The sequence below is a fragment of the Tamandua tetradactyla genome, chromosome 12 (genome assembly GCF_023851605.1).
Source record: "Tamandua tetradactyla isolate mTamTet1 chromosome 12, mTamTet1.pri, whole genome shotgun sequence".
In the NCBI taxonomy this organism is placed as follows: Eukaryota; Metazoa; Chordata; class Mammalia; order Pilosa; family Myrmecophagidae; genus Tamandua; species Tamandua tetradactyla.
The window spans coordinates 5,769,139-6,057,496 of record NC_135338.1 but is presented as its reverse complement, the minus strand read 5'-3'; the positions used below and the strand labels follow the sequence as shown (position 1 = coordinate 6,057,496).

The 288,358-nt window shown below is 39.2% G+C and overlaps 1 protein-coding gene, 2 long non-coding RNA genes and 1 pseudogene across 7 annotated transcripts; 1 reads left to right on the top strand and 3 right to left on the bottom strand.

The window, feature by feature from the left end:
• Window positions 1–48,710: 48,710 nt before the first annotated feature.
• Window positions 48,711–97,642, bottom strand: LOC143651753 (uncharacterized). The gene is made up of 3 exons (XR_013160185.1): window positions 97,367–97,642; window positions 52,223–52,352; window positions 48,711–49,295 (listed from the first exon to the last, which is right to left on the bottom strand). It is a non-coding gene; the product is annotated as an uncharacterized LOC143651753 (long non-coding RNA).
• Window positions 96,043–283,817, top strand: DAAM1 (dishevelled associated activator of morphogenesis 1). 5 transcript variants are annotated; one of them, XM_077122489.1, is made up of 27 exons: window positions 96,043–96,184; window positions 121,629–121,664; window positions 123,381–123,518; window positions 169,426–169,644; window positions 198,838–198,927; window positions 226,035–226,106; window positions 231,057–231,151; window positions 232,627–232,960; window positions 233,560–233,670; window positions 233,793–233,896; window positions 235,060–235,126; window positions 235,360–235,477; window positions 235,893–236,031; window positions 236,316–236,374; window positions 239,499–239,686; window positions 240,311–240,607; window positions 240,917–241,024; window positions 248,986–249,092; window positions 256,179–256,263; window positions 261,313–261,419; window positions 263,196–263,284; window positions 264,149–264,317; window positions 272,139–272,246; window positions 273,680–273,740; window positions 276,778–276,909; window positions 279,833–280,003; window positions 281,103–283,817. In XM_077122489.1, exons 4-27 carry the CDS (start codon window positions 169,462–169,464, stop codon window positions 281,310–281,312), a joined length of 3,204 nt encoding a protein of 1,067 aa, XP_076978604.1. In that variant the 5' UTR covers window positions 96,043–96,184; window positions 121,629–121,664; window positions 123,381–123,518; window positions 169,426–169,461; the 3' UTR covers window positions 281,313–283,817. The 5 variants fall into 5 exon arrangements, with proteins under 5 accessions (XP_076978604.1, XP_076978603.1, XP_076978602.1 ...); XM_077122488.1 differs by lacking the exon at window positions 123,381–123,518; XM_077122487.1 differs by lacking the exons at window positions 121,629–121,664; window positions 123,381–123,518.
• On the bottom strand, window positions 117,431–118,018 carry LOC143652730 (nuclear transport factor 2 pseudogene; annotated as a pseudogene).
• Window positions 243,008–246,284, bottom strand: LOC143651754 (uncharacterized). The gene is made up of 3 exons (XR_013160186.1): window positions 246,158–246,284; window positions 243,508–243,583; window positions 243,008–243,260 (listed from the first exon to the last, which is right to left on the bottom strand). It is a non-coding gene; the product is annotated as an uncharacterized LOC143651754 (long non-coding RNA).
• Window positions 283,818–288,358: the final 4,541 nt, after the last annotated feature.

The window sequence follows — 288,358 nt, the reverse complement described above, 5'->3', positions numbered from 1 at the left end:
TAGGAGATGTATGTCCAGGTATTTAGGGCTAAAGGGTTTGAACATGAGCAATTTGCTTGCAAATGGTTTGGGAAATGTTGTATATGAAGAGAAAAATGTTATAAAATGTTAACAATTATTAAATCTAAGTGAAGGATATAAGGGCACTTAAACTACTATTGTGTCAACTTTTCTGCACGTTTGAAAGTTTTAAAAATAAAAAGTTGGAGGGTTGGGCACGGTGGCTCAGCAGGCAGAGTCGTTGCCTGCTATGACAGAGACCCGGGTTCAATTCCTGGTGCCTGCCCATGCAAAAATAAATAAATAAAAAGTTGGAGTATGAGAATGTAATTCATGTCTGAATTTTACACTTTTTAAAAATGATTAAAATGGCAAAGTTTATGTTACATATATATATGTTACTGAAACAAAATTTTTAAAAGAGATTAAAAAGGTGGGAAAATAAGGAATAGACATCTCAAGCTAATAATTTTTTTTAAAGTTATCAGTCAAGCTTAAATGATGGATGGGTAGCAGAAGCTGAAGATCAGTTAATACAAGTGATTTGAGGTTTGCATATCAACCTCTTCAGCAGTTACACTTCGGGGATGTCATCCGTCAGCCCACAACTCTCATCCCTGTGGCTTTTCTGGATTCTCTTTTCTGTTTTCTTCTAAGCCAAGTCCAGACTGCAGGAGTTTACCAAAGATATACTTGTTATGTGATCTCCATATCTGAAGCAAAACCGATAGTCGATATTTATCCTGTCTTTCAAGAAACATTTTTTTTGTATTAGTAGTAGGACCTAGAAATCCATTGTTAACAGCCACTTTGCCTTTTAAGAAGTATTTAATTCCTGGACTATTTATTATATCTTTAATCAGAGCAAACCCTTAACACACCAGTAATTATCGGTAATGGACCTGTGATTGTGTACCACTTCCCACCTCTATTTCACTGGTGTATTTTCATGGAAGTTTCTCTAAATTGCAATTTCTTCTGTGGGCAAAAATGTTGAGGTTTAGGAACCATCACAGGTATAGTTTATCATAAATGCTGCATGGAGATCTGCAAGGGCTTTGAAATTTCACTCAGAGGCATAAGCAACAGCCTTCATCGACTCTGCACTCGCAGGCAGAGTCCATGAAGTATTTGCAGCTTTGAAATACAGCAAATGAAATTTTCACTCTTCAGGAACAGTCCATGGATCCAGTGCCAAGTGGACACATTATAATGTAACATCTATTTTATCACAGTTAATTGTGTCTCAGATAGTCCAGCAGACACAAAGCGTATGTATTGTGGCTTCTCAAAGCAATAAGATCATTTGTTTTATTATAGAGTCAGCAGTCTCTTCAAATCAGAAATGTAGATCAGAAACAAATTATTCTTTACCCACTGGCTGAAGTTTAAAACAACTCCCCAACGGTCACAGAAAGGAACTAGATTTAATTCAATGTAAAGTGCATGAACCAATTTCTAAAAATAAAATTGGGAGCACATTAGTTGCTACAACTTTCATTCCAAAAAGGTGAGTTATATGAGTGTCTTACATTGTTTTATGGAACTTGGAGAGTAAAATGATGTTTGGTAGACATTGTGTCGGCTTCCTATTTGAATCAGAGCAGAGCGAAGCTGAATAGAATCATGAGAAAAAAATGAATGAGCATTACTGGCAGTAAAACACTCAGGCATTGCCAACTGCTATTTAAACCTATATGCATGCACAGCACACTCCCTTCGTATTTTTTATTTGTTATGTCCACCTAGACCAAAGGTTGTACACCAGCAGTACAGCTCAAAGTTAATTCCTGATGCTTCAAACTGTTTCACATAATTCACTCCAAAGCTTGGCGGAAAGGAGCAGTAGATCACCTCTTTGTGACCCCCGTGTTCTTAAACCCCATTCAATACAAGCTCAAGGTTTGGGGGAAATGAATTCTGGTAAACTCTGACTTAGGCAGAGGTGAGTATAAATGTTAAACAATTACAGATACATATGTAATAGGAATAATATTTTACATTTTTCCTCCTTGGTAATTTCGTTTTTTCCTCCAGTTTTTCTACCATCGATACTAAACCTTAAAGCTGAAGGGTTTTTTTCCCCCTAGGGAAGCAAGGACACCAGAAATCCCAGCAAGAGCAAAGGAATCAAATGGCAGATTCAAATACCTATACTGAATTCTAAAATCAGCTCTTAATCCTATGTCAGAGACAGGTTTGAGAGAAAGAGAGAGAAAAAAAAGGGTTTCTTGAACTCCTGATGGAAAAGACCATGAGGCATTCAGAATGTAGGGTTTAAACCATAAAGTCTAATGTCTGGCTGTAAAAGTAGTTTTCCTGAACACAGAGGGAACAGGAGAGCACGTAGAGGAAGGGAGCTGGGACACCTAGGAGAGTTGATGGACTGAAGGAAGTTAGTGATGTGGATTCCTGTTAAAGGGCCCCACATGCTTCTCATCCCATCCTCCAAAACCCTAGGAGACCAGGGGTGACGGAACCCCTTCGAGAGATGTGGAGGGACAAGGCTAGAAGGGACTCATGCCCTGCATCCTGTCTGGAACACTGGGAATAAATAGCCTTTCAGAGTGTCCCACACTGACACAGAGCAGCCCCAGTAGAACAGGAAGGACAACGGGACAGGTGAGGAGAGAAAGGATAAGAGACAGACCCTACCTCACACATTCACCCCACCTTGAATTTCCCCTCGGCACTCTCAGTACCTGAAGGAGATCCCAAGGGTGATCAGGGACTTGAGCAAGCACAGAGACATTGGAAGACTAATGCAGAAGACTGCAGAAAAGGGGAGAGATCCCTACAGTTGAAGCTGCAGGGTGTGCAGCCAGAATAGAGAGGAGATGGAAAATGTTGCTGAGTTCCAGAAGTTCAGCAGTACTGGTCAGAGCTGAGGCAGCAACTATGTCAACAGCAGGAAGTGGCTGAAGCCATCAGAGCAATTGCCCTGAAGTGTGCCTCTTGGGAGAACAGGCTTGGAGTTACATCAACGGTGGAGGCCAGCAGAGAAGTGATTGCAGACCAAAGGTTCTTCTCTCAATGCCAAGATTATACACAAGTCCCCCAGAGCCTCAGATCACTCCTGGAGAGAAGGAAAGGAGAAAGGAAAAAAAAGGTGAATCAGGAAATGGCTATTTTCCCTATGAGACTAATACAGTTTCTTTAAGCTAAATACAGTTGTTCTCAATCAGAGCCATTTTTGCTTCTCAAGGGTTATTTGGCAATATCTGGAGACAGTTTTGGTTGTTACAACTGGGGTTGGGGAAGGTTGCTGGCTACTGACATCTAGGTCAGAGATGCTGCTAAACATTATAGACTCAGAGGTCAGTCCTAACACAAATTATCCTGCCCCAAATGTTAACAGTGCCAAGGTCAAGAAACCCTGAGCCAAAGTGATTGAGTTACTACTAGTAGCAGAAATGAGAATATGAGACAAGTGAAGTTTGGCTCTAGAAAAATAAAAGTACACTTTTGTACTTCTGTGTTCCTATAACTGAAAAATAAAACAGAAAAAGCACTACCGTACAAAGATGGATTTAAAAAATGGTTAAGAGTAGAACATCAAACAGTAGGACATAAGAAGCGAAGATGATCACTAAAAAACATGTATCCGCTGACTTCATACTGCCTGTTAGGGTAGATGGGAAGGGATGGTATTCTGAGAATAAGTGGAAGGACTAGCTTAGGTAGGAGAAGAGAAGCCTCCATCTTTGCAATAGGAGGAAAAGATGAGAGAATGGGTATGGATACAGATAGATTTGGAAATTTTATTGCAAATAAATTGTGAATTTCCCGCATAGGCAAAATCAGTTGCTGAAACTGAGAAGGGAATAGAAGAAAGGAAATGGAAGAGTGTGGAAGATCTGAAGTTGTAGGTATAAAGTGTAGGTGGGTCAATCAATTAAAGGGACTTGGTAGGGTGTTGTTGCATCCTCAGCGTAAGTGGATGAGTATGTGACTGTCATAATAATGATCTGCGTGTTGTGTGACATTTCTCCTGCACTTCTCAGCTGCCTGATGAAATCACAGAGAAGATAGACAGCTAGATTAGCCAGCATGGTGTTTTGATAGGAGTGGTTCTTAACCAGGGTTTCTCTGAATCACAGTGGAAATTTTCTGAAAATATCCACACATATGAGGAGACTTTATCCCAGAAATTCTCACTCATTATACCTGAGGATTGGCCTTGACATTCACATATGGAAGAAGTTCCACAGTAGTCTGCATCCTGCAGTTAAGTACCATTCATCCAGTTAAGTACAAGGAAAGACAGATGGACAAGGGAGTTAGCAAAGGAGTGATTGGAGTGATGGGCAATGGAATCTAAACCAAATAAGGACAAGAAGTAAAGACAAAGAGTTTCGTAGATGGGGAAATGTCCCCATAGAGTTAGAAAACATGTCCTATGTAGAAAGAGTGATGTTAGCAAGTTTGGGGGAAAATGGATTTAGGGTACATTTTCTTTCTCACCATAAATTTTTACAAGGAGAAAAATAAGTAATGTATAATCTCCCATAAAGCTTTGTTTCCTTGTAAATGATGGCCCCAAATGCTTGTCCTTTCTTTGATACTGATTGAACAGCAAAGATACCAAAGAACAATTACATTATATGATGTTGCCCGTAAGTGTTAGGAATACTTTTTTCCATTATTCAGGGATGCTTCCCACAGGGGATGAGGAAAAAAGGGATGAACACATGTCAAAGATTGAATGGAGAAAACCGTGAGAGAGGCTGTTCCCACACTGAGAGTTGGAACGGCTGAGGACCTTCAATCACTTTACCATCAGCCACGGTGTCTTGTCATCCAAACTGAAATATGGCAGCACTAAAAGGTGGAGGATGTGACTTTCTTATACAGTCATATGTTGCCATTTTCCTAAAGCTTTATTCTTTTAATAATTTTCCTAGGCACAAATAAATTTATTGCTATAAAAAGTACATTATTTGGGGTGGATAAAAGGAAGAGTTTTGAATAATGAAAGCCTCAGGAAATGAATTTAGTAGAACTTTTATCTCTGATCAATAAATTATTTAGACAGACTATCTCTTTAAAACTAATGAATCTTTGAATTTCCTGCTTCTAATTTCAAGAATATGGGCTTTGATCACCGATATTCTTGTACCCCAGTAACCCTCCTATATAGCAAGGGACCTTAATCATAGAATGGGTTGGGCATCTACCTCTATTCTCAGAGAAGGAAACTGAGCCTGTGCAGTGGCCTGGGGGACTAAGCAAAGTCTATGAAGAGCAGAGAATGTCTTCTGGGAACTTGACCAGTAGCCTGACCTAAGCACAATTTTGCCTGCCACCCTTTATGCAGTTGTCCCATACTGAAGGAGTGAGCCCTCCCTGCAGCATTCTCTCAAGGACAAGTTTTTGAACAGTAGTCTTGTAGCTTTCCATGTTTTGTTTGATATTTCAACAATGGGCTCCAAACTCACTGGAGTGAAGGCTCTTCAAGTTCAGCCACCAGCTCCATCTTCAACCCCTTCTCCTAGCACCGTCCTCCCTCTCTCTCTGAAACCTGCTCTACAGTCACACCAAGTCATCATATTTCTTAGTAATAACATGTTTTTTCATGACTCTAGGTCTCGCAGATGCAGAAATATACTCCACCAAACTTCCAGGCTAGGAGACAGATGCACAAGTTTCTTATCCCAGATCTGCTAAAAATTTTATGCATGCCCTCAGTTTCTCCCTGTATAAATAAGAGAGTTAAGGACTTAGCAGTTATAAAATCATGACCCATGGGTCAAATCTGGCCCCATACGTTTTGGCGTGCATTGTACATGTGTTTCACTCGTCAGTCCTCCCCAGTCCCATCACACATTTACATCACTACTTGGCCCCCAAAGACACATGAATTTGCCACTAAGAGGTTAGGTGATCTCTAAAGTTTCTTCCAGATCTAAAGATGTGAAATAACTTAACTCAAAAGATACAAACTAAAGCAGATGGTAAATATACCAGAATCACATAATAGACCTCAGCCTCAGGTACCACAAAGCTTTCAAACAGTCCTGGACTGAGATCAAGAGCTTCATAAAACAATCAGATTCCATTGACTGATACCATATGGCTAACGAATTGACTTTCTTTTACCATGTGGCTCAGCATCACCATCACCATAGCTCACAGGATGGTCTGCTTTTCCATGCAAAACCAAACCAATTTCTCCACAAAACACCTGTTCATTTTGAAGCTGTAAATAACTGATCAATAATGTTTATTTTCCTACCTGTATGACCATTTGCATGAGAGAAAATAGAGAGAAAATATTTCTAATTTTAGCTTTGACTACCATTGCAGATTTCAGTTGCAGTGGAATAAATCTGGAGTCCATTTCTCACAGCCACTTGGCTTTGATAGGAGCATGAACCACTAGAATTCAGTCCACCCTGGGAAAACATGTTGCTTAGATTCTAGGATATACACTCACCTACCACCAATATTCATTTCCTTTAACATAAGGAGTATGGCCTTTTCTTTGACCAAAGCCCATTTCATCTCCCTTAACTAATTTGAACTATTTTACACTAAACTGTGTGCTACTCAGATGTTGCAGAAACAAATAAATCATTCAGTTTGCACAAAATAAAAATGACTATGACAACTGCTAAAAAGCAGCAAGCTGGATCAGGTAGTCGTAAGAGATTTCAACTCTACTACTTTATGATTCCAACTCAAGTTTATTGAAAGATCATAAGAAAGATGGATGATTATCCTAGTTTGAAACTATTATGTACCCAAAAAAGCCATTTTCTTTCAATCTTGATCCAATCTTATGGGGCCAGACCTATTCTTTGTGATGGAACCTTTGATTATATTGTTTCAACGGAGACTGAGCCACTCAATTGTTGGTGTGATCTTTTGATTAAATGAAGATGTGACTCAGCCCATTCAAGGTGGGTCTTGAGTCGTTTACCAGAGTCCTTTCACAGGGGAAACATTTTGGAGAAATGTCGGATGCAGATGCAGACACAGATGTTTGGAAACGCAGAAGCTCCAGGAGATGCCAGAAGATGAGACAGCCAACAGAAGCTGGACAGGAGCCAGAGCAGACATAGGTGCTGACATATGAAGATACTTCATGTGCCAACAGAGATACCCAGACATATACATTTGGAAAGGCAGAGCCCAGCAGATGTTGACGTGTGCCTTCCATGAGATGCTGACCAAGCCAGAACCCAGAGTTTTCCCTGGAGAAGGTAAGTGAAGGTTCACAGATGCTTAGAGTGGAAGTCGCTGGAATCAGGAGCTGGAAGCAATGAACCGGAAACAAGACCAGCAGACACCAGCCATGTGCCTTCCCATATGACAAACATCAACCATTCTTGAGTCAAGGTGTCTTTCTCTGGATGCCTTAGTTTGGATATTTTATGGCTTTAGAACTGTAAACTTGTAACTTAATAAATCCCTTCATGAAAACCTATTCCATTTCTGGGACAGGAGGGCGACCAAGGAAGTGATTCAGGAGTCCGACTGACCTGGGAATACCTTCTGCACCACATATGGCAGTCCTGGTTGCAGAGACCAAAGAACTGCGAGGCAGAAAGCTGGAGCCTGACGCAGAGGCATGGAGCCATGGAGCCCACAGGAATGCATGGATGGGAACATGGGACTAGGAAGTAAGCCAGGCTGTGTTCCTTGGGCATGTTACCCTCACCAGTGCAGCCCCGTGACCGGCAACTCACCCCACACCCCACACACCTGAACCCATCACCTACTCCGTTCCCCGCACTCCAGGGGCACCCACCCCACCAGGCCCAAGTGCACATACCAGCCCCACATCCCCACCCCAAGTGCAGCCCAACCCACCTCTCCTGCATCCCTCCCAAGCACTACCTCCCCCTCCCTGTTCCCTGCAGGCTATTGGCAGTGCGTAAAGGCTGCAGGCAATAACTTCCTTACCTAGGCTACCCGCGCCCCATGCATATACTGTCACACAGCCTCACCCCGCCCTCCCTGAGCTCAGCACATCTGTTGACAGCATGCTCTGGCCCACACATGTGCATGGGCTCCCAATCAAGTCATTCAACTTTGGGAACCGCACTTTATAGCAGTCCTAGAACTGCACATGTGCACAGCCCTCAGACTCACTTCCCAGCTCTGAAAAAGTGCCAACCTGTGCAGCTGGGTCACATCTGCTCCCAATCCATGAAGGCATAATGCCGACCTGCCACCATAGCTCTACAAATGTGCATAAAGGGCCCCATACCTTAGACCAGTGCACACCAGGGTTACGCCGTTACCCTCCCCCCAGACCAGTGCACCCACACAGCTCCATCCTCCTTGGCTGCTGGGTGCCCATGTTCACAAGCATCAGCAATAACATCCCCAACCTGCACCTATACCAGCCCTGAAACAAATCATCACATTGAGTGCTCCACCCCATGCCCTGCTCCCTGCTGTACAACCATCCTGCAAACACAAGGCCTTAGACTCCTGAAAGAAATCAACTCCCAAAGTAAATCAATCAAGATATTTACATGCCATGAAGACAGCAAAAGATCACTAACATATCACAATGCAGACAGATATAGCCCTGCCTAATGACCAAATTAAAACACCAGAGGAGAAATGATGTTGAAACATCAAAGATGTTCATACAACTCTACAATAAAATAAATGGGATAGCAAATAACATAAAGGAGATCAAGAAGACAGTAGAAGAGCACAAAGATGAATTTGAAAGAATAAATAGAAAAATAGCAGACATCACAGAGATTAAAGATTCTGTTGACGAAATGAAAAACATACTAGAGGCACACAACACCAGATTTGAAGAGACAGAAGAAAGAATAAGTGATATAGAGGACAGGATAATTGATTTCGAAGACTCAAAACAGCAAATGGCAAAAAAGATGGAAAAACTGAATGGGATCTCAGGGAAATGACAGACAAAACAAAGTGCACAAATATAAGAATCACTGGTGTCCCAAAAGGAGAAGAGAGGAGTAAAGGGCTAGGAAGGGTAGTTGAGGATATAATGGGAGTAAACTTCCCAACCCTCATAAAGGACATAAATATACAAGTTAAAGAAGCCCAAAACCTCCAAACAGAATAAATCCAAATAGGCCTTCCCCAAGGCGCATACTAATCAGTCTGTCAAATGTTGAATAGAAGCAGAAAATCCTAAAAGTGACAAGAGAAAAACCATCTACTACAAAAGGAAATCAAATAAGACTGAGTTCAGACAACTCAGCTAGCACCCTGGAGGCGAGAAGGCAGTGATGTGATATATTCAAGATCCTGAAAGAGAAAGACTTGCAGTCAAGAATTCTGTACCCAGCCAAATTGTCCTTCAAAATTGAGGGAGAGATTAAAGTTTCACAGACAAAGAATTCCTGAAAGAATTTGTCAACAAGAGACTGGCCCTACAAGAAATACTGAAAGGCTGAGAAAAAAAGACAAGAGAGGGAGATCTGTAGGAGGACATAGAATTGAAAAGTACCACTACAGGTAATTTAAATAATACAAAGAGAAAGAGGGAAAAGAATATACAGATCTGGCAAAAAAAAAAAATTAAAAAGATAAGATGATGGAATCAAGAAATGCCTTTTCAGCAACCATTTTGGACGTTAATGGACTAAACTTATCAATTAAAAGATACCAGTTGGCATAATGGATTAGGAAACATAATCCAGCTATTTGCTGCTTACAAGAGATTCATCTTAGACATAAGGATACAAATAAATGGAAAGTGAAAATATAGAAAAAGATCTTCCATGCAAGTTGTAACCAAAAGAAAGCAGGAGTAGCTATACTAATGTGGGACAAAATATACTCTAAATGTAAAGACATCATAAGAGACAAAGAAGGACACTGTATATTAATTAAAGCATCAATTCACCAAGAAGATATAACAAACATAAATGTTAATGCTCCCAATCAAGGAGCACCAAAGTACATGAGACAGACATTGGCAAAACTGAAGGGAGCAATAGATGCTTCAACAATAATAGTAGGAGACTTCAACACACCACTCTCCTCTATAGATAAAACAACCAGACAGAAGATCAGCAAGGAAATAGAGAAGTTATATAACTTGATAAATAAATTAGACCTAAAAGAAATATATAGATCATTACACCCCAAAGCACAAGGATATACATTCTTCTCTGGTGTTCGTGTGGCATTCTCTAGGATAGATCATATGCTGGGGCACAGAACAGGTCTTTATAAATTTAAAAACACTGAAATTATTCAAAGCACTTTCTCTGATCACAATAGGATGAAGCTGAATCTCAATAACTACCAAAGGTTGAGAACACTCACAAATATATAGAGATTAAATAACACACTCTTCAACGACCAGTGGATCAAAGAAGAAATTGCTAGAGAAACCAGTAGCTATCTGAATATGAATGAAAATGAGAATACAACTTATCAGAACTTATGGGATGTGGCAACGGGTGCACTGAGAGGGAAATTTATTGCCCTAAATGCCTATATTAAAAAACAAGAAAGAGCAAAAATCAAGGACTTAACAGCACACCTGGAGGAACTTGAGAAAGAGCAGTGACAAACCCCAAAGCAGACAGAAAAAGAGAAATAAAAGATTAAAGCAGAGATAAATGAATGGGAGAACAAAAGACCAATAGAAAGAATCAATAAAACCAAAAGTTGGTTCTTTGAGAAAATCAATAAAATTGCAAGACTCACAAAGAAAAAAAAGAGAGAGGATGCAAATAAACAAAATCAGAAATGAGAGGAGATGCATTACCACAGACCCCGAAGAAGTAAAAGAAATCATAAGGAGATACTATGAACAACTATATGCTAACAAACTAGACAACTTAGATGAAATGGTCAAATTCCTGGAAACACACAAAGAAGCTTCATTGACACAGGAAGAAATAGAAAATCTCAACAAACCAATCACAAGTAAAGAGATTCAATCTGTCATCAAAAAATCTTCCTACAAAGAAAAGCCCAGGGCAGATGGCTTCACAGGGGAATTTTATCAAACATTCCATAAAGAACTAACACCAATCCTGCTCAACTTTTTCCAAAAAAAAATTGAGGAGAAAAGGAACTCTACCTAACTCATTTTATGATGCTAATATCATTTTAATACCAAAACTGGGTAAAGATGTTATAAGAAAGGAAAACTACAGGCCAATCTCCCTAATGAACATAGATGCAAAAATTCTCGATAAAATAGTAGCAAATTGACTCCAACAGCACATTAAAAGGATTAATCATGATGACAAGTGGGGTTTATGCCGGGAATGCAAGATGGTTCAACACAGAAAATCAATTAATATATACAGCACATTAACAAATCGGAAGGGAAAAATCACATGATCATCTCAGATGATGCCGAAAAAGTATTCGACAAATTCATCATCCATTTCTGATGAAAACACTCCAAAAGATAGGAATCAAAGGTAAATACCTCTGATATATTCTCTTTATATGATAAAGAGAATATATGAAAAACCAATAGCCAGCACAGTACTCAATGGAGAGAGACTGTTCCCCCCAAGATCAGGTATGAGACAAGGATGCCCATTGTCACCACTATAATTCAACACTGTGCTAGAAGTTCTAGCTAGAGCAATCAGGCAGGACAAAGAAATGAGGCATCCAGATTGGAAAGGAAGAAGTAAAACTCTCACTGTTTATAGATGATATGATACTATACTTGGAAGATCATGAGAAATCTACAGCAAAGTTACTTGAGCTAATAAACAAATTCAGCAAGGGAGCAGGATATAAAGTTAATATGCAAAAATCAGTAACATTTCTAAACAAAAGCAATGACCTAGCTGAGGTATCAGTTAAGGAAAAAAATCCATTCAAAATAGCAACTAAAAGAATCAAGTACTTAGGAATGAACTCAACTAGGGATGTAAGGGACTTATACAAGAAAACTACATAACACTGCTAAAAGAAATCAAAGGAGATCTAAATAGGTAGAAAGACATTCCCTGCTCATGGACAGGAAGGCTAAATATAGTTAAGATGTCAGTTCTCCCTAAATTGATCTACAGATTCAACACAGTACCAATCAAAATTCCAACAACCTACTTTGAAGATTTGGAAAAGCCAACTCCCAAATTCACCTGGAAGGGAAATAGACCCAGAATAGCTAAAAGCATCCAAAAAAAAAACACAAGAAAAAAGTGGGAGGATTAACACTATCTGACTTTAAAACCTATCTTAAAGCCACAGTGGTCAAAACAGCATGATACTGGCACAAAGACAGAAGCAATGACCAAGGGAATAGAATCTAGAGTGCAGAAACAGACCACCAAATCTATGGTCAACTAATTTTTTTGCAAGGCCCCCAAATCCTCTGAACTGGGACAAAATAGTCTTTTCAATAATTGGGCACGGAAGAACTAGATATCAATAGCCAAAAGAATGAAAGGACCCTATCTTACACCCTACACAAAAATTAATTCAAAATGGATCAAACACCTAAATATAAGAAGTAGCACCATAAAGCTTCTAGAAAAAAATGTAGGGAAACATCTTCAAGACCTAGTAATAGGAGGTAGCTTCCTAAACTTTACACCTAAAGCACAAGCAATAAAAGAAAAAAATAGATAATTGGGAACTCCTCAAAATCAAATGCTTCTGTACTTCAAAAGACTTTTATCAAAAAGGTGAAGAGGCAGCCAACTCAATGGGAGAAAATATTTGGAAATCACATATCAGACAAAGGTTTGATTTCCTGTATATACAAAGAAATCATACAACTCAACAACAAAAGAACAAAGAACCCAATTATAAAATGGGCTTAAGATGTGAATAGGCATTTTTCTGAACAGCAAATATTGATGACTCAAAAGCACATGAAGAGATGCTCATTTTCATTGGTTATAAGGGAAATGCACATCAAGACTACAATGAGATACCACCTCACACCTATAAGAATGGCTGCTATTAAACAAACAGAAAACTAAATATTGGAGAGGATGTGGAGAAACTGGGACACTTACGCACTACTGGTTGGAATGCATAATGGTGCAGCCACTATGGAAGACTGTTTGGCGGTTCCTCAGGAAGCTAAACATCGAGTTGCCCTATGACCCAGGAATAGCACTGCTTGGTATATACCCAGAATTGCTGAAAGCAATGATACAAACAGACATTTTCACTCCGATGTTCATAGCAGTATTATTCACAATTGCCAAAAGATGAAAACAACCCAAATGCCCATCAACAGATGAGTGGATCAAAAAATGTGGCATATACCTATGGTGGAATATTATGTAGGAGTAAGACAAAACGATGTCCTGAAGACATGACAAGATGGATGAGCCTTGAAGACATAATGCTGAGTGAAGTTAGCCAGACACAAAAGGATAGATACTGTATGATTCCACTTTTATGGCCAGCCTAAAGGTATAATCAGAGGCTTATAATACAGAATATAGGGGACTTAGCATTACATAGAAGCTAGAGATGGGTGAACCATTAGCTAATGAGGTTGAGCTTCAATGTAAGGGAATAGATAGGGGCGAAGGTGATTCTCTACTGGGTCTGTAAATAATATTACCATATTGAAGACAAACAAGACTGAAAGGGGTTGTATAGACCTACGTGTCCCACTGATTAACACTAGAAATTTGAATTCTCACAAGAATTACTTCAAAGATGTGATTCTCATATAAAGAGGGTTTTTAAGTCCAGGGTACGGGGGGAAACTGCTATTGCATGCTATGATTTATACCATCAGCACTGCCACAGCAACAGCAGAGGGAAATAATGGGGGGAGAACAGAGGAGGTTTAGATTTCCTATTTGGTGAGGGCGTGTTTATTGGTTTTCTTTCTTCTGGGAACAATGAAATTATCTAAAATTGAGAATGTTGATGGACTGTGGACTTTGGGCCCAGTACTTGATACCCGATGAATGCAGGTGGCTGAAGGATGCACTGATGAAGTAGATTGGCGAACAATAGTATATACTTAGGAACGAAGGTTGTGCTGCTACAAAAAGGAACAAGGTCATGAGGCATGCAATGATGTGAATGAATATGTGGGACATTTGGTGAGACAAAATAAGCCAGAAACAAAAGAACAGGAATGGTATGGTCACCTTTAGAAAAGGCTTATACGAAAACAGGGCCCTAGATTGTAAGCTTTTAGAGCAGACATAGTAAGTCTGGAGTGGTGATTATTATCTCTGGATTTTGAGAGCCTGTTTTATATATGTATAACCTGATATTTAGAGATAAGAATGAAGCCGAACAGGTTGGGGTTAAATTAGTTCAGAACATAGGGTAAGGATGACAGTGTCAATATTTTAGAACCACACATACTCTTTGAGACCAATGGAAGAAAGGTTTGTTTGGTCTGGAACTGAAATTTTCTGTATTTCATAATCTAATTCAACCTATCTATATAGCTCATTTGAACAACTGAAACACAGGAAGCACAGAATAAGAAAGAGGTCCTTTAATCCTGTATGGATTATTGTAATGCCTGGATACATCCTAGCATTTATTAAACAAATATTCAAAAAGTATTGGCAAAGTTTTCTGAGGGATGGGAGAGAAATATGGAACTATTAAACCTTACCATCATGGAATCCCCTAATACTGCATCAGATTATAGGGATATCCAAATCAATAGACCAGGCCCTCGATCATGAGGCTTACTTTTGTGAAGCTTATGTAGGTAGCAGAGAAGTTTAGACTACCTATAAGCATGCCTAAGAGTTACTTCTGGAGGACCTCTGTTGTTGCTCAGATGTGGCCTCAGTCTCTCTAAGCCGAACTCTGCAAGTGAAATCATTGCCCTGCCCCCTACATGGGACATGACGTCCAGGAATGAAAGTCTCCTGGTGACATGGTAGATGACTCCCAGGGATGAATCCAGACCTGGCAGCATGAGATCAACAATTACATCCTGACCAAAAGGGGAAAAAGAAATGTAATTAATAAAGTATCAGTGGCAGAGAGAGTTCAAATAGAGTCCAGAGGCTACTCTGCAGGTTGCTCTTATGCAAGCTTCAGGTAGACCTTGCTACCTATCATAACCTGCCAACCCCCAACCAGGACCATTCCAGCCAATCCTAAAGAACACCTAGTGCAATATATAAGATTCCACAAGGGTACCATACACTCGAGTAACTTTCCAGAAACCTACAACCTCCAGATGGGTCCCTGGTCCAGATAAGTCCTGAAACCTAGCCCAGCCTCTCCAGAACATCAGATAGTTTCATCTCCCTACCCCATATTACTGACAGACCCCTCCAATATGAGAAATTTAGAATTTCCATACCCCAAATACCCCCAAAGAGAGGGATGGAAAGATCAAAGGTGATGGTGGAGTTATACAGAGAAGATAGGATTTAACAAATGAATATGAATGCTGAATCACTAAATTGATATCTCTTTTAGTCTCAGGTATTTTAGACCAGCTAGAAGTAAAAACCTAAAACTGTGAAATTATAATGCATATCAAACTCTGAAATCTGTTCTGCAACTAATTGTGGTACAGTGCTTTGAACTTTATAGCTTTTTTGTATATATGTTATTTTTCACAAAAAAAGAAGGGAAAAAAGTCCATTGTGATGCTAAAAAAATATTTACGCCTTCTAGCCCCCTATATTCTGGAGTAGCTAGAAGAAAAAATGTGAGATGATTATATGGTAGCCCAGGACAAACTCTGGGATCTCTCCTGTAACTATTTGTTGAAGAGTGTTTTGAAAACTACTGCCTTTTTTATTTTTATTTTTCTGCTTTGCATATATATTATACTATACAATAAAAAAAAATTTTTAAAACACCTATTCCAATTCTGATATACTGTATTCTGGCAGCTTTTCCAAACAAAAGAATGACTCATAATTTCTCATGAATAATAATCACCAAAAAAAAAATGTAATTGGTCTAAAATCACATTAATAAATCTCTTTATTCAACTAAAAAGGCAAGAATCATTGAGAACAAACCTGCAGAGACTCTAACACTTACTCTGGTCGTGAAAGAAAAAGCCAAACTTAGAGGTTGGCTTTTTGAGTAACTTAGAGCTGGAATACTCAAAGTGGCGTGCAAAGACTCTAGGCCAGGGATATTTGGAATGATTTATGACTCTAGAACAATGTACAAGAAATTCATTTGAACATGTAGTAAAGAAAGAGCTAGAGTTTTAACAAGTTCTTGTAATCCTCTGATGAATGACCAAGGCTTGTTAAATTTATAGTGGAATATATGAAAATTTATAATCAAGAGCACCCTTTTGGAGTGAACACATATTGTAATTCAAAAGCCAGGATGTAAATTCATATAAACAGAATTATCACAGCTTTTTATTTAATTTCACCTACTGTGAAATCATCTTTTGCTTCTGAAATTCCCTTGGATAGGCAATGTGTCAATTAATATTGTACATGTTGGCTGTATAGTACAATCATAGAATTACATTCTAAATACTAGTTCATCCACATTGCAGACAAAAAATGGTTGTTGATTTTTAAGTCATAGCCTCTGGACAGGATGAAAGAGAGGAAGGAGAGAAGGCAGGCCGGATGGAAGGAAGAAAAGAAGGATGGGAGGGATAGAAGGAAGGAAGGAAGAAGAGAGGGAAGAAAAAAAGAGAGGAGGAGAGAAAGGGAGGAGGCAGGGAGAATTGGTATATAGAGATATTCTGGAAAGATTTTTAAAGCATTGTATTAGGAAAGTAGGCATGAATACCCTGCAGACAGGAGAACTTCTGGGGAAAAGAATTCCAGGACTTATTACTCCTCCAAAACAATTAATGAATAAGCAGGAAGTATCTGAAATAACTGGATAACATCCAGGGAAGAGCGGGAGGAAGAGGCTGAGAAAGTGTTGTAAAAAACAGTATTTGTTCCACAACAACTTCTGGCCCCCATCTCCCACTCTCAAAGTGGGAGAGTGTTTGGTCCTGGCTGGCTGCTGCGGATAGAGAGGGGTGGCGAAGTTCTCTCCCTCAAGAATAGGGAGCAGGGACAAGGCTGAGCACTGATCACAGCTTTCCATCAGTGGATTCAGATCACTGAATCCCAGCTCTGCTGTTTCAGCTAAGTCAAGACAGGGTCTGTCATGGCCACTCTTTCAACCCCGCCCCTGAGAGGGGTGGTGGCAACAGAGATTAAAACACACCCTCACCATATAGAAAATCTAAACCTCCTCTTAATCTTGTCTGTCCCCCCATCATTTACCTCTGCTGTGGTAGCGCTATTGGCATAGCTCACAGCGTGCAATCAAAGGAACAAGTTAAACTTTGGGGAAGACACATCATTTGGAACAACTAAACAAAGATGCTCAAACAAATTTCCTAAATAAATTCAGGGAATGAAGGAAAATGTGGCTAAAGAGATTGAGAATATTAAGAAGACATCGGGTGAGCATAAAGAATAATTTGCAAGTATAAAAAGAAGCATAATAGAAATTATGGGAATGAAAGTTAAAAAAACAACATAAATGATGAGAATGAAAGGCACAATGGAAGAGATTAAAAATACACTAAAGGCATACAACAGTAGATTTGAACAGGCAGAAGAATAAATAAGTGAACTAGAAGACAGGACAACTCAAATCTTACCGACAGAAGAACAGATAGAGGAAAGAACGGGAAAAAATGAACAGGGTCTCAGGGATTTAAATGACAGCATGAAGTGCACAAACATATGTCCTAGGTGTCCCAGAAAGAGAGGATAAGAAAAAAGGAGCAGAAAGAATATTTGAGGAAATAATGGCCAAAAGTTTCTCAGCTCTTATATGAGACATAAATATAAATGTCCAAGAAGCATAATGTACTCCAGACACAGTAAATCCTGATAGAAGATATCAACAAACCAATCACAAGTTAAAGAGATTGAGTCAGTCATCAAAAAACCTGTGAGCAAAGAAAAACCCAGGACCAGATGTTTCACAGGGGAATTCTACCAAACATTCCAAGAAGAATTAATACAGATATTGCTCAAACTCTTCCAAAAATTTGAAGAGAAGAGAAAGCTACCTAATACATTCTATGAAATCAGCACCACCCTAATACCAAAGCCAGATAAAGACACACAAGAAAAGAAAATTACAGACCAATCTCTCTAATTAATATAGATCGGACATTTCAGAACATCTGCAAATAGAATCCAACAGCATGATCATGTGCATTTTATTCCAGGTAGAGAAGGGTAGTTCAACATGAGAAGATCAATTAATGTAATACAAATTGAAGGGGGAAACCCACATGATCATATTGATTGCCACAGGAAGGGCATATGAAAAAATCCAGCATCATTTTTTGATATAAATATTTCAAGATACAGAAATGGAAGAAAACTTTCTCAACATGATAAAGGCATATATGAAGAACCCACAGCTAACATTGCACCCCATTTCCCTCTAAGATCTGGAGGAAGAAAAGGATGCCCACTGTCACCTCCATTATGCACCACTGTGCTAGAAGTTCCAGCTAGACCAGTTAGGCAGGAAAAAAAAAAGGCACCTAATTCAGAAGGAAAAAAGTAAAACTATTTGCAGATGACATGATCCTGTATGTAGAAAGTCCCCCCCAAAAAAAAAAACCTACAATAGAGCTGCTATTAGAGCTAACAAACAATTTCAACAAAGTGGTGGAATACAAGAACAACGTGCAAACATCAGCTGTGTTTCTATACACTAGTAATGAGCAATTTGAGGAGGAAATCAAGAAAAAAATTCCATTTACCCTAGCAATTAAAAGAATCAAATACCTAGGAATAAATTTAACCAAGTGTGCCAGTTTGAAACAGTCGTGTACTCCCCCAAAAAGCCACATTCTTTAATCTTCATTAAATATTGCTGAGTGGGATCTTTTTTATTGTTTCCATGGAGATGTGACCCACTCAACTGTGGGTAGTGACTTTTGATAAGATGTTTTCCATGGAGATGTGTCTGCACCCATGCAAGGTAGGGTTGCTTACTGGAGCCCCTTAAAAGGAAACCATTTTGGAGAAAGCTTGAGCGCCAACAGAGCCCACACAGTCAACAACAGAGCCACACACATTTCCTTCAGAGTTGCAAAAGGAAAACACCCCCATAGAAGTCCTTTGAAATGAGAAGCATAGAGAGAGCTAGCAGACTTTATCATGTGCCTTCTCAGCTGAGAAAGTAACCTAAACTTTCTCTGAAGCTGTTATCTTTATCTGGATACTTTATTTTGGATATTTCTATGGCCTTGGAACTGTAATCTTGAAAATAAATGGCTTTTTTAAGAGCCATTCCATTTCTGGTATATTGCATTCTGGCAGCCTTAGCAAACTAAAATACCAAGGATGTAAAGGACTTGTATACAGAAAACTGCAAGACACTGCTAAAAGACATCAGAGAAGGGCGGGCCACAGTGGCTCAGCAGGTAAGAGTGCTTGCCTGCCATGCCCGAGGACCTGGGTTCGTTTCCCGGTGCCTGCCCATGTTAAAAACAAAACAAAACATAAAAGACATCAGAGAAGATCTAAATAAATGGAATAACATCCCATGTTCACGCATAGGAAGCCTAATATCATTAAAATATCAATTCTACCCAAATTGGTTCACAAGATCAACACAATTCCAACCAAACTCCCAATAACTTAACCTGAAGAGATGGAAATGCCAATTATCAAATTTATTTGGAAGGGTAAGGGTCCCCAGATAGAAAACCACCTAGAAAAAGAAAAATGAAGTTGAAGCACTCACACACAATATGACTTTAAAACATATTACAAAGTTACAATATTCAAAACAGCATGGTACTGGCATAAAGATAGGAATATTGATCAATGTAACTGAATTGAGAGTTCAGAAATTGACCCACATATATATAATCAATTGATTTTTACAACAATGCCAAGTCCACTCAACTCGGACAGAGCAGTCTCTTCAACAAATGGTGCTGGGAAAACTTAATATCCATATCTAAAACGTGGATATCCACATTAAAGAAAAATTAACTCAGAATAGGCCAAAGACCTAAATGTAAGAACTAGGACCATTAAACTCCTAGAAGAAAATGTAGGGAAACATCTTAAAGTCTCATGATAGGCAATGGTTTCTTAGACTTCACACCCAAAGAACAAGCAATGAAAGAAAAAAATAGATTACTGGGACCTCCTCAAAATTGAATACTTCTGTGCTTCAAATGATTTTGTCAAAAGGGTGAAAAGGCAGACTACTCCATGGGAGAAAATATTTAGAAACAACATATCCAATAAGTATTTAATACCCAAAATACATAAAGAAATCCTACACTGCAACACTGAAAGGACAAACAACCCAGTTTAAAAATGGGCAAAAGACATGAATAGACATTTTTGCAAAGAGGGAATAAAAATGGCCAAAAGTTCATGAAAAGATGCCCAGCTTCAGTAGCTAATAGGATAATGCAAATCAAAATCATAATGAGATATCATTTCACACTGTTTTAGTTTGTAAAATCTGCTGGGGGAGGGGGGGGAACGTGAGTAGTTCAGTGGTGGAATTCTCGCCTGCCAAGTGGGAGAGCCGGCTTTGATTCCTGGCCCATGCACTTCCCAGAAAACAAACAAACAAGCAAGCAAATAAACAGAAAACCAAACAAGCAAAAATTTGACAAACGGTGCTGCCATAACAGGATACTTACATGGAAAAAGAATGAAATGTGACCTCACACACAACATACAAAAAAAAAAGTTGCTGGAACGCAATATATCAGAAATAGAATGGCCTTTAAAAAGGGGGATTTGTGAATTTTCAAGTTTACCAGTCTAAGGCCATAGAAATGTCCAAATTAATGCACCCAGGAAAAGATACCTTGACTTAAGAAAGGCCGATGGGCCCAGAACACCTCTTTTCTGGGGGCGTTTTTCCTCTGCATCTCCAAAGATATCTCTGGCTGTGCAGGCTCTGGTGGCTCTCAAGATTTTTCCAAAATGGTTTCCTCTTAAAGGGCTCCAGTAAGCAACCCCACTTTGAATGGGTAGGGACATATCTCCATGGAAACCATCTAATCAAAAGTTACACCCACAATTGGGTGGGTCACATCTCCATGGAAACAATAAAAAAGATTCCACCCAGCAATATCAAATGAGGATTAATGAGTATGGCTTTTCTGAGGTACACAACAGTTTCAAACTGAAACATTCCACCCTTTGGACCCCAAAAATATATGTTCTTTCCAAATGTAAAATATATTCACTCCTTCACAATATCACAAAGCCTTAAGCCTTTTCTGCATAAATAAAAATACAATACAAGGCCAGAAACAGTACAAAATCTAAACAAAGTCACCTACAGACATGGTCTATCCTAAGGCAAAAATCTTCTCTGGCGGTGGACTTATAAAACTCAGAACAAGTTATCTGCTGCCAACATACAAAGAAAGGACAGTCATAGGATACATGTTTCCATTTCCACAGGGAGTAATTGGAAGGAACACAGGGGTCACCAGATCCAAACAATTCTGAAAACCTGCAGGACAAACTCCATTGGACTTCAAAGTCCGAGAGTCATTTATCCTCAGGGCTTTAGGAAGCAGCAGTCCCACTCTTTCCAAGGTCCTATATAGAAACCCAGCTCTCTCCAAATGCAACCTTGGGGGACACTGGAAGACCACCTTTTTCTCAGCTCCACCCTCTCCAAACATCAGGAACACACCTGGGATCTCTGCCATCTCCAGGGCATATGCTCAACCCCTCCAGAACAATAGGGTGGCAGCCAGGCTATCCCCAATCCCCAAGGAACGTGCTCCACCCTGAAATTCCTGCCCTCTACCTTTGGGGCAAACTCACCTTCTCCAAGTGCATGGGTGGGTTTGCTCTCCTGGCTTGCGATTTCTTGTCCTCAGAACTTAGCTTCCATGTTTCTGCCCCAGAAGTTATTTTTCCTTCAATTGTCCCCTTTCTGTCCCTTTCAGTCCAGACTGGCAGTTGTTCCATTTATACAGATCCCACAATGCTCTTGGTTTTCTGTGTACTATGCTGGGATCACGCCCATCAGACAAAAAGGACTTTCCACAAATCCTTCCTGGATAACTCCACCTCAAGTCCTCACATGTCCCTTATGACTGACTGCTTCCATGTTTTGTTAAATCCTCTCATGGAGCCCTATTCTGTGGGGTCTTCCTTTCTGGAAGCTCAGAATTTTCCAGACCATCAATTTCTGGTTTCTTTGTATCCTACAGCTCAGTTCTCAACTTATCTTTCCTGTTGCATTTCATTATAAGCTGCAAGGAGAAATCAGACTGCATTTTTCATATTAAATTTGGAAATCTCTTCTGCTAAATATCCAAGTTCATGACTTTTAAAATATGCCTTCCATACATACAATGGAATATTATGCAGCTGTAAGACAGAATAAATTTATGAAGTATGCAACAACATGGATAGACCTTAAGGATATTATGCTGAGTGAGATTAGGCAGAAACAAAAGGACAAATATTGTATGGTCTCACTGATATGAACTAACATTAATGAATGAAATTGGATAATTGCAGTTAAGAACAGAGGTCATCAGGAAATAGAAATAGGGTAGATACTGGGTAATTGGAATAGAGGGGATACAGAGTGTGCATTGGGACTGACTGTAAAAATTCGGAAATGGACAGCACAATACTATCTAACTGTAATGCAATAATGTTAGAACACTGAATGAAGCTGAATATGAGAATGATAGAGGGAGGAGGCCTGGGGGCACAAATGAAATCAGAAGGAAAGATATATGATAAAGAGTGAGATGGTATGATCTAGGAATGCCTAGAGTGTATAATGATAGTGACTAAATGTACAAATTTAAAAATATTTTGCATGAGGAAGAACAAAGGACTGTCAATAATGCAGGGTGTTGAAAATAGGTGGTAATTAATATTTTAAAACTTTAACGTGTGTGAGACTAAAGCAAGAAATGTTTATTTGGTACAAAATTTATATTTTGACAACTGCATTTCCTAATATAACTTATGTGGACAGCTTAATTGAACACAAGTACATGGAACCTTGAGGGCATGAGATTTGTAGGTTTGTCCAAAGGGATGCCTCGATAAATGCCAGAAGGATTGAACAGTGAATAAAAAAGAATTTGCAAAGTCCCCTTGGAGAAATGGTGAGAAAGAGGGAAAATTCAACTTCCCTAAGTGGAGAAGTCTTGATATTCTCACAAGCAGAGGGGACAACCAAATCAATAGGCTGAGTCCCCAATCTTGGGGTTTGTTCATATGGACTTAACCCCTCAAAGGATAGGCTAAACCTACCTAAAATTAGCCCTAAGAGTCACCCCCAAGAGAACCTCTTTTGTTGCTCAGATGTGGCCTCTCTCTCTCAGCCAACACAAGCAAACTCACTGCCCTCCCCCTTCATGGCACGTGACTCCCGGGGGGTGGGCCTTCCTGGCAATGTGGGACACAAATCCTAGAATGAGCTGGGACTCAGCACCAAGGGATTGAGAAAAACTTCTCAACCAAAAGGGGGAAGAGAGAAATGAGACAAAATAAAGTGTCAATGGCTGAGAGATTCCAAACAGAGTCGAGAAGTTAGCCTGGAGGTTATTCTTACACATTAAATAGATATCACCTTTTTAGTTAAGGTGTAATGGAGAGGCTGGAGGGAACTGCCTGAAAATGTAGAGCTGTGTTCCAGTAGCCATGTTTCTTGAAGATGATTGTATAATGATATAGTTTTCGCAATGTGACTGTGTGATTGTGAAAACCTTGTATGTGATGCTTCTTTTATCTACCTTATGGACAGATGAATAAAACATATGGGTTAAAAATAAATAAATAATGGGGAACAAATGTTAAAATAAATTTAGTAGATTGAAATGCTAGTAATCAATGAAAGGGAGGGGTGGAGGGTATGGTATGTATGAATTTTTTTGTTTTCTTTTTATTTCTTTTTCTAAATTGATGCAAATGTTCTAAGAAATGATCATATGATGAATATACAACTATGTGATTAAAAAAAGAATGTTCATATTGTATGTTGATTGGTTTTATTAATAAAAATTTAAAAATAAAAAAAAATCTGTCTTCCACCCAAAACCAGCAGTTAATTTTGCCAGATTCTTTGCCACTTTACAAGGATCACCTTCCTTCCAGTTTGCAATAACACATGCATCATTTCTGCCTAAGGTCTTATCAGAAGTATCTTAGAGAGTCCACATTTTTACCAACAGTCTCCTCAAAGAATTCCATGCCTTCTCTCAAGCTCCTCGCAAATCCTCCAGAATCTTCCCCTTATCTATTTAAAAAGCTGTTCCAACATGTTTGGTATTTGCAAACCACAGCAGCACCCACTTCTCTGGTACCAAAATCTGTTTTAGTTTGTAAAAGCTGCCAGAATGCAATATACCAAAACGGAATGGCTTTTAAAAAGGGGAATTTATTAAGCTGCAAGTTTACAGTACTAAGCCTGTGCAAATGTCCAAACTAAAGCAAAGAAACTTTACCAAACTAACTCCAAAGAAAGAACCAATGAAGTTTGGGGTTTCTCTTCCAGCTGCAAAGGCACATGGTGATGTCCGCTAGCTTTCTCTCCTCATTTTGTAAGACTTCCTTCAGCATCTCCTAAGGTCTCTGGCTATGTGAACTCTATTGGCACTGGGCTTTTTCCAAAACGGCTCCCTCTTAATGGGTTCCAGTAAGCAACCCTACTTTGCATGGGTAGAGACACATCCCCATAGAAATCATCTAATCAAAAGTTGCCACCCACAATTGGGTGGGTCACATCTCCATGAAACAATAAAAAGATCCCACCCAGCAATGTTGAATGAGGATTAGAGGGCATGGTTTTTCTGGGGAACACAACAGTTGCAAACCAGCACATACACCTACTAGACTGGCCACTATTAAAAAAAAAAGAAAGCCGAACACTAAAGTGTTAGAGAGGATATGGAAAAGTAGAAACACTCATTCTCCGCTGGTGGGTATATGAAATAAAGCAGCTGCTACGGAAGACAGTGTGGAGTTCCTCAGGAAGCTTAGCATAGCTTTTGTGATATGGTCTAGGAATGCCACTACTAAGTGGGATACCCAGAAGAACTGAAAGCAGAGTCTTGAACAGACATTTGCACACTGATGTTCATAGCAGCACTATTCACAACTGCCAAAAGATGAAAGCAACCCAAGTATCATCGGCTGATGAGTGAATAAACTAAAAGTGATATATACATACAATAGAATATTATTCACCCATAAGAAGAAATGAAGTCCTGATGCATATGACAACATGGATGAACCTGGAGGACATTATTTTGAGTGAAATAAGCCAGACACAAAAGGACAAATCTTCTATGAGCTCACTGATATGAATTAATTGTAATAAATTCATAGAATTAGAACCTACAGCCCTGTTGATGATGATGGACTGTGGTTAATAGTACAAACATAAGAATGTACTTTCATGAATTATAACAAATGTACAACCTATTACATGGTATTTAATGGGGTGGTATATGGGAAAAATACACTGTATTATGTAGGGTTCTCTAGAGAAACAGAATCCGCAGGAAATATCTGTAGATATAAAATTTATAAAAGTGTCTCACGTAACTATGGGAATGTACAGTCCAAAATCTGTAGGGCTGGCTGTGAAGCTGATGATAGCAGAAGAAGGAAGAGAGTCTGCCTTTTCTGAATCCTCCTTAAAAGGCTTCCAGTGATTAGATGAAGCATCACTCCTTGCAGAAGACACTCCCCTTGGCTGATTACAAATGGAATCAGCTGTGGATGCAGCCAACATGATCATGATTTAATTCTATGAAATGTCCTCACAGCAACAGCACTTGCCCAACCAGACAAATGGGTATCGCCACCTGGCCAAATTGTCACATGAACTTGACCATGACATACACCTAATATGGACCATAGTTAACAGTGATATTTGAATATTCTTTCATCAGTTATAACAAAGATACCAAACTAATGCAAAGTGTCAACAAAAGGGTGGCATGTGGGAACATTGTTTTTATTTATTTATTTATTTTACATGGGCAGGCTCCAGGAATCAAACCTGGGTCTCTGGTATGGCAGGTGAGAATTCTGCCACTGAGTCACTGTTGCCCACCCAACATTGTACTTTTTACGTGACTTTTCTGTAAACCTATAACTTCTTTAAGAATAAAGAATAACAATAATTTTAGAAAAAAGTATGCTAAGTGTATATAACCATATACAAATTGCTACATATTCTATGATTACATTTAAATAAAATGTAAATATAATTAAATTTGCAGAGACAGAATTAGATTACTGGTTATGCAGGGCTGGGGAAGGATAGAGGATTGAGAGGTGACTGTTAAGGGGTTTGGGGTTTTCCTTTTTGGAGAAGTTAAAATGTTCTAAAATTGATTGTGGTAATGAATGCACAACTCTGTGATTATGGATTGTTTGGTATGTGAATATATCTCAATAAAACCTCTTTTTTTCAAAAAAAAAAAAAACCTTGCAGATCAGATAGAATAAATCTGTGGTTCAGAGAAGTTAAGTGGCCCACAATCGCTCACATAAGAGAAGAGCCAGGACTTGAACTAAGAATTCAGTACCCTTTCCCACAATCCCACACTGCCTCATTAGAGACGACTACTCAGTAGTTGTGGCTTCTAAAGATGGCCTTACAGATTACTTCTTAAACACCTCTGTGCAAGGCTGGCAATGTCCCCTTCTCTGACCCCCCAAACAGACACATATACCAAAAAAATAGAGAGGCATTGGTAAGTTGATAAACTGAATGTATTTGCAACCAGAATATCATAAGACTGAATTTTAGAAAAAAAACTCTGGAGAAAAAGGCTATTCGTAACCACTTAGAAAGCTTAGAAACCACCTTCTTTTTCTTTTGTAGAAATATTAGCATTTGTTTGGTTAATCCACCACAAATCAAACATATGTGATGCCAATGAGCCTCCTGAGAATACCTTTTTCTGCTCCACCTGGCCTCCCCTGTACAATTAGCTCCTTGGAAAACTAGTATAGCATATTCAACCCCACCTTGCCTTTCCCATTTATTTTCCCTGAAGTGTAAGGGATAGTATCAATTTTCATAGCTTTTAAATTTCCGTACCTTTTAGTTGCGATAAGTTATATATTATAGAACAAAAGAGGAACTTTTGAAAATATCTTGGTTGATCTCGTGGAGGTTGTGTTCACAAATAAAACACATTGAAGAGTCTAATCAATTTGGTTATGGAAAAAACTGTTTTAAGATAACGTACAAATTATGTCTATATTTAAAATATTTCTGCTAGAAGTTTTCAGTAGTAGTTGGAGCATGTTTGCTTTAAAATATGGGTGTTGTTTTCCATTCTATGTGTATGTCAACAGAGTAAACTATTACCCTTTAAATTAAGAAATTTTTGTTTTGATTCAAAATTTAGCCAAAGAAAAGAATCCAGAATCTGATTTATCAATTAAATAAAAGCTGTGAGGCATTAGACACATTTATTCAAAAATCAGGCCAAAAAACACAGCATTAATGAGACCACTCTTTACATGAAACAAACTAAACTACACAAAAATACTACCAGTGAATAAGCATCAGGAAAATATTATACACCATCATTATGGCCATAAAGCAGGGAGAAATAATAGCAAATTCATATGTTTTATGGTTTCATCTTAGTCAGTTTGGAATTCATGAAACGTATAAAGAGAACTGGGACTTCTACGTTGAAGAGTCTAATAATAACTGTGATTACTGCCATTTACAAAGTGAATTACAACCCTGACACTGTATTAAATGACTTACATGCACTGTCTCATTTAGTCCTCACAATAACTTATGAAGAAGGTCCTATTTTCATCTTTCTTTTATAAGTTACCAAAATAAAGCTTAGAGAAATTGCCCAAGGTCACCCTGCTAATAAATGAAAAACTGCTGACTCAAACTTATGTCTGATTCCAGAATCTGAGCTCTTAATCATTATACATTAACTTTCTTTTAAAGAAATCCATTGTCCATTCAAACACTTCTATTGATCAGAGCACCAATGGAGTTTTTAAAGCATGATCAGATTTGTTTTTCAGAAAGATCACTTTGGCAATGGGGTGGATGAACAATGTGGAGGAGGAAATTGGTAGGGGGGGACACCATTTGGGATGCGATTATAGTGTCTGAACATGACAGGATGGAGACCTCTATTTATATAGTGGCTGTGCAGGTGGAAAGAAGAACCAAATTTAAAATACATTTTTATAATAAAATTAGTAAGAGTTGACAAGAAACTGGAGAGTGAGGGGCAAGACAGAAGGACTTGTTAAAGATGACTGACTTTTCTGGCTTGGGACTCTGAGCAATGCCACTGATGGAAGAGGAGACACAGAGGGATAAAAAGGCCAAAAGTAAGGATATGAGGAGAGCGTAGATAATGAAGTCAGTTTTGGTGACTATGTCACTCAGTTAGATGTGCGGAATTAAAGATAATCATAGGAGTTTATCACCGTGCGGTTGAGGTTAAAGCCAAAGGATCAGGGGAGATCTCTTTGGTAGAGTGTATAGTTAGAAGAGAAAAGACCAATGGCTGAAATCCTGGGGAACACTAGTAGTTAGGGGATAGGCAGGAAAAGGAGGGCAAGAAGTTACCCAGAATCAGAGCACCAAAGTTGTAGGATGAGAACTGGAGAAAACTGTGTTTGGGAAGCAAAGGGAGGGGTTTCAAAAAGGAAATGATTCAGGCAAGTCAAGCAAAAGAGGACCATTATGGATTGAATTATGTCTTTCCCAAAAAAAAAAAAAGATAAATTGAAGTTCTAATCCCCAGCATCTCACAATGTGACCTTATTTGGAAATACAGTCATTACTGATGGAATTAGGCAAGTTAAAATGAGGTCATATGGAGTAGGGTAGGCCATTAATCTAATATGACCAGTGCCCTTATAAAAAGGGAAGAAAAAAACAAAGACAGACCCAAAGAGAAGATGGCCATGTGAGGACAGAGACAGAGACATTCGCAAGCCAGGGAACCCCTGTGGCCACCAGAAGCCAGGAGAGGAGCATGAGACAGCGTCTTCCCTGCAGACTTCAGAGGGACCATGGCCCTGTCAACAACTTGATTTCTGACTTCTACTTGCAGATATATGAAACAATAAATTCCTTTTGTTTTAAGCCATCTAGTTTGTGGTACATTCTAAGGCAGCCCTAGGAAACTAAGAAAAGGACCAAATATTGATCATGGATTTAGCCATTAAAGAGCTATTAGTGGCCCCACCCAAAATAGGATACACAGTGAGATGCTTCAAGGTTCCATCCTCCCATAAAAGCTTTAAACAACCAGCAAGAACTGGCAGAAAAACCTTTCTAAAAGCTTTTAAAAGATACCTAAAGGGCTGCACTAACAGGGCAAGCACCAAATCAAGAGAAAGACTACTTAAAAGTGATGTGATGTTTGGAAGCAATAACTGGCTCCTCCTCCATGCCTTACCAGCTTGGGGTAGAGCCAACTCACACTCCCAGTGCAGACCCCTGACCCCAGTTCCAGAAGGAGCAGAGTAACCCCCAAGCACATACTGAGAAAATGTATGCCTGGCTCAATCTATCTGGTGATAGACTGAAGGACTAGGCATCCAGAACTTGCATGTAGAAGGCACTCACACAATGCTCCTACAGAATGCTATGGGAGACCAGTCGAGTGGCTGCCTAGGGAAAAGGATTACTAGCAGTAGGACTCAGGATGGTAACTCTTTCCAAGGTTAAGAAGGGACAATCAAAACCTTGTAAATGAGGGAAATTCTAAGTCACATATATTTGGACAAGACAAGAGGCATGCAGAGAAAAGATCAGGGAAGTCCCTACACTTTAACCTGGAGCTATTCTCCAAAGTCGTGCTATGGACAAGCCCGGGTGAAGAGCACTTAATCTGTCAACACACAAAGACTGGGAAAGATGTTTTCTTTTTTCCCTTCTGCTTCTTCCTCTTGTTCCTCCTCCTCCTCGTCCTTCTCCTTCTTCTTTAGCCACTGGTATTCAAAGAAAGCTCTGTCATAACACTAACTGGATACAATCTTAAGTGACAGATGTCTGAGTTTAAATTTCAGAGATAACAGAATAAAATATCAAAATGTTCAAGGTTCAATAAAATATTACAAAACACACAGAGAAACAGGAAGTGACAGCCCAGGCAAAGAAGCAGATTAAAACTTGAGAAATCATCATAGAGGATAATTAAATTTGCAACATTCCAGATAGAAACTTCAAAAAAAAAATAAGGTCCTAAATATGCTCTAAGAGCTAACCAAAAAATGGACAAAGAACTAAGGGAAATCAGGGAAACAATAGACAGACACAAAGAGAATATAAATAGAGAGATGAAAATTATGAAACGAAATCAAACAGACTGAAAGATGACAGTAACAAAAATTTAAAGTTCGGTAGAAGAGTTCAACAGCAGGTTGGAGCTGGAAGAAAAAGAATCCATGAACGTGAAGATAAGATAAATGAAATCATCCAGTCTAGAGAGCACAAAGAAGAGAGTATAAAGAAAAGTGATCCTTTAAGCCTGGAAAACCTGTAGGACATCAAGAGTCTCAATATAGTGATCACGCGAATCCCAGAAGGAGAAGAAAGAAGGGCAGAGAGAACATCAAAAGAAATAATGGCTGAAAATGTCCCCAATTTAGAAAAAGACAGGGATATTCACACCCAAGAGACTCAATGAACTTCAAACAGGATAAAACTACATAGACCCACACCATGCCATGTTATAATCAAACTGTCAAATGCCAAAGATAAAGAGAGAATTCTGAAAGCTGCAAAAGAGAAGCAATGTGGAACGCACAAGGGAACCTCAATAAAATTAAGTGTCAATTTCTCATGAGAAACCATGGAAGCAAGAAAGCAGTAGGAAGACATATTTGAAGTTCTGAAAGCAAAAAGAACGGCCAGTTGAGAACTCCGTACCCAGCAAAACTGTCTTTCAAGATTGAGGGAGAAATTAAGACATTACCAGACACACCAAAACTTAGGGCTTTTGTCACCACTACACTGTCCCTACAAGAAATCTACAGGAGATTCTGTGGGTTCAAAGTAAAAGACACTTAGATAATTGACTGAAGCCACATGAAGAAATAAAGAACCCCAGTATACCAGCACTATTGTATTTTTATCTGTAACTCCACATTTTACTCTCTACAGGCTCTGAAAGGCAATCCCTTGAGATATAATAAATCAATGGTTTGAGACTCATCATATATAAATATGCAATTTATTAAAAGAACTACATAAAGATATGGGGATGGAAAGGTACATGAAGACAGTTTATTTGTGCTATTGAAGTTGTCAAGTTGGTATCAAAGAATATGAGATTGTTGTAGATTTAGGATGTTACCTTTAAGCCCCCTGGTGACCATAAAGGAAACATCAAAGAATATGCAAACTCAGAGAGTCAGAAAGTGGGATACAGGTTATTAGGTTGGGAGACAGGGCAATAGGGAGTTGATGCGATATGAGTGTAGGATTTCTGTCTGGGGTGAAGGGAAAGTTCTAGTATGGATGGTGGTGATGGTACTGTACCATCGTGAGTGGGATGAATCCCACTGAATGGTTTGCTTGAAAGGAGTTGGAACGGGAAGATTTATGCTGTATATGTGTTCTAGTTTGCTAGGTGCCAGAATGCAACACACCAGAGACGGATTGGCTTTTAATGAAAGGGGATTTATTTCATTAGTTCTTCAGAGAAAAGGCAGCTAGCTTTTATCTGAGGTTCTTTCTTATGTGGGAAGGCACAGGGTGATCTCTGCTGGTCTTCTCTCCAGGCCTCTGGGTTCCAACAACTTTCCCCGGGATGATTCCTTTCTGCATCTCCAAAGGCCTGGGCTGAGCTGTGAGTGCTGAGATGAGGTATGCTGAGCTACTTGGGCTGTGCTACATTGTGCTCTCTCATTTAAGCACCAGCCAATTAACTCAAACATCATTCATTGTAGCAGGCACGCCTCCTACCTGACCGCAGATGTAATTAGCAACAGATGAGGTTCGCTTACCATTGGCTTATGTCCACAGCGACAGAACTAGGTGCCTTCACCTGGCCAAGTTGACACCTGAATCTAACTACCACAGTATGTTTCCACAGTTACAAAGAAAGTAAAGAGATAATGACAATTAATTGCAATACACAATACTGGATGGGAGCTAAGAATGGAGGAGAAAAGGCTCAAAAGGATACTCCTGGGACGAAAGAAAAATGAATAGAGAATATGAGCTTTATATCAGTGCTAAATTTCTTAAACTTGATAACTGTACTTAAAGTAGATTACATAAAAAATATCCTTGTTTATAGGAAAATGTGCATGTAAGTATTATGTGTTCAAAGAGTATGATGTGTGTAGCTGGCTCACAAATGTTCAAAAATGGTAAGTAGATAGATAAGTAGATGAGAGAGAGAGAGGGAGAGAGAGAGAGAGGAAGAGAGAAAGAGAGAGGGAGATGGCAGTTATGGCCACATGTTAAAATTGGTAGATATGGGTCTTATGAGGGATTGGGGATACGTTGGACTTCTAGGAATGGGGTTTGTATTCTTTTTGCAACTGTTTTGTAAATTTGAAATTATTTCAAAATAAAAGTTTATATAAAAAAGGTATTAGCTCACTGTAATTTAAAGAATAGAAGTTAATGTCATTTTAGAGTTATCAGGGCTTGACTGGGCTAGGAATGAACTATTTCCCTGGTGTAAGAAGGTTGTATAAGTCTTACCAATGCTTCCAAAAACTATACGCCAGGTTTTTGCTGTTCTTTCAAACTCAAAGCTATGTGTTTAAGTGGATTCAAAACACGGCATTGCCTTATATAATTTTCTAATTTAAATTCAAAGACTTAAAGGAAGAGATCTTCAGATAGTAAATACTTGGCATCCCCTGATTGTTTTAATATAAATAACAGGAGCATGTTATAGAAAGGATATATTCCCAGAGAACTTGAATAATCCAGTACTCACATATTTCAAGCTTTGTGTTTTTTAGGATTAGTCCTTATAAGGGAGAGCACATTTTTTGCTTTTTGTTTGTTTGTTTTTTGTTTTTTACCAACTAAAATGAAGCCATCACATACCAGGCAACAGTTTCAATGAGCCACCATTTTGAAATTATGAAATTGGTGATAAATTTCTAATTAGGGGATTCTCATTATCTCATATTTCACAATGCAATATTTTAAAAACAACTTTAGTTTTATTGTGCAATATTTTAAATGTAAATAAATCAAATTCACATAAAGTACAACCACATTGTTTATATTAAATATTGTAATTTTATATGTTAAATGCTTAAATAGGTTTCTTGGAAATTTATATTTGACAAGTTTAACTAGTACATTTGTATGTCATTGTAATACTTCGTAAACATGTTCTGTACAAATGTAAGGTTTATTGGTATTATTTTTTATCAGAATATTAGCCATTCAGTAACATCTTACTATGCGATATATGTTTGTAAGAGGTTGATAGAATTTGCAGAGTGTTTGTTATTTTGAACTAACCTTCACTTTGCGTGTGTTGCCCACCTCATCCCTTTGTTTTATGTGAAGAGCATAAATTATTCTGCTTTACAGTTAAGACACTGAGTCTCTGAGAAAGTGGGGAAAAAAACCCAACTTGACTTATGGCCAAGTCAGAGATTAAATCAGACAAAGAATGGAACAGATTTATTTGCTTTCAGACCTATTCTTCCCTTCTTTGTTACATCACAACTGGGCTTCTTCTATACCCATAACCAGAGCTACCAATTTGATGGAATGGATTGCTTTGCTTAGATAGATAAAGAAGCTCTTGTTTTGTCATCTTCATTTATAGTAATTGGTAAGATAACAATCTTACAATACCTAGACCTAGAAGTATCTGTTAAGTCAAAATTACATATTTAAATGATAAGTAATATGCTACAGGTCAGAAATAAAATGTTATTCTGAAAACAGAATGCCACATGAAGTATATACAGCTGCAAACAATTCATCTTCACAGTAAGTAGGAGGGGCTTTTTGAAGTTAGAAAGCCATTTAGTTTGGAGACCACAGAGGAGAAGATTTCAACAACAGCATTGAGACAAAAGGAAAAAAATTTCATTGACTTTCAAATTTCACAAAGACAATCCTAACCGACTGGAGGCCATGTGACAGCCAAATGGGTTCGAACAATAGAACACTGTAGTGGAGGGATTCAAGTGGGGGGCTAGGAAACTGGAATCTTAAAGTTGCTTTAAGGTCCTGCCAATGACTTGCAGCCTGACTTCATCCTAATTATTTATGACCCCATTTTTCTCCAATGTTTCAGTCCTTTTGTCTGTAGAAATCAGGGTAGGAGAATCATTTGTAGCATGCCTTGTGAACTTCATTCGGAAGTAACAAAACAATATAAAGCTTTCTGTTCAGCCCTAGCTGGAGATAGAGGGCTAGGCTAGATCACCCAGAGGTAAAAATCACATGGGATATATTTTTATTATTTTGGAATAATTTCAAACTTAGAGAAAGCTGTCAAAATAATACAAACCCCTTCCAGAAAACATATACCCACCTGCCCCCATAAATCTAGATCTACTCACTTTAACATGTTGACACTATTGTTGAATCAGTCCATCTATCATCTACCCAGCTATGTCTGTCTGTATGTATGTATCTATCTATCTATCTGTCTGTCTGTCTATCCATCTATCTATCTATCTGTTTGTTGAACATGTGAGAGCTGGCGACACACATCAAGCTGCTTGAACACATAATGCTTCCATGTACATTTCCAACAAACAAGGATACTTATGTATGTAATCTACTTTAATACAGTTATCAAGTTCAAGAAATTTAACATTGAAATAAAGCTCATATTCTCTATTTCATTTTTCTTTAGTCCCAGTAGTATCCCTTTGAGCCTTTTCTCCTCCGTTCTTAGATCCCATCCAGTATCGTGTATTGCATTTGATTGTCATTATCTCTTTACTTTCTTTGTAACTGTGGAAACATATATACAGCATACGTCTTCCCATTCCAGCCCCTTTCAAGCAAACCATTCAGTGGGATTCATCCCGTTCACGATGGTACAGTACCATCACCACCATCCATTACTAGAACTTTCCCTTCACCCCAGACAGAAATCCTACACTCATATCGCATTAACTTCCTATTGCCCGTCTCCCGCCCTGATAACCTGTATCCTACTTTCTGACACTCTGAGTTTGCATGTTCTTTGATATTTTCTTTGCAATCACCATGGGTTTCAAGAGTCCCAAACCACTGATTTATGACATTTTAGGGATTTCCCTTTCAGAGCCTGTAGGGAGTAAAAACTGGAGTTACAAATAAAAATACAATAGTGCTGGTATACTGGGGTTCTTTATTTCTTCATGTGGCTTCAGCCAATTATCTAGGGTCTTTTCCTTTGATCCCACAGAATCTCCTGTAGATTTCTTGTAGGGAAGGTGTAGTGGTGACAAAGGCCCTAAGTTTTTGTGTATCTGGGAATGCCTTAATTCCTCCTTCATATTTGAAAGACAGTTTTGCTGGGCACAGAATTCTTAGCTGGCCATTCTTTTGGCTTTCAGAACTTCACACATGTCTTCATATTGCTTTCTTGCTTATATGGATTCTCACGAGAAATTGGCACTTAATCGTATTGAGGTTCCCTTATGCATTGCACATTGTTTCTCTTTTGCAGCTTTCAGAATTCTCTCTTTATCTTCGGCATTTGACAGTTTGATTATAACATGGTATGGTATTTTAAAGCCTTTGTCTATGTGGGTTTATCCTGTTTAAGGTTTGTTGAGCCTTTTGGGTGTGAATATCCCTGTCACATCTCTGTAGAGATAATCTAATCAAAAGATGCCAACCTACAGTATTGAATCAGGTTTGAAAGAAATCGCTGTCTCCCCAAGACTGAATCAGGATTAAAACATGGCTTCTCTGGGTACATAATATTTTCAAAATAGCACACAGATACATAGACAGATGACAGACAGATGATAATAGAAAGATGATAGATGATAGATAGATAGATAGATAGATAGATAGATAGATAGATAGATAGATAGATAGATAGATAGATAGATGATAGAGCAAATACAGCAAAATGTTGAAATTAGTGAATCTAGGTATCTGGTGGGATAGAGATCTGTTGGAGTTCTCTGTATGGGGTTTGAATTATTTTCATAACTGTCCTGTAAGTTAGAAGTATTTTAAAATAAAAAGATTTTTCTAAAAAGCCCCAGGAGATAATTCACTATCTTGGAATAGTTTAGAACAGGTATGGCAAATATATACAAATATATAATACCTTTGTTATTCCTCCCCTCTGTCCCCACACCATTGACAGACATCACTAATAACCATGCTGCTATTTTATCAATGCACCTGAATATAATCTCAGAATTCTTCTGGAGACGAACTACCCTCCCTTTGAACTACTATTCCTCTTAGCTGGTACTTGTGATGAAACTAATTTGCTTCCCTGGTCCAGAGTATAATCTATATTTCCATAGGAGAAGTTAAGGCAGAGAACAGTTTAATGTCAGGTGTGTGTTAGTTAGATTCAGTTGTCAACTTGGCCAGGTGAGCATAGCTAGTTTTGTTGCTGCGGACATAAGCCAATGGTACGTGAACCTCATCTGTTGCTAATTACATCTGCAGTCAGCTAGGAGGCGTGTCTGCTGCAATGAGTGACGTTTGACTTAATTGGCTGGTGCTTAAATGAGAGAGCACAAAGTAGCACAGCCTAGCAGCTTGGCATACCTCATCTCAGCACTTGCAGCTCAGCCCAGGCCTTTGGAGATGCAGAAAGAAGTCACCCCGGGGAAAGTTGTTGGAACCCAGGGGCCTGGAGAGAAGACCAGCAGAGAGAATCCTGTGCCTTCCCACGTAAGAAAGAACCTCAGTGGAAAGTTAGCGCCTTTCCTCTGAAGAATTAACAAAATAAATCCCCTTTTATTAAAAGCCAATTCATCTCTGGTGTGTTGCATTCCAGCAGCTAACAAACTAGAACAAGGTGGTTGCTGAACTCTTTCTCTACTCCATTCCTCTCTCAAATATTTATCATAGAAATACAGTATTATCTACAAATAAATTTTCACAATGTGCATACTCCATTAAGATATACAAGGCAATTGGGGGAGATCTATCCCCTTTTCCATATTCTCCTTAACATCTTAAACAGTACTCCTTAAAGATATTCAACAAACACCAGACTGTCTAACAATGTGATTATCAGGATTCTGTGCTAATTATTGAATCATTATTGTTCTCTCCAAGTGCAATATAAATTCTTTCTCCAAAATTTGCCTTCTCTGTCCATCATTTCTTAATGCTTCTTTTATTTTCCTGATCTTTCTTGTTTTAATGTCCCCTTTTCATACAGTTAGTACCATTCCCTAAAGGCATACTATTTCAGGAGATCCTGAATTGCCATGCTGAAGGTTGATCTATTCAGTAAGCACATGAGAGGGTGACTGCTGTGTAGTCTTTAGAGAGTGATAAAATCATTCTTACATAGATCATCCATCTTGGAGAAATGGTGCGCTTTTATTTTGCAGCAAAAGAAGGGAGCAGCTGGTAAAGAGGGGATAATAAGAGGTTCAGTCTCAATGAGCACTGGGGAGAGCCCAAGGCCAGAAGAACTGGTGAGGAATGACTAGAGATTAGCTTAGCTCCCAGTCTCTGCACCTTTCCTCTGCCAACAGCTTGGGCTGCCAGCAATCAAACCTGACCTTGTGCAGGATTTTAAAATGCTCCAGTTCCATTTGAGATGCTGTTCCTCTGGCTCTGACCTTGTACCCAAGAGCTGATCATCAGTTGTTCACTTATTCAACATTTTTTGATGCACCGATTATGTGCCAAGCTCAGTAATGAATGAGAGTGCATGATGCCTGCCAAAGGCAAGATGAGAAATGTTCTGGGAGGCTTTACACAACTCACAACTCCATTAGCCACCTCCCATCCCAAATAAATCCCTTGCCCCTCTAATAACCAGATTGCCACTAAAATTCTATTTTATAGGAACTCCATAGCTACCACAGCTCTGGTTCCTGTCCTCATAAAACTCTACATTTACTGGGCCCAGCACTGACAAATAAGGAGTCAATGACAAAGCGGTATCACAGGTTCTCTGATGATGACACTAAATTGTGCTATGGATAGACAGGAAGGACATCAAGTTCAAATGTCACAGAAATGACATCCAAGAAGAGATTGAAAGCATGCGTATGACTTAGGCAGCAAAAGAGGCAGAGAAAGAGTCTAAGTACAGACTATGAAGGCCAGAAGGAAAGAAAACATGACATATTCTAATAACTAAATGGATAAGAGAAACAGAGGAAATTACCAGAGATGAGGATGGGAAAGTGGCCAGAGAATAAAGGGCTGTGAACCATGATATGGGGTTTAGATTCTATTTTAAAAGAAATGGGAAGCCAATGAGTTTGAAGCCAGTGAACGAACTGATCAGGTTTGTACTTAGCAAGAGCACTCCAGCTGCAGGGTCAAGAATGGACAAAAGGGAGGCAAAGCCGGAGAGGAGGAGTTCATCAAGAAGCTGGAAGCCTTCAGGCTGCAGAGAGTCATGGCTGGACCCAGGGTGGTGGTAGGAGGATGGGAAAAAGTATGAGTTTCTAGAATTCCAAGCACCATCTCCTCTTGATGCCCTGGGTTATATGGGTACCTTGTTCCCTGGGCATGAGTCTCTGTCCTCCAGGATATAGCACTAACTTGTTCTTGGTAGCCCCCCTTCCAAAGGCTACAATTTGTCTGGGAAATGGGGATCCTCAGGATTTTCCTATTAGCACCCTCTTGCCAGTTCAGTTCTCAGAATATTGTATGTATCTGAATTCCTCAGTCTGTGCTCCATCTTCCAAGAATCCCATTCCCAGATTGTGACATTCCTGTTGCCAGCTGCCATTCTTGACTGCAGCTCTTATTACTCCCTCTTCACCAGCTGCTCTCTTCTTTTGAAAATAGAAGAGCTTCATTTTTCCTAAACGGATGGTGTGATGATTATGTTCATGTGCCAACTTGGCCAGGTTATGGCGCCCTGTTGTTTGGTCAAGCAAGCACTAGCCTAATTGTTACTGTGACGACATTTCACAGACTTAAGGCATCAGTAAGTTGATCGTGTCTATGGCTGATTACATCTACAATCAACCAAGGAGATTGCTTGCCTTCAACAATGAGAGAAGTCTAATCCAATCGCTTGAATGTTTTAAAGGGAGAAGTGATGATTTCAGCAGTCAGAAGGGAGAATTTCATCTCTACTTCAGTCAGCCAGTTTCTTCTGGGGGAGTCATTGAAAACTTACATTGGATCCCCAGCTTGCAATCTGCCCAATGGAATTTGGACTTCATCCCCACAGTTGCACGAGACAATTGTTATAAAAATTTCATAATATTTACAGATATCAGCTCTATTTTTTTAGGGAACCCTGACTAATACAGGGTTCATTCTTCATAAGAATGATTTTATAGCTTTGCAAAGACTTCATATATCAGTCACCCTCTTGTGTTAGCTATTGCTATCACCTTGATGAATGTGTCTCCAAGTGTGGTCCACAGACCACCTGAAGCTGAATCCCTCGTGAGTATTGTTTAAAATACGGCTTATTTTACTGCACCTAAATGCTGAATCAGAATCTCTAGCTATAGTGGGGACAACCAAATCAATAGGCCGAGCCCTTGATATTGGAGGTCGGCACTATGAAACTTATTCTTGCAAAAGATAGGCTAAGTCTACCTAAAATTAGGCCTAAGTGTCACCCCCAGAGAACCTCTTTTGTTCCTCAGATGTGGCCTTTCTCTCTAAGCTGACACAGCAAGTGAACTCATTGCCCTCCCCCTTTGCCCTCTGACTCCCAGAGGTGTAAAACTCCCTGACAATGTGGGACGGAAATCCCTCGATGAGACAGGACCCAGTATCAAGGGATTAAAAAACCTTCTTGACCAAAGCGGGGAAGAGTAAAATGAGACAAAATGTCAATGGCTGAGAGATTCCAAACAGAGTCGAGAGGTTGTCCTGGAGGTTATTCTTACACATTATGTAGATATCCCCTTTTTAGTTTATGGTATATTGGAGTGGCTACAGGTAAGTACCTGAAACAGTAGCGCTGTGTTCCAGTAGCCTTGTTTCTTGAACGTAATTGTATAAAGATAGAGTTTTTTCAATGTGACCGTGTGATTATGAAAACCTTGTGTCTGATTCTCCTTTTATCTAGGGTATGGACAGATGAGTAAAAAAATATGGATAAAAATAAATAAATAATAGGGGGAACAAAGGTTAAAATAAATTGGGTAGATGGAAACACTAGTGGTCAGTGAGAGGGAGGGATGAGGGGTGTAATACGTATGAGTTTTTTCTTTTTTCTTTCTTTTTCTGGAGTGATGCAAATGTTCAAAACAATGATCATGGTGATCAATACACAACTATATGATGACACTGTGAGCCACTTATTGTAACCATGTATGGTGTGTTTGTATGTTGTGTTGTTTTATCAATAAAAATATTAAAAAAAAAAAAAAAGAATCTCTAGCTAGAATCCATGTTTCTAACAAGCTCTCTTAGAGATGTTTTCAGAACACTGAAGTTTGAGGACCACTACTCTAGATTATGCCTTCTGCTTGCCTGGATTTTCTCCCAGCTCTGAACGCAGGGTCTGCCTCTCAGGGTTAGCAGTGTTCATGGAGGGAGACGTTGTTCTAAACCCTCCTCCTTTCCAGCCTGCATTCTATCATGGTGAAACCAACCACTCCTAGCTACCAACTGAGTGCTCACAACCCGAGGGGAAAAGATAGTCCTAAAATAAACTATTCTTATGAAGAAAAGACCTGAGTACTGGCAAAGACATCATTACATACAATTGATGAGAATGAGATGATAATAAAGCCATTTATTGAAGGGCTTTGAGAATATCCAGAAAAATTAAAAGCCAGATAAACTGTATACAGCAAAATCGGCTAAAGATTAAACACGTAACATGGATGGATGGTGGAGATATGCTATCCAGAGCGCTGACTGCTGTCCTCAACCACAAACACTTATCTCCACTCCATCCCTCTCAAAAATCATAGTCTCAACGTTCTCATTACCTAATATTTAGTTTGAAAGAGCAAGTCTATCTCCTTTGTGGTACATTTAAGCATTTGGAATTTTGAGGTTTGGCTTTAGTATGAGTTATGTAAGTATGTAAAAATACTTACCCACTTTTAGAGAGAGTTTCCAGAATTAATTCTTACAATTTTCTTTGAAGGGCTGAACTGTTTCAACTCCATTAAACCACCAGAAAAGAGCAGACATGGAGCCCAGTACAGAAGCAGCACTCCTGAAGATACCAAATAAATATTTGATGAGATTGATCATCTTCTTACCCAGAGTTGAGTGAATGTCACAAGCCAAGGAGCAGATGATCATCCCTCAAATGTTTTGCTCTTATTTGTACATAAAACTCATATCAGGCTTGCACTTGTTAATAACACTGCACATTATAATGATAAGGAGGTGATTTCAAAGTACAAAATGCCTACCAGTATTTATAAGTAAATCCTTCCATACATAGAATAGAGTTGGGAAACTTCAAAACAATGCAGGAGTTGATAGCATCACTGATCTCACATTTAAAGTAAAGTATTCTTCTGGTTTCCTAGCTGCTGGAATGCAATACACCAGAAATGGAACAGCCTTTAAATGGGGGAATTTAATGAGTTGCTAGTTTACAGTTTCAAGGCTGAGAAAATGTCCCAATTAAAACAAGTCTATAGAAGTGTCCAATCTAAGGCATCCAGGGAAAGACACTCTGGTCCAAGAAGGCCAATGAAGTTCAGGGTTTCTCTCTCAAGTGAGAAGACACATGGTGAACACAGTCAGGGCATCTCTGTTATCTGGAAGGGCACATGGCGAACACGGCATCATCTGCTAACTTTCCCTCCTGGCTTTTGGTTTCATGAAGCTCCCTGGGAGGCGTTTTCGTTCTTCATCTCCAAAGCGCTGGCTGAGGGACTCTCTGCTTTGTGGTGCTGCTCTCTCTGAATCTCCCATTCTCCAAAACGTTTCCTCTTTTATAGGACTCCAATACACCAATCAAGACCCACCCAAATGGGTGGAGACATGTTGTCACCTAATCCAGCTTAACAACCACTGTGGACTAAATCACATCATCCAGAGAGATGATCTGATTATAGTTTCAAACATACAGTATTGAATAGGGATTATTCTACCTTTATGAAATGGGATTTTGATTAAAACATGGCTTTTCTAGGGGGCATACATCCTTTTAAACCAGCACAAGTATTAAGGTGATAATTTAAATAGATTAAACTTAAATAGACCTATTTTGCCTCCAATTAAATACCTGAATATTTCAGTCAAATTTCGTTATTATTCACTTCTCTTGCCCATTTTATAATGATGAACCTAGAATAGAGGTTTATCTAAACTTAAACACTAAGTTTAAGGGGGAAAATGCTTCCATTTAATTCAGCAAAGCTTGCTTTTCTAATATCAGTAACAACCAATCTGTATGTAAGCAACATTTGCTATACCTTATTAGTCTTGTTAAATCCTACTTTCATGGATCAAGAAATAAATGCTTTTCTTGGTTTTTCTGCACCCTTAGAAGTATGTTCTTTAAATAATTGATGCTAGAGCAAAGGTGTTTTATTGTGGTAGGAAAACTGCTGATTATTAAATTCTCCGACACTATAAAATTAATTTGAGTAAGAGGAAACTTGCTTTTGCTGCCTTCACACCTCCTTTTTGACCCAGGGTCTGCCATTCACATCACTCTCTCTATATAATCAATTTCCCCAAATTGTCCTATGTAGTGCAGTTTTTTATTAAAAATCCCCACTTAGATTCCACACTCCACTGACCTTTACCAAGTACCCTGTACAATAAAAAATATAAAATGCTGCCATTCTTGTTTTCCACACTGCATTTCAACATTATTCCTCAGCCAGGAATTTTTTAGAACGTAGCTGATTAAAGTAGTTCTTATTAATGTTACATTATTAAAAAGGAAACTGTTAAATTAAATGTAGAAATAAAGAGAATGCAGTGGAGTCCTCAGTGGCCCTCTCCAAGACTATCTACCCTCCCATGGCAGATAAACATGGCAGGCAGGGTAACTGGGTGCCCTATCTTTGAAAGGATGCCTACCCATCTTCCTGTTTGCTGAATACTTTCACTTTTCTCAGCCTTTCAAATATAAATATGACTATGCTTCAATGAGCTTATGTATAACCTCAGTAATAGTTATCCTTCATCTACTAGCATGATGAACAGCCAGCGTTTCCTTTGAAATCCATAGTGTAAGAAGAAAGCTTTATGTTCTAGTTTCCTACTGCCAGAATACAATATACCAGTAATGGAATGGCTTTTAAAAAGGGAAATTTAATAAGTTGCAAGTTTACAGTTCTAAGGCTGAGAAAATGTCCCAACTAAAACAAGTCTATAGAAATATCCAATCAAAGGCATCCAGGGAAAGATACCTTGGTTCAAGAAGGCCGATGAAGTTCAGAGTTCTCTCTCATCGGGAAAGGCACAAGGTGAACACAGTCAGGGTTCCTCTCTCATCTGGAAGGGCACATGGCGAACACGGCATCATCTGCTAGCTTTCTCTCCCGGCTTCCTGTTTCATGAAGCTCCCCAGGAGGCATTTTCCTTCTTCATCTCCAAAGGTCGCTGGCTGGTGGACTCTGCTTCTCGTGGCTATGTCATTCTGCTCTGCTCTCTCTAAATCTCTCATTCTCCGAAATGTTTCCTCTTTTACAGGACTCCAGTGCACCAATCAAGACCCACCCAGATGGGTGGAGACATGTCTCCATCTAATCCAGCTTAACAACCACTCTTGATTAAATCACATAAGAAACAGCTGCCTTAGGATTAGGATTAAAACATGGCTTTTCTAGGGTACATACATCCTTTCAAACCAGCACACTTTGTTTCTTTTTCTTTTCATTTTGTCTTCTTTTATACACAAAATAATCTTTCTGTTTTTTGGTACTAAAGGTAATTTGGGAATCCCAAACTAGGTAAATAACCACATAAACGACTCCCTTAACAAGACTTTTTGGAAAGTAAAAGGACGATTTTGAAAAGGTAAGTGTGTTTTTAGTTGAACTCAATTCAGAAATACCCTTTAACGTGTTGTTAGTATTTACTTTTAATATGCAGCTATAAAAGAACTCTTTTGGACAAATGTAAAATTGTGTTTTAAAGGCCATGTTACTTGGGGTTTCCTTAGTAGTTGCAGATTTTGTAAGCTTAAAAATCATGATCTAATGTTCTTCAGGTCTCTTAGTTATTTTCCAGTGAGATACATTAAGATCTTTTTTTAAATGTGTCTGAACCTATAGAGAAGAAATTTAAACAAAGGACCAGGATGCTGTTTCTATCAAACTTTAACCTCCAAGAACAAAAGCCACCGAATTGGTTTGGCTGAGTGTCAGGCCGTGGTGCCATACTGCAGCACAATAACTGCACAAATCACATTTAGCAAAGCAAACTCTCGAGCTCAAATCTAAATTACTACGGAGAGGAAAGCTTATGACTTTCTTCCCTCCTATTTGGGTTTATCAACAGTGTTTCACAATAGAAAAAAAAAGTATAATGTAATAGCATTATACATTATAATATTATAATAATATAGCATTATAAAAAAAGTATTATATGTAATAGCAGAATGTATCTGTACAGAAGGAACAATAGGCTCATCCTGCAGACAGCCAATTTGTTCCATAAGAATTTCAAGCTGATGAAAAGAGGGTGGATCAATAGCAATCCACAGCAGAACTTTCAAGAGACCATAAAGAGGAATGAAGTTTGATACACACACAAAAGAAGTAACATTTAAAGGTTAGCCAGCTAGTGACACAGAGTTACCACTTCAATTTCATTCTAGAAGTCTGTAGAAAAGCCTTAATGGTAGTAGTTGTATTAGTCAGAATGAATATAGGACGAGATGCTATAACAAAGAGACCCCAAAATGCAGTTCTCAAATGGATAGTCATTTATTACTTTTGCACATTACCTCCCAGAGTTAGGTGAGCATTCCATGGTGAGTAAGTGGCTATTTTTGAGGTAGTATATGGAGCCAGTTTGCTTTTATCTTATTGTTCTGCCTTCTGTTTGTTAGGTGATCAATGGTGGCTCACTAGCACCAAACCATGTTGAGGTCCTCAGAAGCAGGGAATGAAAAAGTTGAGGCCAACCAACATCTTTTTCAAGGAAATGACCCAGAAATTGCATACATCACACATGCTCACTCACTTTTGGCCAGTGCTTTAGTTATATAGTTAAAACCAGATGCAAAGGAGGCTGAGAAATTTCATTCTGACACCAGACAGCCATGTGTCCATCTAAACCTCAAGGGTTTTACTACTCAACGAAGAATGGATATTGGGGTTCAATTAGCATTCTCTCTTATGGTAGCTAAGAAGAAAAGCTTAAGAATACATGTGTGTGTGTGTGTGTGTGTACATACTCACATACATTTGCTCTTGAAGATTATTAAGGGCTTACAGGAAGGAAATATTACTTAATGGTTAAAATAGGCAAGGATGGATTTTGAAGCCAAGGAGACCAGAGTTTGAATTCTGGCTCTACCACTGACTAGATCTTTGAAATGTTCATTTCCTTATTTTTAAAATGGAGTTAATTTGTACCTCATAAAACTGTTATGTTTTATAAGCATATTATCAAATGCTTAGACAGTACCTGGCACCTGATGAAAGCTCAGTAAGAGGTAAGTGCTGTTTTAGCTTTTAATTCTTGTTATTGTTATTAGTTAATTCTGATTAACATAATCAGAATAATTATTCTGATTATGTTACTGTAATCCCAGTGATATTATTTAACCAATCCTTCTCACAGGTTTTATAGGTGTTTTCCTGAACATATGGCTATTTCCAAATAGAAAGCTGAAATTAGGGTCTCATGTCTTTACCAAGTTAGATAGAAAAACCCAATACACCAGCAAACCCAATTCACCAGCAAGTCAGCAACAAAAAACACCTGCAAAAGTCCCCTTGGGGGACTGGGAAGAAAGGAGGAAATATTCCCCATTTGGGGAATTCCTGATAGTCTCACGAGCACTGGATACAATCAGTTCAATAGGTTGAGCCCTCAATCTTGGGGTTCGCCCCTATGAAACTTATTCCTGCAAAGGTGAAGCTAAGCCTACTTATAATTATGCCTAAGAGTCACTCCCAGAGAACCTCTTTCGTTGCTCAGATGTGACCTGTGTCTAAGGCAACTCAGCAGGTGAACTCACTGTCCTCCCACCCACATGGGATATAACTCCCACCCAGAGGTGTAAATCTCCCTGGCAATATGGGACAGAACTCCTTGGATGAGTTGGGACCTGGCATCATGGGATTGAGAAAGCCTTCTTGACCAGAAGGAGGAAGAGAGGAATAAAACAAAGTTTCAGTGGCTGAGAGATTTCAAACAGTCGAGAGGTTATTCCGGAGGTTATTCTTCTGCATTATATAGATATCACCTTTTTGGTTCATGGTGTATTGGAGAGGCTGGAGGGAAGTACCTGAAACTATTCAGCTGTGTTCCAGTAGCCTTGATTCTTAAAGATGATTGTATAACGATATAGCTTTTACTATGCGCCTGTGTGATCGTGAAAACCTTGTGTCTGTTGCTCCTTTTATCCAGGGTGTGGATAGATGAGTAAAAAAATAACGATAAAAAAGAAACAAATAACACGGGGGAATAAAGGGTAAAAAAATTGGGTAGATTGAAATACTAGTGATCAATGAGAGGGAGGGGTAAGGGATATGGGATGTATGAGTTTTTTCTTTTTATTTCTTTATCTGGAGTGATGCAAATGTTCTAAAAATGGGGAAGTTGAATACATGACTATGTAATACAATTGTATTTAGCCATTGATTTATACCATATATGGACCGTATGTGTGTAAAGATTTCTCAATAAAAATATTTTTTAAAAAAACAACCATAAACAAACAAACACCACCTACAAAAGCACCCTGTTTAAAGAGTCCCACGTGAGTGTCACTAACAAAGTAAATAGGTTTGTTTATAAGTCCCTCAGAATTTGGAGTCACTGGGGAAGGCAGTTTTGTTCAAGCTAGAGATGGCATCATGCCTGTATCTCTGAGGACTGCCCCGTGAGTAAGAACGGGGACCGAGCTCACCGAGTCACCTTTGCCTGACTGGCCTAGGCATGAGTTTTGTGGCAAAGAAGGGTTACTAAGATCAAGGCCAGACTTCTATAGGGAAGATTTCTAAAATAAAGAAGTGTGGTAGAAAACAGCACCTGACCTGTAGTTTCTGCCACTAAGCAACTGTGATCTGAAGCAAAGTTCTTAATCTTTCTTGAAATCAGTTTCCTTCATTTTTAAAAATGGGCTGATAGTGAGTCACTCATGAGGCTGTGGCTGGAGGCTGCAACGAGGCGACGCGTGCGGTGCTCACATGGTGCCTGGCACGCAGGAGGCCACTGAATCCATGCTAGTTCTGTCCACTTCTCCTTCACGGGGGCATGGCAGGAGGGAAATCTTTCAACTTGTGATTGAAAAAACCAAGTGCAGAAAGCTTTCTAGGATCAGGTTACCAGTTACTTTTTTCCTGAAAGGCAAATCTCAGGTTACTGCTTTACTGTAAACATCTCCAAAACGTTGCAGGCAGAAAGATCAAGGTGATCTGCAGTTCCTGGAAGGATTCGTGATATCCCATGAAAGCTCGTATTTCAAGGCTGATCTGCCAGTCGATGGAACTCTGTCATCGGGGGGTTCATTTCTCCATGCGGCTTCTTAGACGATAATCTGACCTTCACAGTTTATCTCCCACAATTTGTCCCTTTGCACGGATAGCATTTTCTATGACTTTGGCATTTAGGGAACGTTTCTATTTAGTATTCGCAGCATGAGATGGAGCTAGGCTCTTCCACTAATGAAGAATCGTTTCATTTAGTTCGACTTTCAACACTTCTTCCCTCCTCCTGGCCTGATACTAAAATCCTGCTCTCCGATAGGCAAGGTAGAAATGACTGCAAAGCTGAAGTCGCTTTCAACAGAGAACTATTTTTGTCATCGGAAGATAAAATGTAGATCTTCAGAAAAAGGAATGCATTTGTGTGGTGTAGCTTATGTATGTATTGCTGGTGCTTAAAAACATCATTATACTAATACTAATCAACCAACAATTATGTATTAAAGGTTAAGGATGTGTGCCAACATTAATTTAAAAAATGTTTACCCTGGTAATGCTCAGTGTTTCTACACCATTAAGCAGAAACAGGCCTGTTGCCCTCTTGTTTTCCTTGCAAAAGTGCCCTCGTGTTCTCTTACATGTGTACTTAACAAATTTCTTGCCTACTTGCTCTTAAAAACATTAAAATTAAAATTTAAAAAGTAGAAACAAATTAAATGCCCAGCCCTAAAACAATTAGTTAACTTAATTATGGAATTCTGCCTCATAAGACACTATTTAGCCATTGAAAAGAAAGTTGTAGAAGTATTTTTTTTTTTTTTGGCATGAGCAGGCACCGGGAATCAAACCCGGGTCTCCAGCATGGCAGGCAAGAACTCTGCCTGCTGAGAAGTAGCTTTTTAACATAAATGTGCATTAGCAACACACGTAGAAAAAAACTACATATTTATGTATTATATGAATTACTAAGACTATGCCTAGAAAAGTGTGTAAAAAAATGTGCACTAAAATGCTCATGATAGAATTATACGTGATTTTTATTTTCTTTTTTCTTGAATGTACTTTTAGTTTTTCTATAATGAACACGTGTTACTGGTATATACTTTAAAGCTATTTTTGAAAGAGTCATTTTCTGAGCACCACACTACACTCAGTGAGATGTAGAGAGAGCATAATGAGGTTTCAGAGTGAAAAGAGAGTTTATGGGTTATCAGAGGCAATTTATTAAGAGCATCAAGCCTCAGATGGACACTCGGTGATTGGGTCTATGACAAACCTTGGGTCCGACTCGGTATGAGATAATCCTTGAAAAGTCATACCCTTTCTCTGTACATTGATTTTTTTCCATATGGAAAAACAGCAATGATGCTCCACATCTCGATATGATAGTAACTCAGATTGGGAATATAACTCTTACATGTTCTGGGTCACAGGAAAAATTCGGACACTGTCAGTGCTCTGGATTTCCATTAATGATGTGAGCTATGGGTTTGTTGGAGTGTTTATTTGGTCTTTCTATTTATTTTTCTATTATTAGATTATGTTCTGGAAATGTTTCCATGCATCATGGAGAGAGGCTTCTCTGTGGATTATCTTAAATTGGTAATCATTTCCATCAGGAGCAGAGAAACTGTTTTGCTTTCTGCCTGGTTATTGAGTTGGAGGAAATCTTTTATAAGTCTCAATACTGTTTGATTTTGCAGTTCAGGTTTTATGAAAACAAAATTTCACAGAAAACGTGGCCTCTGACCATCAAGTTGGGTAATTCTGTGAAAGAGAAATTCAGAGTTTGTAATGGCTGTTCAGAGAATATGCAAGCTATTTAAGAGAAAATTATAAAGTAAAGAAATACCATGAAGTTGAGTTGTACATTTTGGTCTGCAGCTTTCACACAGACTTCAGAGCTTCTATGTGAGATTCTGTGGTTTATACTCTTGAATCATAGCCAGGTCCAATGATAAGGAAAAATGCTCATCTAATCATTTAAGAAGAGTATAGAGAGGGTAATTGCTTCTTCCAGTTAAACGTACCAGGCTAAAATCTGACATTGAGCATTTAAATCAGAATAAATAACAATGTCGATAAGATTTTAAATGAGTTTCTGAAGCTCTCTTCCTGATTAGCTTTGTAACAAGCACACTTCTATATCTGGCAGAAATCTGGAGTACTGCAAGTCTTATTCTGAGGTTACAGATGATTAGCATCAGGTGGCTAATTACAATTCATTTCAAATTCCAATTTAACCATTAATTCAGTAGGTATCCTTGACTTGACATTCAGTGCAAGGAAAGCTAAAAGAAATTTAAAAATTGTGATGCACACTCCTCCTGAAAAGTCTCTGACTGTTTCCATTATCACTTTATATCTGTTGCTTAGGGTAGCTATAGCAACTAGCACTTGGAAAATCAAAGTACTGGGCCCCTAATGCAATGACTCAAATTCTGTGTTCTGCATCTAAGGTTTCCTGCTTCCTCTTGTATTTTAACCTCAAAACTTTGAGTGACTAAATCACTGCTTGGGGATCAGCAGACCAATATCCCCAGGGACGAAAGGGACAAGGGTGGGTTGGAGACAGGCTGCTTGGGGGCCACCTGCCTTTTCAGAGAGAAAAAAAAATGGAGTTGTCCAGCTGGGTTAGTAAGACTCAGCGCCGTCTGTGCGCTTCTGGAAAAGAAAGAGACTGAAGTGCGACAGCTGCCACATTGTTGTGGGCAGGGTCTGTCCAGCCCCCTGCCCCCAGGAGCGTAGATGGGGTCAGGCCTCGCATTTCCCAGCCGCAGACTCATTGTCACCCTGCCTGGGTAGGGTTGGAATGGGGGAATGGCTTCCGCTTCTAGATCAAAAAGGCCAGATGATTGTTCAAGTGCTGGGTTGAAGCAAAGAGAAGAAGGGTGCAGGATGGGGAGGGAGGATAAGCTAGAATTAATATTTTGAGCATTTATGGAAAACAGATTGAAGGTCTGATTTTTATTTGAGACCTGAATAAAAATTTGAGCGTATTTCATTTATTTTTTGAAGTAGATGCGGACATGTTCAGACGGAAAAGAGTAAAATGGAAACAACTCCATTTGTATACGCAACATAAATGGAAAATGTCTACTGTAAGACTGGTCTAGTATGTTAGAAGCACACTTTTCCAGTGTTCCAATAATCAAAAAAATTAAGCTGCCCCCCCCAAAACAGGGCAAATACTGACCTCAAAATATCCCTTTTGAAGACTACACATCATTTACAGTGCGGGACACATTAGCTTGGTTGGATTATTTTTCACTTTTTATTTTGAAATAATCTCAAATTTATAAGAAAGTTGCAAAAATAATACAAAACAATACAGTGAACCCCTATATATCCCCTATGCACACACCGATTTATCAACTTTTCACATTTTCTCACATTTATTATATCATTCTATCATCCATCTATCTGTCTGTCTGTCTGTCTATCTGTCTTCTAAACATTTGAGTATAGACTGTATATGTCTTGTGGTTGGAATATTTTTAAACACGCAAACACTTAATTGAACGACAATCTAATAACTCCCAAGCATTTCTTTAAAAGGAGTTTAATATTTTGGTTGGCAAATGTACCCAGAGGAGGCATTACATTAATAGTACTTGCTTTTTACACAATTCCTTTTTCCATGTAGTCAGAATGTTTTATGATGGATTAGATCCACAAATTGAAAAGAAAAAGAATATGCTTGAGTTTTTATGACTTACTCTGTCAAAAGAATATTTTTAAGAAGCACAAAAAATAAAGTTCAGTCTCATGCCTGAGGGGAAGGTTAAATGATTAATGGCTTGAAAAAAATAGAGAAAGTTACAGTATATTTAAGGTAATCCATTAATTAGATGTGAGAAAAACACACAATGTGTCTTTGTTAACAAAGGTCATAGCTCTGTAATCTTGCCTTAGACCTACCCAAATTAGGTTGGACCTAAACCCAGTGATCTGAGAACAAGACTTTTAAAAAAAAGATAGCTGTAATGCAAGTGCTCCATTTCCTTAGGCTCCTGGGCTCAGTTACATCTCCTGCTAAGGGGAGAAATGGCTTGTGGAGAAGACTCTAGAACTTTACTGTATGTCTGAATTGCTGCATTTGGCATTCGGGCTTGAAAAGCTCATTTGTTATTTTAATTCCACAGTCAGTGCTCATATAAGGGGTGAACAAGGTAGGAGTCCCATTGTTTATCTTATTTATCTTTTTAGTACTAAACTCCACCACCACCCCCACCCCCCACCACCCCCACCTCCACAAAAAGCAGGAGAAGTTAAAGAGGTGCAAATATTGAAAACATTTTCTAATTTAGGTCAATTGGTAGCAACTACAATATTGATTCATAATGCAAAGTGACAGATGCCATTTAATGCAACCATTAGCAAAGAAGGGTATTGATTGCTACAACTGAGGATCATGCTGATAAATACAAAGTTGACGTTTTCTAAGGCATTATGCCCCAAGCAGTCCAGCCACTCACTAAGATGGAACAGAGAACCGTATCAGGGTTTCCAGTTAAAGCAATTTAGCAATGTGGCTTGCTTGGCTCTTTTGAAAACCTAGGTCCCAAAACAGAGCAACATTCTAAATAAAGAACATTTAAGTGCGCTAAGTGTAGGCATGAGAGAGTTGCATGGGCTGAGGGGAGTCTTATCCCCTCAGTGTACCAAAAGTTCTACCAGTGTGAATATCCTACCTGTAATGAACCTTGGAGATACCAAAAGCACAGGCCAGGGAACCAGAAAGACCTTTTTGAAAAGATGGTGTGATTTGGGAAAATCACTTAATGTCTCTGAGCCTCAGTTTCCCATCTGTAAATCAATGGACTGTTTGGAGAAACAAATTAGAGAAATAAACACAACACTTATTTATGACCATGCCACGCACATAGTAGGCCTCTCCCTTTCCAATCTTACTCCTAGCATATCTCTTTTCATAATATGTTAGAATAAGTCTTTGTAACTTTCAAAGGGTCCTTTGAGAAATCTCAGAGATAGATTTGAGTATAAAAATTATACTGAAAGATTTACTTTATTTTTTCTTTACTTAGAATCGTATATTGGGAAAGCAAAAATCAAAAAAAGTTGTCAGAGGAAATTTGGATACTTGATTAAGATGGGATCCTGAGTGCTTGCAAAATAAGTTATCTTATTTAATCAAAGTGACAATAAATCAGTTAAAAATAAATAGAAATCAATACTATTTTTTTAAAATATGGTGCTTTCGATATTCTGCGCTTGGGGAGTATATGGTCTCACAACTACTCAGCTCTGCCCGTGTGGCATGAAAGCACCAATGTGTAAAAAACCAATCGTGGCTATGTCCCAATAAAACTTTATTGAGGGACTTCCTGGAAGACAGTGGGATGATATATTTAAAATACTAAAAGAGAAAAACTGCCAACCAAGACTCCTATATCCAGCAAAATTATCCTTCAAAAATGAGGGAGAAATTAAAACATTCTCAGACAAAAAGTCACTGAAAGAATTTGTGACCAAGAGACCAGCTCTGCAAGAAATACTAAAGGGAGCACTAGAGTCAGATACAAAAAGACAGAAGAGAGAGATATGGAAAAGAGTGTAGAAAGAAGGAAAATCAGATATGATATATATAATACAAAAGGCAAAATGTTAGAGGAAAATATTATCCAAACAGTAATAACACTAAATGTCAATGGACTGAATTCCCCAATCAAAAGACATAGATTGGCAGAATGGATTAAAAAACAGGATCCTTCTATATGCTGTCTACAGGAAACACATCTTAGACCCAAAGATAAACATAGGTTGAAAGTGAAAGGTTGGGAAAAGATATTTCATGCAAATAACAACCAGAAAAGAGCAGGAGTGGCTATACTAATATCCAACAAATTAGATTTCAAATGTAAAACAGTTAAAAGAGACAAAGAAGGACACTATATACTAATAAAAGGAACAATTAAACAAGAAGACATAACAATCATAAATATTTACGCACCGAATCAGAATGCCCCAAAATACGTGAGGAATATACTGCAAACATTGAAAAGGGAAATAGACTCATATACCATAATAGTTGGAGACTTCAACTCACCACTCTCATCAAGGGACAGAACATCTAGACAGAGGATCAACAAAGAAATAGAGAATCTGAATATTACTATAAATGAACTAGACTTAATAGACATTTATAGGACATTACATCCCACAACAGCAGGATACACCTTTTTCTCAAGTGCTCATGGATCATTCTCAAAGATAGACCATATGCTGGGTCACAAAGCAAGTCTTAACAAATTTAAAAAGATTGAAATCTTACACAACACTTTCTCGGACCATAAAGGAATGATGTTGGAAATCAATAATAGGCAGAGTGCCAGAAAATTCACAAATACGTGGAGGCTCAACAACACACTCCTAAACAACGACTGGGTCAAAGAAGAAATTGCAAGGGAAATTAGCAAATACCTCGAGGCGAATGAAAATGAAAACACAACATATCAAAACTTATGGGACGCAGCAAAGGCAGTGCTAAGAGGGAAATTTATTGCTCTAAATGCCTATATCAGAAAAGAAAAAAAGGCAAAAATTCAGGAATTAACTATCCATTTGGAAGAACTGGAGAAAGAACAGCAAGCTAACCCCAAAGCAAGCAAAAGGAAAGAAATAACAAAGATTAGAGCACAAATAAATGAAATTGAAAACATGAAAACAATAGAGAAAATCAATAAGGCCAGAAGTTGGTTCTATGAGAAAATCAATAAGATTGATGGGCCCTTAGCAAGATTGACAAAAAGAAGAAGAGAGAGGATGCAAATAAATAAGATCAGAAATGGAAGAGGAGACATAACTACTGACCTCACAGAAATAAAGGAGGTAATAACAGGATACTATGAACAACTTTACGCTAATAAATACAACAATTTAGAGGAAATGGACGGGTTCCTGGAAAGACATGAACAACCAACTTTGACTCAAGAAGACATAGATGACCTCAACAAACCAATCACAAGTAAAGAAATTGAATTAGTCATTCAAAAGCTTCCTAAAAAGAAAAGTCCAGGACCAGATGGCTTCACATGTGAATTCTACCAAACGTTCCAGAAAGAATTAGTACCAATTCTCTTCAAACTCTTCAAAAAAATCGAAGTGGAGGGAAAACTACCTAATTCATTCTATGAAGCCAACATCACCCTCATACCAAAACCAGGCAAAGATATTACAAAAAAAGAAAACTACAGACCAATCTCTCTAATGAATACAGATGCAAAAATCCTCAATAAAATTCTAGCAAATCGTATCCAACAGCACATTAAAAGAATTATACATCATGACCAAGTAGGATTCATCCCAGGTATGCAAGGATGGTTCAACATAAGAAAATCAATTAATGTAATACACCATATCAACAAATCAAAGCAGAAAAATCACATGATCATCTCAATTGATGCAGAGAAGGCATTCGACAAGATTCAACATCCTTTCCTGTTGAAAACACTTCAAAAGATAGGAATACAAGGGAACTTCCTTAAAATGATAGAGGGAATATATGAAAAACCCACAGCTAATATCATCCTCAATGGGGAAATATTGAAAACTTTCCCCCTAAGATCAGGAACAAGACAAGGATGTCCACTATCACCACTATTATTCAACATTGTGTTGGAGGTTCTAGCCAGAGCAATTAGACAAGAAAAAGAAATACAAGGCATCAAAATTGGAAAGGAAGAAGTAAAACTATCACTGTTTGCAGACAATATGATACTATACGTCGAAAACCCGGAAAAATCCACAACAAAACTACTAGAGCTAATAAATGAGTACAGCAAAGTAGCAGGTTACAAGATCAACATTCAAAAATCTGTAGCATTTCTATACACTAGTAATGAACAAGCTGAGGGGGAAATCAAGAAACGAATCCCATTTACAATTGCAACTAAAAGAATAAAATACCTAGGAATAAATTTAACTAAAGAGACAAAAAACCTATATAAAGAAAACTACAAAAAATTGCTAAAAGAAATCACAGAAGACCTAAATAGATGGAAGGGCATACCGTGTTCATGGATTGGAAGACTAAATATAGTTAAGATGTCAATCCTACCTAAATTGATTTACAGATTCAATGCAATACCAATCAAAATCCCAACAACTTATTTTTCAGAAATAGAAAAACCAATAAGCAAATTTATCTGGAAGGGCAGGGTGCCCCAAATTGCTAAAAACATCTTGAGGAAAAAAAACGAAGCTGGAGGTCTTGCGCTGCCTGACTTTAAGGCATATTATGAAGCCACAGTGGTCAAAACAGCATGGTATTGGCATAAAGATAGATATATCGACCAATGGAATCGAATAGAGTGCTCAGATATAGACCCTCTCATCTATGGACATTTGATCTTTGATAAGGCAGTCAAGCCAACTCACCTGGGACAGAGCAGTCTCTTCAATAAATGGTGCCTAGAGAACTGGATATCCATATGCAAAAGAATGAAAGAAGACCCATCTCTCACACCCTATACAAAAGTTAACTCAAAATGGATCAAAGATCTAAACATTAGGTCTAAGACCATAAAACAGTTAGAGGAAAATGTTGGGAGATATCTTATGGATCTTACAACTGGAGGCGGTTTTATGGACCTTAAACCTAAAGCAAGAGCACTGAAGAAGGAAATAAATAAATGGGAACTCCTCAAAATTAAACACTTTTGTGCATCAAAGAACTTCATCAAGAAAGTAGAAAGACAGCCTTCACAATGGGAGACAATATTTGGAAATGATATATCAGATAAAGGTCTAGTATCCAGAATTTATAAAGAGATTGTTCATCTCAACAACAAAAAGACAGCCAACCCAAGTACAAAATGGGAAAAAGACTTGAACAGACACCTCTCAGAAGAGGAAATACGGATGGCCAAGAGGCACATGAAGAGATGCTCAATGTCCCTGGCCATTAGAGAAATGCAAATCAAAACCACAATGAGATATCATCTCACACCCACCAGAATGGCCATTATCAACAAAACAGAAAATGACAAGTGCTGGAGAGGATGCGGAGAAAGAGGCACACTTATCCACTGTTGGTGGGAATGTCAAAGGGTGCAACCACTGTGGAAGGCAGTTTGGCGGTTCCTCAAAAAGCTGAATATAGAATTGCCATATGACCCAGCAATACCATTGCTAGGTATCTACTCAAAGGACTTAAGGGCAAAGACACAAACGGACATTTGCACACCAATGTTTATAGCAGCGTTATTTACAATTGCAAAGAGATGGAAACAGCCAAAATCTCCATCAACAGAAGAGTGGCTAAACAAACTGTGGTATATACATACGATGGAATATTATGCAGCTTTAAGACAAGATAAACTTATGAACCATGTAATAACATGGATGGACCTAGAGAATATTATGCTGAGTGAATCCAGCCAAAAACTAAAGGACAAATACTGTATGGTCCCACTGATGTGAACGGACATTCGAGAATAAACTTGAAATATGTCATTGGTAACAGAGTTCAGCAGGAGTTAGAAACAGGGTAAGACAATGGGTAATTGAAGCTGAAGGGATACAGACTGTGCAACAGGACTAGATACAAAAACTCAAAAATGGACAGCACAATAATACCTAATTGTAAAGTAATCATGTTAAAACACTGAATGAAGCTGCATCTGAGCTATAGGTTTTTGTTTTGTTTTGTGTTGTTTTGTTTTGATTTTACTATTATTACTTTTATTTTTTTCTCTATATTAACATTCTATATCTTTTTCGGTTATGTTGCTAGTTCTTCTAAACCAATGCAAATGTACTAAGAAATGATGATCATGCATCTATGTGATGATGTTAAGAATTAATGATTGCATGTGTAGAATGGTATGATCTCTAAATGTTGGGTTAATTTCTTTTTTTCCGTTAATTAAAAAAAAAAAAAAAAAAGAGAAGGGATAATTGGAGATGAAGGGATACAGACTGTACAACGGGACTGGATATAAAAACTCAGAAATGGACAGCACAATACTACCCAATTGTAATGCAATTATGTTAAAACACTGAATGAAGCTGCATGTGAGGTATAGGTTTTTTGTTTTTGTTTTTTTTGTTTTTTTTCTTTCTATTATTGTTTTAATTCTTATTCTGTTGTCTTTTTATTTCTTTTTCTAAATCGATGCAAATGTACTAAGAAATGATGAATATGCAACTATGTGATGTTATTAAGAATTACTGATTGTACATGTAGATTGGAATGATTTCTAATTGTTTTGTTAATTCTTTTTTTAATTAATAAAAAAAAAATATATGGTGCTTTCATACATGAAGAACATTTTTGGAGAAATCTTAAATAATCAAGGATATAGTAAAGTGTTAGGAATATAACAGTGAAAGTAAAGAAGAACCCTTCATGTTATAGATGAAGGCATTAATCACTAAATGAAAAAACCAAGGCCATCAAAATCAAACAGATCTTACAAGGATTTTAACATATTTCATAGATTCTTTTCAGACTCAGGTATTATAATCCAAAGCAAATAAAGCTAACTTTCCAAGTTTTGTCCTCATTATGTTCTTTCATATTCTGGAACATACTGACCCTTTAGGACAGATCTCAGTGGGTCTGCTAAGTCAAAACTGATTTCACAGTAATAATAAAATATTATTCCAAAGGTGCAGATTGATAGCTATAATTCACAAAAAACAGCAGCTCCTTGGGGTCACCAATAAGTCCCAAGAATTTTAAGTGCCAAGAGAACAAAAAACTCAAGAACTGCAGTTTTAGGACAAAACTATTTCTTTTTCCCTGAAAAATTAAGTTACATACACAGTTGTCTTTCTTAATGACCATTCCTTTTAGGGTACTCTTAATCATTTATATTAATTATAACTCTTGATCAAACAAAATAACTTCCATCTCATAGAGAAAACTAAGAAGAGGATAATTGAAAAATATCTGTCTTATACAAGCATTTTAGCAGAAAAGTAAGGTTTAGAATATGATTTTCTATAAACATGCACATCCCTTTTATACCTCTTTAAAAGGCAAAAATTAACATACTCATTATCATGACCTAAAGACATAATCTCTCCATAAATTATTAAAATTAGCAAAGTATATGCTCTAGCTTGCTAGCTGCTGATATGCAATATACCAGAAATGGATTTGCTTTAAAAAGGGGAATTTAATAAGTTGTAAGGTTTACAGTTCTAAGGCTGAGAAAATGTCCCAATTAAAGCAAGGCTATAAAAATGTCCAATCTAAGGCATCCAGGTTTCCCTGGTTCAAGAAGGCTGATGAAGTTCAGGGTTTCTCTCTCAAGTGAGAAGGCACATGGCGAACACAGTCAAGGTTACTCTCTCATCTGGAAAGGCATGTGGCAAACAGGGTGTCATCTGCTAGCTTTCTCTTCTGGCTGCCTGTTTCATGAAGCTCCCTGGGAGGCATTTTCCTTCTTTATTCCCAAAGGTGGCTGGCTGGTGGACTCTCTGCTTCTCATGGCTATGTCATTCTCTGCTCTCTCAGAATCTCATGGCTTTCTCTCGTCATTCTCTAGCTCTTTCCGAAGTGCTTCTTCTTTTAAAGGACTCCAGTAAAACCAATCAAAACCCACCTGGAGTGGGTGGAGACATGTCTCCACCTACTAAGTTTAATACCCACACTGACTGAATCACATCTCTATGGAGATAAGCTCATTAAAATTTCCAACATATGGTACTGAATAGGAATTAGAAGAAACTGTTGCTCCCACAAGGTTGATTACGACTAAAACATGGCTTTTCTAGGGTACATAAACCTTTTCAAACCGACACAGTATATAAACTCATTATACTTAATAATCAACATTTCAGTATTCTATCTTAGAAATTATCTAGCTATCCAATACTTCTCTATTAATGAACTTAATTTAATATCACTCTAAAGTTTCAAGTGATACTAAAGATCTTAAACATTGTAATCAGGCTGACATACTACAAAATATAATTACTACTGATATATATTTGTCAGTATAATGATTCAACGTAAGCACAAATTTACATTTTTCATAATCTTATATACTATCTCACAATTGGGGAATAATTTATCATGTGTAATCAGGGAAGACATGATTCATTGTTTAGAGCCCAGAACTATTCTTTATGTGTCTTCTAATACATGTGCATTGAATGCAATCTTGGCTAAAAGTGGGCCAAAGTAAAACTGTTAATCAGCTGAATTCTTCTTTAGCGTCTTATTTAGGACAATTCTTAATTCCTACTTTTTTCTAGTGGCATAGCTCCTTTCAAGGATCCAATACCAGAAAGCACACTTCCAATTGCTCAAGGAATTCTTAGCTAGGCAAAACCAAATGCCGAAAATTTTCCTTTCCCTTAACTCTTTCATCAAAATCTACCTGTCATATGTCTCTTACTCCAGATTTCCTGTTACCTTAGTCAGATAAATTATTCCATGCTAGACAATTGATGATATCTTTTCCCAGATATCATGTGTGCTTTAGCAGAAGAAATATTAAAATGTACTTAACATATTGAGTATGTAGTGAGTACTGTTTTTTGTTGGGTATTACGCTCCATCTCCATCATCATATATGGTCAATTTTTGGCCTCAGGGAGCTTATATTCTATTAATTATGCCAATGTAGCAAGTGCTATAGTAAAGTTATTTGTAAAAAGCTCAAGAAACTCTCACTTTCATGGTCAACTGATTTTCAGTAAGGGTTCCAGGACAATTCAATGGGGGAAAGACTAGTCTTTTCAATAAATGGTCCTAAGACAACTGGATATCCACACAAATGAGAATGAATTTGGACTCCCAGTTCACACCACATACAAAAATTAACTCACAACGGATCAAAGATCTAAATGTAAGAGCTAAAACTATAAAATCCTTAGGAGAGACATAGGAGTAAATTTTTGTTGCTTGGTTGAAGTAATGAGTTTTAGATATAATGCCCCAAACACAAAAAACTAAAGAAAAAATAGATAAATTGGCCTTCATCAAAATTAAAAACTTGTACTCCTCAAAGGACTCCATCAAGAAAGTGAAAAGACACCTTAAAGAATGGGAGAAAATATTTGAAACGCATATATCTAACAAGGGAGGTGTATCAGAATATGTAAAGTCCTCTTACAACTCAACAATGAAAAGACAAAAATTTTTAAATGGGCAAAGGATTTGAATCAACATTTTCCTAAAAAAAAAAAAAAAAAGATGCACAAATGGACAATCTCATGGAAAGGACCTCAACATCATTCATCCTTGGGGAAATATAAATGAAAACATATTAAGTTACCACTTCACAACCATAGGGATGGCAGTAATGAAAAAATAAAAGAAAGAAAATAACGAGTGTTGACAAGGGTATGCAGAAGCCATAACCTTATATACAACTGGTGGGAATGTAAAGTCGTGCAGCCACTGTGGAAAACAGTTCGGCAAGTTCTAAAAAAATTAAACATGGAGTACTATATGACACAGCAATTTTATTCCTAAGTATATGCCCAAGAGAATTGAATAAATATGTTCACATAAACACTTGTACATGAATGCTCATGGCAGCATTATACACAATAGCCAAAAGATAGAAATAAACCCAAGTGTCTATCAACAGATGGATAGAGAAACAAAATGTGGCAAATGCATGCAATAAAATATTATTTGGCCATAAAAAGGAATAAAGAGCTGATACATGCTACAATATGCTAAATGAAAGAAACCAATCTCAAAAAATCACATATTATATGATTCCATTTATATGAAATGTCCAAAATAAGCAATCCATAAAGAGAGCTAGTAGAATAATGGCTGTCAGGGGCTGAGAGGAGAGTAGTATGGGAAGTGATGGAGCATATATATAGGATTTCTTTTGTGGGTAAGGAAATGTTCTAAAATTAGATTGTGATGATGCTTGCATAACTCTATGAACATACCAAAAGACACAACTGTATACTTCAAATAAGTGAATTTTATAGTATGTGAAATATATCTCAATAAAGCTGGATATAGGAAAAAGTCCAAGAAACATAGAATAAGTCTGGTTGAGAAAGGGAAAGTTTATGCAGAAAATGGCATTTGATCTAGGAATTAAAGGAAGAAGAATCATTTTCCAGATAGAGATAAATAAAAGGATTTTCAGCCAGAGGGAAAACTTTAGGCAAAAGTAACAAATTATGAGCAGCATGATGTTTGGGAAATGGATGGTCAGTGCCTGCTTGAAAGAGGTTAGTGAGAAATGAGACTAGAAAGTAAAATGAGGGCTTAAATCAGCCAGAGTCTAGAAGGAAAGAGAAGGTACATTCAAAAAAGAGAATGTGATGAAGAGATTGTCTACAGAGACGTGAGAGGGATAAAGGAACCCAAACGGTGTTGTAAAGCTGTCCCAGGACTAGCAAAAGAGGGAAGTCATTATGACCCACAGGCCTGAGGGTAAGAAGGAGGGAAAGGAGACCAGACTCAGTGGGAGCTGGAGCTGTAGGAAAGAACCCAATCTATTTAGACATTAGATAGAGGGTCTCTGGCACTACCAAACTTGGCTCAGTGGAAAAAAGCCCAGGGGAGAAAATATCGTGACTCCTCTTTCTTCCCACCCTTGTCTCCTGTCCGCCTCGCTAGCAAACATAAATCACAGAACCTGTGGACACGCGCTGTCCAGACCAGCTTCCTGGGGCAGAGAGCTGGGTGGAGACGTGTGAAGAGGTGATCTGGAAAGGAAATAACTCATGGCCAGAGTGTAAAAGACTTATATGTCTTGCCAAGCAGGCTGGACTTTGTCCCATAGACGGAAAGAAACCGTAAAAGAGGTTTAAGCAGAGAAGTGACTGTACTATGATGGTTTGGAGGAAGAGAGCTAAAATAGTGATTCTCAAATTGTGAGCTCCAAACCATCAATGTCAGTATCATCTGACAACTTGTTAGAAAGGCAAATTCTTGGGAGGCCATCACAAATCTACTGAATCAGAAATTATGGGGCAAGCCCAGCCATTTGTGCTTTAACAGGCCCTTCAGGTGATTTTGCTGCATCCTAAAGTTGGAGAACAACTGACCCAGAACATTAGCCCCACCAGGCACATACCGAGCAGGATCACTGGAACCTTCAGTTCACACTTGTTTTGCACAAGAGTGTGATGGGCCTGAGCAGTACACACTTCTAGAAGGCACCACACAAATAGACTACCCACAGCCCTGCTTACTGAGCACTTCAAGAGGATAGAGGCAAAATTACAGGCTCACACATTTACCTCATTGACTAGGATTTCCAGGAGCAAACCTGAGGCCAAAGGGAAGGAAGTGTATCTGATATATCAGGATGATGTAATTTTTAATCCTACCATAAATTTATATTTGTTGAAAGATCCCACTTCCTCCCCTATGAAGAGGGACTCGGTGTGAAAGATGGCTTATCCTATGAAGGATGGCTTATCCTATGAAGGAATCAGATTTTCTTTTAAAAGTAATCATATTTAGAAACTATCTAAATGTTAAAAAAAAAAAACATTGGCTGAATAAATAATGGTTCATCTACAATTGTAATGCTATGTAGCATTAAAACTGATGACCAGACTTATATTTATGTTTTAAGTTACAATGGCAAAGATGGCAGAGTGAGATGCTTCAGGACCTCATACCCTCACAGAGGCTTTGAGCAACCAGCAAGAACTGGCAGGGACATTTTTCTCAAGGGTCCAGAAAACAGTAAAAGGACTACAGTAAAGAGAGTCTGCAGAATCAAGAAAAGACCACAGTTATCCTTTCCACATTGCAATGTCTCCCCTGGCAGTTTTGATGTATCACAGGTCAGCATAAGAAATTAAATGGGAATTTGGGGGGAGTTTTGCAGAAGCTGCAGATAACATGCATAGGCCAACAAAAAACACAGAGAAAGTTTAGAAACTCGGAAATGCATAGAATATATGTATGGTATTGCATAATACCAACATTTTATTTTCTAATACCATAAATATATACAATTTCTCTTTTAAAGTTGAAATAAGTGCAAAGTTAAAGTTTGCAAATAGGATGTGAAAGACAGTAGTTGACACGTAAAGGCTAGAAATGTAGAGAAACTTTGAAAGTTTAGCAACTCATAAAATAAATGCACTGTTATGTATATTATCTCTACAGTATCCATTTTATTGTTTAATAATATAAATGAACAGTTACACATTTTTTTCTTAAAATTAAATTTGTAGTAAAAGACTGCAGTTCTACATACTGGTTTGGGGATCCCAAGTGTGTTTACAGCAATCTCTCATGTGACATCTCATGGTGACCTCACAGTGATCTTTGCATCTCTTGTGTTTCTTATATCTTGTGTTCTTTCAATGCTATAAACTCATAAAATCACGGGTCCCAAGCCTAGTGCTCCTAGTGATTCAAAAAGTGCTCCAAAGAAACAGAGGAACGTGATGAACTTGAAAGAGAAAGTAGAATTGTTAGCGATGCTTCGTTAGTGCTGCAGTTGGCTGCCATTGTGGCGTTGATGAGTCGACCATCAGGCATATCAAGAAAAAACAGAAGGAAACCCACAAAGCCATTGCTGCAGCTGCACCAACAACTGCAAAGCATTTGCATAAACCATGAGATCTGTATCTCCTTCATACAGAAAGTGCAACATTCTTTTGGGTGCAGGATTGTTACAAAAAAGGAATTCTGGTAGACTTTGGCATCATACAAGACTTTGGCATCATAAATCCTTATATGATTTCCCAAAGGGAAATGAAGATGAAGGGTCTACCCCTATGGATTTTCAGGCCAGCGAAATCGGGTTTGAAAATTTTTAAAAATGGTTTAACATATACAATGTAAAAGTAATGAAAGAGGACAGGTTAGCCTATCAAGAGGCAGCCAAGGAGTTGCCTGAAGAAACTGATTGAAGAGAAGGACTACAAACTGAACAGATACTCAATGCTGACAAAACTGCCCTGTTTTGGAAAAAAAAAAATGCCCCACAGGACATACATGAGCTAAGATCAGAAGGGGGCCCCAGGTTTTAAAGCTGCACAGGGTAGGGTAACCCTGCTTTTTTCATCTTTCATCATCACCATCATCAACCAACATTCAATGTCTTCATTTCAAATTAGATTTCAGAGACACACCACAGGCTAATGGTTGTACCAGGAGGGAATTTCAAAGGTTATTTTTTTCAATGTCTTTTGCTCCACATAGAGTATGTTCAGTATTATTCTCCTTAGCTTTTTTCATTTTTTAAAAAAATGTTCATATTTATTTCATTTTTGAATTTCTTTTTCATACAGCATTTTAACTTAACATTGACCTACCTATAGCCTATGACCAAATAATCCAAATTTTACAATAAGGTGCTGTAAACACCCCATAAAAGAGAAACAAAAAAATTCAGACTTTTCTCTGGCACAAAGAGAGGGTCAAAAAATGTTACATGAATTTTCCAGATTTAAGGAAAAGGTGCTGCACCACCAACCGCCACAATGAGGAAGGGATAGCTACTTAAAAGTGGGCAGGAGAAGGCATCATCAACACAGTGTCATAACGCATCCCTGGAAAAATCTTTCCTCAAAAACTACTAATAAAAAGACAAATTCCACTTGGTTGGAATGCTGGGGAATAACAGGCTAGAGAAGGACCCAACAAAAACCGAATCAAAGAGAAAGAAAAAAAAAGCTATGGGACACATGACCCAAGCCGGCCGGTCTGGGTCCCTCTTCCCTTGCTTGTTCTCTCCTGCCACGGATGTAGACTACAAGGAAGCTCACAGCAATGAGACAGAACCCTATCCGTATCCAGGCACAGGGACACAAGCCCACAAAGACCCAGGACAGAACATAGGCAGCTGACTAGTGCAAACTACAAAAAAGTCCCTGGGAAATAAAAGGCTGTGGTAGAGGGAGAGGCAGGGCAAGATGGCGGCATAGTGAGGTGTGGAATTCAATTCATTCCCCAGAGCAGCTAGTCAATAGCCAGGAACTGCACAGAACAACTGCCGGGGGACATCAGTGACTAGCCACACCATTTACACCTGTCTGGAATGGGTGGAATACCTGGGATCCCATGCAGAGCTGCAAGTCTCCCAAGTGGCAGAGGCTGGCATCCCTTCTCCATAGGCATGGCAAGCTGGCTCCCCAAGGGGAAAGGAAACAGTCTTTACTGGTAGCAAGGACTTGGCTCAGCCAAGTTCCAGTTGCAGAATTAATTGACAAATTCTGACAACTGAAAACATGCCCAAAGCACAGATAAGCCTGGAGTAAGCACTAAAGGAATCAGATTTTACCCTGGCAGGGAGGAAGCAGGGATGACAGAAAAAATAAAAATAAAAATAAAAATAAAAATCGAGAGGCTTTTTGGGTTGGACAATACAAAATACAGGAAAGGGCTGGACCTCAAGAAAAGGAGGCATATAGAACCTGCGGACACATACCGCCATGTAACAACTCAATCTTTTCGTTGGCAAACCAGGAGAATGGGTCTGGCTCTGAAGAGGTTTTTTTTTTAACTTCTAAACAGCTCATTTGATAGAACTGCAAGCACTCTTAAGCTCCAGCCCTGCCCCAGGAAAGGGGGGAATTAAGGCATGTCTGTCTGAGAGACAAAGTAACTAGTCAGGTGAAATCGGTTAATTCCCTAAAGAGCGTATCTTCTCCAAGAAAAGAGGGGTGGGGCCAAGTTAAGTAGAAGAAGCTGCTTCAGGGAATTCAGGCCCCAGGGGCTGGAAAACAGAAGCAAAGCCCACATACTAACTCAGCCTCTGTCTCAACCACACCACTGACAGGAAGAGTCTGCTGAAATTAAAGGCACTACAACACTTGATGCTGGTGGGAAGCTGCAGCAGACAAACACCACATTCTGGGCAAGATAGGAAAAGTACAGAGTTTAGAGACTTCATGGAAAAGTCTGACAACTTTCTGGGCCTAACCCTCAGGGAAACTTGATAACTGGCTACTCTCTCCTGCTGAGACCTGGACCTGTCTGGCCTGGGAAAATATGACTTGGATCAATAATATCTGAGGAGATCTCTTCAAAAAAAGGTTCCATATAGGCAGGACAAGACATAGAAAAACAAGCACTGAAAGATTCTGAGCAGTTCAACAGAACTTAGGCTAGAGGTGTGGGATATGTTGAACCGAATGTCAAAGAACAGTCAGGAAACAAAGCTATCTGGCAAGAAAAACCTAGGTAAAAGAAGAAGAGCCTCCAAAATAAACTAATTAAGGAAATCAAGACGCCAGATGTGGCCTCTCTTTCTCTCTCAGCTAACATGGCAAGCAAACTCACTGCTTTCCCCATCTCTACATTGGACATGACTCCAGGGGTGTAAACCTCCCTGGCAACGTAGGACAGAAATCCTAGAATGAGTGGGGACTCAGCATCAAGGGATTGAGAAAACCTTCTCAACCAAAAGGGGGGAGAGAGAAATGAGACAAAACAAAGTGTCAGTGGTTAGAGATTCCAAACAGAGTGGAGAGGTTATCCTAGAGGCTATTCTGATGCATTATATGGATATCCCTTTTCAGTTTATGGTGTATTTGAGTGGCTAAAGGGAAGTACCTGAAACTTTAGAGTTGTTCTCTTGTAGCCTTGTTTCTTGAAGACGATTGTATAAAGATAGAACGTTTACAATGTGACTGTGTGATTATGAAAACCTTGCGTCTGATGTTTCCTTTATCTAGGGTATGGACAGATGAGTGAAAAATACAAATAAAAAAATAAACAAATAATAGGGTGAACAAGGGTTAAAAGATATTGGGTGGAGGGAAATACTAGTGGTCAATGAGAGGGAGGGGTAAGAGGCATGGTATGTATGAGTTTTTTCTTTTTGTTTCTTTTTCTGGAGTGATGCAAATGTTCTAAAAAATGACCATGGTGATGAATGTATTACTCCATGATATTGTGAGCCATTGATTGCACACCATGTATGGAATGTTTGTATGTTAAGAATGTTTGTGTTTGTATGCTGTATTGTCAATAAAAATATTTTTGAAAAGTAGACACACACTATACATGCATAGAAATAATCTGGAGGTATATTAGTTAGGGTTCTCTAGAGAAACAGAACCAACAGGGAACACTTGCAAATATAAAATTTATGAAAGTGTCTCACGTGACCGTAGGAACACAGAGTCCAAAATCCACAGGGCAGGCTGCGAAGCCGATGACTCCAATGGATGGCCTGGACGAACTCCACAGGAGAGGCTCACCAGCCAAAGCAGGAATGGAACCTGTCTCCTCTGAGTCCTCCTTAAAAGGCTTCCCATGATTGGATTTAGCATCACTAATTGCAGAAGACACTCCCCTTTGGCTGATTACAAATGGAATCAGCTGTGGATGTAGCTGACGTGATCATGACCTAATCCTATGAAATGTCCTCATTGCAACAGACAGGCCAGCGCTTGCCCAATCAGATGAACAGGTACCACAACTTGGCCAAGTTGACACCTGTCCCTAACCATGACAGTCCACCCCTTGTCAACTTGGCACCTATATATATATATCACCTTAGACCATACTTAATTTCCAAATGAAAACAAATAAGCACACATTTTTCTTTTACCTGACAATACTCAACTGTCCTGCATATAACTGGAAACACATTAAATCTCTCCAGAATAGCGTGCAAATCCTTGGGCAACATTCATTCTTAAACTTGATATCTTACAACTTAAATAGTATAACACAAACAAAACAGCATTACAGTCCTCGTTTTTGTAACTGATCATGTGGTCGAAGTTCATATTTATCACTACCTTCTTCCACTACCCATTCCATGTTCCCTTTACCCAAGCAAGCACTTCAGCTGGCCGTGGTTCTTTAATTGCCTTTTAGAAATATCACATCTCCCCATAATTTGTTACATTTTAGGACCATCAACCCGCAGTGCCTGTGTGGAACTTGAGAAGTCAATGGCAATTGAACAGGTTTGAGAAAGCGTGGACCTCCTCTCCTTATTCACTGCAAGTTGGCAAACAGGTTTTGAGTGCTAAGTAATGGCAAGGCTCTGTCAGGATATATAATCCTGCTCTGCTCAAGCTTAGTGAGGGAGAGAGCAAGGTCATAGATGAACTCCATCACAGCAGCCTCATGAGGCACCAGTCACCCGCCTTGAAGACAGGACTGCAGAGCCCTGAGTGGAAGGGAGCTTGAGCCCAGTGCCATGTGTTCTAACACAGCTAGGGACCCCTCAGGTGAGATCCCTTTAAACCCCAGAGTGTGCTGTCGTCTAATCACAGAATTCAAAGGAGCATCCACTCAGCAAAGACCCCTCCAGAAGACTCCAAGATGTCAAATCCCAAATTATTCTGATGGGAAGAGTACAAAATGTGACTTACATCTTTCAACCAAAGCTTTTACCTCTTAGTGTTGTTCCTGAATCTAACCTCAAACTCAAAAGACAAAAGAGCAGTAAATGATGGCTTATGACTCTTTTCTGTTCCCCTAAGAACTGAGTGTCACTAATCCACTAGGAAAGATAGGTGTAAGCCCCACCCACCCTTTACAGAACTCGTGCTATGCTATCACTGTGTGTGGGGACTTCTGGCAAAATGTGTAAATGCATATATAATTATGCCATTTTCTCCAGAATCAACACCCTTGCAAAAAAGGGAGAATGAGTCCCCTCATCATGAATGCAGTTTTATCGGAATATTGTTGCACTGATCTTTTCTAGTTTGGAAAATAAATGAAACCACCAGCTTGAGGTTTGTCACATGGGGCTGTGGGAAGGATATGGTTAAAGCGTTTGTAAGCTCGCTCTGTGTTTGCACACCTTCCAGCAGTGAAAAACCACCGCACTTGTCTGTCTGTCACATGAGAACTGGAAACAGCTTACGATGTTTGTCTGCTTTATTGTGTTACTTGCATATCTGTCTGCTTTGCTTATCTGCGGCATTTGCTGATCTGGAACATATCCTCCTACTCATGAGAAAACTCCTGCTTTGTTCTTAAAATTAAAGATACATCCTCAAGGTAGATTGGTATTCAATGGATAGCTTAGGTCCAAATGGCCCCTTTACCCAATAAACAGCTAGCAGAAAATAAACTCGAGGCTCTGCCTCTCTCTTGGGAGAGAGACTTCATTGCTTTCTGACTTTGTATCAAGGGTTTTTTTTCTTCTCATGCTGATTCTTTGCGGACAAAGAATAGCTGCCATAGGTGGTGTTGCCCACAGTGGGCAGTGGGTTAAGTAGGTGATTTCCATCATTGTCTTTTGTACAGAACCTTCAGATCTGTGGTCATGTCTGAGACCACACTCTGCCTACTGCTCCTGCAGGCCTGGGCAAGACGAGGTCATGGTCCCACCACCATCACCAGCAAGTGTAAGCTTCAGGATCCTTGGTGAAGGAGCTCAAAGACAAGACTAAGGTCACGTTGCTGGAGTTCAATAGCATTTCCTAGCAGCCCTGGTGACTGCCATCAAGCTCGTGACCAAAACACCGATGGCTGGTGTATTAGTTAGGGTTCTCTAGAGAAACAGAACCAACAGGGAACACTTGCAAATATAATATTTATGAAAGTGTCTCACGTGACCGTAGGAACGCAGAGTCCAAAATCCACAGGGCAGTCTGCGAAGCCGATGACTCCAATGGATGGCCTGGACGAACTCCACAGGAGAGGCTCACCAGCCAAAGCAGGAATGGAACCTGTCTCCTCTGAGTCCTCCTTAAAAGGCTTCCCATGATAGGATTTAGCATCACTAATTGCAGAAGACACTCCCCTTTGGCTGATTACAAATGGAATCAGCTGTGGATGTAGCTGACGTGATCATGACCTAATCCTATGAAATGTCCTCATTGCAACAGACAGGCCAGTGCTTGCCCAATCAGATGAACAGGTACCACAACTTGGCCAAGTTGACACCTGTCCCTAACCATGACAGGAGGAATACTTCAAAGCATTAATATTTGTTATTTCTATATTAAAATCACACTGGTTTTGCTTTATTCTTTACATTTGCTTGTATTTTAATATCCGTTGTCAATGAGCATGCATTTTGTGGTGAGCAAAAGTTATTTAAAGTAAAACGAAATGCAGAAAATATAACAGTACATTTTTAATATTTAAATATTTTGAATTTAAATATTACCATAAACAAAATTAAAAGACATGGTAAACAGGGATATTTGTAAATTATATAATAGCAGGAGTAGATAAATAAGAAAAAAAAATAAATCACACTATAAAAGTTGGCAAATGTTATGAATTGAAACCTGTAAAAGTAGAAATATAAATTTATAAAACAAAAAGAAAAATACATTTAACTCTTCCAGTAATCATAGAAATGGTAAGCGAAAACAAGGCACACTTTTTTGTTTACCTGATTGGCAAAGATTAAAATTAATTAAAAATTAATTAAAATTAATTTTAAAAAGATTAAAATTAATAACCCAGTGTTTTGTGAGGATGAGAAAAATGAAACTCTATTATAGTTTTGAAAAGAGCATAATTTTTATAAAATATGTTCTGGAAACCTAAAATATAGCCTTTGACCAGATAAGAATTTGTTCTAAGAATATATTGAAGTATTTTCTGAAGATACAGATGTTTGTATATATTGTTGATAGGAGTCAAAATTGATAGACCAAGAAAAGTGTGGGCGAGGACAAGAGGGCAGATTAGTGAGGTGTGGGATCTAGTTCATCCTCCAGAGCAGCTAGTAAACAGCCAGGAACAGTACAGAACAACTGCTGGGGCCAAGTGAGTGACCAGACACACAGTGTACACCAGTCTGGACAAACTGGACCAGCTGCGAGCACCCCCAGAGTCCCCCAAGCCACGGTGGCCAGCACCCCTCCTCCACAGTCTGGTTCCCAGAGGGGAAAGGAAAGAGACTTTACTAACAGCAGGGGCAGAGCTCAACCAAGCTCCAATTGTGGAATTAATTAACAAATTCTGACTACTAAAAATAGACCCCTAGCTCAGTTGAACCTTGTGTAAAAGCTAAAGTTACTAGTGTTTTCGCCCCAGCATAGAGGGGGCAGGGCTGCTGGGAAAACACACACACACACACACATACACACACAAACAGAGGTTTTTTGGATCAGACAGCACAAAATACTTGAAAAGGTCTGGACACCCCGAAAAAAAGAGGGGGCACATAGGACCTGAAGATATGTAGAACAACTTAAGTACCAACTTAAGCTCTTCATTAGCACCCAAACCCAAGGAATGGGGGTTCTTTTCTGAAAAAGATTTTTTTTTTTTTTTTACAACTGCAAATCTTCTCAGGCTCCAATTGCCCCAGGTAAGGGCAAAATTAAGCTTGTCTGAGAGACAAAGAGGCTGGTCAGGTGAAAGGAATTCATTCCTTTGAGGCTATGCCTACCACCCCCCACTTCCTCCCCTCCCCTTGCACCCCAGGAGAGGGGTGGGGCGCAGCTCAGATGAAATCCTTCCTTCAAGGAATTTAGACACCAGGGACTGGAAAACTGAAGCAATTAAAGCCAGCTTACAACCTCTCCTCTGTCTCCACCACAGTCCCAGCAGGAAGAGTCTGCTAAAGGTAAAGGTACCACATCAATTTATGCTGGTGGGACCTGCAGGCAGACAAGTACCACATACTGGGCAGGAGAGGAAAAACACAGAGTCTAGAGGCTTCATAGGAAAGTCTGTCAACCTACTGGGTCTCACCCTCAGGGAAAACTGATGCTGGTGACTCCTTACTCCTGAGAAGATGACAGTCTGGTATGGAAAAATCTGACTGGGGTCTATAATGCTTATGTAGACTCTTCTAAGGCAAAAAAAAAAAAAATCATTCAGGCAGGGCAAGAAACAAGAAAAAAGAACTGAAAAATTCTTATCTGTTAAACAAAGCCTATGATAGAGGTCTAGAATAAGCTGAACTGAATGGCAAAGAACAGATAGTGCACAAAGCCATCCAGCAAGAAAATCCTAAGTAAAAGAGTGAAAAAAATCTCCAGAATAAACTAATTATGGAAATTAAATGCCTAGATGCCAGCAAAAAATAATGATCATACCAGGAAAATTGAAGATATGGCTCAGTCAAAGGAACAAACCAGCAATTCAAATGAGATGCAGGAGTTGAAACAGTTAGTTCAGGATGTTCAAATAGACATGGAAAATCTCATCAAAAATCACATCAATGAATTGAGGGAAGATATAAACAAGGCAAGGGACAAACAAAAAGAAGAAATTGAAAGTCTGAAAAAACAAATCACAGAACTTATGGGAGTAAAAGTCACAGTAGAAGACATGAAAAAAACAATTGAAACCTACAGTGTTAGATTTCAAGAGACAGAAGATAGGATTAGTGAACTGGAAGATGGGACACCTGAAATCATACAAGCAAAAAGAAAACATAGGGAAAAGAATGGAAAAATATAATCAGGGACTCAGGGAATTGAATGACAACATGAAGCACATGAATATAGGGTGTGATGGATGTTCCAGAAGGAGAATAGAAGGGAAAAGGAGGAGAAAGACTAATGGAGGAAATTATCACAGAAAATTTCCCAACTCTTATGAAAGACTTAAAATTACAGATCCTATAAGTGCAGCGCACCCCAAAGAGAATAGATCCAAATAGACATACTCCTAGACACTTACTAATCAGAATGTCAGATGCAAAGAGAAAGAGAGAATTTTGAAAGCAGCAAGAGAAAAGAAATCCATCATATAAAGGGAAGCTCAATAAGATTATACATATATTTTTCAGCAGAAATCATGGAGGTGAGAAGACAGTGGTATGATATATTTAAGATTCTAAAAGAGAAAAACCACCAACCAAGAATTCTATATACAGCAAAATTGCCCTTCAAAAATGAGGGGGAAATTAAAGCATTTTCAGATGAAAATCACTGAGAGAATGTGTGACCAAGAGACTAGCTCTGTAAGAACTACTAAAGGAAGCACTAGAGACAGATAGGAAAAGACAGCAGAGAGAGGTGTGGAGAAGAGTGTAGAAATGAGGACTATTAGTAAAGGTAAAAAGAGGAAAAATTAGATATGACATTTAAAATCCAAAAGGCAAAAGGGTAGACAAAAGTACTGCCCTTACAATAATAACACTAAATGTTAATGGATCAAACTTCCCAACAAAAGACATAGACTGGCAGAATGGATTAAAAACAACAGGACCCATTTATGCGCTGTCTACAGGAGATGCATTTTAGACCCAAGGACAAACACTGGTTGAAAGTGAAAGGTTGGAAAAAGATGTTTCATGCAAACAACAATCAGAAAAGAGTAGGAATAGCTATATCAATATCCAACAAATTAGACTTCAAATGTAAAACAATTAAGAATGCAAAGAAGGACAGTATGTATTAATAAAAGGAACAATTCAACAAGAAGACATAACAATCATAAATATTTATGTACCAAGGCAGAATGCTCTAAAATACACGAGGCAAATACTGAAAACACTGAAAAGGAAAGAGACACATTTACCATAATTGTTGGAGACTTCAATTCCCTCTCATGAATGGACAGAACAGCTAGACAGAGGATCAATAAAGAAACAGAGAATTTGAATAATACAATAAGTGAACTAGACTTAACAGACATTTATAGATGTCACAACTTTTTCTCAAGTGCTCATGGGTCATTCTCAAGGATAGACCATATGCTGGGTCACAAAGCAAATCTCAATATATTTAAAAAGATTGAAATCATACAAAACACTTTCTCAGATCATATAGGAATGAAGTTGGAAATCGATAACAGGCAGAGGGCCAGAAAATTCACAAATATGTGGGAGCTCAACAACACACTCTTACCAGTGGGTCAAGGAAGAAATTACAAGAGAAATCAGTGAATATCTCAAGGCAAATGAAAATGAAAACACAACATATCAAAATTTATGGGATGCAGCAAAGGCAGTGCTAAGAGGGAAATGTATTGCTCTAAATGCCTATGCCAAAAAAGAAGAAAGAGTGAAAATCGAGGAATTGACTGTCACTTGGAAGAACTAGAGAAAGAATAGCAAACTAACCCCAATTCAAGCAAAAGGAATGAAATAACAAAGATTAGAGCAGAAATAAATGAAATTGAGAACATGAAAGCAATCAAGAAAATCAACAAAACCAGTAATTGGTTCTATGAGAAAAATAATAAAATTGATGGACCCTTAGCAAGGTTGACAAAAAGAAGAGAGAAGAGGCAAATAAATAAAATCAGAAATGGAAGAGGAGACATAACTACCAACCCCACAGAAATAAAGGAGGTAATGAGAGGATACTATGAACAACTTTATGCTAATAAACCAGACAACATAGATGAAATGGGCAACCTCCTAGAAAGGCATGAACAACCAATACTGACTGAAGAAGAAATAGATGACCTCAACAAACCAATCACAAGTAAAGAAATTGAATCAGCCATTAAGAAGCTTCCAAAAAAGTAAACTCCAGGACTAGGTGGATTCACATGTGAATTCTACCAAACATTCAAGAAAAAATTAGTACCAATCCTGCTCAAACTCTTCAAAAAATTGAAGAGGAGGGAAGGCTACCTAACTCATTCTATGAAGCCAACATCACCCTCATACTAAATCCAGACAGATACTAGAAGAAAAGAAAACTACAGAGCAACCTCTTTAATGAATATAGATGCAAAAATCCTCAAAAAATTCTTGCAAATCGAATCCAGCAGCACATTAAAGAAATTATACACCATGACCAAGTAGGTTTCATCCCAGCTATGCAAGGATGATTCAATACAAAACTGAAAGCTTTTCCCCTAAGATCAGGAATAAGACAAGGGTGTCCAATGTCACCATTGTTATTCAACACTGTGTTGGAAGTTCTAGCCAGAATTACTAGGCAAGAAAAATAAATGCAAGGCATCAAAATTGGAAAGGAAGAAATAAAACTCTTACTGTTTGCAGATGATATGGTACTATATGTTGAAAACCCTGAAAAGTCAACAGCAAAACTACTAGAGCTAATAAATGAGTACAGCAAAGAGGCAGGCTACAAGATCAACACTCAAAAATATGTAGTATTTCTCTACATTAGTAATGAGCAATCTGAGGGGGAATTCAAGAAAAAAAATCCATTTACAATTGCAACCAAAATATTTAGGAATAAATTTAACTAAGGATACAAAAGACCCACATAACGAAAACTATAAGAAATTGCCAAAAGAAATCCTGGAAGACCTAAATAAATGGAAGAGCTTACTGTGTTCATGGATTGGAAGACTAAATATAGTTAAGATGTCACTTCTACATACATTGATTTATAGATTCGATGTAATATCAATTAAAATCCCCAAAACGTACTTTACACGAAATAGGAAAACCAATAACCAAATTTACCTGGAAGGGCAGGGTGCTCTGAATAGCTAAAATGTCCTGAAAAGGAAAAATGAAGTCAGAGGTCTCACACTACCTAACTTTAAGACATATTAAAAAGTTACAGTGGTCGAAACAGCATGGTACTGGCATAAAGATAGATACACCAACCAATGGAATCAAATACAGTGTTCAGATATAGACCCTCTCATCTATGGACAATTGATGTTTGATAAGGCAGTCAAGTCAACCCACCTGGGGTAAAAGACTCTCTTCAACAAATGGTGCTTGGAGAACTGGTTATCAACATGCAAAAGAATGAAAGAGGACATATCTCACACCCTATACAAAAATTAACTCAAAATGGATCAAAAATCTAAAAATTAAGACTATAAAAATTGTAAAAGAAAATGTAGGGAAATATCTTATAAAATTTGTAATAGGAGGGGTTTCCTAGATCTTACACCCAAAGCACGAGAATTGAAGAAAGAAATAGATAAATGGGAACTCCTCAAAATTAAACACTTTTGTGCATCAAAGAACTTTGTCAAGAAAGTAAAAAGACAGCCTGTACAGTGGGAGACAACATTTGGAAATGACATATCAGATAAGGGTCTAGTATCCAGAATATATAAAGGATGGTTCAACTCCACAACACAAACACAAATAACTCAATTACAAAATGGGCAAAAGACATGAACAGACAATTCTCAGAAGAGGAAATACAAATGGCTAAAAGGTACACGAAAAGATGCTCAACTTCCCTGGCTATTAGGGAAACGCAAATCAAAACCACAATGAGATATTACCTCATACCCACCAAAATGGTTATTATCAATAAAACAGAAAACGACAAGTGCTGGAGAGGATGTGGAGAAAGAGGCACACTTATCCATTGTTGGTGGGAAGGCAAAATGGTACAACTGCTGTGGAAGGCAGTTTGGTGGTTCCTCAGGAAGCTAAGTATAGAATTGCCACATGATCCAGCAATACTATTGCAAAGTATATTCAGAGGACATGAGGGCAAGGACACAAATGGACATTTGCATACCAGTGTTTATAGCAGCATTATTTACAATTGCTGAGAGATGGAAACAGCCCAAATGTCCATCAACAGAAGAGTGATTAAATAAGCTGTGATATATACATACAATAGAATATTATGCAGCTGTAAGACAGAATAAAGTCATGAAGCACGTAACAACATGGATGGACCTTGAGGACATTATGCTGAGTGAGAAGAGCCAGAAACAAAAGGACAAATACTGTATGGTCCCACTGATATGAGCTAACATTAATGAATGAACTTGGAGAATTTCAGTTAAGAGCAGATGTCATCAGGAGATAGAAATGGGGTAGATATTCGGTAATTGGAGCTGAAGGGATACAGATTGTGCAATAGGATTGATTGTAGAAATTCAGAAATGGATAGCACAATGCTACCTGATTGTAGCGCAATAATGTAAGTACACTGAATGAAGTTGAATGTGAGAATGGTAGAGGGAGGAGGGCTGGGGGCACGTGTGAAACCAGAAGGAAAGATAGACAATAAAGATTGAGATGGCATAATCTAGGAATGCCTAGAGTGTACAATGATAGTGACTAAATGTACTAATTAAAAGATGTTTTTGCATGAGGAAGAACAAAGGTATGTCAATATTGCAGGGTGTTGAAAATAGATGGTCATTTATATTTAAACCTCAACTTCTGTGTGAGACTAAAGCAAAAAACGTTTATTTGGTACAAAATTTATATTTTGACTGGTGAATTCCTTAATATAATTTATATGGACAGGTTAATAGAACACCATGACTACATGGAAAGTTGAATAGGGCATGAGATTTTGTAGGTTTGTCCAGTGTGACGCCCCAATAAATCCCAGAATGATTTAAACAGTGTAAAAAGAAGTACTTGCAAAGTTCCCTTGGGGGAATGGCAAGAAAGGGGGAAAGTTCAACTTCCTCATTTCGAGAGTTCCTGATATTCTCATGATCAGTGGGAAGAACCAAATCAATAGGTCGAGCCCTCAATCTTGGGGTTTGTTCATATGAAACTTATCCCCACAAAGGACAGGCTAAGTCTACTCAAAATTAGGCCTAAGAGTCACCCCCAGAGAACTCTTTTGTTGCTCAGATGTGGCCTCTCTCTCAATCAAGATGGTAAGCAAACTCACTGCCCTCCCCACTCTTTATGTGGGACATGACTCCCAGGGGTGTGGACCTCCCTGGCAACATGGGACAGAAATCCAAGAATGAACTGGGCTCAGCATCAAGGGATTGAGAAGATCTTGATTGAAAGGGGGAAGAGAGAAATGAGACAAAAGAATGTGTCAGTGGCTGAGAGACTTCAGAGTCAAGAGGTTATTCTTATGCCTTATATAGATATCCCCTTTTTAGTTTAAGGTGTATTATAGAGGCTAGAGGAAAATGCCTGAAACTGTAGAGCCGTGTTCCAGTAACCATGTTTCTTGAAGATGATTGTATAATGATATAGCTTTCACAACGTGACTGTGTGATTGTGAAAGCCTTGTGTCTGATGCTCGCTCCTTTTATCTATGGTATGGACAGATGAGTAAAACATATGGATTAAAAAAAATGAATAATAGGGGGAACAAATGTTAAAACAAATTGAGTAGAATGAAACACTAGTGATCAATGAAAGGGAGTGGTAAAGGGTTTAGAAAAAAAATAGGGGGAACAAAAGTTAAAATACATTGGGTAGATGGAAATACTAGTGACCAATACTAGGGATAAGGGGTATGGTACATATGAGTTTTTTTTTTCTTCTTTTTATTTCTTTTTCTGGAGTAATGCAAATGTTCTAAAAAATGATCATGGTGATGAATATACTACTATGTGATGATGCTGTGAGCCATTGATTGCACACCATGTATGGAATATCTGTATGTTAAGAATGTTCATGTTTATATTTATGTTGTTTTGGCTTGTCAATTAAAATAAGTAATTAATTAATTTAAAAATTGATATACCCATGTTGTAAGGCTAATTTGGTACTATCTGATGAGAAAATGTACTAAGCCTACAGTCTTGACCCAATAAGTCTATTTTATGGTAGTTTATTCTAGAGAAAAATACACATATCCACAAGGAGACATACATAAGGACATGCATATTCAAATACTGTTTGGGGTAGATTTTTTAGAAACAAATTTCCATCTATAGGGAATAGATAAATAATAGTAAAATCATAATATGGAGGAATGAATTAGATATATTTATAACTGTGAGAATGGATCTCAAAAACATTCTGCTCAATGAGAAAAGCAAATTAGAATGATATATGCAGAACAATTTCACACAAAAAAACAGAACAATATGACTAAATATTTTTGAAACATCAATTATGTAAATGTTAAAAATAGATTAAAATATGAGCCAATATCATCATAGTTGTTCCTTCTGAAGAGAGAGGGGGGAACAGAATAAAAGGTGGTAGCCAAAGGGAACTTTTACTTTACCTGTAGCAGTCTTTTCTCTTTAAGAAAAAATATTTGTAACCTTTTAAAATACTTATATATGTGAAAAAGCTGGAAAACATTGAAATGCTATTAATAAAGATAATTCTGACTAATGGGAAGTAGGTGTTTGTTAGTCTTTTCTATGTGCTTTTTTGAAAAATCAAAGCTCTTCCCCAAGAGAGATGTATATAAAGACGTTTATCACAGTTTTTTAAAAAAACCGTAGACAAAAAAAAGCAGAAAAGAAATTTTAAAATAATTTAGAAGTGCCAACATAGTGAGTTGATTAAATAAATTATGGCATACCATAGAATACTGGGCAACCTTTAAAAATAATAATAAAAAAAAATATGGATGCAGACATTTTCAACTTATAAATTTACAAGTGTTGCTAAAGTTTTTTTTAAAGCAGCTATAAATAGAATTTGTTAGAGCCTATTTTTTTTGTGAAAAAGAAACAAACATTTCTGGGAGATGGGTAACTCTTTTTTTTCTTATCTGTATTTTCTAACTTATCTAAAGAGGGGCTTAATAAAAGAAAAAAAAGTCTGGAGAGGAGAGAGAAAAATGATGAGTTAACAACAATCTCAGCCAAGGTGATATTCAATACACCACTTTTAAAAAATCCTTTTAAAAATCTGTGCAGAGCTCCTTTCCCTCAAAAGATGCTAAGAATTTCACACTGTCCAGGAAAACCCTCTGATGGAATAAAATAATTTGAAACATAATTTTATATTAAAATATAAGTGACTTTTTTGTTACCACCTGATGCAGGACAGATGATGACAGAACCATGATCTGGGAACCTGCGTTCTGGTACCCACCAGCGGTAATTCATAGAGCCAGATCACCTGCCTTAGAATTACCTGTAGTAATTAGATGTTGGAATGCTATTTCCTATGTACAGAGTCCGAGCCTCGGGGCATGAGACCTGGGAATCTGCAATAACAAACACCCTCAAAGATTCCTATGCACACTAACATTTGAAAACCTTTGCCAGAGACTAATTACTAAATAACGGAATTTTTAGAAACTAGGGTTCCTCATCAAAGTGCCAGTCCCAACAAATTGCTGTGAGGATGACACAGTGCTTGGAAAAGAAGTCCAGTCACTGAGGAGGTGGAAGCAATTGTTATCAACTTCACTTAGAGGGGGAGCATTTGTATTTTAAAGAGGACCAGAGGCAGAGAGAAAGCATCCAGAGTGGATTATCTCTAGGTGATTGTACAAAGGAAAGATAAAATGGGTCAGGGAATTCTTCTCAATTCAACCCACAGAGGGGATTTAGGGCTTGGTCTGTGCAAAAAGCCAGGCCCAGGCCTGTCAGGTAGGTGGTGAGGGTTAAAGAAAATAAATCAAACTCCCTAGAATGCAGAGAATGCTTCTGATCCATCAGAAAGAAAGTCCGCTTTTGACAAGGACTTTCTTGAGTCCTTGAGTCCCCTAGGATGATAGCACGCATTGCTAAATTGCTCCTTGGAAAACTTTTTAATTAATGTGTTCCATTCCTTTTCTGCCTCCAACAAACTTCTCGTGAAAGGAGGTAGCAGCAGAACAAGAAAGTGAAATGCCCTGTCCGCGTGAAATGTGAGCTTTAATCCACGCAGAATGACCCCTGGAGTGCAGGGGTGGTTCAGTGGTGGAATTCTCACCTGCCATGCTGGAGACCCGACTTCGATTCCCGGGGCCATGCACTTCCCAAAAAGCAAAGAAACAAGCAAAGCAAACAAAAGACAAACAAACAAAAATTCAACAAATGGTGCTGCAATAACGGGACACTCACATGGAAAAATAATTAAATGTAACCCTGCCATACAGCATACAAAAAAAAAAAACCTTCTGGAATAGACTATTCTAGGGCTGCACTGTCCCCTATGGTAGCCACTAGCCACCGAGCTCTTGAAATGTGGCTAGTGCAAATTGATGTGCTGTAAGTATAAAATGGTTTTCAAAGACCTGTTATGAAAAAAAGAACATAAACTATCCAATTAGTAGTTTTTATGCTGACTATATACTGAAATGATACTGGGTCTAGTTGGTTAAGCAAAATACACTATTAAAATTAATCTCACCTCTTTCTACTTTTTTAATGAGGCAACTGGAAAATTGTAAAGTACATATGTGGCTTATATTATGTTTCTACAGGACAGTGATGCTATGGAATAAAAAATAGGCAAGTGAAGTTTAGTAAAAAAAAAAAAAAGAAAGAAAGAAAGAAAGAAGATAGGCATTCCGTTGCCCCTCAGCCTGCACCAACCAGGAGCATAGGGTTTGTTTCCAAAGCATCTCTCTCTAACCCTAATTTGAGTCACTAAGAGATTTCTCTTGGAGAAGTTCTCTGTAGAGAAATGAGAGATGCACAATACTTTTTTTTTCTCCCTAATTGCTCAAGGCCATGTGGTGCTCTATTTGCATGGCTCCTCACCCACTATTAATGCAAGATATATTTGGACATACATTAGTAATGACCCACAGCGATCACCATCTGTACAAACTCCCTTCTATTATGTCATTTGATTGTTCATCAGTGCTTGCAGTTGTTCATTAATATCCATGTTTGTATGTGAACACTATAGCTAATTGATGAGCATTTATTACTTATGAGTAAAAGCTGATGGAGAGAGGATCATGGAGCCTGGTTAACTCTGAACAATAGATCAAAAGGGAACTCAAGCACCCGAAGACACCTGTTTTGTGGAACGCTTAGGGACTAAGTATAAGTTTAACCAGGAGACCAAAAAAAAAAGATAGACTCAAACTGTGAATACAGTATATATTCAGTAATCAGGAGAACCTTGGCCTGGAAAGGCTAATGTAGGTGGACAGAGGGAATTATAGACGTGAGTAAGAATTTTCTAGTTGAGTAAGACATGTCTCCCAAACCGGGCAAAGCTAGAACCTGTTGTGACTCTATGTTAATAACTGATTCAGCTCTTCTTATAAAACGATAAATAACTTCTGCACGACCATGTACCTCTGCAGCACACACACATGCACACAAGTGCGCACATCTACGCAGACCACTTCCCACAATTGTCCTTCTGTAGATGGAAGCTCCGTAGTTGCTGCGTAGGTCCCTCATGGGAAATCTGGAGCTTTGCAAGGCTGGATCTGAGAAAAGGTTAGAGGACTTCATGTAGGATTGCTGTTTAATGTGGGAACATTTTTTATTCTGGGATTACCTGTACCTGTACCTGTAGGCGATTACCAAAACAAGGATTAGCTAAAATCCAGCTCTGAACAATTTGAGAAAATCTGTCAGAGAAGAACATCAAAGTTTGTGAACATCACAAAAACATTTTAAAGGATTAAGCAACTGCTAACACTGTGGATTTGCCTCTTCGGAAACTGTCCGTTTCTACCTATTCCAATGGTCTTCTCCCCAAAAGCTTACTCTGCATTGTTGAGTTGTTTTGTTTTCTTTAATAATTTCACCTTGTAATACAGCCAGCTAAAGATAACCGGTGTTTGTAAAACTCACCGCTAAAACTTCGAATGATTCTAGGAAGCTTAGGAACAATTTGTCATTCACACATTTGCATCCATTTGTTCAGGGACACCTGAGACCAGCTGTGTGGGGAAAGAAATGGATGGCGAGGCTGTAACGCAGGAGAAAGGGGAGCTAGTAATTTTTGGAACTCGGGACATTTTAGGAGTTAAGACAGACCCGTGGGAAGGCGCCCTGAAGGGGAATGCAGAGTGGCCTGAGGGTGTGGCGGCCTGGTGAGAGTGGATATCAGATGCTGAGAGAGCAAGGCATCAAGTGAAGGGAGAGGATGGATGAGGACATTCCCGGGTTCAGGTTTTTCCTAGGGCACCGGCCTTTGGTGGAGGAAAGGGAAAAGGTGTGCTCTTTCCTGTCCTTTGCCTCTCCTTTTTCCTGCAATGACCCTTCCCTTCCCCCACCAATCAGACCTCAGGCTAACAAGACTAATGCTGTGCTTCAATTGTATTTTGGGTTGCATTTGCTATTTTGGTCTATCCTGGGAACAGGATCACCAGTTATAATACTTATCTTTTTTTTCTTTTTTTTAAGGAAAAAAATATTCTCTAATGCATGGCAGGTTAGGAGGAAGAGGAATTGGCAAAAAAAAAAAATGGATTTATAGGACAAAATAATCCTTAAAATGCTAAATACCTAGTTTGTACTCTCCTAATTGCCTAATCCTTCTAAGAAAGGTGTTTTTATTACTCTTGAGATGATTAGCCTATGAGTCCAGAATAAAGAAGAGTCCTTTATACAAAGACATTTCCTTTCACCAAAAACTAATTTTTTTCAGATTTTTTTCTCTCAGTGAATGTGTTTTATTATAGCTACACACAATGTTGTTATTCATAATACTGTTTTGTTCATTTTTTTATTAGAGCATTTACAGGTTTACAGAAAAATCACGCAGAAAGTACAGATTTCCCCAAATACCCACCCACACACATACACAGTCTTTCCTATTATGAGCATTTTGCATTGGTATGGCATCTCTGTTACAACTGATGAAAGGATGTTATTATAATTATACCATTAGCTATAGCCTATATTTACATTAGAGTTCACTGTGTTGTGTAGTTCTATGGATTTTTCCCCTGGTAACATTTAAAACCTACGATTTCCCATTTTATCCACCTTCAAATATAAATTCCATGGTGTTAATTACATTCACGAAGTTGTCCCTCCATCATCGTCATCCATTACCAAAACTTTTCTATCATCCAAACAGAAAGTCCATAAAAATTAAATATTAACTCCCCATCTAGCCTCTAGTAACCTGTATTCTAGTTCCTGAATTTATGAATTTGCATGTTCTGCTTATTTCATATCAGGGATATCATACAATATTTATCCTTTTGTGTCTGGCTTATTTTACTTACCCTGATGTCTTCAAGGTTCATTCATGTTGGCTCATGTATTGCAACTTCATCCCTTTTCACAGCTGAGTAATATTCTTTTTTGTATATAAACCATATTTTGTTTATCCAGTCATCTTTTGATAGACACTTGAGTTGTTTTCACCTTTGGCAATTGTGAATAGTGCTACTAGGAGCATTGGTGTGCAAATATCTGTTTAAGTCCCTGCTTTCAATTCTGTTGGCTTGAATACCTATAAGTGGGATTGCCAGGTCATAAAGTAATTCTATGTTTAACTTTCTCAGGAATCACCAAATTGTTTTCCTCAGTGACTACACCATTTTACACTCCCTCCAACAATTGTCAGAGTTCCTATTTCTCCACATCCTCTCCAACACCTGTTATTTTTCATTTTTTAACTAGTAGCCATGCTAATGGGTATGAAATGTATCTCTGTTTTTATTTGCATTTCCCTGATGGTTAACATATTCGTTCGCTAAAGCTGCTGGAAAGCAATATACCAGAAATGGAGCAGCTTTTTAAAAGGGGAATTTATCATATTACAAGTTTATGGTTCGAAGGCTGTGAAAATGTCCAAATTAAGGCACCAACAAGAGGTTACCTTCACTCAAGAAAGGCGCATGCTGTCCAGAACACCTGTCAGCTGGGAAGGCATGTGGCTGGCATCTGCTTGTCCTTGCTTCCGCTTACATTGCTCATTGCTTCCAGCTCCTGATGCCAGTTTGCTCTCTAAGCATCTGTGGACCTTCACTTAGCTTCTCTGGAACACAACTCCGGGTTCTGGCTTGCTTAGCATCTCATGGGAAGGCACAGGATCATGTCTGCTGGGCTCTGCCCTGTCTAAGCATCTGCTCTCTTTCTTTGGGGACACTCCAAGTATCCCCAAACATCCGTGTCTCTGTCAGCTCTGAAGCAACTGTTCCCCAAGTGTCCATCTGAGGTTTTTTCAAAATGTGTCTCCTTTTAAAGGACCTCCAGTAAACTAGTCAAAAGCCACCTTGAATGGGCATCTCCTCTAGCCAAAAGGCCATACCCAGAATGGTGCATGCCACATCACCGTGGAGATAATCTGATCAAAAGGGTTTCTACCCTACGATATCGAATCTGGATCAAAGGCATGGCTTTTCTGGGGTGCACATTTTTCAAACCAGCACAGCTAATATATTGAACATCCTTTAATGTGTTTATAGGCCATTTGTGTATTTTCTTTGGAGAAATGTCTATTCAAATCTTTTGCCCATTTTTAATTGTAATTTTGTCGAGTTGTGGGAGTTCTTTATATATTCTGGATATTAGATCTTTATCAGACATGTAATTTCCAAATATTTTCTCCCTTCTGTAGATTGTCTTATTTTCTTGATAAAGTCCTTTGTCGCAAAAAAGTTTTTAATTTTGATGAGGTCCCATTCATCTATTTTTTTCTTTCATTGCTTGTACTTTAGTTGTGAAGTCTTAGAAACCATTACCTAACACAAGGCTCTGAAGATGTTTCCCTATGTTTTCTTCCAGGAATTTTATGTTTTGTTTCTTTTATTTAGGTCTTCGGTCTATTTTGAGTAAATTTTTAGAGGGAGGTAGGTCCATCATTCTTTTGTACATGGCTATGCAGTTCTCCCAGCACCATGTGACGAGACTATTCTTTCCTCACTGAGGGAACTTAGCACCCTTGTCAAATATCAGTTGGCTATAGATGTGAGTGTTTACTTCTGAGCTCTCAATGCTATTCCATTGGCCTGTGTATTGGTCCTTAGTACCATGTTGTTTTGATTACCATAGCTTTGTAATACATTTTTAGGTCAGGGACCCTAAGTCCTCCAACTTTTTCTTTTTTTCCCAAGATATTTTTGGATATTTGGTGTCCCTTACCCTTCCATGTGAATTTGATGATTGGCTTTTTTTTTTTTTTTTTTAAATCATTCTTCCACAGACTAGTGAAAATGTTCTCAAAGACAGTTTGTGGGTCCCAGTTCTAATCTGCTGTGTGGTCAGGTGGCCTCAGTGCTAATATAGCTACTCCAGAATTCTCCCCGCATTCCATCTGATACCTACAACAGCCCCAGGCCGACTTCCTTTTCTTCCTGTTTCAAAACCACTCTCTCCTGTTAAACATATCACCAAGTTTCTCTTTCCTGTTTGAGGGAAAATGCTCAGCTCCCTGAACCTAATAAGGAATGGGGCTTTTCTCAGCTCAGAATATGACACCACACTTCCATCCAAATTGAGTACAATGCCACATGCTTGGAATCTCTATTTCTAGAGCCTAACAGGTTGGAGTCCCAAGAGAAAATACAGAGCATTGCATGGCAATTAGAGGCGAGCTGTTCTTTTATATTACAAAGGCAGAGGAAGGGGGCTGCCGTGTAATGTTTAACAACTGACTCGGTGGGGGAAGCCCTAATTTGGAGCATTTGCAGTTTCCGTGATATAAATATTCCCACTACGAATGATTTCCAGTTACTAATGTGGTTATCACTAAATGCAGAGTTGAGAAATGCAGTAACACACCATTATATAGTCTTTCCAACATTTAGATTCGATAGGTATAAATAACCTTTAGGTTAATAATACCTATTAATAATAGGTATGGATAATACATGGATAATAATAAAAGGTGGTAACAACAAGTGATGCATTTTGAGTATTTCTTTCCTTTGTTTTTAATATCTTTTGTTTAATTGTAAGCTCACATAAATTAAATATTGGCTGTGATGAAGAAAAATTCCTGAAAATTTAACAACGGCTCCTCCTGAGGCAGTCCCACTGGGCTCTAGCTTACGACTCGTGCAGCTCTGCTTGGAGCAGCATAATCGTCACAAGCACAGTAATGCTGGGCCATAAGCTTCATGAAACAATGGCTGTAGGGATGGCCAAAGACCATAAACCGGTTTTGTCTTAACCATAGGAATGTACTGGCTCATGGTATTGAGGCTAGAAAAAGTCCTAAATCAAGATATCAGCAAGACCTGCTTTCTGCTCCACGTCTGCAGCATTCTAATCAGGGGCACAGTCAAACATACTTAAAACCCTATTGGGGGTTGAATTATGTACCCCAACAAACACATGTTCTTAATCATAATTCACAGGCCCTGTGGGTGTGAACCATTGTAAAGAGGAGCTCATGAAGATGTTATTTTTAGTTAAAGTGTAGCCAACTGAATTATAATGAGTCTTAATCCACATAACTGGAGTCTTTATTAATATAATTAAGGAGACACGTAAGCCCAAAAGGAGGGGACATTTCCATGGGAAGGGAGTAGAGATGCAAGCGAAGAAGTCTCAAGGCTTGGCAGCAGCCGTCTTCAGAATGCTGCAGACTTGGGGAAGAAAGCAAAGCCTTGCTGATATCTTGATTTGGGACTTTTTCTAGCCTCAAAACCATGAGGCAATAAATTCCAATTGTTGAGACAAAACCGGTTTGTGGTATTTGTGACAGCAGCTCTGGCCAATGAAAATACCTATATTCCTCTCTGAGGTATCTGGGTTTTCTTTGGAGGTTTCCCATCCTAGCACTGACAAACTGAAAGCTACCCAACTTTGTAAATTCTAATGGGCTTGTAGGTAGAGGTGGTATGGTCTCAAGTATGGTTAACTTATATGCATAAGTCTAGAGGGAGATAGCTCTGTTATTCAGAATAACTGGTAAATGTGTGAAAAGTAACAGGGCTGTATTTTACTTGCTCTATGTTTAGATTTAAATGAGTATAATTTTCTAAAACAATAAAATAAATCCCCCCCCCCCCAAAAAAATCTGTCACTTGCAGGAAAGGAAAACCAAAATAAAGCATTCCTTTTCTTTTTTTTAACTGGGTGGCTAGCTTTCTGACAACCCAAAATATTATTTTAGGAGCTTGGGACATAGGGAGAGGGCACAGACAAGCTGAGAGGAAAGGTTACAATCACAGTTTGGTAAAGAGAAAGTACTCTCACAAAGATAATATGCCATAACATATTGTATTCAAGTGTGGCTTTCCATGAGAAATCCCCCACCAGAAGGTTCTCATGTCACACAGGACCAAACCCATCCTCAATCTTCAAATCCAGCAACGGAGTGTCAGTAGAACCTACCGTGAAACAAGGCTCTTCTCTACATCTTACATGCTGTAATATTCCAGCCACAAAGGAGAATATATCTGCCAGGATAATTCCCAAAAAAGGAAGTTACAAAACCAAAAAACTTAAAATTCTCACTCTCCACTGAAAGCCCAGCCCAACTTTTGTTTGTAGACAAGGTCTTGCCACATATAGACTGCCTGTTTTAGGGTTAAAGAGCCCATGCAGAGATTTGACATTTATAAAGAAAAAAGAAAATGAAAATTGTATGACACACTCAGTAGGGGATATTTGGAGAGCTAACTCGGGATGGTTTGTCTAAAGCATATGGCCAGGGCCCTTTTCCCGGTGGAAGGTCAGTAATATGACTATTGAATACAATATGTTATGTCAGGAAGGTCAGCAACCCCCTCGTGGGAAAACTCCCACTCGAGACTGACAGCACCGGGTGCCTGGAGGCAGTCTCAACTTTCAAAACCGAAGCAGTCTGCATCAGGGGTCCCACGTGATTCAGGGCACACGGTGCATTTTGTTTCTGCTATTCTTGAAAGGTTTCAGGTTGCCATCTTTAGTTTTAGGTCCTTTATCTCTTAATCAGACGCTTGTCTGATTTAAATGCTATGCAACCGTAAAAACCATGCACTGGATGAGATAAAAAAAGCTAGTGTTAAACCCTTGGGTGCACCTAGCAAGTCCTCACCCTTGAATGCGCGTTTGTACCTGATGGTTCTCTTGACCACACCTATCAGCATTATCAGAAGTTGTCTGAAATACTTCAAGTTGCTTTCAGAACATGATGTAATTCCCTCAGAGAGGATATTAGATATTAGATCTCTAGGGGCTAATAGGAAATATCACCAAAACATCTACAAATCTGGGCCATTTGGTTCTATGGACCAAAAGCATTAAAAGCACTTTTGTTTTTCTACCCTGTATTTTACTTCTACAAAGGCGTAAGCATGGATGGGCACAAAAACTTTACTAGGAACTACATCAGCTATTGATGATATTAAAAAAATAGGAAATGACTAGTTCTCTAATAGAAGATTGATTAAATAAAATATGGTTACCTTCACAAAATGAAATACCATGTAGCATTAAAATGCAGATGTAAAAACAATTAAATGACATAGAAAATGCCCAAGACATTTCTTTAAAATAAACCAGTTGTAACTATAATGATCCGAAGTTTGAAAGAGAGAGAAAGAGAGGGAGAGAGAAAGAAGAATTGTTAACAGTATTTCTCTCTGGTTAGTAAGCTTATGGGTGATTTTTATCACTTTATATTACCTGTTGTTCTAGTTCGCTAGCTGCCGGAATGTAGCATACCAGAGATGGAATAGCTTTTAATAAAAGGGGATTTATTTTGTTAGTTCTTCAGAGGAAAGGCAGCTAACTTTCAACTGAGGTTCTTTATTACATGCGAAGGCACAAGGTGGTCTCTGCTGGCCTTCTCTCCAGGCCCCTGGGTTCCAACAATTTTCCCCGGAGTGATTCCTTTCTGCATCTCCAAAGGCCTGGGATGAGCTGCGAGTGCCAAGATGAGGTATGCCAAGCTGCTTGGGTTGTGCTATGTTGCACTCTCTCATTTAAGCCCCAGACAATTAAATCAAACGTCATTCATTGCAGCAGGCACACTTCCTAGCCGACTGCAGATGTAATCAGCAACAGATGAGGTTCACATACCATTGGCTCATGTCCACAGCAACCGAACTAGGCACCTTCACCTGGCCAAGTTGACAACTGAATCTAACTACCACACCTGTATTTTCTAAATTCTCTATAAAAGAACATGAATTCCTTTTATAGTTAGGAAAAATCAAAAGACTCAGGTTACCAGAATATGTAAAATAATTTCTTATGGAATGATCTCGAGATACTTTGGTCTAATTGATTAACTTAAGAAAACATTTTATTTCTGTGTAGCATACATACAGAAATGCACAAAAATCATTAAGCTTACAGCATGGTGAATTTTCTAAAATACAAGTATCTGTGTAGCCAGCACCCAGCGACCTCCTGCATGCTTTCTCCTATCATTATCCCCAAAGGTAACCGCTTTTCTGGCTGCCAACACCAGAAATTAGTTTTACCTGTTTTTGAACCTTATATAAGTGTGATCATACAATATGTGCTCACTCGTTCAACACTGTTTTTGTGACGTTCACCCCTATTTTGCAGGTAAACATGACTCGTTCACTCATATTGTTTGATAGCAGGGATTGGCAAACCATGGCTCACAGGCCAGCCTACTGTTTTTCTAAATAAAGTTTATTGGATCACAACCACACTCATTCCTTTAAAACTATGGGTGCTTTCATGCTGCAATAACACAGTTGAGTAGTTGTAACAGAGATCATAAGGTCCTCAGAGCCTAACATATCTACTCTTGAGACTTTTACAGAAAATGTTTGCCAATCCCTGCTGTGCAGTATTGACTGTGTGAGTATACCACAATTTATTTATCCATTCTTCTTTTGACGAACAACCTTATTTTCAGTTTGGCAGATTTGGCAGGTAAAAACGCAGGACTCCTAGTTAAATTTGAATTTTAAACAAACAATGAATAATATTTTTTAACTATATCCTATATAATGCTTGGCAAACCTAGGCTATAATGAATAGCAGAGCTGTGAACAATCATTTATATGTCTTTTGGTGAACTTATTATGTTGGATATATTTATAGGAGCAGAATTGCCAGACCATAAATACATATATGCTCACTTTTAGTAGAACCACCAAGGAGTTTTCCAAAGCAGTTACACCAATTTTAGACTCTCACCAGCAAAGCAACATTTAAATTGTTTCTGTTTTGCCAATTCTTAGTATGGTGGGTCCTTTTACTTTTAACCTATCTAATGGGTGTGTAGAAGTATCTCAGTGTGGGCTGTGGTCTTTATCTGCATTTCCTTGATGATTAATCAATTTGAACACTTTTCATATAATTATTGACCCTTTGGGAATCTTTATGTGTGTGTTTGTTGCTTGTTCAGGTTTTTTTGACCCGTTTTAAATTGGGCTAGTTCCCTTTTTCATGGTGGCCAGTAATTTATATCATCTGGCTTAAAATGATGCACTGGAACTATTTGGATGCTTGCTCTGTCTCTCTCTCTCTTCACCTGTTCCTCTCTTTGATTTGACCTGGAAAAAATGGAGAGGATAATGTGGTTTCAGCATGAACAGAAGCTAGCAATTTATGAGGTAGAAGAGTCTCGAGTTCCAACAGAGCTTTATGAAATGGCTGGAATACTCTGCATTTGTGCGGTCCAATACGGTGTTCACTAGCCCAGTGGGGCTACTGAGCGTTTAAAAGGTGGCTAGTGCGACTGAGGAAAATAACCGCAAATGTTATTATATTTTAATTAATTTAAACTTAATTAGCCACCTGAGCCTAGTGGTTGCAGAATTGGACAACATAGCTCAAAGATGGGCTAAGAGTCAGGCAGTTATGAATAAGCTGATACAAGGAGGATAGCTAAGATACATATGTCAAAGGAGAGAGTCTGTTTCCAAATTCCTAGGAGCTGTTCAGACGAGAGTGGTCTGGATTGAGTTTTGAGTGGCTGAAGCTATTTTCACATTGCCTTTACCTTGCATTGTTATTGTTCTTAGATTTCTGTATGATCCCACTCCTTTATCCTGCCCTGATCCTGTTTTGTTTTGTTTTTTTTTCATTCAATTATATACAGTGCAATGAATATTTTTCAAATGCCTGTGCAGTGACTAAATTGATGAGCTGACCCAGATCATTATGAAATCCTCTCCCTTAGGAAGAACGGTATTTACTCATGAGATCTGGACAGATTTCCCAAGCTCACAACACTTCCCCCTCCCTGGGATGACTCCCAGATTCACAAGCAAAGCTCCTGAGTGGCCATTTCTGAACCACAGTATCTTGGTGTCTTTACTATAGGTTAGCGGTTCCAAAACTTTTCACGTGCGTCAGACTCACCCGGAGGACTTGTTAAAACACAGAGGGTGAGGCTCTTCCCTAAAGTGTCTTTTCCAAGACGTCTGAGGATGGGATCCCAGCATTAGCATTTCTAACGAGTTCTCAGGTGACACTGCTGCTGGCCGGGGGACCACTCCTGAAGAACCACTGCTTTAGAAAACGAAGTCAGGGATAGTCGGGAATTTGAAATTTGAAACAAGGAGATGTCAAGACGGAAGGGTACTAGAGTAGAACTCAAGCGGGAAGGTCTGTAAACAGAGTTTAGGTTCTGCCTGGTTCCCGTTCTTCTCCAGCCTTGGTTTAACTCCTCTTGTGTTTATATAGAATGCCCCAAATCCGCTGAATAAATCCCATTACTTCCTTTGTTTTGCTAAACTGGTCATAGAAAATTCCTGTTTCCTGTCTCTGAAAGAACCTTAACTAGGACATGAGTTTATCGGTTACAGGTTACACTAGGAAAACAGAAGCCATTCTATGTATTTAAGATATTATAGTACGGGGAATTGGTGAGATAGGTGATAGAAGATCTGAGAAGCCAAACATGCAGCCCAGAGATTAGCAACAGTAGGAAGCCACCTCTGTCCCTGGACCGGAAGGTCAAAGGGAACAGGTGGTTTTAACAGAGGCTGGGGGGACCTGGCAGAAGGTGGAACGGTGACAGCCTGGACCAACAGGGGAAACGCTGCTACTACTGCCAAAACTTCACTGAAGACAAAGAGAGGAGGAGAAATGCCCTGGCTTCTCCCTTCCACCTGCCTTCATTCTCCTAGAAATGTCTTCCCATGCTGTGAAGCTTAGGAAATAAGGAATACCTGGGAAGGACAAGGTATGGATTTGAGAACAAGCCAAGCTGGCACTGTTAAACCCTAGATTTCTTTTTTTCTTTTTCAACAGACATTCTGCCTACTTGCAAATTAGAACAAGATAATATCTGTGTGCTATATAATTTCTAATAGTCTCTTGTTAAGACTAAGAATTTTCTATTTAAATAGGTTTTTATTAACTTGTTGCACAATTAGGACTCACATTTCCGAGATAATCTTTAGGGAAGAATGCAGATGACAAGAAGTAGCATTTATATGGTGCTTTTCAGTTTAAAAGTGTTTTCACAGGCCTCATGTAATTTAATCTTCAAAACCCTGGTGAAGTAGGTATTATTGTTAACCCCGTTTTATAAATGAAGAAACTGAGGCTCAGAGAGAATAAGCAAAGTCACATTGTGTCCAAAACTGGCACAATTCCAGGCTGTGCTACAATTGTGGTTTGAGCATACACCCTCAGTTGTTGCAAAATACCAATCTCTTGTATTTGGAGTGAAAAACACATGCAAGACTACAAACTTTAAGTTCTTTCTCTCTGTTATCTCATTTCCTTCCTTATCTAACACCCAATATCTGGAGTAAAACCTTATAACCAGTAGTGGGAGAGGTCATTTTGAAAGATCAGCAAAATGTCCCCTGGCGCCTTTTCCCCTCCCCCATCGGTAGATGGTCAATTAAATCTATTCTCTTCAGTGGTCCCACAGGTTCCTAATTAATAGGCCATGGTTAAAGGATGAGCCCGGGCCTTTCTTAAGATCATTCCAGAGCAGCTGCAGTTGTTTAAAAAGAAAAGGAAAAAAATCTAAATAAAGAAATCCTTTTGACTGAATATAAATTAAGCTAGACAGTTGTGGGTATTTTTGGTGACTTACGAGACTACATAGTCAACCTACAAAGAATTAAATCAAGTACAACACCTAGTGAGTACATGTGAAAGTGATTATGTGTGTGTGCGCTCGCTTCTGTCTCCCTAGTAAGCTTCTGCTGGCCCCAGGTCCAAACACAGCATAACTGATGCCGAGAGCCATCTTTGTTTCCCCTGGTTACCAATGAAACAGTGTGCATGCATCAGTTCCAATCCATCATCACTTTTAGAAAAATGCCTCCAAACACAACGCCTTTCTATCTTTCATCTACCTATCTACCAATCAATCGACCTATCTATCTAAATAGGAGGAACAGCTTGCTGTAAAGTGATTTCTCCTATAGAGTTACTCCCCAGAGTGTGCCTCAGTAACACACTTATCTATAAGGATAATCCCTTCTTTACAGAAAGGCTCCACATCCAATTTACTGACCCCATAAATTTCAACCTCACTGATTATGTTTCCATCTAAAAGCTTTATATAGTTATAAAACTGGGAGAGCCTTTAGAATCACCCCAGGTCAAATTTCTTTGTGAATATTTTCCACAATGAACTGCAATACATGAAGCCTTCCCATTAGCTAAAGTATCACTGATTGCACTCTTGATCTGATGGCCAAAGGAACATTTGTATTGTCTGGGTTCCATCAAGGACAATATTTGAAATGGACCAAGTACCTCAGAACGGAAGAGCAACATTCAAAAGTAGCTTCCTTCAGTGGAAAAAAAAAATGTGTCTGGTCTATAAAGAAGAGGCTTGTTAAAAGAAAATCAGAATTCAGCACTGAAACCTCTCTCTCAGCAAAACAAAGCATTTTCTTCTCCCTGGAGATCCTCACATATTTCCACGAATATTTTTCACTTGGACCCAGGTTAGTGTAGCAGAATGAAATGAGAAAATAAGACTGATAAGCAGACTTTGACCAACAATTGGATAAACATTTGAAATCTTAATTGCACACCTTTTAAAAAATAAAATGCACAGTTCATTTCATAGATTCTAAAGATCTTGCTAGGGGGAGATGGGTGTCAGCTGATCTTTACATGTGATTGAGACACATTAAATATCATTTTCAACTTATTTTACATTTTCAATTGGAATAACTAGCTGCATTGAGTTTTCATTTAAAGACACCTAGAGATTTTCCCTCACCGTTAATTTTTAATAATAATGAGGAGTCCCTGAATAGTGGTAAAAATTTTATAAATTATTTTATATATTAAAAATTGTATATATTAAAAAAAATCTGTCTAAACGGTCAGAATTTTGCTACATTCCTTTTGCTTATCTCTAAATAAACATTCAAGTGAATTAACATCACAGCCATTCTTGCAAGGACAATGTTATTTGGCTCTTAAAAAATATTTGAAGGAAAAGAGATGAAAGAGCAGAGGGAAAATGTTGTGAATTAAAAGATATATACATACATACGTGCATATATGCATATATAATTTATTAGACCTTCAAATAAGGGTGTTTTCTTCGGAGGTGAGAGCCACCAGAGCGGGAAGTCTGTTGCAGGGACGAACAAAAAAGCATGGTTCCGCGATAGAATTATCTCTGCAGCAGCAGGAGGCTCCCTGACCGAGGGTTGAGGCGACTGCCTATCACACCGCGATTTTATTAGCGACAGCCACCGCTATTCTGTCACTTCAGTGAACTAAGCTGTTCCCCGCGTCCCGCAGGGTCACCCAGTCTTGGTTAAATGGGGAGAATGAACGGGAAGGAAGAGAGGTGTGTCGAACCAAGTGGGCCACACAGTGATTCTCTCCATCGGGGTCGACGTCGCCCCATCCCTGGGGGCGTAGAGGGAATTCCAGGACCGCAATAACCCAGAAACTAGTGCTTCCTATTAATTAGTTGTTCAGGGTGGGGGGAGGCAACGAAAGGCTTAATCTTCCCTTCCCGGATGGGGCCAAGACGATCCGGCGGATCCGGGCGCCCAGGGCCGATGCGCGCGAGCTCAGGACCCACGGGACCCTCAGAGTCCGAAAGGGACAGAGTCGAGGTCAAGTCAAAGGGCACCACCGCAAAGCGTCCCTCCCTGCAGCCCTCGCTGCCCGCAGCTCCGCGCGGTAACCACTACAGCTAACGCTCCAAGGCTGGAGGGCGGAGAGGGGGCAGGTCCCGGAGGGGGCGGGACCCGGGGGCGGGGTCCAAGGGGCCGAAGCCTGCGTCGGGAAGTGTAGTTCCGCGAACCCCAGCGGGAAGCCCGCGCGGGCTCGGCTGGCTAGGTCGGTACTACAAGTCCCAGGAGTCTGCAGGGGCGACCGGGGCGTACATGCGCAGTGAGCGCCACTTTGTATCCTATCAGGCCGAGAGGGGGTGATGTCACCTGCGACTTGGTAACCTACGAGCGGCTGTGGAGGAAACTGTTTAACCGGAGCCCATTGTACCCGGAGCGCAGAGCTGCCTTTCCAGCATGCAGGGACTGCTCAGGTAAGGGGGACGCGCCACCTCGCCCGCCCCACTCATTCATTAGGTGGCACCGCGCGGTGGCGCCGGGGCTGGGTGCGCTTTCTCGGGCCCGGCGTTGGGTGTGCGGCGCGCCCTCCTGCTGCCTCCCCGGAGCTCTCGAGCTGGGTAGGTAAATATTAAACCCGTCCTTCAGGTTGGGTCTGAGTGGGAACGGGACCGAGACAACTCCGGGCTGCCAAGCTGGGGATGGGAAAATGGCTGCAGCGCGGCGCAAAGCGAGGCGAGCCCCTAGGAAGGCGCCCGGAGACCTGGGGTCCCTCCCTCCTTTCTTCCGGAGGCGCTCGGCTACCAGGAGAGTCGGCAGGGGTAGCACTCGCGGTCAGGCTGCAGGCGCCCCCGGACTGGGCAGCGGGCGGTGGTGACCTCGGTTGGAGGGCAGTGCCCGAAGCCCCTAGGAGAATCCCGGGGGAGGCTGGGTGGGCACGAAGGTGCCTTTAGGAAGGAGATACTCCCTTCACTGTCCGCGACCGAGAAGAACCCCCGTCGTCCCTGGTAAAGTCACTTCAAGCCCCATTCAAAAGGGGCAGGGTGACTGTAATTCAGCCGGAGTTGGAAGCTGAATGTCTTAAAGCGAGAGAAGGGAAACTGGGCATTGTGGAGCGAGCGAGGGGTGTCGGCGGACAGCGGCGAAGGGAGGCTGTGCTGCCTGCGGACCGGGTTCGAGGTGCCGCAGAGCGCGTCCGCCTCTCGCCCCTTTCGCTGGGGCGCATCTCGGTCTCGCCGGCACTCATTGCTCCCTCTGCAAAGAGCACTCGGCTGGGGCGAAGTGCCTGCCCTGGAGCCATAGCCCCGGGGTGGTCAGGGGGTGGGAGCTGAGTGGAAAGTCGAATGATAAGGCTCACTGTGGGGCAAGAGAGCTGGATAATCGGGTTTTCCCAGACGGTGCTGAAAAGCCAACAGCTTGCGATCAGCTTGTCCTCGGACCAAAAGATAAGCGTGAGGCCCGAGAACTGTAAAGTCTTCTACATGTCCTCTCCCTGACCCTAGCACCTTCATACGTTCTCTTAACTCACATTCATCAAACCCACGGCTCTCAAGGAGCTCACAAACCTGGGTTGGGGTGCTTGGGCTCTCGCCACTGTAAAAGGTTTTAGTGTGCCCAGGATAGATACATACTCTCCATTTTCCCTACGCCCATCCTACCTTCACTCTCCGGAGAACATCAAGAACAAATACTACCCGTGACCGTTTTACTCTCATCATTGAAGGTCCCTTCCTTTCACTGGGCTGGTAGTTTCTTGAGAATGGAGTGAATTGTAGCGGAGTTTGCGGGCAAGATGAATCCGGTTGCCATGGCGACTCCTGCTGTCGGAATCTTTACAGCCTCCACTGCAGTTTCGATTAGTTGCGGCTCTGCGGGCAGCTGGGAGGGCGTGGCCAGAGGGTGTGGTCAAATGCCTGCCCCCGGCCCAGCTGCTCGCTTCTCCTCACCCCTTTCATTGCCCGGGGACTCTCCATTCTCTTGTGCTTGGACGCAGTTCTTAGACCCCAAATCCTCTCCTCTCTTTCGTATCTGTTATCTTCCTCGAATTTGGAGCTCGAGACCTTGGACGTTGCAATTGAAAGATATCTTTTCCTCTTTCAGGCTAGCTGCAGCATTTTCGCAATAAGCAGCTTCTAGGTTGGAGGCAGATTTCTCAGGTAGGAACACTCTAGTACTTCTGCGTGATGAGAACGCCCTAGTCGCCAGGAAAAGTCCTCGATTTGCTTCCAGTGCACCTGACTGGAAGTGATTAGGGACAATTAGTAACTGAAAACGAGTTTCCTCTGATTATGAAATTGAATTATGGAAGTTACTGTTGTCACTCGAGGCTCTCATAAAATCTAAAGGCTTGCCTAGAGGATAGCGGTGCATGAGGGTGAAACACTGGGCTGGGAGCTAGGACAGTGTTATTAAAAGTTACCCCCTTTACTTCTGGGTAGACTCCGAGGTCCCCTCCTTGGTAATGTTGGAAGAGGGGCCTAGAGGGTTTCTTAAAATTGATCCTTTGTGTGAAATCCCTCACTCTGAAAAGGACATGATCTGTTTTTGTTGTTTCTTAAAGTCACCTGAAGATGAGGGTTTCAACCCAGCTTCTGACACTGTTGTGTTGGGTAAATCATTTAATATCTCTGGGTCTTACTTGTCTGGGAGAATGGCCTAGAGCTTTATGTGAACTCTTCAAAGTGGGAAAGGCAATGATTATTACTCCCAGTAGCAGGACTTCTATTTGTATTTTTATCTTAGAGCAAATTGTTGAGGTTTTGCCTTTTTACATATTCTTAATGAAATACATTAAGTGTATTTGTCATATACAAATATTTTGTTTCTTCTCTGCTGACATGTTGTGCTAAGGTGCACTATCACAGAAATTGTTGTTTAATAGGTGATTATATCCCCATGAGGAAACAGAATCAGAAGTTGACTGCCCATTTATTATTTACCAAGAACATCATTAGCTAAAATCTCCTTCATTTTTCTGTTTTTTTCTTTTTCTTTTTTTTTTTTTTTTACCTCTCCTACCTAGATTGTAAGCTCTTCAAGGGCAGAGTCTTTGTCTTGTCCATCCCTACCTCTCAGGCATTTAGAGTACTGTTTGGCCAGTGGTAGATATTTATTAACTATTTGTTGAATGAATAGTAAGTAGTAGAGCTGTGATTGGAGACCCAAAGTCTATATTCTTTCCTCTGGTATCATTAATTGATGGCATTAATTGTAATATTTCCCTAAATTGCTTTCTGCTGAGCAGTTTCATTTCAGCATAAACCAAAACTCTCCATGTCACATATGACTTGAAGTATAAAGAGTCTTCTATGTGCTTGAAATAGAGAGATGTATTTCATAATTATTTGATTTTGGAATAATTCACCTCTATAGACTATTTTCTTCTTAGTTACAATTTCTTATCGTTACCTCAAACTAGATGCTTCTAGATTTCTCTCAATTGTTTTATAGATAACTTAGATAACTTCCCCAGGAGGTGTGTGACATGAGAATAGAGGGAGAGACCAAGACTTGTGGCAGGCTTCTGGGCACCAGTTGAGGAGAAGAGCTGGGAGACAATATTTCTAAAATTTGGGGTGGGGTTCTATAAACAAAATCAGTTGTCCTAGGCTGGAAGATGTGAGAAAAGAACAGGGTGTGGGCATCTGTCCGATATTCATAACATTCTGTTTCACCCAGATTCTGTGGGTATTTGCAAGTATAAATTAGGAGGTGTGATGGTAAAGAGGTACAGTGGGTTATGTCCATTTAGGAGCTTGGTGAGTAGGTACCAAGGAATTTGAATCCTACCTTTTCGTTTTGTGGATATTCTCTGAATGTTTATAATATGTTTGTCTGTGTGTGGTTTTATTTAAGCTACTTTGTTTAAAAAGCTGCTTTTAGTGTTGGTGCTATGGTCATCAGAACAAATAAGGTAGTTACAAAAAATACAGCTAAGATGGAAAGTGTTTCATTTTGTAAATATTTTGCGGGTATTATAAAGACTGGCTTTGGCTTGAGAAACTTTAGGCTTCTGTGGAATCACTTAAAAGTTGCAGCTGCTGGATAAGGGGAAACAAGCTTTCCAAGGTAGTACTGAGAACCCTAGGTGTCCATTCAAGAAATAATCATTAGCACTTGTAACTTCTTGGAGTACCCTTTGCCTTTGTATCACCCACCCCATGTTTCCAGGTGTTGTCTTATTGCAGGAAACAAAGTAACTTTGCCAACTTAGATTAACAAACTGGTTCTCTCTCTAGAGAAGGCACCAACCACAAATGAAAATTCTTCTATTTTGTTCTGAGGTTTTTCTTGGGATGTGAAATGTGGGCTTCTGCCAATTTTTTGGTACTACATTTTCTCACTTGGTAAAGGAAGAAATCTAAGTGAATATATATTTTAAAACTCACTGCATCTGTTTTTAGTGGTTTCCCCAAGAGCTTGAAGTTTAAGAATAGGAGGCAAAACATAGCACAGGTACCATTTCAGAAATCACTAAGGAGGGCAGGGACATTTACAGACTTTCTATAAGGTCAAGTTTGCAGGGCAGGCTTGGATGGCGGAAACCCCTCTTGAAGTTAATATTCACTTAGCAACAGTACTGATTTTTTTTTACATAGATTGTGTAGTGGGCTGCTGATAGATTTGTACATAAAGGTGGACCTAAAGGTCTCCTCTTTCCTTCAGAGCACCTCTAGTACCTCTGCTGAGAAAGGAACAGATGAAGATGAGGTGAAAGTTGATTTTGGTGACCTACATTTTTTGCCCTAGCCGACTCTTTGCAGCTAAAAATTTTATTTTATGGTATCCTTTCTACAGTTCCAGGAGTAGAAAAATGAGCATTTCAGAGAGGACTTGAATTTGTAGTGCATGTGTCTAAGAATTAAATCCTAGGACATGGTAACTACTGTATAGAATCCTCTCTCCCTCACCTCCACCCATCTGAGATTACCAGTTACACCATTGGCTCTGATCCACTTACTTTCTGTGTTGATGTGTGAGCACGCCTAGTTTTTGCCTGCATCTCTGACTTTCTGAAATAACAGCCCCTCTTACCTGGAAGGTACATCCCTTGGTGTCTACTTTTTCTTAGTGCTTTCTGATCCAGCTGAGTGCCACAGTGTCTAGGAAACCTTCCTTGCCTATCCCTCAACCTTCACTGCCTACATCTGCTCCTTCCTCCTTAGCCTGACCATACAATTTAACACTTACAGCTAATGTGTTACCAGTAGTCAACAGATGTGAGGTGCTTATCTTATGCCAGGCCCTTTCTAAAGCTTAACATGGACTAAATCACTGACTTCACACAACAACCCTGTGAGGCACTGTCACCATCATTTTAAAGATGAGCCAAGTGAGGCATGAAGAATTTAAGAAACTTGTCCTGCTTAGGTCACACAGCTAAGTAGGTGGCAAACCAGGTTTAGAGCCCACGCAATCTAGCGTTTATACACCATACTATCACTTCACCTCCGAAGTTCCTGTATGTATAGATTTAAAATGTTGCATTTGAGTATTTGAATGATAAAACTTTTGAACACCCTCCTTTTTGGTATCTGAACGATAGGCAAATTAATTGAAAAAGGAAATGTTCTTATACTCCACTTCTGAATCTGTTTAGAGTCTGTCCAAAAGTAGGCCCTGTTAGTTAACTGAGATAACTTTTCAGTAGGTTGAATCCCCTATTGAAGAGAAGCCCTTTCTAGTAGAACAGGGCTGCAGAATTCTGCATTGAGACTTTAGGCCCATAATTTCCTAGCTTCCTACTCCCTGTTGTCTTTTTTTTTTTTTTTTTTTTTTTTTAATATTTTTATAGAGAAATCTTCACACACATGCTGTCCATACATGGGTCCCTGTTGTCTTTTAACATGAATTGGGAAAGTTCTTTTGAATAATAAAACTTGAACAGCAAACACGTAATCTAATATTGGATAATCTCAGATTTTAAAACAAGCTTCGCCCCCTCCCCTCCGTGACACACACACACACACCTCAGAAGAGAGTTTATTTTTATAATGGAACAAATGTGGTGCCAAATATACAATTGTAATTTTCTTAAACCATAGCCACTATTGTGAATTAAATGTGTAAAACTAGGGAACTAAATTCAATATCCAGTGTATTTGGTGTGATTTCCTGACTTACAGTAGGTCTTTTCCTTTTGGCTTAAAACTGGATATTGTGCCCCTTTAACAATATTCAGTAAATACAATTGACAAAAATACACACCATATCATTTAGGGAAATAATAGGAAAGTTATACAGTAAGAGCACATCACCAGGAAGAGAAAAGAAAAAGGAAAAACTTTTTAGCTATTAGGCTTTTCAAATATAATATTCATTCAGCATACATTGGTTTCAGAGGTTTTTTTTTTTCATTCGTCTTGTTACACTTCCTAAGTATGTCATTCACCTTTACTAATAACCTGAGCTCATTCTGTTCTATAAATTACACCAGGATTGGAGTTGAAGGTTGCCTGTATTTCTGACAGGTACATAATTAGGGTCATCTATTAAACTGGTCTTTGTCCTTTTCATTTCTGAAGAAAATATCTGCAGTGTGTCTAGTAAAGACATTGCCAATCTGATGTCCTTTCTGAATTTAGACTTCCAACAGAAAATAGCCCAGATTCCAGCTTTGGGCATTGTCTGAGAAATTCAGATGCTCTTCTTTTTTTTTTTTTTTTAAATAGGTTCTTCTATTCTGGCTTGTTGGCTCAATTCAGTTCTTTAGTGCTGTAAGAACCAGGTCTAGGGCATTGGTTAGCTTTGCCTTTGTTTGAACCACAGACTGTACTTGTAATCTCACTCATTGTTTTCCATTTTGTTTTTATTTTAAACTCAGTTATACTCTTGGTCACAAAGGAGACTAGACAATATATTGTGGACATATCAGTGCAAAGCCATCACTGCTAGAGGCAAAAGAATGTGGAATATTATAAAATGAACTGGTGGGAGTTTTACCTTCTATCGAACACAAGAGGCAAGGCATTGCTAGAAATGTTGCCAAGGAACTGCATGTCTCTGACAGATGCCCTCCCACAAAGGTCAGTTGTATCAGGACAGCTTCTAGCAGTTTTCCAGAGCCCACAGACTTGGTCTCTTTCCTTTCTTGGGAGTGTGAGAGTCATCATTCGTGTGAGTTTTGGTGCCATTCTGGTCAGTATCCTTCCTCCGTAAAGCTTCTGCAGATTTGCACCCTAGAAGAAGAATCAAGGATGTTATTTGTCTTAGTTTCCTGGCTGCAGTCACAAATACCTTCTAATAGGTTGACTTAAACAATAGGGATTTATTGTCTCATGGCTCTGAGGCTAGGAGAAGTCCAAAATGGAGACATCAGTAAGACGGCGCTTTCTCCCCAAAGACTATGGAGTTCTGAGGCTGATGGTCAGAGATCCTTGAGTCCTTGACTTTTTTTGTCACATGGTAATGCATGTGGTGGTGTCTTCTCCTTTGTCTCCTGGGTTTCCTTGACTTCCAACTTCCACCTTTTCTCATGGTTTCTCAGTCTATGTCTGAATTTTATTCTGTTTATAAAGGACTCCAGTAATTGGATTAAAGCCCAACCTACACAGTTGGCCACACCTTAACTAAAAATAACATATTTGAGAGGTCTTATGTATAATGGGTTCACAACTACAGGACTGGATTAAGGTTAAGAACATTTTTTTCTGGAGTGTATTATTCAATTTATCTCAGTAGTCAACGTCATTCTTCAGCAGGTGAGATAGATTGTTCATATGTGCCTAGACTTAAATTTCTATTCATCTCGTGGAGATTTGCTACAACCCAGCAGTGAAATATTAAGACATTCGCTAAGTCAGAACCTGCACTTCTGTGACAGAAGGAGGGACCCTTTGAAACCCCAAGAATGTGTTGCAGAACTTACTGCGAGAAGTAAAAGAAAATAAAATGGAAAACTTAAACCATTTAAAGTACCTTGCTGTATTCTTTACCTTACTTTTGAAAGTTGGTAAAATTGTGAATACAGACAGTACCGTATAGTTTTGTTCAAGGCACAATTTAGGCTTTTCTTTTTAAATGCAGCAGTAGTTACACAATATTAGTGACTTTTATTAGAATTAGGATTATGATGGCAAAACAAACAACTTAACCATTTGTTTCCCTTCTCATTTGTGAGTAACAATAGTGTTTATATTTAAGGTGACTTTTTGTCCATTGCTGAGCCCTCTCTGGTAATTCAAGTTGAGAGTCATGGAGGGTATGGAATGAATAAGTGCTGGAATGGAAGCCAGTGACTGAGACTGAGCACATTACATTCTCAGGATGTTAACGAAGCAGACTGTTTTCATACTTTTATGTTTCTTAAATCAAGAGTGGAGACTGGAGAAGACTAGAACACCTCTTTGTCCCATTTAGGATTTGAGATCCTACAAGTAGGTGACACTTGTAATTATAGAATTGGCAAGGAACTATGACAAGAAACTGCCTTGCCTGTAACATTTTCTGTTGACGAGTTAATTAACAATTACAGAAAATTACAAAAAAAAAAAAAAAAAAGGAAAAGACAACGTACATAATTTTTAGCTTGACCCAATTACCTTTCAGCCTTGTCCCTGGTTACCTTTTCTCTGCATCCTGCCTTTCCCGAGTCCAACCCCTGGAATGAACATTGAGGCTGGCGAACCAGTGAACTGATTCCTTGCTCTCAGTGCCTCTCTAGCAGTGAGGTGACTGTCCCCAGGCTACCAGGTTTCATATCAGAAGAAACGCAGCCACTGACATTTCCCTTTCTATCCCCTCAACAAAGTCCTTCCTCAGAAGAGGGAACTGTGTTGCAGCCAAGAGAAAGCTGCTTACATTTTAGTTCTCCTAAGCTCAGATTGCTTTTCTGATGGAACCCGTTGGGGGAAGGGAAGTAGGTGGGGAGTAGGACAGAGGGAGTTATTGGGTTTCACTTATCATTTGTTTCCCTCTGGATTGCCTTTGTTTATACTGTCTCTTCAGGCCAGGAACTCTTCCAGCAGAAAGCATGCACAGACATAGGGATATTAATTTCTAGTCTTCCTTCTGCTTCTGTTTCCATTTGCTGACTTGGCTTTCCTCTGTAAGTCTGATCTTGAAAGGAGGGCTAGGGACATTTAACCTGCTTTTAATTCTTTAGGAGGTGGGAAAGAAATCCTAAGAACAGTGACTAGGGGCAAACATGTTAGTGATTTTTCTGATGGGAAAAGAGAATGATGTCAAGTAAATTTAAATTTAGCATTTATGTATAATGTGCATAATTTATTTATATTCAGTAGAAAGTTTGGTCTTGGATGCAATCCTCTCCATATTTTTGGTGGTGTTTAGCAATTGCACAGAGGAAAAGAAAATACTGGTAGATTTTAGGTTTGGATTGGGATAGTCTTGACAATTCCCTTAAAATTCCTGGACCTCTGTTTCCTCTTGTGTGAAACAGTGTGTTCAACATAGAATAAGCCATCTTCTGGGTGAAAAATTCTAAAATTTTCGAGAATGGCATCATCTTAAAATAATGACATCACTTATATGGCATTGTGTCCCCTGGGTTCCATAGAAGAGGGATCAGTGAGGGGAGGTTCGAGGTTTTCACCTCCAAGGTTTCTGAACTTGACCCTTGCTCTTAGCATGCTATACCTGAGGCCGTTTTTGACTGGAGCCAGATCCCTCAGCTGGTCTCTAGTCTATTCTCTTTAACTGAACAGTTTTTAGTCCTGCTCCCCAGTCTTAGGACTCAGGAAGTCCCATAGAACCTAAGAGAATAGGCTGGACTGTGTCTTCTGATAATCTTCCAGTTCTATTTAAGTTGATAATCTCTTTTAAACTAGAGTTTGGGGTGCACAGGTGGTTCAGTGGTAGAATGCTCACCTACCATGCAGGAGACCTGGGTGCAGTTCCCGGACCATGTACCCCAAAACAAAGAAACAAACAAACAAAAAACAAACTAGAGTTTGACCACGAGTGGTCCACATGGTAAATTCAGCCAGCTCTCATTTTGTCTGGCCAGCACTCTGTTATCTTAAAGCATAGAATAACTTTACTGAACATTTATGCTCAGATTTGTCACAATCCTCACCGTACCTTAGTGTCTCATTCACAACCACCTTGTTTCAGTGATATTTCTTTACCCCCTTGATCCTTGAAGGCATCTGAGAAATAAAATTAAAATGAAGCGAGAGTCTCTTTGAAGGTTTATGCAGGAGTGGGCTGGTAAATTACCCATTTTTATACTCTAATCCAAGTTTCTCAGGCCTTTGTACTCTTGAGGTTTGGGACTGGATTGTTCTTTTGTTGTGGGACCTGGGTTGTGAGTTAGGATGTTTAGCAGAATCACTGGTCCCCCCATTAGCTACCAACAGCATCCCCTACCCCGAGTTGTGGCAATCAAAGAAGTCTCCAGACATTGCCAAGTGTTCCCTGGTGTATATGTGTGCATGTGCAAAATTGCCCCTAGTTGAGAGCCAGCACTCTTTTTTTCCTTTTTAAATATTTTTATTGACAAAACAAAACAACATACAAGCACGAACATTCTTAACATATGAACATTTCATACTTGGTGTACATTCAGTGGCTTACAATGTCAGCACATAGTTGTAGATTCATCACCATGATCATTTCTTAGAAAATTTGCATCACTCCAGAAAAACAAAAAAAAAAGAAAAAAGAAAAAACTCATGCATACCATACCCCTTATCCTTTCCTCTCACTGACCACTAATATTTCCATCTACCCAATTTACTTTAACCTTTGTTCCCCCTAATTTTTTTCCTATACTCCTTACCACTCCCTTTCATTGATCATTAGTATTTCAGTCTACTCAATTTATCTTAACATTTGTTCCCCCGTTATTTATTTATTTTTAATCCATATTTTTTTACTCATCTGTTTGTACTGTAGATAAAAAAGAGCAGCAGACACAAGATTTTCACAATCACACAGTCACGTTGTGAAAGCTATATCATTATACAATCATCTTCAAGAAACATGAGAGTCAGTACTCTTAACCTGACAGATTTTGGATGGCCTGAGAACTTTAAATATAGGACTAAGTTTGGATATTTAGGAATAAACTGGAATTCATCTGGGAACTCAGCTACCCTGCTGCTTTTATTTATTTGGGCAGTTGGTTAGAGCAAAGTAAAGGTCACTAGGTTAGACCTTTTGGGGTCATTTCTCCATTCTTCCATGACCACAGCCTGGGAGACCAGCCATGTTTTAAGGACATGTCCTTGGTCACAACAGGGGTCTCTCTGTGACACTGATGCTGAGTCAGGACAGGCCCACCAGAGCTAGTGGGTAAACAACTTTAATCCCATGGCCTGTGTTGTAGGTCACTAATGTTGTCTGTGGTTAAGAAGGGTGGATGAGGCTTTGGTGGAAAAATAAAAGGTCACCTCTGCTATTATTGTTAAAGCCCTTCAACCTTTAAAAATGACAGCTTATCTCAAATCAGCAGTATGGGAAGAGAGCTCTGCAAAGGATTAACAGAGATGTTCCTTTCCCCATCCCCCACCCCCAAACAAGAAGGTCTTTTAAACTTGACCCTAAAACTTGGGCTTTGGAACACTCACTCAAACTTGCCTGCCTCTCAGAAAAGCAATATAAGATTTTCAGTGTACAAAGTAAAAATGATCCAAAGTTTAAACTAACCAAAGCTCTGTTCTTAAGCAACTGTTAATGCAAACTTAATGTTTAGCAAAGCACACAGCTTCGGTTGGTTAAACCTGAAACCAAAGTTCCTTCTCAAAGAGTTAGGTGGGAATTTTGAAGGGATCTTCCTAAGGGCTCCTGTGTCTGGTTTGTGGTGACAAGGGTGAGCATCAGAATTCTCCACGATGGATTTAAAACAGAGATACCTGGAGATGTTGATTTGGCAGATCTGAGGGTTGGAGCCCAATCTGTGGGATTGTTAACTCCCTGGTAACCTGATTCTTAGCCAGGATTGAGAACAAGTCAAAAGATGAAAAGGTTTTGCCTTGGGAGATGTGATGATAGTTGCAAGATGTGTTAGGACTGGCTGGTTGGTTAATGCCCAGCTCTGTTGAAAATTCTGTTTTCATTGTGGTGTGACTCTTTAATTTCTTTTAAAATTTTAAATGTGTAAAAAAAAAAAGGAAGTCTTCTACATGTGGTAGAGTGTGATTTACCAAATACACTGAAATTTATGTTTCTAAAAATGGAAACTTTACTATATTTTGGCAGGTTTAACTAAAAAAAGTTATTGTTTCCTCAAGATGCTTACTTGGGAGGATTCAATTTACATATCAACCTTTTTTTTTAAAAAAAGGAAACAGAAACCACCTGTGATGGTTAGATTCTGCTGTCAACTTGGCCAAATGATTGTACCCAGTTGTCTGGTCAGGCAAGCAGTGGCATGATCGTTGCTGCAGGGATATTTCGTGACTGGTTGATTAAATCATCAGTCAGTTGATTGCATATGTGATCAATTACATCTGCCATCAACTAAGGCATGCCTCCCACAATGAGATAATCCGATCAGTTTAAGGCTTTTAGGGAAGAAGAGAGACTCTCCCTACTTCTTCAGCCAGCGAGCCTCTCCTATGGAGTTCCTCCAGAACTTTCCTCAGAGTTGCCCTATGGATTTTGGACTCTTCCATTCCCATGGCTGCTTGAGACCCTTTTCTAAATCTCGTATTTACAGATCTCTCCTGTTGTTTCTGTTTCTCTAGAGAATCCTGACTAACACAGCTTTGTAGCAGGAGTGGTTCTTGAGAAACAAAATCTTAAAAATGGGTTTTTACAATTGGATTTTACTACTTTGACTAGATTCAGGCACTAATGACTCTGTTTCCAATAATCAAGATTGCACTGACAGTCCATGGGGTGAGTTGCCAAAAGAGATACTCAAAATTTCATTATTAGATTCTGCTAATTGTACACTTATACAAGTGCAGAATGTTTTGATACCTTCACAGAGTTTTGTAGACTTAAGAGGTATAATGATGTCGGCTGATTTTGTTAAGATATACTGGATACAGTGATAAGGGGAAGGGATTAGCTGAAGGCTTCAAATTTGAAACTTCAGCTCTATATGAATGATGTCAAAGTTTCCAGAGTGTACCCTGAAAGAAAATCTTATTTTCTGTGATTGCAGACTTGAGAGCTCTGAAAACCAGACACAAAGCCTCATTGTGTGAGTAGCAGATTTACAACATAAACTAAAATCTCAACCTTACTTCAACCTGTTGTTGTAAGGCTTTAATTGGAAAAGAATGGGATACTGAAATTGGGATGGGAATGTATGGGTTTACTAATAATGACAGGGTGACAGGATCCCTGGAATCTGCTGAGCCTTTGCTAGGTAGACCTGTAATGGACTGCCTTGAGGAAGGAGCTTCCTGGCCTCCAGTCTCCTCAGAGGAATCTGCTGTCCAACCTCCATCTAGTGAAATTAACTCTTCACTGCCTTCTAACCCTGTAATTACCTCCTCCAGGGAAATAGCCCTCATTCCTTTCTCTGGAATGACTAATCCTATTTCACCAGATGAAACTGCAACAGAATGCCCCAAGGCAATTGGCTTGAAAGGCACTTCTCTTTCTTTTCATGACCTACTCCCACTACCCTTCTTTTCTTCAAGACCTATAACTAGACTGAAGTCCCAACAGGCTCTAAAAAGTGAGGTGCAATGTGTCACCCATGAGGAGTTACATTATACTCCAAAAGAAGTACATGAGTTTCCAATCTATATAGACAGAAATCAGGGGAATATGTGTGGAATCAGGGTATTAAGGGTGTGGGTTAATGGTGGAAGGAATATAAAGTTTGGTCAAGCTGAATTTATTGATACGGGCCCACTAAGCAGAGATTTTGCATTCAGTGCTGTAGCTTGAGAGGTTAGAAAAGACATTAATAGTTTGTTTGGGTGGTTGGCTTAAACATGGATCCAAAGTTGGCCAACATTACCTGAGGTCAAAATGTCAGAACTTGTCCTGGTATAATGTAGATAAGGGGATCCAGAGGCTTAGAGAGATTGGAATGTTAGAGTAGATTTATCATGGAAGATCTGCTCACACACCCCAGAAGTGTCCGGAGGACACATCTTTACCAGAATCGTGAGAAATAAATTCATGAGACTAGCTCCATCATCCCTGAAGAGTTCTATAGTCACGCTTCTCTGTACGTCAGAAATTACTGTGGAAACTGCTGTCACTGAGCTGGAATCCTTAAACACAATAGGGATGATTGGGTCCCGAGCTGGCAGAAGCCACGTGGTGATGGTCAATCATGATAGACAAGGTAGGCATGGCCACCATTATGGGCAGAAGACTCAAAGCAGCAGCCGAAATAATCTGATTCGCAGAGACTTGTGATGTTGGCTAGTAGATCATGGGGTACCTAGAAGTAAATTAGATAGGTGATCTACTAAATTCTTGTTTGAGCTGTATATGCAGAAGAATTCTAGGTCAAGTGAACAGATGTCTAACTTGAATTACAAAAATAGGGAATCATGCCCCCCTAATCAATTCCCAGACTTGAGACAGTTTACAGACTCAGAGCCCCTCGAATGACGGGAGGGCTGGGTATCCTTGGGGAAGGACCCTTTTACACTGCCCAAAATTTGCACTGTTAACCTTCCTCCCAGCCCTCCCCAAAGAGACCTATGGCCTTTTACCAGGGTGACTATGCACTGGGGGAAAGGAAATGATCAGATATTTTGGGGATTATTGGACAATGGCTCAGCAGTGACACTAATTCCAGGAGACCCAAATGCTACTCTGATCTACCAGTCAGAGAATCCTGACTAGCATACCACCCCCTCAGAAATGGTCAACATCACGAGTGTTCTTAAAGGGGGTAAGAAAATAGTTTGGGGCTAAAATGTTTAAATGCTCTTCCCAGCTTCTCTTTTTGAAAAATCTAGATCCTAGAAAGGCTCTACATGATTACAAAGCTAATTCTATTTCTGTGTGCTTCCTCTCCGACCCCCTCTGGTTTCATACACTTGGGGTCACACAGTTTGCTGCAAGCTTCCTTCCTTAGAATGTGCCCTGTGGAAGCATTGTATTCTTGTGGAAGACATTGTTTTGGTCTCAGAGTTGTAATTACCAAAGTGGGGAAATACAATAAAATGGCTCTTTTTACTTGGTATTTACTTAGGTAGACTTTCAGGTCCAGACTTCTAGTGAGCATAGCAGAGGCTAGGAAATGATTAATTTTAGTGGAAATTATTACAATCAGAATTTTATGGACTATTTAATAAATTGTGGAAGCAATATTTTAAAACGTCATTCATTCATTCATTTGGCATGTAAAAATGTTTTAATGTTGGATATGAACATTTCAGAAAGCTGTTTTAGAGAAATACAGTTTTTTTTCCCTATGGAATACAAAAGCCGAGTTCACTTAAATAAAGCTCTGATCCTCCTCTATCTTCAACTTCTGAAATAAACAAATCATATTGTGTAACAGGTCAAGAGTCTCACCAACAAATGGCTATTTGCTTTCACTGGCAAGTACTTTCATGTTTTGCTTGGGTCATGTCTGTCTTTTCAAAGGAATGTTCACAACATCAGTTATAGGAAGCAGTGCTCTACAATTCCAGATTACAGTTTTCCCAATACCGTTTATACCTACAGATAAACTCTTCTACCTTCAATTCTTTTCTCCCTTTACTGTTCAATTTAAATTTCAGCTGGCCAAGATTTACTAGTACCAGAAGAATTTGTTAGGATGGCATAGTATTGAAGGGTGACAGAAAGAATATGGGGTTTCTTTCTAGGGCTATGAAAATGTTCTAAAATTAGTGATAATGGTTATTCAATTTGTGTAAAAACCACAAATCTGCATGCTTCAACACAGGTGGAATTTATGGCTTATTCATTATAGCTCAATAAAGCTTTTTTTTCTTCTTTTAAAGAGACAGACTAAAAATAATCAGATTAAGTAGTACCTTAGAAACAGATTTTTAGACCCTATGGATAATATCCGTTAATTTCTTTTCTTATTTTTATATTCACGTGCATCTCAATTTTTCCTCTAAATAAACATTGTATAACAAGGACAAAGAATAGTTGTAGTAAGTCCTTAATATTTATGAACCACTTGAGTCATGGGAAACTTTGTTATAAAGAAATTTTTGTTGTAATGAAATTTGACCCGCATTGTTCTCATATGCTATAATCATGAGCTGAGTGTTAGAGGATAAAAAGCTTTGCTCTACTTGATAACTGCAGTGATGACAAGCTATGGTTTTTGTGATATGTTTGGCTTTGTTACAATTTGCTTTAAACTTGTCCCATTTGATTATTTGAAGGATTTTTCTGTCCTAGAAGCCTTCAGACTGTAAGAGGCAGTCAGGTATGTAATCTTGCCCATAAAGCTGTGTATATTGGATAAGGAATGCTTCATTCATAAGGGATTATGTAGCTTAGGGTTTTTCAAGTTTGGGTCATGATCCTCTGAGAAATATTTCATTAAATATTTATTAAATGGCAGAATGTTCATCAACTCACTTGCTACCAATGGGATCATAAACTCACATGCAAAGATAGGGCTGGAGATATTGTCATACATCCTTATATAGGTATATTAGATTTTTTACTGCTGCATGACTGTTTACCACAAACTTAGCAGTTTGAAACAGCACCGTTTATTATCTCATCACAGTTTCTGTAGGTCAGAAGTCTGGGCACATGATAGCTGGATTTTCTGGTCAGGGTTTCACCAGATTGAAATCCAGGTATCAGCTGAGGCTGCAGTTCTTGGGGCTTCTTTCAGGCTCACTAGTTGTTGGCACAATTTATTCTTTGTGACTTTTGGAATGATATGCTATTTTCTTGCTACTTGTCAACCAGGGACCATTTTATGCCTTCTGGCCCTCAGTATGGATATTTCCTTTCTTCCAGGTCAGCCAGAACCCATCTCTCTAACTTGCTTGTCTGCGGTCAGCTGGAGGAAATGCTGATTTTAAAATACTCAACCTGATTGGGTCACACCCACCAGGGGTACTCTCCCTTTTGCTAAAATATAATTTATTCACAGGAGTGACTTCTCATCATAGTCACATGTTCCACCTACACTCAAAGGAGAGGGGATCACGCAAGGGCATGGTGATGGGATCCTGTAAAATTCTGCCTTCTACACCCAGCAGCATGCTTATACCCATATACTATTGATGGATTATTTAGGAGAAAACAGAAAAATAAAAAGTCTGGGAGGGAATGAAACCTCTCAAATGTGCTTGAGGATACCCTCTGACTTTCTAAAATGTCAATTTTTCAGAGTTGCCGATTCCCATTGCTACTTCCCTTGTTTAAGTAAAATGAAATGAAAAATTTTAATACAGAGAAGTTTTATTAGAGAAAATTTCCCAAATACATATGCACAAGAAGTATGAGAATTCTGCATATACCCACAGCTTCAACAAGTATCAAATTATGACTCCTATTCTTTCCTCTGTACCCTAGTCACCCTTCCCTCAACTCTAGTATTGTTTTTAAATTCCAGATACCATATAATTTCATCTGTAAATATTTTAGAATATGTTGTCAAAAAATCAAGACTAGAGACTTAACTAAAACTTAACTAAAAAGCCAGTATTGTACCTAAACAATTTATATTAGTTGTTTAAAATTACCAAATGTCTCGTCAGTTTTCAAATTTCTCCTAACTTTTTAAAAAGTTTGTTCCCCTCAGGGTTCAAATAAGACCCATAGATTGCAGTTTTTGATATATCCCTGTACCAAACCCCGCTCAGTCCATAGATTTCCCCTGCAATTTTATTTTCCTTAAAACTTACTTGTGAGAGCAGGCCATAGTGGCTCAGCAGGCAGAATTCTCGCCTGCCATGCCGGAGACCTGGGTTTGATTTCCGGTGCTGCCCATGCAAAAATAAAAAACTTAATTGTGAAAAGAACAGGTTATTTGTCCTGTAGAATTTCTCACAGTCTGGAACACACAGTGTAGCGTGCCATTCTGCTTCCTGTATTTCCTGTAAATTGGTGAAGATGAAAATAACTGACGCCATTAACCTACCTGCTCACTAGAATTAGAAAAGCTATTGGGTAAGTGGTGTACATAGATATCCTTAACAGATACAGACACATAGAGAAATATATCCATTTGGGAGTAGAACATATATGTCAGGTTTTTCAGATTCCCATTACTGAGGATAGTTTATACTTTATATACTTACTGTGCTTGAATTGGTTCAGTTGAAATTCTCGCAGAAAATATAGATTGTATAAATTTGTATATTCAGTTCTTTGACCTAAGCATGTTTGTTAAATCAAGTTATAGTTTCTTTAAAAAGATTTAAAACATTCCTAAAGAGAAAAGTATCTCAGTCTTGAGTTTTAGAAAAAAAAAACATTTTTTTTAGTTGAGAAGATCATAAATTGCTTTTTTATTGTTAATTTTTTAATTAGAGAAATTGCAGATTTACAAAAAACTCATAAAAAATACAACATTCCTATATACCTCCCTATTGTTGACACTTTGCATTAGTGTGGTGCCTTTGTTACAGTCAGTGAAAGAATATTGAACTATTATTGTTAACTATAGCCATAGTTCACATTAGGTGTATTTTTCCCACATAGCACCCTCTTATTAATACCGTGTAATAATGTCATACATTGATTATAATTCATGATATAACATTCTTATATTTGTACTATTAAGCACAGTCCATCGTCTGCAACAGGCTTCACTGTGTTATACAGTCCCATGTTTTATCTCCTAATTTTCCTACTAGTAACATACATGACCCAAAACTTCCCCTTTCAGCCACATTCATAAACATAATTCAGCACTGTTAATTACTCACAATAGTGTGCCACCATCACCACTATCTATTCTCAAAATTATAAAAGAAACATTTTATGTGATTTTCTTTAGCTTGTTAAATATTTATCTAACTGGTGAGGGAACCAGTAAGATGTTAAGACCAGTTCAAAGGAGAATTTAAAGAACAGATTTTTTATCTATCTATCTATCTACCAGTTATCTCTCAATGTGATCATTTACACACAATCAGAAATGCTGAAATGAATTTCCTAAGTGATACAAGACTAGCTAATATCCTAAAGAGCAATAAAATGTAATATTTGATTATCTTTGCTACAGGCGTGCAAAGCAATTGCTTCTCTAACAGATAAATTCATTTGCTTTGCTAAGGACAAGAGCCACTACATTACTATACTTCCTTTTTTTTTTTAAATAAGATAATTCCTACCCCTGTAGAGCTGTAAAATAGTGTGGTCCAGCGGGCTTATCACACTTTTCAGTCTCAGGGTCCTTTGGCACTTAAAGATAGAAGACCCTCAGAGATTTGTTTGTGGGATGTTGTCATCCTATTAGAAATTAGAACCAAGAAACTTAAAGACTATGTATTAATTCCCTTAAAAAGTGAAAACAAGCCTATTTTATGTATCATTAGAGTGATGACTTCATCATGGATATTGCAGTTTTGGGAAAACCCAATGCTCTGTACACTTGTTGCGAGAATGAGAATGGTAAATAACTTCATATTATCCTGAAAATAGTATTCAAATTATAGACACTCTAAACAAGGCCTGTGGCAGGTGCTTAGCTTGTGAAGAGTTTTTAATTGCGTTGAATATAAATGTCTGGAATTAGAGGTGATGGTAACACATTATGGTGAGTGTAATGAACAGTGTGATTGTGGTTGAGAGGGGAAGTGTAGGGTCAGGTATGTCACTAGAAGGAAAACTAGAGGATAGAACAAGGTACTGTATGACACAGCAAACCCTGTTATAGTCAATGAGCACGAGTAATCGTACAAATATCAGAATGGTCTTCCATGAACTAGAGCAGATGTATGTCATTTTTATAAAGAGTTAATAATAGAGTGGTATATGGGGAAAAAATGCACCTAATGCAATCTATGGACTATAGTTAACAATAATGTTTTACTATTTTTTCATCAACTGTAACAATGCTAAAATTGTGGGGTGGGGGATGTAGGGTATGGTATTCCTTTTTGGAGCAATAAAAATGTTCTAAAATTGATTGTGGTGATGCATGCACAGCTCTAATTATACTGTGAGCCACTGATCGTATACTTTGTATGCTTTGGATGGACTGTATGGTGTGTGAATATATCTCAGTAAACTGCTATAAAAAAAAAGGTCTGTGGTTCCCAGAGGTCCTGGGACCACACTTTGAGAACCATTGGCCTGGTTTAAAAAAAAAAAAAAAATCGAAGATAATCCCATGAGGGCCTGCTTAACTACACATAGCATTCTGCTGAAAGAATCCCCAATAATCTCTGTACATTTCCAAATATTTTTTTTATCGGATAGTAGTCTTTGGAGAAATGCCTTGCTGAGCAAGGGGGATTTTCAAGGTCATTTTGAAAGTATTGTCAGAAACTTATTTTTTTAATTATATGGGGATCACTATAGGAAAAATGAAAAAATAGAAAAGTGTAAAGACATAGAGAAAGTCTTAGAAAGGAAGCAAATTATTTTAACCCATGGGAACGTATCTTAATGAAGTTTATTTATTTTTGTTTTTATTTTTTTTTGCATGGCAGGCTCTGGGAATTGAACCTGGGTCTCCAGCATGGCAGGCGATTCTGCCCCTAAGCCACCATTACACTGCCCTAAAAATTTTTTTTGATTGTGTATTATCTGTACTCTTTTGTATCCTTCTTTCTTATAATTGTTGTCATAAGTATTTTCCAAGTTATTAAAACTCTTAACTTCTTAGATGACTGCATTTTTTCCCCACCTTGTGTGTCATATAGGGTAGTCATCCTTATTATGGGTATATTTTTCTTGTTTCAAGGTATCTTCTTGGGGTTAATTATTAGAAATGAAGTAATTGGGTCAAAAGGTATATATTTTTAAAGTTTTGTTTGTAAATGCTGCCAAATTGTCTGTAAGAAAGGTTTTTGCCCGTTGATACTGCTGATCTTTATCTGCATTTTAAAGGCATTAAAGCATCTTTCATTTTATCCCTGCCTACATGCTTAGTATTATGTTACAAATATTTGTGATTCAACAACAGACAGATGCTATAATACTGTGTTTTGATTTGCATTTCTTTCGTCAATTTGAACTTTAGCCCCAGTCTGCTTATTGGTCATTTGTAGTTTTCCTTTCTCAAATGGCCTGCATTCCCGTACATCTATTTAAATCTTGGTGTTTTTGAACAGACCATAAAATAGATTAATTAACATTGCAAATAACTTTTCATAAATGCAGTAAACAACAGTGAAGCCCATTAGAAGAAAACTATGAGATCTTCAGGCACACTTAAAATGACCTAAAATGTTTGTCTGTGATTAAGAGTCTCTGGCTACAGATTTGCATAATTAATTATGTTAGCAAGCCCTAGCAAGCCCTTTCCTCATTACCTGAAGGGAAAATTCATGGCGGCTCCTGTCATTTATTACTTTTTAAAAACTGCTAAGAAAATTTCCATGTTTTTATTGTACAATGAGGCATGGAAACATCTGAACAAAGCGGCAGTGAGGCAGCGCTTTCTCCTTCATTTCTTTGTGTATTAGAGCAACTTGTCAGTAGATTTAAAAAACAAAAGGGATTGCTGAAGTTTTTCCAAGGCATGTGCTGGTACAACACAAGCTTCTTCTGTCAGATGTAGCTGGTCTGGCATCCACATATCACGCACGACACCTGCGTGGCAGCAGTGCAGTGCCCCCACTTCCACCATGGCCCTGCTCACTTGGGTGTGATTTTTGGAGCATCTGGGGGAGCGTGAGTAGTATCGGGAAGAGGAGGGAGGAGGAAACAGCATGGGTGCCTGGCTGGAAGGCTCAGCCAAAGTTGTGCAGGGCAAGTCTGAACATGTCATTGGTGCAAACTCAAGCATCATTGATATTCTTTAGTAGGAACATCTGGTAGAACTGCGTGATAGGGTCTTCTCTGGTCTTGTGCTGGTACACAACCATGCTGATGAGGCAGCTACCTAGTGTAGGCTGATGGTCCTGTACCGTGATGCTGCGCTGGATTTTCTAGAATGGAAGGCTGGACAATTTCCCCACAGTGGCAGCTTTCCCTTGGAGATGCTGTCTTTCCCATGTAAGGCATGATGCATCACTTATAACTTGCACCTAGCTTGGTTCTGTCATCAAGTAACTGGTGGTAATGCTGAATGAAGCTGGATCCAATCTGCTTCCAAATCGGCTTGTCTCCCTTTATAGGGCGTCATCTGGCTTGTATTGTCCCCAGAGTGGGCCGGGTGGTGCTGCCCATCCCTGAATCCTTTGCAGGTGGGTGATAGGAAGTGGAGTCAGGGTCAGCCCACAGACCTGCCTGCAGAGCCTGCTGGACTCAGGCAGGCCAGGCCAGGCCATATAGGGTGGGGCCGGGACAGCCTGGTCTGGACCAGAAGCTCCTGTCATTTCATCACCAATTTATGTTTCCTGGATTTTGTCATAATGGTTTCTTATTTTTCCCCACCCCCACCCCATGCCCCAACCCCTGGTTTTTCTAGCCGCTGCTGAGTGCCACAGAGGAGGCTTTTCTTAGCCGTAAAGAACAGGGAGATGCTATGCAGTTTTTCCATTGAACTAAACTTGTTTGGAAGAATAAGGAGCTAGAACAATGAAATAATCCAAATATTATGAGGAAGGAGGTGGAAGTATATATTAGAATGGTTTACATGATAAAAGAAATGTTATACCCAGTACTTTTTGTTTATAAATGGTGTCATAAAACAGATACTCAAATGCTTAGTTAAAATCTTTAAAGCATTGCCTATACAGCACCTAATATTGCAAAATGCTATGCTCATCACAGTCCAGTTGTCTCCGTGCCAATATATCATAAGTCAAAATGGCGGGGGAGATGGGTTTTCTCATATCTTAAGTGCTTTATGTTTGTTCTAGTTTAAACAAAGAAAATAAACCTCGTCCAAGTATGCAGAGATTCATGCCTTAAACTAATTTTAGATGGTTCCGATCATCTCAGTAATAGACTATAATGCGGTGTTTCCCAGCACACGTAAGAGAAGACAACTTGTTATCATCATGGTTCTGTTCATTTCCTACCCCCACCCCTAGTTGGAGATGCTGCAATTGTCTGTCTTTGTCTAAGAAGTAAAAACCAAACAGCATCCACATACGCTAACATGCACACACGCCTCCCTGTGCAGCACTCTTAAAAGGCAGGTGTTGGCATTTGTTTGGGAGACATGACTCCGGGAGACAATGGTGTAAGTGGTTGTTAGAGGAGGATTATCTGGAATCAGAACTAAGACACTGAGGGAAGATCAATTCTGTACCCCTCCCCAAGACATCAGTTCATTGTCTTCCTAGCTTGGAAGGAATGAATAGGTTTGCCCAACCAATTCATGAGTTCCTAGGATGCATTTGAATCCCAGGTGGTTCGATGCACTATAAAATTGACTCAAGAGCACCAAATACCTTTTTTAGTTAAGAATCAGATGCCTCAGACAGTCTACAGGCAAACAGTACCTTCATGGTAAAATGGACCATCGTCTTGGGATGATAAGATCTTAGTGAAATAGCTTTAATATGAAAGAGAATAGGGATTAGAAAGTATTTTCTAATGACTGGAAAATTTCAGGACTAAAAGTGTTCAATTTTTTTTAATTTTATTATTTAAAACTTTAATTTTTTAAAATTTGAAACATACTCAAACATTTTTCTTGTTAATGGTAAATCTCATATTATTTTAAGAACTTGTCAAAAATCTATTTAAGAACGATGAAACACTGCTCATTTTCTGATTCAGCCATTTCCTGTTAATTCTTATTATAGAAGTTAAAATGGATTGCTGAATTCACATTTTGTAACTTATGTGGATTTAGTTTTTTAAAGCAGCTGGTCCTAAGTGGATAAAGCCTTGAGAAACAATTTCTAAGATAGCATATGCGCTATTTTCTACAGAGATTGGCAACTGTTATTTGGAGGTGGGGAATAGGATGGGTTGTAGTATTGGGGTTCTCAAATGCACAACTTGTTTTTTGTTCTATCGAAGGAAGATTTTTAATACCGAGGCTTAAAAATGACAAGTATATGATAGAATAATAATGTAATCCATTTTATACAATCATCTAAGCTTTGTTGAAATGAAAGATTTTTTTTTTAATAGCATAAAACAGAGAGCCCTTATATTGTGAATTGTCCCATGGATAATTAATATGAGTAATTAAAACAAAGTGTGGAAAACGTCCCTGTTGGGGGAATGTGAGTTCCTTTAGCTCACTAACTAGTTGTGCGACTTTGGCCAACTCATCTCTTGGGCTCCAATGACCTCATGCATAAAATGAAGAGGCTTGGGTTAGCTTATTGGTTCTATGACAGGTTAGTTGTCTCCAGTGGCTCTGAAAAGAGTGTAACAGTCACTGTCTTAGTTGACACTGAGTGGTGGGCACCATACATCTGGGCAATTCCTTTTTCGTGCTGGCAAAATTAGAACCTGGAATGGGTGATTTGCTTGGTAATTGATTAGTATACTGACAGAATTAGAGTCCGAACTTGGGTCTCCACTAACCACCACCTATTAGATGATTGTCTGGCTCAGCCTGGGATGTCAAGTCCATGAGACACATGTGTTTTCCCCCAGTTCCTTCTCACACCACGGCTATGGCACACAGTGCTTATCTACTGTACCATTCTTTCCTACCCAGCCTGGACACACAACCTGAATCCTTCTCAAAGCAGCTCTCTGATAGCCACGGCTAACACCAGAGATAAAACTAGTTTGATATTGTAGGTAGTAGAATTTTTAAAATGAATTAAGTGCTATTGTTGATTTTTTAAAAGAGATTTGCTTGTATTATTTAATTCCAGTGGGATCTTGTTTCATTCTCTATAGCACTAGTTTCTAATCTTTTAGAGTATGAAGATTCCTTTTTATTTTCTTTCTTTTTTTGGTACATGGTTCAGGAATCGAACCCGGGTCTCCCGCATGTAAGGCGAGCATTCTACCACTGAACCACCCGTGCACCCTTGACGGTTCCTTTTTAATTTAAGAAATATCACAGATTCCTACTTAACAATGTGTGCTGGTTTGAAACTGTTACGTCCCCCAGATAAGCCATGTTCTAATCCTGATCCAGTGGTGTAAGGCCAGACCTATTGTTTAGGGCAGGAAACTTTGATTGGATTGCTTCCATGGAGATATGGCACACCCAGTTGTAAGTATGACCTTTTGGTTAAATTAGTTCCTGGAGATGTGACACACCCAAGTATGGGTGTGACCTTCTGATTAAATGGAGATGTGACTTCACCCATTCAAGGTGGGTCTTGATTAGTTTACGAGAGTCCTTTAAAAGGAGAAACGTTTTGGAGACATCTCAGATGCAGATGCTTGGAGAGCAGAAGCAACAGAGCCAACAGAGCCGCCAAGAGACCTAGGCTTTTGGAGAAACACAGACCAGCAGATGTTGCCATGAACCTTCCCATGAGATGCTAAGCAAGCTAGAACCCAGAGTTTTTGTCCTGAAGGAACTAAGTGAAGGCCACATAGGCTAGAGAAGAAAGCACTGGCACCAGAAGTGGAAACAAAGAACCAGGAACAAGGACCAGCAGATGCCAGCCACGTGCCTTCCCAGATTGGCCTTCCTTGAGCCAAGGCATCTTTCCCTGGAGGCTTTAGTTTGGACTTATTTAAGGCCTTAAAACTGTAAACTTGTAACTTATTAAGTTCCCTTTTTTAAAAGCCATTCTATTTCTGGTATATTGCATTCCAGCAGCTTTAGCAAGCTAAAACACCAGGTATTCAGTAGCATTTTCAGTGAGTTTCAGTTTTATTAATTACAACATATATCCTCATTTGGAAAAATGGACATTCCTGTATGTGTGAGACATTTACATGTTCATGGTTGAAGGACCTCTTGTAAAGCTTCTGGTTCTCCCTTCCCTACACCCCTGGGAATTGGAAATCAGAAGCCTACGCTGTATACCACTTTGGGTTTTTCTTTAACCTTGATTTTGTTTAATATTCTTTTCACCTTTTTTTTTTTTTTTTTTTTGGCATGGGCAGGCTCCAGGAATCGAACCACGGTCTCCAGCATGGCAGGTGAGAATTCTGCTACTGAGCCACCACTGCACCACCCTGTTTAATATTCTTTTAAGTCAATTGAGTTTTTGCTTTCAGGGATCTCATCAGTGGTTTTCATACTATGCCTCCACAAACCTTCAAACTTTAACCAGCTTGATTCAAATCCATTTATCTATATATAGAGAGAGGCTCTTCATGAGATTTTTGTTTAGATAAAGGATTTCACAGCTTTAAAATATGTTTGAAAACTGTTGTTAATCCCGCCTTCTCATTTTACATATGACTAAAGGCAACGTTTAGAGGGTTTGGGGGTCATCCCATTAGTGAGCTCTGGAGCCAGGATGAAAACCCAGATTGTGTGACTTTTCTCTCTACCTGAGCTGCCATTCACGGGCCATTGGAGGATGTAAACTGACACCAGTGCCAGCTGTGAGGGCAGCACATACTTATATGGAAAGAATAATTGTTTACATTGTCATCTCAGGGGAATCAAGTCTCTTTCCACTCTTTGAATAAAAGAGCTATGAGGGGTACATGTTTGTAAATGCTAGCCTTTTGGGCGTGGCCTTCCTTGCTACTTGTTTTCGTTTAAAAAGGAGACCATTTCCTTTTTCTTTTTCTCCCAGCGCCATACGCCTTCCCTGTTGTGTCTGTGACATACCTTGCCTTGTCCTGATTTTTCAACACTGCTCAAGCAAAGGCTCCTGGTCTCTGTCCTGCGTTGTCCAGTCTATCCAAAGACCACAGGGTTCATTTTTCTGTAGTGGTCCTTCATTGTCTTTCTTAAATCAACCTGCCATCAAGATATAAGCCAAATATGATGCGCAAAATAAACCTACCCAATTTCGACTGTCTTTTTTTTTTTTTTTTTTTTTTTTTAACATGGGCAGGCACCGGGAATCGAACCCGGGTCCTCTGGCATGGCAGGCGAGCCTTCTTGCCTGCTGAGCCACCGTGGCCCGCCCTTGACTGCCTTTTTGGCTGGGATGTTAGCACAAAGCCTCATGTTCCTCTGGAGCTTGCTGTGATCCTAGGGTCAGTTTATCTCAGTGTACCTTGGAAGAACAACCGGAGGGAATATCTAGGGACAGCTTGCAGAGGGTGCTATGTGGCTCTCAGGCTCTATTAGTGGCACCAGAAGCCTTCCTTTTTCGAAAGTCAGTTTAAGTTTGTTCAGATCGTTGATGTTTCCCGTTCAGATTCCTCCAGTTGGCAGGGTCAGTGCAGTGCTGGCTCGGAGAGCAGGCTCGTGACAGCCTGCTTGCTTCCTCACTCTCCTCAGGAGACTCATCTCCTTATTTGGAGAGATGCTTTTCCATTAACCTGTGGCAAAGCCAAACATTCCACTTCAGTCCATGGTTTCAACCTCCTTCCTTCCCATATATTCTAACAGATCTGATGATGAGCAGCTGAAATGACTTTCTCTGGCACAGCTCACCAGGGATAAGCAGAAGGGCTGAACGTTAGAAACTAAGGGAACAAAGAAGAAAAAGAACATAGAAGAGTCTCAAATTAGAAAACTAATTATTAGACAATTGAGCAGTGATTTTTACTTCCAAGTAAGAAAGCTGAGATGCAAAGGGGATCTGGGGAACCTAAGAAAGACTTCACTTGAGCAACAGATTTTCTTCTTGTCGTTTTCCACACAGATATTAAAAAACTATCTGCTGTCTTTAAGGGAGATATTTTTTCTTTCCTCCATCCTGCCCTTAACCAGTCCTTATTTTCTTACAGAATGAATGAGGATGGCTAATTCCAAATGCTTTTTCCTCCTAAGGATAGATTCTGGATGACAGCTTCTGTTATCACAGCAATCACCAACACCACTCTAGGAAAAGACTTGCCAAAGTTCCCTTCTAGGGAAATAATTCTGTGAGTAACTTAATGAGTTTAAGGGTCCCTTAAAAAGTATTTACTAACTTAAGGTGCTTTGGGTGGAAATATTTCACTAATGGTAATTTAGTTTTCTAAATTAGGAATTGGGAAAATTCCTAAAATGTGCACCAATCATCATATTTGTGTCACTGAAATTATTGGTTAGCTGACTATAGTCACAACCAGAGTGTTTGCCTGTTTCAGGTAAACAGAGTGGGAGTGAAACCTCAGAATTATTACTCAGAAGCTGTTTAAAGAGGCATTCCTAGCTAACGGCATAAGTCCTATAGTCTAGTTAATTGTGTTGTGTCAATTTCAGTGTCCCAGTTTTGATAATGTGCTGTAGGTAGGTAAGAATGACCACAGGGGAAATTGGGTATTGGATAAACAGACCTCTCTGTCCTCTTTGCAGCTTCTTCTAAGTCTGTGATTATGGCAAAATAAGAAGGTTAAAAAAAAAAAAAGATACTCCAAGAAAAATTGTCATTCCAAGTGAAACATTTGAAGTGTATCTGTCCTCTCCCATCCCCTTCCCTTTCCTAGCTTTATTGAGATATAGTTCACATACTGTAAAAATCACCCAAAGTATGCACTTCATACTTCTGTTAAACAGTTATGCCCCTGAATTTTGAGTATATTCACAGAGTTGTGCAACCGTCTCCACAATCTAAGCTTGGAGCATTTTCAACTCCTCAAAAAGAAGCTATGTACCCATTAGTAATCACCCCCCACCCCCATTCTACCCTGGGCAACCACTAATCTACTTTCTGTTTCTGTGAATTGGCCTTTTCTGCACATTTTATATAAATGGAATCACACAATATGTGGTCCTTTGTGACTGACTTCTCTAACTTAGTATAACCTTTCCCAAGTTCACCAGTTATAGCATGTATCACTACTGCATTCTTTTTTATTGCTGTATAATATTTCATCATATAGATTTGCCATATATGTTTACCTGTGCATGGACATTTAGGTTGCATAAATGAATACTTATGAATAATTCATAATTATAAATAATGCTGCTATGAACATTCATGGACAAATTTTTGCATGGACCTATGTTTTCTCTTGGGTGAATACTTAATGGTAATATTGCTGGACCACATAGTAACTCGGTCTAACATTTTGAGGAACTGCAAAGCTGTTTTCCGAAGTAGCTAATCCCACTTTACGTTCGTCCCAGCAATGAATTAGAATTCAAGTGTGTCCACATCTCAAGTATTTCTTAAACTTTGTATTTTTGTTGCATTAACTTAATGTTTCCTCTGTTCTTGGTGAGTGTAGGAGCAGGGAGTTGAATGATAATTCTGGAGGAAATGAAACAAATGAAAATGAAATAAATTATTTTCAGATTGGCTCCGTGTTGCTTTGGAAACCTTTCAGCTCTGACCCCACAAGCCTTCCTGTTTGACTGGATATGACATTACCAGGAATTTTACTTTCCTGCTTTTATTCCCCCTGGAGAGAAAAAAAAAATACATCTTTTTCTCAGCTAGACATGGAGGGTTCAAACAAACATAAAGGACCCCTGAATTATGAACAGTTCCGTGGGAACATGTACTTGTTTTAGGTCCACAATAGTTTCTCTAAAATCATTCTCTTGGTGCTTGCTTCTTCTGTGTCGTCCTCCACTGGAGCGTAACGTAAGAGCTGAATCGAGGTTTGTTCATTCGGTGTTTGGAAAAGAAACTGTGACTGGATGCCGGTCAGCTGGCTGTGGGTTGTTGGCACACCACGCGTTCCACAGGCGCCGCTGCTGCAGGGTTGCTCACAGCCCATACCAGGTGGTGGGGTTTGCGTTTGCCGTGTCTGGGCTCCAGATAACAGGGCCTTTGTAATCCACCACAGTGGTCAACAGGCAAGTCCCGGGGGTCTGGGAAAGCCCCAGTGCACCAGCCAAAGACAGATTCACGGCCTCTTTGCCCTTTGTAACCAACTGGAGACTAAGCAGGGCTTGGCAGTGGCGGAGGAAGGGACTACCAGGAAACAGCTCTCAGTCCTGATGCGTAGAAATGATAACTCTTGCCACTGTTGATTACTTTTGACCACATGGTGGAAGCAAGCAATTCGATTATCTTGCCTGCTGAAAACCATGCTACAACTAAAGAGGCCTGCCTCTCGTGACGGCTTTTCTCATATTCCCCCCATTTGCATTCATGCAGAGCAGAATTTGATGTATGATAGGTTTGTTTGCAGGGGTAGGTTCCCTCTGGGTTGTCATTCGCACTCTCTCGCCCAGGCTCACCACACACAGATAGGCTCCAGAAGGTGAGTGCTGGCCTCCAGGGCTCTCCAGCCATGGTTTAGCTGACTTTCTCCTGCCTGAGAACTGCCCAGGCATACCTCCTCAGAGTCCTTGAGTCAAGAGAGCACCTCATGTTCCTTATCTCCCGCCATTAAAGGCTGCCCTTCCCAGGCACAGTGTTTCGATGTCCTGTGTTACCTCTGTCAACTCAATATTTCAGTTTCGTTAAAATGAAGTTGGGTTGTGTGTGTATCCATGTGTTTTATTTGGGGTAGCTGCCTATTTATCATGCCATGCAAACTGTCTACTTTTTGTTTGATTTAGCATTCATTTCATAAAGTAGGCAAAAAGAAGAGAGATTTTAAATATATCCATTTTGAGGGACAATCTACTCTTATCACCATGAAGTATTGGAATAGTTTAAGATTAAAGTAACAATTGATGTGCTCTCTGTTGACTTATCCATTGTTTGATTTCTGTAGTAATTAGTGTATTTTGGCCTAGTGATATCAATTGCAACTATAAAGAATTGAACTTTATATATAATACATATTTCTTTCGACTTACAAGCAAGCCATCCTTTCACCTGATTGAGAGTTGATAATACCTTTTTCCAAACTCCCCAAAATAGGAATTTCAACAGTTTTTCCCCCAGAAACTTGACACACATTAAGTATCACTCAATATATTGTGTTTGATCTGTTCTGAGGAGAAGGAGATCTGTCTGAAGAGTTCATTTCTTTTTCATCCTTTATATAGAGTCTCTAGGGCTGATCTTCTTAGGGTACAACAGCTTTTCCCAATTTGCATCTGAGCCTTTTTTGTTACTGACCACAGCAGACTCAGAGGCAGCTCCTATATCTGTGACTAATTTCTAAGGGCAGTAAGGATGTAGAATTTATGAGGAACCAGTCACTGCAACACTCCCTACAGCTACCTTCAATTTGAGTAGTATGAGCAGATTATCTGCATTGCAGCTTATCCACAGAAACTCTTCCTTTTATCTTTTTTGTGATGCTTTTCACCGTTGATGGTCTTTTGAATATTAGCATGGTTTGTGATCTGTTAGCAGTAGAAATCTGATATTTGATTCTTTTAAATAAAGCATGTCTTATGCTGTCCACTCTGGTAGCGATTAGTCACATGTGGCTATTGAGATTTAAAATAACTAAAATCGAATGAAAAGTTTTGTTTTTCAGTCATGTTAGCCACACATCAGGTGCTCATTGGCCACGTGGAATTAGTGGCCACTGTTTGGACAGTGCAGAGGTAGAATGCTTCCATCATCACAGAAAGTTCGATGGGCCAATGCTGATCGTAGACTTTCCACTTCCCCAGAAGGTCCAAAGCAGGACATTTAATCACAGCAAAATGAAAAGCCTGCCTAGGTGGCTGCGGGTACTGGAGAATTGCTGCTGTCTTGTCCCTAGACTGAAGTGAGATGTGTAACAGACGTGCCATTTGCACTAGTTTTTTCTGGGTATTGTTTCCTTTCTGTGGTCTCATTTGTTTCTGAAGGGCTGTGAATTTCCAGTAATCAGACTAGCTCATTAAACTCACTGCAAGTTAAATATTCTAAAACATTATATAAATGAGTTATTATCTGCTGTTCTAGTTTGCCATCTGCTTGAATGCAATATACCAGAAATGGAATGGCTTTTAAAAAGGGGAATTTAATAAGTTGCTAGTTTACAGTTCTAAGGCTGAGAAAATGTCCCAATTACAAGTCTATAGAAATGTCCAATCTAAGGCATCCAGGGAAAGATACCTTGGTTCAAGAAGACTGATGAAGTTCAGGGTTTCTCTCTCAAGTGAGAAGGCACATGGTGAACACAGAGTTTCTCTCTCATCTGGAAAGGCATATGGTGAACATGGGCAGGGTTCCTCTCTCATCATGAAGGGCACATGGCAAACATGGCATCATCTGCTAGCTTCTTCTCCTGGCTTCCTATTTCATGAAGCTCCCCAGAAGCTTCTTCATCATCATTTTCCTTCTTCATCTCCAAAGGTCGCTGACTGGTGAGCTCTGCTTCTCTTGGCTATGTCATTCTGCTCTGCTCTCTCTGAATCTCCATTCTCCAAAACGTTTCCTCTTTTACAGGACTCCAATAAACCAATCAAGATCCACCCAAATGGGTGGAAACATGTCATCACCTAATCCAGCTTAACAACCACTCTTGACTAAATCATATCATCCAGGGAGATGATCTGATTACAGTTTCAAACATACAGTATTGGATAGGGATTATTCTACCTCTATGAAATGGGATTTTGATTAAAACATGGCTTTTCTAGGGGGCATACTTCCTTTCAAACCAGCACATCTGCCATACCTTTCCATTGAATAGATAACTATAATTTTATGTTCGGAAATGGAATGAGGATTATTTAAAATTACCAATATCAGAATATCCCTATTGGCATGTTTCTAATGTTATATTTAAGAATGAATTTCATCTTATTCAGTCTACTATATCCTTTTTAGAATTAGCTTTCTCTCTCTCTTTTTTCATTTTAGTGTAAAACTTATAACTGGTCTTCAATTTCTTAGTAGATATTTTGAAATCTGGATATTTTATCCGCCTTGAAATTTGAGTTCACAAGTTATGAATTTAAAAACATAAAAACTGAGCTCAAATCTCCCCCTCCCACCTTCTACCTACTGCCAAATTATTGCTTTTGTGTTACTTGTGATATCCAAAGGTTGAAGCTGTGTATAAAAATCATACAACATAGAACACAATGTATTAGCACAATCATACAACATAGAACACAATGTATTAGCACTCAAGACAGTTTCTGGTAAACTGACAAAGGAGACACTATTAGTTTAATGACACCTTCCCTAGTCTATGTGAGAGTCTTTTCTTTCATTTTTATTAACCTGAATAATTTTCAATGATCTGGGGATGAAACCTTGTAAGTAATGTTATGTGAAGTTTTTTTTTTGTTGTTGTTTTGTTTTGTTTTTTTTTAATTGTCTTTACCTGAGGGCTGGAAAAACTTACTCTAAAGCAATTAGCCAGACCTTGGCATAACCCCTTGGTGAAGCTATTGGCATTCCTTGGTGAATATCTTGTTCTTATTCCCTGCTGCTTTCTGTGCCCTGGGAAAAGCAAGAGTACTTTTTATTCTTGTCACTGCATCTCAAGAAGCAGCTTTTACATTCTCTATGTGAAGGATCACTCCTTTATTCTGTGTTGTTTTAGCATCTGCTTATAATTGGTGACCAATTACATGAAACATGAGAGCTTTTTGGACCCCCCTACAGTGGTGCAACTCTACCTTTTTTTTAAGTGCAATGTAGATTTGTATATAAACTATTATGCAGTTCTTTTCCCTCTGAGATAAAACCCATGCTAAACAAAAGTCTGGGAAATTGGAATGTCAGCTTTCCCAAATTAGATATCACAACTAGTCAAGATTGAGTGTCAACATCTTCTCTTTTATATATGGTCATGATGTTTGGTTTGAACATGAACTTGGCTGTCATGTGTTCTGATTCACTCACCCCCTTACTTACCTTGTAGCTTCTTAATCTCAGGATCCTGTTTTTCTTGTATCCCATTGGGTGCCCACTCCTTTGCTTAGGGCACTGGGTTACTGCATCTATTCATTCTTAGTTATGGTGCAACATTTTGTTCTAAGGGTCTACATTCACCTGTCTGGGTGCCTGCCATCAGTGGTGTTTGGACTCAAGTGATTCCTGCATGGGTGTAGCTATTTGTTTTTGAAAAGCACAGATTTTCCAGAATGGCATCTGTTGCCCATCACAATATACAAAGTATTGTCTTGGTTTCAGTCCTTGACTTTAATCATTTGATCAAGGGTTCAAGGCCTGTCCGGCTGGACTCTTGTTTTATCAAAAGCTTCTGACATTCCACACCAATGCAAGGTGTGAAAGGTAAATTGGTTTATGGGAATCTTATATTTTATGCATGACTGTTCTGTAAGCCTATAACTTCTCTAATAAAAATAAACAAACAAGCTTCTGACAGGAGATAAAATAATCTGAGAAAGACGCACATGGGAGTCACAACTTGATCTCTCTATTCTCTAGGGTATCATGGAGCTTATTTTAAGTTCCTAAAAGATAAGGGCAATGTATTTTGCTTTATTACATATATACTGTGTTATATAATTCAGGGGCTTAACGTATAATTAGTTGATTGATTAACTCTAGAGCAAATAGGCTCAGTGTGGTTTTTAAGTTTGTTCATTGTGTTTTTTTTTTAATTATATTTTCAGGAGCTAAAATTGGAGTAGTCCATAATAGGATAACTTTTGCCCAGTTTTGAACAATGAACTGCTTGATGAAATGTTTACCTTGTTAAACATACTCATTATTTCCTCCGATAATCCTTACTATGAATCTATCAATGATAGTTAATAGTGCTCATGATGAAGCCAAAATTTAATGTGGTTAGTGAGGCAACACTGATGAAATAGGTGTCTTGTCTGTTTGTTTTCTTTTTTCTCCGTAACTCAAGGTGGGTCTCAGGCCTCCTCCCTCCTCTGCCTTTGCTTTGCCCCTCTCCACCTCACTCCACAGACTCATTTAGCCTCACTTCTTCTGGTAGCTAAATGAGGAGTCTGGGGAGCGTTGGGACTGGGCACAGTGTGGCTGTGGGATTCTAGATTTGTCAGGTGTGCGATCGATGGCTGGGCTTGGTGGGTAGACATCTTGACTTGAATTTGTCTCTGGGGTGGCTTTGCCACTCTAGATGGCTCTGTGATTCTGAACAAGGAAAGATCCATTTCCTTCTTTTGTAAAATAAGTATCGTGTGGCCTTGCTTCCCTAATTACTTAGAAAGAATTGGTTAAGATTAAAAGAGAAATAGTACATGACAACATTTTGCATAGTGTTATAAAATGTAGGATCTTGCTATTTGAAATAGTAATAACTTGCCCCTGTATGTCTATGGATTAGCTTTTACACCCATTGAACTCTAGTTCACGTGTGAAGAAATGCAAACCTAATGGCATTTGGAAAACTAAGAGCAACTTATATCCTGATACTTTTGAAGGATCTAGGGCAGGGAGTCTGATAGAAAATATGTTTAAATATATTTTAGTTGCTCGTAATCATTTCTTTATTTTGCATTTGAATGGCCAACTTGATACCTTCTAATATTTTCAAGTGGTATGATAATGGAGCTCTGGGCATTTCCTCCTGGAGCCCCTTTGGTACAATGTCCACTGGGGAATTCAGCTTGGGGGAGGGATATTGAGCTGTCACCTGCTTCCCTGGTGTGTTGACTTAGTTTGTGCCTCTGTAAGAGCATAGAGAAAGCACCAAGTAGCACCAAGGCTATTTCTTTGTTCTTTGTCTCTTAGACGATGTATCAGATTTATTTCAGTTACAAGCAAGAGAAACAAAAGTTAAGACAAAAAGAAGAAGAAGAAGAATTTACCAAAAGAATACTGGATAGCCTTTATAACTGTAAGGACAGCTACTTATAAAGTTCTTTGGAAGCACAGGTGGCCCTGGGGATCAGGTGGTAGGTATGAGACGGCAGTGCCTGTTGTGTAGTACCACACTGCCCTGTGTCACTCTGCTCAGTGGTGTGGGCATGACAGGGAATGGGGGAGAGGTCACTCCCTGGAAAATTGGTATGTAAGGCAGTCAAAAACAACAGCTTCCTGAAACTAGAGAGGCAATTTAGCATGCATCTGTCGGTATATCCTTAGCATGGGAAAAGCCTCCCATTGCTTTTTGCTATCAGAGGAGCAGTAGAAGTTAGATGGAAGAAGGAAGTTCATCACTGGGTTGGAAGGCATTTGCCCTGCAAATATTACATTGCCCTTTCTTAGATTCTGAGGATGGGCCATGGTGCCCAGTAGCATCCCTGTGTCACTTTAACGGTCAGTGTATGGCTGCAGAGGCCAGTACTGGCCAACACCAGTCACACAGAGTACAATGTGAGTGGTGCCCTCTGCAGTTGTGCTAAGCTGTGGTCTCTACTTTAACGTATCTCTATGTTTCTGTCAGTTCTTTTTCCACTTTACTTTAATTAAAGCATCTGGCATAGGTCTGTATGATTTTAGTAAAACAACTAACCACTGTTTTGAATTAAAATGTTCATTTATCTGGAATCAAACTAATAAACAGCATGCCTTTGAGTAGATCTTTTATGCTCTAATTTTAATTTCTGCATCTTTATACAGACTCTTACAAATACTGATGGTGTTTTCAGAAAGTGACCCCACTGTACAGCAATGACTGGTGAACAGGAGGGTACATTAAACCTTCCATTTCCTTCCTTTTGCTTTCTGAAGTTATGCTTTCAGAGAAAAGGTGGTGGCAGGGGGAGGGATTCCTGGTTTTCCATGACATACCGACTGTGTAAGTCACCTTCCTGGCTTCTTACATGGTTTAACCAAGATAACTGGCCTGAGATTGTGAGACCTGTGCTTGCGTGAAGATCCCGAAGGACTTGTCTGGGATGGCCAGGTATTAGAGGTGTGATTTGCAAGTTTAATTTGTTCCAAGACCAGACATTCCTGTAGTGTTCATCTTATGCTGCATTAAGTCTGCAGAAACATGGCAGGATTCACGTTATCTGCAATCTCATGCTTGTCTTGCTTTCCCCAGTGTCCCCAGACCAGATCTGGAAGCTACTGAGCATGAGTAGGAGAAGCTGATTGCACTGTAAGCTTTTCCATTAAACTTGATCTTATTTGGCATGAATAGGGGTCTTGTTTCTGTTACCATGTCTGCACAGGGTACATAGAGGACACGGGATAAAAGTATGTTTGGATTCAGTAGATACCCCTGTGCATACCCAGGATTAGTGAATGGTACTCACTGCTCCAAACACAAACCACCACAGTAGGACTTGGTGACTGGATTTCTTACCCCCAGTCATTACCTGTATCTTTGACTAGTACTGAAGCAGTTGAGATAGGGCTCTTGTTCTTGCATGAATGAAAGGACATTTCACGTGCTTCCTTTCTGCTCTTATGTAGTGAAGCAAAGTGGGATGTTTTGGGACTCCAGCTTCTCCTTTTTGCACTATCATTTTTACTGTTTTAAATAGTGTGGGAAGAAAGAAGTGAGGTTGTCCTTTTGTACCTGCCATCGAGTAAAAGGTTTTCTTGCAGCTAGGGTATAAACAACTAAGAGGAAGTATAGATCATACCTTACTAAAAGATAATCTTTAAATATTTTTTTAAAGTGCTGGAATTACAATATATTTCAGTGTACAAGTCAGTTATCTTACCACTTTTTTTTAATCTTAAAAAAACAATAACAACAAACCCAAGTGGTGGTAATGAAATCTTTCAAATTTGTGGCATAATAGGAAAATATAATCACAATGTCAACATCCTATCATCCTCTATTCATCTTTCTTTATGTGAAGAAAAATAATTACAGTGGTTTTCACTGACAAAATTCAAAGGATGTAATGCTTTCCCATGACATATCAGATATGAAGAGGCTTTACCTAGAGATATCAGATTCTCATAAAATTTAGAAATAACACTCTTGCCTAGTTTAGTGCCCCCCCCGCCCCGCCCATACTTACAAGAGAAAACTAAAGGCGGGGGAAATTGCATTTCTTCTGTTGGTTGAAAATGTTCAGAGTGTCACCTGACTTTTTGTGAAATCTGGAAATTCACTTAAACTGTTTTGTCTTCCCACACATTTCAAATGAATGCTAAAAGGAAAATACCTCTGTATAAGCAGAAGAGTTATTTTTAGACTGCATGCCTATATTTGGGCTTCATTACTCAGATTTTCCCCCCAGGGTCATATTTGTGTGTTCTGTGCTTAATGGCTTTTCCTTACTTGTCTCTTTGCCCAGACCCACCTGGAAGCCAGTACACTCAGTCCACATCAGTTAATAATCTGAATAAATCTGTGTGCTTCTCTTGCCCACCTTTTCCTTCCGCCTTCTCCCAAGTATCAAAAGCTTACTTTGTTTTGGGCTTAACTCTAGTCTCAAGTAATTTATTTCTCCAGGTTACTAGAGGCTGTTCATTAATAGAATGAAGACTCTATCTCCATTTTTCCCTGAATTTTAAAACATCTTTTTCCATTAATTTTAATTTTTTTTTAGTTTTATTACATTTTTTAAATGTTAGAAAAAAAATTTAGGGAAAAGTAAATTCCTTTTTTTAATGAAGATTTGCTTGTGAATATTTATAACTTCTCGATATTCTTAAAAAGAAAGAAATATATTTGAAAGTATTCTTACTGATGTTAATATAGCTAGTAAGTATTGGAATTTAGAGGTACTGAATTGGATTGATTTTGTCTCTTGCATTTTGTTTAATCTGATATGTCAGCAGTGGAGGTTATTGATTTATTGTGTTTACCAAAGAGAAGCCTTACTTTTCATAGTTTGTTTTCCATTATGTGTGAAATTATTCTTGGGTTCGGTGTGTCTTTTAGCTTTTGATTTTTGTGAGTTGTGTCTCTGTCGTACTCAACTGTAAATTTGTCATGCAAGTTACGGTTGGAGGCATTGCCCTGAATAATGTAAAGTTGTTTGCCGGTTATTTAGTAATTTACCTTTTTAACATATTGATATCTTTAAAAATCTATGATATCTTTTATTTAGAAATCCACTTCACATGGCTCTAAAAGGAGAGTAAAGCCAAGAATGAAAAACACTCAAATACGGTTAAAGAGAAGACGCAAGCTGGTCATCTCTTCTGGCCCTTTGCGTGCTCATATTGCTTCCAGTTTTGAAGTCAACACAGTAGAAAGATTTCTCCTCAAATTCATTTATCTCCTAATAGGTCGTCCTAAATTCTAAAACCTCGGTAAGAATAAATAATGTTATTTATAATACAACCTGCCGGATTTAAATATACAGTTGAAATTAGGAGGAAGGAGGCTTGACCACACTGTTTGGGTCAGCTTCATCCTTCGCCACTGCTCAGAGCCCCTTCCAGCTCGGGCGCGACTCTGGATGGTGGCTTCCATACAGACACGCTGACTATAAATAGCACTTCACTGGGTTGAAATGAATGTCAGATAAGTTTCTCCTCACCACCAGCCACTTTAATAGCAGAATGTTTGAGATAATGGAACAATGATGGGGGTGAACACATGCCGTGTAGGACTCTCCATTTATAGGTCTAACCCTCGGTCAGCTTGCAATGTGAGGCCCACCATAAACTCTGCGGCCCGCCCACGTGGAGTGCCGACTGGAATGCAGGTGAAGCAGACCCCATGACAGATCCATTCCTTCCTTGCTATGAAACAACAGGTCTCGTTCCAAATGGGTCCCCGTGGGGGGCCACAGTGGAGCTGGATGCAAAGGTAGCGTTTATCAACTGTGAGTCTGACTGAGGTTTTAAGGAGCCTGTGTGTACCTGGGAGCAGACACTGTAGCCAAAGCAGGAGGGAGGTCTTGGAGGGCTTTTCACAAGTTGGGGTCCCCTTACCCAGGAAGGGGGTTGTAGAGCGCGGGGTGAAATGGAGCCTCTTCCTGGGTCAGATGTGTTTCCACCAAAGCAAAGCAAATCAAACATAAAAAAGTGTAACAGATAATTAGGTCTGTACTATGAAAGTCACCAGAGACTTCCGAAGGCAGTGAATTTAAGAATTATTCTATGGCATAATCCGTTCTGCCAACTTGTATCTTTTTACTTTACTTATTTATTATTTATTTATTTATATTAATGTATCTTTGAATTGGATAGTTTAATCTGTTAATATTCAAAGGTGTTACTGTAAAGGCAGTTCTTGATTCTGTCATCTTCTCCTTTGGTTTTTGTTTGCCAGATATATTTTTTCTCTCTCTTTTTTTATCCCTTAAATAACTCTTACTGATACTCTCCAATTCCCTGCCCTACTCCAGACTTCACCCCTGTCTTTTTTTTTTACAGCTGTTGGAACGCTCTTTAGTATCTCTTGCAGGGCAGGTCTCCTGTTAACAAATTCTCTCAGCAGTTGTTTGTCTCTGAAAAATTCAAACTCTCCCTCACTTTTTGAGGACAGCTTTGCTGGATAAAGAGTTCTTGGCTAGCAATCTTTCTCTTTTAGATTCTTAAATATATTGTTCCACTGCCTTCTCACCTCCATGGTACCCATGGAGTAGTCAGCGCTTAGTCTTATGTGGCTTCCCTTCTATGTGTGAGTCGATTTTTTTCTTGCTGCTGTCAGGACTCTCTCCTTCAGCATTTGACAGTCTGATTGGTATATGTCTTTGATTGGGTTTATTTGGATTTTTTCTATTTGAATTTGTTGAGCTTCTTTGATTTGCATATTTATGTCTTTTATAAGGGTTGGAAGTTTTCCCCAATTAGCTCCTCAAGTACTCTTCTTAGCCCTTCTCCTCTTCTCTTTCTGGGACACCAATGATTCCTGTATTTGTGTACTTCTTGTTATCAATCATTTCCCTGAGATCCAGTTCAAAAATTTCCATCTTTTTACCATGTGTTCTTTTGTGTGTTCAAATTCAGTTGTCCTGTCCTCTAGTTCACTTATTCTTTCTTCAGCCTCTTCAAATCTGCTGTTGTGTTTCTCTAGTATATTTTTACTTTGATCTATATTATCTTTCATTTCTGTAAGATCTGTTGTTTTTATATTTATTTCAAATTTTTCTTTATGCTCTTACAATGTCTTGTTTATATCCTTAATCTTTTCAGCCAACCCATTGAAAGTATTTAGGTTTGTATGAACATCTTTGATTAGTTGTTCCAAATTCTGTGTCTCCTCCTGCTCTTTAATTTGGTCATTTGGCTTGGCCATGTCTTCTTGCATCTTCATGTACTGTGTGATTTTTTTGTTGATTTTTAGGCATTTGTTTATCTTGTATGATTTCAATCTTTTAAAATTTGTTAAGCCTTACTTTGTGACCCAGCATATGGTCTATCTTTGAGAATGATCCTTGAGCACTTGAGAAAAAGGTGTATCTTGCTGTTGTGGGGTGTAATGTCCTATAAATGTCTGTTAAGTCTAGCTCATTTATTGTAATATTCAAATTCTCCGTTTCTTTATTGATCCTCTGTCTAGATGTTCTGTCCATTGATGAGAGTGGGGAATTGAAGTCTCCAACTATTATGGTAGATGTGTCTATTTCCCTTTTCAGTGTTTGCAGTGTTTGCCTCATGTATTTTGGGGCATTCTGGTTCGGTGCATAAATATTTATGATTGTTATGTCTTCATGTTGAATTGTTCCTTTTATTAGTACATAGTATCCTTCTTTGTCTCTTTTAACTGTTTTACATTTGAAGTCTAATTTGTTGGATGTTAATATAGCTACTCCTGCTCTTTTCTGGTTGTTATTTGCATGAAATATCTTTTCCCAACCTTTCACTTTCAACCTATGTTTATCTTTGGGTCTAAGATGTGTTTCCTGTAGATAGCATATAGAAGGATCTGGTTTTTTAATCCATTCTGCCAGTCTGTGTCTTTTGATCGGGGAGTTCAATCCATTAACATTTAGTGTTATTACTGTTTGGGTAGTAGTTTCCTCTGCCATTTTGCCTTTTGTATTTTGTATGTCATATCTAACTTTCCTTCTTTCTACACTCTTCTCCACACCTCTCTCTTCTGTCTTTTCATATCAGTCTCTAGTGCTCCCTTTAGTATTTCGTGCAGAGCTGGTCTCTTGGTCACAAATTCTCTCAGTGATTTTTTTGTCTGAAAATGTTTTAATTTCTCCCTCATTTTTGAAGGACAATTTTGCTGGATATAGGAGTCTTGGTTGGCAGTTTTTCTCTTTTAGTAATTTAAATATATCATCCCACTGTCTTCTCGCCTCCATGGTTTCTACTGAGAAATCTACACATAGTCTTATTGGGTTTCCCTTGTATATGATGGATTGCTTTTCTCTTGCTGCTTTCAAGATCCTCTCTTTCTCTTTGACCTCTGACATTCTGATTAGTAAGTGTCTTGGAGAACGTCTATTTGGATCTATTCTCTTTGGGGTGCACTGTACTTCTTGGATCTGTAATTTTAGGTCTTTCATAAGAGTTGGGAAATTTTCAGTGAAAATTTCTTCCATTAGTTTTTCTCCTCCTTTTCCCTTCTCTTCTCCTTCCGGGACCCCCACAACATGTATATTTGTGCGCTTCATATTATCATTCAATTCCCTGAGTCCCTGCTTGTATTTTTCCATTTTTTTCCCTATAGTTTCTGTATCTTGTCAGATTTCAGATGTTCCGTCCTCCAGTTCACTAATCCTAACCTCTGTCTCTTGAAATCTACCATTGTAGGTTTCCATTGTTTTTTTCATCTCTTCTACTGTATCTTTCATCCCCATAAGTTCTGTGATTTGTTTTTTCAGACTTTCCATTTCTTCTTTTTGTCATTCCTTGCCTTCTTCATATCCTCCCTCAATTCATTGATTTGGTTTTTGATGAGGTTTTCCATGTCTGTTCATATATTCTGAATTAGTTGTTTCAGCTCTTCTATCTCATTTGGACTATTGGTTTGTTCCTTTGACTGGGCCATATCTTCAATTTTCCTGGTGTGATTTGTTATTTTTTGCTGGCGTCTAGGCATTTAATTACCTTAATTAGTTTATTCTAGGGATTGCTTTCACTTCTCTTACCTAGGGTTTTCTTGCTAGATGAATTTGTTGTCTATCTGTTCTTTGACCTTCAGTTCAGCTTTTTCTGGACCTCTAGCTTAGGTTTTGTTTAACAGAGGATAATTTTTCATTTCTTGTTTTCTTGTTTCTTGCCCTGCTTGTATGGTGCCTTTTCCCTCCCCACCCTTAGGAGGGTCTACATAGGTATTATAGACTTGAGCCGGGTTTTCCCAGACTAAACTGGTATCCTATTGGGGCAAGGAGTCACCTGCTTCAGTTTTCCCTGAGGGTGAGACCCAGCAGGTTAAAAGACTTTCCTGTGAAGTCTCTGGGCTCTATTTTTCTTATCCTGCCCAGTATGTGGCACGTCTGACTTTGGAAGACTCTCTCTGCTGGGGACGTGATGGAGACAGAGGAGAGGTTGTAGGCTGGTTTTAATGGCTTCAAATTGCCAAGCCCTGGGGTCTGAATTCCTTGAGGGAGGGATTCTACCTTAGTTGGGCTTCACCCCTCTCCTGGGGAAGGCACAGTTGGGAGACAGCCCTGAAAGCAGCCCGTTTCTGCCTATGCCTGGGGCAGTTGCAGCCTGAGAAGTCCCGCCACTGAATCCAGAGGCTGCCAAGTCTCCGTAGAGACACAGCCACTAAAGCCTCTGTTTCCTCTCCTTTCCTCTTTTTCCGTGAGTCCAATGAGCGACCTCTGCCTTGACCAGGTTTAGAGTCTCTTTCCTTTCCCTCTGGGAAGCCGCTTGTGGGGGAGGGGCACCGGGCGCCGGCCACCGCACCTTGGGGAACTCACGGTTTTGGGGAGGCTCGTAGCCGGTCCAGCTGGTCCTGACTGGGGTACGCTGTGTGTCCGGTCACTGATGTGACTCCAGGAGCTGTTCTGTACTGTTTCTGGTTATTTAGTAGTTGTTCTGGAGGACGAACTAAAATGCACATATTGCTAAGCTGCCATCTTGGCCCCTCCCTCCGCATTTGTTTATCTTGATAAGGTTATTTTGATAGTTGATTTCACTCTCTTACCTAAGACTTTATAATTACTTGGGTTTGCATTGAAGTTCTCCTTTGGCACAGGGTTTGTCAGTAATTCCCAGCCAGACCCAGGCTGAGACCTCCCACGGGAGATGCAAGTTTAGTTGGAAATTTGTTGAAGATTAGGCAGAAAAGTGCACTTTCCTTGTGTTCCCAGAAGATGGCACTCTTAGGCTACCTCTTCCCCTCAGCCCACCTCCCCCCACCCCCGACAATGGCAGTCCACTGGAAGGGTCCACACCAGATGAAAGTTTGGTCAGTGCAGCAGGTCTCTGTGTGTGCTGGAGGTCCCCAGCACCTCGGTGGAGAATCCACTTGTGGGCAAGATGGATTCCCAGGCTCCCAAGTGGACTGACCTTGGGTGAGTTGGAAAATTCACCTCCCCATCCCACAGCCAGCCCATGGGTGCCCTGCTTTTCGTCAGTCCACTAGATCCAGGCCAGCATGTATCCATGGACCTCTGTGGTGGAGGAGAACCTCCTGGTGCTCTCTTACCTTGTCCCCACCTCTCCACCTGTGCACGCCATGAGCGCCCCGGGCTTCCGTGGAGAAAGGATATAGGCAGAGAGACCCAAAGTTACTCTCTTGCTGGCCAATTGTCAGATCAGCTCTGCTTTGTGTCCCATCTCTTCCTGAAGGTTAGGACCCCTAGTCTCTGCCAACACCAGCCACCCACAGCAGCCTACCTCGGGGTGGGGGTGGGGTAGGCACTGAGCACACTGGGTCTCTGTGTGTGGATAAAACAAGCCTGCAGTTTCCTTTGTCCCCACCCAGGTGCTCCCAGCTGGCTGTGGAGATGGGAGGGCAGGAGTGCACCACTTCTCCCACAGCCGCTCCGGCCAACATGTAGCAGCTGCCCCCAGGTGCAAGCACGATTGAATAAACTGACTCCATCTTCTCTGTGAATTTTCCCCACCTTTTTAGCCAGTTCCTCCCTGTATAATGTAGAAGTCTGTCTCTGGCCACTCACACCCTGGAATTGCTGTCCCTGTTGTTTTCTGCCTTATCTATTGCTGTCTCTGTTGTTTGCTGCCTTATCTCTAGTAATTCCATGGTGGAGAAGTTAGCTCTGCCTATCCTATTCCATCATCTTCCGGGAAGTCCCATTTTCCCATTTTTAATAGAAACTCCAGCCTAGTAAATGTTTCACTTCCCTCCTACATCTTCTACAAGGAATAAAAAGGTGCAAGTGATAAGATAATGATGATAAATGCAACAGACTTCTTTCTAGCCTAAGTGTTGGGGAATGAGAAGAGAGTAGCGGGGCAAACTACACATCAAATTGATGCCTGTTGGCAATGAAAGTACTTCGTTAGTAGAATGTCCACATATTTGGCAATTAATTTAAAAAACTACATTTTAAAACAAATTTTTTATTACTTAAGGAGACTGTATGGTATAGTAGTTAAGAATTTGGCGCTGGAGTCAGATAGCAGGGTTCTAAATCTCATTTGCATTGTTTACTAGCTGTGTGACCTTCAGCATTATACACAATCTTTGAACCTCAGATTCTTGCTATAAAGCAAAGCTAATAATAAAACCTGCATCATAGGCTATTTTTAGAATTTGATGAAATAATCCATTAGAAGAACTCATTGCCTGACATATAGTAAGTGGTTAACAAACCGTAAGTTCCTACTCTAATATTAGCAAATACTGAGTAGGCCTAATAGGACATGTCTTTGGGCCACCAGAAGCATAGTTGCTGGAGTCAGCAAGCTTTAAATGGTCAATTACTAACCGTATTTCTTTAAGCAAATATTTAACCCCTTGAAGACTTAGTTTCTAATTATCTGTAATCCTGGCACAATTGTGTCTACTTTAGGTTTTTTTGAAGATCCAACAAGGTAAAGCATGTGTATTTGGCATATTTGATAAGTATACAGTTTATTGAACACTTATTAAAGTGTTTCAATCAGTCTGAATTCGTATTATCTTATGCCCAGTTTACAGAGGAGGAAACTAGCAAATTCCAGGTTAATTTTCTTGGGGAGTTGTGTGCTGGATTTCTCCAGTAGTGTTGCTGCTTACATGATGGCATGTCAGCATCTCTTCAGTCTCAACATTGTTCAGTATTATCAAGTCTGGTTATAAACACCCATTTGGTGGCCATAACTAAAACTACAGTGTTCAGCACAAGGAGAGCTTGTTTTACTTGGTCTGTATAATGTTGAATTTTATTTAAGGCCAATTGGACATCAGTCCTCCAGAATATCTCATAACTACTCATACTTCCTAAGTTTTCACTGTTCACTAATGGTCATTTTTTTTCAAGTCTCCTTTGTCTTGGCCTTTCTCTAGAGTGCCCTTGAGTTCCTTTATTCTTGGATCTAAAAATGCGAAGTTGTCTTTTCAGATTCACAAATATTCTCAAACATCAGAGGGGAAAAGTCATGAAGGATGTTTATTTGGTGACTCTTTACCAACAGGTTGAAATTCTTTATCTTGAAACAATTTTCCATTTAGTTTGGAGATGGTAAATTAAGCCATAGGGCATATCTTTATAGGCTTTAGAGGAATATTGCATTTCATTAAAACCAGCCCACTGCTTTGAAAGAATTATCATGGAACATGCACACAGCTGGTGCACAGAGATGGAGAGAAAGACCTCACTTCATCAAATGAATAGCATAGTAGACTTAGGAAAATAGGCTTAATTATGCTTAATAACAGGAAATTCCCTTTCTTAAAAAAAGTCTATTTTAAATGGTCAATTTATGTCTTTGCATTAAGAAAGGCACTCTTTTTTTTTTTCCTGGGTGGGGGAGGTGGGTAGTGGTGTAATTAGCTCCTTAGAAGAAACTCTCTTTAACACTGTCCTTTCTTAAGTTAGGCATTTGAAGCTGCAGAAACTAAATTTTAGTAATTTTCAGTAGATCAAAAGATAGGAGTAGCAGAACGGAGGTTGCCAAAAGCAATTCCTAAGACTAAGATTAGTCTTTCAATAGCTAAGGACATTAAGATAGAAAATTATTAGAGGTGTAATTTTTCTTTAAAGGTATAATTTTACTCATTATTCACCAATGCTCATCATACGTGATTTGGCCTGACTGATCTCTCTGACTTTGCATGGTGCCTCTTTCTACTTGTCTGTTGTGCTTCAGCTACATTAGCTGCCTCTTTTTATTCCTTGAATGTCTAGCATTCCCCCCCACAAGACTTTGCTATTCCTGCCTGCGATAATTTTTCTCTAGATTTTTGCATGGCTGGCTTCTTCGCATTATTCTAGTATCAGTTCCAATAGCATCTTCCCAGATGTCATCTCCATGACTTTGCATATTCTAAAGCAACACTTCCCCTTTAGAATCCCTGGCCGGTCTCTAAATAACTTGCTTTATCTATTTGAAATTAGAGTAATTATGTTAGTCTGTTTCCTCTCACAAGATTAAGACTCCCGGGAGAATAGAGCCTCATCTTTCCGGTTCATTGCTGTGTCTCCTGTGCCTAGAACAGTGCCCAAGGAGTTCAATATGTATGTATTAAATGAATGGATTTATTTTTGAAATGCATTTCTGAATACAAATCACCAAACTTCTTTTTTTCATGTACTTAATGTAGACTAGGGGACTACAAACTTTTTTCTATAAGGGAAAAAAGTCTAAATTTTAGGCTTTACTGGCCATAGAGTCTCTGTGGCGGCCACTCAGCCCTGTCATTGCAGTGAGAAAGCAACCAAAGACAATCCCTAAACATGAGTGTGGCTATAATCCAAGAAAACCTTATTTACAAAGATTCCTGGCAGGAGAAGGGGTGCTGGATTTGGCCCATGGGCTGTAGTTTGCTGACACCTGGGTGTAGAATAAATTTGTTTTAACCCACACATTCTGGAGTAAATGTGGAAAGGGTATAGTGGTTGAAGATTAGCTGTTTTAATTGGAAGCTTAGTTCACTCTGTTTGCAGCTAGACGGGAACGTGGAGTGAGAACTATTTGTAGTGTGATAGAAACATTCCAAAAGAGAGGGCTCTCACAGGTGGCAGGATGCATTTTAGCACAGTTGTAAAAAAAAAAAAAAAATTCAGGTACTGATTTAGCCTTGCAGTGGCATTATTAAGAGAAGTATTTCTGTGAATTGAAAGTTGAAAGAGTTTTTCCTGACTACCCTTGGCCAGGTTAAGCTAGCATAGGATTCGGTTTAGGCTAATGTGGAATGATTTACTTTAGCAGCAACATTAGGAAATAGAATGAACTGAGACTATGAGGTACTTTGTCCTTTTTCTTGTGAAAGAAGAATAAAACTCAAGGATACCTGTATGCTATTTGGTACACTTTTGGAAACTTGAATTTATAAAATGTTTGTAATAGGGAAGACATAGGCAACATGTTGCCTCACTAGGATACCGCCACGTGTCTGAACTTTCCTGATACCAAAAGAACAGGTAGTCCCTGGGCTTTCTCCTTTCTTCCCACACCATTCCCCAAAGCACTCACCAGCTGGTCATGGGAAGAGCCTAGAGACTAGTTATTTCAGTTATTTGACAGATCACAGATTCTACGCTCATGGTTGGTTCCCCCAAAGAGTTTACCATCTAGAGTTGGATTGCTACTTTTCTTCAACTGAAAGGGTTAAAGAAAATGAAATATTTGTTCTACTGAGCAATTAGAATTGGATTATTAAAATCTTGATAAAATTCCAAGTAATATTCAAAACAACATCATAATCAAACCAAAGCATTCATAAGGAGGCTTGAAGTTCATTTGCTAGGTCAGACTCCCCGGTTACTGGTTATCTTTTTGGAATCACTCCTTGAGATGTATTTAATTGCTGTGTTGTAAAGTTAGTGTGTGACCTTGAGGAAGTCATTTAAGGAAGATAGGTAAGATGATGTCTCATATCCCTTTTATAACTTGTGATGGTTTTTAGTTAAGCAAATAAACAAGTTCCAATTTTCCTAGAAAAGGGAAAATCAGTGAACCCCATAGACCCCTTTGAAGCTATTAGTTTGCTTTTAGATGAAGCATTCATAACTTGGTTCTTTTTCAAAACAAAATGTTCTGCTTAGAATGGCTTGTGAAGATATAATTGGCAAATTGGAAGAGTAGCATATTTGTTCTTTACACTGAGTCTTTTTTATTAATGGATACGAAGGCCATTTAGGGAGAAATATTGTAGGCAGAAATGACTCATGTTCTTAATAGATTGGTTCAGATTCTGGTAATGAGTGTTTTGGATATTTCTCAGTTGTTTTTTAGACCTTTATGACCTGGTGAATGAGAGAAAGTTCAAAAGAGACTGGTCACACCCCAGTCCTGGGCTAGATAACTGTCAGATGGAAATGGAACCCAAAGTATCTTAGGAGCTTTCAGGAGGCAGTAAGGCAACTGACTGGCTATTGTAGCTTTTTGACTCCCTTTCCTCCTGGTGGGTATAACAGTTCTCTAAAGCTCCCTTTGTATTTCCCCTTTTTCAAAATATTTCTGAGATCATCCTAATTGGAAACGGCTTTCACATTCTCTGAACCTTTATAGTAGGTTATACCTCTTTTGTGGCATTCACGTATCTATTGCCTCATACTTTTATTGCGTTCATGAGGCTCTCCTCTGTTAGACTGCAAGCTCCTTAAAGCATGGAACCTGTATTTTTTCCCATTCTGTTGAGACAGTCTTGGGTGGAATTAGCTTCTCCTTCCTCTTCGTTCCCACAGAACTTGCGGTTATTGTGATCCTCTGCAGATCTGCCTCCTCCTGTTTATCTCTTTTACTTCTCAAAAACACAAAGCATGACTTATTCAGGTTCGCATTCCTGATCCTTCACATACGGCCCCTGGCACATAGCTGCTTAACAAATGATTAGATGAGTAGATGAGTGAGTGAAGTTGTAATCTAAATCATTAGAATATGCAATTTGGTATGTTTTTGTACAATAAGCTTTACTTGGAAGTAAAATGTATTGCCTTCTAAAATATCAAGTGTGTTGATGATACAAGGGAATCATCTATTTCAAACATAATTTAAGTGATGTTTCTTCCAGCAGAGACTTTAAGCAAAAGAGTCTTAGACTTTGTTTTATTAGATGACTTTAGGACAGGGTGTCTAGCAATGGTGAGTATTGCAAAAATGGCCAAAATGTAAGTCTTGAGGTCAAGTTCTTGCTCTGCTGGTTAGGAGTGATTTGACCCTTTCCACGTCATTTAGGCACTCAGAGACAGTTTTTCATCTGTGAAGCTGAAATAAAAGCAATATCTGATGGCCTGTACCTCACACTCTTCTCCTCCTAGGGTTGTTGAGAAAATCAAGTGATATGGTGAATGCAAAAGCACTTAGAAAACCATGAATTACCTTATGAAGGGAATATACTATTACACTGTTATTAAAGAGGGTGCCACCCTATGGTTTTAACACTTACAATTTTTTTTGTGTGTGGTTATATAAAATAAGTAATCCAACCTCTAATCAGGACAATTGGCTGTTACTCAAAGAGGAGACTTAGTTTCCACCTGTCACACCCAGGTCCTGCAAAAAAAAAAAAAAAAAGGTAGTAATGCCTAGTTAAACATACTTTCCTTGTTGTCATACTAGTGCTTTTCCAGATGGAAGGAAAGGGAGGTACAGCCAATGAATTCTATGCCCGAAGCCGAGCACTCTTCAGTCACCACACCCTTGCCTATTTTAATTTCTCCTTCCCCTTCTTTACCTTCCCCACTGTTTGATACCTTTATCATACTTTTTCTTCTGTAGCCTCCAAAGAACTTGCAGATTTTTGACAGTCTTCTTAAATTTGCTTTGTTGTCTACTTTTTTCCTGTCTTCACTCTATCTTTCCCCTCGCCACACATTCTTTATCTCTCAAACTCTACTGCAGAGAACAGAATTAGAGATGATTGGCTAAATTTCAGATTGTGTTTTGTCTCTGAGAAAGGGGAGTCCTTTCTGAATGCTACATTCTTTGCAACGATGGTAACTTTTACATTTTAGTAACTTTTCTTTATCTTTCAGCTCCATACATTCCAGAACTTGTGCTTCTTCTAAGCATCAGAGAGTAAGTCCCCAGTAGGCTTGCTTTATGGTTCCTGGAAAGTCAGTCTGGCAAAATTTATTTTGGAACAAATTTTTGTTCCAAATGGGAACCGTCTAGAAAACAGGTACTCCATCATTCATATCGATGTATGAGCAAAGCAAAACTGAGCCTTTCCTAAAATGAGACATTTGTGTTTGGCTTTATATTTTGATTGTTAGGTTGACTGTTGGGTTGAATCTTAGAAATTAATAATGCAGCAGCTTGAAAGATGTAAAGATTTAGGGGTATGATGGTATAGAAAGAGAATAAGCTTTTGTGATGAGACAGGCAGGGTATGAGCCCTTGTAGATGCCCTCTAGGTTGATGGATTCTGATTATTTTGCCTTTCAAGATCTTACTTTATTGTGTGAAACTATGGTATCTACTTCCCAGTGTGGCTATAAAAGTTGTATGTTGAATATTCCACATGGTTTCTGATATCTCAGAGGCACTCAGTAAATGTTAGTTCCCATCTCATTTAGTTAATTAGAGCATGAATCACAGTTCTTCACATTGTTAAGGCGCAGAAGCCCCATTTAAATTGGCCCAAGATAAAAGAAGTTCATTGAATCATACATTGGGAAGTTCAAGGGGTATCTGACTTGAGACTCAGCTGGATCTAGTAGTTATATGTTGTCATCAAACCTCCTCACCCCCTCATCCATCTTCCCCCATCTCTCCGTTCTGATTTCATCCACACTCATCATTCTACAACATGGTGGAAAAAAATGGCTACTTCAAATCCCAGGTGTCTGTGGTCCTTCTGTCTTGTGATCCCAGGAAGTAGAAAGCCACCCTCTTTTCTCCAGTTTAAATCCACCATAAGACCTCTGGGTCTCATTTTATTGTGTGTCTATCCCTAAACCAGTCACTCTGACTTGGGAATGGGGTGCCTCGATTAGCCAAACCAGTGCCAGCTGCCCACCTGCCCCATTGGAATCGCCTGGAGAAGGAAGGAGATGGAATAGTTACCAAAGGTGAAGATAAAAAAGTGGGACACTTCTGCAGAAGACCCAGGTTCGATTCCTGGACCATGCGCTTCCCCACCCCTGCAAAAAAAAAAAAAAAAAAAAATCTCTATTAAAGGTAGAGATTGGGGTCCCAAAGACAGCTACAGGTTACTCTCAAATTTGTGTGTTTTAAGGACCTTTCCTGCAAATTTTGGTTGATTGCTTTAAACTAGAGGTTCTTGTACTGGAGCCCATGGTATACTGCAGAGAACTTGAGAACTTCCTGAAGTCATGAACAACATTTTATACATATGCACAGAAACAGTTTTTTTTCTGAGTTAGTGTTGCACAACATGTTTTCTCCAGCAAAATCAATAAGGACTTTTTAATTTTATAAGATTCTGCAAATTCTTTGGCTTGCCTCTGCGAAACATTGGGAAAATTTTAGGAAGGGCTCTTTCACAACTATTGTTGGAAGATTAGCCTGATTAATAGAGTCTCTTATGGTTCAGACACTTTTATTTCTTCTTGTGGGACCCCTTTCTTGAATGAAATTTCCACAGAGGAAAACACTAGGTTTGGTAACTTGGTTAAAGTTATCTGTGTTTTGTAAGATGTGAAGTAATTAAATTTTGTGGGTGCTTTTGTGTTTGAAATTGAGAGCTTGCTTACAAATTGTGGTATGTGCTCATATAAACAACAGGTAGAAAGAGCTAGCTTGTGTACATATTTTTTCTTGTCTTTCATGCATAAGGAACTTCTACAATGGACTGCCAGTTCTCTTCTCAATTGTATAATAATAGGCAAGAGAAAGAATTCTGTTTCCTTGGAGTCTGTTCAAACACTGGAACCAGAAGGAGGAGTTTCCCTGCTTCTTCTAATTATATTCCGTAGCTTCTCAATCAAAATGAGGGTTTACCTGGCAATGGGTAGAAACGACTTGGCTTTTACACTCTTCCATTATTAGGTGAATGAATCAGACCTTGGGAGTGATGTGCAATCTCTGATACTAATTGTAGATCTAGAATTCTATCTTAAATCATAAACTGTCCTTTTCCCCATCCTCAAAATCAGTTGTTTCTTATGTGGGGATTTGATGCTGTAAGTATTAAATTGCTCAGATAAAGTCAGGAACCACAAGCTTCTAAAATGGATCTCCTGTTTCACTTCGTCAGATATTGGCACTGGAAGGGATCTTGAGGATTCTCATCCCATCTCTTTATTTTAATGATAAACTAAGGCTCCAACAGGTTAAATAACTTAACCAAAGTTAAGGTTTGGAGTTCAAATGAGGACCTAGGTCTCCTGTCAGGCTGGCGTGTTATATTTTATATATCTGTATTTCCAGGTATGCAATTTCAACAAATTATCTCCAAAATAATGTTTCCCTTGACCACACATGGTAAAATATACGGTCTCTGAAGGCAAGAACGAAGTCTCTCCTTTTCATCACATGTGCCTTGCAGCAGCAGCAGTAGTCATAGTGTGAGGATGAGGATGGTGATAATGCACACCTCCATTGGGGTTCTTGCCCGGCTTTGTTCTTTGCACTTTGCATGTACTGCAGCAGCCTTGTGGGTTGGATACTATTGTGATCCTCATTTTGCAAATGAGGAAACTGATGCCCAGGCACACAGGGCTTAGAACTCGGTATAGAAGGTACTATGTAAATATTTCCTGAATGAAAGCGCTGAAATTTCCAAAGCACTTTCATAACTTTACATAACGTGATGACATTTCAAGAGAGGGTGTTATTCTGCGGAGACCATAGCTCAGAGAGCTTCAGGAGCATGGCTGAGGCTGGAGGATATGTAATAGCAGCATCGGGAACAGCTTTGACCCCTACGCGTTGTCGGTGACATCTACAGACACACATCTTAAACGCCCATGGCTGCGGGCGTTGTGAGGCAGCATCTGGTTTTCTGTCTACCCGCAGACTGGCTGTTTTCAGAATCCTTTGTTTCTTTGTACAGATCCAAATTTCTATCTAGTATCAATTTCTTTCTGTCTGGAGAACCTACCTTGCCATTTCTCATAGTGTAGGTCTGTTGGCTGTGAATTCTCTCAGCTTTTGTTTATCTGAAAAAGTCTACTTCCCTTAAAAAATTATTGTGGTTATATATATATATATTTTTTTTTCAAAAGAAAAAAAAATAGTGTTTTATTAACTACCACACTGTTATAATACACTTTAAACGTACATTAAGGTAGCCTTTAAATTTGAGGTGGTCTTAAGAATAACAAATGAACAGAATTCCAAGTTTTTGAAATAGGTGAACTGCTGCAGTTATAGGTATACATTTAGGAAAATTGTATAGCTCTTACAAGACCAGCAATGTAACTTTGTTTTGTACACTTAATAATTGAAAATATAAACAATAATTAAAAAATGAAAAGAAAATACAGTGGAATAAAAAACATACAATTCTCAATTAAATGTACTGGATACATAAAATTTTAAGGGAAGAAGCAAAAAAGGAAAATGGCTGATATTTAAGTACGGACTACCTAGACCAAAGGGAAAAAAAAGCAACTTAAAAAAATATCATAAAACCTCTAGCTTTCTATGACTAATATCCATATGGTTGGAGTATCGTCACTATGGAAGTGATTTTGTTATGTTTGCATATGTTATACTTTACTGGTAATTTACATGATGGCTTTTAAGGCCCTGGCAGACATACGGTATTTGAAAACAAGATTGGATAAAAATCACTGCTAAGATGCAATACACCTTATTATTATTATTATTTTTTGGTCCTCCAATATTCAAGAAAAGGGATAATTCACTATTACACTTTTTCTTACCACCCAAATGCCTCAACCTATACATTTGAAACTTTAAACATTGGTTATATTGCCCAACTTCATTATTGAAAGGATATTGTGCTGGTTTGAAAGGATATATGCCCCCTAAGAAAAGCCATGTTTTGATATAAATCCCGTTTCTTAAAGGTAGAATAATCTCTATTCAATACTGTATGTTTGAAACTGTAATGAGATCATCTCCCTGGTTGATGAGATTTAGTTAAGAACAGTTGTTAAACTGGATTAGGGGATGACATGTCTCCACCCATTTGAGTGGGTCTTGATTGGTTTACTGGAGTCCTATAAAAGAGGAAATATTGGAGAATGAGAGATTCAGAGAGAGCAGAACGATGTAGCCATGAGATGCAGAGAGTCCACGAGCCAGCAACCTTTGGAGATGAAGAAGGGAAACGCCTCCCGGGGAGTTTCATGAAACCAGAAGCCAGGAGAGTAAGCTAGCAGATGACACCGTGTCTGCCATATGCCCTTCCAGCTCAGAGAGAAGCCCTGACTGCATTCACCATGTGCCTTTCCAGATGAGAGAGAAACCCTGAACTTCATCAGCCCTCTTGAGCCAAGGTATCTTTCCCCGGATGCCTTTGATTCGACATTTCTATAGACTTGTTTTAATTGGGACATTTTCTCAGCCTTAGATCTGTAAACTAGCAACTCATTAAATTCCCCTTGTTAAAAGCCATTCCTTTTCTGGTATATTGCATTCTAGCAGCTAGCAAACTAGAACAGATATTAACAAGACATTATTTTGGCAAATTAAATCTTAAACATGGCTTTTTCAATAGGATTTAAAAGGTGACTATCCCTAGAGTTCCATGTTAAAATGTAGTTTTCAAAATCTTACAAGAGTAATGCTTAAAATATTGTACAGTTAACCTAATTAAAATAATTAGCTTCAAAATGACAAATTGATAAGCTAAGTAAAGCCTACACTATGTAACATTTGCTTGGAAACTTGATTTGTCAGTTATGCATAATAAAAATTCCAGTCATCAAGAAAATTACAAAAATTTTTATCATAACATGATTTCTTTCACCCACCAACTTTTTAATCTTACAATAGATAAATACCAACATGTTCTCATTTTTACACTAAACCACACAGGATTGATGCATTTGGTTAGACTACCATTCGCATTGTTAAATTCAATTTTCTCTTTATATAACTTGGTAAAATTTCATTTCTTCTAGATTCCAAAAGTACCTACAAAACCCATGCAATTTTACCATTTTTAATATACTATGGAATTTATGAAACAAAATTTGTCATTCTACCCATTTTTAAGTGTGCAGATCAATCAGCGGCATTTGCTATATTTATCCCATTGTGCACCATCAACTCTGTTTCCAAAATTTTCTATCACCACAAGCAGGCTGTACCATAAACAGACTTTATGAAGCAATAACCCCCATTCTCCTCTTACCCCATGCCTCAGGTAACCTCTCATTTACTTTCTGTCTCTGTGATTTTGCTTATTATGGTTGTTTCAGTACCAGTGGAATCATACAACATTTGTCCTTTGTGTCTGGCTTATTTGACTTAGCAACATGTCTTTAAGATTCATCCATGTTGTAGCATGTATCAAAACTTCATTCCTTTTTATGACCGAATATTTCATTGTATGTATAAAGCGCATTTTGCTTATCTGTTTTTCTGTGAGTGGTCACTTCAGTTGTTTCCTCCTGTTCCTATGGATTAACTTTTCAACTGGTCGTGTGTCCTATTTTTTTGCCTCTTTGCAAGCCTGATAATTTTTATTCAATACTGGCCATGGTGAATTTTACATTATTAGGTGCTGGATTTTATTGTGGTTTTTTTTTTTGTGTTAAGACTGTTGGACTTTGTTCTGGCACATATTTGAGTGACTTGGGATCAATTTGACCCTTTTGAGGCTTGCATTTAAGCGTTTTTTAAGCTTTACTCTATGAGCAGCCTTAGTATAGGACCCTACTGCTAAGGCAATGGGGTCCTATACTTTTTCTGATGTTTTTTGTAATACAGAATCTTTCCAGTTAGGTTGGTGGGAGTGCACATTACTCCCAGCCTTGTGTGAATCCTAGGGGTTGTTCAATCCAGCCTTGTAGAGTTCCACTCCACACATGCACAGATCAGTACTTAGCTCTGGTTGTAGCAATTTATCTCCGATTCCTCGACTCATCAGGACCTCTGAGTTTGGTTTAGGTTTCCTCTTCCTATACTACTGCCTGCAATAAACTGGTCCAATCGAAGGGTTCATCTCACTTGGATATTTCCTTCACAGGGATTACTATCCTGCATTGCCTTTGTCTAGTGACTAAATATAGTTGTTTCACATATTTCACTCCCTTTTCTAGTTGTTTATGGTGGGAGGGCAGCTTCTGTAGCAGCCATGGATAGAAGTGGGAGTCCAGTGTCTTGTTTGAGTTCCAAACACGAGCATCCCAGGGCTAACTTTGTTTCTTGAGAACTCTCCTTTTTGCTTCCTCTCCTGGTGCTCCATATTCAAGGAAATGTAGAAGTTACTGGCAAACCAAAGTAATTATTTGAACTAACAGAATATTTCCTCTTGGCTGTCACAGAAAGGATGAGATAAAAAACTAACCACCTTTTCTATTCTTCATTTCTCTCTCTCTCTCTCTCACACACACACAGTCTCTTTTCACAAAGCACAAAGAACCTTGAATGGCCACATGGCTTGAACTAAATATAAAACTATATAACTTTGTGGGGCAAGGTACACATTTGTTTTGTTCGTCTTTATATCCCAAGGTTAAGCAGGAGAGTGGACACACATTAAGTCTTTGAATGAATGAAAACACATAAATTATCACATACAGAATTGTGCGTTTGGCATTTGTGTGGGAGGAAAAAGGTGGTTCTTGACTGTGTCAATTATACCTATGAGGAAAAGCCAGTTTGACAGCTGTGTGTGTGTTTAGGTTGGACAAGTATCTGTAGGTATCTCTGTTTGGTTGCCTTTTCAGTACGATCAAGTACAGTTGTTAACCAACGTGCTTTTATGTGATGCCACCCCATGAGATGGGTGGTGTTTATAAGAGGAGTGACTGTGAAGGAGGTAGTAGCCAGGTGAGCAAGAAGATTTGTCACTTCTGAACAATAGGAGGGAGATCGAATGAAAACAGACGGTTGGTTATTTTCATGGAATGGAAACAGACACTTGTAAGGTAACTAACGATTTCAAAGGAAAAAAGATGTGGGATGCAGGGAAAGGTGATGATTATGCATATGGAAATCATAAATAAATAAGAGTTCGGCGTTTTCCTATCATGTCTTCAAGTAGATTGAATGCTTTCTTGAAATGCAAAACCTAATTTTCTTGACTGTTATTATGATGTTCCTTTTAGTATTATACCATCTCTTATTTTGGCATTAATTTCTTGTCCTTCTTTAAAAAATAGTTACCAATATTTGTGTTCAGCTGTTTTATTTCCTATTTGGTGTCCTTTTGTCGTTTATACTGTATTTGCTTGCTTATTTAAAGTTGGATCAGAAGTGAGTGTAACAGGGTACAATGGGCTGATGTTTCAGTAGCTTTAGGATAAACTTTAGGGAGCAAGACTTCAAGAGTACAAAGCAATTCATTCCTATTGGGTTAAACTTCAAAATACCCAGCAGAAAACTTCTTAATTAGACCCTCCTTGTCTTTTGTATATGTTCCTGGGGCTGCCACCTGAAAAGTTGTTTTTCTGAAACTGAAGGTAATAATAGTAACTTTTGTAGCAAAAAATACAGTGTATTTATAAGGGGATTCTTAATTATATCATTTTGATGAAACTGAGGAGCTATGTACTCATTCTATTGTTAATAGTAACGAGATAGGATTTCATTGGTACACAGTATTGTCTTGAATGAATGGTTTGGTAGCTGTCCCTTTCCCCCTGATTTTAAATTAATTTTAGGCATAAAGGAAAAACATCATTGCTCATATGGGTGTTTTATAGTTGAACAGATGATTTTTATTTTGAGGACTAGCATTTGAAGAATTTGGATATAGTGAAATGGAAAACTGTAGAAATGAAGTTATTCTGTAAACCAAGGTCAAATCATAGTGTATTCATTGATAGTGGACTGTGTTCCCAAGAAAACAAAGTGATTTAAGGATTAACTACTTAGCCCTTTGATTATTTGAAATAAAGGATGAAAAGTTTATTGAAAGTGCCCAGTTTATTGAAGTTGGTCAATAAATGAAAGCTATTTAATTTTCCAGAAAAACTAGTTTACAAGCAAATTTTGCTAAACTATTATAAAATTGCACAAGTAGTTTCGTAATTAAGGAGAAAAATAGTAATCCAAGTCCATGGTGGACAAACAGTCAAACAAAAAAATCAGAACAGAAAGGACTAAGATGAGAGAAAGTTCCTTTCCATCTCCAATTTCTGCTTCCCTCTAGGAGCCACTGCTAACAGGTTTTTGTATTTATTATTTTAACACATGACAATTTATTTATATATTTAAACAAGTGCATCCTTTCAGCAATTATGATATACCACATATATTATATAAATTGAACTTCTAATATACTTTAGACCTCTTACCATATCAGAGCAGATGTCTCATTCTTTTTAACGGTTGCATAGTATTTCATTATATGGAGGTACTTTAAATCATTTAACTCATCTCATATTGGGTGCTTTCATATTTAGCCAACTGATAACTTTTGTCTGTTTAACAATATTCCTCAGGATATGAAGCCCTGATTTTTTCCCTACATTTTACATTTCTTTTGTATAACAGTTTTTTGTGTTTTTTAAAAAACATTCATCTACATCATTACAGAACATAGATGTATTGGCATTATGGAGCATGAAGAAATGTCAGTTTCTTTCTTCTTGATGTCAAATTTAAATCAGAGTCCACTTCAAAAAGAAATGGTAAAGTCTATTTCAGTTATTAGATTGGGGTTGTATTCCTTCCAAAACCAAATCGTGTTACCAAAAGGTCCTGGGGCATCTTCTAAGTAGCAAAATATTCAAGAAGGATTATCTGGGGCTTCAGTGAAAGCCCAGATGGTGCCTTGGAGGCAAATGGCTCTGCTGATCCTAGCTATACTGTATTTGAACCTAACTTGGAAGTCTTTGCTGAAGCTAGCATCCCTGGAGCTGAGGACCAGCCTCCCTAGGCTTATCATGGGGCGAATGCTTTCCTCTTCAAAGTCTACTCTCTCTCCCTGGGGAATGGTGAGGGGGTGGCTTAGGCTCTATGTCTTGAAACTTCAGACTTCTGTTTTCTTTCTAATCCAGGAAAGATGTCCCTTTCTTCCTACTTTTTTCCCCCTTTTTCTTGTAATGGAAACATTTCTTCCCTCAAAGGCACTATTTCCCTTTTCCCTAACAAAATTCTCTTATCCAGATTAGGTCTTCTGAAACACAAGTCAAGAAGAGATGTTCTTTTCAGGAAACATCTGAAGCCCAAATATTAATTTTTAGTCCAATGACTGTTAGGCTCAGTGCCTGAGTAAGAATAGCAATTTTAAAAGAGAGCTTTTCTTGTTATCTCATTTGGTATAAAGTTTGCAAGTGAGGTGGTCCCTTTAGTGTCTGGTCATCTTGAATTACCCAATAAAGCAATTACTGCTCACACCTAATTATGTAGAAAATTAGAGTTGGATGGAGTAGGCACATTGGAGAATATCACCTTCCTTCACACTTTCCTTTTGATGACTTGTGAGGTGACCTTTTTTGGGGGGTGGGGCAGGAGTCCAGGTGCAAATCAAGAGGGTGGTAATCATTTTTAGTAATTAAAATCCAGTAAAGGTGTTTTTTCACGTGTGCTTTCTTTTCCTTGGCTCCTCTACCCATCCCACCCTCAAGGTCTGTGCTCTGCTTTTGTTTTACAAAAGGGTGAGCAAATCAGATTTCAACTGCATAAACGTTGGGGAGATGTAGACAGGAAGTAATTTAAGTCTTATCTCATAGGACTATTGTCAGCATTCAGATCTTAATGTCATAAAATTCCTTGATAAAATCTTAACTCGATCCTGGAAAGATAATCTCTTACCACTTGCAAATTCACACAATCACCATATTTTCATTGGGTTCTGTAAGCTGTATGGTGACATCTTGTTGATTGATAAGCAGGACCCCAAACATTTCACTCTTTAAAGATAGGAACGCCAGGAGTATGTAAAATTGCTGAAAAAAAGTAAAATTAAGTGCCGCAGCCTGTCATACCTAAGTAAGTGGGACTTAATATAGATTATATGTAATTTTTTTGAAGCACCTGTAGGTAGAAGAGCATTTTGAAAATTTGTACTGAATTCATTCCTATAAAAATTGAATTTTTAAATATGTTTTATGGCACTGTAAAAACATACCGAGTATTAAATTTCATTAATTTATGGGCACCCTAAAACCTCCTGTTCTGGAGTATATTTGTGATACCTTTATGATCTCTGATCCCCAATAGAGTTAAATGGAAATGGGGTCACACAAAAGGAAAAATATAATAGAACCTCTAAACTTTCTTCTGGCTGGCTCTGTGGTCATTCGAAGAATTTCCATCAAAATGGCTTTAGCGAACCAGAGATTTTCCAAAAATTGCCTCTTTGGACACATAGAATTTTAAGCAAAACAAAATCTTTTTTAAAAGTGTGTCACAGTGTTGTCCCTTTTTCTGTTGCCTGCAGCCTTGGGGACATTCTCTCTTTCCGTGATACATTAGGGTTGCATCCAGCATTACGTTTAAGTTTTTAGATTTGTTGGCTGACATAGGACAACTTTTAAATAGGCTGTTTTGGTGGATCTACAAGTCAATATAATATCGACAGTGAAGCTGCCTGCATTTATGGGCGTGGGTTTCAAGTATTATGCACAAAGTAAGCTGTAATTTTAAACTATAGAATCAATATAACAACTAATGAGTTATTGAGGTGTAAGAGTTTTTATAGGCTTATTGAGAAGGCTTGCAAACTTTCTAGCTTTTAGTAGAATGCTTACACTTGCACAATGCATCTATGAGAATTCATTACACGCTTGAAAGCATGCTATGAGCTGCACCGAGACAAACTTAGACCTACCATGGAAATAGTAACCACCATTTTTTAAGCATCTTCCAGTGCGTCAAGCACTGGACTAAATACTTTAGCTACTTTGTAGTTAATTTTTCCAACAATTCTGGAAGGATTTCTGTGTATTCACATATGTGGGTATGTATATGTATTGCCACAAATTCAGTTTTGCTTTAGTTTTAATATAAATGTTAATACCAGATGTATTGTAATGGAATTTATTTTTTTTTGTATTTTTTTTCTCTGAGTGAGATTTGGATCTTTCCATGAACCCAGCACATTCATTTTAACCCACGCACAGAATTCTGTAGTACTAGTTTTCAAACTTGGCTGCACATCAGGTTCACTTCTGGAGTTTTTAAAAATACTCATGCCTGTTGGGTATGCTCTGTGATAGTTTTGGTACAAATTGGGATATTAAGTCTGGACACTTTAAGATATACAGGGAAGCTAAGATTTTTTTTTTTCAATGACTTTTTCCACTCTGCTCCAACATAAGAGATACTGATTTAATTGGTGTGATAAGCAAATATTTCCCTACCGAAGGACACTTAGATGATTCTCTATTACAAATCATGAATCTTGTTTTCTTTTCTACAACAGTGTTGTAGTGAGCATCTTTGCTAAAACGTCTTTGTGCCATGTATGGATACTTCTGCAGGTTTAATTCCTAGACGTGGAATCAAAGACTTGTGGATCAAAGGGCCAACCCATTACAACTTTAATAGATACTGCCAGATTGCCCTCTGGGGGGGGGGAGGGGAGACAATTAACTTTCCTATCCACAAATTGTTAGATTGCCCATTGAGGGGCTGAAATTTTGTTTTCTTGAACATTTATGTTCCTGGTTAAAAAAGAAAACGGTTGTTTTTGGAGGGTTGTATATTTAAGTGCTTATGGAAGTTTCAAGCATGAAGGGAGGTGGTGGAAGTCCTATATCCAAGTTTTGTTTCTCTAGGTCTTTTTAATGCTGTGTCTGGAAATAAGTTTTATAGGCTTACAAGACAAGCAGTGTCTTTTCATTTAATCATTAGAGGGTATGTGTATCCCTGATGAAGTGCTTGGGTAGTTCTGATTGGAGAGTAATACCTACTAGACTCGTAACACCTGAAACAGGACAGAGGGCAGGGTGTCTTCTTTTTAGTGTCTTATTGTCTACTGCTTTATTTCCACATTTAAGCTTGTATGCAATTACCGTCTTTCTGTACGCCTCTCTCTTGAAGAGTTATTGTGTCAAGTTTGTAAGGAGAATTTTTATGAAGGGCAGGGTACCTCTTTGGATGGGAGTTCCAGTTTTCATAATGCAACTCCATCATCTGCCCTTCTTGTTTCTAGGCAGTTTCTCCCTGCCTCATCGAAAACAGGACTCATTAGGAAGAGCCCAAGTCATGGGTGTGGTGCTGGCCCCAAGGAAAACTCAGCACGTTGCCCAAAACCAGCCCCTCTGAGAAGCGGGTGTTGTGGAGAGACTCGAGATCTAGTCAACAGCTCACCACGCTGTAATTGTAAACCCAGGAATGACCCCATACTTAGCTTTCTATAAACACTTTTTACATTTGTAATGGCAAGTGGTGGCTATATGCACACAAGTGTCCAGAAAGATCTTTCTGAGGCAAAAGTATGAAAGCCAGTGGCCCTGGGTGTGCAGTAGGTTTTTAGTATCTTGGTGACCAATACACAATCACGTTCCTGGGCAGTCAGGTGCCTTCAGATTTAGTAGAGTAATAATCAGAGGAGATCTGTGACTGAGAGAAATGTGAAGGGAGAAGGAGAGTCAGGTCGGTGTTGCAAATGTCAGCTTCCTTGCAGGGATTAAGTTGGGTATGCTCTGTGATAGTTTTGGTACAAATTGGGATATTAAGTCTGGACACTTTAAGATATACAGGGAAGCTAAGATTTTTTTTTTTCAATGACTTTTTCCACTCTGCTCCAAGAATCCTCAGAGAATTTCCCACAATTTTCAGATAAGCTGCCTAACCTGCAGAGCCCTTGATTTAGTGATGACAACTGCCCTGTAGAGATTAAACCAGCTTTCATTCCAGGAATTTGCTCTGCTGATACACATAGGAATGTCACAGAGAGGAATCTGGTTAACATATTCCCACCGAACAGCAGTAGTTAATAAATAAACGCCCCCCTTCTACTTTTTTAATGTAGTATGCACTTCCTTTTATAGTGTTCGCTTAAGGTCCACCAAACGGTTATTGAATATGTTTGACATAGGAGACAGAGCCACACAGCATCATCTCATTTAGCTCTCAGACTATGCCTGTGAATGATTTCTTCCTGGGCAAGGAAGAAATCAGTCCTCTACTTGGATGAATTGGCATGCTTCTTTTAATTAGCTGGTGAGAACTGCACAATTTTTTGTTGTTGTTGTTGTGGCCTTTTGAAAGTTCAGACCAATGTTTTGTGCTCTCCGGCTTTCCTAGGCTGAAGTTTCTTCATGTACTTTGCCTTCTCCCATCTTGACTTTTGTCTTTTAATCTCTTTATGTTTTGGTCTTAATGTGTTTTCATTGCAAACCACCTCAACACACTGTCCTACAGTATAGTGAAGACAGAAATACACAGATTTTCTTCGTTTTTCAGATGCTAAAACTGAGTGTCAGGAAATTCAAGTTTTTTTTTCCCTAAAGTCATTCCACAGTGGTCAAGCTGGTATTTGAACCTAAAGCATCATATGTTAAGTTCAGGCCTGCGGTTCCACCACTGCCTGTGTCACGCTGTAGTTGTTCATCGTTTTTTCCCTCAATGAGAAGCAGGGACAACTGCTGTGAGAGAGATGGGGGTTTGTTAATAGTTACCAGAAAATGAAGCTAATTTTAATCTGTTCTATGTGGTGTTTCATTTCTTCTGTTTGCAATTGTATTAAAATAACCTTGGCATGAAAGTAGTCAGAAGGACATGAAAAGAGGAAGATAATTAGTGAGTTTTGAAAAAAAAAATTATCTTTGGTAAACATAAACACAGAAAGAGCTCTGGACAACTTACATCTTTATTAATTTCAGTCCAGAGAATTGTAGTTTCCCAAGGGTGCCAATAGCCATTATTCTCCACAGAGTCCTATGTGGAAATAAAACTACACCGACCTGACAATAAAATAAATGCCTTGATGGTGAAATGCAGTTATAATATTTGAGAAGGAATAAGGTTGCATTGCATCTGGTTTGGGGGCTGGGTGGGTCAGTAGCACTTCTCCGGCGGCACGTTTCACAGCTTCACCCGGGAGAGATGTAATATTGCTCTGAGGATGGTTTCATGAGTACTCAGTCCAAGACACCTCAGTTCATCTCCTCTTTAACTCACAGTAAACCTCGCCGAAGATCTGGAAAACATACTGCTTCAAATTCATTATATATCTGCTCAACCTCTTCCCTCTCAGATTTTGCCTGAATTATTTCAGAGAGGAGGAAGATTTTGTTGTTTCGTTTCTTTCTTTTTAAAAGGATGCCTAACAGAGTTCTGCAGCGTCCTACGTAGATGGCACCAAAGGGTTAGTTGCTTGTTTGGGAAACTCTGAAACCTGAAGTGTGGTTTTGCTTTGGGGAGACATTTCAAGAGGCAGCTTCGTTTAATCTTCACCATTACATAATGGTGAAGGCTGATGTCAGGGCTTATTCCAGTTGGGTCCACAAAGACTGGAATATATGGTATCCGCATGGTTGATGGCGTCTCGCAACGTGCTTTCTTTTCTGGAGACTGCGACTGCCTTACTCTCAGATCATTCTGGAAGAGCTGCTAGGTGATTCAGGAAAGTTGTTATTTTATTTTATTTTAACACGTTTGTTCAAGAATTAAACCTGGCCTCTTAAAACATGAATGCATTGCTGTGACAAAGCTGGCCACCAAACTGTAGTTTCCCATGTTTCTGTAACCCCCACATTTAAATTTGTCTGTAAAATCATAGAGTGGATCCCTTAGAGGTAACAGATAGGAACCAAAAACAGGGAAAATTATTTGCATTTCTGTTGGCTTCAGCTTCAGTTTGTTTATTGATTTAGATCACAGACTCAATTAGACAGCAGGCCTGAGGGGCACGGCTCTCTCCGGTGAGGCCCCGCCTTCTTTGGTGGGGAGCTCCAGTGATGCTTTTGGTTTGGCTGTTCTCACAGATGATCCAGACGAGATGGCTTGGCCTCCAGACTCTGGTTTCTGTCACGTGAACAGCACCAGCTTCCTAATTCGAGAAGCATGTTATATTGGCTTTAGGGATTTACACGCTAAGCCTGTGGTCACAATATTGAGTCATGGCACAGAACTGTGTTGCCAGCTCAAGAGGGTGAACACCGGGCAGGCTCTGCCTTGGCTCTTCAGGAGGAGAGAGTGCTTTCTGGCAGGAGACTGTGAGTTAGGCTTGGAGAAAGACTTAATTACGTGCTGGTTGAGGCTTGGTCTGGCGCTCTATCACCGATTCCTTCCTCTCTTTTCTAGGGAGGAAATGGGGAAGGAAGGAGGCCGCTTTGGGCTTCCCCTTTGCACACTCCGCTTGCACTGACATGTGGGTGAACACAGGGGAGGAACTGTGCTTTGCTTTCCCTGCCCTACCTAGGCAGTGGAATAGAAAGTGTTTTCAAGGGCTGGTGGCTTTCTCGGATGCTCTGTATTTTGTTTTCCTTTTGATGGTGGGGCGCTTGCAGTCTTTTTCTCTGGCATCAGAAAAGTCATTGGCTTGAGAGAACTGACTGCTGGGTGAATTTCCAGCAGCAACTCCAAGGAGTTCCCTATTAGAACATCCTTTTGGGACCAAGTATGTGGGAAGGGCTGTCCCTCTACTGGACATACTTACTGAGCTACGCCCTTTCCGTTTCCTGACAGAGAGGATGTTGAAACGCGCCGGGAAAACACAATTCCCTTTCAGATATTTCTCATAAACTTTTAGACTGTTGTTTTTTTTTCAAGTTTCAAATTGTATTTGGCATCTGATATCTTGAGAAATGAAACCAGACATGAGGAATGTGAGAAGGGAGAGAGATGATGGCCAAGAAAAGAAGCAATGCATTTTTTTTTCCTCTTCATATTTGTCTTGATAAGAGATTTGGGTTAACATCATCGTGTTGTTGAAACCTAAATTGTGTATCAGGGTCCTTTAGAAAATTGTAAAATGTTCAATTTTACATGTCCAGTATTTTCAAACCGCAGCTCTGAAAACACTATATGTGGCAATTTAAATTGAGGTTTCTTATTAACTAACCTATTAACAACCAATGCTAATTTCTTATGTTAGCATTGGGAGGAACTGAATGAAGGGTATACAGGAATTTTCTGTGTTATCTTTGCAATTTTTGGGGTAAATCTAAAATTATTCCAAAATAAAAAACTTTATTAAAAAAAATGAGGTTTCCTCCAACTTTTTTTTCTCTAAGTTGCTCTTTATGGCCTGTTTTTTTTTTTTTCCTCTTGTCCTTCTGTTTACATCAGTGGCATGGATTCCATTGTTTCAGAAATTCCAGAGGCTTTGAACTATAAAAATAATGATGATATCTTATGTTGCGATTATGACTTTTGGGGAATTAAATATTAAATATGAACTACCATCTGTCTTGATTAGAATAATAGAAGTAGGGAAAGACAAGTGTGGTGCCCACTGCACTCTGTGAGTGCATACAAAGTCTCTCCACTGTGTAGCCCAGTTGGTGACCGCTGGGAGCCCACATTCTCTCATTCCACCCTACCCGCAACATCTAGGCTGCTGTTTTCCCTGCAACCACTTTAGTCAGAGAAAAACCCTGGAAACTTAAACACCAATCATAGCCCTTAGTCCAGACAACCATCTTATAAATGTGGGGCAGAAGTCCCTGGGGGTTCAATTCTGTGTTAGTGCAAATCCATTTTGTCATCACAACCTCTCTTCCCCCATATATTTGATACTGATAATGTGTTGCTTCGTGGAAAACGAACTTTATATATCACTGTGTATTGTGACTTGGTGTTATCAAAGAAAATGAATTAGGAAGGGTTTCTTGTGGACTGTAACTCATTCTCCAGTGTTTTTATCATCATGATTAATCCAAGTTCCCTAAAATTTGGCCCTCTTTGTTAACTGTTGCCACATTGAGAGTTGTGTTTGTTTTGTTAAAGTGCCGTACAAATGACTCTGACTTAGCGCTAGGCCACAGATGTATTGGATTTCTTATTCCTTGCTAAGCAAAATGCACCTGCTCCAGAATCTTAAGTAACTTTTTAATTGCTTCCTTGTGCACAGCATAGCAATAGTCATCTGTAATGTTGTAGATGGATTGTGTTTTGAATGTCCCAGAAGTGACTCCTTCCTCTTTGCAAAAATGCCAGAAGCTGAGATTAGAAGATATGTTTCTGGTTGAGGTCCCAGCTGTTATGGTGAATTAGTCCTTTCCCTCAGGCTTATCTGACTAAACAGGGGCCAAGAAGTGGGAACACAGGTCCTTGATTTCAATAACTGCACATACCCTCTTCATTGGACCGATTCCCTTGCTCCCTACACCTGTCTGAGGCTGGGATCTCACCAAATGGCCATTCGAGTTTTCTTCTACATCTCTACCACTCAACCCTGTGTCTGGTGTATTGAGGTTCAGTTAATGATAGCCGAATAAGCAAGAACGGTCTTGGACAAAGCATTCACTGAATGTAAGGAATTGGGGAAACATCTAAAAGTTTATTTCAGTGGGTGTATTTCCAGGGAGTCTTACTTGGGGATGAGTGGAACAACCAATCATCAACTAGTTCAGCCAGAAACTCCTCATTCTTGGGAGATTGCAAATCCCCAGGGAGTGAAGTCCATTAGTGAGGCTATGCCCAGCATTGAAAAGATTGACAGGTGACTAAGGAGGACTGGATTATCTGGTGGCTTCAGATGTTTAGGTGGGTGTGAAAAACAGATCCACTGGCAACTGTGGGAAGAAACGCAGAGCTGGGACTATCTGCTCTCTCAGGCATTTATACTTCGGGGTTCAATACACATTTGTTGAGAGTATGCCAGGGACTGAATGAATCTCATAGTCTATGAAAGAAACAGATTCAAATTAATTTAAAAAGAAAACACAAGAAATTGTGTTCTATATTCAAACTATGTACATGTTGCTATGGGCTTGGAAGTAAAAGTTTCCCTCAAGGGACACTTGAGGTTCCTAATGAGGCCATATTTGTGCAGGATCTTGACAGTAAAGAAGGAAAAGGGCAGCCTAGGTTGAGGCAGTGAAAGAATGAGCTCAGGGTTGTGGCTACTGACAAGGGCTGTGGTCCCGTGTGTGTGTGTGTGTGTGTGTGTGTGTATGTGTAGGGTATGGGGGGCAGGGTGGGCAGTGTGCCAGGTGTTGGGATCCAAGGACTAGAAAATAAATTAGTCCAGGGCTGGGCTGTAGAGGGCTAAAGGCCCATGCTGGGGAGTTGGATTGTCTCCAGAAGACACTGCAACTGAAGTGACATGATCTGATTTATGATGTGCTGAGAATAACCCCAGGCTCCTTACCTGGTCCACTGGGCCCTGGGGTCTGGACCCCTGCCCACTTCCACTCCCATTATTCTCTAGGCTCCCCCAAGTCCTCCACCTGGTCCAGGCTTCTGCGCGCATCCCTCTTCTGTGACACTGTGCAGGACTGGTCCTGTCGTATCCATTACGTCTCAGCTTAAAGACCGCATCTTTGGAGAGGCTTTCCCTGATCACACTGTCTAAAGAAACTGTCCCTTACTCCCATCACCACCACTGCCGCCGCCATTTTCTTTTCAGTTTTCCCTTTGCGTCCTTTATAGCACTAACCGATCTCATAATTATTTTTTAGTTTACTTGATTTTCTTCCTGCCTTCCCTCAAGGAAGTAAGCCCCTTGAGGGCATACTCCCATTTTTCACCCCTCTTTCCTTAGTATGAAGCACAGGGTTTGGGATATAATAGGTCCTCTATACACATTTGACTTAATGAATTAAGTGGATAAATATGCTAATCTAGGCCAGCGGTTGGCACACTTGGGCCTGTGGGCCCAGTCCAGTCTGCGGCTTGTTTTTGCATGGCTCGTGAGCTAAGAATGGTGTCCACATTTTTTAATGGTTGAAAACAAATGAAAAGAAGAATAATAGTTCATGACATGAGAAAGTTATACGAAATTTGGATTTCATTGTCTGTGAATACAGGTTTATTGGAAAACAGCCAAGCCCACAGTTACAGATTGCCTGCTTTCATGATAAAACAGCAGGGTTGAATAGTTGCCACAGAGACCCCGTGGTCCTAAAAGCATAAAATATTCGCCATCTGGCCCTTTGTAGAAAAAGTCTGTGGAACCCTGGACTAGGGAGCCAAGGATCAGGGCGAAGAGTTTTGAAATGGTTGTAGCCAATGAAGATAAGAGTTGAGGGGAAGCTGAACGAAAGTAATGACCTTGAGCTTGGAGAGTGTGGGCCTGGATTTTTGCAGGGTTAAGCTAGCAAGACCCCCCGTGCCAGCCTCCTCCTGCCCCACTCCCCACCAGTTAGGCTTCTTTGCAAGAGCATTTCTTTTTTTAACCTTCACCAGCAAATCAGATCTCCCTCAAACTTCTCTCTTCCTAATTGCTCCACTTTACCAAGTCTCCTCTTAAATCTCATCTGTGATATGGGGAAGATGGAATTACACAATGGGTGTGAATGTGCATATTAAAATCCTGCGAGGAAGTCAGTTGTTAAGGCATTTGTTAGTGGAGTGCCAGAATGGTTTTGGAGAGGGCAGGCCAGAGTGTCAAGTGGGGTGACTACTTTTGCTTATTGTTTTGATCTGTATTTAGGAGACTAGGCTGTGAACAGTGGTGTCTAAAACATGTATATTAAAAGTAGTTGCTTGTTGGACATCTTGATTTCCATATACAATCTAAGGATGGATTTATTTGAGGACCTTGTATTTTGGCATTCTATGGAAGAGTCAGCATAAAAACTTGTCCTTTGGGCTTTATTGAGGCGTTTAAACATAAATCACCCATCAAAGGCAATCTTTTGGTCCTTATTAAAGTGATTTCAATCTATTTTTAAAATGTAATAGGTTCTGTATCTCATCACCCATCTTAGAAACTAGCTAAGACCCTCATGTTCTTCTGTTTACACATTTTTTGGTAAGACTTGAAAAATACACTGGAGTGATTTTAGATCATAATGTTTCCTACCCACCCTCTTCGATGCAGTCAGAATGTGATATAACTTAGGTCTAAGTCAAACAACTTCCAAAATGCAGAAGTAAATCTATGGCTCTGTTTCCCAAATATGTTCGTTATCCTGCTGTGAATAAGGCACTAAGCAACATTCTTTGTGGAGTTGACTCTTCAGTGGGGGATGAAGGCGCGAAGCCACACGTATGTGTAACCATTCCCTGTGCATCAGAGGCGTCCCAAAACGCTGAGAGGGCCCATGCCACGTCTAGTCGCATAGGTCAGCAAAACTGCTTGGAGGAGGTGGCTGGAGATAAACTTGAGAGCTGGGCATGAACCTGTGACCCTTCTTCATGAGCTTACTTGTGCCTGCTATATTTCCTCACCCTCATCTCTCGGCAGTCTGAGCTCTGTCCCACCACTCCCCCCGATGCATGCAAGTACTTCATCATAAAGACCGAGACAGTAGTCCCTGAAAAATCTCTCTTCAGTCTGCTGGAGATTGAGTCATGAGATATGCAGGATACCAGCCTCCTCACTGAATGGGATGTGGTTCCTGCCCTGAGAACGTGCACCAGAACCAAACATTAACAATTATATTGTAATGAGATGAGCCTTAACTCCTGTCTCCCAGCCAAGATCTGTTGCTGCCCTGACAGGTTGGTTCACAAAGTGCACAAAAATTGAGATTAAGCAGCACGAAATTTTTGTAGTAGTTTGACATTGCCGAGATATTAGTACTGTATTTTACAAAAATGTCAATTCATAGCAGACTAAGGGGGAAACAACTGGTTCTCCCTCCACAGATAGTTTGAGAAGCTGTAGATCATCAAATCTTGGGGTATTTTTGTTAGGAACTATTTTTTTTTTGCACGTCACCCTCTTTTATGTGTACAAATAATCATGTAAAGTATTTGTTAAAACCTCGTCTCATTTTATTAATCATAAAAACAGTAGATCTTCATTGTGAAAACAACTTGGAAAGTACAGAAGCTCAAAAAAGGGTAATCCACACATCCGACCCAGAGCTAACCGCTGCTCAGGTTTTGGTATATTTGTCTTGTCCTTTTTTTCTGCTCATATATGTTTTTGTTTTGTTTTATAAAAATGGGACATAGTCTATCTACTCTTTTATCTGAAGTACTCCCCTGTCTTTAAATACTCCTTTTAAAGGACTGTTTGGCAGTCTATTGGATTGTACCATACTTTACCCAGTCCTTCGTCACTAGCCCTTACTTTATGCCTTTGTTTGTTTGCTATTATTGATCATGCTCTGAACCTTTTGATGAAGACATCTTTGCTGCATCATTGACTATTTCTGTAGGGTAGGTTTCCAGAAATAGGAATACTAGGTCAAACAGTGGGACTATTTTAAGGCTTTGTTAAATTGCCCACCAGGAATATCGAACCAGATTCAGCTACCACCAGGAGTAGATGTGGCTCACCAGTACTGGGTACTCTCAAGATTGTTACTGTGGGGAGGCGGGGAGGATGTTGACAGACAAGATAAAGTACAGGAGGGAATGCGTGGACACTTGGATGGAAGGTGAGAGGAGTGCAAGATGTTTATGGGGAGCAGAGAGTAGTCTGTTGGCTAAAGTGTAGGATATTTTTAAGGACATAGAAGAGACAAAATATTGAGTTGGGAATCCTATTTGATGTGGCACAATGTAGGGAATCCAATTTAGATTGGCACCTGGGAACCACTGGTAGCTTTTGAACAGGGAGGTGAAAGCCCCAGCATTATGCTCTGGGAAGATGTGTAGCTCATATCATAGCACCATTCATTCTTTATACACTCCATGCTCCTTCTCACCTCATGTCTTTACTTGTGCTGTTCCCTCTGCCCAAATGCCTTTCTTTCCATATTCTATCAAAATTCTACTCACCCATCAGGAACCGTTCCCAGTTTCCACCTAGGCAATTCCTGCTTGATTTGCATAACATTCACTGGTCTGAGTGTCACATTTACTTTTTTTGATAATTATATGGTACACTCCTCTTTCCAAGATTGTACTCTTAGTAACTCATCCATTCCTGTGTCCTTGGTTATCTCTCTGGTGTTTGGTACATAGTGTAAATTAACCAGTTTGTCAAAAGGAATCTTGGGTACCAAATAAGTTTTGTTTGACCTTGCACATGTACACCCTGGGTCAGGAGAGGTATGCGTCAGCACAATGGGGTATTACATGTTTCAACTCAGTCTTTATTTCAGAGCCAATCAGAGCATCATCTAGGGCTACACAGTGGATGCCCTACTCTAAACCTTCTCCCCACCTTTTCTCATTCCCAAAGATTTCTAGCTGCCAGGCTGTCAGCGACCACTCTCTTTCAACAAAGTAAGATGAGGGCTTGTCTCTAGAAGCAATTTCAAATGATAGTTATTTGTGAGAACTGTTTACCCAGTTTTCCTCACAGAACTAATTAAAAAATTAAAAATTTGATGACAGATATTGGAATTGAACTTTCCAATTTGGAAGAGACACCATAAGTCAATGAGTTGGGTTTTACTTTTTAAACTTAAAAATAAAAACAGTTCAAAGAAGAAAATAATGATCTATTTCCTCACCACCCAGAATTATCCCGTTAAATCTCTAAGCTCTTCTAGCACACGCGAAGTCCCTCTTCCTTTGTTATGATGACATTTATTGAGTGCCTTCTATCTACCTGGCATTGTGCAGGGCCCTAGAGCCATGAAGTTGCTTGGTGTGTTTTATTCCCTGATCCCATTCTACCTTTAAATTCTCATAGTCTAAAAGAGAGAGACACACTCATAAATAACTTAGAATATGGCATGTACTGGAATGGAATCACACACACATACACCTTAAGAGTGTGTATTAATTCCAGTTGAGGAAGGTAAAAGAGGAGAAATTGGAATTGGGCTTTAAAGGATGAGTAAGAGATATCCAAGGGGACAAGAAAGGGAATGTCATTCTTTTAGGAGGAGTAATTAGAACAGAACATGATGCACAAAGAATGGCCAATAACCCAAAGCAATTAGAATGGACATTATTGGATGGAGTGGCTGGAGTTTTGTACAGTTCACTCAGCCACTGGACAGATGAAACATTCAACAAGGAATAGAGATACATGTACTGTCTGCCCAGTTGGCCTCCACGTCCTTTTGGGGTAGGTTTTCTGTAGGTCCTGCAGAGCGCTGACCTTGACTCTAGCCCAGGAAGCTCTTTACATGGTCTGGCTTCAAAAAAAAAAAAAAAAAGTGCTTTATCCATTTTCTTAACCCTGTCATGTTCCCCTTTCACAGAGTTTAGTCGCTGAAAGACACAGAACAGAATTCGCCATGGCGCCGAGAAAAAGAGGTGGACGAGGGATATCATTCATCTTCTGCTGCTTCCGAAACAATGATCACCCGGAAATCACCTACAGACTGCGGAACGACAGCAACTTCGCGCTCCAGACCATGGAGCCAGCACTGCCCATGCCGCCCGTGGAGGAGCTGGACGTCATGTTCAGCGAGCTTGTGGTGAGTCCCAGACTTCCGTCTCGGAACTGGGTGGGAGTCAGAGAAGAGGAGAGGGTGCAGATGGTTTGGTTTGTCACGGGTTTTTCTTTATCAGTGAAATGGCTCCCATCTGCCCCTCATGTCTGCCCCTCATTCTCAGCCCTGACACTGGAGAAGGAGAAGAGGTAGCCTCACTGTATCAAAGTGCATTGCTGGTGTGTTAAGTGAGTGGATGGATTTAGATTGTTGGGCCTTCCAATATATGGCAATACTGCATCCTAAATTGCCTTTCCTAATTGCTCCTAATCCCAATTTGAGTCTATACTTATGGGCATTAAAAAATTCCCTCATGTGCTCATACCTCTGGAAGATTCCCCTATTACTAGTGCCTAGAATTAATATGTCTTGCTTTTAATTAGTCATATACCCCCTTTGCCCTTAAACCTTTGATGAAAGACATCACTACCTAAATACGATGTCATTATTTAGTCTAATGGTAGGGCTGGAATAATATTTGTTATGGGAAATTTTTTATAGATACTATCCTATTTTAGAAACCACGCTACTGAAATGAGGGATGTTTCTTAGCATAGGACCCATTTATCAAATGATGGAAGTACACTCTTCAACTTGTCTTTTCAGGCTTCTCCAAAGTAGTGTTTCTTTCCTTTCTCTGTTTCGGAGGATATTATGGCATAACTTAAAGTGCACTTGTCTGGGTTTGAGAAAGAGTTTGGTTCAAATAATTGCTCTGACTTTATTATCTGCATAAATCACAGAAAAATCATATAACTTATCTGAGCATATTTTCTGGAAAATGGAGTTAAAAATAATACCTCCTCTTAGGTGTGATGTGATGTTTAAATGAATTGTACATTGAGGAACAGTCCTAATGCCTTGTCCTTAGTCAAAGGCTCAATAAATGTTACATGAATATTTTAACCTACTTCCTGGCATCCTGTAATGGAATTAGTCCTAATCACACAATTTATATTGTTCAACAAATATTAGAGTGCTATCATTTTGCACCAACTCTTAAGTAAAAAAAAATACCGTAGGCTGTATTACTGCCCTCCAGGAGTAATATCCAAACTATGTCACTCCAGCTTCTTACCTGCAAAGCAAGCCACCATGAAAGACTGCTGTGAAGCTGGCATTTGAGTTCTTATTTCCTGAGTGGTGTAATGGGCCTCTCAATGTTCAGAATTGGTTGAGAAAAAGAAGCAGTGATGCTTGGAAGCATGGTTTTATTTTATAATGTTGAATTTTGTTAGTGTTTAAGAAATCTGTCCCTTCCCTGCTCCACTATATGCAGAGCTCTGGTTTAGGTGCTAATGAGAAGGTCTGAAATAAAAAGCTAGAACTTGCCCCCAAAGAGCTGTCACAGTAGCAAATAGAACTGATAATGAGGAAGACATAATGCCACCAAAGGTATAAGCACAAACCATCTCTGCATAGGTTGTGTGCGTATGTGTTGTAGAGGTGTTCAGCATGGTAATGAGGAGGGTGGTCCAGGAAGACTTCCTGGAGGTGGTGAATTGTGAACAGGGATTGAAGGTGAGAATAGAAGTGGAGGGGATCAATATCAGATGGTCATTTCAGTCATCGTAATCTAGTTTATCTTGTGATAACAAAGCCTTAGGTAACAACAGTAGAAGCTTGACTTCTGTTAATGCTCTGTGTCCACTGTGGGTCAGCTATGGTTCTACCGTTTGCCATCTTTCTATCCAAAACCCCTGCCTGGTAGAAAAAGAAAAAAAGGAGAGACATGGTGAACTGCTGGCAGGCTCATCAAGCTTAGGCTTGGAAAGGACTTGTGTCATTTCTGCCCACATTCCTTTGGCCAAAAGCAATGAAATGCCCACTCTTGAGTTCTTAGGGTAGGTATCATTCTCCTGTAGAACTGGTATCACAAGTCATATGACCAAGCCTGAGGTCATTGGGGAGGGACATAAATCTCTCCTAGGGTGGATCACTGAGTCATCCACTGTGATGGCTATCATGAACACAGCCACGCAGACCGTAACCAAAACCATTCCTGCCAACCCTAAAGAACACCTAAGACTTTATCCGAGATTCTACAAAGGTTCTAGGCGCTAGGATTACTTTCCAGAAACCTACAACCTTCAGATGGGTTCCAGGCCAGATAAGTCCTGAAACCTAGAGGAGCCAGCCTCTCTAGGACATCAGCTCGTTCCATCTTCCTATCCCATATTATCAATAGCCCCTTCCAACATGAAAAAGTTAGAATGGCCATAGCCCAAATACCCCTAAAGAGTGGAATGGAAAGATCAAAGGTGGTGGTGGAGTTACACAGAGAAGGTAGGTTTAACAAATGGTTGCTGAATCATTATATTGATATTTCTTTTAGTCTCTAGTGTCTTGGAGCAGCTAGAAGTAAAAACCTAAAATTGTGGAATTGTAACCCATACCAAACTCTGAAATCTGTTCTACAACAAATTGTTGTGTTGTGCTTTGATATTTATTGCTTTATTGTATACATATTATTTTTCACAATAAAAATAATAAATATTTTTTTTAAATGCTTCCCTGGAACATTATAAGAAAAACCATCTTTGAAGGTACAGCTCACCAAATAATAGGATTTTTTTTCTATGTTCATCTCATAATGTCATGATTGAAAGTACTGAAGTCCCTGGTTATCCCTTGTCACATTAAAGCCTTTTGAATTTGTGAGAAAATAAAAAAACAAAAAAACCACAGCAGTAATAATGCATTTACAGGCTTGGTGTATTTCCCACTTAAAATATTTAAAAACTGAAAGCCAGTGCAAGGGGACAGGAGTTACTGACAGATGAAAGCCTCTTGTGTGGTAGTGGAGGTGATAGGCAGAGCTGGTGCCCTCAAAGCCTCCTATGTTCATGGTCCTTTCAATCATATCCTGACAACCTCCCAAAGTGACACCTAGAGCAGGAGCTCGTGGGGTGGCAGCTTTGTGTACATCTTGAAGATGACTTACTGTTCTGTATTCATAAGGGAGAAAATTCTATTTTCTCTGCCTTATTGATGTCTTTATTCTCTGTGAAAATTGCCTGCAGCTGCTGTTCAAAAGGCATTGCTAAGCCAGAACTTTAGGCTGAAACTATTGGAAAACAAATTATCTTGAGATTTGTAACTGTCCTGGTGAGTGACTAATGGGTTTTTATGGACTTCTGACTTCAGGGACTTAGACCACAAATCCATCCAATTGCCAGGGGTGGCCTGGGGCAAGGGAGATGGATGAGGCTGAAGCCTAACCCGTGGGATCAGAGCCACTGGAACCCTCTGCCCTTGGTGTTCCTGAGTAGTTAGTTGCAGGAGCAGTTCTGCTTCTGGCTGTGCTCAGGGAAAAGGAAGCCACACAAGCTAGTGGAGGACATATGGGCTCTGGAGTCAGACAGCTCTGCCAAGCACCAGCTGTGGAATCTAGGATGACGTTAAGATAGTTTCTCTTTGAAATTGAATTTGTTTCCTTGCCTAAAAAATGCAGGGAATACCATCTTTCTGACAGGGTTGTGAGGATTAAGGAAGTTTCCTCTGCCTAGTCAGATGGGTCACTTGTTTGACATTTTAAAAGTGATGCTGAATAGGTTTCTTTCAGAATTGCTTTCTAATTGCTATCATCTCATAAATAAAGCGAGCGTGGAATAGCAGTCAGCCATATGAATCCTTAAAGATGGTGGGCAGCAAGGAGTGCCTTTTTCTCTAGCAGTTTTAGGACACAGTTGTTACTAGAAAGCCCAGTAACCAATTTCTTAATTTTAAGTAGCAACTTTATAGAGGTACAATTCACATACCATACAATTCATGCATTTGAACTGTACAATTCAATGGCTTTCAGTATATTCAAAATTATGCAATCATCACCAACTTTAAAAGAATATTATTATTACCCCAAAAGGAAACCCCATATTCAATAATAGTCACTACCCATTTCTCCCTAATCCCCCAACCCTGTGTACCCTAGCAACCACTTATCTACTTTCTGTCTTGGTGTATTGCCTATCCTGAACATTTCTTATAAATGAAATCATGGGACATGCTTTGTGAATGGCTTGTTTTCAAGATTCATCCATGCTGTGGTATGTACCAAAGCTTCATTTCTTTTTATTGCTGAATAGTATTCCATTCTGTATATCACATTTTGTTTTTCCATTTGTCAATTGATGGATATTTGGGTTATCTCTACTTTTGGCTCCTATGAATAAAACTGCCATGAGCATTCATGTACAAATTTTTGTATGGATGTATGTTTTCCTTTCTCTTGAATATTTACTTTGGAGAAGAACCACAGGGTCATATGGTAATTCTGTGCTTTACTTTTTGTGGAACTGCAAAATGGTTTCCCATAGTGGCCACCATTTTACCATGCCCACCTACAGTGTATGAGGGCTGCATTTTCTCCACATTCTTGCCAACTCTTGTTATTATCCATCTCCTGCCTATTAACAAGCCCCTTAAAAACTGTTCTACAGCATCTAAAGAACCAGGATGTGCAACTTCAGAGTTTTGGGGTTTTTTTGAGTTATCCAATGGAGAAAAGTTTTCTTGCTAATAATTATTTTATGTTGAACCATCCTTGCATACCTGGGATGAATCCTACTTGGTCATGGTGTATAATTCTTTTAATGTGCTGCTGGATTTGATTTGCAAGAATTTTGTTGAGGATTTTTGCATTTGTATTCATTAGAGAGATAGTTTTCTTTTCTTGTAATATTTGTCTGACTTCGGTATGAGAGAGATGTTGGCTTCATAGAATGAGTTAGGTAGGCTTCCCTTCTCTTCAATTTTTTTGAAGAGTTTGAGCAGGATTGGTACTAATTCTTTCTTGAGTGTTTGGTAGAATTCACATGTGAAGCCATCTGGACCTGGACTTTTCTTTTTTGGGAGCTTCTTAATGACTAATTCAATTTCTTTACTTGTGATTGGTTTATTGAGGTCGTCTATTTCTTCTTGAGTCAATGTTGGTTGTTCATACCTTTCTAGGAAGTTGTCCATTTCATCTACATTGTCTAGTTTATTAGCATAGAATTGTTCATAGTATCCTCTCATTACCTCCTTTATTTCTGTGGGGTCAGTGGTTATGTCTCCTCTTCCACTTCTGATTTTATTTATTTGCATCTTCTCTCTTTTTGTCAACCTTGCTAAGGATTCATCAATCTTATTGATTTTCTCATAGAATCAACTACTGATTTTGTTGATTTTCTTGATTGTTTTCATGTTCTCAATTTCATTTATTTCTGCTCTAATCTTTGTTAGTTCTTTCCTTTTGCTTGCTTTGGGGTTAGTCTGCTGTTCTTTCTCTAGTTTTTCCAAGTGAACAGTTAATTCCTCGATTTTTACTCTTTCTTCTTTTTTGATAGAGGCATTTAGGGCAATACATTTCCCTCTCAGAACTGCCTTTGCTCCATCCCATAAATTTTGATATGTTGTGTTTTCATTTTCATTTGCCTCGAGATATTTGCTGATTTCCCTTGTAATTTCTTCCTTGACCCACTGGTTGTTTAAGAGTGTGTTGTTGAGCCTCCATATATTTGTAAATTTTCTGGCCCTCTGCCTATTATTGATTTCCAACTTCATTCCTTTATGATCTGAGAAAGTGTTTTGTATGATTTCAATCTTTTTAAATTTATTGAGACTTGCTTTGTGACCCAGCACATGGTCTATTCTTGAGAAATAATGATTTTAATTATTAGTTTTTTTATTAAAAGCTTCTTTCAATTTTTTTGGGGGGGAGAGTTATTTTTAAAATATTTTTTTATTGTGAACTATAACATATACACAAAAAAGCAATCTATTTCAAAGTATATAATAACAAGTAGGTATAGTACAAATTTCAGACTTTGGTATGAGTTACAGTTCTACAATTTTAGGTTTTTGCTGTCAGCAGCTTCAACACAGTGGAGCCTGAAAGAACTATCAATATAATGGTTCAGTAGTCATACTCATTTGTTAAATTCTATTTTCTCTGTTATAACTACTCTTTTTCCTTTCATCCTTCTCCCAATCTTTAGGGGTATTTGGATTATACCCATTCTAACTTTTTCATGTTGGAAAGGGGTGTCAAGAATATGGAATAGGAGGATTCAACTATTTTATGTTCTTGGAGAAGCTGGACCCTTTGAATTTCAGGACAATCTGGCCTAGGAACCCAGCTGGAGGTTGTAGTTTTCTGGAAGTAATTTCAATGTGTGAAACTTTTGTAGAATCTCAGATAAAACGTTAGGTGTTCTTTAGGGTTCACAGAAATAGTTTTGGTTGGGGTATGGAAAACCCTGGTAATTTGCAATATCTAGCTGAAGCTTGTGTAAGAGTAGCCTCCAGAACAGCTTCTCAATTCTATTTGAACTCTTAGCCACTGATACCTTATTTTCTTAAATTTCTTTTCTCCCTTTTTGTCAGGAAGACATTGTCAATCTCACGATGCCAGGGCCAGGCTCCTCCCTGAGAGTCATGTCCCACATTGCCAAGGAGTCTTTAGCCCCTGGATGTCATTCATATCCCATGTAGAGGGGGAGGGTAATGATTTTACTTGCAGAGTTGGGCTTAAAGAGAGAAAGGCCACACAAAAGACATTTTCCCAAAGTAACTCTTAGACATAACAGTAAGTAGACTTAGCTTCTCCACTACAGAAATAAGCTTTATAAGAGCAAGCCTCAAGATCAAGGGTTTGGCCTATAGATTTGGGTGTCCCTAATGTTTGAGACAGTATCGGATTTCTCTGGTGGTAAAGCTTAAAAGCTCCCTATTTTTTCTCCCATCCCCCAAAAGACTTTGCAAATAGTTTTTTTTTTATTTTAATACAATGTTATTGATATATATCCACATACCATGTAATCATACAAAGTGTACAACCAGTGGTTCACAGTATGTGATGATATGATGACACTTTATGATGTATAACTGGGCATTTATCATCACAATCGACTTTTTTTTTTCTTTTTTGTGAAACATAACCTATATACAAAAAAGCAATAAATCTCAAAGCACATCACAACAGTTGTAGAACAGATTTCAGAATTTGGTATGGGTTACAGGGCCACAATTTTAGGTTTTTACTACTACCTGCTCCCAAGACACTGGAGACTAAAAGAAATATCAATATAATGATTCATCAGTCATACTCATTTGTTAAACCCGACCTTCTCTGCATAACTCCACCATCTCCTTTTATCTTTCTACCACTCTTTAGGGGTATTTATGCTATGCCCATTCTAAATTTTTTGTCTTGGAAAGGGCTGTCAATGATATGGGAAGGGAGATAGAACTAGTTGATGATCTGGAGTGGCTGACTCCCCTAGGTTTCAGGACTTATTTGGTGTAGAAACCCATCTGGAGGTTGTAGGTTTCTAGAAAGTTACCCTAGTGCATGGAACCTTTGTAGAATCGCATATAACACCATGGGTGCTCTTTAGGGTTGGCAGGACTGGTTTTGGTTGGGGTTTCAGATTATATTAAGTAAGAATGTCTAACTGTAGCTTGCATAAGAGTAACCTCCAGAGTAGCCTCTCAACTCTATTTGAACTCTCTCAGCCACTGTACCTTGTCTGTTACACTTCTTTTTCCCTTTTTGGTCAGGATGGCATTGTCGATCTCATAGTGTCAGGGCCAGGCTCATCTCTGGGAGTCATACCCCCTGTTGCCAGGGAAACTTTCACCCTTGGATGTCATGTAGTGGGGATGGTAATGATTTAACTTGCAGAGTTGGGTTTAGAGAGAGAGGCCACATCTGAGCAACGAAGGAGGTCCTCCAGAAGTAACTCTTAGGCCTACCTATAGGTAGGCTAAGCTTCTTGCTGCATAAATAAGCTTCAGAAGAGCAAACCTCAAGATCAAGGGTTTGGCCTATAGATTTGGGTGTCCCTAATGTTTGACACAGGATCAGGGGCTTCCCTAGTAGTAAAGTTTAATAGTTCCATAATTTTTCTTCCATCCCTCAAGGGGCTTTGCCAATATTTTTTGATTATCAGCTTATTATACTCTGGGATGTATCCAGTCATTACATTAAGCCATACAGGATTAGAGGCCCTCATTCTTATTCTGGGCTCCCTGTGTTTGGATTGTTTAAATGATCTATCCAGACAGGTTGAGTTAGATTATGTGCTATAGAAAATTTAGGTTTGGGACAAAATAAATCTTTCTTCCTTTGGTCTCATAGAGCAGGTGAAGTTAACAAAATACAGACAATGTCTTCCTTACCTCTATATTCTGAATAACCTTAATCCTGACCTGATCAGTTTCATTCTTATCTCTAAATGCCAGGTTAAACATATATATAACACAGCCTCTCAAAATCCAGAAATAACAATTACCACTCCAGACTAAATGTGACCACTATAAGAGTTTTCAATCTATGCCCCAGTTTTCTTATAACTGAGACCATACTATATTTACTCTTTAATTTCTGGCTTATTTTGCCTCACCAAATGTCCCACAGGTTCATTCACAACGTTGCATACCTCACAACTTTGTTCATTTGTTTTTGTAGCAGCGCAATATTCGATCACATATATACACCATCATTTGCCATTCTACTTCTCAGTCAGTACATCCTTCAGCCACCTCCATCCATTGGGCATTGTACATAATGTCAAAAGTCAACAGTCCATCAACACTCTCAATTTTAGGCAATTTCATTGCTCCCAAGAGAAATATAACTGATAAACACACCCTCACCAAATAGAAAATTGCAACCTCCCCTTAACCCATCCCTCCCCCTCATTTGTTCCCCTGGTACTGCTGTGGTGCTGTGAACTTTTCTTGTTAAGTATAGCCCATAGCATGCAATAGCAGATTTTCTCCTATACCCTGAAATTATACACTCCTTGTACAAGATTGTACCTTTGAAGCAGTTCATGCAAGAACTTATTTATATTTGTAGTGTTAATCAGTGGGACATACGGGTCTATACAACCATTTTCAATCATGTTTACCTTCAGTATGGTGATATTACTTATAAACCAACTAATGAACCACTTTTACTTATATTCTCTTACATTAAGTTCAACCTCATTAGCTAACTGTTCACTCATCTCTCGCTTCCATGTTATCTTGTAGGTCCCCTTTATTTTATATTTTAAGCCTCTGACTTTACCTTTACCATGATCATGAAAGCAGAATCATACAGTATCTATCCTTTGTGTCTGGGTTATTTCACTCAGCGTTATTTCCTGAAGGTTCATCCACTTTGTCATGTGCCTCAGGACGTCATTTTGTCTTACTGCTGCATAATATTCCATCGTATGTATATGCCATATTTTGTTAATCTACTCATCTGTGGATGGGCACTTGGATTGTTTCCATCTTTTGGTTATTGTGAATAATGCTGCTATGAACATTGGTGTGCAAATGTCTGCGTCACTGCTTTCAGATCTTCTTGGTATATACTCAGTGGTAGTATTGCCAGGTCACATAGGGCAGCTCCATACTTAGTTTTCTGAGGAACCACCAGACTGTCTTCCATAGTGGTTGTACCATTATACATTCCCACCAGCAGTGCATAAGTGTCCCAGTTTCTCTACGTCCTTTTCAACATATGAAGTTTCTTGTTTGTTTAATAGCAGCCTTTCTTATAGGTGTGAGGTGGTATCTCATTGTAGTCTTGATCTGCATTTCCCTTATAGCTAATGAAAATGAGCATCTCTTCATGTGCTTTTCAGCCATCTGTATTTGCTCTTCAGAAAAATACTTATTCATTTCTTTAGCTCATTTTATAATTGGGCTATTTGTTCTTTTGTTGTTAAGTTGTATGATTTCTTTATGTATATAGGATATCAAACCTTCATCTGATATGTGATTTCCAAATATTTTCTCCCATTGAGTTGGCTGCCTCTTCATCTTTTTGACAAAGTCTTTTGGATCACAAAAGCATTTGATTATGAGGAGTTCCCGTTTTTCTGTTTATTCTTTTGCTGCTGTGCTTTGGGTATAAAGTTTAGGGAGCTACCTCCTATTACTAGGTCTTAAAGATGTTTCACTACGTTTTCTTCTGTGAGTTTTATGGTACTGATTCTTATATTTAGGTGTTTGATCCACTTTGAGTTAATTTTTGTATAGGGTGTAAGTTAAGGGCTATTCGTTCCTTTGGCTATTGATAGCCAGCTCTCCCATGCCCGTTTATTGAAAAAACTATTTTGTCCCAGTTGTGTGGATTTGGGGCCTTGTCGAAGATCAGTTCACCATAGATTTGATGGTCTATTTTTGTATTCTCAATTCAATTCCATTGGTGAGTACTTCTTTGTGTCAGTACCATGCTGTATTGACCACTGTGGCTTATATTATAAACTTTGAAGTTAGGAAGTGTTGATCCTCCCATCTAGTTCTTCTTTTTTAGCATATTTTTAGGTATTTGGGGTCTCTTTCCCTTCCATATGAATTTGGTAACTAGCTTTTCCACATCTTCAAAGTAGTTTGTTGGAATTTTGATTGGTATTGCATTGAATTAGTAGATCAATTTGGGTAGACTTAACATCCTAACTACATTTAACCTTTTTATCCATGAATAGGGAATGTCTTTCCGCCTATTTAGAGCTCTGATTTCTTTGAATGTAATTTTTTCTTTAACTGACTTCTTGGTTTAGAAGTCAATTCTGTATAGAAACATTACTGATTTTTGCAAATTAATTTTATATTCCACCACTTTGCTGAATTTGTTAATTAGCTCAAGTAATGTTGCTGTAGATTTCTCAGGATTTTCCAAGTATAGTATCCTGTTGCCTGTAAATAATGAAAGTTTTACTTCTTCCTTTCCAATTTGGATGCCTTTTATTTCTTTTTCCTATCTGATTGCTCTAGTTAGAATTTCTAGTAATGTTGAATAGTGGTGAAGAGGGCATCCTTGTCTCATTCCCGATCTTCCAGGATAAATGGCTTTCAGCCTCTCACCGATGAACGTGATGCTGGCTCTGGGTTTTTCCCTTTATCATATTGAGAAAGTTACCTCTGATTCCTACCTTCTGAAGTGTTTTTATCAGAAAAGGATATCGAGTTTTGTTGAATGCTTTTTCAGCATCAATTTGGATGATCATGTGATTTTTCCCTTTCAATTTATTAATGTGCTAAATTACATTAATTGATTTTCTTGTGTTGAACCATCCTTGAATTCCTGGTATAAACCCTGGTGTATAATTCTTTTAATGTGTTACTGGATTGGATTTCCTAGTATTTTGCTGAAAATTTTTGCATCTATGTCCATTAGGGTGATTGACCTGTAGTTTTCCTTTCTTATAGACTCTTTACCTGGTTTGGTATTAGAGTGGCATTAGTTTCATAAAGTGACTTAGGTAGTGTTCCATTTTCCTCAGTCTTTTTTTTTTTTTTGGAAAATTTTGAGCAGAATTGATGTTAACTCTTTTTGAATTTTTGGTAAAATAGCCCTATGAAGTCATCTGGCCCCAGGCTTTTCTTTGGATGAAGATTTTTGAGGACTGATTAAATCTCTTCATTTGTGGTTGGTTTGTTGAGTTCTTCTCTTTCTTCTTCAGTCAGTGTAGCTTTTTTATGTGTTTCCAGAAATGCATCCATTTCATCTAAGTTGTCCAGTTTGTTGGTGTCTAGTTGTTCATAGTATCCTCTTATGATTTTTTTATTTCTTCAGGGTCTGTGGCAACTGTCCCCTGTCATTTTTTATTTTGTTTATTTACATCCGCTCTCTTCTTTTCTCTGTCAGCCTTGCTAGTGGTCAATCGATTTTATTGCTTTTCTCAATGAACCAATTTTTGGTTTTATTAATTCTTTCTATTCTCCCATTCATTTAATTCTGCTTTAATCATTGTTATTTGTCTTCTTCTATTTGCTTTGGGGTTAGTTTGCAGTTCTTTCTCTAGTTCCTCCAAGTTCTTCATTTTGTTCTTCTTTTTTAGTGTAGGCATTTAGGGAAATAAATTTCCCTCTGAGCACTGCTGTTGCTGCATCCCATAAGTTCTGATATGTTTTCTCTAGCAATTTCCTCTTTGATCCATTAGTTGTTTAAGAGTGTATTCTCATCTCAATGTATTTGTGAAATTTCTGGTTCTTTGGTGGATATTGATTTCTAGCTTCATTCCATTGTGATCAGAGAAAGTGCTATGAATAATTTCAGTGTTTTTAAATTTATAGAGGCCTGTTTTGTGCCCCCGCATATGCTCTATCCTGGAGAATGTTCCATGAGCCCTAGAGAAGAATGTATATCTTGGTGTTTTGGGGTGTAATGACCTATATATGTCTGTTAGGTCTAATTCATTTATCAAATTGTTTAATTTCTCTATTTCCTTATTGATCCTCTAACTAGTTGTTCTGTCTGTAGAGGAGAGTGGTGTATTGAAGTCTCCTGCTATTATTGTTGAAGTGTCTATCGTTCCCTTCAGTTTTGCCAATGTCTGTCTCATGTACTTTGGAGCTCCTTGATTGGGAGCATAAACATTTATGATTGTTATATCTTCTTGGTGAATTGTCCCTTTTATTAATATGTAATGTCCTTCTTTTTCTCTTATGTTGCATGTACATTTAAAGTCTATTTTGGTTGATATTCGTATAGCTACTCCTGCTTTCTTTTGGTTACAGCTTGTGTGGGACACCTTTTTCCATCCTTTCACTTTCAGTCTATTTGTATCCTTGTGTCTAAGACAAGACTCTTGAAAGCAGCATATAGCTGGATTATATTTCTTAATCCGTTTTGTATCATTTAATTGGTAAGTTTAGTCCTGTAATATTCAAAGTTACTGCTGTAAAGGCTTTTCTTGAATCTACCATCTTATACTTTGGATTTTATTTGTCTGATCTAAGTTTTCTTTTCCCTCTTTCTCTTTTTATCCTTTAAATTACCTTAACTGGTACTCTTTAGTTTTGTGCCCTCCTCCAGACCTCCCTTGCCTGTCTTTTTCTTTCTTTCTTTCTTTTTTTTTCAGCTGACAGAATTCCCTTTAGTATTTCTTTTATGGGCAGTCTTTTGTTGATAGATTCTGTTAGCATTTGTTTGTCTGTGGAAATTTTACTCTCTCCCTCAGTTTTTTTTTTGTTTGTTTTTTGTGTGCTATATGGTGGGGTCACATTTCATTATCTTTCCAGGTGAGTATCCTGTTATTGCAGAACCATTTGTTGAATTTTTGTTTTTTTGTTAAGTTTGTTTGTTTTGGGGGATTGCATGGACCAGAAATGGAACCCAGGTCTCCTGCATGGCAGCCGAGACTTCTACCACTTGCACCTACTACCTTTGCATCCCCTCTCCTTCAATCTTTTTTTTTTGGGGGGGGGTGCATGGTCCAGGAATCAAACCTGGGTCTCCCGTATGAAAGGCAGGCATTCTAACCACTGAACTATCTGTACACCCTCACCTTCACTTTTGAAGGACAGTGTGGCTGGGTATAGAATTCTTGGCTGGAAGTTTTTCTCTTTCAGGATCTTGAATATATCATGCCACTGCCTTTTCACCTCCATAGTGCCAGTTGAGTAGTCCAGACTCAGTCTTATGTGGTTACCCTTGTATGTAGTACATTGTTTTCCTGTTGCGACTTTTAGGATTTTCTGCTTCCCTTCAACATTTGAGGGACTGAATGTTATGTGTCTTAGAGTAGGCCTATTTGGATTTATTCTATTTGGGGTTTGTTGTTTTTCTTTGATTTGCATATTTATGTCTTTTATAAGGATTGGGAAGTTTTCTCCCATTATATTCTCAACTAATCTTCCTAGCCATTTCCTCTTCTCTTCTCTTTCTGCTACATCAGTGATTCTTATATTTGTGCACTTTATTTTGTCCATCATTTCCCTGAGATCCAATTAAAATTTTCCATCTTTTTTGCATTGGCTCTTTTGTATGTTTGAAATCAGTTGCCCTGTCCTTCACTTTGTTTATTCTTTCTTTGTGCCTCTTCAAATCTGCTGTTTTTTGTCTCTAGTATATTTTTTATTTTGTTTTTATTATTATTTTTATTATTATTATTATTATTATTATTATTATTATTATTATTATTACTACTTGCATGGGCAGGCACCAGGAATCAAACCCAAGTCTCTGGCATGGCAGGCGAGAACTCTGCCTGCTGAGCCACCATGGCCTGCCTGTCTCAAGTATATTTTTTATTTGGTCTACCGCATCTTTAATCTCTGTGATATCTGCTATTTTCCTATTTATTCTTTCAAATTATTCATTGTGCTCTTCTAATATCTTGATCTCCTTTATATCATTAGCCATCCCATTGATTTTATTTAGTAGAGTTATATGAATATCTTTGATTAGTTGTTCCAAAGTCTGTGTCTCCTCAAGTGTTTTAATTTTGTCATTAGACTGGGCTGTATCTGCCCACATGTTCATATGCTTTGTGATTTTCTGTTGCCTTTGAGGCATGTAAATATCTTGAAAGGGTTACTTTGGAAGTTGATTTCCTTTAGTCGTCTAAATGGAAATGTAGAGCAGGATGGGGCACAGGCGAGGCACAGCAGTGTGGTGCTTGTAGTGCAGGGATAGGCATGGGTCAGGGGCACTGCCCTAGTGCCCAGGAGTGTGGGGTGCAGGGCATGGCATTGTGTAGGGGCGGTGCAGGGCACGTAGGTATGGGGTGCAACTCAGGCAGGCCTTGGCGCACAGGAGCAGGGTGCAGTGTGGGGGGCACAGAAGTGGGGTGTGGCAGGAGGTGGATCTGGGGGAAGGACCATGTGGATGCTTAGGAGCTGGTCCACAGGCAGGATGTGGGTCAGCGCATGGTTCACAAAGGTTGTGAGTCTAAGACATGGAGTTCAGGGTTCAGAGGCTGGGGTGCAGGGAGGGCGGGGCCTGGATGCATTCTTGCTTTTGGGGAGGTGTTACAGGGCTATGGGTGTGGATATGCATGTGTCCATGGGCAGGGTACAGGTCACGGAGTTTGCGGGGCAGGGGACAGGGAGTGTGTGTGTGTGTGTATGTCGTGGGGTGGGTAGGGCCCTGGCACGTGCACAGGTGCGGGGCTATGGGGTAGGGTTGCACATGAGAGCAAGGTGGGGGTGTGGGCTTGGGCACACACATGAGCACCTGCCTGGTGTGGGAGCGAAGCGCTCATGCATGTGGCAGGGCAAGGGTGCACATGTACACGGTTCAGGCGTGTAGGGCCCTGGTGTGTGTGTGTGCACAGAGCCCGGAGGAGTGGGGCAAGGCGGGAGTGTGTGCCTACGATGTCAGGGGGTGGGGTAAAGGGGTAAAGGGGGCAGCGCACTGATGCTTGAGTGCCGGAGATGGCAGGACGTGGGCGTGGTATGCGCTTGTCTGTGGGGGGCGGGGCGCTTATGTGCACGTGTGCAGAGCTCAGGCTGGGCTTCTTCCGCTGTGTGGGCTGGGGGTGGGGGTGGCTCTGATGTGCCGAGTGCCTGCAGGGGGCAGGGAGGGGGAGGTGGGGGCAAGGGCCTGAGTGCGGGTGTGTGGTTCCAGGAGGGGCTGGCCTGCACGGGGCTGGGGGACAGATTGGGGGTGCACCTTGAGGGGTCTGGGGGTTGGTTCAGGTGTGTGGGGCATGGGGGGTGGAGGGTGGGGTTGGAGCACATGATTGTGGTACATTGGACCAACTCAGCTTGGCTTACTTTCAAGCCTCCATCCCCTGTCTGTGCACTCCTGGGGGCTCAGGCCTCCATTTGGAAAGGGGCACATTAGACTGTTTTCCCTAGCTGCCTTCTTCGGTTCTCTCTTCCTCAGTTCCTTAGCTTTTGCAACCAAGGCCTCCCTATGTGGTGTAGTAGACCCTCCCAGGTCACTTACACCCTGGAATTGCTGTCCTGGTCGTTTTCCTGTCACTTCTCTAGCTTGGTAAACTCAACCTATCCTATTCTGCCATCCTCCAATTATTTTGATTTTTAAGATATTTAAAAAAAATTTATTAAGTTTTTGTTTAATTTCTGCTAACTATGTGTTTTATGCCTTTTGAGCATCATTTCTTATTTCCCATATTAGCTTCCTTGCCTTCCCACTCCACTTCTTCCTCTTTGTCCTTGGCCTCAGCAACAAATATAGAATGTATCCAATATGAGACCACAGCGCTATTCCCATAAAATAAGATTCAGGAACATTCTTTTCTTTTCTACAGGCTTTTTCAAGGCCTTGGATCATCCTCACCAACCAATTTGAAAAGTCGTGGGCATGACAATTCTGTATATTGGCCATGTTCAAGTAACCTTTTCCATCTCAATATTAGCAATAAAAGTTTTTCTTTGGGAAGAACAGAAGACTGTGGGGTTGACTGATCGATACTTTTGACTTGTGTTAAGCGCCAGCTCTGTGCCAGCCTCTGAAATGACTATCAAGCAAAGCATATTTGAGCCCTAATAACCTTGTGAAGTTGTAGGTCCAACAGGGGAGACAGGGAATGAAATATGCAATCTTAACAAAGTGTGAGCAGGAGTTGTAAGAGGGAGTGCTCAGACAGGACACTGTGCTGGGACAGAACCTGTAGTATCCTTTTTTCATGTGGAGAGAATTCTACTAGAGTAAACCTGCTTTTAGAAAATACAGTCTTTGCCCCTCAGTGCTATAAATTTAGTATCGCTATTATTGATGAAATCTTAACACACCCACCTGCCCGCAGATGAAAGTTGGGTTCTCTATCTTAGCTTTCATCAATAAAAAAGAGAATATTTTGATTTCCGTTTACTTACCTCCTTAGTCTAATTTTCAGTTAGTTCCTAAGTTGCTGGGGAAGTGATGTGTCATTTACTGAAACTTCTCTCCCCTCAACTCCCCAACCCTAACCTAGTCTGGAAGGATCCTGGAAGGCTTCCTGGAGAAAGTGACTTTTAATGCCAAGCAAGGAAAACAAGAGAGGTTATTCAGGCAAAGAGGCTAGAGGAAAGAGTGTTCTAGAGGGTGAGAACAGCAAAAATACTGGCCGAAAGATAAGGAGAAAACATAAGAAGAGTCCATGAACTGAAGAAAGTTCACTTTAGTTGGACATCAAGCAGGAGGCTGGAAAGACTGGGGGTCTTTTTTATTATTGAGTACTAAAACATCGTCAGCATTAGTAACCAAGGTAGAATTTGAGAAATGAAACCAGCAGGAATGAAAAAATTTAGTTGATACATCAGAGTTAGATGAATTCATAGGCAGGGTAAGCAGTGCCAAGAGAATTCACCTGGGAAAGTACATCAGCAGTCTTCTCATTTTTCAATATATTCTGAGGTCAGTTTGGTATGAAAAGAGCTACAGAAATCCAAACTGGTTATAAGGTTTTACCAGTGCTCAAATTGTGTTCCCCTACTTGCCATCTGAATTGTTACTCATTTTCTCAGCATGTCATAATTTCTCTTATTATTTGGGCTATTTTAACTTTTATATTACTTAGGCTATTAAACTCCTTTTGATAATAAAATTCCTCCATTATCACCAGATTGAGTGAAAAGTTTCGACACATTTTATCTTTATTTTTAAAACTCACCTTTTACACTAAGGCCATGACTAAGAATAAAGAGATTCTTATAGAAGCTATTCAGTTTCCTGTCTCAAGGAAAGATGAGAAAATTTGGTAGCAGGAACACTTAATTTTAACCTGATTGAAGACAAAACCTGGTTATAAGGAGTTAGAGTTCTAATGTATTGTTTCTTAATTAGAGTGTAAAGGATTGCCCGTGATTAAGCCAAGGAAATCAGACAGCTATAAAAATTGCAAGGATATATCTAGAATAGTCTCAAAGTATATACTTGTTTGGAAGCCAAAAGTTAGAGTTTAATGGAGTAATTAATATTAAAATTGTTCCATTTCCATGAAGTTAAAAATAGTTTTCATTTGACAGACCTATAAAGATCACGGAAAATTCTGTTTAGCTGAAGGACATGATTGGCTGACATAGAAGAAGAAAAAAATTGAGTGGATCTTCTCCTGACACTGTGGCATTTTTTGATAAATCAACTTGATAAGTTCATAGAAAAATGCTTAGAGCAGTATAAAAATATGAAATACGTCACAAAGGGAAGTGGAAATACAGATAAGGGCTTAAATCTGAGCACTGCTAAAATTCCTATGGAACAGATGTGAGCTACAATACTGTCCATATATAGTCAATTTAAAGATGACAAAGAAAAAAATTTCCCAAATCCAGAACTTCATAAGCAAATTATTTTGGCCTTGAGGATAATTTGTGATACAGGCCTGTGTCCATGTAGCTGGCTTTGCTTCCTTGTATCTGTTGTACCTTTGAGTAGATTCTTCTAAGAACCAACACAGGGCTGGCAGTAGCTTTGCATACCTGTGGGCAATATATATGTCTTTGGTTAAGGTGCTGTCTGCTTAGAGCCCTAAGATGTCAAAATGACTTCTTGAGTTTTTCTGATTCACTAAACACATCCAGTAAAGCTTAGAGTAAAACCACAAAACAACTTTATTCCTTCTAGTACTAAATTTATATTTTATCTTTAAAAGATCATTCCAAATGTACTTTTTTACAGCTTCATAAATGTAGATTTTGACATCATATTAGATACTTTATCAGTCGAAGCATTTATTTCTAGGTGCTTCTTGTATTAGATTAAGGGGACTGAATGGAGGGGTAGAGGAGAGAAACATGAAAAAACTTTTTTTTTTTTAATATAAATACTGCCAAACCAACTCTGAAAGGATAATGCTATTGAGAAAATTGTTATGTGTCTCCTTAGCTCTGATGATTTTCATTAATATGAATCCTAAGATGACCCTGAGCGGTGCATACATACTTAGCTTCTGGCTATATTTTAGAATATGATTATTTAACTTAGTCCTCAGGCTGCCTTGTGCAAATTATTCAAAACCAATATAGTGTATGAACTTGTTGGCTCTGTTCATATCTCCCTAACAGCCAGTGTAACATAATTTTAAAAGGGTGGGAGACGAATTTGGTCTCTATAATGTGATTTAGGTAAACTTTCAAGTATAATTTTGAAAATATGCATCACAGATGAGACTTGGTTTGTACAAATGACTGTGCATGAGAATATATCTTGACGTATGGGGAGTCGTGTGAACACTGTTTGTCCTCACAAAACATATGCCACATGCCCTAGGAGAGGTCAATACGTAATACGCACATGGTGTATTTCAGTTCTGAATTGTCCTTGGACATTTTTACCCTCTTCTTGGGTCTCCCTCCAATTCCCCCAAGTCCCGACTTCCTCTGGAGTTGCGAACCGTTTCAGGAAATGGGCTTTAGGAGCTCAGCGACCACCTGAGTCACGATAATCTCACTCACACATGGAGAACCATATATTTTTGGAAAACTTGCTCACTTTTTTTCCCTCTCGTCCAGTTTAAATGAATATACTGGAAACATCATTAGCTGTTTATTTTGCCACCCAATACAATATTTAAGCAGGAAACTAGACCAAGTGACTGAAAGTTCACTTAGGAAAAGGAAAAAAAAAAAAAAATATATATATATATATATATATATATATATATATATATCGCCAGGCTCTAGAGCGTGTTGGCCCAGGGTGGGTGCTCAATAAATATCTGCGGCTTGATTGAAGAACTGCTAAAGCATGAGGCATGGATATTCAGAAAGTATTTGAGCCATGAATTCGTGAGTGCTGCATTCTCTAGCAGTAGAACTGTTATTTCAAATTATTCTCACATTAGTGGTGTCAGGTGTGGACCCATCCATGCTCTCTTTACACCCCACTACCTATTGTCATTCTCTTTCCTCATCTTCCTATTAATTAGGCTATTAATTACTTTGGAAACACCACAGTGGCTGGTCTGAAGCAAGCAGATAAAAATGATAAGGGTGATAATGATTAAGGAATATTTTCTGTCCTTAAATATAGTGTCCCTGCCGTATACTACGTAGCAAAATAAATAAATAGCTGCGACGTGGGAAGAGACTTGCCGTGCTAGATGTCTTTTGACCCAATTAAAGCTTAAAAGTGGCTGCTGAGCTGACAAATGAGACTCTCAAGAGCGTGCTGCACAGCCTGTGTCTGCATGGGAGGGCCGGGCTGGCCAGACCGGTGCTGGGTCATTAGGGGAGGGGGCACGTGTGGAACTTGACACCCCCTTGTACCATAGCCTGAGGGTGCCTTTTCTATCTGTCACTTTGCAGCTCTCTGTCTCAGGGAACAAAGTCTCTCCGTTCAGTACTGCTTAGAAATTCTATTAAGGCTTGCCTGCAGAATATACGAGATTACAGCTGCAAAACTTGGAAATTTGGGAGGCTGGGTAGGTATCAGAAGAGAGTTTGAATATACATTTGGAACAAAGCTGTTTACTTCAGATTGCTTGAAACCTCTGTTATTGATGTAGGCTAATGAAAATAACACAGAGGCTAAATAAATAGGCTATAGGTTTAGCAGCAAGCTGCATATAGCTTGCATCGCCTCTTATTATGGGGAGGAAAGGAAATAATACAAATCACCTAATCATTGGTAGTAAGAAACTAAAAATTATTTCTATGTAGTCAGTCTTTGCTTGTAGGATTTCTCATTTCTTATTTTTATATATTGAATGAAAGCAGATCTGTCAAATGCAGTAGAGAATATTACAAGTACATGGAGATGAGTCATATTGTGGTATTTTTTGCAATGACTAAGTTTGTTGGCAGAAATGCTATAGGTTAAAACCTTCCAGGTTGTTCTGTGTGCATACATGTCCCTTTTGAGTTTGAATCTCTCAGTTGTTTTCCATTTCTCTCTGTCCTGGCTGGTCTGGAGCAGGTAATAATTCACTGACTGGAGCTCTGTTTAAACTGACAAAAATCTTATCTAACTTTCAGATTTCTAGCCACCACTATGAAAAAAGAATACTGCTCTCAGGGTCATCGTGGTTAAATTTTAAGAGCAGTGTGACAATTCATGACTCCTGCATGCAAAATGGTAGTTTGCTGTGGTGGGGATGGATGTTCATAAGTTTAATGAATCACCACAGTACACATATTTATAAAAACATTATTTTTTAATTTTTGCTGCTAGAAGTGTCATCCTCAACCCCTTTGTCTGCCTGTCTGGCCTTTTATCCCTTGAGTGTTGTACTTAACACCATCTATGTGAGTTGAATTCTAGGCACTTGCCTCTCCAAAGCTTTAATTTATTTTTGGTTGAGTTGAGCTGTGGAGAGCGTTAACAGTAGAGAAGGTTGAATTCTGAGAAGTTGTCTGGAGTTACCCTTTTGTGGAGCAACCACTAGGAAAAAAATAGCAAAGCAGATGAAAATATCTTCAGGATGTGCTGTTAATATTAACATAACACTTAATTTTGAACTCCAGGGGTATATCCTAGAGCTGAACAGAAGGATAGATGCCTGCTGGGCATTTGGGAAGCTTGTATTCTGGACAGGGAATGGGTGAAGTGGACTGGTTTTTTGTGGGTAAGTGCTTTACTGAAGTGTGGAATTTGAAGCAGGAAAGTTAGCCTTGTTTGAGTAACATGCTTAGAAGTTCTATGAGCTCTGTACATAGAGTCAGATGCACCATTTAAAGAGGGGGAAAAAAGCAATAAATTGATTGACAGGGTCTATGTAACGGCCAGTCTTAACTTCCTCTCCTCATTATTTGTGTTTTCCATTTCTCTCCAGCATTAATCACAGGTCCCTCCTACCTTTGTATGAATGCATCTTTGTATGTATCTAGAATTATCTTAACCCATTAGAAATAGGAACCCAGAATTTCCAGTACTAGAGCTTTTTCTTGGTAGTTGGAAATTTGTTGACTCATTGAAATCTATACTATAGATTTGTGGATTTTCTGAGAATAAATGCTTAAAATAGGGCATTGAAGGTTATGTAAATAATTCCTGGTTTCATTTTTAGCTCAAATCTTCTAAAAGGGTTTTTTGCTACAAAGTGTTAGTCTTTCATTTCAAAACCCTTATTGTATATTATTTCAAAACTCCTTGCCTTGCTTTATCTAGAGAATCAATCCGTTTCCTTAGATTTATTTGTACTGTGCCAATTGCCAAGGTTTTCTATTTATGTAGATTTTTCTGTACAGCTGCCTGCCTGTTTTCTTCCAGAGTAGAACTGGTGAGGTTTCTTTGTACAGACGCTTATCGAAGGAGTGCTTCGTAATGCGCTTTGTTAAGAGCAAAACCTAGAACTTTAGTTCCCACAGCTGGTCTTCTCCCAGAGATCCTTTCTTCTCAATAAAAATGTATCATTAAAACCTCTGCTCTGTGAACAGAAGAAAAGCTTACAGGGTTTTGCTGGTTTTAGTTTCTTAAAAACTAAACTTTCTGTGGAGAGGAACAATGTGCCCTACAAGGGTATTTCCTCTTTCCACCTGTCAAATCATTCTCCTTTAACTGGTTTTTAACAATCTATCCAAGAGAGAATAATTAAAATGTATCTATTTCTATGTCCCTGGAAGGAGTTAGGCCACCCTAGCTAAGGTAGCAAGACCCAGAAACAACCAGAGTGCTTTCTGGGGGTTGATTAATTGCATGTATTAATGTTAGAGGAAAACTTGGCTATTATTGATTAACAGATGAGCAAATGCTCTTCTGTGGAGCCACCATAAGGAGGGGGAAAAAAAGGAAAAAACGGAAAAAGTTCTTGAGTATTATTAAAACGTAACTTAATTTAGACTTTAAGGGACCTTGGAAATAAAACATTGTCTGTTGGCCCAAATGGAATGCTTATTAATAGAATGTATTTGATTTTGAAGAAAAGGATAAAGATATTTTGTAGGAGCAATCTTTGGTTTCAAACAGAAATTGTTTCTGAAATTGTAACATTTCCCAGTGTAAGTAGTCCTCTAAAGCGGCCCTTGTTTTTCCTTTTCCTCTTCTTCATGTGTTTCTTTCTAATCATTTTCTCCTCTGACTGAGTTCTTGCTGTATTTTCCCTGCTCTGCCTACATTGAATGTTTTCTTTCTTTCCCTTGGAGCTTCAACAACCAGGACTGATTTTTTAAAAAACAGCTTTATTGGTATAATTTACATGCCATAAAATTCACTTATTGTAAGTGTAAAGTTTTAGAAAATGTATGCAGTATAAAACCACCACGACAATCCAATTTCAGAATATTTTCATCACTCCCCAAATTCCTCTTGTGTCCATTTACAGTCAATTCTACTCCTGTCTCTCGTCCCAGGAAATCACTGATCTGCTTCCTTCCCCTATAGATTTGTCTTTTCTTAAAAATCCATGTAAAGAGACACTTTTTGAGATACAGTGATCCTAATCATTTCCTTTTCCAGGATTCCTCTTTTAACATTTGTATTAATTATTAAAATTAAAAATGTCCTATATTAGTTTTACATAATTTCAAGCATAAAGAAACTAATTTGTCAGGATAATTTTTAAATTAGTTTATTTTCCATTCTTTTTTTCCTCCTTCCATGAACTTTGCTTTTATTCCTTTCCTTGCCCAACAATGTATCAAAATGATTTAAAGTAGAGAAGAGAAAAGGCATATTATGTTCTTTTCTAACTAAAGAAATGCTGTAATCCAGGAGTAAATTGATGAGTTAAAGATGCACACATAGAAGTTAAAACTAAAACAATCATTTCCAGAAGAAAACATAGTTTTTTTTTTTGTCCTGAAGCTTGTAAATATATTAAAAAACACTAACTATACAAGAAAAAAAGACTGATAAATTAGACTTCATTCAAAAATAAAAAAGCCAAAACAAAACACCTGGTGATCAAATACATTTTAACAAAATGTAAAAGGCAAGCCACAGGCAAGGAGAAATATTTGCAATATATGTGTCTGACAAAAGCCAGGTTTCCAGGACATATAATGAATTCCTTTAAATTAGTAATAACAAGACAGGCAATTCTATGAAAATGTCTAAAAAATTCAAATAGGCTCTTGACATAAGAACATGCACAAATGGCCAATTAGCCTGTGATAGTCAATCAAGAAAATGCAAATTAAAATCACATTGAGATACCAGTTCACATAAGCGAGGATAGCCAGAATTAAAAAGACATAGCACCAAATGCTGGTGAGAATATGGAGCAACTGAAACTCTCATATGATGCCCCTGGGAATATAGAATGGGACAGTGTTTCTAGTTTTCTAACATCAAACGTTGCTACAACCACTTCAAGAATCTGGCATTTCTCATAAATTAAACATATACTTACCATATAGCCTTATACAATTCCACTCCTCCAGGCATTTGCCCTAAAGGAAAAAATCAAAAACATGTTTATACTCAATATTTTGTACACAAATGTTCATAACAGCGTTGGACGTAATAGCCAAGAACTGAAAAAAAAAAATAAAATAAAGGCAGTTTTAGTTTGTTAATTTTGTCGGAAATGCAATATATCAGAAATGGGTTGACTTTAATAAAGGGAATGTATTAAGCTACAAGTTTACAGTTCTAAGGTCATAAAAATGTCCAAACTAAGGCATCCAGGTAAAGATATTTTGAATCTAGAAAGGCCAGTGGGTGCGGGACACCTCTCTCAACTGAGAAGGCAAGTGGCTGGCATCCCCTGGTCCTTTGGCTTCGGGTTTCAAACAGCTTCCCTGGGGGCATTTTCTTTCTTCATCTCTATGTGTCTCTGTCTGTGTCAGCTCTGAGCCTTTTCCTAAAATGGTTCCCTCTTAAAGAACCCCAGTAAGCAGATTAAGACCCAGCTGGAATGGGTGGAGACACATCTCCACTGGAATCCACCTAATCAAAAGGTCCCACCCACCGTATTAAATCCCGACTGAAGAGCACGGCTTTTATGGGGTACACAACAGTTTCAAGCCGGCACAAAGGCCCACTGTCCACCATCAAGGGAATGCATAAACAAATTGTGATATGTTTATGAAATGCTATACTAGTCACCACATAAAAAATTTGTGCAACCACCTGGATGAGTGACAAAGATTTTACCTTGAGTGAAGCCAGATTCAAATAGGACAAACTGTATGGTTCCATTTGACAAAAACTAAGTTATAGTGATAGAAATCACACAGTGTCTGCCTGGATTGAGGAAGCTTTCTGGAGGTAATAGAACTATGTTATCTCTTGATTAGGGTGTTGCCCAAGTGCATAACTTTGCTAAACTGAAAAGTTGTATACTTAAGATCATATTTCACCATAGGTACGTATTTTCTCAGAAAATAAGGGAGGGGGTTAATCTTTGAAATGTAGAGCTCATCACTATATCCTGCAATGTTCTGTCTCTTCTTGTCTCCCTTCTTCCTTCTAGCTTCCCCACCTCACAACTTCTCTTTATTTTTTCATTCCTGCTATGTCAGTTACAATTTGAAGGACTGGCAATTAATTCAAAGTTGAGTCGAACAAATTTAGTCCCTAAATTGGGAACACGGCTGGAGTGGGAACACGGCTGGAGTGGCAGACAGGTCAATAACACAGCTCTAGCAGCATGATAGATGCTGGAAACGGAATAGAACACACAGGCGCTGCCGATCCTGGGATCGCCAGGAGAGGCTACCTGGAGAGAATGGTCAGTGCTTGTAAAAGCTTGGATGAATAGGATTTATCCATAGACATGGTAGGGAACAGCACCTGCAAAGTTTTAGAAATGGACAGCTTGTGAACAGAAGCGCTAAAAGGTAGCTGCTGTTGGAGGAGGAGAAGAGGTTGCAGTAGGTTAGGTAGACCTGCCTTTGCCTGCTAGAGAATTTGGATTTTGTTTGAAAATAAAGGAACTGTTAAAGCTTTCCATCCTTTTGTCTTCCTAACTAGGTTAAAAATTCTACATCAGGGTCTGTTATTCATCTTTTATGTGTGGCCTTGGTCCTGGAATGGGTAGGGCATCAAGTGAGTATTGACTGATCTCTAAGGATGTAATAGTCTCTGATTCGGCCATATTATTAAAATGGAATGAGTCAGAGCACAGAAACTTTTGGAATGGAAAGGTGGGGTATCTTATTACCTTCTAAGCATTGTGCCTCTGCACTCCCAATTATTATCTTTAATTTAATCTCTTGTCACTGTCCTTGTTCAGAATCTGCCAGTGACCTCCAAGTTACTCTTCTGTTAAAGATCAAAGTTTATATTGACCTTCAAGGCTGTTGTGCAGCGACTGCTGTGCTTTTTTCTATTTAATTCCTGTTCATCTCTCAATTCTGAGTTCAGATTTCACTGCCCCACCTTCTGCCAAAACAAGGGTACTTCAAAACTCAACTCAGTGTGTGGTCATCATTCCTTAGGGTGATTATTTGATTTCCTGTCTGCCCACATGAGAAGATGAGCTCTGTGACGCTTCTTTTTGTTCCCTGCACTGCACCCGGCACAATGCCTGCTGTCAAAAAAAAAAAAATTGTATTTTTCATTCCATGAATGAATCCTTGAGATAATTCTATCAGGAATATATAATCATTCTCATTTTTCAGGTGAAGAAATTGAAGCTCAGAGCTTAGATTACCTGTCCAAGGTCATACAATCCATAAGAGCCTGATAGAGCCGGAACTCAGGGATGTCTGACAACAAAGCCCTGTTTTTGTTAGCAGGCACTCAGAAGGCTGTGCGTGAGGTGGATGGGTATGTGTGTTTTCATGTGTGCACCAGTGTCACGATTCTACCTACCTGTCCATTGAGCAACACAATGGAATGGCCTCATGGTTAAGAATCTGGGCTCTATAACCAGGCAGTCTGGACTCAAATCTCTCCTCCACCACTTAGTAGCTTTGTTACCTTGAGCAAGTTATCTATTACTCAGTTTCCCAGGAAATGGGACAATCATATTAACCATCTTGTAGGATTGCAATAATATTAACCACTTTGTAGATATTGTGAGATGCAATAAATTAATCCATGGAAAGCACTACTACTAAGCACACAGAAAGTGTTCAATAATTATTAGTTGTTATTATCAGTATTCATTTTTCCTTCCCATTGTTTTATCATAACCCAAAATTATGTCCAAAGACCCTATAATTCTTTTTATTTTTTTTAATTTTGTGGAAATAATTTTTTTGCGTTTAACCATCTGTCCCAAAGTCATGGCTCCAGTGCATTCTCTTAATTCAAAAGTGTTAATTATTGTGTCTTAGCAGAAGCCGAAGTTACTTACTCTCACAGCCAAATGCTGTAATATTAATACCCTTTCCTGTGAATTTCTAGGTTTTGGAATTCACACATTTCTTCACATCTCTTCTTAGTAAGCAAAAACATAGTGCTATAGTAAAGGAAGCAATATTAATAGCACTGTTCTTTCTCTCACGAAGCACAAGACTTTCCCCCAAATTAAGTACCATATTATCAATCTATTTGAATAATTGACCTGATTCTCCTTCCCACTAAGAAAAACTCCTAATTGTTAGGAAGTGATTTATGCCACTCTTATTTTCTCCTTTCATCAGTAAGTGAAAGCAGGTGTGAGTTACAGGAAATTTAAAAAAGAAAGAAGAAATTATTGCCCATCTATAATAGTTTCATGCCAGAATTTTAACATTTTAAATATGTTCGCTCATAATGGAATTTTTGGTAAATATCTCTATTTCCTTCCTTGGTTGTTCATTGTTGAAATTCTTAATAGCTAATTTCTTTTATGGTTAGGGTACAATAGTTGGGGTCCGAAAGGCAGGGGAGGAGAAGTGCTATGTTTTAGAAACCTAACAGGACACCTTGCCCTTAAAAGAAAATAGCAACTGGTTTGTGTCTAAAGGACAAATGGAATAACAAGAGTACAGTTGCGCTTTCTTAGGCACGGATCACTACAGGTTTTCTTTGATGTCTCTGAGCCTGACGTGTATCCCGTGAGAGAGATGATATACCCATCCTGAAGACGGAAGGAATGGTCTTAAAGGGACCAAGAACTTCCCCGGGGAAGAAGGTCGCACATATTAGGCAACAGCGAGACCCTGGAGCTGTCAGTGTGAATAAGGCAGGCATGAAAGGGATAAAGAGAAGGAAGCATACCTGGCAAAGTTGAAATGATGGAAACCCTCAAAGGGCAGACCAAGGAACACATAATTAATTTTGTAGGCAGCATGAAACTAGGAGCTCAAAACAGCATCATTCTTGGCACTCTGTTTTTAAGGCACTCATTCTAAAGTGTGATCCTGGACTAAGTAGCTTCAAAAAATGCAGATTACCCACCACCACCACCACACCCCTCCCTCCCACCCCAGACTTTGAGGTGGGCTCAGATCTGTGTTTTGAGGAGCTCTTCAGTGGGAGAATTCTGGTTGTGCTGAGTGAGAAGAATTGGAAATGCAGGGAGGAGTAGTAAGGAGGCTATATCCAGAAACCCATGGAAAAAGTTATTAGGGCATAAGTTTGGGTGGTTTCAATGGGAAGAAAAGATGGACTGATAAGATTTTCAAGGAAGAAATCATAGAACTTTACGTCTGAAGGGAGGTAGCAGTATAATGTGACAATATCAATATTTAGGGCCTAGATACATACTAGATAAATATACAATATCCTAGATATATACACAAGGCTGTCAGAGGAGGAACTTTTTTCACCCCTCAGGGGGTAAACCTTATTGTGCCTTAATTTATAGCATTTGGCAGGGAGGGGGGCTGGGGAGACTATGTCTTTACCTACACTTACCATTCTACTGCCCTGAGCTAGATAACTTCCCCTACAGGAATAAAATGTACCAGAGGCTTAATATGAGAACTAATATTGATGATGGATTGCGATCTTATTAAATGTCAAGAACTTTTCTCCAAAAATTTTACATTCATTATCTCATTATTTTAATTCGTTAGTTAAATTGCCAGCCTTTAGTGTCTCTGCTCTGCAATCTAAGTTGCACAGAACAAGAAAATAAAAGTTTCCAGACACTGTGGACCCTGGAGTCTGGCAGCTCTGGGCTTGAAAACCAGCCCCATCACTTCCCAGGTGTATGGCATTGAGCAAGTTACCTTCTCTTAAGCCTAATTTTCTGCCAGTGGTAGAATGGGGCTAGTAAAGATGAGTGGATGTCTTAGGGTTGTTGTGAGGACTGAATGAGAACAATGCCTGGACAATGCTTGGTACACAAAGTGCTTAATAAATATTAGTTCACTTAGGACCTGACAAAGCTATCATTCCAACAAATCCTCATTAATATGATAAGCCCTTCTGAACTCCTGTGTTCAGATAAGCCCTTCTGAACTGCTTAGTGGACCCTGTACAGCAGCGCACGGTAGCTCAGTAGCTCATTATATCTCTGTCCATGCTTGGTGCAGTTTCCCCAACCTTCGGTAAATGCAGGGCTGTGCTTCCTTCCTCTTGGTATGCCCGATGCCTCGCCCCATGCCAGGAATGTGCTTTCTTGATGGTAACATTCCTCCTGACTAAGCTTCTGTATCTTTTCCAAGTTCATTTTCCCCCCTCTCCCTAATGATGCTGGTAAATTACCCTATAGTAATAAAATTTAATATGCAAAATACTGATTATTTTCTTTCTTCCAGGATGAACTTGACCTCACAGACAAACACAGGGAAGCCATGTTTGCACTTCCAGCAGAGAAAAAATGGCAAATATACTACAGCAAGAAAAAGGTAAGATATTCGTTGTGTTTATGACAAACTGGAAGATTATCTTTTTTGAGTCCTTTGCGCTCCCATTTTACCACCAGACATGGGCAGCTCTTTTAACCTTAAAACCAGATTGAGTATGTCGTAATGTGGTTTTGGTGCTGTGTGTGCCAAGTGCTAATTCCTTGGATGTTGTTTTTATTAATGCTTCATTGGACCTTCCTGCATCCTCTTTGTTGTCACTTAGAACCTGTAACTGTGTTTGTCATCATGTGGAACCAGACCTATAGTAACAGTAGCTAGCACAAGACAGAAGTTATCCCCCCTCCTCTTTAATTAGAAGTTTATATATAGGCACTTTAGGACTAGTTCTGCAGTTTTATAGTCCTCTGTGACCTGACTTCTTCCAACTTCCTGCTTCCCCATCTCTAAGATACAGTCCTTGTCCTCGTGATCCAAAATAGAGCTCCAGCTATCTCACATTCCAAACTAGGGAGGGAGGAGAGGGGAAAGCTGGCCCTAACTCTCCCCCTCCTGCTTTTAGGGGCATGTTCCAGGAGTTAGATGTGGGGCTTTCCTTGGCCAAAGCTCAGTCACCTTACTGCATGAAACATAGTCTTTATTCTGCAAAGCCAATGCCCAGTTTGAAACTGGGGTTGTTATACTTTAGGAAAAGGGGAAGATGGAGACTGGGGACAGAGAAAACATGAGTGACTCTTATTCCCCAGCATCCATGGCTCTAGGTGTCACTCCATGTTCAGTGGCTCCTGAAATAAGCTTCACTTTGCCATCTTTTAAGCCCTGGGGCAAATTCTTAGACTATTCCAACACCCATGTTTTGAAACCAGCCCTGTTCATGGCCACCTTTTATGATTTCCCCACTGTTCCAATAGAGATATAAATCAAGATAAGGTAAATGAGAATGGCCAGGCTGGTACCTAAAAGAAATGTGACCTCTCTCCAACAGTCAGTTGACACCCTAATTACTCACTTTTGATCTGGGGAAACAGGAACAAATGATACAAATCCAGTATCTTTTCAAGACACTCTCACTTCTTACCAGCATCAGCCAGGGGACCTTTTTAACAGGTGAATAGTATGCAGTTTGGTGCCTCCATTTGCCTGGAGAAAACAAAAAGCACTGCCCTCTCCCAGCACCTGTGCCCCTGCTTTTGCCTTGTATACTTGGTATACCACTCTTCCAGGAGCACATTTTCATTGTCCAGCGAAGAATCTCTTTAGCAGTGAGTCTGCACATGCCTCTCTCCCACCATCATTGCATTTCCAGCATCTAATACTTCAAAGTAAATGTGTGATGATTGAACCACTAAATTGTCACCAGTGTTCTACTGAATTCTGTCCAATATTTTAAGCACATACAGTTTTTCACCTGAGCAGATATAATTGATAAAACTGTACTGAGTTTGGTTTCAGTGACCTTTGCTGAGGATGCCCAGCTGTAGCCTCTTAGAATGGTCTCTGAGCTTCTGTTAGATCAGAGCAAATTGACGTCTTAAGGGTTCCAAATCTAGCAATAACCAGTAAGATGTCTTTGTGAATAAATGTGTTCTCCTCGCCTCTTCTGCTCTTTCTCATTGTACCAATTGGGAAACCTCTCTTTCATTACACTGATTGGCATGGCTCAGGAAATATATATAACACACCAGGAAAGAATCTTAAAATGAAAACAAAATGTACTCGGTTCTGAAACTGATGTATTTATTATATGGTCTTTGGAAACACGGGAACTCTTTTAAGCTGCCATCTTAAACACCCAGCCACTACAACTGAGAAAAATCCTTAAGTGGCTGTGTACATGGAGAACATTATTTATTTTAGCTCATCCTAGTATGACTTTTTCTCCAAAATCAGGAAACAATAAGCAGTGGCAATTGAGAAAATTCAGTGGAGGAAAGGAAAAGGCAGGAAAATGGAAGCCGCTTACCAAGGGGAAAGTTTTCTTCTTTCCCAGATTTTATTACACCCTTGATAGCAATTGAAAGTTAATCATGGAAATGCTGCCCCTTAGATTAGAAAAGGCAAACCCTGGAGGATAGTAATGGCCTCCGGCTCACAGCTGCTGCTCATTTTTCAGTTTCCAGGCCTATCAGATTCTGTTGCAAACCTTGTCTCCTGTGTGCATGGTGGGGTTGGCTTTTTATAGGATGGATATGCATGTGGCCACTGGACTCAGAATCCCGTCTCTTGACGAGTGGGGCCCTCCTTCTAGTACCTGGCCAGAGTGCACAGATCTTTTGGAATGCACCTCTACTGCTAGCTTCGCTCTAGCAGCTTGAATTCTTTGTGTGACTTAGAAGTGGCATGAGCTGAGTGGGAAAGCCGTTTGGACTCTGGGGAATCCCGTGGGCTTGCAGATTTGCCTCACTTTTAAATGAATACTAGCATTGCTTAACTAAGGGTTTTCTTGATTAAGCCCCCTCAGACTGTTAAAATCATACCATGCTTTTGGTCTGAAACTGAACTTGTGGGGCACTGTAACAAGTTGGGAGACATGCAGTGATAATGAGAACGCAAAAACCTACACAGGGAAAGGGTGTGCTTATTTATCTCTCTTCAGAGAACATGGTTTCCTAAGGAGCAGGTTCTCCTTCTCAGAATAGAGCAGACGGCGGCCCTTAAGACTAAGAGCAGATTCTTTATCTTGGAACATCTCCCAGTTGCCTTTCAGATCAGGTCTGTCACCAACCAGCCAAACCACATCCATTTCACAGATCGAGGGACAGTGACAAACTCATGGCTCCTTCAAGTTTCCCATCTTTCGAGGTTAGAACTCAGAGCATTGCACACACTCTCACACATAGTGGAGCCGTTGTGTAAGGGTCCACAAAAGCCAACAGAAACAGCACAAGTTGTTGAAAAGCAGGCTTTCTGTGTAAAAGTGAACAGAAGTCATGGAGGCAAATGGAGCTGGGAACTGAAGATGAGCCAGACTTTTCTCAGCCAAGTGGCTCTTTTCCATCTGATACTGACCTGAGCCCCAGCTGCAGCTATCTGCATTTCAAGCTCTGGGTCCATGAAACTTCTTTATCAAAGTCTCTAGTTGAAAACCCATTTCCAGAGCCAAAATGAAGGGAGCAGAAATATTTCTGGGACTAAAATGATTGGAGAGAAATTAATTGGAATGTTGCCTAATTGGGTGATCTGGGGCAGAGCAAGAGATGTTGTGGCCTTGTTCAGTCCAAACAAAGCTGTAGAAGTTCCTGGACTGGTCAGCCATGGCTTTTCATATGCAGCCATCCACTGTCAAACTTTTTAACTTTCATGAAAGGTCCAAAAAAGGTCCTGTTAGTGGGGGTAGGGGGTGTTTTCAAATAGGAAATGTTTGTGGTTCTTATCTTTAAAGGTAATTCCCTTTTTGGTTCCAATCACAACATGCTCTTTTGTTTAAGTGAGGTTTTTCCCAGTCTCCAGCCAGAAACTGCATCTGTTAACAATCTTTTGAATTTTATTCTGAAACTTTTTAAACAATGAACCATCTGACCACAAAAGGCATCTGGCCATGCTGTATTTGCTTATTGTTAACACGATTTTTAAACCCTGGGAAAAGAAAGGAGTACAGCTTCAGAGTGGAGAAAATAAGGTGATATATACGTTTTGATTACTCTTAGCAGTGGGGGAGGAAATCTTGTTTCGTTGCTATTCTTCACAGGAGCAATTGTACTAGTTGTATCACATAACCAGTCCCTGTAAGTATCCAGAAAATACTTGTGCCCCTTCTTGAGCTTCAGAGTGTACAAAGGAAGTGAATGGATTACAGGCAGTGTTTGCTGTAGTGATATCAGATGCTTGAGGCAAAAAAATCAGGATTTGACGACTGCACCTAATTTTTCCTCCATTTCTTCCATTTCTGATCTCTACAACCAAGGCTTAATAAATGCTTTTGAGGTCTACTTTGGAGAAAGTGAATTTTTATTCTGCTACTGACTGTGTGTTTCATTCTGGTTTAATTAAATCAGTCAGGACTCTTTCCTAATCTGGCTGCAGGTCAGCTATGGTGATTTATGCCATGAGCTGATCTGGTGCTAGACACATTTTGAAGACATCTAGGGAAAGTGACTGAAAATTCAGCTAGTACTTTTTCATTCACTCCTTTTATCTGGTTTATATCCTAATTGGATCACTTCCTCCTTCCTCTCCATATATTTAGCTAAACAGTTGCATATACTAAAACAAAAAGGAAGTATCATTTTTCTATACAACTGTCAAACCAGCTGGAAAACAAGGTTAGATGAGATGCTAATCCTCTAGTTTTCCCAATATCCTAATGAAAATGTGCTATGGATACTCTGGTGTGAAAAACAATGGCTGGGCATTCCACCTGGGAGGTTTGAAAGGGAAGAGAAGTTAGATATGCTCTTTTTTTTTTTTTAACTACAGTTGATTAAATACACAGTAGAGTGAGGTCTGAATTTTTTCAGGCAGCCTCTTTGCTACTGATGTTTTGATTTGGGGTAGGGAACCAGTAAAAGGGAGAAAACTAGGCTTGAAGCTGTATTTCTAGACTTCATTAGAAGTCCTGATTTGGCCTCCCGCCACTGAGATTTCACTGTGATGATAGGATCATATTGGCATTTGTGCTCCTACATGGTAAAGGGCTGAGAAGAAAGTGGAAGAAGCAGTAATGATTAGAAATAAGATTTGGTCTTGTTCCCTCCCCACCCCTCCTCTCTAAATGATGGAAGCACAGTAGCTGGAGGGCATGATGGAAACTAGAGGGCAAAGAGCATTTTCAGGCTCTGAAATCCTCTCTTCTAACCATGTATTCCTTAGATTTGAAGGGTGAAGGTTAGAATATAATCACAGATTGAAACTGTAAGAAACAATAAGTTTTGAGTATCTGGGCAGAACTCAATGAAGCAATACAAGTGATTCACCAGCCATGTATTAAGTGCCTACTCTGGGATGGACTTTTGGCTAGATTCTGAGGAGAGTTAAATGGGTAAGTAAACTTTCTGGTAGGAGAAGGAGATAAAATCAAATAATTGTCGATTCTTGTCATAAGTTCCATAATAACGGTGAGCAGAAAGGCTCTAGGGCATGGAAGAAGGAGCACAAAGCTCTGGGGTGTTTAGGTAACCAAGACAACTGATCCTGCACCACCCTGGCCCATTTGGAGCACATTACTCTGGTGAGAGCAGATGTTGGCACACTATCAGTCTATCATTTAGAGATTGGTGCCTTTTTTAACATTGGAGCTGTGTTCACGTACACTTTCCCTCTTGATTTGTGTTATGTTCTTTACTCCTTTTGCTATTCCTTAAAAGATCAAGTTTAGACTGTTGACCTAGCCTGATCGTGTTAGGAAATCTATAAAGATGCTTAATATTTTGTAAAAATGAATTCAGCAGGGAAAGACTAAAAGAACAGAGGTGGTTTCAGGCTGGAAAAGAGAAAGTCAGGTCGAAGCCCAGTGCAGGTTTATATTCAATGGGTATGCCCCACTGAGGCTGTGTTGTCTATCAAAATACTGCTAACCCTTGGTTAAAAGCAGTTGTTCAAGCCTCCCCGAAATAGCTGCCCTGCCAACCTGGTCCTTCACCCGCCAATCTTCCCCTATGATTCAGAGGCTAAAGGGTTAACTCTGGCCGAGCACCCTGTCCTAGGGGACCCTGTTCCCACACTGATTCCTTGGTTTACTATTTGCTAAACATTTTGATAATTGGCTCAAGTATGAGGAATTTATTGCCCTAATTAATAATGGTGGCCAAAACGGTTTGGCAATATGCATCCAGTATCTTAAACATTCCTCTTTTAGGAGTTGATTACAAGGAAATGGTAAAAAATTCAGACAGAGAATTACATATGAGCATGTTCTTTAAATGTTGTCTCTAAAAGTTAATCGTGGTTGTATGATAGTACACATCCATGAAGAATACCTTGCAGCCATTGGAAAGCTCCTATTTTCAAAACAATTTTAATGACATGGGAAATTGCTCATGTTAAGGTTTAAAAAAAGATATAAAACTGTAAACAGTATTGTCAAACTTTGCAAAGGTATGCATGTAGAGGTTAACAGACAGGCAGAAACAGTAGTTAGGTGTGATTGTGGGTGATTTACTTTTATTTTTTTTTTATACCAATATTTTCCAAATTTTCTATAGTGCATTTTTCTCCCTCCTGCCTTAAAATACATTTTTTTCCTGGTTGTGAAAATAAACTATATTCTTTGAAAAATATCCATGCAACATACTTTGTATCAGTCAGGTTTTAATCAGAAACGCAGGACCACTAGGAGAAACACACGCGCACACACACGCACATTCACATATGAATACACACGCACATATGAATACACATGCACATATGAATACACACGCACACACACATGAATACACACGCGCACGTGCACACGCACATATGAATACACACGCAAACACACTTGTGCACACACGCACACAGCGATTTGTTACGGGGATTAAGTTCAGCCTAGCCAACTCAAACATTACAAAGTCATCACATATTTTTATTAAAGTTAGAAGTAAAGAAACAAATACCTAAATTCAACCGAAACATATACTGTCAAAGCAGCCTGGCATTGTTTTCTTTGTCCAGTACAGGGATGCCCCTTTCTCTCTGTTTTTTTACTCTTCTCTAGAGTGATTAAAAAACAAAGATGAATTTGCAAATTACCCAGTTTTTCTGTACCACTTGTCATCTGCTTAGGCAGTGACTGTGAAAACAATGGTGATCTTGACTGAGGTGAGTTTCCCTCTTATTTATCCTCAAAACCATGAAGGTTTTATTCCTCATTGCCCCCTTTCCCCCAAATAGTTGTCATCTGAAAAAGATGGAAACCCATTTTCTTTATTTATTTTCTTTTAATTACAAGAGCCAGTACTATCAAAATGAAAACCAAATTTTAGACCTGGTGTACAAAATGCTGTTCATTCAAGTATTCTCTGCCTTTGGTAGGCATTAAACCAAAGTTGCATTCAAATAAAGGTTGATTGGTTTCTGTGTGTTTATTTGCCTTTTCTTCCTCTAACCCCTTTGTTTAATGATATTAGTTTTAAACGTATTTTCCTCCCAGTTTTACCAATTCTACTATTCTAGCTACCTCTACTGTCATCCTGCCTTGTAGTGTCCAGAATGGTCCTGAGTTCATAGTTTATGTTTTAATGCACTTTGCCTCTCTGTAAATATCTTCCATTAGCAAAGAAGTAGTATGCAAACTTGCCCTTAGCGCAAACCAAAGCGTGTCTCCTCTTTCCTCACTGGTGCCAGTAGAAGCGAGCGAATCTAAACTGCTATTGACAACCTCTGGAGCTTTCTGTTGGGGTGTTGCAATTTTAGTTCTGCAGAGTCCTTGACTTTTCAAGTTAGAGATAACTGCCCGTGAAAGCACCTTATATAGAATGGATCCTCTCCAAAGGACTTTCAACCCAGGGATTTTCCTACAAGTTCCGAAATGATGTCTCTCCCTCATAAGTGTTCTGAACTGTAGTTGAATGTATGTGTGGCATTGTTTTTCTAAGATCAATTAAAGCCAAGCAATAGGTGGTGAAAGATACTTTGCATAGTTAAAAAGCCTTCCAAAGGGTTACCCGAGAAGGTAGGATACAGTTTACTCATTGCATGACCTGGGACATATTATTTAACCTCTCTAATTTCCCTCTCTACTCTCTAAAATAAGGTCTACTTTAGGCTACTTCATTGGGGTTGTTGTAAAAATTAAGTGAGGTAATAGGATTTAGTAATTCCAGAGAGCTTGGGGCATAGTAATGTTAGCTGTTGCCATAGTCGACTGTGACCATGAACATAGCCTCGGCTGTGTTTCTGATTGTTCACTCACATGCTAACTTGGGATGCATTCTCATAGTTGTAAAGGATGATGATGCCTGGTATTCCCAGAATCGTAGTGAGAGTTTCAAAAGCACCTCTCCCTTAGTTGAACCACAGGATGTTTTGGGGGGCAAGGAGGATACATTGATAAGGGAAGAGAACAAGAATGTCCTTACTTGTTAGCACCAGTAATTGGTGAAAGGAGGGGTCGTTTATGACAAAGTTCTAGGGTGCTGTGAACAGGATGCTGTCCCTTAGCTTCTGGACAGGACCCAGAGTCTGACTTAGGTTCGGGAAGACAGAAACCCAGAGGAAATCAAACTAACTCTCCTTGTCTCGTCCTCTCATCTACATGCCCACCGTAGTGCTGCTGGGCTCTGATGCCCAAGTGCAGCTCATGGAGACACTGGCTTGATTAGGTTTGCCTGGCGAGCAGTAGTGAACACCCAGTGATTCAGTGTGGGGAGCGGGTATGTGTGTGAGTTCAACCCCTTTTAAAATAAAATCAAAATTCCTCTTGCCACAAAAGATAAGTGGGTCATCAATATCTTTGGTGCAGAAATAAGAGGACTAAGAATATGTTTACATGAAAAACTTTGCTACTGCTACTTGCAGTGGGTTAAAATCCCTTTATAGGACACAACACCAATATATTCCATTAAACGAGCTAATTTTTGCAAATAAGTAACTTATAGGATGGAAGTAAACCAGATTTACAAGTTCATTCTAGCTGTGTGATTTCTGAAGTTAAACTAACAAAAACAAACTTCGGTGTCAGGGAGATAATAAATGAAGGTTTCCATATTGTTGTTCAGAAGTGTTAAACCTAATTACTTCAGCTGACATCCTTCTGAGTTCAGATAAATTGGCATTCTTTAAAACTTCTGAAAAAAACTAACAAACCTGATAACTAACTTCTCAAGTCATGGGCTACACTATTATTTCTTGATTGGTCATTTTATTTTTATTGTGAATTTTTAAAAATATACAAAAAAAAAGTGTGGAATATAGTAAACACCATATTTAGCAAATGCTAACATTTTGCCATTATTCTCCTCAGATTTTTAGAAAAGAAAACATTTCAAAAAGTTGAAGTTCAGAGAGATCTCTAATTCTGGAGGTGGTAATTTTTGTTTTTTTGTTTTTCTGGCCCATATATTTATAACTTTACCCTTTGTGTATATATTCATATATAATATATGGGATTGCTTCATTTTAACTATTATACAGTGTTCTATGTTGTGAACATGTCACAGTTTAATTATGCGTATCCCCATTGGATAATGCTTGTTTGCAATTTTTCACTATTTAAAAAAATATTGCAATGAACATCCTTGTGCAAATGTTCAATAATTTCTCTAGAATAGACACCTAAACATGTAGACTCTCACCTTTAGTTGCTTTTCAAGTGGTTGTAATCATTTATATCAGCAGTGAATTAGTTACCATCTGTCTGAGGGGTAGAGACTGTTCCAGAGGAAGAAACCAGTAATTCATTGTTCTGATGAATGACTTTACTTAAGTTCAAATGTTTTGGGTACAAGAAACTATCATTAAAGTTCTTCCATTTTCTTCCATATGTCTCACAAATCAAATTGAAGTAAAAATTACTATATGAGAAAATGCTCATTGAAACAAAAGAATAACCCAGTTTAGAAAATGAAAATCATTGCATTCAGAAACCCATAGACAGTTTAAATACAAAATGGATAATTCACTCAGCGTTATGTTTATTTGGTTTGACTACAAAGGAAAACTGATCTGTATGTGGTTAACTCTTCCTCTCATCTTAGACCTCTTGGTACCCTTAGGTCCAGACCCAGGCAAGTTGTGTTTCTATCTTCAGCAAGCTCTTGACTGATACATGCCATCACGAAACACAGGCAGTTCCTCTGAGACATTTACTTCCCTGGTTGGTGATCAAGGGCAGGTGCACAATCCTATCTGCACAAACAAGCACATCTACTGTAGTCAGAAATCACACAATTGGTCTTTCCATCCTCTTCTCACCAGAGCGTCTTCATCTTGAACATCTCTTTGTAAAATTTTTCAAAATCTCTTCCCTTTCTTGTTTCCCTTGATTCCTTTGGGTATTAAGAAATTGAGGTTTAGCTTGCCATCTGTCCCCTATACCTAAATTCTGAGCTGGTTCCTGTGTAGAAATCTACTCATGGATTTTGGAGTTGTCTTCATTCTGCAAATACTATAATCGACTTTGTTTTCCACAGCATTGTAGAAATAGTGAACATATATCTGCTTTGTGGCTACCATCTTTCTTTTGTGTTTCCTAATAGTATTTGTTTAATAAGTAATACCTTTTTATGTAGGGTCTTTCTTTCCCTGTAGTTAGGGAACACCGGCTGAAAGAAGGTAAAAGAAAATGACCCTGTGTTTTGGTCACTTAAAAATTTTTCAAACAAGTAAGCAGTGCGCCTTAGAAAATATAATTTGTATTAGTTGAACAAACCATTCAATGTGGAGTCTTGGTGGACAAAGGGTGCCTTGAAGTGCTCTATTTTTCCTTTAGAATGGGGGCTAGAGAAGCAACTCCCACCACATTCACTCTGTGCTTGTCATTCATTCCTGCCTTGGCACTGTACAGTGGGGGAATATTCCTGCCTCTACATCAGTCACTGGAAGAGACTTGGAACTTTGGGGTTTTAATGGAATCCCTGGAGAGGCATCTATTCTCAGCTGCCACAGAGGACATCTTTGACCCCAAATCATTAGCTCTTAAGCAGATTTTTTTTTTTTGACAACCCGTTTTTGATAGCTTTGGCATAGGACAAATTCCATGTGTGTCCATTGCAGAGTTAGGAGTGCATAGCTATCTTGGCACTTTCAATCTTTACCATAGAGTACTTGTCAACAACATTGTGGTAGAACCAAGGTTCTAAAGGTGATGATGTGAAGTCCTTTGAGCCCCTTGCTTGTGCATGTTGAAGCACAAAGGCACAACTCTATTTCATTTCCAAAATTAAATACTCTCCAAGTGTTAAATTGCACTAGGCATATGGAAACAGGCTGCCAGTGTGTCCCAGAGTGAGTTTGACTAGGGAATCTGAGTGATCTCAGCGATAGCTGTATTTCTCATGGAAAAGGGGATTTCTCTATATCACATCTTAGAACCCACACACAGCTAGCTGCCCATTCTGGTTACTGCCGTCCCAGTGGGCTTCTGAGGGGTCTACAGCACAGAAGACACCCCAAACCAACGTACACCTTCTGAGGGATATACAGCACAGAAGACACCCCAAACCAACGTACACCTTCTGAGGGATATACAGCACAGAAGACACCCCAAACCAACGCACACCTTTTTGTTACAGTATTCCTTAGGACTGTGGCTTCCTGCTCTGGTTAGTGGAGTGCACTATGAATAACCTCAAGCAGAGTTGCAAAAAGGCTTATCTTGATTGCTAACTCTGTAAATATTTGGGAGTGGAAGCATGGAGCACTTGGAGAAGCATTCAGAGATTATGAATGCTCTCAATAAGAAATGGCATGGAAATTGATTGGTAATGTCTGCCATGACGCATGAAAGGAGAATATGGCATTTGTAGCACAGATTTGCCGTCCTGGCCCTTGAGGGCTCCTCTTGCTCCTAGAGTAGAGTTAGACTTTAGTAGCATATTCCATACTTCTTTTCCCTTGGACATCTATCTAGGACTATACCTGCCTTCATAGAAAGACCACCCAAGCCTGCCTGACATCATCTCAAGGGGATCGATTTAGGAAAGATATCAGTGGAAGAAGGTGTGTGCTTTGGAAAAGAGGTCAAAGAAGAATAAAAAAACAGTTTCCCTGAGTCTTTCCTATATTTAATCATTTTATTCTTTTCATTAGTAGCTCCAGCATGCCTGATACTGTTGAATCCATTTTATACGTGGTGCATTTCAGAGCTTCTCTTCCTTGGTGATTCGGAAGAACATTTGACCTCTCATACGTAAACTAGTATGTGCTAATACTTCTAATCTGAGGTTCTCAAAATTCCTCACACTCCAGGAACCTGGTAATTTGTGGCACTAGGAATGGGTGGCAGTAGAAAATCTACCCAAGTATATCACTCTTAAATTGCAGTCTTGAATTTCCTTATTCTTCATTGCAATACAGAGCAAAATTTGACTCAAATCATCTTAAGATGATATCCTTTTCTCTCTCCATATATGCAAGCAAGGTATTTTATGCTTGCTCGTTTTCTAAGATGTACTCCCCCTTGTCCCACATTTAGACATTTCCATCTGACATTTCCAACTGATGTTTTTCTTTTTGGCAAAAATGCTGCAGTTGTTTCATTTGTAGTCATTGATGGCTTAGAATCAGAAATACATTTATGGCTCTCCTTCTAGGAAACATTTAACCCTATGTGAACAGTTTTTGCAGTCATCCTGAGAACACTTTCTTGGCTAGACTATGCCATTATGTACCTGCTATTTCCCATAATTCTCTTCATGGTTTAATTGCTGTTTTCCAGAGGGTCCTCTTTATAGCCTTGTGTTAAGCATTATATTGAAAATCATAAATACACTTTGATTGTTTTCCCAAGAGCAGGTTACTGAACCTCCAAACCTGCTTTACGACATTCTGAAAAGACTGGTCTGGTAGCTGCAAATCTGGTAGCAAGATGTGAGCTGCAAAGCCACTGACACCACTGATTGGATTTCCACACTGCATAAGGGTTTAGTGATGTGTGTCCAAACATGTTAATTTACCCACCAGCTGGACCAAATTGAACCTGGGTCTGCAGCACTCCAGGGTGACATGTGGGTCAAAGATTTGACTCTTAACAAGCTATGTAGAAGTAATTTGTTTTAAGTCCTTGTACAGCTTTATGTCATAGGCAAAGTGCCTGCCTTCAGGGGAATGTGATAGTATATCACTTCTGAAAATAATAATTGGAGAAGATTTCTTTTTTCTTGTGACAAAAAAACGGGGAGAATTGTCATGTAAAGATCAGCTTCAGATGTTGGAGTTGTACTGATTGAGATTTTTAGGCTTCAGTGCTATTCCACATTGTGAAGTGCTTTGTCAAAGAAATGACTTGTTAAAATAAATAAGTAAATGCCTCATAATTTGGGGAGTGGGATTGTAATGTCTCAGCTCTTAATTCTAAGTTAGGCATGTGGCTACTTTCTTGGATATAACAACATATAAAATACGTTTTCTTCCTGGATCCTGTAGCATATGACTTTTGAGATTTCATGTGCTATAAAGTCAGCTGAGACTTTTTCAGAAAGAAAAGAGTATTGATTCTAAGCTCATTCAGTAATACAGTTGGTTTCTTTAATCATGAAATCATATTGCTCCTCTTTTCTTTGTTGTTGCTGGGTTGCTGACGGTGACTGGTTCTTTTGAAAGTGGCACTCTTTTCTTGCTTTCTGTATTTGTGATTTTGGAGAGAACAGAAATGACAGCTGACTGAGAAGTATTGCAAGCTTGATTTTTGATGGGTTCCATTTCATTTCAGGCCACCAAGAAATTTTTGATCATTTTCTTTTTTACCAGTGGAAATAAAGTTTGTGATGCTAATGTAACATTTTATTTACGCACTACCAAGGAAATGTTTCGAAGCATTTTTCCCCCAGTGTCACACAGAAATGCTTGTAATTAACCTCTATTTTGAAGTTAGAAGATGTGTTGATGAAGACTGAGGTTTAGTTAAAATGGATGGAAGTTAATATTATATGACTGTTTCTTTTCATCATGGGAACAGGGAGTGAAATCTATAAATGGATATAGTTCTTTATAGCTTTACTTGTAAACATTTGGATCCTGTTGTAAGAATAAGCTTGTGATCTTCTAAGACACTCAGCAGTAAAGTTTGGAAATATCATTTAAGTCCAAAATCTGCTAAGTTCTGTGTCTCATACGCATGGAGCCACCTTAAAGAGAGCATGAAGCTTTGTTCTGTTCACACATCTCAGCACCTAGAACAATGCCTTGTCTTTTATAAGCACTCAGTAAGTATTTTGTTGTGTAAGTGAATGAATGAGAAAGAAAGCAACTGATTTTTTAAATTCAGTTCAGCACTGTGGTCTTATAAGCATGATGAGAAGTAGGACTCTATTCCTATCCTGCCTTCAGGAAGCCCTGCATTCAGCACTATAGTATTAATACTGCGGCTGAGTTAGGCTGTCTACACAGGTACTTAGATTTTAAGAAACCACTGTGCCCTATTGGGGGCTTAGTAGACTGTGTGTTACTCTAACCTCGCATTGGGTTCCAGACCAAGTGGTTAGGCAGCCGTATGGAGAGTCTAAACTCAGCGAGTTCACAGCTGTTTCATGTACAAGAAGTCTTGGAAGTACCCCAACTACTTACCCAACAAATTTCTGGGGGGTAGGCTGGGGATAGAGGACCAGGTTTAACAGGGGCAATAAGGGAGATGGTGTGACTGGCTAGGAACACTGTGGTCTCAAGTTAGAGACTCGGTGATGCACAACTAGAAAGCATGCCTCTCAGGCTGGACAAAGCACAGAAACAGAATAAATTGAGATGAAATAGTCATGATGGAGTAGATGTTTTAGAGCAAGCCTTGGGCAAGCCTAAGTATTTAGGTAATTTTGATGTGAGGGGCCTAGAGCAGAGTGTCAGTCAAAGATCTAGCTTCCACATTACACCTTTATAGATTGTGCGCCCTTCAGTAAGGAAGCACGAACCCTGCATCTCTTATTCTGTTATACTGTAGTTATATTGAAGTGGACAGAAAAAGTCAGCATTGTTTCTACCTTTCCACATTTACAAATCTGTATATTGTTAAAACAAAACAAAACTGAGGGTGAGCTATGGTGGCTGAGCAGGCAGAGTTCTCACCTGCCATGCCTGAGACCTGGGTTCAATTCCTGGAGCCTGGCTTGCCCATGCAAAAAAAAAAAAAACAAAAACAAAAACAAAAACACAGAAGCTGAGAGCAAAGCAAATTATTTGTGTCCATTGAAATACAAATTTTGTCTGATGCAATTGATTTGCTTTGCTGACCAATTTTACACCTACTTGTAAAGTCTTTCCAGTATTCCTGATACTTATATATGTTTTTGTCCCTTTGGATTTCTTTTTGAACCAGTTGTAACATCTTACCAATTCCCTCATTTATGAATGTTTGGTAAAAACTTTAATATGTGTTCATGTCGTTATTTTACCTGTTAAAAATTATTCTTTACCAATATGGAATTTTAAACTTAGAGAATTGATAAGGAAGGGGTTTCTTTATGCTAATGAGCTGAGATTTTTAACTCTAGAATATTTTACACTGGAGTACATGATAAGATAGTGTGAGGTTCTCTATGGGAAAACATGGCATTTTTTAATCTTCCCTACTAAGCTTTCTACCTGCATAGATCAGAGAAGGAGGGGAGCACAAAATTTCTTGGCAGGTAGTGAGCGTAGGTCCTATTCACCTGTTTTCCATCCTGTTAGCATAGATTTCTGTTTTAGAGATAAAGCATCTTTAATCTTATACTAAGAAAATGAATTTTACTTGAGTTTATGGCCAATTTTATTAAAATATGTATATTAATTAAACAAGGGCTATATGTGCTTACCTTTTTGCTTCATATGGCATATGTCTTTTACTTTAAGTCTTATATAAAATTCATTGAGGACTATTAAGAGAGTGAGATGCTATTGTATTTCCTCTTGATTGGAAAGATATTTTGGTCTGAAATCTTCTGGATGATCTCTCAGTAGAGTCTTTCTAGAGTTGTGTATTATTGGTACAAGCATGTGAGAAGAGACCTCCAATGGAAATTTAGATATATTTGTTGGGTTTATCTTTGCAAATAGTACATGCACATGAGGGTGTGATGAACTTATAAAAAATTTGAAATTTATCTATGAATTGAAGAAGATGAAATTGTGTGTATAGCCAGTGGGGAATTTTTGGCTTGATAAAGAGAAGACTTTGCAAGGATATGATATGTTTGCTCAAATTGTTTAAATATTTGTCGGGTTGTTGTCTATAGAGAGATTAGACTAAGTCTGCACAGTTCTCAAAGGCAGAATTAAACTCCAAAGTGGAAGTTACAAGTGGCAATTAGTGAGTGTGCTCTTTCCAAAAGATTGCAGACCTCTGGAAGCCCTCTCTCAGAGAACAGATGATCTATCCCTGCTGGTGACCTTAAATAAAGGTCCACTCTGAGGGGAAATTTGGGCCAGAGTGTCCTAGGGTCAAGGGCTAGGTATAAAGACCTGTGACAGCTTTCCTTAAATCATCCAGATGTTTTGTAAATCACAAAAACTGGGAAGATATTTGCTCTTATTCCATGATTCCAAAGGCTAAATATGAAAGTCTTTGTTATTGCAAGTCACCCTTGAGTTTTTCTGGAAGATGACTGCCATGCTGAAGCTTAGGAGGAGGTGTTGGATTTCCTGGGAGATGAAGAAGCCACTGTTCTATAGTAATTCCTTGTGTGGGCCCAACCAGATTTTAACAGCAGATGCACTTGATGTATAATTGTGGCAGTAGCCAAAAATTGTGAATGAAATTGGTGGTCCCAGGGACCAAATGGCTATCTTGAAATGTGACAGCATAGGAATTATTTTATGAAACCAACTGCCTTCATTTGGCAAGATTCTAATTTAGGTTCTAGCTTTACCTACCATAAGGGGCTGGTGGTAGGCGTTAGAAGGACAGAGTGAAACAGTCTCAGGAACCCAGGTTTTTTGGACCTGCTGGTTCTTCTCTTCCCAGTGAAGAGGCAAATATCAGGATTTAAGGACCTCATGATGCCATTTGAAACAGCAGAGTTGAACTACTTTCAGGGAGCAATGAGTCTGGCAAGGAGGTAGACGTTTCAGACATGGTAGGTCACAGATTCTTCTTTAGAAAAAGTGTAGGTTCCGGGACAAATTCTAAACACTTTATGAGCTGATCCTAACTTACAATTGGGCCTTGCTGGACAGTGTGGCTTCAGGGAAAGTGGAAACCATGTGAAATAGTTATTCGCTAAGTTGTAATTTTTATATGCTCAAGCCCTCTTGAGAGCCAAGCTTAGTCTAGCACAGGGGTAGGGAATTTATGGCCAATGGGCCAGAACTGGCCAGTCATCTGTTCTTGTAAATAAAGTTTTATTGGAACCCAGCAATGCCCATTCATTTCACCAAATGCTTTCACACTATAGTGGCAAAGTTGAGTAGTTGCAACAGATTGTATGGCCTACAAAGCCTAAAATATTTACTCTCTGGACCGTCACAGAAAAAGTTTCCTGATTCCTAGTCTAGCAGAGTGTTCCAGACCTCATCATAGTCATCTTCTGGGAAATGATGTTCACATTCTATTGACTTGGAAGGGAAAGTTAGCAGAAGTTATTGGCAGAGTCTCCAATATATTTTTTTCTATCTTTGATCCTTTCAGCTCATCCTTCTCTGTTGCTTGAACCCACATAGGTACCTATTTCTTATGATTCACTTAAGTTAGATGCCACAGGTCATGGGAATGTAGTAGTATAAAATATTTTGGCCTATCTACCATTTTCTTCCTCATTTTTTTTTCATTATAGGTATAAAGTGAATTTATTTAACATCTGTTGCATTCATTAATATTTGGGTATTGGGCTCATGAAATCCAGGATAGGAATGGCAATTTAATGCACCAGTTACTATTTTGTTCATTGACAGGGATTAGAACTCACTGATCTTGCACACTACCACAGTTAACATGTTTTCTTTCTTTTTATTTTTTTTTAACTTTTTTATTGTGTAATATAACATATATACAAAGCAAAGGAATAAAAAAGCAATAGTTTTCAAAGCACTCTTCAACAGGTAGTTACAGGACAGATCCCAGAGTTTGTCATGGGCTACCATACGATCCTCATATTTTTCCTTCTAGCTGTTCCAGAATATAGGAGGCTAGAGGGCTTAAATATTTTTTATCATCACAGTTGACTTTTTCCTTCTTTTTTTGTGAAAAATAACATAGATACAAAAAAGCTATAAAATTTCAAAGCACAGCACCACAACTAGTTGTAGAACATATTTCAGAGTTTAACATGGGTTACAATTCCACAATTTTAGATTTTTACTTCTAACTGTTCTAAAATACTGGAGACTAAAAGAGGTATCAATTTAATGATTCAGCATTCATATTCATTTGTTAAATCCTGTCTTCTCTGTATAACTCCATCACCTTTGATCTTTCCATCTCTCTCTTTAGGGGTGTTTGGGCTATGGTAAGTCTACATTTTTGTATTGGAAGGGTCTGTACTAATATGGGGTAGGGAGATGGAACTATTTGATGTTCTGGAAAGACTGGGCTAGGTTTCAGGACTTAATGTTTCAGGACTTGATCTTCTGGATCAGGGACCCATTTGGAGGTTGTAGGTTTCTGGAAAGTTACTCTCATGCATGGAACCCTTGTGGAATCTTATATATTGCCCTAGGTGTTCTTTAGGATTGGCTGGAATGGTCCTGGTTGGGGATTGGCAGGTTATGATAGGTAGCAAGGTCTAACTGAAGCTTGTGTAAGAGCAACCTCCGGAGTAGCCTCTTGACTCTATTTGAACTCTCTCTGCCACTGATACTTTATTAGTTAACACTTCTCTTCCCCCTTTTGGTCAGGATGTAATTGTTGATCTCAGGGTGCCAGGTCTGGATTCATCCCTGGAAATCCTCTCCCATGTCACCAGGGAGACTTTCATTCGTGCATGTCATGTCCCGGGTAGGGGGAAGGGCAATGATTTCACTTGCAGAGTTGGGCTTAGAAAGACTGAGGCCACATCTGAGCAACAACAGAGGTCCTCCAGAAGTAACTCTTAGGCATGCCTATGGTCAGTTTAAACTTCTCTGCTACCTACATAAGCTTCAGAAGAGTAAGTGTCATGATAGAGGACATGACCTATTGATTTGGATGTCCCTAAAGTTTGACACAGTATCAGGGGATTTCCTGATGGTAAGGTGTAATAGTTCCACATTCTTTCTCCCATCCCTCAGGGGACTTTGCCAATACTTTTTGATTATCTGCTTAATATACTCTAGGATGTATCCAGGCATTACAATAATCTATAATTAAAGTATCTCTTTATTATCCTGTGCTCCCTGTGTTTCAGTTGTTCAAATGAGCTATACAGATAGGTTGAATTAGATTATGCATTACAGAAAATTTCAGTTCCAGACCAAATAAACCTTTCTTCTATTGGTTTCAAAGAATATGTGTGGTTCTAAAATATAGACACTGTCTTCCTTACCCCTAGGTTCTGAATTACTTTAACCCTAACCAGTTCAGCTTTGCTCTTATCTCCAAGCATCAGGTTATACATATAAAACAGCCTCTCAAAATCCAGAAATAATCACCACTCCGGATTTAATGTGTCTGCTCTAAAAGCTTACAGTCTAGGCCCCTGTTTTCTCATAAGCATTTTCTAAAGGTGTCTCACCAATGTCCCACATGTTCATTCACATTGTTGCATGCCTCACAATTTTGTTCCTTTTTGTAGCAGCACAACCTTCGTCCATAAGTGTGCACCATCATTCACCAATCTACTTCTCCATCAGTGCATCTTTCAGCCACCTGCATTCATCGGGCATCACATAGAGGGTATGAAGTTCACAGTCCATCAACATTCTCAATTTTAGATAATTTCTTTGTTCCCAAGAGAAAGAAAACCAATAAACACGCCCTCGCTAAACAGAAAATCTAAACCTCCTCTTAACTCTTGTCCCTCCCCCCATTATTTCCCTCTGCTGTTGCTATGGTAGTGCTGATGGTTTCCTTTTGAACATAGCTCATAGCATGCAATAGCAGTTTTCTCCCTGTACCCTGGACTTAAACCCTCTTTATACAAGAGTCGTATCTTTGAAGTAATTCTTGCAAGAACTAATTCATGTAACGTGTTTTCTAATAGCATTTTCTCTGCAAATGGGACAAATTTTTATTAGTAGAATAATTAGTTGCTTTTGTCCTGTATTGAAAATTATTAGAGTGTAATTTACTTGGTACCACACTGAAATGATATCTTTCTGCTATTGAGGTTTGTTTGGTTAATCCTTAACATGCCTCAGTATTTGTGAATTGGTGGCATTATTATACATTGCTTGTAATCAGTCTAGACAATGAAAGAGTGTCCTTCTGTCCTGACAGATATTACCTATGAACTTGGGGTTACAACAGAACTGGTGGAGATTTATGGCTTTTGGACACCAAGTAAAGGCTGCTTCAGCCTGCGATTTGTTGTCTAATGGACGACCACAGAACACATCCTTCCCACAGGATGACCTCTGCAAAGCCTGTTTTTGGGCCTTACTAAGAGCATCTGAAACTGGATATTTGGACTGGAAAAACTCTCCAAGTACTTAAAGTTTATCTGGCAAATGATCTAATGAAAAACTTGTCCTGTGGTAATCTCCAAAGAAGTTATTCTTACTTAAAGACTTAGGTTTTTAAATTATACTTTGAGCCTCACCTAGATCAATGAAAGACTTCAGCTGCTACCAAGTAATCATTTGCCACATAAATCTCCAAATATGTTAAGTTTGGAAATTTAGAAATTTTTAGCATGTTCCAGGTGTATAACTCTTAGGTCAAATCACACAATTTTTGTGTCTGCATAGAAAGTTGCTATTGAGGTCATAGATGTTTCAGAAATAGAAAATTGTGTGACAGAAGACAATTGATGCATAAATGCTTTTAATTATTTGCTATCGGGAGTGTCTTGGGGTAGAAAACAGAGACATCCCAAATGCCGCAGTGTCCGCGCATTACACATTATATATAGCATCAGAAAAAAAAGCTCTTGTCCTAACAGAATGAGTAAATGCTTAAGAACTTTTCTTCTAATTGTGAAAATAGCACATGCTTTGTTAAGATAAAGATTTAAATTGTACAAAGTTTGTAAAGTAAAAGACCTTCCCCACTGATCCTGAGAGGTAGCCATTTTATTGTATATATTTCTGGAACTGTTTATATATAAAATGTATATACATTTTCCACTTACAGAGGGGAAATAATAATACTCTTCTGAAATACTTACCCACAATACATTTACTCATTTTTACATCACTACTTAACTCTACTTCATTCTTTACTACTGCTTATAGTAATTTATTCAACTATTCCCCTCTCCATACATTTCATTTGTTTCCTTTTCTATTATTTGCTGACACCAACAATGCTGCAGGGAAAAATTTTTGTAACATGTATCTGTGCAAGTGTGCACATGTAATTTATGGGCAAAATTCCTGAAAGCAGACTTAGAGAGTCAAAGGCTTTTTAAATTTGTACTGTTATTGCCAAAACATACCTCCAAACTGGTTGCTCCAATTTAAAGTCTAGTAAGTGGGACCTAGAACAAGAGTTCCAGGAGATCCTGGAACAATATCATTGTCATCATAGCTTAACTTGGTTGAACGCTTGCCGTGTGTCCTGTATTCTCACGATGACTATTTGAGGTAGGCACCCATTTTACAGGTAAGGAAACTCAAATGGAGTCACAAAGAGGTTATGTAACTTGCCTGCCTAAAAGTCACAAGCTAGTGAGTGGCCAGGGGTTTATATATGTCTGTCAATAGTGATAACAGAAGTGGAACACAGATGCCTTGGAGTTAGTAGAGAGACATGACAGAGAAAGATGAGACAGAAATCTGAGGATATAGCTGTGAATTTTTATCCCAGAAAGAGTACAAATTAAGAGACAATGTAAAAATTATTCTTATGGGGAAAGTGAAAATTACGGAAAGTAAATTCACTATTGTGGTTTAAAGAGGGTGGAGAGGATGTCTTAGAATTTTTTCCTAGCTATTGATCAGAGATTTGGAATGAAAATGTTTACCAGTTGGAAATGAAGCAGGGTTAGAAAGACTATTTTTATTTTTTTACCTTCTAAATGAGTTTGTTGATTAAAGCCTGATTTTAAAAAAATTAATGCCCAGGAAGGACCCGTGTACTTTCTGTCCATTTGCTAGAAATGTCTTTCCTAGCAAAGACATTTTCAAAGTTTGTGATAATGAGAGCAAAGTGTACAACCTAGAAACCAGGTTAAAACTGCAGTCACTGCAGACTGCCAGCAAATGCACATCAAAGTGGCTTAGGTTAATTCTGCTCACCAGGAGATCTTGTCCTTAATATTCTCTTACTGATGTCCAACAACCTACTAAGGAGAAATAATAAAATAATTAATATTGGGATCCCTGCACCCCCAATTATCTCAAAAACAAAATAGCTGTTGAAAATAATAGTTTTGTAACAATCAGTGACCAACACAAATAAAAATGTATTATTGAAGTTCAACATTGGGACACCAATCTAAGTTCAGTACACGTTATGTTTCCCATGACGTCCAATTTTAGGGTTGTAGGGACTTTAGAAACAGCTAGTCTCAACCTCTTGTTTTGGAGAGAAGGAAAATGAAGCTCAGAGATATTCAAACTTGCCCCAAAGATGCCAGCAGAGTAAATAAAAAAGTAAGGTCTGGAATTGTATCTTCGGAGAGCCTGTCTAGTCTTCCTTCTGCCATACCATCTCTCTAAAAATAAGTGATACTTGTAAATTAAGAAAGGAAAAAAAAAAGATCAGTGGAGAACTTAATAGCATAAACTATTTATATCAATCTATTCTAATTATCTAATAGATCTTCTGTATATAAACATACATTTTTATAACACTTTCAAGAGGAAACAAAACTAGATTTCAATGTGAATTTTCCCTTCTTTAGACAGAATAAAAAAAGAACACTTAATATGAATGTTAGAATTTGTGTTCCCATAGGGCAACCTTCTCTAGATGCCTTTAAGTGTTACCAACAATCTACATTAAAAGAGAGCATTTTTTTTCTTTTAGAATAGAATGAAATAAATATTCTTACTTATTAGGGAAAAATTCTAATGGAATTATTGAAGGCTGTAGGATTATACGTATGTGGTTATGGAGGTACTTATTTATAATTCCGATGTCCCAAACTGTTCAGTGCTAACCAGTAATTTTCAAATGCTCTTGAGAAATGCCCATGAAGATGGGCTTTAGACTGAAGTATGTGACAGACTTGGAAAACTAGTTAGGAAAAAGCTTGAAGGACTGCCTGTACCCAGATGTCTAAGGTGGATAAGGTATCGACAGAGAGGTAGAAGACTTGTACAGGTGATTAACTAGGGGCATCAGGTAACCTGGGTAAGAGAGCAGGCCTTTAGGATAGTATTCAAACATGTTTAATGTAGCAAAAATAGCAAGGGGATTAGAAAAAGTTGAACTCATGTTTGGCTACTAGCCATGTTTGAGTTCTGTTATAGTAAAGTGGGTTAAGAATGAAATCCAGTTTTGCATTTAGTGTACACTCCTTGTGAATAATATGAGGGCTAATCTTAGGAAAGGGGTTGTGCTGATTCTTTCTTGCTACTTCTGAGTTTCCAGCAGTATGACCCTTGTCAGCTCATCTAATGTCTCTTTTCCCTCTTCAGTAAAATATAAATATAACATAAACTATTTATATAAATCTATTCTAATTATCTAATACATGTTCTATAGGTAGGCATATAAACATACATTTTTATAACACTTTCAAGAGGAAACAAAACTAAATTTCAACATGAACTAGCCCTTCTTTAGGCAGAATAAAAAAAGAGCACTTAATGGAAATGTTGGAATTTGTGTTCCCATAAGGCAATCTTCTCTAGATGCCATTAAGTGTTACCAACAATCTGTATTAAAAGAGAGGAATTCTAATTAAATGAAGAGTGCAGTGCTTAGACACACAGTAAGCTATGTAAGTGTTGGATGTTGTTGTTGCTTCCATCACAACTAATGCAATTTGTAAAATCTTGTATATCGTATCCACAGAACAAATAAACAGAATTGAGATAGATGGCTTGAAGAAAAATATTAATGCCATAGGCTCTGCAATACATAAAATCCAATTACCCTCCAGAAAAATTGTACCTTGCACTTCTATGAGCAATTTCTTCTATGGACATTTTAGGAGAGGGTCGCGCACTTGACGTGTCTTAGTGTCTGGTGCTGTTTATGAAACAGTGGAATTCTCTCTTCCTGGCTTGTGCCTTTGCAGAAGGATAGACTAACAGCCACACAAAGTAGAAGGAAAGAGGTGATTCACAGATGAGAGTTTCACTTGGCTATTGCAGCACATATTCCCCAGGGTCACTCGGGGGAAACTGGAGATGCATTGCCAAAATGAAGAGGTCTGATAATCACCCCCCCAGTTATACAGAGAGAGTGGTAACAATTAGTACATTTACAAGATGCTTTCCCATACATTAGCTCATTTGATATTCTCAGCACCCAGGCATGTGAAATAAAACAAAGCTTTTTTTCCCTTTATTTTGACGACGGTATCTAAGTTTACTCTTAATCTGTTTACATTATTACAACATTTTCAGAGTGCAAAGATTTCTCTCTATATGGTAATCTTCGGTTTCTAAATGATCTCTGTTCTGTAATAGTGACTATTAAGTTTGCAACACACAGGCTTTCTTGGGACCTCGAATATGGAACTTGATTTTATTTCAGTTTTGGAAATTTGCCCCAGTTTGAGGTGTGGAAAGATCTGGCACCTTTTATTTCATTTTATATATATATATAGGTTCAAATAACACTGAGTGTCACTGTGGGTTTTGGCTTGTTAGACATGTTGGTAACTATGTGTGGGGTTTTGCTAACTTTAATAATCCATTTTAAGAGGAGAGAGGGGCTTGGTATTTACACTACCATATAGCTATTTTATTAACACATTAAATTATAATCAAGGGCTGTTCCACAAGCTCATCAGATTTCCTAAACTATTTAAAGCCAGAGAAGTGTAATACAGTCCAAGTTCAAAGTCCCTTCTGTGGCCTTTGTCCCCATCCTCTGGCTTATTCACTCTCCAGATGACATATATGCAAACTGCCAAGTTCAGGTATCAGTTACTGCCAACTTTTAAAGTACTATAAGCAATAGTTAATTTAACCCTTCCCCCCCCCCTTTTTTTTTACATTTTGTTATTGTGAAATGTAACGTACATACAAAAAAGCGATAAATTCCAAAGTACATTTTAACAAGTAGTTATAGAACAGATTTCAAAGTCTGGTATGGGTTATTGTTCCACAATTTTAAGTATTCCCTTCTAACTGCTCTAAGACACTGGAGACTAAAAAGAAATATCAATATAATGATTCAGCAGTCATACTCATCTGTTAAATCCTATCTTTTCTGTTCTACTTCCTCCTTCTCCTTTGACCCTTCTCCCAGTCTTTAGGGATATTTGAGCATCAACCATTCCAACTTCTTCATGTTGAAAAGGGGTGTTGACATTATGGGGTAAGGGGATGCAACTGGTTGATGCACTTGGAAAGACTGGTCACTCTGGGTTTCAAGGCTCGTCTGGCTTAAGAACCATCTAGAAGTTTTAGGTTTCTGAAAAATAAACTTAGTGAGTGAAACTTTTATAGAGTCTCAGATAGAGCCCTGGGTATTCTTTAGGATTTACAGAAATACTATCTGTTGGGGCTTGGTGTACCATGGCAATTAGCAATATCTTACTGAAGCTCACATAAGAGTAGCCTCCAGAATAGCTTCTAAACTCCATTTGAAATCTCTTAGCCACTGGTACCTTATTTTGTTACATCTTTTCCCCCCATTTTGGTCAGGTAGACATTGTTGATCCCAGGATGCCAGGGCCAGGCTCATCCCTGGATGTCGTGTCCCACATTGGAAGAGGGTAATGACTTTTCCTGCAGAGTTGGGCTTAGGGAGAGAAAGGCCACGTCTGAGCAACAAAAGAGGTCCTCAGGTAGAAACTCAGGTATAGGTATAGGTAGGCTGAGCTTCTTCATTACAGGAATAAGTTTTGTAGGAGCAAGACTGAAGATCAAGGGCTGGGCCTGTTCACTTGGGAGCCCCTAATGTTTGAGAGAGTATCAGGGAGTTTTCAGGTAAGAAAATTCAATAGTTCCATATTTTTTCTCCAGTCTTCAAGGGACTTTGCCAATACTTTTTAATTACCTGCCCAAAATACTCTGGAATGCATCCTGGTATTATATTAAGCAATACAAAATTGTAGGACCTCATTCCCAATTGTAGAGTTTGCCACTTTTTTGTAACTGCTTTTCAGATAGTTTGAAATTTCTTTTATCCCACCTGAGTAGGCCTGCATGGAAAGATGCTTAGAGAAAGAATTTTTTGAGATAAAGTACAGGACTGAAATTAAATGTCCCACCTTAAAATCACAGCCCGAAGGACTGAGATCCTTACATCAATAAATAGAGCTCTCTGTGTGTCTCCACAAACAAAATAGGTAGTGACCGCCTCATTGTCAGGGAATAGCTACATGTGCCTGGCACATCTTCTCCAAGGGGACAGGGGAAATCGTTTGTACTAAGGTGCTCTCTGAAAGAGAAGCTAGAGGATAACATAAACTTTGCTTTCATCTGATCACACAAATGACTCAAGGGCACATGGACTTGAAAACAGGCAAACAAATCTCAGACAGCAACGGCGCCTTTTAATGGTATTGACCGTCCTGTGGGTCACAGCCCACAGTTGCCTTCCTGTTTTTAGAGGTGTAGGTCAGGCTGGCACAGATCTCCGGACCTCAGGAGCCCTGGGCACTGTGGGGCTGGCTTCTAATCCCCCTGGTTTGACAGAAACAGGACTGGCCAGAGTGGTTTAAGGATCAGTTCCCAAGTTCCTTGGACTTTAGTTCCTTTCACCTCAGACTCACTAATTCCAAATTCCCAAACTGCCACATCATGAGGGCTGGCATTAGGGCGAACAAGTGTTTGTTTTACTACCCTCCACTCATCAGACTTTTTTCTGCCTTCCAAATGAAGCAGGACGTAGTTCTAGCCGTCTCAATGAAATCCTTCTTCAAACTGTACTGTCTGCAGAAGTCTAAATAACCTAAGTGAAAAGGTCTGATTAACAATCAGCTAAATCCTGTGGTCATTTTAAAGGCGAGTTTCCTTCTGAAGGTTTTATCCAGACGTGTAGTCCAGCAGTACTATTTTCTCAGTGCAGTATAGGACCAAGAGATCTTTTTCTCTTACAACAAACTCAGTGTCTTTCCCCATGTGAGTGTGCCTCAGGAGGAAAACAACTTTGTACCATGGTGTGGCTACGTTTCTGTTTAAATGTCCTCTTTGTCACACCTAATTCCAACTTTAGCGCTTTTTCTGGAAATTGGATCAAGAAGGACCCTCCTAGTGAGGTAGGCATTTTGCTTATTTAAAAACGCACATTTAAAAATAAATACTATCCCCCAAAATTCATAAATAAATAAATAAATACTCCCATCACAGTGTCTTTAAATAGTTTGTGTGGGCCAGTGGCCGTGTGCCCTGGAAATCTGATGTGCTTGTCTGTTGTGTGTACGCAACTGATGGAATATCACATTTTTCTTCCCTTTTAGGACCAGGAAGAAAACAAGGGAGCTACAAGTTGGCCTGAATTCTACATTGATCAGCTTAATTCCATGGCTGCTGTAGGTATACTTTATGTTCTATGACACACAGTTAAAACATTAAGTCTAGTACAAAGCACACAGTTGCACAATAAATTCGCTTGAGTAAGAGCTACCAGATGTAATTACCTTTCCAAATTCCAGTCCAAGCACTCAGTGTTGGGAAAATGGGACAGGAGTGGTGCTTGGCAAAGTGACTTTTCCAGTAGGCTTTAAATAAAATCAGCACACACTAAAATATAAGTGAGTTTAGTATTATAAGAAGAAATGTAATCTTAAATCTGGCTTGTGATCAACATTAACTCATAATTGCTGTTACTGCTCATTTAGAGCTTTGCTTGGGCAGCATTATTCTAAAAGTTAATATCACTTAAAAATGATATAAATAAGCTGTTTGTTCTATCATGATAGTCCCCCCATTCTCTTTCTCACTGGAGGCTTGGTTAGTTCCTGGGTTCTTGCTTTTACAGGGCCCTGGGTGCTCTTTTACTCATTTACATAACAATATTATTATCAGTGGGCACGCTCATGATCAGTTCATTAGATTCAACTTTGAGTTCATAACATCAAAGTAGATGGTACTTAACATGATCCATTTCTCCACCTTTCTTTCCTGACTTTGCCAGAGGCCTTATGAGAATTAGTGCGTTTCTTATCACTTAAGCAAACATTTTGGGTTGTCCAATATTTTGCTTCTGTTTCAAAAGTTAAAAAACTGACTGTAATAAATGAATCATTCACATTTTTGCTAAACCTTAGAGGCTTTGAATTTTAGTAACTCCTTTTCTCGCTTTTTCTTTGAAGATGCTTTCCCTGCTGTCAGACAATGAATAATAAACAACGCGGTAAATGTGCACAGAGCTGTTTGAATTATAGAAGAAACTACATAAGTCTCTGCCCCAAGGGTTTCTAGTCTTAAAAGTATAGCAGAAAATAACCAGCAACTCCTTTGTATACAAAACAACCTACACAGAGCCAAAAATGAGGAAAGGGTGATCTCAGCATTTGTGTGAATACCCTAACAGAATTTGAGATTTGTGATGACCATCAGGAATTTTCTGTGCATCCAAGCAATAATAATTCAGAGACATTTATAGCTAAAGGCAATTTTCTGAATTCTTGCCCTTGGCTGTTAGGGGAAGAGAAGAAAAGAACTGTCAGGCAGTCTTTTTAATTAGCTTAGCATTGTCTGATGTCTAACAAGGGAAGTTGTTTCTTTGTTAATGAATACCCTCTGTAAATGCAGAGGAACAAAACACCGTGGATTTTTCCTTTCTTCAAGTTTGGGAGCAGTTGGATTAATTTGTCCTTCAGTGACTTAGTCCATGCCTTGTCTAGAGCAGACCTGGCCCATTCCTATGTAAAAGGGTCTGTGATGTGCCAACACATGGTACTTACTTAGGAAGCGCCATTCTTCTCTGTCTAGTTCCTTGGACAACTCTTTGAGCTGTCTACATTTTAATTGTATTCAGGTCCTAACTCAGAGTCCTTCCCAAGAGCATCTCAAGGCTAGTAAATTGTCAGTCACTTTGCTATCCTTTATGTATTAAACATCTAAAAAGGCTTTCTAATGTTCTTTTAAGGACTTAGCCAACATGTTTTCGAGTGTCAAAAGTAAAAGGGGTTAACTGTCTATGAATTAATGAAACCTCAGAACTCCTGCAGATATAAAGAAGGAGCAAGTAGACCTGACGAAACAAAACTCTATGTTGGGTTTTCTGTTTTCCCCACTATATTTATTCCCTGCCACCTTCCCCTCCCATAGTTCTGGTCAATATATCACAGAATTCTTGACACTACACAGCAGAACCCTTATGAGGCATTGTCCCAAGAGACTGAAAAGGCACAGAATTCCCCCAGATGCTTTCATGGCTGGGCCACTATAGCTGTCTGCTTAGGGAATTGTTGAAGGAGCATTTAACCACACTTTCATAATCCATTGTCTTCGGTGTCAGTAACAGCTACTGCTCATTGAGCGGACAGTCGTGGCAGGCAGCGTAGCAGGCACGTTACATGTTTTTAATCTTTATAAGCGGGCTGTGTTATAAATGTTATTTGTAAGTGAGGCGTCTGAGACCCAAAGTCACCAGGGTCATCTAATGAAGAAGTGGTAGAGCTGGAATTCAGACCTATCGTTCTGAGCCCAAAGACTCCTGTCCAGTTTGCCTGTCACTAATTTGGGTTTTAAAACCCTGTGGTACATAAAAGATGCCTGATAACCCACCCTCACCCCCCAGGCTTACCAACTCCAACTGTTCTGAGGTGGGGCAGACATCTGTTTTATTTAATGCCTCGAAAGTCTGGTGACTAGTCCAGGTCAAGAGCTGTGGCACTTACTGGTCTGTGAAGCTGTTTGTGGAACAAGTTCAGTTACTTTACATAAGCCTCATCACAAGAATGCTTTGTTCTTTAAAGGACCCCTGAGTGAACTGTTGCCTTTTAAAGAATAAAAAAGGGCATAATGAGAGTGTGGGCTAACAGGTTTGAGAAGGCCCTGACTTTCTTTGTATGTGGCTTCTTGGTGGACTCTCTAGGAGGGATGTGAGGTGCAGTCCAGTGTGCCTAGTGGACTGGCTTATTAATTTCACACCAAAGAAATGCTTAAAACAGGAACTGAGCTCCAGATTCCCAGTCAGGAATGATTTCTGTGCCTGGCCTGGGCACATCTCTCGGTCTGCAAGCTCTGATAGACCCCCAGCACCTTTGACCAGAAGCCCCTTCAGCAAGATGTGTTTTGTCTGGCCCATTTCTCCTGTGATCAGATTTCCTAAGTGCAGAGAGCACCAAAAGAGGCCACCCCACGGCCTGTACACCAGGGTGCGTACTAGATGTTTGCCATAGATTTGTCATCTGCAGAAAATGCAGACGTGCCTCCATTATCAGTCAAATGTGAGGCTTGAAAACTTGAGACTTGATAGAAAACATTTTATTTTAGAAAGTCATGAGAATGTGAGGTCCATCCATCTATCATATCCTCCGTTTTCTCAGTACAACCTGAGATGCAAATCTAATTGTAAATCGCATACAGAAAAGGGTATAGTCTCTTCTGTTTTGAGAAGGAAGGTAATGCTCCATTCTTCTATTGGGGAAAGAAATTCCAGTTAAATTTTCTTTGACATTTCATAAATCTTCCAACTCTCCTAGGGAGAGACTTAAAGTAGTCTGCCTTTTTTCAGATGTTCCGCCCTCTGCAAGATAGTTGAAAGAATAAATACATACATCTTTATTTAGTATTAGTGACCCACAATAAGAAATGTGTGTAGTATTGAATTTTTGGACACTTATATGTAACAAGGCTTAGGGACAAGGAGTGATATTTATAAAAGACTTGATTTTGAACTACAAATTCAAAGTGATTGCTTGAGAGCCTAAACTAGTTCAGCTGTGCCACAGGAGATTAACTGTTCTTTGCTGGATTTGTGTTGAATTTTCGAGTGGATGGGTCTCATGGAGCTGTGGTGAAATTCACTGGCTATTTCTGCATGCAGCTTCTTCCCCAGCCATCCTCTGGTGACAGCTGTCCAGATGCATCACCAGCAAGAGGGCAGCTTTAGCAGAAACAATCACAAGTTAAAAAAACAACAGAATCTGTTGATTGCTATTTTAATGTTCATAAATGATACCATTGTATTCCTTTGCTCTGGGCTCTACCTTCCTCGTCGCAGAGTCAAATTTAGGTTTTAGCTGTGTAATGATAAGACTGTTGATTACAAAAAAAAATTTAGTAAAAAGTCAAAATTATCTTTTCGATTGAGGCATCCCGATCTGTTTCCCCCCCAAGCATGTTATCAGAATTGGTAACGAGTGAAAAGAGTGAGACTAGAGGAGCATGTGTTGAGAGTTTGATGAAGGAGAAGGGTCAGTAACTGCAAGGGTGAAAGCTCCGGGGATCAAAATACAACTAGGTCATCATGAAGTGAAAGGGAATGGAGAGGCCGTTTTTTGTGTGTGTTGTTTAAACAATCTATTAATATTGCTAGCATTAATGACTTTATAAATATATTATAATCTTAGACTAGATCTGTCGACTGAGATCTGCTCACTTCACGCCTTCCTCGCAGCAAGGTTTGCAGAGCTGCAGCCGAAGAGCGTTGCCTGGAAACTTGTCAAAAATGTTTGAAGTATCTCAGGCTTCCCCCTGACATACTGAATCAGAATCTGCATTTAACAAGATTCTCAGGCGATTCATATACACATTAAATTATGAGATGCAGTGCTGTAGCGGATGCCTGGATGGGGTGCTGCCCACATACCCACACACACAAGTGTGCACACACACACACACGCACACACACCCCTCCAGTCCTGCTTTCCGAGTAACGTTGAATCCCTTCTGGAAGTTAAGCATTTTAATATGAAGAGCTTGTCCATCTTACTATCAGGTCCAGTTTAATTGTTCCTCTTAAATAATAATGTATGGGGCAGACCACTGTGGCTCAGCAGGTAGAGTTCTCGCCTGCCATGCCAGAGACCCGTGTTCAATTCCTGGTGCCTGCCCATGCAAAAAATAATAATAATAACATATGTAACAAAACTCCCTTGGTCTTGACTTACACTTTTGGCCAGGGGATGGGAGAAGCAGTGAGAAATTGCTGCTTGCCTCTTCTGTTTGAAGTGTTATCAATTTAGTTGTCAGAGTGTTGTATTCAACCGCAGCTCTAATCTCCGTCACTATCTATATCAGAGCATGGTTTTATGGGTAAATTAATCTCTGCTTATTAAGATTTCTAAATATTTCCTTAAAGCCCTATTTGAAATTTAAAGTAACTGATTTGTGGTAGAGAAAACAGATTTGTAAAATTCTTGGTGCTGTTGCTCTACATTTTGACTTATACTAAATGCTTATCATAGATTTATTGATGGTTTATTTGAACTAAAAGTGATAGTAGCATGTAATCTGTGGGATTGCATTATTTGTGCTATAATCAAAAAATGGAATTTGAGGAAGTGACTTCAGTTTTCTCTGCATAGAGAAAATCTCTGCTGGCTTTAGAGAAGGAAGAGGAAGAAGAACGAAGTAAAACTATAGAGAGTTTGAAGACGGCTCTAAGGACAAAACCAATGAGGTAATTCTGTTCCTGGGCAGCATGTACTGAGATTTTTTTCTCTTCTCTTCTTGGCTCTGATCTTCTTTTCCTTTCTTTCCTTCCTTTCTTTTTGCTTGGTTGCTTGTTCTTTTTCTACAATTGTCAAATATTCCAGAAATAAAATACATTACTCATTGAACATTCAATAAATTGATTTCCTTGATTAAAAAGATGTGTAGAGACCCACAAGGATGGTTAAAATAAAAAAAAAATGACAGATAATAGCAAGCATTGATGAGGATATGAAGAAATTGGAACCCTCTTTCATTGCTGGCTGGCATGTAAAATGGCACTGTCAGTTTGGAAAAGCAGCTTAATAGTTCAGCAGTAATAGTATGCATAGAGTTACCATGTAACCCAGCAATTCCACTCTTAAACATATACCCAAGAAAAGTGAAAGCATATGTCTGTACAAAAACTTGCACACAAATATTCATACTGGATTATTCACAATATCCCAGAAGTAAACAGCATGTGGTGCATCCGTACAATGGGATATTTGGCTATAAAAACGAACGGACTCCTACTACGTGCCACTACACGATGAACCTTGAAAACGTTATGCTCTGTGAAAGAAGCCAGTCACAAAGGACCACATGCTGCATGATTCCAGTCATGTGAAATGTTGAGAATAGACCACTCTGCGGAGACAGAAGTGGATGAGTGGTTGCCAGGGGCAAACACCGTGCAGTTAGAGGTCTTCTGGCCTTTGTCCTAACTAACGGTTTCCCCCAGTGCGTTCTGCATTGTCAGATATTAATGGGTGTCTCATTTTCTGCAGTAGTGAGCCTAAACAAGTTACAATTCTTCTGAATTTCTCAGAACCTTTAACGTGTGGGCGTACATTATGTATTACTCTCACTGGCTTTACAGTAGGTATTTTAAAATATTAATAAAATTATAGTAATGCACAATATGGTTTTATATATTGGAATTCCATGTAGCATGTCATTTTGCTCCCCCAAAACTTAGGGATATAAACAGTCATTCTTTGTCAAGCCATGGCCTGGAATTTAAGGATGCCCTTTGACTTTCATTGATAAGTGACCTGAGTTAGTGGTCAACACATGAAATTATGTCGGGGGACTGGCTGTTGTGAAGACAGAGGGTCAGTGGATAACTTTAATCTAAGACAACATATGAGTTCTGGGTGTCCTCTTGCTCCTGAATTTTTAGGGTCGTATGATTTGGAAATTGGTTCTTTGTAGCTGTTGAGGTGTCTTTACCTGAAATTGAGCTCTCCTCACAATTCTGGTTAGACCTGACCATGAGCTCTGTGCCAAGAGATGGCCAAGCCATTAAGAAGACTTCATCAATGGAAGCTTTTCGATGTTTCAGGAAATAAATACTGTTTTTCCTTTCCTCTGCTCCCTAAATTTTCCCATTAAGGTCTATTACGACATTCCAGAAGGAGTTAAGTCTGATCTGTTTTAGCCTTCTTCTCCTCTTGACAGGTTTGTAACCAGATTCATCGACTTGGATGGCCTGTCATGTATTCTCAACTTTCTGAAGACCATGGACTACGAGACCTCGGAGTCTCGAATACATACCTCTCTCATCGGATGCATCAAGGCGCTAATGAACAACTCTCAAGGTCGGGCTCATGTCCTGGCTCATTCTGAGAGTATTAATGTAATTGCTCAGAGTCTGAGCACAGAGAACATTAAAACGAAGGTGGCCGTGCTGGAAATCTTGGGCGCTGTGTGCCTGGTTCCCGGCGGCCACAAAAAGGTACTGCAGGCCATGCTGCACTACCAGAAGTATGCCAGCGAGAGAACCCGCTTTCAGGTAGGTGCCCCTTCACATGTCTTTTATTCACCCCTTCTAGCCAGGTACCTTTTCTGGCCCTGCAAGGGGAACAGAACTTGAACTTTCCCCCTGTGGCAATTGCGTACTTAAAATATTCCTTTCCTCTTAGGTTTTAGTAACAGGGTAGAATGTACTTTCTACAGCTGATCAATCTGGCCTTTGGGATTTACTGAACTTGACCTTCTGGCTCTGCTTCCCACATATTTTGTAGCATACCTCTTTGGAATCTAAATAGGGTGTTTCCTGAAATTTTCCAGGTAGCTTTTCTTGATTTAGGATCAATTGGAATAGCGAGATTATGTTGCCATATTTTTCTCAAATATAAAAAGCAAGTAGAGTTAATGAAGTACAGTCATTTGTACTTTTTATATACTGTATAGGAGCATTGCATGATGTAAGAATTTTGAAAATTGAGATTATATGACTAATTTTTTTTTTAAAAAGAGGCTTCTTGTGGACCAATATAATTTTGTCTGAACACAAGATTTTAAAACTAACTCCGGAGTCTAGAAAGAATGAAATGAGCATAAGTTTAGTAGTAATTTAGTCCTTTGTTTATGTATTTACATCCTCGGTAGACATTAATTAATGACTTGGATAAAAGCACTGGGCGCTATCGAGACGAAGTGAATCTCAAGACTGCTATCATGTCCTTCATTAATGCAGTGCTAAGCCAAGGCGCAGGAGTGGTAAGAACCATTTATACTACAATTTAAATACTGTTATTAAAGAATTTTTTTTTAAAAAGGAATGATTACTGCTATATAGTCTAAAAGCATAAATATGGAACTTATCACCCTTTAACTTTCAGGAAAGTTTGGACTTTAGACTTCATCTTCGCTATGAATTTCTGATGTTAGGAATTCAGCCTGTAATAGATAAATTAAGGGAACATGAAAATTCAACATTGGATAGGTAAGTCAGATCATCACGACTAGAGATAGTTGGTGCTTTTTCCATGTCGTGTCATGTGATGCCTCACCAAGTGTCAGCTCGTGACCTACTTGTGACTTGTCTGTGGCATAATAAGGAGCTGGCTCCAGAACTTTAATTCAGCTAAGTGTTTTCATAGTAAGACTTTTTCAGAATACTGTGTAGTGAATTTAGCATGGGTTTTGGCATTAGATCTGTATCCATGTCCTAGCCCTGCCTCTTACTTGCTATGTATCCAATTTTTTGAACTGTTCTATTTCAATACCTGTAAGAAAAGGTGGTTTCACAAGGTTGTTGTGAAAATTGACTAAAACGTGGATTCACTTGGCACCTTGGATAGGCGTTCTTTGAATGCTAATTTCCCTATTCCTGTTCCTTTGCACTTGTTTGCAATCATTTCACTGTTTCTAAGCTGTCCTGCTAGCTCCCCGACCTCTGCGTCTACTACCTCCCCCTCACTCAGGCACTCCAGCACTCACTCTTCCTCGATATTCTATGGGTATGTCAGACATAGTCTTGGCTCCAGGCCTTCAGCATCAAAAGACCTTCCCGTAGTTGGTCCAAACTGCTCATTTCCTTATTCCCTGTAGAGTGGCCCTTTTCAGCCACTGCGTCCACATTACTCACTTCTCCTCCCATGATTCTCTATTTCTTTTACCCCAGTGAAGTTAGCTTCATAAAACTTATCATCCCCATTGTGCAGAATATGTATTAGGGGCTCAGTATATATTTGAATGAATAAATGAATGGCGTGAACATTTCTCTTAGGATCTTTAATTTAGCAGCCCATGAAATGTAGGCATTTGGGCCTGTTTTTCCAAGTAGGAATCCGTAAGTAGAATCTGAACCTGTTTTTTTAGATCCATAGACATTTAGTAATTTACTAATTGTCTACTATGTGCTAGACCTCCTAGCCTTTTAAATATTTTCTCTTACTGTGATCTCATTTCACTCAAATGGTGTTTGAGTCTTTCTTTCCTTAGAAAGAGCATAGTTAAGCAAAGCATTCAAATTTTATTGCTTTATTTCTCTTAGAGATATCGCTGAGAATTCAGGAAAGGACTTAGTAGCAACGTCCTGATTCTTATGCCTCTGTGTCTGCAAGTTGTTCTGCTCTTAGTGACTTTTCTTTATTCATCTTTCAGGCATTTAGATTTTTTTGAAATGCTCCGAAATGAAGATGAACTAGAATTTGCTAAAAGATTTGAATTGGTACGTGTGCTTGCAGTTATTTGATTTGACTCATCTGCTTATAGAATTTTCCCCTCATAATGTATTTTATGGCATTACCATGAACCAGTGTAATTAAAGAGCAAAATCAGGGTTCTGTACTGCTACCTAAGCAGTGGGATTAGTTTCTGTTTACCTTGGGTTTTCTTCTCTTGCACTAGGGGAATCAAGGAATTTGTACATTTGACTTAGATTTTTTTTCTCTTATGACATAGGTTCACATAGACACAAAAAGTGCAACTCAGATGTTTGAACTGACCAGGAAAAGACTGACTCACAGTGAAGCTTACCCTCACTTCATGTCCATCCTGCACCACTGCCTCCAAATGCCTTGTGAGTGTGTGTGTGTGTGATTTACACGTGTGCTGTTGAACGTTTGGACGTTGTCCACAGAGCTCTGTTTTCTGAACAGTGCTAATTAAACTTAGATCAGGGATTCCAAGCCTTGCTTTTGTAACATAACTTTAAAGGTTTTGTGAAATTCTCAAAATGGAATGAATCATAATTTACTTGAATCAGAAGTAAATATATGCCTTACAGCCCACTTTGAAAGGGATAGAGAGTGCCTCTCAATCAAATAAATTTTCATTGCATGTCAAAATTCCAGAAATTTTGAGAAATCTTCAGGCAAACATTGTTAAACATCTCTCTGGTTCCATGTCTCTGAAGGGTGACCATTGTTGGAAATTATTCATCCAGGTTTAGAAACAATTCGAAGGTTTTTTTCACCATTCTTTTCTTTTTTTAGACAAGAGAAGTGGAAATACCGTTCAGTACTGGCTACTACTAGATAGAATTATACAGCAAATAGTTATCCAAAATGACAAAGGACAGGATCCCGACTCCACGCCTTTGGAAAACTTTAACATTAAGAATGTTGTACGCATGTAAGGTTCTTCTTATTTTGCTGTTTTTGTGAGATACTGGGGAGAATATGACATTTCCTTTACCTTACTTTAAAATAGCATTTGAGAAAGCTGAAAGGTTCTGTGAACCAAATATGAATGATTTTATACATACAGACAGACATACGTAATAATCTGAGTAACTTCTGAGTTTAAATGGATTTAAGCATGCTGAGGGTTTTTCTGCAGTACCTCTTTTTTGTACCTTGGGTGGAGCTGTGGGCCTCTTGTTTGTTGTAATGATCGCTCCTCCCACTGTTCTACAGGTTGGTTAATGAAAACGAAGTGAAGCAGTGGAAAGAACAAGCAGAAAAAATGAGAAAAGGTAAACAATGAGGCCCTGACAAGAGATTGTATTGTTATGGGTGACTCTGGTTTCCTGCTTTCTGTATATCTTGGAAAACTGCATTCATGTTTTTTGTTGACTTTAGTGCATCAAACAACCTTTCTTTTTCCATGTCTTAAGGGCATTTTGCACTGGTTTTTCTTGAGTCAACGCATTTTAGTTGTCATGCTGATACCCAGATATTTTATCATAATCATATAAATTCTTTTGAAGAGCTTGAATTAATATTCATTAATTCAGGTTTTTTTAATACCAATCATCTGAACGCTTCCCCCACCCCGTAACTGCTCTGTAATGTACCCTGAGTTTTAAGAAATAAAAGAAGGGACACTACAGATTAGTCAGAACTGCCTGTGATAGTATAAAAGAGAAGCAGGAATGGCTTGGCTTCAGTCACCCAAGTTTCCACATGACCTTAATTTGGCACCAGCTGTAAACAGAGAAATCATGCAGAAAATCATTGACCTTTACAGATATCTGTGTTACGAAACATTAACAGACTAGCTATGAGTGAGTGTTTGAATCTGCCCTTTATATTATCACTCGGCATCAAATGATAGCAGAGACACTTGTGCCCGTCATCATGCCAGCCACTTACAGAAATGAGTGCAGCTGTCCTCCCTCCTTCAGGGTAGTAGCAGGTTAGCCCCTTTACGAAAAGAGCCACATGCCTGGTCACTCCTCAGCTGACTTCCTTTTCCTTGTCCAAGTTATTCATTCACAGCCAGTGAGATAAAGTGGCACTCGCCCCAAAATTTAGTGTGCTAAAAAAAGAAATTTCAAGACATGTCTAAGCATTTCCTTTCCTCTCATCATATTTGTCCTTTTCCATTGAGCAGAAAAGCAGGGCCACCACTGATAACCAGAAAAATACCAAATGTTAAGTGCTGTTATTAATTAGTTCCTCATTTGAGTTCAGATTGGTCTCAAATAAGTGAGGTCTGCACATGCATTTTTCTAGATAAATCCTAGAAATGCCTATCATGAGAATAGAAACACTGACTAAAAATTAGGATAAAGAGAGATTATACCAAAGAGAAAGTTGTTAACGAGTAGATGTGTTAGGGATACACTTTAGAGCATGGAGACTCAGGTATGCAAGTTGTGTAGGATACCTAGGGCATAAGATACAGAGTCATTCATTCATTCAGTCAGTCAGTGAATACTCACTGAACACCTGACTATGTCAGCCACTGTGCTGTGTTCTGGGTCTCATTTTCCACTCTACTTCTCGCTGCCTGTGCGAATGGACTTAGTCATCTCCTCTCTTCTCCAGTCTCCTCCTCTGTAAAATGATGATTAAACCTAACTCACGGGGTCATTGTGAAGATTAGATGACAAACAAATAAAAGAAAACAAATTTAGACAGATATAGTGCCTGGCACATTGTAGCTGCTCACTAAATGATAGTGACTATTACAGTTTCTTGGTAGGAAGCCGAGGGGGCGCAAAGGAAGAAGGCTGAGATCAGTGTGAGGATCAGAGAGGATTTGGTGTTTTCAGAAAAATTAACTGTTTTCTGAAAACTTCAGGTAGCAAAGCTGTACTAAGGGGTTACAGAGAAAAGATTAGTCAGAAATGCTATAGACTTGAAAGATGGAGGATATTTGAGAGATTTCTCTTTAATGTAGTATACCCTGTAAATGCTCAGTTTACTGAGCTTTGAGAGTGGAAGTTAAGTGGATGTCATTCATGGAGAGATCTTTTAGGCTGAAAGTTCCCATTGCTGGCAATAGAGCAGGATCCCCTGAGAAGCATTTGAAAACCAAGATTTTTAAGCCCTGAGCCAGCCTTTAGAATACACTCTCCAGACTGGCTTCTGAGAGCCCTGAAATATTGAAACGTCTCAGGCGATTCCAAGACACAGCCAGATTCAGCAAAGGCTAATGACTGGCCTTATAAGTCCCTAGTCTCATAATTGTCAAAGATGAATGAAAAGGATGAGGAGAAAATGGGATACCGTGAGGGCGTTTTTTAATATGTCCCTGAAGAAGTGAATGAAGCATCCGTGGGATGGTAGAAGTAGTTATAACAATCAACTTAAAGACTGGTGGTAAGATCCACTGATTTCTAGTGCCTTGAAACCCTCTCTGCAAACTCTGATTTTGGGGGTCACAGAATAAGAAAGATAAGAGACAAAGAAAGTAAGACTGTAAATGCATTAGCACATTTACATTTAGAGACCAGCTGTGTATAATTCTGCCCCAGTAGATTAGATCTCTAATGGATTTGTTATGCAAAAAGAATAAGAATTGGGGCCAAGTATTTGAAGTAAAAACCTACAGCCTAAATGTCATTGGTTTTTGGTTGTTGTTTTTTAAAGCTCATCATTCCTGTCAGTGCAAGATCAGCAAGCATCTATTCATTCACAATGTGAAAAAGCATTACACTAAACTGATAGCCTGTTCCATTTAGCAGGACTGGGGAAGTCAGTAAAACTACAGCTGATAACTAATATTTTTTTCCCCAAATTACCATGAATCTCATGCTCAAGCAATACTACTCCCTTTAAGATACTTAATATTGAGATGATAACATTACAAATTTTAGTAATTGTCTGAAGCAGATAATGCCTAAATCCAAGTAGCCTTCTGGGTGGGAGGGAGATAGGAGAAATGACTCCATGCTAGGACATATCTTGAGTCTAGCAATAGCCCTTCCTCACAGTACATGATCTTCCTTTCAGACCTTCTGTTAGTTGGATGCCAGCAAGCAAACACAGCTAATAGAAGCTGGACTTTTATGAGGCTGTTTTGATATTCATTTTCCCTGGTATAGCTAAAGGGGCCGTTTCTATGACAGAATTCTTAATTAAATGCTGACAGGCACTATTCTCCTCGACTGGTGGTTGCTCAAACCCTTTCATTTTTAGAACTATAAATGCAAAAACATTTAGTCTTTTGCAACTGTAGTTAATAAATTTGTTCCCCTGAAGCCCCCTCCAAGCATGAACACCATTTAGATTGCGAATGACTCCATCCCCTGCCAGAGAAGAGAAAGATTATTTACCTAGGAAAGAGCCTTGCAGTCTCTGCCATCATTCAGGAACATGCTGCAGCTTTGAAGAATCTCCTGTTTTCATGTCCGATTGTTTTGTTTGTAGAACACAATGAACTACAACAGAAATTGGAAAAGAAAGAGAGAGAATGTGATGCCAAGACCCAGGAGAAGGAAGAGATGATGCAGACTTTAAATAAAATGAAGGAGAAACTTGAAAAGGAGACTACTGAGCATAAGCAAGTGAAGCAGCAGGTGGCTGACCTCACGGCACAGCTCCACGAGCTCAGCAGGGTGAGCGTGAAGGCTGGGACTCCCCCAGGCAGGTCCTTGGTTCCTGGGCAGCTGGCGAGACCTCCCCTACCCGTGCAGCCCCTGCAGCCTTAACTAGACAGCTCTTGACTGGGGCAGTGAAGCTGCAACGTTTCATAGGATCTGACACAATGGTTATAAGCTTTCTTCACTCTGTTACTGTGTAGTTAGACAGCAGGGGAGGTTTAGGGCATGCATCTTAAATATAAAGCTTCTATTTAAAAAAAAAAAAGAAAAGGAAAAAAGAAAAAGAAACTGGGATACAGTAACTATATATTTATAAGTCTCCTGATGAAAATGAGAGAAATCATGTTAGCTTCTTAAAGTGAGAACTGATTTCATGAAAACCAAACCACATGATGGTGAAGGAAGAGAGAGATGTGCGAAGGCTTTGAAAAACAAGCACAGAGGTACCAGATACAAAGGGACGACTTAGAGTCCATAAGGGCCTTGAAGAGTCCACTTGGCTTACTGATCCTTTAAGCCCCCTCGTCAGAAGTGTGAATCTCTAATACACATTGTAGGCAGAATTACGGACTCTGGCAGTCATTGCATGAATTCAGTTCTCCCACTGATATTCTCCTTTCCTCTTTCTGTTTCTTTCAGAGGGCTGTCTGTGCTTCAATCCCAGGTGGACCCTCGCCTGGAGCCCCAGGGGGACCCTTTCCTTCCTCTGGGTCGGGCTCTCTCCCTCCCCCACCTCCCCCGCCTCTGCCAGGTGGAATGCTGCCTCCGCCCCCACCTCCCCTCCCTCCAGGTGGCCCCCCTCCTCCCCCAGGACCTCCCCCCTTAGGGGGAATCATGCCACCTCCAGGTGCTCCGCTGGGTTTGGCACTTAAGAAGAAAAACATTCCTCAGCCCACAAATGCCCTCAAGTCCTTCAACTGGTGTAAGCTTCCTGAGGTAAGCCGTGTGTTCCAGTCTCCCCTCTAACAGACAGCATTAGCAGCTGATGGTATTCCCTCGCTGCAAGGAAAACTCCTGGCTGTTAAATGATCTCGTCTTCTAATGTGGCCTCGGGTTTCTCACCAGCTCAGATGTTTAAATGATAAAGCTTCTGATAGAAATGACGAATGGTTTACCCAAACCAGCTCGCTTTGGGCATCTGGTAGAATGAATAATTTGGCACAGCAGTAACCATTTTGTAACCATGCCTGGTCCTTTTTGTGTATAACTATAAAACATAGAATTTATTTAACTTGATGTTTGCAGAACAAACTGGAAGGAACAGTTTGGGCTGAAATCGATGACGCGAAAGTCTTTAAAAGTCTAGATCTTGAAGACCTGGAAAGAACTTTTTCTGCCTACCAAAGACAGCAGGTAACAGCATGTGCCCCTAGACTCTGAAAGTAAAGCCTCGAAGTCATGTCATTTTGCGTGACCCCTGGGCCATCTGCTAAAGCCATGGTGTGGAAAGCACCTTAGCTATAGGCTGTTTGGTCTGTGGTGGTATGTTCCTTCAAAGCCGCGTAGTTATGTGTACGTCTGCATGCCCGTTGGTGCGTACACACAATTTGAAGATATATAAGCTCCTGTTTAGGGAGTTTCATATCCTAATGTGTGTACCAGATCTTGTCGATATTGATTAAGGATTCCCGCATATTTTTATCACCGTGCTAAGTCTAAATGGATCCCCAAGAGAAAATACTAGTGGAAGAGAAATGTAGCCCTACAGAATACCATGCTTCAGTCATTCTCTTATCTGTAACTCATATTGTCACATCTCAGTGCTTGTTTTTGAAGCTATTTTTGTTTATCTGACTTTTGAATATGTTTATATATATAATATCAAATTGTCATAAGAGGTGAGGGTTGCTTTTTGAAGTAGATGGAAACTTTAAGTGTGGCAGTTGGTAAATGGATATTATTCGGCAGCTAGAAAGAATCCAGAGAGGTTTTTACTTTGTGTCATGAATATGATACAGACTCAGGAGTGTAGTTGCAAAGGCTAAGAAAGTGTGGAGACAGCAATGATACAGAGGAGGAGAGAATCCAGAGAAGCCAACGAAAGTGAGCAAAGTTTTCATCATAGGAGTAAGAACGTGTGATTCGGTGCTTGTGTCTGTCCATGCTGATGTGGTCAGGTGGTCAGTGTCACAGCATGAGCCCAGGTAATCTGTGAGAGGTCCCTCACACTTCTCAGAAGCACACCTTTGAGGCGCCTCCTGGGGGTCCCTACGAGGTGATCAGGAATGGAAAATCTCAGAAGAACAAGCAAAGGGGTCCAAGGCAGGCACGGGCACACTGGAAACCCACGGAGGGGGAAACTGAGTCTAGGACTATGAGAGAAATGGTTCTTAAGGATGACTGAGGGATGACAAAAGGGGGCAGGGTGCACCCTAAACAGGAGCTCATGGATGACGGGTGTCTGCTCAGGGGCTTCCCCCAGGACTTTCCAGGAGGCCCTGAACTCCCCTGTGAACCCTGTCCAGGGTGGGCCATCCTCCGACAAGCAGCAGGCTTCTTTACTGGGGCGTGGCCCAGCTCCCAGATAAGAGTGTCTCCAAAGAGAGATGCCAAGCATGGAGAGAGGAGGGGGGCTGAGGCCAGGGAGGGCCAAAGGCTGAAAGATTTTGCTGTTTTTTTTCTTAAACTGTTATTTTGAAATACATTCAAATTTACAGGAAAGTTAAAAAAAAATGTAACCCTCATACAGAGAATTCCAGTGTATCCCTACCCACCCACTCCTGATAATTTATCTCTCTATCCATGTGTCTGAATGTCTACCTAACCAATCCATTTTCTGAACCTTTGAGTATAAGTTGTATACATCACGTTCCTTGTACACTTAATACTGCCATTTACCTTTCCTGAAAAACAAGGATATCACTTATATAACCACCTTAAATGCAGTTATAAAGTTTGAGCAATTTAATAGTGATATAATCTGTCTATACCCCAATTTAAAGCTGTGGGCTTTTTAGTTTTAAAATGGCCTTTGACTCATCTGAAATGAAAAAAAAACATTATGGCCTTTAGCCAGAATATTTTCACCTAAGGGAGGGAAGACATCTCTGCAGTACCTTTTTTGCTGCTTTAACAAAGATAAAGTATAAAAATACAGGGCAGGCCACTGTGACTCAGTGGCAGAGTTCTCGCCTGCCCTGCCAGAGACCCGGGTTCAATTCCTGGTGCTGCCCATACAGGGGAAAAAAAAAAATACAGAAGGTTGTCTGCAATGGTACATAAACACTGAGATAGGAGCCCTCATCTGGGGTCCTCTGTAAAGATGAAAGCAAACTGTTGTACACACCAAATGAAGGAAAATGAAGAAAAAGAAGATAAGGCATTGACCAGTGGAAAGCCAGACTTTATTTCTTAAGGGACAAAGGGTATATATATAGAACCCTCCTACAGTAGGTGCTCAGGTCGAGATTGAATGCAACGTACCTCCTCTCTCTGCTGTCCCAGGAAGTGTCCTCCAGGCCGAGATAGGAAGTCATAGGACATTTTAGCAAGTCTCCTGGTCTAGGGCCAAGGAATCTTCTGACCTAGGTACACGTCATGGTGATTTCCCAGTTCAATTTCAATCAGTGATACTGGCCATTCTGACAGCCTGAGATGGAGGTTTAAGAATTTAGAGGAGTAAATTCAAGGAAGGGAAAACAGCAGTTATTCCTAGCAATGCTATTGTATGAGCGTGTGGTTGCATTTATTGTAAAGGTGGGTGGTTGAAATGCCCAGGTTGCCAAGTCTCACGATTAACTGGCATTCAGCAGAAGGGGCAAGAGGAAACCGCCAAAGGGCTCTGGGATTAACGCGTGGACAGTGCTCAAAACTCTGGATTGAAGAAAGATACCAACCTGTCACTGCCTAAGTCGTCAGCTGTCCTTCCTGTCAAGACTGACTAGAACATTTCAGCTGTAGTTGAACTTCACCCTGGAGAGGGTTTAAGTAGTATCAGTTGTGAGCATATTTTTAAGAGCATTTCTGGCAGAATAATTTCAACACACCTGAAATGCTTAGCTTGAGTAATTCAAATATGTTTCCCCTCTGTGTAAGACTTTGAAATGAGACTTTTTACACCGTTAGAGACATTTCCCGTATGAGAGTATTTGGGCAATTATTAATTTCCTGAAGGTGGATGGGAAGAAAATGGAAAGATGCAGGTGTTCTGGTAAGAATATGTAGGGCAGAGTCAAGGAAATGGGGCGCCTGTCGCTGAACTGTCCCCTAGTCTCATGACTAATGGCAAAATCAAAGACTTGTACATTTTCATTTCAGTCTTGGCAACACATTATATAATTACCATCACAGTTGAACTGTTCTCTTTTCCGTTCCCAAATGAATGTGGAGAAACTATTTTTGCCACGGTGTCTCCTTTTTCCTCCCTCCAGAGTTATGAAATCCTGGTCAAACTCTCCAGACTTCAGCCAGTTGTTTGGCCAGATAAATTTCTCAGAGTGGTACATGAACTCACGAATATTACTTGCATGCATGCACAACGCTATCGCAGAATAAGATTTTTGAAAAATAATCTCAGCAAGTATCTAATATAGTTTAGGTGAACACTGAGAAATGACACTTAGGGGAGATCTATAGATATAGATATAGAGATATACAAATGAAATATACCTGGCTGATTTGAGAAATATTATGGCACTAAAATCAGAACAGATATTTTTACGGTCTGCTTTGTGTTTAAGGTTCTGTATGAAGTGATACAAAGGATTTAAGTACATTAAGCTATTGCAAAGACCTGTGAAGCAACTTATAGTCTAAAAGCAGAAGCAAGGAAAATCTGAAAATAACCATAATACAGAACTAAAAGATGATAATATTAAGCAGCTATTACATTCCTGGTGCTGAGTATAATATACACAGTTTCCAACCTCATCAAACCTAAAATTTTGTCTCCCAAGAGCTGCTAGAGTTATTTTCTTATTTAATCCTCACACCAACTCTTTCCTATTTTGTAGATAAAAGCATGGCTCAGTAAGTGTTTAGTGTCCCAATAGGTATCAGAGTTCGGTCTAAAAGTAGCATAATTCTTAGTTTCATTTTGTTCTTACTAGCCCATGGTTTTATTCATTATGAAAGTTGAACTTTGTAAAGGATTTTCTCGACTCCTGTTGAAGAATGAGCCCTGCTTTTCAGCATTTATTTCCAGCGTGACTATCAAAGGTGTGCCGAGCTGATTGTGAACACTTGTGTACCACATGAAGTGGAAGTTAATAGTGTGCAGTGATTCCCTGACTCAAATTCTAAAAGTTCACTTGAAAGTTGTTTTCTTGAATCTCAACATCTCTTTCTCCCATTAGTTTCAATATATGATTTCTAGGTCAGCCACAAATAAAACTTATTTTAATACATAACATAGCGCATTGTGGAGCAGTACTACTTCAAATACAATTAAATAATATTCTTCATTCTACAGGAAATTTTCATCTTGAGATGCTATTAATGAACTTCTTCTTATCCAGACAGTGGCATGTAGGGTGCTGGACAGAGGGAAAACGAGCTAAGCATTTCCTTAAAGGGATTCGTATCTCAGTAGCGAATTAGCAGCTCACGATATCGATACCTGCTCTCTCCTCTTTGCTTAGGGAAGCCTCTTCTTTAAGGGTCTAATTATCAGCAGATAGTATAACATTTCAAAACCTTCCTGCTCTGATTTGTGGAACAAACAGTAACTATTTGTTAGGGTCCAGGCTGTAGACCCTAACTTCTACTAATGTGTAATATACAAGTCATTCTTGGGAGCCCATTTGGTATATTCATTGGTATCTTAATTTTGTATAAATTGTCAAAGAATTTCCCCTTTTTTTCTTTTTGCAACTTTAATTATTCTGTATGTACATCTAGTGTTCACATTTAAAAATTGGATTATTTAAGAGTCTAATTCAGTAATCTTGGTCCTTTACCATAGCACGTGGAGGCAGGAAAGAGAATTGTAAATAGTGCTTTTTTTTTTTCAAGACTAAAGTGTATGTATAGTTTCTATCACTGAGCTTGGTGATAAGAATGAATCAAGTGCAGGAATATATATATATAATTGTGTACTTTTCTGGAGAACCATCTCTAGCTTTATCAGATTTTTAAAGGAATCTCAACCTCAAAAAGATTGACTCATTCATGGAAGTATTATCGATACTTATGATGTGTTCAGTCATTATTTTATTATGGAACATTACCTATAGGAATCTCTCAGCACTGGTTCAGAAAAAGCCAATCCTCACTTCCTATTTATATTCCAAGCCCTAAGCCCTATACCAAAAATCATCTGGAAAATCAGATATCCTCTTAGGTAGAGCCAAATAGGTGAATCTATTATATTTACCCCCAAGCCAATTAGAAAAGATTTTTTTGTTTTGTTTTTTTTTTTCCCTCAGTTTTTGAGTATATGATTTAAGGTTCCAAAAAGAATGTTAAATTATCTGAAATAGGTCTGGGAGCATCATTATTTAAAAGGACACTTAAAGAAGAGAATCTTTAGGCAAAGAAGTAACTAACCAAGCTCTCCAGTGGCATTCCTCATCCTTACCAGTGGAAATGTAAGATGCATTACTTAGCTTTTGGCTGTCACACTTATTGCCGCTGCTGGTTACAAACAGGAGAACCTGATGAGCTGCCCTTCAGCTCAACTGAAAGCAGAATAAAAAAGGATAAAGATGGACTTGATCACGAACTTGAAGGATAATTATTCCACATGATAGCCACCTAGTATTAAGCTGGTAGATACGAGTTTTGGTACTGTACAAAACACATTAGATGCATTATTGCATTTAACCTCAAAATAATAATCCAGTTTATGACAACTGTCTGATTCCTTAGCCCACTACACTAGAATCTTAATTTCCTGGCAGTTGGAAATTAATTTGTAGAATGTAACATAAATTGTAGAATGAATTACCAAGAACTTTGTAGACATTTCTTCCTTGAAGGCCAGTAAGAACCAGATGTAATTCAACTAGTAATTGTCTCTTTTAGAGAGAAAAGTAGGTTAAGATGATCTCATGGAGTTCATTTCACCATAGTCTTTTCTGCTCTTGAAAGGTAACTACTTTTACTGGAAAAGAATGCTAAGGAACTTTGGGAGAGTAGAAAACTTGACAGTTACATCAGGGACACAGACAACTGTGACATCAGAGGTTTCTTTTGGTTATCAATTTATTTTCTGAATGCCATTCTAGAAAAATAATCCCTTATTGAATGGGCGGAGCCACGGGAGGACACATTTTTGTTTCACGCTAGAATTATGTGAAACAGTTCATCTGTGTAAAATTGGCCTTGGCAGTGCTGCTAAGACCTTAAAAAATCTGCTGAGCGAATGCTGGTTCAAGCTGTTGGCCTGTAAGCTGGAGTGTGTTTGACACACTGAATCTTTATTTGTTCCAGCCTTGCAAGAGTATGCAACACGAGATATAGCTTTCTTATAACAACACATCAATTACCTCGCCTTCTTTTCTTTTTCTTCATTCCGAGTCTGTTCTATGAAGGATTTCAAGAAGACTCTGTTTACTTTGTCTCCTTAGGCAGTTGGGACAGGGCCACCAGCGGCTCCACACCACATGACTCGCTTGTTATTTCTTATTGAGTGTTCTTTCTTCTTCCTCATACCCATCTATAGTGTCCACAGCATTCTTTGGACCCTCTAGGAGTACTGAGGATTAATATTACTGACCTGTCTTGTTGAACTTGTCTTTTGTTATTTCATAATCTTTCCTTATGACTCAAGAAGACAGGAGAGTATTTCCACCAAAAAAAAAAAAAATGCATGTTTTGCATAGGTGTAGTTTCTCCAAGTTGGTGAAACTGATTGATATTTTCTTGCTTCAGGTGAAAATTGCCATGTTGACTAAATGGAACCCAGTAGTCCTTTCAAAGAGGATTTGTTCTTTCCCCAACTTGGGTCCTTCTAGGGTGTTTTAAGCCCTTTGTTTCCTGACTTTGATTTGCCCCCTTGAAAATTGTGTACGGCAAATATCTTTGTCTTTCTCTACCTTGAATGCTTAATAACTGTGCTGTTCATTTTATCTTGAGCTGAGCTTTTTCATCTTCATAGCTCTCGTTGATGTTCATAGGGGCATAAGTCATCATCTTTTACCCTTTATCCTTGATTTCCTTGACTGCTTTGACTTTCCCACATTTGTGACTATGATTTCTGAACTGCATGTATCTGATTTACCTTTTCCATGCTTCTGCCATGGCTGTAGGATTTCTTTGTGAACAGTAACTCCAAGCAGGTAAGTGAGCTAAACCTTGCTTAATATAACTCCTTGGATCATTGTAAGCTTGAAATTTCTTGGTTATCCCATTTGCTTTTAGACAAGGTAATGCAATACCTGAGTAATCCCACATTGGGCTTAACTCTTAACTGAATATGTCTAGAAGCATGTCTGGAATCTCAGCAAGACCTGAGATGGTTGAAGTTTGATCACATGGAGCCTCTTAGCATAAATTCTACATTATCTTTGTTTCTTAAGCTTTTATACAGTTCTAGAGTTCTTTGGTTTCCTTACATTTTTTAAATGCCGGGATCCATTTTTAAATTGATTCTGACCTCTAATAAAATCAAACTTGCTTTTAGCAAGTTAGTCTCTGTTTTCACCTTGAACTTTTACTCTTATGGATGGCTGCAATGCCCCATTTACTCAAACAGTATTTCACATAGAAGTTACTGTTGGCTCTCTTTGCATACGGCTTTCTGTCCAGCAGCAGAGTATGCTACTTTTGTATTGTTAATTAAGGTAATTGAACTAATGCCTTGAACTGCCCCCTCCCTTTGTCCGTCAGGCTCCTGGGTGATGCAAGGTAGCCATCTGGGCTTGGGACCTTCATGTTGCACTTGAAGATGTTCAGAAGGTTTTATTTATTGTTCAGGTTTTAGAGTGCTCAGGATACAAATGGTCTGAGGACGAATGGCCCCAGTAAATGGCTGGAATGGCAGTGGCTAGCCTCAGCTGAGCTTGATGCATCGAGACAATTCCTCTGCCAGCTATCTGTAGAAATTTGGGAAACAAAGGGAGAGCACTAGTCAGTGACAATTTAAACATGCTTAGCATCTCCAACTTCAAAACACTTTGTATTTCCAAATAAGCTTTTTGAATGTGGGTGGTCAGCTTTTCTTATTATTTTCCTTTGCCAACTAGATTTTAGCCTTTGTTTCCATTCCGCTACGTCCATATACTCCCCGTCTCACTGTCTCAGCTTTGTGCACATGTGTGTGTATGTGTGTGTGTGGCGGGTGTTTGTAAGCAGAACGCATAAAGAAAAAGCATGTGTCTGAAGTCTGAATGTCACTGTTTGACTTTGATGGATTTCTTTCATGCTCTTTATAGAAAGAAGCAGATGCCATTGATGACACACTGAGTTCCAAACTTAAAGTCAAAGAGCTTTCAGTGATTGATGGTCGGAGAGCTCAGAATTGCAACATCCTTCTATCAAGGTATTGTTGATGATGAATAAACATTTCTTGTAGGACCAGTTTTTCTATCTTGTTGCTCAGAACCACGTTTGTTATTTTTTTTTTTTAATTGCACTCTGTTGAAATACAGTTCTTTGGGTTCTCTTCTGTTAAGGTAAGGAGAACTCTTGTGCTTACTTTCCCTAATAGAATGTATTAGAGCTGAATGCCTACTTTCTTAGAGGTTAATTTCCACAGATTCCTAAATTTAAAAAACAGAGCATCCTAAATTGATTTTTCCCACCCAGAAAGCCTGGTAATTGTCTGTATTGACAAAATTTCTTCGCCTTAGAGATATCCTGGCTGGTCAATAACACTGTAAAAGACTTAAGAGCAGTGACGAAGATGCCTTCCTTCATTTTGCTTTCTAATGTCACCTTTTTATACCTCAAGATTATGTGATTTCATGATCATTTTGAATGTATTTATGAGAATAAGGTATGCAAATCTCAAATCTCAGTGAAATGCTCATTTATATGTTCAGCCCTGTTCAGAAATCTTTCTTATAATTAGTGAACCATCATGGCCTTGGAACTTGAAAAAAGAAGAAAAAGTTGGGAGCCTGGAAATCTTCAGGCAGTGTGATGTGTTGGGCTGTCCTGGACCTTTCAAGTAGTTATTCGGTATCTAGTTTCTCCTTTCTCTAAAAGGCATTTTCACGTTAGGCAAAGAGACCTAATGTATATGAGGTGAATGGAAGTGTAAAGTTTCCAGGACACTGAGACTTTAAAGATAAATCATAGTGGTTACATTCTAGAAAGTTGCATGTGGGCTTTTTCAGGGAAAAAAAAAGAGTGCAAATGTTAGTCCTTAATTTTTAGAAGGTCTTAGAGTGTGTTTCTTCTAACACCGAGAACTGCTGCTTACTTTTCAGCATAGAAGCTGGATTGTTAGCCAGATATATATATTACTTTAGGAGTGAGTGTTTCTCTTAGTGGAAGAGAAATTGAAGCTTAGTGAGATCACTGAATTTTAATACAATGTATAAAGAAACACAAACCATCCCTTTAGCCTTGCATTTCTCCCTCTGGCTGGAAGCAGGGCAAAGGCCCTGCATATCTTTCCATATTTGCTTTGTGAGCACATGCTCAGGTTAGGTACAATATCTAGCCACCTTAGGAATGCACTTGTGAAAATAATTTGAAATCCTACTTACTTTTCTTGTATTGGGTATGCAAAGTGTTTTGTTACCTTTTATAGGTACTTTCTTAACAGCTAAATTAAATGAAAATTTGGGGAAAGGTTGGTTGTTTTTTTTTTAAGCCCTAGAATGTCTCCCTAATAAAACCACCATATATTTCATGCTTTTGCTGTTCAAATGACCGCTTTGCAACAAATTGACCAAAGGAGCTAGCCATCTGGACTTGTAGGAGATTTAAATGCCCAAAGGAGTAAACACTGTGACCTAGTTCCTGAGACATTATTCTCAGTACTAGGTAACAACCAGGACAATTAGACTAGTTATAGATAAGCTTGTAACTCTTTCTGGTAAATTTCCCATCCTATTACTGAAGAAAATATTTCATATTTGTGGTATGTAATTTCTTGTTACTCAAATATAAACTTCTAAGGTCACTTAGGATTTTAATGTGTCTAAATTCTCACTAGAAGACAGTTTTAAGAACTCGTCTTGAATCTGTTCGATTTTCAATTAAACCCAATTTAACAAGTACATGTCATTACAATATGCACAATTAAGAACTGTGTTGTGTATAACAAAGTGATCTCGAGTTGCCCTTGACCTAAAAGTAATTGGTAGCCTTATTGATCAGGTTCTAAAACCTTCTGTTCCACAGAGGATTCAGTACCACACATACTATTCCAGTCAGTGCTCACTGGTTTTATCATCTTGTCAGGAAAATACCTGGCTGGTATGTTATATATGCTGTGACAAAGGTGAAATAAATTAAACAGTTTTAACTTCGGTTTGGTTTTTTAACCAGTCAGCAGTATAACTCCTTTTCATCTGTACTGAAGTACTGCACCCAAAATGAGCTAGAGCTTAAAGGAGGGAAGAGATGTCATGGCATGTTTGATCCTTCTTCCTTAGTCACTACTTTGGAGCATTTGCTTAGCACTGTGCTTGGTGCAATAGGCTGTCCTAGGACTTAAGACAGTGTTGCTGCCTTTTGACTTTCACGGTTAATTGGAGAAGAAAAATGACCCATATGTGAGATGATTTGTGAATAATTCAGGGCTTAGACCAGTCTGACGGGAAGGAGTCAGGAAGCTTAGTTATGTGAGAGAGGGGCACCAGCAGGGTTTATCAGAGGAGGGAGACCTTGAAGGAGAGGAGTTATGGAGGCAGAGGGGAGGGGAAAGGCACATCTGTACACGGTGTGCAGTGGGAGCAAATGCATGGAAGGGATAGAAGCATAGCTAGATAGAGAGAGCTCTGTGATCATAGCAGAGAAGTATCGATTGGGTTGAATGAGATGAGATACATTGGGTGGGACTAGGCTGGGTTATGAGGGAGTGGGGCCACCCGTGTTCAAGTCATAGCTTCCTCATCTATGAAACAAAATTAGTAGCTTACAGTGTGTTTGTGAGAATTAGGAATTGTTAGGGCGCTGATACAAGGTAGCTGCTGAGTTAATGGTACCTGGGTATGTGCCTATGGGATCAGGAATTGGTGCAGTTGTAATAGGGTTTTAAAGATGGATCTCTCCTGAGTGCACAGGGGCCAAAAGCTGTAGGCAGGCCCAGCCATCTGCACGAATGCTGTTTTGTTGTCCATGTGAGATGTTATGAGGAACAGAGTGGGGAGATGTGAAGAAACCTTCAATCAGATGTGGTGACTGGTTTTTATGCGCAGGGACTAAGAATAGGAATGTTTCAAATATGAGGTCAAGATTTTCCGCCTTTCCACACTTACGTCTTTCTTCTTTCCTGCTTATTTCATTCCCAGGCTGACAAATTCCTCCATTTCTTATCTTGCTGACTAGGACTTTATTTCCCAGCCATTCGGTCATTACGTCAAATTCCTCCGTAGTGAAAGCCAGCAGCATACTGCATGGCTGTATTTTAGCAATCACATGTGCACACGTGTCTGGTTATCCTTTAAAGCTGTTCCTTACCCATATTCTGTGAACCAAGTGGACCTTTGGTCCGCGGCAGCTGTCACGGACAGCCTTGCCTGGGGCTGAGCAGACAGTCGGAAGGAAGGTCCTTCGCATCGCAGAGGTTAAGACGTGGGAGGAGGCGCAGGCCCTTTTCGTGCCTGGGGTGAAGACAGCCTTTGCAGAGTGAGTGGCCAGGATCGCTTGCAGCTGTCAGAAAAGGGACTGTTTGGAAAGCATGAGTTTGAAACAGAAGCTCCAGGACGTCAGAGTGGATTGGACACGGTGGACCTTATAATGACATCACCAGAACCAGAGAGCACAGCATTTCTCCCCTGTGCATATAGCTGACATGTAGCAAATTACAGTGCTCTCAGCTTTATTCCTTAAATCAGACCTCATTCCCAAACACACACCTCTCTCAAAAAAAAAAAAAAAAAAAAAAAAACGGCAGAAAGAAATTTGGAATCTGTCTTATATTGCAAAATGAACCCACCTAAAATACAGTTTTACAAAGTGACCTGCCATTCTTTTTTTCCGGATGTTCACTTGACATGGCAGCCTAGCAATAATAAACCACAAAAAGCTACTCTAAAGTAGGGGGATTTGGATTAAATCCATTGAAGCAAAGCTAAAGCTGAACGCTAATCTAGCCGTCCATCCTTAATTTATTTTAACTATGCCTGGATGTTCCAATTCTCTTGGCAAATTTTTGAAATATTTGAGAAGAGCAGGGTAGAGTTAAACACTGTTTAAGAAGGCTGGTTTGTTTCCTGCCTTGTAAAGAAAGTTGAACTGTACGTCTCCACAGTTGCCACCCTCCAGCACACCCGAACACTGCCAAGCTTTCAAAGCAATTAAAAGGTTTGAATTGGTAGGGTCCTTGAATTACAGAGATTAGAGACTCATTTAGTGGGTGACAGTTGATACTAAGAGTTCTGCAACCTATGGAACAATCCCAGAGGGCGGCACCCCCTTCTCCTCTTTCCCCTAAGGTACAGTTTCTTTGTCTGATCCCACAGCTCATGTGCATGGTGATATGTTGACAGGTAGATTTTCTTAAATACTATCCATTAAAGTCTTGAGTCTCTTTGTGGGCCACGTTAAGAGAAACCCAAATTGTTATGCATTAGAGCTAGAGTTTAGTCCAGACAGCCTCTGGGGATTGAGCAGCATAAATATATACAATTTCAAAAGCAAGAAGATCTGCACTCCATATGGGGAGCTAATGAAATGCAAATCTGATATTACAAGTATTGTTCTCACTCCTTTTCTTTTAAATGCAAAACAGGACTCAGCAGAATTGTGCCATAAAATGGTTTCTTCAACTCAGTGTGAAAAGGACACCAAACTGATTTATTTTTTTCTTATAAGCAGAGCTCTTTCCTTGATGATTATAGATGTTTCCACAACCAGCTGGTTTTCATTAATGGTGGTTTAAACCTTCCCTAGCATTACTCTTTTTTGCCTTTGCATGGCTGTACCATGGTGTTTGTACTTAAATTGGCCCAAGAACCTTTAGTGCCCCAGAATCTATAGCTAACAGGGCATGTACAGTTGAGACTTCAATTTTTTGATATAAGATTTCCCATCATACTTTACTCATGCCAGCTTAGCTGAATTCTTCCATTTATGTTCAAAGGTTTTCCTTCATGATGTTCTGATGAATATGTTCATGAGGCAATGGTTATCCCAAGAATGACTAAAAGCAACTCAGAGTACCCTGCCCCATTCAGCGTTATTGTACACAACATGGGAGTTGTGATGGCACAACTTGAACTAGGTGATAAAATGGGCCTTTCTTTTTAACATGGACAATTTGGCATTTCACCCAGATACTACCTTTGGATGTAAGAATATGAAATAGAAAAGAAGGGAATAAGTGCAATGGGATTCCCAAATATTTTCCTTTCTTTTCCTCCTTATTGGCATATGAAACAACGCTCATTTTTAAATAGCATGTGGATGGTTTTAACAAAATCTTGTCAAAATTTAGATAAAAGGTGTGGGCCACGGTGGCTCAGTGGTAGAGTTCTCACCTGCCATGCCAGAGACCCGGGTTCAATGACCGGTACCTGACAAGCAACAACAACAAAAAATTAGATAAAAGGACAAGCCAGAATTGTCCATGGCATGGAGTTCCTTGTCCTGCTCTTCTCCTTTTGCGGCTTTTATTTCCACCCCTCCATTCACTTGGCCTTCTCGATTATCTGTGACACCGTGGCTGAGTGTGTGCCTTACATACCTTTGTGTTTTGAATGTTTCACCTTGTGATGTGATTCTCCCAAAGATTATAGCCACCTTTAAAATAAAGACTGTCTTCTAATTTCTTTTTAACAACTCCCAGTACCTATTAGATATTATACCTTAGAGAAGAAACTACATGAAAGAAAGGGTTTTTATTAATGCTTTGGTAGGTGTTCATGATAACCACATTAAGTACAGTTTAATGATCAAATAGCTGTACATGAATATTAAGATTACAAAGTGCTGCTGCTTTTTTATTTATTTATTTATTTATTTTTCTGGTGTAGAAACGTTTCACCTTGTAGAATATGCGTATAATTTCTTGAGTCCTTTCTCTGGCCAGGTACTATGTGAAGCATTTTACCTCTGATGATTTCGTTTAATTCTTACTTCCCCCCCCAAAAAAAAATTTCATTTTTTTAAATGTTATTTTCATTATCCCTATTTTACAGATGAGGCAATTGAGACTTAATAAACATTTTTTCCAAGGGTATACTAACCAGTAGGTTTCAGCACCAGGACAGGGGCCCAAGCCTGTCTACTGCCAAAGCTCCTGCTTTCAGACATTTCAAATGGTTCAAGATATGTGTATGTCTTGTTCTCTGTGTGTGTTTTTATTTCTTATCTCCAGTCCTAAATGCGATTCTTCTTGAAGAGCATCAAATATAACAGATGAAGTGATGTTTATGTCCCGCATTCGTGGTGGGTTGTAAGGAAGTTAAGGTCTTAAAAATAAGTCTGTGTCTAATGCCGAGGAATAAAACAAAGGAATGATTCGATTATCATGTTGATAATCTGATTACAAATTTTTGCCATAGTTAAAACCATTGGTGATGTCTAATTAAAAACATATTTTCAAAAGTATGTTTTACTTTCAAGACTCACATTTCACAGTCAACACTTAATATTGTTCTGGTATAATCAAGTTATAAACCTGTAATTAAATTAGTAAATCATTTAGTTTTGTGGTAGACAGAAAAAAATAAAACAGATTTGTTGTTCTGCTTTCAATTCTTCCCTATGAAATACTTATTAGGAAAACAATATTTACTACCACAGCCACCCCACAAAGAAGAGCTTGGAATTAGCAGTAAGAAGTCATGGGTTTGCATTAGGTACTGCAAACTTCTATATGTTTCACCCTAGGCAGATAACTTGGCCATTCTGAGCCTCAGTTTCTCCATCTATTAAAAAAGAAAAAAGAAAAACACCATCCTGGTTATTTTAGGCTCTAGCGAAATAATATATATGAAAATTCCTCAACTATGAAGTGCTTATATATATTATTTTGTATGTTCAATTATTGTTCAACTTTTAAATAATAACATGTAGGTTTCAGCTCTCTCAAAATCATTTTTAACCTGACAGCAAGCATAAACACTCCTGACATAATCAAGATAAGAATTACTTCTCCCCTCTCACCTTCAGTTGTTGGATACTATATATAAAAGAAAATGATTGTGAAGGGGTGTTTTCCCTATTTCTAACCTTCAATCCCTTGCTTAAGGAAACTAAATGATAGAACATAGCAGCTTTGTTCTCTCTGTCAGCAAAGCTTTATGAAGCCCTGAAAGAATGTTAAAGCAGTTTCAAAATACCATTTTCCAGGGTAACATTGTGAGGAAATAAGCTTTCCCTGAGAAACTCTGAGAAAAGTATTACTTGAAAATTAGCTGCCGAAGCAGGAATGCATTGTCTTGTTTTAAATCCTAATTCTCAAGCCAGCAGTGTTAAAGGCAATATAAAACATTCTTCTCCCCAGGTTGAAATTATCCAATGATGAAATCAAAAGAGCAATTCTAACAATGGACGAGCAGGAAGATTTGCCCAAGGACATGTTGGAGCAGGTAAGCTGGCAGGCTACCCGAGAGCCTGAGTGAAGGCTGACGGTCAATGTGGAGTGGGGCGTGGAGAAGACCTGGTAGAGGCTGGTAGATGCCCTCATCTGAGTCAGAGTCGAACCAGAGTTCCATATGGTTATATTAGGAGACCTTATAGTGTCTTTCCCTCAAAATGAAAAGGCTAGCAAATGTTGGAACCTACAATGCCAGATTCTGTGTCTCAAGTTACAATCAAGTTGTTTTTCCTTTGTGGGTCATTTAAATCTGTTAGCTTTCATTGAAATTCTACATTTCACAGGAAGATCCAGAATCTCACTATACGATGAGATCACAGACTATACTTCATAAACTGATCTAATACAATTTGCACCTTGACTTAACCATTCCCACAAGCACAAAAGCCACTGTTAAACACCCAGCACAGTCATTTACCCTCTCATGCGGGTCATAAGGTGGGTTGTAAATTTGGGTGGCAAGTCTTGTCTCTGGAAGTTGTATGGCACCCTTTTGTGTCATAAATGCCAGTACATGTAAGTGCCATTGCTAGCAAGTGCATGATTTCCCATGCAGACACATCTCGACCCAAGACGTTTGGAGATACTTAGTATCTATGGCAAGGCAGCAAGGCTAATGTGATGCCCTGACCTTTCTTTGCAGCGTTTGTGTAGCATGCTCTGCTTAGCTCCTCTCTCTGTGTCGTGCTATTTGGTACCTTTGTTCCTTTGTCCCCCTAGATGACAATGTTGTTGAATTTGTAGATATTCCAGGGATCATCCCCACCTCTCTGCCCCCTGTCCCTTTGTCTGGGCTTAAATTTTTCGGTACTTGGTGGTGATGGTCTCAAACTGCTCTGTGACTGTTTTGTCTCTGTCCCATTGTCATGGGACAGAATCAAATTTTGAGTGATTTTAGTCAAGAGGTGTGTGTTTGTCAGCGCCAGCTCCACCCTGAACAGACCAGGTGCATCATGAACATCCTGATGCCCGACTGAACGTGAGGTCTCACCTGGTGTGCCTAAGCACCTTATCCTGATTACAAAAGCTAACGAGCCTGGAAGTGCTCAGCTCCCAGGAGCAGAGGGAAGGGATATTTTGTGGTGCTAAATTGTGATCCTGGTAAGGCGGCTGCTCAGGGTGGGGTGCCTGTTGATCTGCATATGCATTTTCCATGCTTCTTTCCGGTGACCTAAAAGGCCTAGGACACTAAGTGGGAAGGATTGATTATGTAGGGTGTCACTATACCTAAAATAGGCATACCCCTCCCTGAACATACCCTTCTGCAGTTAGAAATGTCCTGGGTGAACAATCTGGCACTCAGCAGTGGAAAAATTCTTGTTCTCCTTTAGTTACCAAAATAGTTATATGTTTTGAAATTCAGGTGCCCTATAGGTGAGCAGTTTAAAAGTAATTCCTAAACCTAGATTTCGTTTGTTAGGGGGTTTTGAAGTTCTTACATACCCTCTTCCCTTCGTTATTGTAAACCAATCAAAACTGAGTGTCGGCCCTGATAGAGAAAAGCTCAGTTATCCTCCATGCCTCTAGGCTCACAGGCGACCCTGAATCCCGCTTGCCTGGATCAGATGTTGCTGAATCAGAGTGAAGAATTATGCGTAAAGGTGCTTTACTCCCTGGGCTTTAGCCCTTTGGACAGGGTTGTATGTTTAAGTTTCCGCAAGGTTTGTTTACTGTGAAATTGCATCTAGCAGAATTCCTCATTGATTGAAAGGATTTCAAAATCTTGCCCAAAGGGTTTCAAAACCTTGCCCAAAGAGGGCGGGCCGCGGTGGCTCAGCGGGCAAAGTGCTTGCCTGCTATGCCGGAGGACCTCGGTTCGATTCCCGGCCCCAGCCCATGTAACAAAAACAGAGAAACAGAATACAATAAAACAAGAAAATGTTTAAAAATGTTTCCCTCTCTTCCTTCCTTCCTTCCTTCTCTCTGTCTTTCCTTTAAAAAAAAAAAAAAAAAAAAAAAAAAAAAAAAAAAAAAAACCTTGCCCAAAGAGCTTGCAGTGCAAACAGAATAGACTCCAAATAAATGCAAGTAAGAAAATCAGTCTACTGAAGCAGGATCTTGACAAGTAGGATACTTTTGACCTGGTCTCTTGTGAAAATTCTGTGTGTGCCTTGCTCTCTGATCGTCTCCTGTGCTCTTTCTTTTCCTATTTTACTATTATCCTTCTGCTTATTTCCCATCACGTAACACTTTTCCCAGGTGGGCACTGAAGCCAGCGTCTCCTCAGTTCTATTTCTGACTTCCCTTTGGACCACAGTCAGTACACTCTTATTTTTGAATGCGTGCTTTTCTCTTTATTCCCGGGCATGTGCCTAACTCTACAGTCTGTTGCTCGGCTCTCCTTTGAGAGGGGCAAGTCTTCACATGTGGCTCCTACTGTACTCCTGTAAGTGACAACAGAAAGAGAGTCGTTGTACTACCCTGAACAGGGACCTTTGGGCTCAGCACAGCTAGTTCAGAGCATGGGAGGGCTGGGTACTGTGCAGCTCTGTGGAAGGATCCCTGAGACCAGAACTGATTTCCTTGCCCACTGGGTAAAAATCTACACTAATGGGTAGGAGGAAGGGAGACCTGTTTTCTCTTTTCTCCTTACCCTATTATCTTCCCTTCCTGCACCAAGGACGAACAAGAAGACACATGCCCTGTCTTGTGTCACATTTGGACACAGGAACATAAATGCCTATAAGTTATCAGGCCAGCACACCTTCTGTTTCCTGTCTAGACCTAGGAGCTCCCTGGCATCCATTTCCATTTTTCCCTCTCTCCACCCCATTAGGAAAACGGGAGTATTCCCTGCCTGTGCTCTGTCCCTATCACTTCCCTCTGCCCAGAGACCCAGCCAGATTGACTGCCCCTCTCCTCTGGATCTTCAGTCTCGCCATCTCATCCAGTTCCTCTCTTTTCTTACTTGTTCAGATCTCAGCCTGTAAAATGCATTCCCCACCCTCCTCCCCAAACATATTCATGACCTTTTAAGAATCCATACCCCTGTCTAGCTACTATCCTCTCTCTTTCCAGGCACAGCCAAAGTTCTTGAAAGCTGATGCACGCTCCTCTCCTGTCGCTCCTCCTCAATCCACTGCAGTCTGTCTTTTTGCCTCTCTCTGAAGGTCTTCTCGTGAAAGAGGTCCACAAGTCCTGGCTGCCAAAAACAGGGGCCACTTTGCAGTCCTTACCTTCCTTTGATAAGGACACCCACCTAAGAAGGCTACTTCCTCTCTGAAGAACCACTTTCTTCCTTTGGCCCTTTGATACCACTTGGGCTTCTCTGGCACCTCTTTGCTGGCCCTTTTGAAGTTTCCTCTCTTCTTGGCCCCATCCCTTAAATGCTGGGTTCTCTTCCAGTCCTGCTTTTTTCTCTTAACAGTTATCTTACATCCGTGTAGTCAGTAACCTACCTGTCACAATCAGCACCAATGCTTTGAATTCCTTGTGGATTTCTTCAGAATTTCATACCCACTTATCTGCTGCTTACTAGAAATCACTATGTGATTCTCTTCCAAGTATTTCAACTACTAGACGACTCTTCTCCTCTCCACCTCATCCCACCTCCAACCTTCTTTTCCAGGGTAAACTGTCTTGCTCTGTGTAATTGTTGCCTAAGCCAGAAGCCCAGACCTCATTCTTGATTCCTCCTCCTTCACCCACGACAGTCAATCATTCAGCCAGTCAGGCCAGTTTTATTAAAGCCTTCTAAAGAAAACTGCTCTAGGATCTTTTCACTGCTCCCCCTCCCCCCAGTCCAGGACACCATTACCTGTCACCAAGATCACGGCACCAGCTATCTAATCATAAGCTCCTAACACTTCTGATCCCTTCTAATCCTTTCTCCATTCTGTGAACACAGTGATCGTTTTAAAATGCAAACTAGTTTTCCTAACTAAAATCTTTAAGTTCTATCCCAGTGCCCCCAAAATAAAGATGAAATTCTTAGAAGACCTTTGTCTACTTCTCCCACTTGATTTCTTATTACTCTCTGGTCTTGCCCACCCCTGCCCCATCCCATTATAGCCAAGCATTCACCTCTCTAAATGCTGTGCCATCCATTTCAGACCCGGACATGTGATGTGCTCTCTGCCTCAAACATAATTCCAGCCTCACACCATTCACCTCCTTCGCTATGATTCCGGTTCTCTTTTTCTGCTGGTGGCAGCCAGACCAACTGTCTTAAGTTGTCAGAGATTCTTCAGTTATATGTAACAAACACTCTGAAACCTCCCAAATGGGTCACCCAGTGCTGGCATCTCATATAATGGAGACAATCACAGGGTCTAGAGGGCCACTATGTTTAAAAAAAATAAAAACTATAAAAATAATAACACCTGATCTAGAAAATGACATGCATGTACAGGCGTGTGCAGACACAAATATAAGTGTGTGCCTTCACAGGAAATCAGATTCATACAGAAGTACTTTTTCAACTTTAAATTGTATTGCCATTTCTTCCTCTTTCCGTACACATTTCTTTCTAAATAAAATATGGAATAAAAATCTTCAAATCCCTATCATCCAACTCTATATGGAACAAAAAAAAAAGGGAAATGGAATTAGATAAGCCAGAGGAATAAACTAATCAAATGGAAAATACACACAGAATTACTCTTTCCATCATGATGCAATAGAAAAAAATATAGGGCTAGGAGTCAAGGGACTTTGGTTCTATTTCTGACAATGACATAAATGTGCTTTGTAATCCCAGTTGTATTTCAAGTTGCTTAATCTCTCTGGACCTCAGCTTTATCATCTGGAATGAGAGTGTTGAAATAAATTATCATTAGGATTCCTCTGATGGTCTGTGCAAAGTGGGTCCTGATAAGGAAATTTCACCACTCTGATTTGAGAAGTATCAGAAATAAATCTTCTGTCACTTTGCTTTCAAATTAAAGCGGAAAGCTTTGAACATTTCTATTGTATCTAACCAATCACCTCTGTGCACAGTTTAAAATATTATCTGAGAGCAAATTAACCAAAAGGGTGAAAAATTACTGTGCGAATTTAAGCTACAGACCTTAGCTTTAACATTTGGGTGTGCTTTTTTTAGCTCTTGAAGTTTGTTCCTGAAAAAAGTGACATTGACTTGTTGGAGGAACACAAACACGAACTGGATCGGATGGCCAAGGCTGACAGGTTCCTTTTTGAGATGAGTCGGTGAGTTTGAAAATGCTTATAAAACAAAGATGCCACTTACATTTCTAAGGAAGTTAACTTGCAATTCGGGGGTGTGTTTAGACTAATTAACCTTATTTAGCTGGAAGTCTTTTAAGATTCTAAAATCTTCAAGTTTCTGCTATGTGGAATTTGATTGTTTTGTTTGAGTTCTTCCCCATGAATGAGCCAGAGTCAGGACTTCTTTACAATTATGTCCATTCCTGGATTTCTTTGGCTCACATGCTTTGACATAATCAATTCTTAGCATATTCCTGGTTCCTGTTAGTGTCATTGTTCTCACCACTTGGATTTCCTGGGATGTTGTCTAATACCTTCTAGTACCTGGGCATCTCAAGGTTGTTGTAAAACAGAAAAGAACGTTGAACTCAGGCTGGGGTAGCCTTGGAGCCCACATAACTGAAGAGCCAGGGTCTGAGTGATGACACATGTAGACATCACGAATCAATCATTGTCGTCTTCCCCTTGGTTGGACCTTTGGCGCGCCTTCTGAATCGTTCTCCAGAAAGCCCTGCGGGCAACCACTGCATACTAAAAGGGCTTGTCAGGAGAGCTGAGTCTACCTGCCATTTGACACCAGGTGAATTGATCCTACATTGAAGAAGGACCAGTGGTCTTGAAATGCTCAGCCAATCTCAGTGCAGAGCTCTTCTCCTAAGAGCCAATAGCAGTTCCAAAGGCTTACTGGTGAAGCCAAGGTGAACATGTCTCTCATTCTACATTTCTGCCATACTCAGACTCATTTTTTGGGGATTATCACATCTCAACTTGCCATTTTGTGTGCTGCTATAAGACAAAGGATGGTTTTGAAATTTTGAAATGTGCACTAACCAACCTTATTTGTAGACAAATAGATGGCCACCTATAGTAGCTGTCAATTCTTAAGTGTCTAGCTCTTTGCATGGGTCATGCTATTTAATCCTCCTAACAGCCCTGCCAGGTAGGCTAGTCGCTAGGTGAGGAGGTATTCTCTGCCTTCTACAGGCAAGGAAAAGAGGCCTCAGAGCAATTAAGATACTGTCAAAGGTCACATAATAAGAGAATCTGGGCAGTGAACCCAAGACTGTCTGATTATCTGGTATAGCCCTGGAGGAGGGTCTGGTCCCTCCCCCTATTAGCCTGAAATTTCTATCACAGAGCGGCTTAGGCATTGAGTTCAGAAGGCTTGGGTGAGAATGCCTCCTGCGACCTCTTCAGCCATACAGAGCAGCTTGTTTTAGTGGTTATGAAAGGATAGTGTGCATCCCAGTTCTGTCTTGTTATTAGTTCCTGTCTTGGAAGGCAGAGCTTGTTAGCCCTGAAGAGGGCAAGCAGGGAGCTAACTGTGATGAAAGCAGAAGGAGCGAGGAGAGGATGCTTAAAACTTGTGGAAAATTAAGAAACATAGCAAACTGCCCTTTATTTGCAGCAGCATGGGAAGTCTTTACATTTTCATCCCATTGCATCTCCTCTGTGTTCAAAAGAGCTACTGGAACTCTGAGAGAAAAAAGGAGGCTTTAGTTAACAGCAGCCAGCTCCCACTGGCTTTTTAGCAGTTACCGTATATGTTTGAGAGCTAAGAGCTCTGCTGCAATCACTCTGAATTCCCAGGGCAGATCAGATAGAAATGGGCTCTGCAGGTAAAGTTGGCCTAGTACTCTGTGCACCTGTGTGGAAGAAGAACTGGGGAGGTGGGGGAGAAGGGTTCATAGTACATCTGCCTCAATGTCCATACACCCATATTAAGTGAATGCTAATTCGTTTTGCTTGCCCTTACAGAATCAACCATTATCAGCAAAGGTTGCAATCACTGTACTTCAAAAAGAAGTTTGCGGAGCGCGTGGCAGAAGTGAAACCTAAAGTGGAAGGTAACGTCAAGCTGCCAAGGTTGGGATGATGTTTACATGCCAATTTACAGGGGCAGTTCAAGCATATAGAGTAAACATGATCTCTTTGGTGATTTTTTACTTGAAAGCTTTTGAAATTCTGGTGGGTCATTTCTTAAGGTCAGCCATTCGCCTGCTGACCTGGGCTGGGCTCTGGAGCTCATAACCTACCTCCTGGACCTCCTGCAGTGTGAGGCTTTTTACTCTATCAGTGTTGGTGAGGAATCAATTTGACCCATAGAAGCATTTAGCCTGTAATGACCCTTAGATTTTTCTAAGGGAAGATTTGAGGCTGTTACATGGTTTGATTTTGAGGTTGTTGAATTTTTTAAATGTTTGAAATGTGGGCAAGGCAATGGGAAAGCATAGCCCCAGAACACAGCTTGGAATCAGGAGTCCGCTCAAGCCCCATTCTCTGACTGACATTTGCAAGCTATCACATGTAACAAATTTGACCAATTTTTCTATCAGTGGAATTGTTCCCTAATCCTGATGCTCTGACCCAAGCCAGGCAAAAAAAAAAAAAAAAAAAAAAAAATGCTAAGGAATGTGGAAATGCAATTTTCCCTCTATGTATTACTAAATGTTTAAGTAATATGCTTAAGTCTGCCAGGAAAAAAATGGAGAAATAATAAAACTTGATAGCCATCTATTGTTATCTTTAACAAGTCCAGCTGACTCTCCCTGGCCCCTTGTTCTTTGCTTCTAATTAAATGTTTCAAAAGTGCTCCCTGGTAGTCTAACAACCCAGTGTTACAGTTTCCATATCTGTAACTAGGTGTGTGGATTTAGGAGCGGAAATGCCTCCGTTGTAATAGTTGTGTTTTTCTTTGCTTTGTTTTGAAGCAATTCGCTCTGGCTCAGAAGAGGTGTTTAGGAGTGGTGCCCTGAGACAGTTGCTTGAAATTGTTTTGGCATTTGGAAATTATATGAATAAAGGCCAAAGAGGCAATGCATATGGATTCAAGATCTCCAGCCTGAATAAGATTGCTGACACAAAATCTAGTATCGACAAGTGAGTATGAGCTCTTCCTGCACTGGGAGGATCCAGTGCTTAGGTCAGTGCTTAAATTTTGTTCTCTTCTGGTGCTCCTGGGCCGCCAGGGTCCTGCAGGCTCTGGTCTGAACTTCTCTTACTCACTGCTCTCTCTCCTTCTCCTTCTCCAATACTGACTCTTCCCTTACCTGTCCCATAACCACAAGAGCCCCCCTTCCTGGCTGCCTCTTAAATACTTGAAAATTATATTTGTTTCTTACTATTTTATATATGCTATGAAAGATTGGAAATGCTAAATCTGTGTGTGTGTGTAAACTGTGTAATTCCTAGCTAGAATAAGAAATGCTTTAAGACAGGTTTTCTTACCTTGCGGGGTCCAAGAATATCTATAGATGTGCTTCAGTGGATCCATGAATACCCTGACATTATGTGCAAAAGTATCTGACATTATGCGGACAGCTTAATTGAACACCACAAGTATATGGAATCTTGAGAGAGATTTGAACACTGAGTAAAAAAGTATTTGCAAGTCCCCTTGGGGGAATGGTGAAAAGGGGGGGGAAATTCAGCTCCCCCAAGTGGAGAATTCCTGATATTCTCACAAACAGTGGGGACAACAAAAGCAATAGGCTGAGTCCCCAATCTTGGGGGTTGTTCAGATGAAACTTAACCCCACAAAAGATAGGTCAAGCCTACTTAAAATTAGGCCTAAGAGTCACCCCCAAGAGAACCTCTTTTGTTGCTCAGATGTGGCCGCTCTCTCCAGCCAACACAACAAGCAGACTCACCACCTCCTCCTGTCTACATGGGACATGACTCCCAGGGGTGTCGACCTTCCTGGCAATGTAGGACAGAAATCCTAGAATGAGCTGAGACTCAGCATCGAGGGATAGAGAAAACCTTCTCAACCAAAAGGGGAAGAGCGAAATGAAACAAAATAAAGTGTCAATGGCTGATAGATTCCAAACAGAGTTGAGAGGTTATCCTGGAGGTTATTCTTACTCATTAAATAGATATCACCTTGTTAGTCAAGATGTAATACAGAGGCTGGAGGGAACTGCCTGAAAATATAGAGCTGTGTTTCAGTAGCCATGTTTCTTGAAGATGAGTATATATTGATATAGATTTCACAATATGACTGTGGTTGTGAAAACCTTGTGTCTGATGCTCCTTTTATCTTCCTTATCAACGGATGAGTAAAACATATGGAATAAAAATAAATAATAGGGGGAACAAATGTTAAAATAAATTTAGTAGATTGAAATGCTAGTGATCAATGAAAGGGAGGGGTAAGGGGTATGGTATGTATAAATTTTTTTCTATTTTCTTTTTCTGAATTGATGCAAATGTTCTATGGAATGATTATGATGATAAATATACAACTATGTGATGATATTGTAAATTACTGATTGTTGTTATATTTTTTAAAAATTTAAAAATTAAGAAAAAAGTGTATGTGCTTTTAGCCACGGCATCAAATCGCTCCTTTTATTGGGGAGAGGAATATAGTTTCCATTGTATTCTCAAACATTCTCAAAATGTAATTCTTAAACAATCAAAAAAAGGGGGGGGGTTGAGGTTGGAGGTCAGAACCACAGTGTTAAAGGTAAGACCATTTCCCTAAAAATTGTCTCTTATTTTAGATAAATGTATGGGTATACACAGTGCTGGGCACATGGGGGCTCCTGTGGGTGTGCGCCAAGTGGGTTCTAACTTGTGTACATATGTACGGTACTGGGCATATGAGCACCTGTGTAAATGTGTACCAGGTAGATTCCCCAGAGCTCTGGAAGCATGGATACTGAAGCACAGCCTCGCGTGGTACAGGAGAACCATTCCCTAAAGGTACCATACAGAGGGATCATTTGCAATGAAAACCTTCGTAGATAAATATGATAATGGTGCAAGAATGACTGACTGGTCCTTGAACTCAAATTTTGTACATTTGTTCTTTTAAAATTAGGGTGGGTGGGCCTTGGTGGCTCAGCAGGCAGAGTTCTTTCCTGCCATGCTGGAGACCCAGGTTCAATTCCCAGTGCCTTCCCAGACAAAAAAATAAATAAATGAATAAAAATTAAGGTACCCATTGTCATTTGCTAATTTTGCAGAGAGTTTCCATTCTGTCAGGATCATTTATAATCTAAGGAACTATTTTACTTTGAGCCTCATGAGATAGCAGTTACTAATATTGATGGGCCTGTGTTGGTTCTGGTGCAGGAACTGGGGTTAAGGCTTACTTTCTGGGGCTTGTGATTCAAAGCCTGTGAAGTGAATTCGGGGAGCCTGGCCTCAATTTGTCCTGGAGCCTTAAACCATGACTTTAAGAGAACCATTAAACAGAAGCTTTGGGGGGGATGATAGACCATCAATGCAGCAGCCCAAGATTGGCCCAAATTGTCCAGCGTAGCCCTCCCACTGCCATCAGTACATGATTGCACTCACTTTCTAAAAGTACGGAAGAAGTATGTCTAAACTAAGAGAGAAAGAGCAGTCTCTGTCCTCTGCCCAACTCCCCCCTTCCCCTCAAAGTTTGCCTGGGGAAGAAAAAAATGCCTTTGGAGTTTGGATGAGTTTATTTGCATTTTTACAGCTTCTCATGATGTATGCAATTAAAAATCATTTATTGAACAACTGCATAGGGTAAGGGAATACATAGATATAGTTTCTAAACCTAAAGTATGCTTTTGTGGCCTCTTACTGAGAAAATGGTCAAAGGCTATAAGCATTTAATTATGGCTTTTGCAAGACCCTGGATGTATCTTACTGTGTTTTTTATATCTTCTCTGGCTTACAGCTAGAATTACAATTGATATTCAAATGTCTGTTAAGTTATTGAAATTTATGACAGTTGTTAGTAAACATAGGGAATACCAAGTTTTGTTTCTAGCTTCTAGGACATCTGCTCTTCTTCATTCTGAAGAATGTTTTTGTTTTAAATGCAGAGACAGCCTTGGATCGCCACCTTACAGTAGGTTTATAATCCAGGGTTTGGAGAGCATGTGTATGGGGAAAGGGTGATGAGGGTTGATTTTTGGTCCTGAAGCCATTAACAGGCATTACCTTAAAGTAAAGCCATGAACTGTGTTCTAAGAAAAAGAAAAAACTGGAACTTAAAGCTTGTTGATACGTTTTCTTTATATATTGGAGTTAGCAGCTTATATGAACAAATTATCATGTATAATTTGTTATACTACCAGCATTTTGGCTGGTAGTATTCAGCTGCTCATCCCAAGACTCTTTAAAATGCTTCCTAGGGAAAAAAAAATGCTTGCATTTTAAGTGAGCAGATTCTTATGAGAGGCACTGAGATGTGAAAATATTTTCTGGTGTCATCACTAGGTAGGGTCATGAGGCATGTTGACTTGAGCTTCCTGAAGGCGTTGTTTCTCTAAGGCTCCCCCTGACTTCAAAGGGCTTGCACAGTTATTTGAATGTGAGCTTCTCTTACCAGAATTCTCTTTAGCAATATAGGCTATTCACCCTAGTTATTCCTGACCAGTGAGGCTTTTTATCCAATATTTTCTGTAGGGGTAGTGAAGCATGGCATCATGGCAACCCTGAATCCATCTTAGATGTGCTAAGCTATATGTTAAGTTTTAAGGCTAAACCTTATTTTCACATCTTGTAAAGATAGATTAATGAGGGTTAGCTGCTAGGATATGGCAATACCTCTTTAGTTGTAATGTAAGCATTTGATTTTTTTAAAATGTTTTTTGTTTAATTGTGAAATGTAACATATATACAAAGAAAGCGATAAATTTCAAGTACATTTCAACAAGTAGTTATAGGACAGATTTCAAAGTTTGGCATGGGTTACAATTCCACAATTTTTCGTATTTTTCTTCTAGCTGCTCCAAGACACTGGAGACCAGCAGAAATATCAGTATAATGATTCAGCAGTCCTACTCATTTGTTAAATCCTATCTTCTCTATTATATTCTTCCTTCTCTTTAAATAACATATATACATAAAAGCAATAAATTTCAAAGTACATCTCAACAATCAGTTTTAGAACAGATTTCAAAGTTCGATATGGGTTGTAATTCCACAATTTTAGGTTTTATTTCTAGCTGCTCTAGGTACTAGAGACTGAAAGAGATATCAGTGTAATGATTCAGCGGTCATACTTATTTGTTGAACCTGACCTTCTCTGTATAACTCCACCATCACCTTTGATCTTTCTCTCAGTCTTTAGGGGTATTTGGGCTGTGGCAATTCTAACTTTTTCACATTGGAAGGGGCTGTCAATAATATGAGGATGGAACTGGTTGATGTTCTGGAAGGGCTGGTCCCTCTGCATTCAGGGCTTATCTGGTCCAAGGACCCAACTGGAGGTTATAGGTTTTGGAGAGTTAACCTAGTGCATGGAAACTTTGTAGGATCTTATATAATACCCTAAGTGTTCTTTAGGATTGGAAGGAATGGTTTTGGTTGGAGATTGGTAAGTTATGATAGGTGGCAATGTCTATCTGAAGCATGTATAAGAGTGACCTCCAGAGTAACTTCTCAATTCTATTCAAACTCTCTCAGCCACTGATACCTTATTTGTTATACTTCTTTCCCCCTTTTTGGTCAGAATGGCATTGTTGATCCCACTGTGCCAGGGCCAGGCTCATTTCTGGAGAATATCTCCCACACCACCAGGGAGACTTTCACCCCCGGATGTCATGTCCCATGTGGGGGGAGGACAATGGTTTCACTTGCAGAGTTGGGTCCAAAAAGAGAAAGGCCACATCTGAGCAACAAAAGAGGTCCTCCAGAAGGTGACTCTTAGACAAACCTGCAAGTAGGCTAACGGTCTCTGCTACCTACATAAGCTTCACAAAAGCAAGTCTCAAAATCAAGGGCTTGGCCTATTGATTTGGGTGTCCCTAATGTTTGAGACAGTATCTGGGGTTTCCCGGGTGGTAAAGTTTGATAGTTCCATATTTCTCTCCCATCCCTCAAGGGACTTAGCCAATATTTTTTGATTATCTGCTTGAAATACTCTTGGATGTATCCAGGTATTACATTAAATTATACTGGATTAAAGGCCCTCATTCTTATTCTGGACTCCCTGTATTTGGATTGTTCAAATGATCTATCCAGACAGGTTAATTTAGACTATGTGGTACAGAAAAACCTAAGTACTGGGCATAATAAAATTTTCTTCCTTTGGTCTCAAAAAGTAGGTGAAATTCTAAAATACATGCAATGTCTTCCTTACCCCTGTATTCTGAATTACCTTAATCCTAACCCAATCGTCTTCATTCTCATCTCTAAATACCAGGTTATAGATACATAAAACAGTCCCCCAAAATCCAGAATTAACAGTTGCCACTCCGGGCTAAATGTGACTGCTATAAGAGTTTACAATCTAGGCCCCAGGTTTCTTATAAGTATTTTCTAAGTGAGATCATACAATACTCTTTTTAAAAACACTTTCACCTTTGATTGTCATGACAGCCTTGGGAAGTACACAGTACAGACTCTGCTATCGCCTGTTGTCAGATAAAGAAACTGAGGCAGATGGAGAGGCTCATCGGGCTTGCCTGCAGTCACAACAAGCATGTGGCTGGATAGGGGGTTGGTAACTCTTCTGCTGGTCTGTCTACAACTCTATTTTCCCAGCAGAGGGGTCTTATTTGGACGTTATAGTAGAGAAACTTGGAGATTGTAGTAGGCGTCATATTTGCATGTAAAGAACAGGCCCTCTTGGGCGGGCCACGGTGGCTCAGCAGGCAAGAACGCTTGCCTGCCATGCCAGAGGACCCGGGTTCGATTCCCGGTGCCTGCCCATGTTTAAAAAAGAACAGGCCCTCTTTAGGCAAAGCTGCTCTCTTCACCTGGGCACACAGGTGTGGCCGGAAGGGCCCTCTCGTTCCCACAGGCAACAGATCAGCAGCCCAACCCAACCCCCCCCCATGCCCTCCCTTACTACTTGATAATCTGCTTGTTGAGGTTATATGGAATTTATTTAGTAGAATCCCTTCTTAAAAGAATAAATTCAAATGATTTCTCATCGCTTCTTTCTTTCAGCCTGTGCATATTTGATCGCTGAAGGTAATAGCAATGTCTTATAAACACACCAGTGTCTTAGCCCCTCCTTAAATGTTTGTTGAGTTAAATCTAATTAAACTGCAGACATAGTGGGACAGTCAACACTCTGCGTTGAAGCTTAAGTTTACTGGTAACAATCAAGGAATAATCATATGTGTAACTGTTAAGTTATTCTTCAAGAGTTAGTACTCTCCAATGAGGGGTTATTTGGGTAGCAAATAAAAATGAAAGGCCTGACCTAGTTTTAAGATTTTCTACAGAACAGTACGTGTTAAGTAAATTAATTGAAATAGTGTTTTTCTAAAATAAAAAAGAAAAATACCATTGCCCTTTTTTTTTAAATCATTGCTCTTTTTTTTGATGGTAGCTGGGATTTTGCTCTCTCACCTCAAGCAACATACACACAGATTCTGTAAACAGCAGAATTAAAGTAGAATGATGCAGCTTTACACCTGGAAAATAAGTGGCCGGAATTATTGAATGTTTAATGGATGCTTTTACTTTACTGGAAAGATATTTTCTAATTTTTGAGAGCAAGAAAAAATATGGAAATCAAAAATATTTATCTATGGTACATTTGGATAGACTCAGAGGAATTTGATTGTATTATCTCTTTAAAGCTGTGACGGTAGCTAGAAATGTTGTTCATTTTTATGGAAAAGAAAATGATTTGGCAACTCTCATTCACCTTATACGGAGGCGGGTAGGAGCATAATGACTTCCCCTTGTGAACTGGCAAACTCTTAATTCGGGAAATGTTTGTAAAGAAATGCAGCTGTTATCTTCCTCCTTCTGGTAACTTCTCTAGACTAGTGGTTCTCTGCACTGCCTGCGTATTAGAATCACCAGGGAAATTTTAAAAGCTAATTATTTAATGCTCCACCTCATTCCAATTAAATGACTCTCTGGGGTGGGCCCAGGCTCTGGAATCCAGGTGACTGTAACATGTAGCAGAGTCTAGGCCAACAGACTCAGACTAACAGTTTTATCTCATAGATAGTGTTATCAGACACCTGTCTTTTCAGTACAGGTCATGCAGGGTTCAGCCCTGTCACTACCACAGAGGGAGCTGGCATGGCTGACTGCAACTGTTAAGGGTTATGTAGTTATGAGCTGAAGTGTTCCTAAAATTAGGAAGTGAATGCATGGCGGCTAGGACACCGTCTACATGATTGCACAGTCAGGGCCTGCTTCCAGGTCCATCCCTGAAATAGGGGACATCCCTACATCTGACCACCCTTGGCTGCGACAGCAAAACAGATCAGCCGCATAGAGCCTTTAGTTGGGGGAAAGCATTATCATGGAGTTTTAAAGTCGAAAGAAAGCTTAAATAAGAATTATCAATAATTGTCATCAGTGACATGCCGGTATGTACTTTTAGACTTGAAAATAGCCGTTCTCTTCAGTGGATGAATCCACCCAGACCACCCGATCTCACTAGAGAGCCCACCCTGTCTTTGGGTGGCTCCATCACAAAGGAAGAGGTTAGCTTGTCCCCATTTGCAGTGAGTCGTGTTCACTTCCATGCCTGGTCATATTATCCAGATCTTAAACGGTGCTTGTTATAGACCAAAGATGTCATTTTTATTCCCTACCTTTCCTTTTTAGAAAATGTATGCTTCCTTTTCATGTGTATATATCAAACATGTAGCTTCTCCCCCTCCTCTTGAGAGTCTGGTCCGTATAGAAACTTCCAAATTTTGAAATTAACATAGAAATTATGCTGATTTGACCACATGAGTATATGAATTATATGTTAATATTATCTATGTATAACACTCTTCCCTTCTTTAATCATAGGAACATTACCCTTTTGCACTATCTCATAACTATTGTGGAAAAGAAATACCCCAAGGTTCTCAATCTAAATGCAGAATTGATGGATATTCCTCAAGCAGCAAAAGTAAAGTAAGTCCTTGTAGTTGAATTGTTTTAATTGTGTAAATTACATCAACTATGCTTTAGCCATGGAGATGGTTAGTGTTACATAAAGAGGGGCCTTCTGTTCTCCCAAGAGCAGTATATGAAAAAAAGTTTGAATCCTATCCCAATCATTCAAATGTAACAAGGTTTTAAATGGACTTTTGTTCTAGCTCTTTTAGTATACTGCTACATGCGATTTTTGACTTTGACAAACCCTAATTGAGTTATTAAGAATATAGAAAAGGAATGTGGTTTTGCTGGTATATAGCTAAGCAAATAGCTTAAATTCAAGGGTGTTGTTACTAATATTCAAATATGCACACATTCCCAGAAACCAAGGCAACCCCTTGAATCAAATGCAGTCTTTATGCAAATCAAGAAACTAAAAATAAAATGGAAAGTTGCCCAACTTTTACCACAAATTTCACACCACATGTCAGACTTGGGAGCAGGCAGTTTTTCTTGCAGTTCTCTTCCCCTTTGGCTTTTTTTTTTCTCTCCCCCTAACAGCTTTAAGCTACATCTTTTCACAGTGGATTTGGAAATCATGATGAGCATTCTAACTTTTTTCATTCTGTTTATAGAATTTGGTAGAAATGTACTATGTAAGACATGAGATTTAAAAAAAAATTAAAAGTATATGAACTATTACCAAATTCATTCACAAAATTTATATGTAAATTACATGCAAGGATTAAGATATAATCTCTAATCTTTAAAAGCCTTCAGATAGAAAGTATTATGAGAGAAGCCCAGGGAAATTGTTCTTATTTTAAAAAGGCAATGAGGATGAAAACTAGTTAGTGGCACTTTAAGAAAAGTCATTATTGATTGAAATATAAGCCATTACCTTGTAATGTTCATATTTCCAGAGCCTTAGTGAAAAAGCAGCAATCTAATTTTGTATAAGTTCAGTGTGAGCATGATTATGGATAAGCCAGTTTCTCTTACTTTTTCAAAGGGAGCTAAGTAGGGCAAGAGATTTATTTCCACATATATATTTTCACATATAGTAATTTGCTTAAGTGACATTTTTTAAGCTTGAAACAAAATATTTATGCACAGATAAAAGATATTTCTATTCTGCTATTTTTAGCCTATAACATGTACCTGCTGGCTGTGGAAAACAAAAGCATAATTCTATACCTGAATTCTCTCTATGAGATATGAACATTGAAGGGAATTTTAAAAATTTAAAATAAACTAGTATGGGGCAGGCCACGGTGGCTCAGTGGCAGAGTTCTCACCTGCCATGCCAGAGACCCGGGTTCGATTCCCTGTGCCTGGCCATGCCAAAAAAAAAAAAAGATTTTGTGTTAAAATCACCTGGACTTGCAAGCATGAACTATTTAAACTCATCAAATATTTAATATATTTAATTTGCATATTGATTACTAAAATGTTGCTATTTACAACAGCATGACTGAGCTGGACAAAGAAATAAGTACCTTAAGAAGTGGCTTGAAAGCAGTAGAGACAGTGAGTATTTGTTTCTCATTTTAATTCCTAGTCTTTTCACCATCTCTAGTGCCTGTGATTTTCAGCAGATAAGCCACTGTTGCTTTGGCGTATAGTATGCCAAGGCTAAACATTTCTTGAAAGAAAAGAAAAGAACAAAGAAGCAGGCTGGCTGTGTTTAGCTGGCAGCTTATTTCAGACAATAGGAGGTTGTGGATGGGTCCGCAGACCATGTGGAAGGAAACGGGACCTACGGTTCCACCCACTTATTACCTGTGAGGCAGGACTCATTAAAATGATGAATTGTGCTAGATGATTTTCAAGGATCCTCTTAACTCTCACCTCTATTAGTTGTCCGTTTTCAGAAGAACAGTAGGATTTCCCAATGGGCTTTCACAGTGCGTCCTCTGGGGCGTATTTTTTGAGCTGACACTTGGACTCAAGGTGTGGGATCTTGATGATTCCGACTCCTTGCCCTCCAGGTGTTGCAATATCCCAGAGCAGCCAGCCTAGCAAATGTTCCCTCTGCACTATCACGTCCAGATAAGGACAGTAATTATAACCATGCCTTCAGGAAGCAGGATGGATTAAGAATAGTCCAGAGGACTGTGGAATGACTGGCATGTGTTGGAGACGAACTTGTGTTGTGGCTCAGAAAGAGGATGCATTGAGCTTGGGTAGGTAGGATGAGAGTTGTCTCAGGTCCAGGAAATAGCCTGGGCCCAGGTATCAGCAGAAGGAAATCAGGTCAGGATGGTGGAGGCAGAGAGGGGTCGGTGAAATTGAACATGACTGTGTTAACACAGTACCATGCAGTGCTGCAAAAAAAAAGCTGCCACCAGCAAAGAGGAGGGTCAAGGATGAGAACCACCAGGCAGAGGGGATCATTGGAAACCTGATCAGGAGCTCTGGTCTGCTGATTTGCAGGCAGCTTGGAAAGGTGACTTACCCTCCTCAAGTATCTTTCAGATCATTTGTCAGTAATGCCATGAGGACTCCCCCACCTTCTTTTCTTTTTTTAAACACAAAACTATGCCCTAGAAAGTAGTTTAATGTATTTAAAGAAATTTAAACTTAATTTAAATTTAAATTTAATTTCTAAAATATAAAGTTTGCTCATTTTTGTTATTTAGAACTAAGGAGCATGTGAGGTGCCCCCCTCTCTCCAGGGTTTTTTTTTTGGCTATTTAAGAAGCAAAAGGAGGTGAACTAATTGAGCCACTGATCTTTCTTCCAGCCCCAGTGGCCTTGAGACTGTGTTGTGAGCACTTAAGGCTTTTCTCCACAGCTTTCAGAGCCCAGTCTGCAGAAAGGCAGTTTGGAGCAAGACTTGTTTTCTGACCTTCACTGTTGCCTTTTCTTCCCCATGGAATGCCTTCTTGAGATGAGCATGAGTCAGACAACCCTGAAGTCTAATAGTGGACACTCTGGCTTTTCCCTCCCAGCAGTTAGTTCAGGGCAGGACCTGAGAGAGGGGGCCCAAGAAAGTTTTGTGTTTCTGGTTTATTCGAGGCCGTTTTGATGAAATCTCTCCCTCCCCTGTGTCACATACCCTACAACACACTCTGCATAGGAAAGGGACTGCAGATGCCCCCCTGGCTGCTTAAATGTCAAAATGTAGCATTGTAAGAAAGTATTGGGAGGCAGACCTCTGCCTGTCCATATGTTTATGTATCCTAGTTGCACTTTATAAAAAATTGATTATATGGTTTGAAAGTATCAAGGATAGAATTCTTATGAAATTATCCAGAAATTAAACACCTTTAGGTTGATTTCACACCTCTGCATCCTATATGCACATGCAGTTACTTTCCAGACCAAAGTATTAGTGTTGAGGCAGTCTCTTCCCCTCAGAGCAGGCACCATAATTTGTGAGAATTTCCGCTACTATTTTTTCATTTGATTCTCATGGTGATGTGAATATTGTCCTTCTTTTTTCACAAGTGAAGAAACTGAGGCCCAGAGCAACTTGCCAAGGATGAGAACCTCATTAGCTGTAGAGGAATGGAACCCATAGCTTGGGATCCCTACCTGCATACATTCCTGCTTTGTTAGTAGCTCTGCCAAAGCAGGTATAAAAGATAGCAAGGCAATCCAGTTTCAGCCAATTCATGTGCAGAATAGTTATTCCTGAGACTCTGGAGTCAAGCAGACCTGAGTTCAAATTCTACTTGACTCTGGGCAAATAATTTAATCCTTCAAAACCTTAGTTTATGTGTCTACACAATGACACCTGCCTCATAGAGTTATTGTGGGGAATAAATAATAAAGTGCATTTAGAAATGGTTGAGATTAATTATTAAAAGTAAATTTGAAAAAAAAAAAGTAAATTTGAATCATCCACATTTCATCAGTGGTATTAATGGAGAAGGTGGGTAATTAGCAAAAGACCAGTACTTCTACTAGCCTGTTCACAAAAACTGAATGGAGGGCGGGCCACGGTGGCTCAGCAGGCAAGGATGCTTGCCTGCCATGCCAAAGGACCCGGGTTCAATTCCCGGTGCCTGCCCATGTGAATAAAATAAAAAAAATAATTAAAAATTAAAAATAAAAACTGAATGGAACGCACGAGAAGAAAACCCGTAGACGGTCATGATGCCAGTGCTGCTACTGACCCAGATACCATGCTTAGGAAGCAAGTAGACTTGGCAGAGAGGGAATGAAGGAAAAATCAAGGCACCAAATGCTGAATTCAGAATGTCTTTTGCTTTCACTCACAAACCCTTTGAGTGCAATTTGTTCCCTATTATTTGTTTAACTTTTGTTAATTTCATCTAAATGCTAATCTTCCTTTCAAAACCTACTATGAGAAATCACACTGATTTCTCCTCTCATCATAGAGTGTTCAGATGATCAGTTAAATTGTGGTGTGCAAATATGGGTGTGCACATGGGCATCGCTGCCAGGTGATGGGAGGAAAGGCAGGGGAACTACCATATTACAAAATGTGATAGAGCAAGTTTGGGTGTTTTTGCCATTCTGGTGTGTTAGATTTGTGGCATAGAAAATATGAGATGAGGTGTGTCTGTATTGACGTTATCCATTTCCTATGTTTAAGGAGCTGGAATATCAAAAATCTCAGCCTCCACAGCCTGGAGATAAATTTGTGTCTGTTGTCAGCCAGTTCATCACAGTGGCCAGCTTTAGCTTCTCTGATGTTGAAGATCTTTTAGCAGAAGCTAAAGACCTGGTAAGTGCTCAACTTCCTCTTGCACACTGAGTGTTGTTTGACAGGGATAGGCTTTAATTGGGTGCTTGTATACATTATATTATGCAGCAAACAGCATTAATGCAATCCAGATATCTCATGGTGCAGGAAATAAAGTAGGCGATCCTTGTTTTGTTTATTATAGGTATATTTTCATTTCCAAGACTGTGGTCAATTGAAATAGACCTTCCGGTCTCACTGGCCCATGTTGCCTTTAGATTAGCAAAACCTTGAAGGATCTGAAGGTATAAAACCAGTAAATCCTTTGCCAGTTTTCTCTTGTCGTTCTTGGAGTCAAGTAATTTATCTCTGAGAACCAGAAAAGAGTAGATTATGAAATCCTGGGGTGGATGAAATGAGTGACCAGCTCTTTTATGTAATATGCCCACCTGAGCTAGAGCCTTAGGGACAGAGCCCTGCCTCCACAAATCTTCAGCAGAACCGATGAATCCCTCTCTCTTTTGTTCTCTCATTACCAACTCTCTTCCTAGACTATTTCCTCTTCCCAAATACTTACATACTCACACACATATGCAACCTCACATTCTCTCATTGCCCCGTCATTTGTTTAAGAGGGTCCTTACCCCACCCTGTAGACTTTTCTGTACTGCCAAACTCTCAGTTCCCAAAACAGTCTTTTGCTTTAATTTGAGTCTTCCCTGTGAGATTTGGGTGATGGATGGCATTTCCCTGTGGTCACCTTCTCATTTTTAGACATCATGAGTGTTTATGGGCTTGTACACCCAAGGTGGTGGAAGCTCAGGAGTGGACTGTGTTACGATATAGCAGCTCATGTCAACATTAACCCCATCCTAGGCATTGTGAAAAAAATAAGTGAGAAGACAATATATGTTCTAAAAACTAATTTGCGAGTAGTGCTGTTTAAAGGACTACTCCCTAGAGGGCCAGCCTCTAGTATTCCATGATTAAAATCAGTCAGCTGGTCAACCAATGTCAGCAACCATGGTTCAGGACTCTGCAATGATGACCCCATCTTTGCCTTGTACCCGCCTCACTACTGTGTTGTGTGCACTTTGTAAAGGGTGGGATTTTCCATCTTGTACAATATGGTGCCCGCCTCATTCAAAGACTCAAACGCTGGTTTTAAAAATCAACCAGATAATTAATTTTTGTGTCACACACACCCAAGACTACTTTTCTTTTTTAGTGTGGGAACTTCGTCTTGGGCCTGATTTTTTTTTTTTTTTTTTGAGAGTTCTAAGACTAAAATATACATGCCTTCATCATCACAAAATTCCTAGATAAAAATATCATACAGGATGACTTGAAGTTGAAACGCATGAACGTGATTGCTTTATAAACTCAGTTGTAGACAGTCTATTGCTATTTCATTCATACCAGAACTTTTAGAAATTAGCTTATAAAATCAGTGGAACCAGCCAGCTCACTGTATGTGGTATGTGAAGAATGTTAGGTTTTTTTCCCTAACTAGCTCCATTTTCTAGCAGAATTATTTCCAAATAAGTAAAACATTGAGAACAACTCCACAGTGTAGAGAAATAGGAAAAAAAGAGCATTTTATTATAAATGTAAAAGCTTTGGAATCATAATTATAAAAGGTCATAATGTATAAGTCAACTTAGTTGAAATCATTTTAGGAATGAATATTGAAAATGTTTCCTTAAAGGTAGGTAGTATATCTAAAATATTGAAAACCTTAAAAATAAAATACAAACAAATATGAAAAAAAAAAATCAAAACAATTAGGAACTCCTGGGGTGGAGGTTGGGGACTGCACAAGCACATTATGATCTAAATATAAAGAAATCTTAAAATGTAAAAAATTTTAAGCAGTTAATTGGGTGTAGGAAAAAAGAATTTATTTGACTTTGAAACTAGGGAACTGCCCTTACTGGCCTAGGAGTAACAGCACTGGATCCTTTCAGAAGAAAGTATAATTCTAACAAATTATTTGTCTGGCATTGAACAATATTTGGGTAGTCATAATAATGTTAAGACTATTGATTGGTTTTCAGTACTTTAAGTCAATTATATAACTTTGAGAGGAAAGAGAGAGAGTGAGCTATATTCTTATCTTTGTATCAGATAGTATATTTTGTCTGTGGCTGGTAAATTAAGAAATAAAAGTGTAAGCATATTATCTTGAGTTATGAAGATATCCATTAGAAGAAGTAAAACCAGAAACAATTAAAACTGAAAAGGATGCCAGATATACTATTTCATTACTATACACATATATTTTTATTTAACTTTAAAAATTCATTCCATCCTTAATATTTCACATTTTAGATGCTTTAAAAAGATTTACATTGAAAGAGGCTCTAAACAAGAGGTTTGGAATAGAATTGTATTTTCAGTCATAAGTTTATATTACATATATAGCATTAATGATTCCATGATCAGTTCTTATTTTCTAATTGAGGCCCAAGAAATATTGTAACAATACCAACATCATTTAGTATTAGGAGAAGTAGCCAAAAAGCACTGGATCCCATTTGTTTTCAATATTGACCATATGGCACCAATAAATGATATTAAACTACTTCAAAGAAAAGTTGAAAGTACAAGTTTTCCTACCCCTGCTGAGTTTGCTATTAGTTTTATGTCTTGGGTACTCTATCTTATAATATTTTGCTTCCTTGTTTTTACTACTGTTTGGTTAATAAGAACTCATAGTAGGGAATCATGGATGTTAAGCTGAAATGAGGTGGGCAGGAATAAATGGTTTCAGAGATGAGGAGCATTACATTTTTTGCTTTCGAAGTGATTAAGACATGTTTCAGTTGCTGAGGGGTCATGAAAATCCATCAAATGATATTCTACTCTTTGAGCTTTAGTCCTTCTAGAGAAATTTATATTTGATCATGGTATTCCCTTGGAACCCCCTTGGAACCCTGAACTTCTTACAACCTTCTTATTCCAGTTTACTAAAGCAGTGAAGCACTTTGGGGAAGAGGCTGGCAAAATACAGCCAGATGAGTTCTTTGGCATTTTTGATCAATTTCTTCAAGCTGTGTCAGAAGCCAAACAAGAGAATGAAAACATGAGAAAGAAGAAGGAGGAGGAAGAGCGCCGAGTTCGCATGGAAGCTCAGGTTGGAAATTTCTGTTGCTGCAGGTCTTTCATTTTTTAGAGAGCATTCTGATGTGTGGGCAAAAATGAGGGTGGGAAGGCGCTTTTCTAAAAAGCTGCTGGTGATTTAAACTGATATAAAGTTTTTCTTGAGCAATTTGGCAATATAAACCCAAAGCCTTAAAAAAATATATCCATATCCTTTGAACTGGAGTTTCATTTCTTAAAAGCTGTCCTACAGAAAGTCATAATTTGCACAAAGATTAAAACAGAAGGACATTCAGAGCAGCACTCTTTAAATAACCCCAGACTAGAAGCAACATAAAGTTTTCCCAGTAGGATGTTAATTATAAAGGATATAATAGCTACATAGTGGAATATTTATACAGTCATTCAGCCATGTCTTCTGAGAATATATAATGATAAAGGAATGTTTACACAATGGTATTTACATAAAATAATTCTTGTTTTTGATAAAATAAGTGTTAGTATAGAAGATGATACTAACAAAAATTGAGGATGCTTTTTATTTTCTGTTTGCTTATCTGATAACTTATCTGAGTTATCTAAATTTTTAATAAAGCTTATATATTACTTGGCTTTTAATAACAGTAGCTCTCATGTAGCAGTTATTAGGCATGCACTATAGATGGGGGTGGAGCCCTTGATGTAAGGGCTATAAAAAAAAGTGGCCAGATGACCATTTGCCCTAGTCTTTAATACTATGAAAGAGAACCAGTATTTGGGGTCTATTTAATTGTGGTATCGTTTTCCTGTCCCATTACAGAAACAGCAATTGTCTTAATTTGCTTTTTTTTTTTTTTTTTACCAGAAAATTGAAATCTATCTAGATTCTGGATGGTGAGAGATCTAATCACAAAGTAGCAATCATTGATTTTTTGTCATCATTCATTGCTTCTATAATAAGACTTTCTGTCTAACGTACCCTTCTGTAAGGGATACAGATCCCTCTATGTACAAGAGGGTTAGTGGCTGTTACAGATAACCATAGTTTGGTGTCACTGGTGCATTGTCTTCTTTCCCAGAATTCATTTCCGCTGAAATAAAACATTGTAACACTTCTCGAAGATCAGTTTTAAAAGGTGCCTTTCTATTTGCAGCTTAAAGAACAACGTGAAAGGGAACGTAAAATGAGAAAAGCGAAAGAGAATAGTGAAGAAGGCGGAGAGTTTGATGACCTGGTTTCAGCTTTACGCTCAGGAGAAGTCTTTGACAAAGACCTTTCTAAACTGAAAAGGAATCGTAAACGCATAACCAACCAGATGACGGACAGCAGCCGGGAAAGACCAATCACAAAACTTAATTTCTAAATTTCCTTGAACACTTTTTTTAGAACGTTCATTAGCAGCCCTCTGAAGTGACTAGAACGGTTCGTTACACTGCCTTGCAATCAAAACAGTGGCAATTTCTTCTTCCATCTGTGAGTGAATGTGTGCGTGTGTGTATGTGTATATAATGTATATAGGAGTCTGAGTGTTGTCTGGAGATCTATATGTATGGTTAAAAAAGAAAACCTATGTTAATGTACGTGCTCTGAAACCCTTTGTATGCATTCATATTGAGTGTGGCTCATTTTCTTTCCCTGGACACCATAACCGAAGCACAATACTGTCTCCTGAAAGAGATGACAGAGATATTCCTTAGAGTAAAGAAAATAGAGAGAAGAAGAAGAAAAACAAAACAAAAGCTTGAGAAATATTTTATGGTTTCCAAGCTTGGTATACTTTGAAATTATTTTCACTGGTGGAACTGGTGTCAGAAAAAAATATAGATTTAAAATGGTTTTTGATAGCTAACAAAGTGTTGCTGGTGCATTGCTTCAGTAATTGATAAGACCAGCTTGGAATATTTGACGTTGGTGTGGGGATACGGTCTGTAAATGTCTATTAAGAACATCTTGCACACAATCTGAAATATGTAAAATGTCATAGATTTTTTTTTATATATTTAAAACTTGAACATCAATTTTTTTCCTCTAATTTCATTGAGTTTTCTGCCAAGTGCTCTTGATGATTTCTTTAAATTGCTTTTGGAAAGCACACTATTTAACTAAATGCAATCCATGCTTTTGTTAAAGTATGAGATTGCCAGAATGTGCTTGTTTTTCTAACAATATAGATGAACAAACTTTAAAAATAAAATTTCCCACCCAAGATTTAAAAGGAGGAATGCTCTGAAGGGATAAAGACTATAAAAAAATTGTTTAAGTGGGGTGCTTTTGTTTGTTTGTTTGTTTTAGTTTCTATTTTCTGTTCCGTAGGACAAACTGCATCTTCTGTAAATGTAGGTCTGGACTGAAGAACACTTAGTGAATGCACACAATGTCAAAACACCATCAACAGAAATGCCAAGATCTATTTATCTCTAAGCGTGTTTGAATGGTTTGCTGTTTATATGTTGTCATTTTAAATTGTGTGTCAGTAAAACTACCTGTAAAATTTCAGTCCAAAAAATAAAGCTCTCAGGGAGAAATGAATAAAAACAATGAACATTAGAAAATAAAATATAGTTGCTCACCATTAACCTACCAACTCTTAAAACCCTTAAATTATATGATATATAAAGAGGACTGTTACTTTTTTTTTTTTTTGCTTTGCTTTATTTATTTGTAGTGGGGGGAGGGAACAAGGTTCTCTTTTTTATTTCCATTAATCCTGTTATGGTTAGGTTTCCTGTGGAGGCAGTAGTTTGTCCTGTTGCACTAGAGCATTATTTACTCACTAAATTGTTTTGCAATCAATTAACATATTTATTAAACACCAACTATGTGCCAGGCATAGTAGGGCTACAGTGATAAGCAAGACAGAGTCCCACCTGCTCCCAAAGCTTATGTTCTAATGGGGAGATTGAGGGACAAATAGAATATCAGTATGTGTGCTGTACAGGAATTGTGCTATTTAAAAATAATTTGTATAAACTATAATGCCTAGCCCAGATGGCATGGTATCTGTGCTATGTGAAAGCTGTGAAATAGTACTCTAAGAGTTGTCAAGAGCTGTGGTTTTACATTTTTTCCTTATTGCAAACGTGGCGGCTCTCTACACACTACATGAAAGTTAATGACCAGCAAATAAAACAGTTTTAAGTACAAAGCAGAGGTTGAGCTCTCCAGCCCCCATCTAGCAAGGTCTGCAAATACACCACGTAAAGGCGCCGGTGGAGACTTTGCTCAAAAAGGCTCGGGGATGTTGAGAGGGAGTGGACTATGAAGATGGTTGTGTCTATTCCTTAACTAAAGTGCCTCTCTATATATTTTTTTCTATTTATAGCAGGAGAAATTTGGTTTGGGTCAATTTTGGAGCTGTGTTTTGAAAATGGCTGTGTTGTAGAGTATAAGGAATGGACAGATGGAGGGAGAGTCACATAAAGGAGCAAGTTTGCTTAGTGTGTCCCACCTGCTCTTTTTATTCATCCTCATTTGAAAATGGCCATCCTGGTAGGCCTCCTTCACCATTTACAATTTTTTTATTCTTTTCCCCCAAACTCTGTGTGCAGGTAATTCCATGTGCCATTGTTGAAAAACAAAAAAAAAACTTTTTAGATTGGTGCTGGTATAAGTAGCCACTTTTCTCTCTTGGGTGTGTATTTTTTAATTTTTTGTTTGTTTTTTTAAATTAATGCCAAAAAGAAAAAGCATTATAATTTGTAAACTTAATTATGTCTTGTATCTTATTAGCTTAGTAGTTGGAACCACTTAAGTCTTCAGGTGCAAGACTGTTGTTATCGTACCAAGAAAAAAATGTTGTACGTGTTATGAGACTGTACATTTTTTTAAAAAATAGCAATATGCAATAAAGAGAAATTCCTTGGGTGTACATATATACTCTCTATGAATTATTAAAATAACATTATCAAGTTTCTTTGCAACCTCCAACTCTGAACTTTAAGTATTACAACTTTTTCACAAAATCAGAAGTACATACAATTTTCTAAATGTGTATGTGTTGACCCCAGAAGTTTATACTTTTCTGTTATGGCATATTCAATATGCCCACTGGGTATGATGTGCTCCCTGTTTTTACACTTGGTTTATGTATGAATCATACAGTTTCATGGTATATATGGTGGGACTACTGGTGAAATTATTCAATTGGGTGTATGAAAAAGAATCTCTAATCTCTGGAATCAAAACCTATTTTTATCTTGAAATATTTAAAAAAAAATAAGTTTATCTCACATGTCAAAATTGGTCATGTCACCTGTAAAGAAAAGGGAATGTGTTTAACAAATATTCTCTGAAAGTTGGGAGCCCATATCACTTGGCCCCACGTTACTTTACTTTGGCTGACTGGCCAGTCTCAACCCAATTTAGGGTCAAGCTGAAAATAAGCTGCCCCAGTTGTTGATTGAGCATCCAAGCTCTCCATACATTAATCTTCCTGATCTTTTGGGACTACACTCATGATACGATGTTTTGTGTAAATGGGTAAATCTTATGACTGCTGGCCAATTTATTTTTCATTTAGACTGAAATTGTGCGCTATCCAAAGGCTACGTGATTCTGTAAAGCTGTCACTCAGATAAGAGACTCTTCTGAATGCAGATTTGATAGTCCATCCCACAAACTGTATGAAACATTGCCTATTTGTACATTTGGGTCTAGATCTAATGCACATAACACCTACATGGTTGGTTGCCTGTGGTGTATCAGTAGAAATGTAGGAAAACTTTCAGATCATTGCACTCACTTCTGTGTCTTTAGTTTCCTCCAAGAAATCACCATGGGGTGGGGGTGGGGGTGGGGGTGCTGTGCTTTTGTCAGGAGAGCGATGCAATCCTTTCAGGGCTTTGTCCCTTTATAGTAAGGTAATGTAGAATATGCATAAGGCAAAGAGGATAACCTTTACTAAACTAGTTTGTAGACAGTTATTCAAAAGGCTGAATTTTGGAAGGGGGAACTGCCTGGATTCTACTTTCTTTTTAAATAAAATCAGCTGTTTCCTAACAAATGGAAAACCTAAGAGAACTCCTAAGGTTTAACAGCTCCTTGATGTGTTCCATAAATACTAGCTTCAAGGAGCTTGGGTCTATGTGTGGGAAAATTTAAAGGTCAGGATTCTAGGGCTTCTGGCGTGTGAGTCATTTATAGACCATCCCTACATGAAGTCACAGGCTTGCTTCCTCTGCTGCTCTCTATTGTTTTAAGTCTCTCTATATCTGTCCACTCTCCCCTCCCACGTTAACATTAATCGCACGAGCCTAAAAACATTGAGTCCATAATTAAGAGAGGACTTTTAAAAGTCTATTAATTCTTTATCTTAGAGAAAGTTTGAACCCCTAGGGAAAGAAATTCCATGTTTATAAAGATTTTAGTGTTTTCCATAGCAGAGAACAATCAGAATTGTTTTTCATTTGACTTATGGGGAAAAGACCAGATCTGCCCTTTGGTCTCTTCTCTGACTTCTTTTGTCTACTGCAATAAGCTGTGTTTCCATGGTATTAGACAAACAATATGAGCACAGGATTGCACACTAAGGTCTTCAAATGAAGGAGATCCTTATTTTTATTAAACCTTGAATATGCTTTTGTTTTTCATAGGAAACACAGGTCCCTAAGTAGTGAGTGTCTTTGGGTGTGATTTTCCCTAACCATTCGAATAAAGCACTTGTTCTCTCTGCTGCCCTATAGCTTCCTTTGCTGAGAGGAGGAAGAAAGGAAACAAGGTTCATCAGAAAGGATCTTCAGTACCCATCCCCCCTCTTCCTTTACACCCATCATGATTATGTGGGAACATTCCTGTGGCAAGAGAATCTGCAACTCCTCATGCAAAATGTGTGCATCTCTTGTAAGCATCCTCACCTCCATCCCTGTCTATCCCTCCACCCCTGCCTCCAGTGTAGTGTAGAGAAACTTTCCTAAGTCTAATCACGTTTGGAGGTCACCCTGACTCTTCTGGGGGATGCCGGGACTGATGCTGAGTAATGACACAGGAAGATAGTCATGGAAAGAGAAAGAGGAGCCTTTACCAGCTGCTGAGAAACAGAAAAGTCCCTGTCTGCTTGGCCAAGAAACTGCTCTACAGATCTAGTCAGGTTGCCCCGACTCCCTAGCACATACTCACCTCAGCTCAACTCCTTTTGTAACTTTCCATGCCCTTTTGACATCCCCAGTTTATTCACATCTTGGGTATATCTCAAAACTAAAACTAAAACGAATAGCAGTCTAACGGTATAGCTTTTCATAGTACTTCCTTGGACTTCGATTCAGTCTGCCACCCCCAAGACTCCAGACCAGTCCCTTCCTGAAGAACTCACACTAACGGGGCATTTCTGTCCCTTCCTTAACTCTTTTAAAAGCCGGAGGATAGAAACAAAGGAGGGTTGATCACTAGTGAGTTATTTACTTCTTAAGCAGTTCAAGTTATGAGCTCTTAGGACTTCCAGTTTGACTTAGTTTCTACAAATTGTCAGTTGAAAAATCACAGGAAGATCTTTTTTTCCATCCCTTCCTGCTCCCCTTTCTTCCACATCAGAAAAGCCTCATTAAGAATGCTCGTCAAGTTCCTTTTGCAGAGAACAGCCCTACCGCCTCGAATGGAGATAGCTGACCCTGAAAAGCAGCAGCTGTTTAATGACTTGACGTTTTTATGGCTGGTGAGTTCACACTACAAGCTTGGCACAGCTTGGAGTGGGGTCATACAGACCCTCTCTCACCCGGTTGCTGTTAAAGGATTTATGCAGTGGGAGAAAGGGGCGTCTGCCACAAGAATGAAGAAATGATACTCTAGGGCAATTAGCATTGACTTTCCCTCACTAGGGTGTGGCAAAGGTGACCCTGACCAATTCTGCAACTTCCCCTGTCACAAAGTCCACCCTTCAGGAGACCACTCCCAACTTCCCCTCAGCCTGTTCTGTTCGCTTGCCCCAATTTTTAAGCAACTGAGTTCCAGGGTTGTGACTGTTAGCCATCAAACATGAGGTATCGCCACAGGTTAGTCTCCTAAGTGGTTTTATTTCCTTTTTTGGAAGCTGGACACGAGCAGTTTTAAAATCCATTACAGGATGCTTTAGTCCTGTCTCTGAGGCAGTCCCTGAGAGCTGGGAATTCATTGCAGCCAACTTACTAACTAGAATTAAACAAACTGATTGCAGTGTTTATCAGCCACAGCCAAGAAACTGGGCTTCTGGTTCTAGCTATTTGAAAGAAGGGCAATTGTTTAGAGCGCCTTACATTTTAGCACTAAAGAGGCTCATTCCAAGGTTTCCTTTGTTTTACCAGGTAACTGTGGCAACGCTGATCCTCAGAGCCTCATCTGGGCTGCACCAAAACCACTTGTGTTGTTTAGTCATAAAATCAATATATACCATTAACATGGCTTTTCCTTGTAGAAGCTGTTATGGTGATTTAGGAAGAGCGTGGTTGGAAGAAAAGGAAGGAAATAAAGTAAATGGATGGCCCAATGCTCTCTTCACTGAAGTGACCACAGCTGGAGCATTGGGTTCTTCATAAACTGAATTTTAAAAGCAACAATGACAAGCAAAAATCCATCCTGGAGATGGTGGCCTGCCTGGTGAAGAGGTATAAAAACTTACTAACCAGAATTAAACAAACATCCACTGACAAGGGGACTTTCAGCCTGGAAAACACATTATTAAGGAAATATGACAGCTGCCCTCAAATATTTAAAGAGGAAGATTTACTCTGTATTTCACCCAAAGGCAGAACAATAACCAATGTATAAAAGTCACTATCAAAGTGGTTTCATTTTTTAACCCATAGAGAACTTCTAAAATCATATATCTAAGCATTAATTAAACAGGCTGCCCCATAAGGGACTAAGTGTCCCCATTCCTAATGGCACTTCATCCTCTAGACTGGATGACCATCCATCTATCCATCCATCCATCCATCCATCCATCCTCCATCCATCAGGCTGTTGTCAGAGATTCTGCACTGAGTGGCAGGATGGATTGATGGTTCTTTAAACCTTTTTATATAGATGCTGTCTCTTCCTCTCTGTTGTATGTGTACACATAATTTTTTTCTGAACCATTTGAGGGTGTCTCATACATCAAAGCACTTAATTCCTGAATACTTCAGTGTTCATTTCCTTACAATAGGGATATGCTCTTCCATAACTTCAGTACATAAAGAAGAACTCAAAGATTTGAAATTGCAGAATGTATGGGAATGAAAGGCACAATGGAAGAGATGAAAAAAAAAAAAAAACAGTGGAAACCCACAACAGTAGATTTGAAAATGGAGAAGGATTAGCGAACTAGAGGATGGGACATCTGAAATCCTATACACACACACACAAAAAAAAAAAAAAATAGAGGAAAAAGAATGGACAAATATGAGCAGGGTTTCAAGGAATTGAATGACAACATGAAGCTTGAATCTAAGTGTTGTGGAT

Coding starts and splice junctions, on each gene's coding strand:
- DAAM1 (XM_077122486.1), top strand. CDS start 153,211: ATGGAAACAGACACTTGTAAG. Junction 264,318..272,138: donor ACAAAATCTAGTATCGACAA/GTGAGTATGAGC, acceptor CTTTAATCATAG/GAACATTACCCTTTTGCACT. Junction 276,910..279,832: donor TAGCAGAAGCTAAAGACCTG/GTAAGTGCTCAA, acceptor TTCTTATTCCAG/TTTACTAAAGCAGTGAAGCA.